The following is a 288358-nucleotide window of genomic DNA, read 5'->3' on the forward strand; positions in this document are numbered from 1 at the left end:
AAAGGGGGATGTAGTGATCTCTGAATGTGCACTTACATAAGGGGTTAGTGTAATCAGTAGCACCACATGATCACTAGAGGGCCAGAGGGGTATAAAAGAAACCACATTGGGTCTCTCTCTCGTTTGGGTGTACTGTGACCAGGGCAGTATCAGGTTAGTTCAGATGGTCAGTTAGGTTACGTATAGTTACCAGCTGGGGCTGGTTTAGCACACTGGGCTAAATCACTGGCTTTTAAAGCAGGCCAGCAGCATGGTTCAATTCCTGTACCAGCCTCCCCGAACAGGTGCCGGAATGTGGCGACTAGGGGCTTGTCACAGTAACTTCATTGAAGCCTACTTGTGACAGTAAGCGATTTTCATTTCAGTTACTGTAGTGAGATCTTGTTAACCTTATCACTAGTATCAATGTTAAAGTAAAAGAACTCGTGCAATTATTGTTATAGTTACTCAATAAACCCGTACCAGCCTCCCCAAACAGCCGCCAGAATGTGGTGACTAGGGGCTTTTCACAATAACTTCGCTTGGGTTGAGTAACACATTACATCCGTAGTATATCAAGATAAGGGCAGCACGGTAGCATGGTGGTTAGCATAAATGCTTCACAGCTCCAGGGTCCCAGGTTCGATTCCCGGCAGGGTCACTGCCTGTGCGGAGTCTGCACGTCCTCCCCGTGTGTGCGTGGGTTTCCTCCGGGTGCTCCGGTTTCCTCCCACAGTCCAAAGATGTGCGGGTTAGGTGGATTGGCCATGCTAAATTACCCGTAGTGTCCTTAAAAAGTAGGGTTAAAGGGGGGGGGGGTTGTTGGGTTACGGGTGGATAAGTGGGGTTGAGTAGGGTGATCATTGTTCGGCACAACATCGAGGGCCGAAGGGCCTGTTCTGTGCTGTACTGTTCTATGTTCTATATATAATACAGGAGCGTAATAAAAGAATCTGCCTTCCTGTTTTTGCTTCCAAAATGAATAACCTCACACGTATCAAATTGTACTGCATCTGCCATTGGTTTGCCCACTCGCCCAACCTGTCCAGCTCTTGCTGTAGGATCCCTGTATCCTTGTCACAATTCACCCTCCCCACCTAATTTGGTATGGTCTGCTGCGAAGGATTGGCAGGCTGGGGGTGGGGCTGGGATTGATTGGGGGGGAGTGGCTGGAAGTGATTGGCAGGCTGGGGGTGGGGCTGGGATTGATTGGGGGGGAGTGGCTGGAAGTGATTGGCAGGCTGGGGGTGGGACTGAGTGATTGAAAGGCCGGTTGCGGGGCTGGGAGTGATTGGCAGGTTGGGGGCGGGGCCAGGCTCACGTGCCGCTGACGTGGCGTTGAGGTAGATAATCCTCCTGTGTTTGGAGGCGCTCACGCGCGGCGCTGGCTGTTTGATTTCAAAACGCGTTGAGCGTCCGCGAGAGGCGGAAAGCGACGGAAAGCCGGCCGGTACACAGCGAGAGGAAGGAGAGATTCAGTGAAAGGATCCACAAGATCCCTCCACATACACCACACCAGAGAGATCTGCTGCCCTGATTGGTGAGCGCAGCCCGGCGGCACAGCCGGGGAGCACAGTGCAACCAGTTGGGATCTGGGGATCCCAGAGCTGGAACCTGGGGATCACCTTGCAACGAATTAATATCCTGGGGATCACATTACATCCACATGGGATCACGTTGCAACCAGTTGGGATCTATTGGGACCTAGGGATCACATTACAATGAGTTGCGATCTGGGGATCACATTGCAACAAGTTGGGATCTGGGGATCACATTGCAACAAGTTGGGATCTGGGGATCACATTGCAATGAGTTGGGATCTGGGGATTACATTGCAATAAGTTGGTGTCTATGGGGTTACTATACAATAAGTTGGGATCAGAGGGTCACATTGTAATGAGTTAAATTCGATGGATCACATTGCAGTGATGTATGATCTAGGGATCAATATGCAATGGGTTGGGACCCGGGAATCATGTTCCATTGAGTTAGGATGTGCAGGTTAAGTTGCAATGAGATTGGATCTCGTTGGGAGGGGATGGTCGGGTCTCTGCAGTCAGATGGGATCTGGGGGTCAAGATGCAGTGAGTTGTGATCTGTAGATCATCTGGGGGTTGTACGTTGGGTCAAAGAGGCCTTAGTGGTTTATATGGAAATTAATTGTTTATTCGTAAAACATAACTACATACAGAAAGGTTGTAGTCCTGAGTAGGTGTTTTTATTCACGCTGATTTCTACCAGACCCACCATCACACTCTTTCCACATGACCCTACATCATAATATGGGTGCTACTGTTTCCACTGTTGAACTTTAACCCTCACAGTCCTGAACACCCTATCACTACACCTCCCTCCAAAATGTGTCAATAATAATTGAAATGAAAATGAAATGAAAATCGCTTATTGTCACGAGTAGGCTTCAATGAAGTTACTGTGGAAAGCCCATAGTCGCCACATTCCGGCGCCTGTCCGGGGAGGCTGATACGGGAATCGAACCATGCTGCTGGCCTGCTTTAAAAGCCAGCGATTTAGCCCAGTGAGCTAAATCAGCCCCTGCTGATTACATGCTACTCCCCCCCCCCCCCCCCCCATCCCCATCCCCGCTACAGCTTTTAATGATTCTTCCAGATCTTGTTCTTTTCAAGTTTGGAGTAGTGGTGTCAACTGCTTTGGGTTGTCTTTGTTGCTCTGAAGTTGTCGCACTTGGTGTTTCAAATACTTGGGTTTCTACATGTGGTTCGCCGAAACACATGAACTGAAACAAGACTTCACCTGTTCCATTTGATTGTGCCTTCTGGAGTTTGCCTCAAGTAAGACCAACATTGATCTTTGTTCCCTCAGGACAATAAAGGCTTCTCTTTCAAGGCCCCTGATCCAAACCTTGTCACCTCTGCTTAGCCTGAGCCGGTTTCTAGTACAATTGCTCCTATTGGAAGTCAAACTTGTTGCTGCATTTATAACTGTTTTCAGTCTTGAAGCTCAAGCTAGCCCCTGACTGCCAACCCTGGATTCATTTCTTCTCAGCATGGGAAGTTGAGTGAAGCTTTCTGTCCCATCAGTGCCTCCAATGGAGCTAATCCACATTGTAATGGATGGATCTATATGTAAAAAGCATTGTTGGAAAGTTGTCATTTTTCTTTGATGGATTTTAATAGAGCAGACTACCATTTTTCCAACTCACTGCCAGACTGTGGATACCTTGGAACGGTAGCGAGGTGTTGAAATCCGTAATTCGTGGCAAAATGTGTGAAGTAGGTATTATGGGCTGTTTTCGAACACCACCTGGTTAGGGATGTTGTGGAATCAGGATGATTATTTTCAAGAACCTAATGACTAATTCTGATTGTTGTGTAAATGATTCACTTCAATCCGCTGAGAGTACTAATCCAAATTGAGGAAAAAGGACTTGCTGTTGTATATGAATAGTCCATTCCCAAAAATTCCCACGGTCTGGTAGGGAACTGTATGGGGTTAAGGAGCTCCCTCTGGTCTAGAATGTAAGCGCAAAGACTCGGCAGTTTAATTTCTGGCCACCTCGCTACAGACTAGGCTCGTGCTTGTGAAGCCTAAGTGGCCTTGGTGAATTCATTGTCGAATCACCGGTTGGAGGGAGACAGGAATGTCTAACCGCTCATCAGACACTAACAACGGATCATCAATAACAATGAAGTGCTTCTGTTAGAAATAAGTTTCCATAGCATTACTAAATGGATGCTGCAGTGACCAACCTCATCGACAATACTGTTGGATGAGGATTTATTCTTCATCTCACATCTGATCCAGGCATATCTGTTGAAGCCTTTTGTCATGAACTGGGAATATGACGTGAGGCCGTAAGCCAGATTGTCATCGTGTGACGCAAGATAACTGACTGTTGTCCTGGACAGTGAGTTTGCAGTTGTTTGATGCTTCCCCTGGACATGCCTGGGGAAATTGGGCAGCATAATCAAAGACTCCTCCCACCCGGCTTACTCACTCTTCCAACTTCTTCCATTGGGCAGGAGATACAGGAGACTGAGAACACGCACAAACTGACTCAAAAACAGCTTCTTCCCCGATGTTACCAGACTCCAAAATGACCCTCCTATAGACTGACCTCATTAACACTACACCCTGTATGCATCATCCATTGCCGGTGCTTATGTAGTTACATTGTAGACCTTGTGCTGCCCTATTATGTATTTTCTTTTATTCCCTTTTCTTCCCATGTACTTAATGATCTGTTGAGCTGCTCGCAGAAACATACTTTGCACTGTACCTCGGTACACATGGCAATAAACAAATCCAATCCAATCCACATGAAATGCAAGCGGATACTCAGAACTCTGGGGGGCACCCTAGTGAGATCCTTGTCATCCAGTCGTAGGACCAGTGGATTGTGATCTCTCTTGATGATCACTTTCAGCCCAACAATCTAGTCCGAGAACTTCTCACAGGCTCGCATTACTGCCATGGGCCCTTTTCCAGTAACTGCATATCACACCTCTGTGCCTGACTGACCCCGAGACATGTGGGATCTATCCAGCTGCAATGAGAGCGAACTGCCTGAGTACAAAAGGCAAAGTCACACGGGATCAGAGGTGAGGTGGTAAGATGGATACAGAACTGGCTCGGTCACAGAAGGCAAAGGGTAACAGTAGAAGGGTGTTTTTCTGAATGGAAGGTTATGAAGAAAAGAAAGACTAGTGGTCTTCACAGGGGTCTGTACGGGGGGCCTCTGTTGTTTGTAGTGGGTATAAATGATTTGGAGGAAAATGTAGCTGGCCTGATTAGTACGTTCGCGGATGACACCAAGGTTGGTGGACTGGCAGATAGTGTTGAGGATTGTCAGAGGATACAGCAGGACTTAGATAGGTTGGAGACTTGGGCAGAGAAATGGCATATGCAGATTAATCAAGACAAATGTGAGGTAATGCATTTTGGTAGGTCTATCATAGAGGGGGAATATACCGTAAATGGCAAAACTCTTAGTAATATAGAAAGTCAGAGAGATCTAGGCGTGCAGGTCCACAGATCTTTGAAGGTGGCAACACAAGTGGACAAGGTAGTCAAGAAAGCATACGGAATGCTTGCCTTCATTGGATGGGGCATCGATTATTAACAACCGGCAAGTCATGCTACAGTTGTATAGAACCTTGGTAAGGTCCCACTTGGAATATTGTGCACAATTCTGGTCGCCACACTACCAGAAGGATGTGGAGGCTTTGGAGTGGGTGCAGAGGAGGTTTATCAGGATGTTGCCTGGTCTGGGGTGTTAACTATGTGGAGTGGCTGAATATACTCAGACTGTTTTCATTAGAAAGACTTTAGGGGTCTGATCGAGGTCTACAAGATTATAAGGGACATGGATAGAGTGGATGGGCAGGCACTCTTTCCCAGGGTGGAGGGGTCAGTCACCAGGGGGCATAGAATCATCATAGAATTAACAGTGCAGAAGGAGGCTACTTGACCCATCAGGTGCACGGGCCCTTGGAAAGAGCACCCCACCCAAGTCCACGCCTCCACCCTATCCCAGTAACCTCACCTAATCTTTTTTGGATACTATGGGCAATTTAGCATGGCCAGTTCACCTAACCCGCACACCTTTGGACTGTGGGAGGAATCTGGAGCACCTGGAGGAAACCCATGCAGACATGGGGAGAACGTGTAGACTCTGCTCAGACAGTGACCCAAGCCGAGATTCAAACCTGGAGCTGTGGAGCAACTGTGCTAACCACTATGCTACCTTGCTGCCTACCTCTGCCTTGTTGTCTTGAGTGAGAGCAACACTCATTCGAATGGACCATTTGGCTTTGGAACTGGGACTATGTTGAACATCATTCTGTCGGCTGCGTGATTGAGGAGATGACCCAACATCTTATTCATGGGGCGGCAATGGCACAGTGGTATTGTCGCTTGACTAGTGATTAAGAGACCCAGGATAATGCTCTGGGGACCAGGGTTCGAATCTCACCACGGCAGATGGGAGAATTTAAATTCAATAAAACATCCGGAATTGAAAGTTTAATAGTGAATATGAAAGCACTATCGATTGTCTTAAAAACACATCTGATTCATTAATGTCCTTCAGGGAAGGAAATCTATTTAGGGGTGACTTTAATCAGGATATAGATTGATCAAATCAAATTAGTAACAATACTGTAGAGGGATTTTTGGAGCGTTCACAGAGTGGTTTTCTGAATCAATACGTTGAAGAACCAACGAGAGAAGAACAGGCCATCCTAGCCTGGGTACTGTGTAATGAGAAAGAAATAATTGGCAATCTAGTTGTGCGAGGCCCCTTGGGCAGAACGGCCATAATATGATGGAATTCTTCAACAAGATGGAGAGTGACGTAGTTGATTTGAGACTAGGGTCCTGAATCTTAAATAAAGGAAACTACGATAGTTTGAGGCGTGAGTTGGTTATGATGGATTGGGAAACGTGATGATGGTGGATAGACAATGGCAAACATTCAAAGAGCGCATGGGCAAACTGCAACAATGGTCCATTCCTGTGTGGCGCAAAAGTAAAAGGTTAGGCCAAAATGTGGACATACCAGAGACTACAAGGAAAATTAGAATTGAATTGAATTTGATTTATTGTCAGGTGTATTGAGGTACAGTGAAAAGTATTGTTCTGCGTACAGTCCAGACAGATCGTTCCATACATGAAAAACCATATGACATGCATAAATAGACAGTGTAAGTACATAGGCACAGGCATCGGGTGAGCATAAGGAGTGTAGTACTACTCAGTAGAGAAGATGTGTGGAGATCAGTTTAGTCCATAAGCTGGGCATTCAGGAGTCTGGTGACAGCGGGAAAGAATCTTGGTTAGTACGTGTTCTCAGAAGAAGTACGGCAGCATTAAGGGCAGCATGGTAGCATTGTGGATAGCGCAATTGCTTCACAGCTCCAGGGTCCCAGGTTCGATTCCGGCTTGGGTCACTGTCTGTGCGGAGTCTGCATATCCTCCCCGTGTGTGCGTGGGTTTCCTCCCACAGTCCAAAGATGTGCAGGTTAGGTGGATTGGCCATGATAAATTGCCCTGTGTGTCCAAAAATGCCCTTAGTGTTGGGTGGGGTTACTGGGTTATAGGGTGGAAGTGTTGACCTTGGGTAGGGTGCTCTTTCCAAGAGCTGGTGCAGACTCGATGGGCCGAATGGCCTCCTTCTGTACTGTAAATTCTATCTATGTAAGTTGGAAGAGTGAGTAAACCAGGTGGGAGGGGTCTTGAATTATGCTGCCCGCTTTCCCAACGCAGCGGGAGGTGTAGACAGAGTTAATGGTGGGTGACGTGTTTGCACTATGGACTGAACTGTGTTCATGACTCTGTAGCTTCTTACAGTCTTGGGCTGAGCTGTTGCCGTGCTAAGCTGTGATTTAGCCAGATAGGATGCTTTTTGTGGTGCATCTGTAAAAATTGGTAAGAATCAATGTGGACATGCCGAATTTCCTTAGGTTTCCTGAGGAATATAGGCGCAATTGTGCCTTCTTGGTCGTAGTTTTGATGTTGGTGATGTGCACACCCAGGAATTTAAAGCTGTCAACCGTATTTTTGTGTTGAGCCTTGGTAATTTACTGCAGTGTACACTCTGCTGCCACGATGCTCCAGTGATGGATGAAATGAATGTCTAAGGTGATGGTCCCGTACCAGCCTCCCCGGATAGGCGCCGGAATGTGGCGACTAGGGGCTTTTCACAGTAACTTCATTGAAGCCTACTCGTGACAATAAGCGATTTTCATTTCATTTCATTTCATGGACGGTGGGGGGGGGGGGGGGGGGGGGGGCAAACAAGCGGGGCTGCTTTTTCTGGATGGTGTTGAGCTTCTTGAGTGTTGTTGGAGCTGCACTCATCCAGGCAAGTGGAGAGTATTCCATTACACTCCTGACTTGTGCCGTGTAGATGGTGGACAGGCTTTGGAGAGTCAGGAGGTGAGTTAGTGCAGAATTCCCAGACTCTGCCGTGCTCTTCTAGCCACAGGACTATCTCTAGACCACTTCAGTTCTGGTAGCTGTTATAGTGTGAGTTTCAGCAATGGTAATGCCATTGAATGTCAAGGGGAGATTATTAGAATGTTCTCCATTGGATACATCATCTACACACATGGGGTCAGTTTCCTAGATGTACATAGATGATTTCCAGTTATGTCTCTCCACTACCTCCCAACCATTTCTGTGTCTGCTGTTATACTGTTTGTACAACCTCTAGGCTGGGATATACTATAGTTTTCTCCAGTGAACCGTTGGGAAGATCAAAGCATTTATCCTTCCTCTTATTATTGGCTGCTTCTCTTCCCCTGTCCAAGCCTAAAAAGAGACTGCGACCCTGGCATCCCCTGTACCATGGACTGACCCACTATCACATCTTCTCCAATATAAAGGCTGCTTATGTCTATACTATCACCTCCCAACACCCCTACCTCATTTCATTTGCTACCGAATTCCTCATTGGGCTTTCTGTAACTGCTAGATTTGGTCAATCCAGTGCTTTCCTAACATTCCCTGTAATAGTTAGCTCATCCAAACTTCTGTTGACACTATTTCCCATGCCAAATCCTGCTTATTCATTAGGCTATCCTCACATTGGTTTGCGACCCTTCACTGCCACAGAATAAAAAATCTCAAGATTGAGATTAAATCCCACCATGCATATCCATTTCCCTATCTGAGACCATCAGTGTTTACAGATATAAATGGTTCTCAGTACAGTGGTGTCCCAAATTAAAAATTTTCATTTTTGTGTTCATATTCCACCTATTCCCTCCCTTCTTTGTAATGTCTGTAACCTCCTCCTCCAATCCTAAAACATTCTTAGAATTTGGAGATTTAGAAGCACAGAAACATAGAAAAAATAGGAGCAGGAGGAGGCCATTCGGCCCTTCAAGCCTACTCCGCCATTCATTATGATCATGGCTGATCATCCAACTCAATACCCTAATCCCACTTTCCCCACATCCTTTGATCCTCTTCGTCCTAAGTGCTATATTGAACTGCTTCTTGAAGCCATACAATATTTTGGACTCAGCTCTTCCTGTGGTAACGAATTCCACAGGCTCACCACTTTCTGAGATCTCTCATCTCTGTCCTAAATCGGCTACCCTCAGACGTATCCTCAGACTGTGACCCCTGGTTCTGGACACACCCACCATCGGAAACATCCTTCCTGCAGCTACCCTGTCCAGTCCTGTTAGAATTTTACAGGTTTCTATGAGATCCCACCTCATTCTTCTGAACTCCAGCGAATACAAACCTAACCGATTCAATCTCTCCTCGTACGTCAGGAGTGTCTGCTGTTTTTTCCAATACAACTAATTCATGTTGCAGTTGTATAGAACCTCAGTTAAGCCACACTTGGAGTATAGTGTTCAATTCTGGCCGCCACACTACCAAAAGGATGTGGAGGCTTTAGAGAGGGTGCAGAAGAGATTTACCAGAATGTTGCCTGTTATGGAGGGCATTAGCAATGAGGAGAGGTTGAATAAACTTGGTTTGTTCTCACTGGGACAAAGGAGGTTGAGGAGCGACCTGATAGAGGTCTACAAAATTATGAGGGGCATAGACAGAGTGGATAGTAAGAGACTTTTTCCTAATGTAGGGGGCTCAGTTACTAGGGGGCATAGGTTTAAGATGCGAGGGGCAAGGTTTAGAGGAGATGTACGAGGCACGTTTTTTTACACAGAGGGTAGTGGGTGCCTGGAACTCGCTGCAGGAGGAGATGGTGGAAGCAGGGACGATAGTGATGTTTAAGAGGCATCTTGACAAATACAGGAATAGGATGGGAATAAGAATATAAGAACTAGGAGCAGGAGTAAGCCATCTGGCCCCCCGAGCCTGCTCCGCCATTCAATGAGATCATGGCTGATCTTTTGTGGACTCAGCTCCACTTTCCGGCCCGAACACCATAACCCGTTAATCCCTTTATTCTTCAAAAAACTATCTATCTTTATCTTAAAAACATTTAATGAAGGAGCCTCAACTGCTTCACTGGGCAGGGAATTCCATAGATTCACAACCCTTTTGGTGAAGAAGTTCCTCCTAAACTCAGTCCTAAATCTACTTCCCCTTATTTTGAGGCTATGCCCCCTAGTTCTGCTTTTACCCGCCAGTGGAAACAACCTGCCCGCATCTATCCTATATATTCCCTTCATAATTTTATATGTTTCTATAAGATCCCCCCCTCATCCTTCTAAATTCCAACGAGTACAGTCCCAGTCTACTCAATCTCTCCTCGTAATCCAACCCCTTCAGCTCTGGGATTAACCCAGTGAATCTCCTCTGCACACCCTCCAGTGCCAGTACGTCCTTTCTCAAGTAAGGAGACCAAAACTGAACACAATACTCCAGGCGTGGCCTCACTAACACCTTAAACAATTGCAGCATAACCTCCCTAGTCTTAAACTCCATCCCTCTAGCAATGAAGGATAAAATTCCATTTGCCTTCTTAATCACCAGTTGCACCTGTCAACCAACTTTTTGCGACACATGCACTAGCACACCCAGGTCTCTCTGCACAGCAGCATGTTTTAATATTTTATCATTTAAATAATAATCCCGTTTTCTGTTATTCCTATCAAAATGGATAACCTCACATTTGTCAACATTGTATTCCATAGAGGGTTACGGACCCCGGAAGTGTAGAAGATTTTAGTTTAGACGGGCAGCATGGTCAGCGCAGGTTTGGAGGGCCGAAGGGCCTGTTCCTGTGCTATACGTTTCTTTGTTCTTTGACCTCTCGAGCAGGAAAAACAATACAAAGGACAGAAAGCAAGTCCCAGAAGCTAAAGGATAGGAATTCCCAGAAATTAGGACGGTTCCAGGATGTTAACCGAACAAAGAGCAGCCATCTGGAAAAAGGATTCTGTTCAGGGAAAATGAGCAGAGATGGGTTCCCAATTAAAGATAAAGCGCTGACCTGAAGATGTCGGCTGGTGAGAAGACAGATATTGGTGGTGACCCTGAGGGTGGTGACTCCTTACTGCAGCCCATGAAGCAGTAGTGTCCTGTTGGTGTGGCTGGGTACCTGAGAGGTTGTGTGGAAGCTTGAATGCAAATGACGATCCAGGGCATAGGAATACTGACTGGAGAGGCTGAAATCCTGGAGGTGGATTCTTGGAGAAGGCATCCGAGAGGGCGCCTTGTGTGGGAGATGATTTCAAAGTGCGTTCTTCAAGTGTGGTGATGGAAACCCTTGAGTGAAAGTCAGACCAGTTGGCACACAGCGTGCCAAGCATTTGATGAGAAATTCACACAACTTGTTTTGGGTAGCATCTATTACCTGTTTCCAGAATGTGGGGTGTCTGACCAATTGGTTTGTTGGTTTACATGGATTAGGGTATAAAATAGATTTTGTAATCTTTACGATTCTGTATATATCTAAAGGTAAAGCTGGGGTGAAGGAGGAGTGTATTCTTATTAATCTTTGCTTGTTTAATAAACGTTTTATTCTTAAAAGTTCATCAACGTTCCTGTGACTCTGTTCGAAACCAAAAATAAAACTTAGGATTCAGGATGGAGCCTGGGATCTGACTGGTCCAGTGGGATCTTAACACTACATGTAGCCACTCCTTGAGATATTTGCATTTCATCAATTTTAACCTCTTGCACGGCAGTGTTTTATTGCAGCATTTGTGGAGAACGTACAACAGAATTCACTTCCATGTCAATCACCTGCTTGACCTCTTGTATTCGCAGCATTTTCTATTTTTATTCCCGATTTTTCACTGCTCCACCACTAGTGGCCCATGCCTTCAGCTGCTGGAACCCCCAAGGCTCTGGAATTTCCACCTCAACCTCTTCAGCTCTCTACCTCTATTTCTCCTCCCTTAAGATCCTGTTTAAAAATTAAAACCAAAAGAGAAAATGCTGGAAAATCTCAGCAGGTCTGGCAGCATCTGTAAGGAGAGCAAAAAGCTAATGTTTCGAGTCCAGATGACCCTTAGTCAAAGCCAAAAGGCATAGAAAGTGAGAGATATTTATACTGTAGGGTAAGGGAATGAAAGATGAGTCATAGGCACAGAAACCAAGGGAAAAGAGTGCTAATGGCAGTCTCCAGAGAGAATAAAAGGTGTGAAAGACTAAACAGCAGAGAAACTAAGATCAGAAGGTAAACTGTGACAGATGTAGATGTGGGGGGAGGGGGGACATATGTGGGAGAGAGGTAAAATGAGAATAAGGACGGGGAGGGGGAAGCAAAGGGGAGAAAAGGTAAAGAGAGGAGGGATAAAATAGGGAAAAAGAGTGGGGGGGGGGGGGGAATATACATCAAGAAAGACAAGAAAGAAATAAAATGTAAAAGACAGTTAAAATGAAATGGGATGAAAACAAAGGGGTCGAGATCGGGTCAAGCTAATCATCTGAAGTTGTTGAATTTGATGTTGAGACCTAAAGGCTGTAGCGAGCCTAACCACAGGATGAGGGGCGGGATTCTCCCCTACCCGGTGGGGTGGGGGGTCCCGGCACGAAGGAGTGGCGTGAACCACTCCGGCGTCGGGCCGCACCTTCAGGGGCTAGGCCCTCCCCGGAGTGGTTTGCACCACGCCAGCCAGTGGGGAAGGGGCTTGGCGCCACGCCAACCGGCGCCGAAGGGCCTCTGCCGGCCGGCGCGAGTTGATGCATGCACCGGAGTGCCAGTGTGTGCTGGCGTCATCCCGGCGCATGCGCAGGAGGGTTCGACTCCGCATCGGCCATGCGGAGGACCATAGCGGCAGATGTGGAGGTATAGAGTGCTCCCACGGCATAGGCCCACCCACGGATCGGTGGGCCGCAATCGCGGGCCAGGCCACTGTGGGGGCACCTCCCGGGGCCAGATCCCCCTGCGCCCCCCCGAGGACCCTGGAGGCCGCCCGCGCCGCCAGGTCCCGCCGGTAAGAACCTACTCTAATTTACGCCGGCGGGACTGGTAAAAAAATGGGCATCCACTTGGCCCATCGCGGGCCGGAGAATCGCGTGGGGCCGCTGTAGCGGCCACCGACCGGCACGGCGCAATTCCCACCGCCAGCAAATCTCCGGCGCCGGAGAATTCGATAGCCAGCGGGGACGGGATTCACGCCGCCCCCCGGCGATTCTCCGCCTCGGCAGGGGGGGTCAGAGAATCCCGCCCGAGATGTTGTTCCTCCAGTTTGCGGTGAGATTCACTGGAACATTGCAGCAGGCCAAGGATTGCATGTGCGCATGGGAGCAGGGTCTTGTGTTAAAGTGGGAAGCAACAGGAAGGTCAGGGTCCTGAATGCGCACAGACCGAAGGTGCGCTTCAAAGCGATTACCCAGTCTACGTTTGGTCTCTTCGATATAGAGGAGACCACATTGGGAGCAGCGAATGCAATAGTCCAAATTGAAAGGGATGCAATGAAACACTGCTTAACCTGGAATGAGTGTTTTGGGCCTGTTGCTGTTGCTTCCCATTTTAACACAAGTGTTTTGGGCCTGGGATGTTAAGCATGGAAGAGGTAATGGGGCAGGTTTTACACCTTCTGCGATTGCATGGGAAGGTGCCATGTGTGATGGGAGAGGTGGCATCATGCTGGAGTTGGCAAAAATGGCAGAGGAAATTACTTCTTTGACTGGGCAGCACGGTAGCACAAGTGGATAGCACTGTGGCTTCACAGCGCAAGGGTCCCAGGTTCGATTCCCCGCTGGGTCACTGTCTGTGCGGAGTGTACACGTTCTCCCCGTGTCTGCGTGGGTTTCCTCCGGGTGCTCCGGTTTCCTCCCACAGTCCAAAGATGTGCAGGTTAGGTGGATTGGCCATGATAAATTGCCCTTAGTGACCAAAAAGGTTAGGACGGGTTATTGGGTTACAGGGATAGGGTGGAAGTGAGGGTTTAAGTGGGTCGGTGTCGGTGCAGACCTGATGGGCCGAATGGCCTCCTTCTGCACTGTATATTCTATGACTCTGTCCTGACGTGACACGGAGTCAAATTTGTGAAGCCCTGTGAACTATTTTTGTGCAAACACGTAACATGCTTTTACATAGCATGTTGAAGATGCTATGTAAATGCAAGCTGTTGTTGACATTTAATGTTAGACCAGAACCTTTTGGCTGCATCCAAAGACAGCATTGTGACACAAATACAGGAAATGGGAGGACAATACTCATTCAGCACTAATTCAAAAACTCCAGCGTTTAAGGCATTTGCTGTTTTTATTGCTCATCAACACTTTGGAATGTGTAATTTGATTCCATCGTTGATAGGAAGGTTACAGAATTCAGTGAAAGCCAATAACAGCAACTTATATAGTGCTTATAACAAAGCAAAATGTCCCAAGGCATTCTACATGAGTATTATCAAATAAACCTTGATGCTGAGGTGATGGAAATATCAGGAAGGTGACCAAAATCCTGATCAAAGCGGATTTAAGGAGAATTACACGTGCAAAATTTTAAAATTGAGGTGCCTTTGCACTGGATATCAATGTAAGTCAGTGAGAAAAGGTAAACTGTACTTGGTGTAAGTTAAGATCTGGACAGCCAAGCTTTGGATAGAAACTTAGCAAATAGGAGCAGGAGGAGGCCCTTCGGCCCATTTGAGCCTGCTACGCATTCAATATGATCATGGCTGATCATCCAATACAGTAGCCTGTTCCCACTTTCCCCTCATATCCTTCGATCACCTTCGCACCAAGTGCTTTATTTAACTTCTTGAATGGTTTTGGCCTCTACTGCTTTCTGTGGTAGAGAATTCCACAGGTCCGTCACTCTCTGAGTGAAGAAATTTCTCCTTATCTCAGTCCTAAGTGGTTTACCCCATATCCTTCGACTGTGACATCTGGTTCTGGACTCTCCAAGGCAGTTTGAGAATTACCTCAAATATGCAGATACCCAGCAATGTGGAAAATTGCCCAGGTGTGACCTGCACACAAGAAACAGGACAAATCCAACCCAGCTAATTACTGCTCTATCAGTCTACTCTCCATCAGCAAAGTGATGGAAGAGATCATCAACAGTGCTATCAAGCGGCGCTTAGCAATAACCTGCTCACTGACGCTCAGTTTGGGTTCCACCAGGGTCACTCAGCTCCTGACCTCGTTACAGCTTTGGTACAAACATGAACAAAAGAGCCGAATTCTGGAGGTGAAGTGGGACCGACTGCCCTGGACATTAAGGAGTATTAGCAAAATTGGAGTCAATGGGAATCGGGGATAACTGGAGAGCATCCTATCCAGCTGCATCACAGCCTGGTATGGCAACTGCTCAGCTCAAGATTCGCAAGAAACTGCAGAGTGTGGTGAACTAGCCCCCCGCATCAGACAAGCTTGCCATCTTCCCATGGATTCTGTCTATACCTCCCACTGCCTCAGGAAGGTAGACAGCATTGTCAGAGACTCCTCACGCCCAGGCTTTGCCCTCTTCCAGACCCTTCCATCAGGCAGAAGATACAGAAGTCTGAAGACCCACACATCTAGACATAGGAACAGCTTCTTCCCCACAGCTACTAGACTCCTCAATGACTCTCCCTTGGACTGATCTGTTCCCTGTAGGAACACTGTTCACGTATGCTGCTCTTGTTTGGCACTTGTTCCACTATTTGTTGATGTACCATTTGTCAATGTACTCTGTTGAATATTATTTTGTCTACTATGTACGTACTGTGTACATTCCCTTGGCCGCAGAAAAATACTTTTCACTGTACTTCAGTACATGTGACAATGAATATCAGTCAATCAATCAACTCTCTGCTGGTTGGAGTCAGACTGGCACAAAGGAAAATGGCTGTGATGTTTGGAGGTCAATCATCTCAACTCCAGGACATCACAACAGAAATTCCTCAGGGTAGTGTCCTCGGACCAACCATCTGCAACTGTTTCATCAATAACCTTCCTTCTATCATAAGGTCATAAATGAGGATGTTCGGGGCAGCACGGTGGCACAGTGGGTTAGCCCTGCTGCCTCACGGCGCTGAGGTCCCAGGTTCGATCCCAGCTCTGGGTCACTGTCTGTGTGGAGTTTGTGCATTCTCCCCGTGTCTGCGTGGGTTTCGCCCCCACAACCCAAAGATGTGCAGGTTGGGTGAATTGGCCACGCTAAATTGCCCCTTAATTGGAAAAAAATTAATTGGGTACTCTAAATTTAAAAAAAATAAAATAAAATAAATGGGGATGTTTGTGGATGACTACACAATGTTCAGCACCATTTGTGACCCTGCAGATACTGAAGCAGTGTATGTTCAAATGCAGGCCCTGGACAATATCCAGGCTGATAGAACTTAGAACAGTACAGCACAGTACAGGCCCTTCGGCCCACGAAGTTGTGCCGACCATTTATCCGAATCCAAGATCAACCTAACCTACACCCCTTCAATTTACTGCTGTCAATGTGCCTGTCCAAGAGTCGCTTAAATGTCCCGAATGACTCTGACTCCACCACCTCTGCTGGCAGTGCATTCCACACACCCACCACTCTCTGTGTAAAGATATCTCCCCTATACCTTCCTCCAATCACCTTAAAATTATGTCTCATTGAGACAGCCAACTCTGCCCTGGGGAAAAGTCTCTGTCTATCCACTCTAGCCATCCACTCTATCCATGCCTCTCATCACCCTGTACACCTCTGACATGACACCTCCCTTCTTCGCTCCAGTGACAAGCCCTAGCGACAAAAGCCCTAACTCTTTGTTCTTCTTTGTTCTTGTTCTCCCTCAACCTTTCTTCAAAAGACATGTCCTCCCGTCCAGACAGCATCCTGGTAAATCTCGGCACCCTCTCCAAAGCATACACATCCTTCCTATAATGAGGGGCTGGTTTAGCACAGTGGGCTAAACAGCTGGCATGTAATACAGAACAAGACCAGCAGCTCGGGTCCCATACTGGTCTCCCCGAACAGGTGGTGGAATGTGGCAACTAGGGGCTTTTCACACTAACTTCATTGAAGCCTACTTGTGACAATAAGCGATTATTATTCTTATTATGAGGTGACCGGAACTGGACACAATGTTCCAAGTGTGGTCTAACCAGGCTTTTAGAAAGCTGAAGCAAAACCTCGCAGCTCTTAAACTCAATCCCCCGGTTAATTAAAGCCAACACACCATACGCCTTCTTAACCCGATCAACCTGAGTGGCAACTTTGAGGGATCTATGTACGTGGACCACAAGATCCCTGTCCGGGATTCACCAAAAACGCGGCTAAGTGTTGACGTCGGCGTAAAAACCGGGGTGTTTCTGCCAGCGTCAACGGGCCTCTTGGCCCAGCGATTCTATAGCATACAGGGGGCCAGCATGGCACCATAGTGCTCTGTGCTGCTCCAGCTGCCGTACGCACCCTGCACTGTCGCTGCACGTCCGCGCATGCATGCGCCGGCCGGCCGCGGGTTCACGCATGCGCGCGGCGGCCGCGAAACATGGTGGAGCAACACGCGGGCCGGCGTGAAAGAAGGTAGACTCCTCCAGATCGGTGGCCCCCGATCGCGGGCCTGGCTGTCGTGGAGGCCCCCCCCCCCCCCACCCGCATCAGGACGGCCACGGCAGCCGCGGCGCTCAGCTCCTGCCGGGTGAACCATACGTGAACTCATGCGGGAACTCGGCTGTTGACTGCGGAGAATCGCTGCAGGGGCCTCTTTCAACGGCCCCCGACTTGCCCTGTCGACCGCGCGCGTGACTGCCGGTCGCCGGATAATTGCATCCCGATGTTGGACCCAATCGCGGTTCTCAGGCCCCATTCTCCGCCCCCGCGCCGGTGCGGACGCTCGGAGAATCACTGCCCTTCTTCCTCCACAGGTCCAAGAATCCTGCCTTTAACCCTGGATTCAGAATTCAAATTCCACCTTCCAAAATAAATCACTTCACATTTATCGAGGTTGAACTCCATCTCCCACTTCTCAGCCAAGCTCTGCATCCTGTCAATGTCCTGTTGTAACATTCAACAGCCCTCAACACTATCAACAACTCCCCCAACCTTCGTATCATCGGCAAACTTACTAACCCACCCTTCCACTTCCTCATCCTAGTCATTCATAAAACTACAGAGCAGAGGTCCCAGAACAGATCCCACACCACTGGTCACCGACCTCCAGGCAGAATACTTTCCATCCACTACCACTCGCTGTCTTCTTTTGGCCAGCCAATTCTGTATCCAGACAGCCAATTTACCTGTATCCCATGTCCCCAACTTTCTGAATGAGTCTACCATGGGGAACCTTATCAAATGCCTTACTGAAATCCATATACACCACATCCACTGCGCGGGTAGGGGGCCATTGACAGAGACCCCCACCCCGAGATTCTCCAAGTGTAACTGGCCGAGTTACCAACGGCGTGGGTCTCTCATGGTCTCAACCTTCGGGAACTTGGCGTGGTGACTGGTGGTAACTCAGTCCGTGGCTGCACTGGTGGGGGGGGGGGGTGATCCTTTGGGGCGGCCGCCGTCGCCGTGCGCATGCGCGGACTCCCGACCGGAAGTGCAGGGCCCTGTATCCACAGGCAGAGATGCGGGAAGCATTCCGGAGCCCTGCTAGCCCTGCAAATTGGAGGATCGCTCTGGAGTGAAAGCGCCTGCGTTTTGATGCTGGCATGGGGACATAACCCCATTATTGGAGAATACCGCCCCCTATCTCTCAGAATCCTTTCTAGTATTTTTCACACCACAGACATAAGACTGACTGGTCTGTAATTCCCAGGGATTTCCCTATTCCCTTTCTTCAATATTAAGAAGGAGGATGTGCTGGAAATTTTGAAAAGCATCAGGATAGATAAGTCCACTAGGCCTGACGGGATATGCCCAAGGAGATTGCTGCGCCGTTGCCCTCACTCTGCACTGGAGTAGTGCCGGTTGATTGGAGGGAGGCGAATGTTGTTCCCCTGTTCAAGAAAGGGAATAGGGAAATCCCTGGGAATTACTGACCCATCAGTCATACGTGTGTTGTGAGCAAATTTAGAAAAACATAGTTTGATTAAAGATAGTCAGTATGGTTTTGTGAGGGGTAGGTCATGCCTCACAAGCCTCATTGAATTCTTTGAGGATGTGACGAGACACGTTGATGAAGGTCGGGCAGTGGATGTGGTGTATATGGATTTAAGTAAGGCATTTGATTAGGTTCCCCATGGTCGGCACATTCAGAAAGTTAGGGGGCATGGTATACAGGAAAATTTGGCTGTCTAGATACAGAATTGGCTGGCTGAAAGAAGATAGCGAGTGGTAGTGGATGGAAAGCATTCCGCCTGGAGGTCGGTGACCAGTGGTGTCCCGCAAGGATCTGTTCTGGGACCTCTGCCTTTTGTGGTTTTTATAAATGACTAAACAGGGGCTGTTTAGCACAGGGCTAAATCGCTGGCTTTGAAAGTAGACGAAGGCAGGCCAGCAGCACGGTTCAATTCCCGTACCAGCCTCCCCGAACAGGTGCCGGAATGTGGCGACTAGGGGCTTTTCACAGTAACTTCATTTGAAGCCTACTTGTGACAATAAGCGATTTTCATTTCATTTTCATGACTTCGATCAGGAAGTGGAAGGGTGGGTTAGTAAGTTTGCCGATGAGACAAAGGTTGGGGGAGTTGTAGATAGTGTTGAGGGTTGTTTCAGGTTATAACAGGACATTGACAGGATGCAGAGCTGGGCTGTGAAGTGGCAGATGGAGTTCAACCTTGATAAATGTGAAGTGATTAATTTTGGAAGATCGAATTTGAATGCTGAATACAGGGTTAAAGGCAGGATTCTTGGAAGTGTGGAGGGACAGAGGGATCTTGGGGTCCACATACATAGATCCCTCAAAGTTGCCACCCAGGTTGATAGGGTGTTAAGAAGGTGTATGGTGTGTTGGCCTTCATTAACAGGTGGATTGAGTTTAAGAGCCGCAAGGTTTTGCTGCAGCTTTATAAAACCTTAGTTAGACCACACTTGGAATATTGTGTCCAGTTCTGGTCGCCTCATTATAGGAAGGATGTGGATGTTTTGGAGAGGGTACAGAGATTTACCAGGCTACTGCCTGGACTGGAGGGCATGTCTTATGAGGAAAGATTGAGGGAGCTAGGGCTTTTCTCACTGGAGCAAAGAAGGCAGAAAGGTGACTCGATAGAGGTGTACAAGGTGATGAGAGGCTTGGATAGAGTGAATAGCCAGAGACTTTTCCCAAGGGTGGAAATGGCTGTCACAAAGTGATAGATTTAACCATTCGGTTTCAGCAGCACTTTGCGATTACTGGAATTCAGTAGAAATTTAAGTTAAAACTTCTCAGGTGCAAATAGGAATTGTTTTATTTGTCTTTTATTGATTACAATTTGAAAGTCATTTAAAAGGCAATTCATAGACAATTTGAAGCTTTCAGAGAATCACAGAAATTATTTTCTTGCTTAGGCAAACAGCTCGCAATATGAAATGAAAATGAAAATCGCTTATTGTCACGAGTAGGCTTCAATGAAGTTACTGTGAAAAGCTCCTAGTCGCCACATTCCGCGCCTGTCCGGGGAGGCTGGTACGGGAATAACTTTAAATAACTTTAAAAGTCAAAGTCTGAAAATGAAATATGAATACAGGGAGACAGTGAATAGTTCAGATCAAAGTATAGATGATTCATGAAAAAGAGAGAAAGAAAGAAATCCAGCTAATGATCCAGCCCAGCTCCAGCTTCAACTAAAAATGGCCAAACAAAACTTACAGCTATACTGTTTCATATCTGTCTAAAGCCATCTAATCACACCCCAATATAATCCTGATTGGTTTGGGTTGGACTCAAACACATCTGATTTGATGGCAAGCCGTCCATCTTTAATATGCAACATTAGTTCTAATTGTTTCGTATCTGCATACTTGTGTATGTTAAATAATGCGATATTGTGCCGTTATCAAGGCCAGTTTGAACTGGTGTTTTGCTGGCTTAGCTGTTATAACAATAGAGTCTTCATGTTACCTTGTCGTGCCATGCTGTTGCCATGGATTCAGCCCTGTCCTTGGGCACTGTCTTGAAAAATGTATTCATTAAATCAGTTCAAGTGTTTGTTTTAATCTAGTAAAGTGAATTAAGCTGTGTTATGCTGCTTTGTAAACAGTTATGTTTTGAGATGACCTGAGGCGATGACAGTGTTGAAATAAAATGGGTAAAACTGGGGCTTAATATTTATCCTAAATAACTATCCTCTACCTATTAGATGTATCAGGAAACCTCCACACGAGGGGACATAAGGTACAGGGGAGATGTCAGACATAGGTTCTTTGCACAGAAAGTGCTGGGTGTGTGGAATGCAATGCCAGCGGAGGTGGTAGAGTCATTAGGAGGGGTTATTATGTTACGGGAATAGGGTGGACGTGAGGGCTTAAGTGGGTCGGTGCAGACTCGATGGGTCGAATGGCCTCCTGCACTGTATGTTCTATAAAGATAAAAATATGGGCAGCACGGTAGCACAAGTGGATCGCACTGTGGCTTCACAGCGCCAGGGTCCCAGATTCGATTCGCCGCTGGGTCACTGTCTGTGCAGAGTTTGCACGTTCTCCCCGTGTCTGCTTGGGTTTCCTCCGGGTGCTCCGGTTTCCTCCCACAGTCCAAAGATGTGCAGCTTAGGTGGATTGGCCATGATAAATTGCCCTTAAGTGTCCAAAAAAGGTTAGGAGGGCTTATTGGGTTACGGGGCTAGGGTGGAAGTGAGGGCTTAAGTGGGTCAGTGCAGACTCGATGGGCCAAATGGCCTCCTTCTGCACTGTATGTTCTATTAGGGACATTTAAGCGACTCTTCGACAGGCACATGGACAGCAGTAAATTGAAGGGGTGTAGGTTAGGTTGATCTTAGATTAGGATAAACGGTTGGCACAACATGGTGGGCTGAAGGGCCTGTATTGCCCTGCCATCCTTTCCTCATGCTTCCTCTTAGCCTTCCTTATTCCAGCCTTAGCCTCTCTCCTACATTTGAGATACTCTTCCTGATTTCTATTGCTATTATAATTCCAACATGTCTCATAAATAATGTATTTGGATTTTCAAAAACACATTCAATAAGATGTTCCACAAGAGGTTATTATACAAAATTAGTATTCAGGAGATTTGGGTTAATATGAGGATTGGTTAATGGACAAAAAACATAGTGGAGGAACAAATGGGACATTTGGGCTGCACAGTAGCATACGTGGCTAGCACTGTGGCTTCACAATGCCAGGGTCCTAGGTTTAATTCCCCACTGGGTCACTGTCTGTGCGGAGTCTGCATGTTCTCCCCGTGTCTGCGTGGGTTTCCTCCCATAGTCCAAAGATGTGCAGGTTAGGTGGACTGGCCATGCTAATTTGCCTTTAGTGTCCAAAAAAGGTTAGATGGGGTTATTGGGTTATGGGGATAGGGTGGAAGTGAGGACTTAAGTGGGTTGGTGCAGACTTGATGGGCCAAATGGCCTCCTTCTGCACTGTATGTTCTATGTATGGGCAAACCAAGGGCAGATGCAGTATAATTTGGACAAGTGTGAGGTTATTCATTTGGAAGCCAAAACAGGAAGGCAGATTACTACCTGAATGATTGTAAATTGGGAGCGGGGATTGTGCAGCGGGACCTGGGTGTCCTTGTGCACCAGTCGCTGAAGGTAAGCATGCAGGTACAGCAGTCGGTAAAGAAGGCTAATGGTATGTTGGCCTTCATTGCGAGAGGTTTCAAGTATAGAAGCAGGGATGTGTTGCTGCAATTGTACAGGGCCTTGGTGAGGCCACACCTGGAGTATTGTGGGCAGTTTTGGTCTCCTTCTCTGAGGAAGGATGTTCTTGCTCTCGAGGGAGTGCAGTGAAAGTTTACCAGACTGATTCCAGGGATGGTGGGGCTGTCATATGAGGAGAGATTGACTAGGTTGGGATTGTTCTCGCTGGAGTTCAGAAGAATGAGGGGGGACCTCAGAGACTTATAAAATTCGAACAGGACTAGACAGGGTAGATGCAGGGAAGATGTTACCAATGATGGGTGTGTCCAGAATCAGGGGTCACAGTCTGAGGATTCAGGGTAAACCATTTCGGACAGAGATAAGAAGACACTTCTTCACACAATGAGTGGTGAGCCTGTGGAATTCATTACCACAGGAAGTAGTTGATGCTAAAACTTTGAATATATTCAAGAAGTGGCTGGATATAGCACTTGGGGAGAATGGGATGGGGAGAAAGCAGGATTAGGCTATTGAGTTGGATGATCAGCCATGGTCGTGATGAATGGCGGAGCAGGCTTGAAGGGCCAAAAGGCCTCTTCCTGCTCCTATCTTCTATGTATCTATTAATATGTATCTATTTTCAGCTTGGCAGGTTGTCACTAGTCAGGTACTACTTGTACCTCAGTAATTTGCCATTTATATTAACTGATGAGTGTAAATTTGTTTATGATACAAAGTTAGGCAGAAAAGTAACTGTGAGGAGGTCTCAGAGGGACAGCAGAGGGATTTAAACAATTTGCCTTAGTGGCCAAGGACATGGCATAATAAAATACAATATATCAATGTGTGAAATAATTCACTTTCGTAGAGGAGAGATTAAGTAGACTGGGCCTATGCTCCTTAGAATTTAGAATATGAGAGATGGGCTTGCTGCAACGTATAAAATTGCTACGTGACTTAACCAATAGATGCTGAGAAAATGTTTCCCCAGGTGAAGAATTAGAAAACATGGTAACAGTCTCAGATTAAGTGGATGATCATTTAAGACAGAGATGAAGAACAATTTTTTCACTAAATGTGTCGTGGATCTTTGCAATTCTCCACATCAGAGTGCTATGGATGCTCAGTCACTGAATACATTCATGACAGAGATTGTTAGAAACATACATAGAAAATAGAAGCAGAAGGCGACCATTCAGCCCTGAGCCTGCTCCACCATTCATTATGGTCATGGCTGATCATCAAGTTCAGGACCCTGATCCCGCCTTCTCCCCCCCCCCCCCCCCCCCCCCCCCTATATCCCTTGATCCCTTCAGCCCCAAGAACTATATTTAATTCCTTCTACAAATTACACAATCTTTTCACTTCAACTACTTTCTGTGATAGTGAATTCCACAAATTCACCACTCTCTGAGTGAAGAAATATCTCCTCACCTTAGTCCTAAAAGGTTTAAAAGCATGACCCCTAGTTCTGGACTCCCCGGGAACATTCTTTCTGAATCTACCCTGTCTAATTGTGTTAGAATTTTATAAGTTTCTATGAGATCCCCTCTCACTCTTCTAAACTCCAATGAATATAATCCTAATTGACAGTCCCACCATCCCAGGAATCAACCTGGTAAACTTTTGCTGCACTCCCTTCAGAGTAAGAACATCCTTCCTCAGATAAGGACACCAAAACTGCCCACAATACTATAGGCATGGCCTCACCAACACCCTATACAATTGCAGCAAAACATCCCTATTCCTATATTCAAATCCTCTCGCTGTGAAGGTCAACATACCATTTGCCTTCTTTACAGCCTACTGTACCTTTGTGCTTGATGCACGAGGGCATCAAGGTCTCGCTGAGAATCCACCTCTCAATTTACACCCATTCAAATAATAATCTCCCTTCCTATTTTTGCCACTGAAGAGGATAACCTCACATTTATCCACATTATCCTGCCTCTGCCATGCATGTGCCCACTCAGCCTGTCCAAATTCCGCTGAAGCATTTCTTCAACCTCCTCACAGCTCACCCTCCCACCCAACTTTGTATCATCTGCAAATTTGGAGATAATACATTTAGTTCCCTCGTCCAAAACATTAATATTTATATATAATGTGAACAGTTGGGGTCCTAGCACAAACCCATGTGGTACCATACTACTCACTGCCTGCTTTTCAGTGTGCTAAGTGAATAAATGAATGTATTGGATAGCATGGGAAACTACAGTTGAAGTGAAGCTGAAGTAAAAGGCCCCGCAAAGCTGCATACTTAGCCCCCTACTATACTCCCTATACACACACGACTGTGTGGCAAACTTTGGCTCCAACTCCATCTAGACATTTGCCGACGACACGACCGTAGTGGGTTGGATCTCGAGCAACAATGAGTCATAATACAGGAGGGAGATAGAGAACCAAGTGGAGTAATGTAAAGACAACAATCTATCCCTCAACATCAGCAAAACTAAAGAGCTGGTCATTGACTTCAGGAAGCAAAGTATCGTACGCACCCCTGTCTGCATCAATGAGGCCAAGGTGGAGATGGTTGACAGCTTCAAATTCCTAAAGGTGCCCATCACCAACAACCTGTCCTGGTCCACCCATGCTGATACTACGACCAAGAAAGCACAACAGCGCCTATACTTCCTCAGGAAACTAAGGAAATTCGGCATGTCAACATTGACTCTCACCAACTTTTACAAATGCACTATAGAAAGCATCCTATCTGGCTTCATCCAAGCCTGGTTTGGCAACTGCTCAGCCCAAGACTGTAAGAAACTACAGATAGTCGTGAACACAGCCCAGTCCATCACGCGAACATGCCCCCCCCCCCTCCCATTCATTGACTCTTTCTACACCTCCCGCTGCCTTGGAAAATTGGGCAGCATAATCAAAGATCCCTCCCACCCGGCTTATTCACTCCTCCGATATTCTAAGACATGTTGATATTAATAAAGAGGAGTGTTGGGCATCTGAAAAAGCATTAAAGTAGATAAGCTCCCAGGGCCTGATGGGATCTACCCCAAAATACTGTGGGACATGAGGAAGGAAATTGCTGGAGCCTTGACAGTAATCTTTCTATCCTCATTGGCTACAGGTGAAGTTGCAGAGGACTGGAAAGGAGCCAATGTTGTTCCATTGTTTAAGAAGGGCAGCAGGGAGAATCCAGGAAATTATAAACCAGTGAGCCTTACATCAGTGGTAGGGAAATTATTGGAAAAGATTCTTAGAGATAGGATTTACATACATTTGGAAACAAATGGCCTTATTAGTGATGCTCAGCATGGTTTTATGAAGGGGAGGTCGTGCGTCACTAATTTGATCAAGTTTTTGAAGAAGTGACAAAGATGATAGATGAGGGAAAGGCAGTAGCTGTTGTATACATGGACTTCAGTAAAGCCTTTGACAAGGTATCTCATGGTAGACTGGCACAAAAGGTGAAGTCACATGGGATCAGAGAAGAGCTGGCAAGTTGGATACAGAACTGGCACAGAAGACAGAGGGTAGCAGTAGAAGGGTGCTTTGTGAATGTAAAGCTGTGAATAGCAGAGTTCCGCAGGGATCAGTTCTGGGGCCTTTGTTGTTCGTGGTAAATATAAATGATTTAGAATAAAATGTAGCTGGTCTGATTAGTAAGTTTGCAGACGACACAAATATTGGTGGAGTTGCAGATAGTGAAGACGATTGTCAGAGGATACAGCAGGATATAAACCGGTTGGAGTCTTGGGCAGAGAAATGGCAGATGGAGTTTAATCTGGACAAGTGTGAGGTAATGCATTTGGGAAGGTCCAATGCATGTAGGGGTTACACAATAAATGGTAGAACTCTTGTGAGTACTGAAAGGCAGAGAGATCTGGGGGTGCATGTCCACTGATCACTAAGTGGCAATGCATGTGCATAAGGTTGTCAAGAAGTCATACGGCATGCTGGCCTTCATCGGTCGGGGCATTGAATATAAAAATTGGCACGTCATGTTGCTGCTGTACAGAACCTTAGTTAGGCCTCATTTGGAATACAGCATACACTTGTAGTCACCACACTACCAGAAGTATGTGGATGCTTTGGAGAGGGTACAGAAGCAATTTACTGGGATGTTTCCTGATATGGAGGGCATCAGCTATGAGGAGAGCTATGAGGAATTCAGGGTGAGGTAGCCAATAAGATACAAATTGGCTTGGCGACTGAAGCCAAAAGGTGGTTGTGGAGGGTTGTTTTTCAAACTGGAGGCCTGTGACCAATGGTGTGCCTCAGGGATTGGTGCTAGGTCCACTGTTATTTGTTATATTAATGATTTTGATGAGAATGTAGGAGGTATGGATAGTAAGTTTGCAGATGCCACCAAGATTGGTGGCATAGTGGATAGTGAAGAAGGTTAGATACAATTGCAACAGGATCTTGACCAATTGGGCCTGTGGGTTGATGAATGGCAGATGGAGTTTAATTTGGATAAATGTGAGGTGATGAATTTTGGTATATCAAATCAGGGCATGACCTACTCAGTTAATGGTAGGGAGTTGGGAGAGTTACAGAACAAAGAGATCTTGGGGTACAGGTTCATAGCTCCTTGAAGATGGAGTCACAGGTGGACGGGGTGGTGAAGAAGGCATTCAGCAGGCTGGGTTTTATTGGTCAGAATATTGAATACAGGAGTTGGGACGTCTTGTTGAAGTTGTACAAGACATTGGTAAGACCACACATGGAATACTGTGTTCAGTTATGGTAATCCTATTATAGGAAGGACATTGTTAATCTAGAAAGAGTGCAGAAGAGATTTTTGAGGATACTACCAGGACTTGATGGTCTGAGTTATAAGGAGAAGCCGGATAGGCTGGGGCTTTTCCCCCTGGAACGTAGAAGGCTTAGGGGGCAATCTTATAGAGGTCTATTAAATAATGAAGAGCATAGATAAGCTAGATAGTCAACATCTTTTCCCAAAGGTAGAGAAGTCTAGAACTAGAGGGTATAAGTTAAAGGTGAGAGGGGAGAGGTACAAAAGAGACCAGAGGGGACATTTTTTCAACAGAGGGTTGTGAGCATCTGGAACGAGCTGCCAGAGGCAGTGGTAGAGGTGGGTATTTTTCCTTCAAAAAACAGACAGTTACATGAGCAGGGTGGGTATAGAGGGATATGGGCCAAATACGGGCAAGTGGGACGAGCTTAGTGATAGAAACTGGGTGGCATGGACAGGCAGGGCTGAAGGGCCTGTTTCCTTTCTGTAAACATCTATGACTCTATAAAAGATTAGATAAACTCGGTCTGTTCTCACTGGAACGACAGAGGTTGAGAGGCAACCTGATAGAGGTCTACAAGATTATGAGCGACATGGACAGAGTGGATCATTAGATGCTCTTTCCTTGGGTAGGAGAGTCAAGTACATGGGGACATAGGTTTAAAGTGCGTGGGGAAAAGTTTAGAACAGATGTACAAGGCAAGTTTTTTTACACAGACTGTGGTAAATATATAGAACATGCTTCCTGGGGAGGTGGTGGGAGCAGGTACGATAGCGGCATTTAAGGGACATCTAGACAAATATATGAATGGGTGGGAATGGAAGGATACGGACTCTGTAAGTACAGACGGTTTTAGTTTAAGCAGGTACCATGGTCGGCGCAGGCTTGGAGGGCCGAAGGGCCTGTTCCTGTGCTGTATTGTTCTTTGTTCTTCCATTGGACAGGAGATACAAAAGTATGAGAACGCACACTAACAGATTCAAAACCAGCTGCTTCCCCACTGTTACCAGACTCCCAAATTACCCTCTTATGGATTGAATTGACCTCTTCACACATCTTCTCTACTGAGTAATACTACACTCTGTATGCTCACTCTTTGCCAGTGTCTATGTATTTAAATTGTGTATTTATATGCACTCACCACGGCCCCATGAATAAGATTAAATACATTAAGTACAACTGTTGCCCCCCCGGCGACTCAAAGCATCAGAATACTGTTCAGAGTTCACCTTGTACAGTCAAAAAAAGTACACGGCAAAGACAAACCCATGGACTCCTCCAAGGCTTAGTATGCGTTCTAACCCTGTTCAACTTCTACACAAATGATCTTCCAAAAACTACCTCCCTAAAATTCATATTTGTCGACAACATCTGCCCTCGACTTTGACATCTCGGACTGGACCCTAAAGGAGAATTTGTCAAAACATGAACAATACTGCAACACATGGTGACTCAAGCCAAACCCTGAAAAAACAGTATCCAGCTGATTCATCTTTACAGTGCAAAAGCCAATAAAGAGCTTAACATTCAAATGAATGGCTACAAGTTAAAACATTACCCAACTCCAACATGCCTTAGATAGGACATTGGCCTTCCGGGAACATCTAAAAACAACTACCCACGGTCAAGTCCAGAAACAACTTGATTGCCAAAGTAACCGGCTTGATGTGGGGTGCTGATACCACCACCCTCCGAACCTCAGCACTCACACTCTCATACTCCGTAGTAGAATACTGTGCCTCTGTTTGGTCAAGATCATCATACACACACATACACAGAGTTGACACCCAGCTGAAAGCTACCATGTGTATCATTACTGGGACACTATGTTCAACACCACTCCTTTGGCTTCCTGTCCTGGCAAACATCACTGATCCACATACCCACCAACTCTCAACAATTCACAAAATGTTAGAAAAAGTTCATGCTGATATATTCACCCAACGTACAACTCTTATCAAGAAAGCCAATCTGGAAAACCTTTCCTGCACAGGACTTCAACCCAAATTCCACCTGGACAAATGAATGTGAATTATTGGACATGACAAGCACCTGGTCTCAAACCCAACCCAACAGCCGCCTGGTTTCAACCTTCCAAGGAAAGAGAGATCCACTCTTCACAGGTTCAAGACCGGCCACACCCCATCCTTGGCCAACCTCCACAGATGGGACATAGTGCCAGCCCCTTATATGCCTGCGGGAGAGGGCAAACTATGCACCAAACCACAGAAGAATATCCAATCCCAGACTCAGCGGAGGCCTATCCACACTCAACACAGCAGAACTTGCGGAACAAACTGCCTGGCTGAGGGACTTTCTATTCAACAAATAAACACACACCAAATATTTCAGTATGAGATGCATAAAATGCTAAATCATTCCTATGTTAATATAACTGTCATCAACTTCAAATGGAAAAACAAAAGAAATATTTACGCTGACCTTAGTATACAATTTACACTGCTTATTAAAGGTAACATTAGCTACAACTAAACATATACACTCCTTTAATACACAGATATGTGGTTTAGCTCTTTTATTTATTTAATTTTAATAAATGCAATGTTCCCGATAACCTTTACTACTGCTGTTAAAAAACATTATTGTGAAGAAAACCTTACAGCTACCAATAAATTGTAAAAGTATTTTAAGGTAGATGAGAAATATAAATTAAATACTCACCAACCAATCGCTCCTCTCTTGGTCTCGCTCCATCCCGTGCCCTTGTATTTCCAGGTTCTGCTCTCAGTCGCACTCCTTCCCGATCCTACTTCCCAAGTCCGCGCTCTGTCTTACTCTTTCTCACGCCCTTTTATCTCACTGGCTCTGTTCTTGGTCTCGCTCTTTCTTGCACCCTTACACTTCCTGCCTCCTCTGATGGTCTCACTCTTTCTTTTATCCCCCAGGCTCTGCTCTTTTTCTCATGTTCTTTTATTTCCAAGGCTCTGCTCTCAGTCTTGCTCTTTCCTGCGCCTTTTTATTCTCCCTGCTCTGCTCACAGTCTCACAAACTCCGTTCTCATTCTCTCAACAAAATGTCTTGTGGGCCACAGCCAGAACCCCGATTGCCCACCACTGGTTTACAGCACAGAAGAAGGCCATTTGGCAGATTGTGAACATGTCAGCTCTGCAAAAGTAACTCATCTAGTTTTAATCCATTCCTTCTCCTTGTAACGCTGCAATCTTTTTCTCTTTTTACGGATTCGATCGAATCTACCTCCACCACCGTCTCTCGTGCAATGCATTCCATATGCTAATCATTGACTGCATAAAAGATTGTCCTCATGTCACTGTTGCTTCTTTTGACATGCACTTTAAATGGGTGTCCTCCGGTTCTGGATCTTTTTGCCAAGGCCAAATGGCCTACTCTCATCCTACCTAACATGCCAAAAATGTGAGAAATGATGTGTGAAAGACTACTGCCGTGATTTTCCCACTGCATAGCGCCCAGTACTGGAGCCAAAAATGGGTTTTGTGCTGGGCACCGCGCGCGATGCACCCAGTGTGATCTGGATCATGCCCTCACTGAGTGTGTCCAGATAAACATGTTTAAACGAGTCATTCGGCTCATTTAAATATACGCAGTCCATTTGAGGCCACAGCCTCTCGGCTCCCAGTATTCACCAGCCGCGCCGGCCAGGCCTCACACCTCAGTACTGATATAACGGAGACTAAACTTGATGGTCATGCTGGGGGGCTTGGAGGGCATTGGAGCCCCGAGTCGTCAAGGACAGGAGCCCTCGCAATCGGGCAGTGCCAACCTGGAACTGTGGTAGTGCCAACCTGACACCCCTGCAATGCCAGGTTGGTCCTGCCAGAGTGCTAGGACAGAGCCCAGGTACCAGCTTGGCGCTGCCAAGGAGAAGGGCCTAAGGGAGGCCATGCCCAAGAAAGGGGGCGATAAAAAAATGAAATTAAAATGAAATGAAAATCGCTTATTGTCACGAGTAGGCTTCAAATGAAGTTACTGTGAAAAGCCCCTAGTTGCCACATTCCGGCGCCTGTTCGGGGAGGCTGTTACGGGAATTGAACCGTCCTGCTGGCCTGCTTGGTCTGCTTTCAAAGCCAGCGAATTAGCCCTGTGCTAAACAGTCTCCAAAGGATGGGGGAGTGAAGAAGGGTGGTATGAACAGTAGTGGGGCGAAGGGGAGGAACTGAAAGGGGGAGGGCCTCAAAGATGGGGGGCCCTTAGAGACTCCATAGCAGCGTATGCTCACTTCGGAGCCTACAAGGATGGATGGGTGTGGGGCCGGATTATCCTCATGCCAGGTCTTTGTGATTTGGGCACCCTTTAAAAATGGGGCCCCGATCATTGAGGAAATGGTCTTACCAGCGACCTTAGTTCCCCACTGCAGAAAAAACTCCCCAAGCTACAAAAAAGTGACTAAGTGTGGGTGAATTGTGACCTGGATTGTGCCCAAACACCTGGCGGGAATCATCCCACTAAACCTGCCCAGAATGACAATTGGGGCTGGATTCTTCGGTGGCGCCTGCCGCAAGATCACCATGGACAGGACGCGGCCATTTGAAAGTCCATTGGCCTCGGGCGGGAATTTCTGGTCGCCGGGTGGGCGCAGCCGAAGATTCCCACCCTTAGTCATTTTTTGGTTGAATTGTGTTCTACGACAATAATCTGAAAAAAAGAATAAAACTATACTCAAAATTTTTCAGGGTTCTTGGAAGTGTGGAGCAAGGTGATATGATTCCTTCTGAAGAGGATTAAAAGGATTTTTTTTTCAGTTGACAGGTAATGTAAACCTCTACATCTGATTATACAGATGAATAACACTTAAATGTTCAGTTAGTACGAGACAATACTATATTAAAATAATAATAATAATCGCTTATTGTCACACGTCTGCTTCAATGAACTTACTGTGAAAAGCCCCTAGTCGCCACATTCTAGCACCTGTTCGGGGAGGCCGGTATGGGAATTGAACCTGCACTACTGGTCTTGTTCTGCATTACAAGCCAGCTGTTTAGCCCACTGTGATCTTTGTCCGAGATATAATTTCATAAATGTAAGAAAAGAAAATGAGTGACACTAAGTGGTTGGTGGCTGTAGTTTATCCCAACACTATTGGAGCAGCTTTCATTTAGATGCTTTCCGTTAACTATATAATTCTGCAGAATTATTAGATAATGATGGTGAAAAGTAGTAGAACTTTTATCCCAGTAATTTACATACTTTTACAAATACTGTCATTTAAATTCAAAATCCAGACACTGAGTGAAGACAATTCCCTAAGAAAGGATTTGTAAGATTTTTAGGGGTTGGTTTAGCTCACTGGGCTAAATAGCTGGCTTTTAAAGCAGACCAATGCAGGCCAGCAGCTCGGTTCAATTTCCGTACTAGCCTCCCCGAACAGGCGCCGGAATGTGGCAACTAGGGGCTTTTCACAGTAACTTCATTTGAAGCCTACTTGTGACAATAAAACAAAAGGTGAGTTGGGGTTAAGTAGGATGCTCTTTCTAAGAGCTGGTGTGGACTCTATGTGCTGAATGGCATATCCTTCTGCACTGCAAATTCTATGAAATATTGTTTTATGATGCTTAAAAAGCAACATTGTTCCTGCATATTTAGGAGCGTTTTCTTTTTGTATTCTGTTCACACTCCAGTTAGCCCTCTGGCTAAGTATTATATTAAACCCCTCTGGTTTTATTTCAGATTATTTAAAATTAAATGTTTCCTTTTCGGAGTACTTAGATGTAGGCTGACACATCAGTGCAGCAGTGAGGGAGTGTTATATTCACCTGAGGAAGGAGCAGTGCTCCGAAAGCTCGTGTTTGAAACAAACCTGTTGGACTTTAACCTGGTGTTGTAAGACTTCTTACTGGAGTGTTATATTGTCAGAGCTGCTGTCTTTTGGATGATATGTTAATTTGAGGGCCAGTCTGCTTGTTCAGGTAAGCACAAAATATCTCTTTCAAAAGCTGGAAGATCTCCTTGTGCCATTTGCTATTTGTTTAATTGATTGCTGTTTTTACCTTTTATTGTTGATTGCACTTCAAAGGTAATTAATTGACTGAAACACAGTCAAATGTCCCGAGGATGTAAGTTCTCTGCTCCAGTCCTTTCCGTCTTTTCTTTCATCCCCCTTTTACTCTTTTTTAGGACTGTTCTTGGTGAGTAGAAGACTGGGAGGAGATTTGATAAAGGTGTTCAAAATCATGAGGGGGCTGAACAGCGTAAACAGGGAGAAACTCTTCCCGTTTGTAAAAGAATGAGAGGTCACAGATTTAAAGTGATTTACAAAAGAAGCAAATGTGATGTGAGAAAAATCTTTTTCACATAGCAAGTGGTTGGGGTCTGGAATGCGCTGCCTGGAAGTGTGGTGGAGGCAAATTTGATGGAGGAATTCAAGAGGGCGTGGAAACAATGTGCAGGAGAATGGTGCTCAGTGACACGATGGGCCAAATGGTCTCCTGTGCTGTATCGATTCTCTTTCCCTGCTCTTTCGCATTCTCTTTTTTTCCTCCTCAATCTCCTCTTTCCTGTTTTACCCTGTCCTCTTCCTTCCTACCATCATTTATTTTGACCCTGCCCCAATCCACCTCTCCTGATTTGCCAAACATGATTTCCCTTTCATAAATCAGTGCGAATCTGTTTAATCGTTTGATGATTTTCCGAGTGCCCTGTTAATCTTGGCCCTAATAATAGATTCTAACATTTTGTCTATGACTGATGTTTGACTAGCTGGCGTATAGTTTCAGAAATATAAACAGAAAATTACTCTGCATCTTTGGAGAAGAACAGAGGGCGAGATTCTCCCAACGGGAGACTAAGTGCCGACGCCGGAGTGAAAACGGAGTGTTTCACTCTGGCGTCAGAGGCCACTCCTCGCCCCCTATTCTCCCACCCCGGGGGGTTAGGAGCGGCGCCGCGTCATTTACGCGCGCCGGGCCTTGGTGCCGCGTGAATTACGTGGCAATGACGTCACCCGCGCATGCGCAGGTTGGCCGGCGCCAACCCGCACATGCGCAGTTGCCATCCTTCCTGCGGCCGCCCCGCAAGAAATGGTGGAGTGATCTTGCGGGGCGACGGAGGAAAGGAGTGCGTCCTTCAGAGGCGCCGATCGGTGGGCACCAATCGCGGGCCAGACTCCTTTTGATCAGTGAAGCCGAAGGGCCCGTACTGCGCTGTAGTGTTCTATGTTCTATGTTCATCTTACTGTTATCTGCAAACTTGAACACATTGCCCTTGGTCCCCAACTCCAAATCATCTATGTAAATTGTGAACAATTGTGGGCCCAACACGGATCCCTGAGGGACACCACTAGCTACTGATTGCCAACCAGAGAAACACCCATTAATCCCCACTCTTTGCTTTCTATTAATTAACCAATCCTCTATCCATGCTACTACTTTACCCTTAATGCCATGCATCTTTGTCTTATGCAGCAACCTTTTGTGTGGCACCTTGTCAAAGTCTTTCTGGAAATCCAGATATACCACATCCATTGGCTCCCCGTTATCTACTGCACAGTATAAATTCTCACTCCACAGTATAAATATTTCCCACTTTCTCTGTTAGCTTTGACAAAGAGACATCGTACTCGAAACGTTAGCTCTTTTCTCTCCCTACAGATGCTGCCAGACCTGTTGAGATTTTCCACCATTTTCTCTTTCGTTTCAGATTCCAGCTTCCGCAGTAATTTGCTTTTATACAGTTTTTTTCAAATTTCTAGGGGTACACATCTCCAAAAATCTGTCCTGGTCCAGCCACGTCGACGCTACCACCAAGAAAGCACAACAGCGCCTATACGTCCTCAGGAAACTAAGGAAATTCGGCATGTCCACATTATCTCTTACCAGCTTTTACAGATGCACCATGAAAAGCATCCTATCTGGCCGCTTCACAGCCTGTAATGGCAACTGCTCGGCCCAAGACCGCGAGAAACTTCAGAGAGTCGTGAACACAGCCCAGTCCATCACACAAACCTGCCTCCCATCCATTGACTCCATCTACACCTCCCGCTGCCTGGGGAAAGCGGGCAGCATAATCAAAGACCCCTCCCACCCGGCTTACTCTCTCTTCCAACTTCTTCTATCGGGCAGGGTCTCATAGAATTTACAGAATGGAGGCCATTCGGCCCATCGAGTCTGCACCGGCTCTTTGAAAGAGCACCCTACCCAAGCTCATACCTCCACCCTATCCCCATAACCCAGTAACCCCACCTAACATTAAGGGTAATTTGGACCCTAAGGGCAATTTAGCATGGCCAATCCACCTAACTTGCACATCTTTGAAATATGGGAGGAAACCGGAGCACCCGGAGGAAACCCACGCACACACGGGGAGAATGTACAGACTCTACACAGACAGTGACCCAAGCTGGGATTCGAACCTGGGACCCTGGAGCTGTGAAGCATTTATGCTAACCACTGTTCACAAACAGACTCAAAAATCAAAAACAGCTTCGCCCCTGTTGTGTTCTGCTGCTTCGGATAACACAGGCTGCTACTTGATGTCTTGAGGTGTGGCAGCTTCAGCACCTCAGAATAGTTCGAAAAGTAATCGATGATTAAGATATAGTCGCGACTATTCACGTTGAATAGGTCAATGCCAACTTTGGACCAGGGAGAGGTCTGTAGGTCATGTGGTTGGAGCGTCTCCTTGCTCTGCGCTGGTTGGAACCTCTGACAGGTTTTGCAGTTCAGGACCATGTCTGTGATGCCCTGGTTGATGCCGAGCCAGTAGACAGCTTGCCAGGCCCTGCGTCTGCACTTTTCTACGTCCCTCATGAATCTTCCGCAGCATCATGCTCTGGAGACGTAGCGGGATGACTATCCTGTCCAGCTTGAGCAGAATGCTGTCGATCAGCATCAGTTCGTCCTTGATGTTGTAGAATTGAGGACATTGCCCTTTCTGCCAGCCTTTGCTGAGGTTGTGGATGACTCGCTGCAACAGGGGGTCTTTGGCCATCTCTTCTCGGATGAGAACGATCTTCTCATCTGTTGCCGGGAGAGTGCTTGCACACAGTTATACCTGCAATTCAATGTGCTGGATGATCTCCAGTGGTTCACAGCGTGAGGTGACGGAGCGGGACAATGCATCAGCAATGATGAGCTCCTTGCCAGGTGTGTACACCAAATTGAAATCATACCTCCGGAGTTCGAGCAGCATTCTGTGCAAACGAGGCGTCATGTCGTTCAGGTCCTTTTGGATGATATGGGCCAGAGGCCTGTGATCCATCTCAACAGTAAATGTTGGCAAGCCGTAGACATAATCATGAAATTTGAGGATGCTGGCGAGAAGACCTAAACGCTCCTTCTCAATCTGCGCATACCTGGTCTCAGTGGCTGTCATTGCCCATGATGCGTATGCTACTGGTACCCAGGATGACATGTTGTCTCTTCGAAGCAACACCACCCCAATGCCATCCTGACTCGCATCTGTGGATATTTTGGTCTGTCGGTCTGGGTCAAAGAATGCAAGGATGGGTGCAGTGGTGAGCTTGGCTTTCAGCACCAGCTAGTCTGTTCGGTGCTCCGCCTTCCACTCAAAGGCGGTTGATTTTTTTCACCAGGTTGCGTAGGGCCGTGGTGTTTGTTGCCAAATTCGGGATGAACTTGCCAAGGAAATTGACCATTCCCAGGAAGCACAGTACTGCCTTCTTGTCCTCTGGGACTTTCATTGCCTCGATGGCTTTAATTTTGTCTGTGTCCGGGCGCACACCGTGTTGCAAAATCTGATCGCCCAGGAACTTCAGCGTGGATGTCCCAAAACAACATTTGGGCCTGTTTAGCTTGAGTCCATGTTCATGTATGCGTTGGAATACTTTCTTGAGTCGCAACACATGTTCCTCTGGGGTTGTGGACCAGATTATGATATTGTCAACATAGACACAAACCCCTTCTATTCACTCCATCATCTGTTCCATGATGCGATGGAAATTCTCTGATGCCGAGACAATGCCAAATGGCATTCAGTTGTAGCAGAATCTGCCAAAAGGCATATTGAAGGTGCAGAGCCTTCTGCTGGATGGATGCGTCCAATTTTGTGAAGAGGCGCGCGTGTGCCATCTCACTCGTGATTTCTTCCCTCTTCGGGATGGGGTAATGTTCCCGCATTATGTTTTTGTTTAGATGCTTGGGGTCAATGCAGATGCGTAGATCCCCTGAAGGCTTCTTTACGCACACCATCGAGCTGACCCAGTCGGTTGGTTCAGTGACCTTGGAGATGATGCCTTTTTGTTGTAGACTCGTGAGCTCTGCCTTCAGGCGCTCTCTTAGTGGAGTAGGGACACGTCGTGGTACGTGGACCACTGGCTTGGCATCATGCCGCAGTAAAATCTTGTACTCGTACGGCAGCGTGCCCATCCCGCTAAATACATCTGGGTACTGGGTTAGGATGTCGTCGATGCTGGCTTGAAGATTTGAATGGGACGGCGTCTTGGTGTAGACCATTTGAATGAGGTTCAGTTGCTTGCAGGCATGCGCACCTAGCAGGGACGCCCTGTCTGGTTTAACAATCTCGAAGCGTAAGCTTGCCTGTGTAGGTCGGCTGGTCACCTGCAGATGACAGGACCCCAGTGCCTTGATTGTGTTTCCATTGTAGTCCAGGAGTTTGCAGACATCTGGAATGACTGTGGGGGGCTTCTTGATTCTCTTGAATCCACCTGAGAAATCAGGTTGGCGGAGGCACCTGTATCCAGTTTGACCTGGGTGGGGCAGTGGTTGACCTTCATCACTGCATGCCATTCATCCTCAGAATCCACGGCCAGGATTGGTTTGACTCACGATGTGTCCGGTGTGGCGTATTCGCACTTCGTAATCATGCCCACTCGGTAAGTGTTGTCCAGGTATTCATCATCTGGATCCATCGCACTGCCTGGATCAGAGTCATGCATTCAGTGCTGCACACTACTGATGCGCCGCTGTCGGAATTGGGAGCGCTGGCTCCTGACTGGTGGTGCAGATCTGCCTGGGCTGCATAGTGGTTTGGTTTCCCACAGTTTAAACAGTGTTTGCCGCTTACAGGGCAGTTTTTTAAAAAATGGGCGGTGCCGCAGTTCGCACACGCCATGACGTCGTCGTCATGACGCTCAGTGCCTCGTTGTGCATGCGCAGTGCGGTTCTCGGACATCTGCACCTGCGCAGTTTGGTTTTCGGCTGCTTCGTGTTCCCGATCGCATTGCGCATACATCAGGCCCCGGGAAGAGCGCACAAAATGGCCGCTTTCGTCAATGTGGAGGCGCTGCATCCAGGAGATGGCCTGAATACCCTCTACCTCATGAGAGGCTTGTTTTTCACTTTCTGCTGTTTTGTACTGTGAATAGCGATTTTTAGAGTGCTCATGCACAGTACACGTTTTAATCGTGACTGGCAGGGTCATGTGCTTGATTTTCAATAATTGCTCTCGCAGAGGATCAGCGTGGACTCCAAAAACGATTTGGTCTCTGATCATGGAGTCAGTGATATCACCGAAGTTGCAGGTTTGCAGTAGCAGTCTGAGGTTAGTTAGATAGGAGATGAAGAATTCATCTTTACCTTGCATATTCTGCTTGAAGATGTAGCGCTCGAAGATTTTGTTGCTGTCCACCTCGCAGTGGCTGTTGAATTTGTCCAGGATGGTTTGGTACTTCATTTTGTCCTGCCCTTCGGAAAAGTGAAAGGAGTTGAAGATCTCTATCGCATGGTCACCCGCAGTGGTGAGTAGAAGAGCTATTTTCCGAGCATTGGTCTTGCCATTGAGGTCGGATGCTTCCACGTATAGTTGAAATTTCTGCTTGAATGATCGCCAGTTGGCAATAAAATTGCTGATGGTCCTGAGCTGTTGAGGAGCCTGAATCTTGTCCATTGTGCCTATATTCAGTAACTGGTTGTCACGGATCTTGCCGAGTTGAACTAAATAGATTGAACAGTTACTCCTGGTATCATGTTGTGCTCTGCTGCTTCGGATAACACAGGCTGCTACTTGATGCAGTCTTAACTAAAGGATGCTCCAGACTCTGAAATTAGTTCAACGTGTTTATTGAACTATTAGCACAGTTCTCAAAGGAGTTCGACTCTCTGCTAATCTAACTGTAGTAACTCAGTCTAACTGTACCAGGTTGCTCTAAGCCAAGGGCTAGGGTATGATGCTGCTGATCAACCCTGTCTAACTCTCCAGATGTCTGTCTGTGGAAAGAGACAGGGTGTGAGTGCCTCATCCCTTTTATAGTGTTTATGTCATGCCCCCCCTGTGGTGATGCCACCTCTAAGTGTCCTGACTCTCCATTGGTTGTGTCCTATTCTGAGTGTTCATTGGTTGCATGTTTGCATATCATGACATTCCCCATTGTTACCAGACTCCTAAATGTCTCTTTTGTGGGCTGACCTGATTAACAATACACCCCTGTGTGCTTCAACCGATGCTGGTGTCTATGTATTTACATTGTGTACCCTGTGTTGCTCTATTATGTATTTTCTTTTATTTTATTTTCATGCACTTAATGATCTGTTGAGCTGCTTGCAGAAAAACGTTTCACGTGACAATAAACAAAATCCATCCAAATCCAAATTTCCTTTAACCACCACCCTCTCTGTGCTGCACAAACAATGCACTCTCAAATGTTTTTGGAATGTCTAGGCAATTTATTTAAGTGATTCTTTTATTTTTTTTGTGCAACCACAGATGCATGATAACCGAAAGGAGCTGACTTGGTCTCAGCATATGTGGGAGGTTTTGGATTGGGGCACATTCGCACTGCAGAGAGGGATTGTTTTCCACATTTACATCCTTTCAAAGTTGTAGTGCCCTGGTTTTGACACTATACTCCTGTGCAAACTAGTGCTTAATTTTTAAAAAAATTATAACTTCCTAAACTCTATAAAGCCCAGGAATCCCATATGCCATTTTACCACTTTCTTGAGCTGCCCTGACACCTACGATGTTCATATTTAGCCCCAGGTCTTTCTGTTCCTGCACTGCCTTTGGAATTGCAGTTTGGTTTATTTACCTCTCCTCGTTCTTCCTACTTGCATTTTTCAGCATTAAATTTTATCCCCCATATGTCTGATCTGTTTAGGTCTTTTTGAAATCTGCTATTATTTTTCTCACGGTTTACAATACTTCAGGCGTTGAGACATTTTCAGAATTTGAAATTGCATCCTGTACACCCAGGTCATAAGGAAAGATAAAGAAAACCATTGTCATAGCATGGACCCCTGGTGAACATCACTGCATACTCTCTCCAATCAACTGCCACTACTCTCTGTCTCCTGTCATTCAAACAACTTTGTATCCATGCTAACACTCTCCCTTTTATTCCACTCAGTCCCAAATGCTACCTCCACTGCCCCCGCACCTTCAAGGCCAACACCACCACTGGGTTCAAGGATTGCATTGCCGGCGAGAATGGCAGAGATGTTGTTAGCAATGTCCTTAAGCTTGCTCCCCTACAAGAAGCTGCCTCTGCTCCAAAAAAGCCCTCTTGATCAGCTGCGTCTTCCTCGCCCAAACAAACCCAGAGATCAACCGTTAACCTTTTTCAAGAACATCTTCAGGACAAAGATTGGGAGCTTCTGAAATACAATCAGGAATCAGCAGCACTGTAATCTTTACTGTCTGCACTCGTCCCGCCAGCGACAGCAGCAGCACATCCCACCTCCTGAAGTTCCCCTTCATCTGCTCCACCAGCCGAGTCAAATTCAACTTGTGCAGCTGCGCCCAACCACTCGTCGCCCGAATTCCCAGATATCTAAAACTCACCCCCACTACCTTAAACGGCAGCTCTCCTGCTCTCTGGTCTCAATCATGAACACCTCGCTCTTTCCCAATAGATCAGAAATGTATTACAAGAAGTCGTCAGCGTACAGAGTTGCCAAGTGAACTCTTATTGGTAGAGACATTGCCATGGGGAATGCAACAATTAAATGATGACTCCGAGTTAACAACCAAGCTTTCTTTAAATTCAAACAAGTACAGTTGGCTGATTAGTCAAGGCATTGCCCTTGGAAGTGAACCCGGTATTCTCCGGGACCTCTGTATTCTCCGCCTCCACTGGGGGCAATTCCCAATGGCGACGTTTAATTGTGCTTTTAAAAATCGAGAAACAGGCGTTGTGGCTGATGAGGGAGAGAGAGGAGGTAGAACTCGGAGAGGCTTGAACTTGGGCTGCTGGCCTGGACAGAGACTGGGGCTGTGTCCAGGCATGGAGACCACCGATGACGCCCAGGCGCTTCTGCTCTTCCACGGTGTGGGGCTGCAGGTCCGGCAGTCCCCCTCCAGTCTTTTCCTGCTCATGGCAGCCTTCTTCTTGGGGGGGGAGGGGGGGGGGGGGTGGTTGGGGAACAGAAAACAAACAGTGTTATACCCGGGGGATGGGTAGCTAGTAGTTTCAGTGGCCAAGGCACCCGGCCATGGTGGCCAATATGGGTACCTGTTATACAGGGTGGGGGATTCGGATGCCCTCCAGGTCATACAATCATAGAAATTATAGTGCAGAAGGAGGATATTCGGCCCATCAAGTCTGCACCGGCCCTTGGAAAGAGTGCTCCACTTAAGCCCACACCTCCACCCCCATAACCCAGTAACCCCACTTAACCTTTTTTGTTTGGACACGAAAGGCAATTTAGCGTGGCCAATCCACCTAACTTGCACATCTTTGAGCTGTTGAAGAAAACCGGAGCACCCGGAGGAAACCCACGCAGACACGGGGAGAACATGCAGATTCTGCACAGTCACCCAAGCCGGGAATCGATCCTGGGACTCTGGAGCTGTGAAGCAACAGTGGTAACCACTGTGCTACCGTGACGCCCTGTTGGTGGGGTTGGGCGGTAGGGTTACACGTGTGTGTGGGACGAGAGTTGGTGCCAGGGGCACAGTGCTGCCTACTCTCCCTGGCTGCCCTGAAGGGGTTGTGCAGTTTTTTCTGGCACTGCTGGCCAGGCCGGATGTTGTTGCTTGTGGTGCTTACAGTCTCTGCCTCCTGCACCCAGGCACAATGAATAGCGGTGGCTGGTGGCCCCCTTCCTGTGCCCGGGCTACAGCGTGGCCCGCCTATTCTCTATGGTGTCCAGTAGCATCTCAAGCTCGGCGTCCTTGAACCTCAGGTACACTCTTCTTGCTGTCCTCTTGTTGGTTAGGATGGTGCGTATCGGGAGCGAAGTGGGTATATGCGGCTGCAGCTTGTCAGCTTCATGAGTGTCAATCGCGAATCTGGCACCATTTCTCATTGGAATTGATTGTGTTCCACGTGGCACTGGTGCTAGCCCCTCAATGGGCGCTGAATCGGTCCAAGTGCGGCGCCAGTTTTGCTGTCGTAGAAGTTCGGGAATCCTGTCCCGGCGTCAACACTGTGGGCGAAATTCTCCCAAAACGGGAGAAATCGTCAAACTGCCGTAAAACCCGGGCGGGTTTTACGGCATCGCGCCCCTTCCCGACGAGGGACCGATTCTGGTCCCCCGTCGGGGCTAGCAGCCCGACGTCGGAGGCTCCGACAAGTCGGGCTTAACGAAAATCGTTAAGCCCACTTGTCGGACTTAGCGCCGGCTGACGCGTCATATGACGTCAGCCGCGCATGCGCAGGTGGGAAGACTCCACCCGCGCATGCGCGGGTGACGCATCGCGTTTTTGCGCGAAACCCGCGCATGCGCGGTCCGGGTTGCCCCTCAGCCGCCCCGCGTATTGATACTGCGGGGCGGCGGAAGGACAAATAGTGCGCGGGCATCGGGCCCGCTGCCCGCGATCGGTGGGCACCGATCGCGGGCCCATGGCACCCTTGGCACGGCCGTGGTACTGCCGTGCCAATCGGTGCCATGGTTATTTTTTTCCAGGTGGTCACGACGTTTTTACGAACGGCAGGACCAGGTGTGTTTGCCGTTCGTAAAAAGGTCGTAAAGGGCTGGGACTTCGGCCCTTCTAACAGCTGTGAATCGCTGCCGGCCGTAAAAAAAACGGCGGCAGCGATTCGTGTCGGGATTTCGGCGGGGGGGGGGGGGAGAATAGCGGGTGGGCGTCAAAAAAGTCGGGAAGGCCCTCCCGCTATTCTCCCACCCGTCGTGGGGGGGGGGAGAATTTCGCCCTTAGTCTCAGGAAAGGTGAATTCTGCCAAATGTATGCACATGTTCATTATGACTGCAAAGATGAAATGAAAATAAAATAACAAGTCAGTAGCCTTGCAGGACACAGCTCTTTAAGCAGCCATCCAAGTACTTTTTACGTGTTGTGAAAGTTTCTGGCAGCGCATTATTTTTCTTTCTTTCTCCCACAGGCAGTGGGTTCCAGGTCCCTACGACCCTCTGGGTGAAAGGTGTTACCTCATTACCCCTATAATCCTTCTATCAGGATGAGGGTTTGAGGGTTTCCGCAGCAAATGACCTGAAACAGTGATGTTAGTGATGATAGGATATGTAGTAGGAAGCTCTTCTCAAGGTCAAATTTGACACAAAGTTTATGAATAACCTGGCTCAGCCTCAGTTAGTTGTCAGGGAAAGGAAAGGAGCTGGTAGCTGGGAATGGAGTTTGTAGAAAGACCAAGTACAATGGCTTGGCCTTCTCATTATTTAATTAGGAAATTTCTTCTTCCAGTACTGAATATCGAACAAGCAGTCTGGTAACTTAGTAGGACGAGTGGTTGAGTTGTTTGAAGTGCTGGTGAAGTAGAGCTGGGTGTCAGCAGCATTCATGTAAAACCTGATATTGTGCTTTTGGGTGATGTGATTGAGGGGCATATGCAGATGAGAAATAGGCAGAAGCCAAAGATAGATCCTTGGGGAACATCCAAAGTAATGGTGTGAGAGCAGAAAGAGAATTGCTGCGGGGATTCCCTGGCTATTGATTGCTTTTGGTTTGGAAAAGGATTCCAGGCCAGGGTTTAGAGAACTCCAAAGTATATCATGGAGATCACCTGACCCACAACTTTTATTAGATTGTGGTATGGGGAGCACACGGCCCACTCCACAGGTGTGGTACAGCTGAAATGGAAAAGTATTTTTAAAAGCAAAACAATGTTTATTCTATGAACTCAGTTAACTTTTTAAAGACATACAGTGAACATCTTGGCAACCATCAATTCAAATACAACCCCCAAAGAATACAACAGTCTGGGTAATCCTTAATCTTTCCTTTTAACATCCATGAGACAAAAAACCCTTTTTAAAAGAAGTGCATCACATTTAAATTCTCTACTGAGAGCAGTTATCACTCTGAATTCACCAAATGATCTAGAGATAGTCTTTAGATTGCAGAGAGATCAAAATTACACCTTCTTTGGCTGGCTGTAGCTCCGACACTAAAACAAAACTAAAAAACACAGACACCCAAGCTTTTCCTCAAATTGAAACTAAAAAGCAGAGCCAGAGCTCAGCTCCACCCACACTCTGACATTACTGCAGCCACTTGAGCAGACAAACATTTCTCTAAATAACATTCCCGTGACACGTCCCCCAAGAAAAAAAAACCATCAACTTCAGGATGGTTTCATTTTTCACCTTTTCACTATCCTTTAAGAAATGCAGACAGTAAATATACTTTTTTGTTTCAAAAGGCAACACACACAAACAGGTGTAATAACATAGTCCATTTTTGTTCTTCCTCCAACTGGAAACCTTCTCAATTGACAGTCTCTTTGAACATGAAGGTCTTTGCACGATCCATCCATTTCCCTACGCCACGGCATTTCTCTTCAAAGTCAAATGCTTTAGTTCAATCTGATCACAGAGATCCTTGTAATTCTCCAACACAGGAGCATTGGTTATCACAGCTGTCAGACAGCCTGTTGAAACTCCGCTGTCCACTGAAATTTTCGACGTTTCTTCAGCAAGACCATCAGTGAAGCAACCATACTACTAAAATTTGGCACAAATTTCCGGTAGAATCCGCTCATGCCAAGAAATCGCATTATTTCCCTTTCTGTCGAGGGTATTGGGAAACTCCCCAATAACTTTTGGTTTCACATCCCTTGTGACCATTCGACCCTGGCTGATTGTACGACCAAAGAAAGTGACTTTGGCTTTTCCAAATTCACTTTTGGCTATGTTTATTACCAAACCCTCCTCCTGAAGTCGATTGAATAACTCCATTGGATGTTTTAAATCTTCTTTCCATGTCTGGCTGAAAACTACCAGATCGTCGATGTATACCACACAATTGGGTAATCCTGAAACAACTTTGTTAGTTAAACGTTGAAATGTGGCTGGGGCATTTTTCATGCCAAATTGCATAACTTTGAATTGGTATATACCATCTGGAGTCACAAAACCTGAGATCTCCTTTGTCCTTTCGGATAAAGATACCCGCCAGTAACCTTTAAGTAAATCCAGTTTGGAAATGAAAACTAATTGTCCCACCTTCTCAATGCAATCCTCCAAATGTGGAATAGGATAAGAGTCCGTTCTTGTAACTGCGTGAACCTTTCTATAGTCCACACACAACCGTTGGATACCGTCCGGTTTTGTTACCATCACTATGGGTGAGCTCCATTCTTCAATTATGCCATTTTTAAGCATACTCTCAATTTCTTTGTCAACCTGTGCCAATTTTAAAGGGTTAAGTCTATATGGATGTTGTTTAATTGGAACAGCATTTCCCTCATCTACATCATGTATAGCCATTTTAGTGCTTCCCAACTTATCTCCACAAACTTGCCCATGTGATATCAATAACTCTTTCAGGTGAGTCCGTTTTTCCTGTGGAAGGTAACTCAATAATTTATTCCAATTTTAAGAACATCCTCGTTTTCCAATTTAATTTGAGGCATGTCAAATTCACAGTCATCTGGATTTGGTTCGTCACTTTGAGTTGGAATCATTAAAACCGCCTCCTTTTGCTCTCCTTCCCTTTCAAAGTACCTTTTAAGCATATTCACATGACACACTCGGTGAGTTTTCCTTCTATCCGGCATTCGTACTACATAATTCAACTCACTTAATTTCCTTTCAATCTGATAAGGTCCACTAAACCTAGCTTTTAAAGGTTCACCTACAACTGGGAACAATACTAAAACTTTATCTCCACTGGCAAAACTACGAACTTTGGATTTTTTGTCCGCTGCCCATTTCATCACATGTTGTGCACCTTTTAAATGCTGTCTAGCCAATTCACCTGCTCTATTTAATCGTTGCCTAAAATTTGACACGTAATCCAAGAATGTAAATTCCGACTGCTCACTCACCAATTTTTCCTTAATCAATTTAAGTGGTCCTCTTACCTCATGACCAAAAATTAGTTCAAAAGGACTGAATTTGGTTGACTCAGTACGAATGGAATTCCTTTATCCCAATCCTCTGGATAATCTTGACAATAAGCCCTTAACATTGTCTTTAATGTCTGATGCCACCTTACTAACACTCCCTGCAATTCTGGATGGTATGCAGTTGATTTAAATTGTTTTATTCCTAAGCTATCCATAACTTCTTTGAATAACTTGGAGGTAAAATTTGACCCTTGATCCGATTGTATTTCTGTGAGTAGTCCATATCTAGTAAAGAATTTAAGTAACTCCTCCACAATCTTTTTAGCTGTAATAATGCGTACTGGAATGGCCTCTGGAAACCTAGTAGACATATCCTTTATAGTCAAAAGATGTTGATTCCCACTTTTCGTTGTAGGAAGAGGTCCTACGCAATCAATTAGGACCCTTGTAAAAAGTTCCTCAAATGCTGGAATGGGTATTAATGGTGCTGGTTTTATCACTGCTTGAGGTTTCCCTATCACTTGACGTGTGTGACATGATTGACAAAATGCAACTACATCTTTATGTAGTCCAGGCCAATAAAAATGTTTTTGAATTTTAGCTTGAGTTTTCCTAACTCCCAAATGATCTCCCACGGGTACCTCAAATGCTTCTCGGAACACCCCCTTCCTATACCCTACCGGCAATACCACTTGATGAACTTCTGCCCACTTTTCATCCGCCTGCACATGTAAAGGTCTCCATTTTCGCATCAAGACAGCACTTTTACAGTAATAACACTCCGGTACACACTCCGATTCCTCTTCCGTGTATGCTTTCTGATACATCCGGTTTATTTCTACATCTTTCTGTTGTAACTCCGCCAATTTTCCTGAACTAAAAATATTTGCCTCATCCTCTACCTGTTCTTTTCCAACCATCTGATCAAAAATCGTTTCTGATAATGGCACTTCACCTTTATCTTCACTGTCTGATTTCTCCTCTTGTCTTAACCTGTGACTTTGCTACCTTGTTACTACACAATCCGGAATAATCCCAGGATATTCGTCCTTCAACACTTCAGTTGTCTGATTTTCCACTGGCTTATCAACCACAGTAGGCATCACTCCCACCTGCGATCCAGCTAAGATAAACTGTATTCCTGGACAAAATAGTTTCTCTATGACTTCTACTACCACTTCATCACTCTTCATTGGACTTTCCAACTTTATCTTATACAATGGAACACTACTCTTCTCACCCTGAATTCCACATATTACCACCTTTTCTGGCAATATTCCTCCCAAACTACATAACTCTTCATTTCTTACCATCAAAGATTGACTAGCTCCCGTATCTCTTAAAATTGTGACTGCTTTACCTGATCCTCCTGATACATACGAGTAATCTACCCACACAAATAAATTCTTCAAACAGATCTGGCGCCTTCTTATCAATCACTTCTTGATCAGGCTGTACAATCTTTTTCACTTACTTCGCTTCACTTGGGCTTTCCTTTGCCTCTTTAACAAACCCCACTATCGTATCCTGTTTTACCATGTCAGCCTTCCCAGTGCTTTTCTTCAACCGCCAACACTGTGACTTTACATGGCCTAGTTTATTACAGTGAAAACATTAGAAACTTTTCATGTCTCTTCCACCCTCCTGGATTTCCTTTTTAATCTGAGGTACACTCTCCTTATTATCTCCCATCAGATCACCTTTACTTTTACCACTTGAGTATTTCTCATGTCCCCAGTTTCTATCCCTCGCAGGCTGAAACTGATGTTGTAAACCAAACAGTGATTCATGAACTAATTCATAATCATCTGCCATTTCTGCTGCTAATCTCGCAGTTTTAACCCTCTGCTCTTCCACATGAGTTCTCACTACATCAGGAATTGAATTTTTAAACTCCTCCAAAAGTATAATTTCTCTGAGAGCTTCATACGTTTGGTCTATTTTCAAAACCCTTAGCCACCTATGAAAATTACTCTGTTCGATCCTTGCAAACTCCATGCATGTTTGATCAGTTTCTTTCCTTAAATTTCTAAACCTTTGTCTGTAGGCTTCAGGCACTAGTTCATATGCACCTAAGATGGATTTTTTTCACCTCCTCATACGTCTCAGATACCTCCTCTGATAGTGATGCAAACACTTCACTAGCTCTACTGACCAACGTTGTTTGAATCAGTAATACCCACATCTCCTACGGCCATTTCATTTGTTTAGCTACCTTCTCAAATGAAATTTAAAAGGCTTCTACCTCCTTCTCATCGAGCCTTAGCAATGCGTGGACGTACTTAAAAAGATCCCCACCAAGCCCTCGACTGTGAAGCGCTTTTGCTTCATCCTCATCACTGTCCTCCAACTGTACGTTTTTCTTTCCATCCGCCAATCTTAACTGACTGTCCTGTTTCATGGCCATTTTCCGAAGTTCAAACTCTCTCTCTCTTTCCCTGTCCTCTCTCTTTCTTTCTTTTTCCTCTCTCTCTCTCTCTTTTTCCCTGATTGTATTTCCCTTTCTCTTTCTTTTTCTTCTGCTCGGGCCATTCTTTCTTTTCTCCTTTCTTCTCCATCCTTTTTTCTTCTTCTCTATCTCTTTCTCTCTCTTTTTCTTTTTCCCTGATCTGTATCTCCCTTTCTCTCTCTTTTTGTTCTGCCAGGGCCATTCTTTTCCTCTCATTTCGTATTCCAGCTGCTTTAATGCTTTTTCATGTTCAGGTTGCTTGGTTGCTTGGTTTGTAACTGAAATTTTGCCATTTCTAATGCGTCAGACTGTATCTCAGGCAAATTGAAATGCTCAGCTATCGCCGTTAGTGAGGAAGTGAACAAACGAACAAGGTGTACTTTAGGACCATGCGGATTGAGTGTTCAAGACAGGACAAAAGGATTCAGCCAAAAGCCTGTTTGAAACCATCGGGGGAAGGGGAGCTTTTGCCTCGTGGTAAGCATGGGGCAAAGGATGATGGGATTACAAAGGCAAAGCGACCAATTAAGATATAGAGCCAGGTCAGGAGGTGTATAGAATGACCAATGGGAAGCTTATATGTGAATCTTACTGTGATTTTTGAATATATCAGCTAAAGCTCTTTTGTATTCTGTCTCTTTGGTCCGGAGGGCTGCAGGAGACAGCATGTGGGTCCTGCAGCTCTATGGATTAATGCAGCCTTGCAAGTGAGTCGATTAAATGATATTATACCTGCAAATCCATCTCGATTTAATTGAATCTAGACTGACTGCGAATTAACCAGGAATTAACATTAGTACCTCATCATTTCTTACCTTGGCAAGTAATGTTAAATGCAATGTATTTGCCAAATCTAACAGTCTGTTTTTAGTCTCTGTCCGTAAGGCACTGCGTGTGACCATCTCCCCCCCCCCCAAAAAAAAAACCACACCTGAAAAGCTACCACAATTAAGCTCACTAAGCCAACCCAATAGATAGACTTTTATCCCGGATGAGCCCCCAATTTGTTATGGGCCAGGGTTTAGAGAACTCCAAAGTATATCATGGAGATCACCTGACCCACGAGTTTTACTAGATTGTGGTAGGGGAGCACACGGCCCACTCTGCAGGTGTGGTGCAGCAGAAATCTAAAAGTATTTTTTAAAGAAAAACAATGTTTAGTCTATGAACACAATTAACCTTTTTAAAACATATAGTGAACAGCTTAGCAATCGTCAATTCAAATACAACCCCAAAGAATACAACACTCTAAGTAATCCTTAAACTTCCCTTTTAACATCCATAAGACAAAAAAATCCTTTTAAAAGAAGGACATAAGGTTTAAATTCTCTGAGTGAAGTTACCACTCTAATAAATTCACCAGCAGGTACCCTGATCCATATCAAATATCAGGTTTCTAAAGAAGATGATGGGGTTACGTTCTGCTTTGTTCATTTAAAGTTGCTGGAGTTTTTTTTAGTCTCAATTCTAACTTTATTCTGAAATCTGTCATGTTTAATTCTCTTTATTGACCAGCATAATATTCTTTTAGAATCTTATCTATCCTGTTGCACCTCAGTTTCCTATGTATTTATGATCTTCAATGCGCTTTTTTTGTGTTGGGGAAGGGTTTTGCCTCTTGGTTTAAGCACGGTGAGGTTGATCTTTCAAAATATGATTATTTTCAGTGCATTGTATTTACTTTATTCTCTTTCTCTGATTCAGATATAGACAAAAGTTTCCAAGATGCCGTCACACGGTAAACTTGTGGTGCCTGACGGTTTGAAGTCTCTACTGGAGGCATTAGGCAGAGCTGTTGTGCAAGACCAGCCAGACAATATTCAGCAGTTTGCCTCATCATATTTCTCAGACTTGTTGCAATTTAGAGAAGGTTTGTGTTTTGCCTCATTTATATTTATGTGGAATAAATGTAAAGATTTCAGATATAATTAAATTTAATTTTTGCACGGGCAAATGTAATACAGGTCAGCTTTTTATTTTCCATCCGTTGTACAGGGAATCCCGCTCTTGATATATGTGACCTAGTGAAAATGTTCCACTTGAGCAGAGGTAAGAAAATCAAAGAATTTACTGAATAGGGAATATAATGCTTAGTTTTTTTAGTTGCATTGGTTAAGAGTGTGGTATGGTGTTGTTTTCCACTATTTAAACTGTAAGCAAGAGTCTTCTGGAAGATGGGTTTGCAGAATGCTTTGGGATAATTTGTTGTGGAACACGTGAGAGATGAAGAGATTTTAGATCTTGCACTGTACAATCAAGCAGATTTAATTAGTGATCTCATAGTAAAAGAATATCTGGGAAAAAGTGATCATAACACAATTGAATTTCATATTAAATTTGAAAATAACATTGCAGTCCCAAATAAAAAGCTGAACATTAAACTCAAGTACATAGGTTATTGTGGAGGCTCTGGTAAGGCTAAAGTTGATTGAAATGGTCAATAAAATGCTTCCATAATTAAAAAAACAAAACTTAACAAAGATCCATCAGTGGCTTACAGAGTAAACACTTCAGCTTAATGACCTTTCATCAGAACTGGTGAAAGGTCATTGAGCTGAAACTTTAACTGTGTGTGTCTCTGTCTCTCTCCTCATATTCTGCTTAACCTGCTAATATTTGCAGCTTTTTCTATTTTTATATTAGCAATGTATCTAATTTTGGCGATACAAAGTGGGTTGGGAATGTTGGGAATGTAAGCTGTGTGGAGGACACAAAGAGGCTGCAAAGAAGACAGGTTAAATGAGTGAGTAGCAGGGTGTCAGATGGAGTACAAAGAGGGGAAATGTGAGGTTATTAAATTTGGTAGTAAAAACAGCAGAGTTTTTAAAAAGGCATGAAATTTGAAAATGTTGATGTTCAAGAAGACTTAGAAGAGTTTTACAAGGAACACAGAAAGTTAGCATGCAGGCACAGCAAGCAACTGGGACTGCAAATGGCATATTTTGACCTTTATTGCAAAGGGGTTGGAATACAAGAATGAGGAAATCTGGCTGCAATTGTACAGATCTTTAGTTAGACTACATCTTGAATGCTGTGTGCAGTTTTGATCTCTGCATCTAAGGAAGGATAGTGAAAGTTAATTTGATTGGCTCCTGGGATGAGAAGATTACAGTCATAGTTACAGAGTTTTACAGAACATTAAGAGTCCCTTTGGGCCATTTTCCTTTGATGTGAGGTTGAGTAAATTTGGTACATATTCTCTGGAGTTTAGAAGAATGTGAGGTGATTTAATTGAAACATGCAAGATTTTGAAGTTAGATACTGATGTTTCCATCGGCTGGATAATTTAGAACATGGTGGTGTAGCCTCAGAGTAAGAGGTTGATTGTTATGGCTGAAATAAGGAGAAATTTCTTTGCTCAAAGGGATGTGAATGTTTGGAATTGTCTTCAATGATTGATATATTAAGAAATTACTGCACAAAAAATTCACTGACTTTCAAACCAGTGAGGCAGACATTTGACAGTAGGAAGAGGAGATGAGAAAGATGAGAGCAAGTTTGGAAATGGTTCCACTTTAGTTTGGATAGTGTAGCTGATAGCAAATAAATGATAACTACACGGTAAACCTTGTGAGGTCTAAAGGATCCTGTTTGGCATCTTATGATCCGTGTTTGGAAACTGCCTTCTTTCATTTCTTTTGGTTTCCAGATAAGGTCCTGAGGTGAAGTTAATAACGGGAGAATATATTTAAATCCTTGTTTTCCTCTTGTGTTCGTGCCGTTATGAACGCCGCCGCATTTCACGATGGCACAAAACGGGCACAGGGACGACTGATTCTGGCCCCCACAGCCTCCAGCCTCCCTTCCCGGCACCAAATGGGCGCCGCGCCAACCCGTGCATGCGCAGTTGGGCCGCGCAAACCTGCGCATGTGCGGGGGACTTCTTACGCGTGCCGGCCCTGACTCAACATAGCGTCGGTGTTCAGGGACCGGCTGCACAGTAACGTAGGTCCGGGGGTGGGGGGAGAGGCCGGCCCCATCAGAGCCCCCCTCCCCCGGGGACGGAACCCCCCTTTCCCCCACAGGCCGCCCCCCGATCCTTCACTCAGAGTTCCCGCCAGTAGCGACCAGGGGTGAATGGCGCCGGCGGGACTCTGTCGTATCCGCGCGGCCACTCGGCCCATCCGGGCCAGAGAATCGGCAGCCCCGCCGATTCCAGCGGCCCGCGGCCAGTGCCGGTCAAACACGCCGCCGCAAATGCCGCCGATTCCCCGCATCTTGGTGAATCGCACACCGGCGTCGGGCCGCGGTTTTCTCTGGTCCGGCGCGGGACTCGGAGAACCGCCCCCTTAAGTGTTTATTGGAATTTTAAATTTTTTTGCAAAACTATGCGTGAAGCAAAAAGATAGCAATAGGTGTCCGTGCGCAGCACAAAACAGTCATTACAAAGTTAGGAGCCATAAGATCGGGGAGCAAATGCCCAACCAGTGCCCTCCATGGATAAATGACCTGTTTGCACCTAAACAGGATACAAGCAACATGACCTGTCATACCCACAGTTACATGATAAAACGACAGAAGGAGAAAACACTATCCTGAGAACCCCAGTGCTAAAGGGGAATTGACTAACCTTACAGCGCAATTTAAACTCTTCTCCAGTTCCAGATTGGAACAGGCAGCCATGCTATATTCAAGATGGCAAAAAACAAGGATAAAGTCAGAGAGAGGCACAATCAAACCTACATTATCAGCCCAGGATCTCCCATAGAAGAAGTAAGAAGAGAGCAAGAACAAGGACTGGAGCTTCATAATCCCATCCCTCAGACCCAGATCCAACAACAAAACAGATATCGAACTACCAGCCACAGTCCCACCCTCAAAAGGGTAACAAGATACCATTGGGACAAGAACCAAAGGAATATAGTCTGGTCCCAATTGAAAAAAAACAAAAGGGGGTGTGGGGTGTGGAGAGACCCACTCACTGGGATGGGAGGGCTGTCAGAGTAGCCCCTAGACTGAGGAGCGGCTCTGTCCACCGGGAACTGCAGTAACCCCTCCCCCAAGACCTTCCAGAAAGAGCCAACATAAAACCATTTTTGTTTGTCCATGTCGCCGAGGCCCACCTTCTAACACCACTGCAACTAGCCCACAAGGGCACCAATGCTAAAATAAATAAAGTAAGAAGTCTTACAACACCAGGTTAAAGTCCAACAGGTTTGTTTCAAACACGAGCTTTCGGAGCACGGCTCCTTCTTCAGGTGAATGGGGTCCCCATTCACCTGAAGAAGGAGCCGTGCTCCGAAAGCTCGTGTTTGAAACAAACCTGTTGGACTTTAACCTGGTGTTGTAAGACTTCTTACTGTGCTCACCCCAGTCCAACGCCGGCATCTCCACATCATGGCTACCATTGACACCGCAAACTGCCGGCTCAAAGTGGAGAGGATCTCCAGGAAGATCGCGCATATAGACACTGACATTCAGTTTCTACAAAGATGCAAAAAAGCAGACCCATTCACCTGAAGAAGGAGCCGTGCTCCGAAAGCTCGTGTTTGAAACAAACCTGTTGGACTTTAACCTGGTGTTGTAAGACTTCTTACTGTGCTCACCCCAGTCCAACGCCGGCATCTCCACATCAAAATAAATAAAGGCAAGGTCCCTAATCCTCTCAACATCAGAAGAATGAAGCAGAAGAGGAAGAACTTTCAGAACTATCCTCTTGGATCTACAATATTACGACTAGATGAGAACCGGCCAACCAACTGCCACGTGGGCCCTATCCAACTCCCAAGAGGAATACTGGTCACTGCCTTTGAACCTACCCCAATTCCTCACCTCTCCAGCTATAGGCCACCCACATTGCACCTCCCCAACCCCACGGCACCCCCAAGGGAGGTGCGCCCCGCCCAAGGAGCAACAGGATACTGACCGTGTACCATGCCTGGCCAAGCAGCAAGAAAAAAAAGGAATGGGAGAACTGGCCCCAAGGACTACCATGACATCCTTATCCTCATACCCCTCCAAAGCTCAGCCAGTCCAATCTCGTACAAGACACAGCACCTAAAGAAACCCTCCTGACAGGGCCCACCTGACCAGATATACCGCCAGCCACCAAAAAAAAAGGATATTTAGACCGGCTTCACCCAGAAAAGCTCTGATAGTAAATAGAACAGTCAAAGAGTGAAACCTGCAGCAGTAGAAATGGCTGACTCCCCGCTAAAGGGGATTCCAACAAACCCCAGTCCTCAACAGAATGCACAGGTCCATTTGGGCCTGGAGGACAAAAAGACCCATCCAAAAAAAAATTTGGTCTGACTACTGGGGACCTTTCTCGAACATAGCGAGGCCAGAGCTAACCTCATCCACTCCCTAACCTCGCACTAACTCTACTCATCATCCCCCCACCAAAGGATATATTGGGATAAAGAAACTTTGCACAAATCCTGCAATCAATATGAAATGAAATGAAAATCGCTTATTGTCACGAGTAGGCTTCAAATGAAGTTACTGTGAAAAGCCCCTAGTCGCCACATTCCGGCGCCTGTTCGGGGAGGCTGTTACGGGAATCGAACCGTGCTGCTGGCTTGCCTTAGTCTGCTTTCAAAACCAGTGATTTAGCCCTGTGAGCTAAACAGCCCCTGCTGTTTATATTATGCAGCTGAACATAATATAAATCCCTATTAATTCAGAATACTTGAATATTTAATACCCTGTAGGCAGATAAAATGACAACATTAACAGACAACAACATGATTGCCAGGGAGTAAAGTCCAGGATAACAACTGAGGAGCGAGGTTGTCATCAGAATAAGACCACTCCACTGGTGCACGAAGAAAGCAGACAACTAGGATAAAGAAGGATCTGAAATGGTGAGCACACTTCAGGATCTTCCAAGGATTCCAATGATCAGAACATGAGCATCATTACTTCCAACACACTGACTATGGGCAGGGTGGCATTTATGGGCAGCACGGTGGCACAGTGGTTAGCACTGCTGCCTCACAGTGCCAGGCTTCCGGGTTCAAATCCAGCCTCGGGTCACTGTCTGTGTGGAGTTTTTTCCTTCTCCCCATGTCTGCATGGGTTTTCTCCGAGTGCTCTGGTTTCCTCCCATAGATCAAAGATGTGCAGGTCAAGTGGATTGGCCATGATAAATTGCCTGTTAGCATCCAAAAGGTTTGCTGGGGTTCCAGGGATAGGGTGGGGGCGTTCTTTCTAGATGGGGTGTTCTTTCCATGGGTCGTGCAGACTCAATGGGCCGAATGGCCTCCTGCTGTACTGTAGGGATTCTATGACTCGACTGAGCCCAGGCGATCAACAATCTAGGCTCCCGCAGGGAGGGGACAGTCCAGCCAGCTCAGGCAGCTCTAAATCCATTCGACCGACATCAGAACACACCACACAGAGCTAGAGGTTGGAGGCCAACCCAGCTCCAGGCCTCGGAGACAGGATTGAATGTGCTCCATCAAATTTGAGCTGCCCACTCTTCAGGTTGAGACTGGCGAAAAATGACATCCAATTCTCAAACTCGGCTGGGAACTTCCCCACCATCTCACCAGAGACATCCAGCTCAGCAGGGTTCCTCATTGGTTCCCCCCGTTCTCAACAGAATCTCTTGGATCGAACGACAGGCTATGCAACAGGAACTAAACCGTGCAGAGGCTGGCTTACACCAAAGAGTCTCCTCTCTGTCACAAGAACCTCCTCAAGCACCGCCATTGCCCCCACAAAGACTCCTTGCAAATCCTGCAATTGGGCTTTGATGTCCTTCACCGAGGAGCTAAGACATTCAGAGAGATTAACTTTATTGCTAGCAGCCATCACCCACCAGTGAACACCGTACTGTTAGTGAAGGAATTCTCTCAAAAGCAGCTGCACCACCAAAGACAGGCCCCACCCCAACTCGCTCCAGCCACCATGAAGCAGCGAAGATCTCACCTTGACTGAATAGTGCTGAAACATTGCTCAACAACTCTCGGTACATAGCATAAACTATGAAACTAAGAAAAGACACAAAAAGAGATGTGCACAAGGATAAAAGCAAAGATTTGAAAGATGAGCAGAGCCAGAACTCATGAAAATGCAATGCTCACATCACACAATCCCCCATAGTGATACTGTTTTTAAATTGCAGAACGGTATTAGCTATTCTGAATAGTGGATACTATTGGCTACTATTCAGTCCAGTTTTTCATTTTTCTTCCAGCCTACTGGCCGACACAACTTTACTGTGTTTTGGTCATCCAACTGTTGCTTGTTCTCTGACCTATTCCTGAGACCTACAACTGTTGCTCAGCGCACTGCTTTTGAATAGTATTACAAAGCTTTAATAGGAAAAAATGCCTCCCTATCCATTAAGGCTATGGGCGCGATTCTCCCAAAAAATGACTAAGCTGAATTCTTCCCTCCTGCCCACCACAAGATCGCCATGGGCGAGACGCAGATCTGATAAAGGTCCATTGACCTCGGGCCGAAATTTCCGGATGCCGGGTGGGCGCGGCCGGAGAATCCCGCCCTAAGTGTAACTTTGGGCAGGAAGTGGCAGGGTGGCACAATGGTTAGCACTGCTGCCTTACAGCACCAGGGACCCGAGTTCAATTCTGCCCTTGGGTGACTGTGTGGAGTTTGCACTTTCTGGCAGCACTGTGGTGCAGTGGGTTAGCACTGCGGCCTCACAGCGCCGAGGTCCCAGGTTCAATCCCAGCTCTGGCTCACTGTCCGTGTGGTGTTTGCACATTCTCCCCGTGTTTGCGTGGGTTTCGCCCCCACAACCCAAAAATGTGCAGGGTAGGTGGATTGGCCACGCTAAATTGCCCCTTAATTGGAATAAATTAATTGGATACTCTAAATTTATTGAAAAAAAGAGTTTGCACTTTCCGTGTCTGCGTGGGTTTCCTCCGGGTTTCCTCCCACAGTCCAGAGATAGAATTTTATCATAGAATTTTTTACAGTGCAGAAGAAGGCCATTCGGCCCATCGAGTCTGCACCAGCTCTTAGAAAGAGCACCCTACCCAAGGTCAACACCTCCACCCTATCCCTATCCCCATCCCCGTAACCCCACCCAACACTAAGGGCAATTTTGGACACTGAGGGCAATTTATCATGGCCAATCCGCCTAACCTGCACATCTTTGGACTGTGGGAGGAAACCGGAGCACCGGGAGGAAACCCACGCACACACGGGGAGGATGTGCAGACTCTGCACAGACAGTGGCCAAGCCGGGAATCGAAGCTGGGACCCTGGAGCTGTGAAGCGATTGTGCTGTCCACAATGCTACCGTGCTGGTTAGGTGGCTTGGCCATGCTAAATTTCACCCATTATCCAAAAAGATTAGGTGAGGTTACTGGGTTATGGCGATAGGGTGGAGGTGTGGGCTTAAGTAGGGTGCTCTTTCCAAGGGCCAGTGCAGACCCGATGGGCCGAATGGCCTCATTCTGTACTGTAAATTCTATGATTATATGCAATGATGTTTGATGAGCTTAGTTTGATATATAATAATGTACTCGATAGTTCTTGAAATACACTGGCCCAGAATTTTTCATCTTGTTGCACCTTTTTGAAAAAAAACCAAAAAAAACATTTGCATTCACCCCTGGTCTCTAGAATGAAACAAAATGAACTTAATGCATTCTATGCTCGGTTTGAGCAGGTAACCAACAAACCGCTGTTGAGTGCCCCAGCAGCCCATAATTCACCCATACCCACCATCACAGTTTCCGAAGTCAGATCGGCCTTCCTGAAAGTGAACCCACGGAAGGCGATGGGCCCGGATGGGATCCCTGGTCGTGCACTCAGAGCCTGCGCATACCAGCTGGCAGAGGTATTCACAGACATCTTTAACCTATCCCTACTCCACTCCGAGGTCCCCACCTGCTTCAAGAAGACCACCATCATACCGGTACCAAAGAAGAACCAGGCAACATGCCTCAATGATTACCGCCCGGTGGCCCTGAAGTCAGTTGTAATGAAGTGCTTCGAGAGGCTGATCATGAAGCGCATCACCTCCATACTCCCGGAACGCCTTGACCCACTTCAATTTGCATACCGTCGCAACCGGTCCACATCAGACGCCATTTCCCTGGCCCTACACTCATCCCTAGAGCATCTCGAAAACAAGGACTCCAACATCAGACTCCTATTTGTTGACTACAGCTCCGACTTCAACACCATAACCCCAGCCAAGCTCATATCAAAGCTCCAAAACCTAGGACTTGGCTCTCCACTCTGCAACTGGATCCTTGACTTTCTGACCAACAGACCACAGTCAGTAAGAATGAATACCAACACCTTCTCCACAATAGTCCTCCATACCCGTGCTCCGCAAGGCTGCGTACTTAGCCCCCTACTCTACTCCCTGTACACACACGACTGCGTGGCAAAACTTGGTTCCAACTCCATCTACAAGTTTGCTGACGATACAGTCATAGTGGGCCGGATCTCGAATAACAACGAGTCAGAATACAGGAGGGAGATAGAGAACCTAGTGAAGTGGTGTAACGACAACAATCTCTCCCTAAATGCCAGCAAAACTAAAGAGCTGGTCATCGACTTCAGGAAGCAAAGTACTGTACACACCCCTGTCAGCATCAACGGGGCCGAGGTGGAGATGGTTAGCAGTTTCAAATTCCTAGGGGTGCACATCACCAAAAATCTGTCCTGGTCCACTCACGTCGACGCTATCACCAAGAAAGCACAACAGCGCCTATACTTCCTCAGGAAACTAAGGAAATTCGGCATGTCCACATTAACCCTTACCAACTTTTACAGATGCACTATAGAAAGCATCCTATCGGGCTGCATCACAGCCTGGTATGGCAACTGCTCGGCCCAGGACCGCAAGGAACTTCAGAGAGTCGTGAATACCGGCCAGTCCATCACACGAACTTGCCTCCCATCCATGGACTCCATCTACACCTCCCGCTGCCGGGGGAAAGCCGGCAGCGTAATCAAGGATCCCTCCCACCCTGCTTACTCACTTTTCCAACTTCTTCCATCGGGCAGGAGATACAGAAGTCTGAGAACACGCACGAACAGACTCAAAAACAGCTTCTTCCCCACTGTCACCAGACTCCTAAATGACCCTCTTATTGACTGACCTCATTAACACTACACCCTGTATGCTTCAACCGATGCCAATGCTTATGTAGTTACATTGTATATCTTGTGTTGCCCTATTATGTATTCTCATGTATTTTCTTGAATTTTGTTTAATTCCCTTTTCTTCCCATGTACTGAATGATCTGTTGAGCTGCTTGCAGAAAAATACTTTTCACTGTACCTCGGTACACGTGACAATAAACAAATCCAATCCAACAAATCCAATCCAAATGAAGTTTCCTGCATTTAGCTCATTTGTATGTCTGTTGGTGCAAGCAGTCGCATAAAAGCAGCTGAACCAGCAGGAAATTTCAGTATAGCCTTTAAAATTCAGTCTTTAACTTCTGCAGTCAGATCATTGAGGTATGTGAAGGTAAGGCAATAACTCTGCTTGGCTTTTTCATTTCTGTCTCAAATTACTACACGACATGTCCTACTAATATCTTTGTTACACATAGGCAGAACTTATGGCATGGTATCAAGTACAGGTGTGAAACATGTACAGCTTTACTCCTTCAGATGTTTTGGGGAGAAATGAAGGCTGGACAACTAGAGCTCTCTGCACCATCAAATCACAAGGAATTAACACATGCGCATCTTAGAGGGAAGTGGCACTGGGCACTAAATGTCAACTTTCTCACTTCTAGGACTGCGGAGCACTGCGATAAGAAGTTTGACATCACCAGTAGTGCTTCAGAGAAGTATTATAAATCAAAATTCAACACCAAGCCACATAAGGCAATATTCAGGAAAATGGCCAAAACCTTGGTCAAAGAGATACATTTAATGGAGGAAAGAAGGAAAGACAGACGTTTACGGCAGGAATTTCATTCTTAAGGTCTGGGCAGCTGAAGGCACAGCCACCACTCATAAAACAATTAAAATCAACAATGATCAAGAAGCCAGAATTTGATTTGAGTGCAGAAATCTTGGAGGGTTTTGGGGTGAGAAGAGATTACGGGAATAGGGAAAGCAAGGCCATGGAGGGACTTGTAAACTCGGATGAGAATTTTAAAATAAAAACAAAGATGAGAATTATAAAATAAATGTGTTGCTTAACTGGAAACCAGTCGAGGTCAGGGAATACAGGTAAAGGAGGGCGTATGGGTCTTGGTGGAGTAAGGATTAGCAACAGGTTTTATGGCCTTGAATTTAGAGAGGATAGAATGTGGCAGGTCAGCCAAAAGTATATTGGAATAGTGAAGTCAAGAGTAACAAATGATGATGAACAAGGGGTTCAATAGCATGTGAACAGAGGCAGGGTGGAGTAGGTGATATTACTTGGTGATGGCACAAATATGTGATTAGAAGCTCACCACATGGTCATATGTGACACCAATATTGTGACCAGTTCAGTTCATCCCCATAAAGGTACCAAGAAGAGGGATGAACTCAGTGGCTAGGGAACAGCGTTTGTGAGGGAAACAGAAGGTAATTTGGCAAACCCAGTACATAATAGGACAATATTTCTGCTGATCCATTACTTAAATGTTGGACAAACAGTCTGATAATTTAACAACAGTGGAGAAGTTGAGTGAGGTGATGGTGAAATAGAGTGAGGTATCAGCACGTGTATGTGAAAACTGATATTGGTTATGGGTGATGACACCAAGGGGCAGCACATAGATGAGAAATATGACGAGGCCAAGGATAAATCATTGGATAACCAAAGGTAATGGTTGGAGCAGGAAGAGAAGCCATTTACGGGTCTCACCCCAACAACCCAAAGATGTGCAGGGAAGGTGGATTGGCCACACTAAATTGCCCCTTAATTGGATTTAAAAAAAAAGATATAACAATTCAGAACTGATGCCACAGAGGGCCGTAAAATTGTAAATGTGACACCCTTCTTCAGAAAAGGGTGGAAAGCGAAGTCCAGCAATTACCAGACAGTCAGTTTAACCTCAATGGTGGGAAATGTCTAGAAAAGATTATCTGGGGTGAAGTTAATAGTCACATGGACAAAAATGGTTTAATTAATGAAAGTCAGCATGGATTTCCTAAGGGAAAATTGTGTTTAACTAAGTTGCTGAAACTTTTTGAAGTAGTGTAGGAGGATTGATGAGGGCAATGATTTGATGTAGTTAATGTACATGGAATTTTGAAAGGCATTTTATACAATGCCACACAATGCCCATGAGCAAAGTTAATAAAATTGTGGAAATATGAAAATAAATTGGTTGAGTGACAGGAAACAGTGAGTAGTGGCTAATGGATGTTTTTCAAGCTGGAGGAAGATTTGTAATGGAGTTCCTCAGAAGTCGGTTTTGGGAGTCTTGTTTTTCCTGATGTATATCAATGATTTTGGCCTCGGTGTGTAGGGCATAATTTCAAAATTTGGATAGGGCACAAAACTTGGAAGCATTGAGAACTGTTAAGAGGATAATTAGAACTCCGGAAATACTGAAACAAATTGTTGGAATGGGTAAAAAGGTGGCAGATGAAATTCAATGCAAATAAATGTGAAGTGATTTATTTTGGTAGGAAGAAGATGTAAGGAAAATACGAAGGGTACAACTCTACAGGGGTTGGAGAAGCAGAGGGACCCAAGTGTATAGAAATATGCATGTCACTGAACATGGCAGGGCAGGTTGATAGCACACAGTATCCCAGGATTTATTAATAGGAACATTGAGTACAAGGTTATGTTGAACCTGTATAAGTCGCTATTTCCGCCTCAGCTGACGTATCACGTCCACTTCTGGGCACTGAGAAGGATGTGAAGGCATTGAAGAGAGTGCAGAAAAGATTCCTAAGCATGGTTCCCGGGTTGCAGAACTTCAGTTATGAAGACAGAATGGAGAACTTGGGTTCTTGGAGGAAAGAAGGCTGAGAGGAGAACTTATAAAGGTTTTCAAAATCATGAGGGGTCTGGACAGAGTAGATAGAAAGAAACTGTTCCCACTCATGAAAAGATTGAGAATGAGAGGGCACAGGTTTAAATGAATTGCCAAAAAGAAGAAAAAGTGATATGAGAAAAAACTTTCACACAGCAAGTGGTTACGGTCTGGAAAGAACTGCCTGAGAGCAAGGTGGAAGCAGGTTTCATTGAAGCATTCAAAATGGGAGAAGGCAGGAGAATGGCTTTAAATGAATTGCTCATCTGTTGAGCCAGTGCAGATGTGATGGGCCAAATGGCCTCCTCGGTGCCACAACAATTCATGATTCTATGAAATGCAATCCTATCCAATTCAACAAGCATGGAAGACACATTAAGAGGATGATGTTTTGGCCGACCATGTCAATGGCTGCAGATAGATCAAGAATTGCCAGCTGTTCTGCTATGGGAATCTGAGAGGTTAATTCTCCATCAACATCCTGCTTAATCTAACTTGTGGCTGTCTCCTTCCTTCACAGTAGAATGGCTTCTCTTATACCATTCTTGCTGATAATATCAGCTTCTCAGTAACTTTCTGATCTTTAATTTTTCCCTGGTTACAAAGACGGATACTCCGGAGACAGCACTGGAGAGTTTACAGCTGTTGCATAGTCTTTCAGACAAATGAGATAGCACCGTTGCAAATGACCAACCTCCCCCAGCAACATCACATTGAACAGTCAGTTTATCAGTTCCTTTGTTGAATCTATACTATTACCAAACTATGGTAATTACTCCAGACTTGTAGCCAACCTTAGTTTCTATAAAACTTATTGAAAAGCCTCAAATCCTCCACTCTCCTTACCTGCTTTGAGGACAAGTGGGCACACTCAGCTTTTGCTGTGTGAGATGTTGAGGTTGGTAGCTTCTAGACTGATCCCTGGTATTATTGTGATTATCAGTCATCCTTTCTCTGTCTCTGAAGTCTTAAGGTGGATGATATCCATTCTTCCCTTCCTGCAGTTCAACCAAAACAATGGGTGACAAGAAGCAGAAGATGAATGATGATGAAAACTAAGGAACCCAGGAGTCACAGCTGTGTGATTCTGCCATCCTTCAAGATAGCAACACATGTCAGACCTCCGTCCATACTTCTCGGGCACCTTGCGAGTAGGACAAGGCAGATGAGACTAGGGGCACTATTTAGAAATGCTGCCAACAATGGCTTTATGTCAGCAGCAAGCTGTCAATGGACAAGGGAAACCACAGTGATAAACCACATGAAATGAAATGAAAATCGCTTATTGTCACAAGTTGACTTCAAATGAAGTTACTATGAAAAGCCCCTAGTCGCCAGATTCCGGTGCCTGTTCGGGAAGGCTGTACAGGAATAGTTCTGTAGAGAAAAAGGAACTAACCACTTCACCTCGAGGAAGCACAAGAATAGATCCCCATAGGAAATTATCATTATTTCCTCCTGAGTGTACCTCAGATGAGAGGAGGGAGCAGAGTGGGTCTGAATATCTGCTAGAACTCTGACCTTCTTAGATACAGGCAAAAGCAAATGCAGGTATCCTGTAGGTAGAATCACATCTTTAATTTTTTTACTTCCTTCAGAACTCTTTAATAAAATTTGAGGATCAGTTAATTTCTACTTTTAATAGCTAAACCTGACAACAAGTGCTGTGGCTCATTACAACTGGTGCAATATGCCTCAACTGCAGTGGTGGGTTAAGTCCAGGAAACTCCATTCACAGCATCATTCTCAGGCAGGTGTATGTAAATAAAACCATTGACAGCTAATAGACTGTCACAGAATCACAAGCAAACTTGGGAGAAAGCCCATTAAAGGGGCTGGTTTAGCTCACTCAGCTAAATCGCTGGCTTTTAAAGCAGACCAAGGCAGGCCAGCAGCACGGTTCAATTCCCGTACCAGCCTCCCCGGACAGGCGCAGGAATGTGACGACTAGGGGCTTTTCACAGTAACTTCATTGAAGCCTACTCGGGACAATAAGCGATTTTCATTTCATTCATTTCATTTCATAAAGAATCCCCACAATCTTACTCGCTAATAAAATGTCTCCACTACTAAATACTGGAAACAGTGAGAAAAACCTCTTTACCTCAGGAATAATTAGGATGTGGAACTTGCAACTCATGAGGCAAATAGCACAGATCTATTTAAAGGGATACATGGGGGAGAAAGAAATAAAAGGAGGTTTTGACAGAGTGAGATCTAGGCTATGGGCCAAATGCTGGTAAATGAGATTGGTAGGTCAAACGTTTTTCATGTGTCGGTGGAAACTCGATGGGCTGAAGGGCTTCTTCTGCACTGTATTTTCCGTGATTCTGTGAGATGAAGTGTGGGTAGGAGACTGATGTGAAGCATAAACTCCAGCAAAGGCCAGCTAAATGTCGTGCTTTTGTGCTGTAAATTCTACATAATTCTTTGAAATTCATCTCACTCTGTTGTTTTATGTATTAAGTATAGTGGACTACTGAATAAAGGTATATTTATGCTTATGAAAATTATTAGCATTGGCTCTTTAGTTTACTCTAACTAAAAAATACTTTTACTTCTTTCTTCACAAATCATAATAGCTATAAATATTGATGGGAAGACACACCGAACAATCTCCGCTGATCGAAACATAAAATCATTATCTAAGGATTCTTCACTTATTAATCAGGAAGTTATGACTAAAATTTTTTGTGAGAAGACCCCTTCTGTTCATCATGAAGCCGTACCTTGTCCATCTGTGCATGATGTTGCACCCAATCCAGCTGAAACTATCCCTCGACAAGAAGCAGGATCTGGTCCATATGACAATTTCACTAGGGCACAATATGTTCCATATGAACCTATGATGAGGGCACCATATATTCGCCATGAAGCTGTACCACTTCCATATGAACCTTTGATTAGGGCTCCATATTATCAAGAAATAATCCCTGCTCCATATGACCCTTACATTAGGGCTCCGTACTATCATCAAGAAGCCATAACTGGTCCACTTGAGCCTGTGATTATGGCCCCTGCTATTCGTACAGATCCTATTCCATATGAAACACTGATTATGGCACAACCACTTCGTCAACCACCTATGCCTGCTACATATGATTACATGACTAAAAGTTCACCTGTTCGTCAAGAGGGTTTACGTACTGCATATGATGCAAGATCATCGCCTGGTCATCAAGGAAATGCACCTTCGAGCGATGCTAAGACTATGCATGTCTACGGCTCAACTGAACATTCTCCATGTGAAACTATGTCCTCACCTACACATACAGAACCAATACCTGCTAGTTATGGCAGTAAAAACTCAGAGATTTGTCAGGAACCTGTACGGATTATGTCCCCACCTGCTTCTCAAGAGCAGTATGAAAGGAGGTCTCCAACAGTTTACCAGCAAGCAATGGCACCTGCTCCTCAAGATACTTCTCAGTATGAAAGGAAGTCCCCGACTATTTACCAACAAGCAGGGGCACCTCAATATCAGTCCCCACCTATTTATTCACAGCCTGTACCATCTCCATTTGAGTCTAAGCCTCCATCTTTCTATCAGCAAGGGGCGCCTCCTCAATATGCAAATATGGCACCAGTTGCTTACCGACCCATATCACCTCAATACAGCTCTAGGTCCCCTCCTATCTATCAATTAGCTCCAGGTGAGACGTTAGTATGTACATCTGTTCCACAAGAGACTTTGGGGCCTCTAACACCTCCACCATTTGATGGTTTGAAGATTAATCCCTCTCTCCGTCAAGAAAAGGCTCCAAGTGTTGAGATCTTACCCGTTTGTCAACCCCATTCATGTGATCAATGTAAGAAGAAGTCATCTGAATCAGGTGATGATGGGTGTGGATGTGATCTGTGTAAGAAAAAGTCATCTGCATCAGGTGATGTGTGTGGAGAACATTCATGTGATCAGTGTAAGAAGAAGTCATCTACTTGTCAAATGTTACCATCTGCTCCAAATGGTGATGATGGGTGTGGATGTGATCAGTGTAAGAAAAAGTCATCTGCATCAAGTGATGATGGGTGTGGATGTGATCTGTGTAAGAAAAAGTCATCTGCATCAGGTGATGATGTATGTGGAGAACATTCATGTGATCTGTGTAAGAAGTCATCTGCATCAAGTGATGGTGGGTGTGGATGTGATCAGTGTAAGAAAAAGCCATCTGCATCAGGTGATGATGGGGAACATTCATGTGATCTGTGTAAGAAGTCATCTGCATCAGGTGATGATGGGTGTGGATGTGATCAGTGCAAGAAGAAGTCATCTGCCTCAAGTGATGATGTGTGTGGAGAACATTCATGTGATCTGTGTAAGAATTCATCTGCATCAGGTGATGATGGGTGTGGATGCGATCTGTGTAAGAAGTCATCTGCATCAGGTGATGATGGGTGTGGATGTGATCAGTGTAAGAAGAAGTCATCTGCCTCAAGTGATGATGTGGGTGGAGAACATTCATGTGATCTGTGTAAGAAGTCATCTACATCAAGTGATGGTGGGTGTGGATGCGATCAGTGTAAGAAGAAGTCATCTGCCTCAGATGATGATATTTGTGGAGAACATTCATGTGATCAGTGTAAGAAAAAGTCATCTGAATCAGGTGATGATGGTTGTGGATGTGATCAGTGTAAGAAGAAGTCATCTGCATCAAGTGATGATGGGTGTGGAGAACATTCATGTGATCTGTGTAAGAAGTCATCTGCATCAGGTGATGATGGGTGTGGATGTGATCAGTGTAAGAAGAAGTCATCTGCATCAGGTGATGATGGGGAACATTCATGTGATCAATGTAAAAAAAAGTCTTCTACTTGTCAAATGTTACCATCTGCTCCAAATGGTGATGGCTCAACAGGTGGTGAAGAACATTCATGTGATCAATGTAAGAAAAAGTCATCTACCTGTCAACTATTCTCATCAGATTCAAGTGGTGACCCCTCACCTGTTTGTGGGGAACATTCATGTGATCAATGTAAGAAGAAGTCATCAACCTGTCAATCTGCTTCAAGTGATAATCCTTCATCCGATTGTCAAGAAGACTCATGTAATAAATGCAAAAACAAGTCATCCACCTGCTTGGTGGTTTTTTCTGCTCCGAGTGGTAATCCCTCATCGGGTGGTCAAGAAGAATCATGTGGTGGATGTAAGAATAAGTCATCTACTTGTCAACAGTCTTCACCTTCGGAGAATGATGAACCCTCAACTGGTTGTCAAGTTCCTTCATGTGATCAATGTAGCAAGACACCGTCAACCTGTCAACAGTGTTCATCTGGTCCAAGTGGTGATCCCTCAGCTAGTTGTCAAGAACCTTCATGTGGTCAATGTAAGAAGAAGTCATCCACTTGTCAACAGTCTTCACCTTCACCGAACAGTGGTCCCTCACCTGGTTGTCAAAACCCTTCATGTGGTCAATGTAAGAATATATCTTCCACTTGTCAACAGTCTTCACCTTCACCGAGCAGTGCTCCCTCATCTGGTTGTCAAGACTCTTCATGTGGTCAATGTAAGAAGCCATCAACCTGTCAGCAGTCACCTGGTCAGAGTGGTGATCGCCCATCTGATTGTCAAGACCCTTCATGTGGTGCATGTAAGAAAGTGTCATCTGCTTGTCAAGATGAAGTATCTGCTCCAAGTAACTCTTCTAGTTGTCAAGCCCATTCATGTGATCAATGCAAGAAGGTTTCATCTACTCGTCAAGATACTTCATCTGCTTCAAGTAGCTCTAGTTGTCAAGCCCATTCATGTGATCAATGCAAGAAGGTTTCATCTACTCATCAAGATTATTCATCTGCTCTAAGCACCAATGCCTCGTCTACTTGTCAAGACCATGCATGTGATCAATGTAGAAAAGTGTCATCTGCTCAAGATACTTCGTCTGCTACAAGCACCAATGCCTCAGCTGGCTGTCAAGATCATGCATGTGATCAATGTAACAAGGTTTCATCTACTCATCAAGATAATTCGTCTTCTCTCAGTACCAATGCCTCATCAGGCTGTCAAGGCCATGCATGTGATGAATGTAAAAAGGTTTCATCTACTCATCAAGATAATTCGTCTTCTCTCAGTACCAACGCCTCTTCTGGCTGTCAAGACCATGCATGTGATGAATGTAAAAAGGTTTCATCTACTCGTCAAGAGTGTTCGACTGCTGTAAGTAGCAATGCCTCATCTGGCTGTCAAGACCATGCATGTGATGAATGTAAGCTTGTGTCATCTGCGCAACAAGATCATTCAACTGCTCCAAGTGCCTCATCTAGTTGTCAAGGAAATTCATGTGATCAGTGTAAGCAAATTTCATCTACTCAAAATTGTTCAACTGCTTCAAGTAGCAATGCCTCGTCTAGTTGTCAAGACCATGCGTGTGATCAGTGTAAGAAGGTATCATCTACTCAAGATAATTCGACTGCTCTAAGCAACACTGCCTCATCTGGTTGTGGAGACCATGCATGTGACCAATGCAAAAAAGTATCATCTACTCATCAAGATAATTCGACTGCTCCAAGTGGCACTACTTCATCGAGTTGTCAAGATCCTTCATGTGGTCAATGTAATGCAATATCATCAGCATCTGCTCAACCGTATTCCACTGCTCCAAGTGGCAAATCCTCATCTGGTTGCGAAGATCCTTCATGTGGTCAATGTAAGAAGACGTCATCTACTAAACAAGATAATTCGACTGCTCCAAGTGGCAAATCCTCATCTGGTTGCGAAGATCCTTCATGTGGTCAATGTAAGAAGACGTCATCTACTAAACAAGATAATTCGACTGCTCCAAGTGGCAAATCCTCATCTGGTTGCGAAGATCCTTCATGTAGTCAATGTAAGAAGACGTCATCTACTAAACAAGATAATGCGACTGCTCCAAGTGGCAAATCCTCATCTGGTTGCAAAGATAATTCAACTGCGCCAAGTGGCAAATCCTCATCTGGCTGCCAAGATCCTGCATGTGGTCAATGTAAGAAGACGTCATCCACTAAACAAGATAATTCAACTGCGCCAAGTGGCAAATCCTCATCTGGCTGCCAAGATCCTGCATGTGGTCAATGTAAGAAGACGTCATCTACAAAACAAGATAATTTGACTGTGCCAAGTGGCAAACCTTCATCAGGTTGTCAAGATCCTGCATGTGGTCAATGTAATGCTGCATCATCTATTAAACAGGATAAATCGACTGCTCCAAGTGCTAATGCTTCATTCAGTTGTCAAGATCCTTCGTGTGATCAATGTAAGAAGGCGCCAAGTACTTCAAAAAGCAAAGTCGCAGCTACTGGCCAAGAACATTCATGTGATCTATGTAAAAAGAACTCAGCTTATGAAGAATCAAATCCATGTGGGGTCTGTAGTGAGTGTTCACAGAAACCCTCTCGACCAGATGTAGCAAGTCCTCAAGATACACAGGATCCTACATTGCAATGTTTGTATAAGGCCCCATCATCTGCCTATGGTGCATCCACTGATCCTTCAACAACATTTAGTCCACAAAATAGTATGTGTAAAGCTGCACCCTATAATCAAGGAAGTCCTGGTGGTGGTGGTGGGGGTAAAAGTGACACATTACCCACCAATAAGCCCATTTTCATGCACCTTTCCACAAAATGTTGTATTGTGAACTATAGTGATTCATCAACCTGCCTTGAACCCATAACTGTGTACCACGAATCTACCATTCATCGAGTGACAGAAATTCACTTGAAGGATGAGCCTGAAGCATCTAAAGAAGATACTGGTGAATGCTCTGCTGAAGGTGCTGCATCCAAAGACAAAAAAGCTGATGCAGCCTCACCTGCTCCTCTCTCCGAAGAAGATACATCTTGTCAAAGCTCTACAGATTCTGTATGCGGTGGGGAAGGAGGGGATGCACAGGAAAAACCATCATCCACTTGTGAAGGAGATGCTGGTAAGGAAAATGCAAATTAGATGAAGAGTGAAAGATTTGGTAAGAAGTTTTGGACATGAGAATTGAGAATGAGGAAGAGAAATTTGGCCATTCATGTTCTGCCACAGACCATTAAAATATAACTCTGCTGTCCTGGAGTAACCAGGACATAGGAAGGTTGTGGGAGGGAGCAGGGTGTTAAAAAAGTGTAGAGGACTTATCCATCAATTTGTCCAATGAAAATTCCAAATTGCAGGTGGCAAGGGTACTCATAACTAAATTCCAGTCTGTGATTTAAAATTTATCCCGTTGATTTTGATGTTGGTACAACTCCTAACAATTTAACATGTTATACTTTTGTTGCAATTTTACAGTTTAACATTCGGAAAGATAACAAAAGCATTCTAAATATGTAGACCAGTCTCCAATTATGCCATTGGAGCCCACTACAAAGTTAACGCAGGATTGATTAAAGGCAGATGCGAGGACAGAGTTCTCATAAAATGGATCCAGGATCAGAAGAGTAGTTTTATAAAAATATTTTTCTAAATATTCCTGGTGGACCTTGAGTGCTCTCTAGCTTCAGAGAGAAATATTGGGCCTTCCCTATGATGTACCGTCAATTACCACGAGACGAGAATGGTGAAACAATCGAGGCTTTATTGTACAAGATGTTGTGCCTCCTGCAGCTGGAACCAGAATGGGAGCAGCGCAGAAGAGCACACACTTTTATACACCGCCTGCTGGGAGGAGCCAGCAGGCAGAGATTTACCGTAGTACCTGTAATACACGGGCCGTGCGGTAATACATGCAATATATCACTAGTGGTGTTTACCACATTCACCCCCTGTTTAAAAAAGAGTCCAGCGGGGGTGACGAAAAATTACAGATTAAGTCTGTTGGGGGCTTTGACCCTCCGCTGCAATCGCCTCAGTTCTGGTGGTGATGTGGGCGCCGTCGTGGTCACCTGCGACTCCGGGAGCGTGTTGTCCTCGTCTTCGTCACACCTGAGTGGATCCAGTGGGAGAACGGATCCTGCTGGGGTGGGGGCTGCGGTGACGTTTGCTGGAGGGAGGGTGCGTGTCGCAGGGGTAAATGAGGCAACCGGGGGGGGGAGCGGTGTCAGATCGGGGGTCGTGGGTGAGGACCCAGTGGGTGCCAGGTCCCAGAGGGAGACTGTGTCCTGGCGCACGTCGGTGTGTGCCACGTAGGCATACTGCGGGTTTGCATGGAGGAGGTGGACTTTCTCGACCAAGGGATCCGATTTATGGCTCCGCACATGCTTCCGGAGGAGGACGGGTTCAGGAACTGTCAGCCATGTTGGGAGCGAGACCCCGGAGGTGGACATCCTGGGGAAGGAAAAACACGCGTTCGTGAGGAGTCTTATTAGTGGCGGTGCAGAGGAGCGACCGGATGGTGTGGAGCGCGTCAGGGAGCTGCTGGTAGGCGGACTTCAAGTCAACTGTGGAGAAGACTCGATACTGCGCAATCTGATTGACCATGTCAGATATGCGTGGGAGGGGATACCGGTTGATGGTCTGGCTGTAGTCAATGGCCATCCTGTGCTTCTCCATAGTCTTCACTACCATTACTTGAGCTCTCCAGGGGCTGTTGCTGGCCTCAATGATCCCCTCCTGCAGAAGCCGTTGGACCTCCGACTTGATGAAGGTCCTGTCCTGGGAACTGTACTGTCTGCTCCTAGTGGCGATGGGTTTGCAGTCCGGTGAGGTTTGCAAACAGTGATAGTGGATCGACCTTAACGGTCGTGAGGCCGCAGACCGGGGGGGGGGGGGGGTCTGCCGAATTTCAAAGTAAGGCTTTGGAGATGGCACTGAAAATCAAGACCTAGTAACAGGGCATCGCAGAGAGGGGGTAGACATAGAGCCTGAAGTTGCTGAACTCTACGCCCTGAACAGTGAGAGTCACGTCACAGTACCCCCGGATTTCCACGGAATGAGATCCGGAGGCCAGGGAGATTTTATGGGTGACGGGGAGCACCGGGAGGAAGCAGCGCCTTACCGTAGCAGGGTGGATGAAACTTTCTGTGCTCCCGGAGTCAAAGAGGCAGGTTGTCTCGTGTCCATTGATCTTTACCATTGTCGTAGCGATCACGAGGTTGTGGGGCTGAGACTGTTTCAGTGATGGAGGCGAGCTGCGGAAGATGCTGAGAGGTCCCGGGCTGATCAGTGGTGGCGGAGGTCTCAGCGGGCAGCGAACGGCCCGACGAGCAGGGGTCCTGAGGCGCAGTCCAAGGTGGCGGCGCCTACCGGGCGCACATGGTGGGCGGCATCAAAGATGGCGGACCCCACGGACTACACGTGACTTGTGGTGGAGAAGACTACACGTGACTTGTGGTGGAGGCGCCCACGGGCCGCATGTAGCTTCTGGTGGAGAAGGTGGCGACGTGCCTGGATCACACATGGGGGGTGTAGCAATGCCGGGCCTGGAAACAGCGGCGACCGACCAGGCCTGGCAAATGGAAGCAAAGTGGCCCGTCTTCCCGCACCCGTTGCAGATCACACTGTGTGCCAGGCAGCGCTGCATGGTTTGTCTGCTCTGGCCACAAAAATAACACTTGGGGCCCCCCGGAGTTGGCTGGCTGCCGTGTGGCGCAGGCTTGTGGTGAGCTCGAGTCGGCAGCTGGTGGGGCCCACGATGCCCACGAGGGTGCCGCATGGTCGGGGGTGTAGGCCTCCAGATTACGGGAGGCCACTTGTGGTGAATTAGCAAGCTGCCTAGTCTGTGCAAGATCGAGCATACCCCGTTCCAATAGTTGCTGGCGAACGTACGTAGACTTCATGCCCGTGACATAAGCATCTCTGATTAATAGTTCAGTGTGTTGGACTGCCGAAACTGCCTGGCAGTCACAGTTCCTACCGAGAATCTGTAGGGCCCGCAAGAAATCATCCAGAGTCTCCCCCGGGAGTTGCCGTCTCATGGCCAGGAAGTGCCTGGCATACACTTGATTCACCGGCTTAACGTAATGTCCCTTTAGTAACGTCATCGCTTCGGAGTAGGTGGGCGCATCCCGGATGAGGGGAAAAATTTCAGGGCTTACCAGTGAGTAGAGGACTTGGAGCTTCTGTGGGTCCGAGAGTTCTTCAGTGGCTGCTCTGAGGTAGCCTTCGAAGCAAGCTAGCCAGTGGTCGAAGGTGGACGTGGTGTTGCCTGCGTAAGGGCTCAGCTGCAGGCGATCAGGCTTGATTAGGAAGTCCATCTTTTAAAACCTTGAGCAATAAATTGATATCCCGTCAATTACCACGAGACGAGAATGGTGAAACAATCGAGGCTTTATTGCACAAGATGTTGTGCCTGCTGCAGCTGGAACCAGAATGGGAGCAGCGCAGGAGAGCACACACTTTTATACACCGACTACAGGCAGGGATTTACTGTAGTACCTGTAATACACGGGCAGTGCCGTAATACATGCAATATATCACTAGTGGTTACCACACCCTCCTATGGACTTTCCACCTCTTCTGCAAGCATGATCTCTGTCAAACAACTCCCCACCCTCATAACGACAGTGCTGGAATCCATTCCCTCTTATCCCCAGCTGCACCACCAGCCATACGATTTTAATGGCCAGACAGCTGCTTCCTGCTGATCTTCAAGCTGCTGTGGTTGGGAAAATCAACTAGTGACATGCTATTGAAGTCCGGCTGTTGAAACGATCTGGCCTTGCGCCAGTTCTATTCGCAGATGGATTGAATGCTTGATAAACTAAAGGCACTATTCAGCGGCCTCATCTCACCCGCATTAGTATCGGGACGAGGCCATTGAAACTTGTGAGTAGCCTCTTGTGAGATTTGCGATGCTTGAAATGTCTCACAAGATTTAATGGAATCTTGCAAGACGTGGTGATCTGGATCTCATCCTCCCTGGGCATGATCCAGATCTGCTTATTTAAATATATGTTCGCCGGATTCTCCAGGTGCCTGGGATTCAACGGCCGCACCTGGGAGACCGTTTAGTACTGGTCCTCACAAATGTAGACTAACCACGGCATCTGGGGGTCCCCCAGATGGAGATCCCTGGGTGGTCGGGGACAGGGCAGGGTGGCACCCTGGCACCAGGTTGGCGCTGCCAGTGATCGGGCCCGGGAGGCCTCACCAAGGACGGTGGGGTGAGGGGGCCTCCCCAAGGCCGGTGGGGTGAGGGGGATCACAAACTGTGCAAGGGGGTGGGCAGCCTTTCAAAATGGCACCCTGATCTGCGAGGAGCCTTTCTTGCTCTTAAGTGCGGCCTCGGCAGAGAAAATCTCCCTGTGGCCCAAAACAAAAACGGCAAATGCCGTTGAATAGCACAATGTTTGTCGAATCTGCAGCCGCCAAGAAACACCCCACTAAATGCGCCCAAAGTCAAACACAGAAATTTTTTGGGTGAATCGCACCAAAGTCAATTTAGAGTTAGACATTGCAGTTCATCCAAACAAAATGTTATTCCTTTGTTCCAACTTTGGTATTTAATATAACGTTAGGAAAAATGGAAAAAGAATTGCAAAAGGATTGAATATGGGAAGATTAAAACATTTTTACTTGAAATAGGTAGGAGTGAACCTTTGAAATTACAGATAAAAGCAAATTACTGTGGATGCTGGAATCCGAGACAAAAAGAGGAAATGCTGGACAATCTCAGCAGGTCTGACAGCGTCTGTGGAGAGAGAAGCGGGGCTAACGTTTCAAGTCAGGATGACTCTTTGTCAAAGCTGGTGATGAGATTGTCCAGCATTTCCTGTTTTTACTTTGGAACTACAGATTCTATACATGCAAAAAATATAAATGTTTATTTTTGTAACATCACAGAACTGTAGCTGCAAATATACATGCAAAATTAGCAAGAAAGGGGAAGAAGAGGCTGCTTGCAGCAGGGTCTTGATATCAGACGGCCAATTGCAATATCTTCCACAAAAACAAAATGTACCCTTTATCAAGAATGTGGATTCTATTCTCATCTTGGAGCTGAAGTTCTACGCATGCTGAGGCTCTGCTGGATTAAGCTAATTATTTAAGCAATATGAGACAACCTTCTTGACAGGGCTTCATTGACAATTGGATTTAAGTTTGAAGTCATAAGCACATTGTTATGTACCCATGCCTTGGCTCACATGCTGCCGAAAACCTCATCCATGCCTTTGTTACTTCTAGATTTGACTATACGAAAGATATCGTAGGTAGGTAGGAAAAGGGGTGTGGATGTAATAAACAAGTTTAGGGAGTTAGGCTGGAAGTTAAAAGCCAGGTCAGACAGAGTTGTCATCTCTGGTTTGTTGCCGGTGCCACGTGATAGTGAGGCTAGGAACAGGGAGAGAGTGCAGTTGAACACGTGGCTGCAGGAATGGTGTAGGAGGGAGGGCTTCAGGTATTTGGATAATTGGAGCAAATTCTGGGGAAGGTGGACGAGCAGGACGGGTTGCATCTGAACCAGAGGGACACCAATATCCTGGGAGGGAGGTTTTCTAGTACTCTTCTGGAGGGTTTAAACTAATTTGGCAGGGGAATGGGAACCGGATTTGTATCCCAGCAACTAAGGTAGCTGATATTCAGGACGCCAAAGCATGTAGTGAAGCAGTGGGGAAGGTAACACCGACAAAGGAGAGTAATTGCAAGCACAGAGATGGGTTGAAGTGTGTATACTTCAATGCAAGAAGCATCAGGAATAAGGTGGGTGAACTTAAGACATGGATCGGTACTTGGGACTACGATGTGGTGGCCATCACGGAAACTTGGATAGAAGAGGGGCAGAAATGGTTGATGGAGGTCCCTGGTTATAGATGCTTCAATTAGATTAGGGAGGGTGGTAAAAGAGGTGGGGGGGTGGCATTGTTAATTAGAGATAGTATAACAGCTGCAGAAAGGCAGTTCGAGGAGGATCTGCCAGGTAGTATGGGTTGACGTCAGAAATAGGAAAGGAGCAGTCACCTTATTGGGAGTTTTCGTGTGTTGCGACGGTTACATGTTATGTTGAATTGTATGGGTTGGATTGTTGGGTTTGGTTTTTTATTCTCTGTGACTGGGTGGAAGGGGAGGAAAAGTCTTGGCAGGGGGAGCCACCCGCACTAGCTAGCTAAAGTCAGTCAGCTAGTGAACGGAGGTGAGAGGAGAGGAGGGCTACGGACGTTGGAGCCTGGATAGCAGGCGTCAATGGGCCTACGAGGCGAGCGAGAGGGGGGGAGGAAGGGTTGGATGCTGGGGGATGTTGTTTCTGGGGGAAAGGTAGGGGGGGTTTTCGGGAGGGGGGGAAGGGGTTCGATGTTAACAATGGACAGGGGCGGGTCAGGCTTATGGGGCAGGGCCCGGCGGTGTGTTGCTGGTGGATAAGAAAGGTGGGGGGGGGGGGTGAGAGACCCCCAGTAAGGATAGTTACGTGGAACGTGAGAGTGCTAGGAGGTCCGGTCAAGAGGTCAGGGGTGCTTGCGCATCTTAAAAGTCTGAAAGCCGATGTGGCAATGCTGCAGGAGACTCACTTGAGGGTGAAGGACCAGGTGAGACTTAAAAAGGATTGGGTTAGCCAAGTGTTTCACTCTGGATTTGATGGAAGGGCTCGAGGGGTAGCAGTGTTGGTCAGTGATGTACCATCGATTGTACGCGAGGCGAGTGATTTACCAAAGTCTGGCTTTAATTGACTAGAACACAGCTCTGCGATCGTCTACAATGGAAAGGGACGATCGTCAGGCGTCTGAGCATTTATACCTCGTTAATAGAGGCGTGGTGAACTCAGCCTCTCGGCCAATCGGTCGAGAGGCACATGACCGACCAGGGCCAATGGTAAGCCGACGTTCTGGCCCAATGGCAGACGAATATGCAGATCATATCACCACATTCACCCCTTACGGAGAAGGAAGGCGGGGGGGGGGACTGGTGATATGAGTAGCCGTCGGGAGAATAATTTTCTCTCCGTACCCTTATCGAATTTGGGGGCTTCCCACTGGCCCAGACATAACGATATTTACAAAAAGAAAGTCCATGGGGCTGTAGAACTCTGGAAGGATTCGATCAGTCTTTTGGTGGTCCTTGACGTCCTGGCCGAACGCCGCAGTGGAGGAGTTGTCGTCGGATCGGCTGATGGTCCTGCTGATGTCCTGGAGTCCGGGAGCGATAGACTTCGAGTAGTCTCCGTCACCTGAGCTGGCCGCGGAGACGCCATGGATGAGGGATGGGGAAGCTGAGTGGGGTGCTGGGGTGAAAAAGGGGAGGGGGGGTCTGTGGTGGGGGGGCCGCACGCCGGCGGGTGCCAGGTCCCTGAGGGAGACCGTGTCCTGCCGACCGTCGGGGTACTCCACATACGCGTACTGCGGGTTAGCGTGGAGTAGCTGGACATGCTCCACCAACGGATCGGACTTGTGCACCCGCACATGCTTCCGGAGCAAGATGGGCCCGGGGGTGACCAGCCACGTCAGGAGAGGGGATCCGGAGGACGACTTCCTGGGGAAAACAAGAAGACGCTCATGAGGGGTCTGATTAGTTGCAGTACAGAGGAGTGAGTGGATAGAGTGCAGGGCATCGGGGATCACCTCTTGCCATCGGGAAATAGGGAGATTTCTGGACCGGAGGGCCAGTAGTATGGTCTTCCAGATGGTACCATTCTCCCGCTCGACCTGTTCGTTACCCCGAGGGCTATAGCTGGTCGTCCTGCTAGAGGCGATGCCCCTGTCGAGCAGGAATTGACGCAGCTCGTCGCTCATAAATGAGGACCCCCGATCGCTGTGTATGTACGCGGGGTAGCTGAACAGTGAGAAGATGGAGAGTAGGGCCTTAATGACGGTCGATGTGGTCATGTCGGGACAGGGAATGGCGAAGGGGAAGCAGGAGTGTTCGTCGATAACCGCCAGGAAGTAAATGTTGCGGTTGTTAGAGGGAAGGGGCCCCTTGAAGTCAATGCTAAGACGTTCGAAGGGGCGGGATGCTTTGATCAGGTGTGCGCGCTCGGGGCGGTAGAAGTGCGGTTTGCACTCGGCGCAGATGTGGCAGTCACAGGTTACTGACCTGACTTCCTCGATGGAGTAGGGCAGGTTGCGGGCCTTAATGAAATGGTGTAGGCGGGTCACCCCTGGATGGCAGAGGTCTGCGTGGAGGGAGCGGAGGTGGTCTGTCTGCGCGCTGGCGCAGGTACCGCGGGACAGGGCATCAGGAGGCTCATTGAGCTTCCCAGGACGATACAAGATATCATAGTTGTACGTGGACAACTCGATCCGCCACCGTAAAATCTTGTCATTTTTGATCTTGCCCCTTTGTGCATTATCAAACATGAAGGCTACTGACCGTTGGTCTGTGAGGAGGGTAAACCTCCTGCCGGCCAAATAGTGCCTCCAATGTCGCATGGCTTCGACTATGGCCTGGGCTTCCTTTTCCACAGAGGGGTGGCGGAGTTCGGGAGCCTGGAGAGTTCTGGAGAAGAAGGCCACGGGTCAGCCCGCTTGGTTCAGGGTGGCCGCCAGAGCTACTTCTGATGCATCGCTCTTGACCTGGAAGGGGAGGGCCTCGTCGATGGCGCGCATCGTGGCCTTTGCGATGTCCGCTTTGATGCGGCTAAAGGCCTGGCAGGCCTCTGTCGACGGCGGGAAGGTCGTGGTTTGCATGAGGGGACGGGCCCTGTCAGCGTAATTGGGAACCCATTGGGCGTAGTATGCGAAGAACCCCAGGCAGCGTTTGAGGGATTTGGGGGTATTGGGGAGAGGGAGTTCCATCAGGGGGCGCATGTGTTCGGGGTCGGGGCCTATCACTCCGTTACGCACTACGTAGCCGAGGATGGCTAGGCGGTCGGTGCTAAACACGCATTTATCCTTATTGTACGTGAGGTTAAGGAGTTTTGCGGTTTGGAGGAATTTCTGGAGGTTGACGTCATGGTCCTGCTGGTCGTGGCCGCAGATGGTGACATTATCAAGATACGGGAAGGTAGCCTGTAATCCGTACTTGTCGACCATTCGGTCCATCTCCCGTTGGAAGACCGAGACCCCATTTGTGACACCAAACGGAACCCTAAGGAAGTGGTAGAGGCGCCCATCAGCCTCGAACGCGGTGTACAGTCGGTCACTCGCGCGGATGGGGAGCTGGTGGTAAGCGGACTTAAGGTCCACAGTGGAGAAGACCGTGTATGTCGCGATCTCGTTTACCATGGTAGAAATACGGGGGAGAGGATACGCGTCCAGTTGTGTAAACCGATTGATGGTTTGGCTATAATCGATGACCATCCGGTTTTTCTCCCCCGTCCGGACCACCAGCACTTGGGCTCGCCAGGGGCTGTTGCTGGCCTCGATGACCCCTTCCGTCAGCAACCTCTAGACCTCGGACCTGATGAAGGATCGGTCCTGGGCGCTGTACCGTCTGCTCCGTGTGGCGACGACCTTGCGTGGCAGACCTGGAAGTCGGTGGCCAGGAGGTCTGTTCCCCAAGATGGCAGCGCCCAGTATCCGCACGTGGGGTCGGGGCCCCAAGATGGCGACGCCCAGGACCCGCACGTGGGGTCGACAGCCCAAGATGGCGGCGCCCAGGAAGCCCTCGTGGCCGCTGGTGGCGGAGCTAGCGTTGCCGGCGCTGCGAGCTGATGAGGTGAGGCGCGCAGTTCGGCTCCAGGAGGTGAGTTAGGTGCATCAGCTGTGGGGATGCGCAGGCCAGCTCCAGGAGGTGAGTTAGGTGCATCAGCTGTGGGGACGCGCAGGCCGGCTCCAGGAGGTGAGTTAGATGCATCAGCTGCGGGAGGAGGTAAGACGCGCAGGCCGGGGGCGGGGGGAGCAGAGTCGCGCTGCGGGCAGGCAGGGACCGGGGGGCTCGGAGAGGCGAGCCGGTCGGGTGCCGGGGCCCGGGGGCGGGGGGGAGAAACGTGCGGGGCAGGCCGGCAGAGGCCTGGAGGGGCCGGGGAGGTGCGCTTGTCTGCCCGCGGGGCGCGAGTCGGGAGCGGCTGGGGCGGCCCTGGGGGAGAGAGAGAGGCACAAAGGCCGTTCACAGAGGCCTGGGGGCGGGGGGGAGAGTGCTGTGCAGCTTCCAGAAGTGCTGCAGCCAGCGTTTTGGCCTGGCAAACCGTGGAGTAGTGGCCCTTCTTCCCGCAGCTCTTACAGAGGGCGGAGCGGGCTGGGCAGCGCGAGCGAGGGTGTTTAGCGTACCCGCAAAAGTAGCAGCGGGGCCCCGCGGATTTATCGGGGCGCCCCGCGGCACAAGCCTGAGGGAGGCCGGGAGCGGCGGGTGGGAAGCGTGCCAGGAGGCGGCCTGGCCAGGGTCATAGGTGCGAGCGCTTAGATCTGCGACCTCCAGGGAGGCGGAGAGAGTCAGCGTCTCAGTTAAACTGAGTTCGTCTCTTTCCAGCATCCGCTGGCGGATCACGGGAGACAGCCACGTAAGCGTCTCTGATGAGTAGCTCCATGTGCTGTGTAGCACCGCTACACAGGCGCAACCTCTCCCCAGGGCATAGAGGGCCCGGGCGTATTGGTCTAGAGACTCACCTGGTGGCCAGGAGATGTCGAATACCCTGTTAACCGGTTTGATGAATTGTCCTTTTAGCTTTTGTATAGCGTCATCATAATCCGTTTCCTCTTTGAATATTGCGTAAGCGTCAATACCCACGCTGGAATGGAGGACGTGCAGCTTCTGTGCCCCGGTAGGGGGGGGGGGGGGGGGTGGTTGTAGATGCTAGGAACCCTTCGAGGCAAGTCAGCCAGAGTTGGAAAAGTTCTGCAGAGTTCGGAGTTTGCGGGCTGATGCGGAGGCATTCGGGCTTGATGCGGAACTCCATCTTCAAAGTCGTAGTCAATTAAATTGATGTACCATCGATTGTACGCGAGGCGAGTGATTTACCAAAGTCTGGCTTTAATTGACTAGAACACAGCTCTACGATCGTCTACAATGGAAAGGGACGATCGTCAGGCGTCTGAGCATTTATACCTCGTTAATAGAGGCGTGGTTAACTCAGCCTCTCGGCCAATCGGTCGAGAGGCACATGACCGACCAGGGCCAATGGTAGACGAGTATGCAGATCATATCACCACAGTCAGCAAAAGGGTACGTTTCCAGATGGAGAAGGTAGTGGCAGATCAGGGGGGTAGATATGTGATTGTGGCCGGGGCGCTGGACGGGTGATTAGTGACGCTGTTAAGTGTATACGGTCCCAACTGGGACGATGCGGGATTTGCGAGGAAGATGTTTGGAGCTATTCCTGGCTTGGCCACATACAAGCTGTTTGTAGGGGGGGGGGGACTGGAACCTGGTGCAGGAGCCAAGGTTGGACAGATCACGGCCGCGCTCGCTGGTCCCATCAGGGGGGGCAAAGGCGCTAGCTGGGCTAATGGTGGAAATGGGAGGGGTGGACCCTTGGAGGTACCTGCACCCAAGGGAACGGGAGTACTCGTTTTTCTCAGCAGTCCATAGGGTATACTCGCGGATTGACTTTTTTGTGGTGGGGAAGGCTTTGCTGGCTGGGGTTAAGGGGTCGGAATACTCGGCAATTGCTGTATCAGATCATGCTCCGCATTGGGTGGATATGGTGCTGGAGAAGGGGGTAGTGCAGAGGCCAGGGTGGAAACTGGATGTGGGGCTTTTGGGGCAAGTGTTCTGTGAGAAAATTGAAAAGGTAATTAAGGAATATGTAAGATTCAACTGTACGGGTGAGGTGTCAATGGCAGTCGTCTGGGAGGCTCTAAAGGCGGTAGTGAGGGGTGAGGTAATTTAGTTTAAGGCCAGGGTGGACAAAGAGGAGAGGTTGGAGCGGCAGAGGGTAATAGATGAGATGTTGGAGGCAGATAGGAGTTATGCGGAGGATGGGGACCCAGCGATTCTGGGAAAGAGGAAGGAACTACAGCAAGCTTCGACCGACTATCTACCAGGAAGGCGGTGGGCCAACTGAGGCGAGCGAGGGGTGCAGTTTATGAGCATGGAGACAAGGCGGAGCGTGTGTTAGCAGGTCAGGTCCGGAGGGAGGCAGCAGCAAGGGAAATTCCTCAGGTAAGGGATAGGGCCGGGAAGTTGGAGGTGGCTCCGGAGCTGATTAACAAGGTTTTTGAGGAATTCTACGAGAGGTTGTACAGGTCAGAGCCACCTGTACAGGTCGGAGACCGTGAGATGCAGGAGTTTCTAGATGGGTTGGAGTACCCGAGGCTAGGGGAGGGAGACAAGGCTACATTAGGAGGAGCAATACTGGAGCAGGAGATAAAAGACGCGATTGGGAGGATGCAGTCGGGGAAGATGGCAGGGCCGGATGGGTTTCTGGTGGAATATTATAAAAAATGTAAGGATAAGTTGGCACCCCTGATGGTAGGGATGTTTGAAGAGACGATAGGGAAGGGAGTGCTACCGCAAACCTTGGGGCAGGCATCGATTTCACTGTTGGTTAAAAAGGATAAGGATCCGACGGAGTGTGGGTCGTATAGGCCCATTTCACTTCTTAATGTAGACGCAAAGGTATTGGCAAAGGTACTGGCGGGTAGGCTGGAGGGGTGCCTCCCGAGGTGAGGATCAGACAGGGTTCGTGAAAGGGAGGCAGCTGTTTTTGAACATTAGGAGGGTCTTGAACGTCGTTATGGCACCGGCGGAAGGGAAGGAAACAGAGGTGGTGGTGGCACTGGACGCCGAGAAGGCGTTTGATCGGGTGGAATGGGGGTACCTGATGGCAGTGCTGGAACGGTTTGGGATTGGACCAAGATTTGTGAACTGGGTAAAGTTATATAAGGAGCCGAAGGCGAGTGTCCGCACGAACACTATCAGTTCGAGATACTTCTCTCTCCACCGTGGGACGAGGCAGGGATGTCCTATGTACCCCCCTGCTGTTTGCGCTTGCGATTGAGCCGTTGGCCATTGCGTTAAGAAGTTCGGGAGCATGGAAAGGAATAATGAGGGGGGGGATAGAGCATAGGGTGTCCTTGTATGCCGACGACTTGCTGCTGTATGTGTCGGAACCGAGTGCGTCGATAGGAGGAATATTGGAGTTGCTGCAGGTATTTGGGTCTTTCTCTGGGTACAAGCTGAACTTGGACAAGAGTGAGTATTTCGTGGTGTCTCAACCAGGGGTGGGGGCAGGGGTGGGGGGGCTGCCATTCCGGAGGGCAGGGACTCACTTTAGGTATTTGGGAGTGCAGGTTGCCCGGGAGTTGCAGATACAACATTTCTAGTTTGGTGGGGAGAGTGAAAGCTGACCTGGCGAGGTGGGATGGTCTCCCTCTGTCACTGGCGGGTCGGGTGCAGGCGGTTAAAATGAATGTGTTACCGCGATTTCTGTTTATTTTTCAATGCCTACCGATTTTCCTGCCAAAGGCTTTTTTCAGGGAGATTGAGGGAAGGATTACCTCGTTTATATGGGGAGGGAAGGTGGCCAGAGTGAGGAAGGTGCTCCTACAGAGAGGAAGGCAGGCAGGGGGTTTGGGTCTCCCGAACCTGATGTACTACTACTGGGCGGCGAATGTGGAGCTGGGTCAGAGGGGTTGATTCCCATTGGGTCAGAATGGAGGAAAGTTCGTGCAGGGGGTCGGGGCTGAAGGCACCAGCAACGGCCCCGCTCCCGATAGCTCCGGGGAAATACTCGGGGAGTCCGGTAGTAATAGCCTCATTGAAAATCTGGAGGCAGTTTCGCCAACACTTCAGGTTGGGGGCAGGGTCGAGGGAAATGCCGATCCGGGAGAACCACAGATTTGAGCCAGAGAGGTGGGACGGAAACTTTCGGGATTGGGAAGAGAAGGGGATGAAGACTTTAAAAGATTTGTTTCCTCGGGGTCGATTTGCAGGATTGAGGGAGCTGGAAGCAAAGTATGGGCTGGAACAGGGAGAAGTGTTTAGGTATTTGGAGGTTCGGGACTTTGCTAGGAAGGAGATACAGAGTGTCTGGGAGGAACCGGCCTCCACGTTGTTGGAGGAGGTGCTGGCGGCAAGTGGACTGGAGTAGGGGACAGTGTCAGCGGTATACGGAGCTATGTTGGAAAAGGATAAGGCACCACTGGAGGGGATCAAAGCGAAGTGGGAGGAAGAATTGGGAGAGGTTATAGAGGAGGGGGTCTGGTGTGAGGTGCTCCGGAGAGTGAATGCCTCCACCTCGTGTGCGAGGTTGGGGCTGATACAGCTGAAGGTGGTATACAGAGCACACCTCACAAGGGCGAGGATGAGCCGATTCTTTGAAGGGGTAGAAGATGTGTGTGAACGTTGCCGGGGGAGGGGGGGGGGGGGCGCAAATCATGTTCATATGTTTTGGTCCTGTCCAAAGCTTGGGGAGTACTGGAAGGAGGTGTTTAGGGTCATTTCCAAGGTGGTGCATGTGAAACTGGACCAGGGTCCCCGGGAGGCCATATTCGGGGTGTCGGAGGATCAGCCAGGGTTGGAAACTGGTGCGGAGGCAGATATCATAGCCTTCGCCTCATTGATCGCCCGAAGGCGGATCCTGCTGGGATGGAGAGCGGCCTCTCCACCCTGTGCCCTGATGTGGCGAGGGGACCTGTTGGAATACTTGACCCTTGAGAAGGTTAAGTTCGAACTGAGGAGAAGCTCGGAGGGGTTCTACAAGTCATGGGCACTATTTAGTATGCACTTTCAAGAATTGGGTAACATCGAATATTAGTGGGGGGGGGGGCTGTGTATGATGAAGATGGCTATGGGTATTCCCTGATTCCTTTTTTTTTCTTTGTAATTTGTTTATGTTAACATGCGGGCAGATGTCTGGGGCACGGTGGGAGGCTGGAACCGTTGTTACTGTTGTGGGGTTTGAGATATTTGTTGTTGGTTATTGATTGTTGTTGGGTGTCAGGAGAAAAATTGTGAAAAAGGAGGAGAATAAAAATATTTTTTTAAAAAGGAAGGAGGCCTAGGTAAGGCTGAGGAAACAAGGTTCAGACAGGGCGCTGGAGGGATACAAGATAGCCAGGAGGGAACTGAGGAAATGAATTAGGAGAGCTAAAAAAATCTCTGGTGGGTAGGATCAAGGAAAACCCCAAGGCCTTTTACACATATGTGAGAAATATGAGAATGACTAGAGCGAGGGTAGGTCCGATCAAGGACAGTAGCGGGAGATTGTGTATTGAGTCTGAAGAGATAGGAGAGGTCTTGAACGAGTACTTTTCTTCAGTATTTACAAATGAGAGAGGCCATATTGTTGGAGAGGACAGTGTGAAACAGACTGGTAAGCTCGAGGAGACACTTGTTAGGAAGGAAGATGTGTTGGGCATTTTGAAAAACTTGTGGATAGACAAGTCCCCCGGGCATGATGGGATATATTCAAGGATTCTATGGGAAGCAAGAGATGAAATTGCGGAGCCGTTGGCAATGATCTTTTCGTCCTCACTGTCAACAGGGGTGGTACCAGGGGATTGGAGAGTGGCGAATGTCGTGCCCCTGTTCAAAAAAGGGAATAGGGATAACCCTGGGAATTACAGGCCAGTTAGTCTTACTTCGGTGGTAGGCAAATTAATGGAAAGTGTAATGAACTCCAATTGGCTTTATTGGTTGGCCAATTGGAGTATGAGCTCCCTCAATGATAGCTCATTGAGGGGGCCCATATACTCACCTATGTAGGCTTTGTGAGCCAGTCTTAAGTTGACTGGACTGTTTGTAGCTGCTCCTGTAATATCGTTGTTGTAAATAAATATTGGTGTGGTGACGGAACTCCTGCCTCCCGTGGATTACTACAGTGGCGACGAGGTAAACTAAGAATTTTGCGGAGACCAGCTGCCGCACTCGGAGGGTAAGCCTTGCCATTTTAAAAATGCCGTTTTTTGGAAGGTTAGAGGCATTCGACCCTGCTATTGAGGACTGATCCCAGTATGTGGAGAGAATGTGTTACTTCTTCCGGGCAAATGATATACTGACGGACGAAAGGAGACGGCTTATCCTGCTGTCGGCGTGCGGACCCTCAGCTTTCGCCATTATACGTAGTCTGACTTATCCCGATGGGCCGGACACGAAAACGTTCCAAGAAGTAACGGAATTGGTGAAAGAGCACTACGACCCAAAACCACCCCTCATTTTGCATAGGTACAGATTGTACACAGTGAAGCGGGAAGACAGGGAGTCAGTCACAAATTTCTTGACCCGCCTGAGAAGGCTGGCGGAAAAATGTGAGTTTGGTCCGTCGCTAAATGAAATGCTTCGGGATCGGTTAGTGTGTGGTATAAACAACCTCAAAATACAGAAACGCCTGTTGGCGAAACGGAGCTAGACTGCAGGCAGGCGTTACAGCTCGCACTGTCCCTAGAAAAGGCAGCAAGTGGGGCGCAGGAACTACAGGGCACGCCAATGGAGGTAGATACCTGTGAGAGGGACTACCACAACGGGTCCTGCTACCAGGTAGCCGCCCTCAGGAAAAACCTGAGGAATAGAGGAAAAAAGGAAAACCCCAGAACTGCCTCCAAGTCTGCCAGGACTAACTGGAGACAGGGAAGTACCGGCTGAGGCTCCCCCAACAGAGAAGGACCGTTTCTGGCACCAGACAGAGTGGGGTAACAACGACAGAAACCCTAGAAGGAGGTGGCAAAAGAGGAATAGCAGGTGGGGATGCAGGGAAGTACACAACCTAGACGCCCCATCCTCCTCCGAAGGGGAACAATTATATAATATTGCAACGAAGAAAGCAGAACCCATTAGGATTACCCCTCGGGTGAACGGGCGGCCGACAATAATGGAAATAGACACGGGTGCGGCCGTATCAGTAATGGGAGTGGCAGCATTTAGAAAAATCAAATATGGACTCCAGCCACTAACCCTAACAAAAACATCGACAAAACTTAAAACCTACACGGGGGAACCCCTGGAAGTTCTAGGCACGACTCACGTAGCCGTGGAATATGAGAAACAATTGCTCAGATTACCGTTGACGATAGTAGAGGGCTCCGGACCGAGCTTCATTGGACGGAACTGGCTGAAAGACCTAAAATTAGATTGGATGAAAATTTTCCAGAGTGGAAGCGGGCAGTTCAGTGGGGTACTCCAAAAATGCCCGGAAGTCTTCCAGGAAGGTTTGGGGGAAATCATAGGCGCCAAAGCAACTTTGCACGTGGACTCAGAAGCCCTCCCGAAATTTTGTAAGGCCAGGCCGGTACCTTTTGCGTTAAGGAAGAAAGTAGATGACGAAATAGAAAGGTTACGGCGCGACGGCATTATCAAACCAGTACAGTTCTCGGAATGGGCAGCGCCGGTGGTACCAATTTTGAAGCCAGACGGCTCGATACGTCTCTGTGGAGATTTCAAACAGACAGTAAACAAATACGCACTGCTGGACAAATACCCAATCCTGAAAATAGACGACCTATATGCCAAATTGGCAGGTGGGCTTTTGTTCACGAAACTGGACATGAGCCACGCCTACCTGCAGTTAAAACTGGACAAGGGCTCCCAGAAGTTTGCTACGATCAACACCCTGAAGGGCCTTTTTCGTTACACTAGGCTACCTTTCGGAGTGTCATCAGCCTGCGCTATATTCCAGCGTACGATGGAAAATATTCTGCAGGGACTAGCGCAGGTGGAGATTTATTTGGACGATGTCTTAATCACGGGTAGGACAAACAGGGAACACTCAAGGAACCTGGAGGAAGTGCTCAGGCGTTTCGCAAAGGCAGGCGTACGGCTAAAAAGGGAAAAATGTGTTTTTCTGGCCCCACAAGTGACGTACCTGGGATATAAAGTAGATGAGTCAGGCTTACACCCATTAGAAGACAGAGTAAGGGCAATAAAAGAAGCCCCAGCTCCCACCATGGTCCAGGAGTTACGATCATTTCTAGGGTAGGTAACCTATTATGGAAAATTTATTGAAAATAGGGCATCCATCCTAGAACCCCTCCACAAGCTACTAAAAAAGGGGCAAGAATGGAAATGGTCCACCTGCCAAAACCGAGCATTTAGGGACATTAAGGAACAGCTGTCATCCGAAAATGTCCTAGAGCAATATGACCCAAGGAACAAGTTGGTGGTCACTTGTGATGCATCCCCCTACGGGGTAGGAGCCGTCTTAGCCCATAGAGGAAGGAATGGGAAAGAACGGCCAATAGCCTATGCTTCGAGGACCGTGGCGATGGCTGAAGGAAGTACGCCCAAATCGAGAAGGAAGGACTGGCGGGGATATTCGCAGTAAAAAAATTTCACCAGTATCTGTACAGGCGGAAATTCACCACAGTGACGGACCATAAGCCGTTATTAGGGTTATTAAAAGAAGACTAGTCAATACCCCCGATTACATCAGCTAGAATTCAATGCTGGGCGTTGCTACTGGCGGTGTATAGATACGTTCTGGAGAACAGACCGGGAACACGAGTAGCACATGCAGATGCTTTGAGCAGACTTCCCCTCCCGGACACTCCGCCGCAAATACCAAAAGTAGAGGAGACAGTAATGACTCTAAATTTTTTGGACACCCTACCAGTAGACGCACAACATATTCGGTTGTGGAGCAAAAAGACACAGTTTTAGCCAAGATGAAGCATTTACTGCTAACAGGGGAACTGGAAAGACCAGTGGAGCCCCAGATGCACCCATACTGGAGCAGAAGGGACCAAATAACCGTAGAAGACGGTATCCTATTATGGGCAGCCCGGATAATCGTCCCAGCTCAGGGCCGTCAGGCAATCTTAACCGAGTTACATCACGGACATCCAGGGGTGTCTAAAATGAAGATGCTAGCTCGAAGCTACGTTTGGTGGCCAGGTTTGGACACAGACATAGCAGCCTTGGTACGTCGGTGCCAGGAGTGCCAACAGGGGCAAAGAGTGCCACCAGCGGCGCCATTTCACCCGTGGGAATGACCAGGCAGACCGTGGACCCGCCTGCATATTGACCACGCACGCCCTTTCATGGGCTCAGTGTTTTTGGTGATAGTGGACGCCCACTCCAAATGGTTGGACGTCCACCGGGTAAACACGACAAGCACAGCATCGACAATTGAAAAGCTCAGGGCCTCGTTTGCAACACATGGACTTCCGGAGGTATTGGTGTCGGACAACGGAACGGCATTCACAAGTGGGGAATTTGGAAAATTCCTGAAGGAAAATGGAGTCCGTCACATCAAAACGGCCCCTTACCATCCAGCGACCAACGGCCTGGCAGAGAGAGCGGTCCAGACACTTAAAGCGGGACTCAAGAAGCAGCTGGCAGCGTCAATGGACACAAAGCTCTCCCGCTGGCTGTTTGATTACAGGACCACACTGCATTCCACAACGGGCATACCGCCAGCTGAACTCTTAATGGGAAGGCGGCTGCGAACGAGGCTGAGTCTCCTTTTCGCAAATTTAACGGGGAAAGTGGAGAAACACCAGGAGGCCCAACGTAGGGGGCATGATAATAGTCGGCAGCAGAGACATTTCCAGGTGGGGGCACCGGTTTAGGTCAAGAATTATGGGAATGGACCAATGTGGGTCAAAGGCACGGTAGAGTCCCAAACAGGGCCCATATCCTATGAGGTTTCAATAGGAGGTAAGGTGCTGAAGAAACACCTAGACCAAATAAGGGCAGCGGAACCACACCTGGAGGCAGCCGAAGCAGGACCGCCTCGAGCTGGGATAGCCCAGACGGAAAGGATACCCACACCCCAGCCCCGATCAATTTCTCCAGACCCCGTCATCCAGTCAGAGTCGGAGATGGACACGCTCGACGAGGCCGCCGCGACACCTCTCCCCAAGGAGGAGGAAGAACAACTTCCAAGGAGGTCGTCAAGGAAAAGACAAGCACCTATAAGGTACACCCTGCCCACTCCGGAGAACGACCCGCCGGACGACACTGAGGTGACAGACCCAGACATGAGGAGCAGGAAGAAGCTCAGAGGAATGCCAGCTGGCAGGAATTCGTCGGACCTTGGGGGGGAGGGGTGTAATGAACTCCAATTGGCTTTATTGGTTGGCCAATTGGAGTATGAGCTCCCTCAATGATAGCTCATTGAGGGGGCCCATATCATCACCTGTGTAGGCTTTGTGAGCCAGTCTTAAGTTGACTGGACTGCTAGCAGCACTGTTTGTAGCTGCTCCTGTAATATCGTTATTGTAAATAAATATTGGTGTGGTGACGGAACTCCTGCCTCCCGTGGATTACTACAGAAAGGGTACTGAGGGATAGGATCTTTGAGCATCTGGAAAGACACTGCTTCATTAGGGATAGTCAGCACAGATTTATGAGGGGTAGGTCTTGCCTTACAAGTCTTATTGAATTATTTGAGGAGGTGACCAAGCATGTGGATGAAGGTAAAGCAGTGGATGTAGTGTACATAGATTTTAGTAAGGCATTTGATAAGGTTCCCCATGGTAGGCTTATGCAGAAAGTAAGGAGGCATGGGATAGTGGGAAATATGGCCAGTTGGATAACAAACTGACTAACCAATAGAAGTCAGAGAATGGTGGAGATTGGCAAATATTCAGCCTGAAGCCCAGTTACCACTGGTGTACCACAGGGATCAGTTCTGGGTCCTCTGCTGTTTGTGATTTTCATAAATGACTTGGATGAGGGAGTTGAAGGGTGGGTCAGTAAATTTGCAGACGATACGAAGATTGGTGGAGTTGTGGATAGTGAGGAGGGCTGTTGTCGGCTTCATAGAGACATAGATAGGATGCAGAGCTGGGCTGAGAAGTGGCAGATAGAGTTTAACACTGAAAAGTGTGAGGTTGTCCATTTTGGAAGGACAAATCTGAATGCGGAATACAGGGTTAACAGTAGGGTTCTTGGCAACGTAGAGGAGCAGAGAGATCTTGGGGTCTATGTCCATAGATCTTTGAAAGTTGCCACTCAAGTGGATAGAGCTGTGAAGAAGGCCTATGGTGTGCTAGCGTTCATTAGCAGAGGGATTGAATTTAAGAGGTGATGATGCAGCTGTACAAAACCTTGGTACGGCCACATTTGGAGTACTGTGTGCAGTTCTGGTCGCCTCATTTTAGGAAGGATGTGGAAGCTTTGGAAAAGGTGCAAAGGAGATTTACCAGGATGTTGCCTGGAATGGAGAGTAGGTCTTACTAGGAAAGGTTGAGGGTGCTAGGCCTTTTCTCATTAGAACGGAGAAGGATGAGGGGCGACTTGATAGAGGTTTATAAGATGATCAGGGGAATAGATAGACAGTCAAAGACTTTTTCCCCGGGTGGAACAAACCATTACAAGGGGACATAAATTTAAAGTGACTGGTGAAAGATATGGGGGGATGTCAGAGGTAAGTTCTTTACCCAGAGAGTAGTGAGGGCATGGAATGCACTGCCTGTGGAAGTAGTTGAGTCGGAAACATTAGGGACCTTCAAGCGGCTATTGGATAGGTACATGGATTACGGTAGAATAATGGAGTGTAGATTAATTTGTTCTTAAGAGCAGCACGGTAGCATTGTGGATAGCACAATTGCTTCACAGTTCCAGGGTCCCAGGTTCGATTCCGGCTTGGGTCACTGTCTGTGCGGAGTCTGCACATCCTCCCCCTGTGTGCGTGGGTTTCCTCCGGGTGCTCCGGTTTCCTCCCACAGTCCAAAGATGTGCAGGTTAGGTGGATTGGCCATGATAAATTGCCCATCGTGTCCAAAATTACCTTTAGTGTTGGGTAGGGTTACTGGGTTATGGGGATAGGGTGGAGGTGTTGACCTTGGGTAGGGTGCCGGTGCAGACTCAATGGGCCGAGTGGCCTCCTTCTGCACTGTAAATTCTATGATAATCTATGATTAATCTAGGCAAAGGTTCGGCACAACATCGTGGGCCGAAGGGCCTGGTCTGTGCTGTATTTTTCTATGTTCTATATCCGGGCCAACCTCCCATCTTCCACCCTACATAGATTTGTTAATTTAAAATGCTACTGCCTGTTTCCTAACTGCCAGAAAGTTCCATTTACCTATCACTCTTGTGCTTGCTGACCTACTTTGCCTCTGCTCCGACAAATTCCTCTGCAAGTTCCTCCCTAGTGTTAGCCTTCCTTTTCTCGACCTCGTCCAACTCTAAATTCCTCCCAAGATCTCTACACATCAATTCTGATCTTGTGTATCAACAGTTTTCATTGCTCTACCAATGGCAAATTGGGCAGCACGATAGCCCAGTGGTTATCACAGTTGCTTCACAGCTCTAGAGTTCCAGGTTCGATTCCCGGCTTGGATCACTGTCTGTGCGGAGTCTGCATGTTCTCCCCATGTCCAGGTGCTCTGGTTTCCTCCCACAATGGGGAGAGGCAATTTGGTGCAATGCTGCCTAACCTGAAAGGAGTGTTTGGGTTTGGGCCTTGAATAGGGAAGAGATAAAAGGCCAGGTATTGCACCTTTTGCGATTGCAAGGGAAGGTGCGTGGGAAGGGGTCGGGGAGTTGGATATGATGGAGGAGTGGACCAGGATTTCAGAGAGAGAGAGGTCCCCGTGAATCGTGATAGCATTCTGCTGGGGTTAGTGGAAATGGGAGAGGATGATCCTTTGAATGTAGAGGATAGTGGGGTTAAAGTGAAGTCAGGGGGGACCCTATCATGGCCTGGAGGGAAGCGGAGGGGTGAGGGCAGAAGTGTGGGAAATGCGTCAAAGCCGGTTAAGTGCCTTGTCAATCACAGATGGGAGGAAACCTCAGTTAAGGAAAGAAAGCAGACATGTCAACTCCCAGCTTCCCATCCCTTTAAGCAGCATTTCACTTGCACTTCAATTTGGCAGCACAATGGAACAGTGGTTAGCACTGCTGCCTCACAGTGCCAGGGACCTTGGGCCACTGTTTCTGTGGAGTTTGCACTTTCTCCTCGTGTCTGTGTGGGTTTCCTCCGGGTGCTCCAGTTTGCTCCCAGTCAAGATGTGCAGGTTAGGTGGATTGGCCGTGCTAAATTGCCCCTTAGTGCCTAGGGATATCAAGGTTAGGTTATGGGGTTACGAGGATAGGGAGGAGTGCGCAAGGTTGGAGTGCTTCTTCAAAGGGTCGGTGCAGACACGATGGGCTGAATGGCCTCTTTCTACAATGTAGAGATTCTGTGGTTTATTGTATTCTCTATTCACAATGTGGTCTCTTCTAGATTAGGGAGACAAAAACCAGACTGGGTGACCACCTTCGCTCAGTTTGCAAGTAGGACCCCAACCTTCCTGTTGCGTGCCATTTTAACCCAGCACATTGCTTTCATGCCCACATCTCCGTCCTTGGCCTGCTGCAATGCTCCACTGAGGCCCGGCACAAGCTGGAGGAGCAGTATCTCACCTTCCATTTGCGCACATTGCTGCCCCAGGGTCTCAACATTGAGTTCCTTTAGATTGTGACCTTTTCCAAAATATTCCATACATCTATTGCCTTAATGCAAACCCGCACCCCTGCCATTGAAGGCCATTTGACTTTTGTATTTAAAGTTGCTTCATCTTGTTGCAATCTCTCACAGCTATACTTTAAAATCTAACACGTTCTCTTTTCAATTCTGACAAAGAGCCAAAAGGACTTGAAACATTAACTCCGTTTTCTCTCCTTAGATGCTGCCTGCCCTGCTGAGTTTTTCCAACATCCTCTTCTTGTTCCTTCCAAACTCTCCTCCTTTAAGATTCTCCTTCAAACCTACCTTTGACCATGTTCTTGACCCTAATGTCTCCTCAAGCAATTTGGTAACAAATTTTATTTAATAACATTCGTGCTGGTGAGTATAGGAATAGGACAGAGCAGTTGTGACTGAAGAGATGGTTCAGGAGGGAGGGTTTTAGCTTCCTGGAAAACTGGATCCACTTCTGGGGAAGTTGGGATCTGTACAAGTCGGATGGGCTGCAATGGAACATCCTTGCAGGGAGGTGTGTGCTAGTGTTTTTGGGGATGGGGGCGTTAAACTAATTTGGCAGAGGGATGGGTTACAGAGTGGAGATACAATATGAGGTAATGCACAGTGAAATATAGAAGAAAAATCAAATCAGTCTGAAAGGCAGAGCAAAGAGCCATGTTCCATCCAGCAACATGGGACGAGGCTGGATGGTATTTATTTTAGTGCAAGGAGCTGATGAACTGAGGCCGTTGATTAACACATGGAGTAGGTTATTATTGCTATCACAAAGGCATGGTTGAGGGGAGGGGGCAGGATTGGCAGCTCAATATTCCAGGGTATAGAATCTTCGGGGCTGGGGGAGTGGGGGGTCGTAAAACAAGAGGTAGTGTAGGAATATTGATCAAGGAGTCAATTACTGAGGTGAGGCGGGCTGATGTCTTAGCAGGCTCCTCAATTGAGGCCATATGGGTGCAACTTAAAAGGGGGCAATCATATTGCTGGGACTGTGTACTACAGGCCCCTAAACAGAGAGGGAAAAGAGCAGATGTGTAGACAAATCTCAGAGAAGTGTAAATATAGGAGGGAATTCAACTTCCCCAATATTAATTGGGTAATGAAGTGTGAAATGCTTAGAGAGGTCGGAACTCTTAAAATACATCCAAGAGAAGCTCCGGGGAAATACTCAGGCAGTCCGGTAATAATAGCTTCATTGAAAATCTGGAGGCAGTTTCGCCAACACTTCGGGTTGGGGGCAGGGTCAAGGGAAATGCCGATTCGGGAGAACCACAGATTTGAGCCAGGGAGGTGGGACAGAATCTTTCGGAAATGGGACGAGAAGGGGATTAAAACCCGAAAAGATTTGTTTCTTCGGTGTCGATTTGCAGGATTGAGGGAGCTGGAAGCGAAGTATGGGCTAGAGCAGGGAGAAGTGTTTAGATATATGCAGGTTCGAGATTTTGCCAGAAAGGAGATACAGAGCTTCCCGGAGGAACCGGCTTCCACGTTGCTGGCGGCAAGTGGACTGGAGAAGGGGGTAGTGTCAGCGGTATAGGGAGCTATTTTGGACGAGGATAAGGCATCACTGGAAGGGTTCAAAGCAAAGTGGGAGGAAGAGTTGGGAGAGGTTATAGAGGAGGGGGTCTGGTGTGAGGTGCTCCGGAGAGTAAATGCCTCCACCTCATGTGCGAGGTTGGGGCTGATACAGCTGAAGGTGGTGTACAGAGCGCACCTCACGAGGGCGAGGATGAGCCCATTCTTTGAAGGGGTAGATGATGTGTGTGAACATTGCAGGGGGGTGGGGGCGCACTAATCACGTTCATATGTTTTTGTCCTGTCCAAAGCTAGGAGAGTACTGGAAGGAGGTGTTTAGGGTCATTTCCAAGGTGGTGCGCGTGAAACTAGACCCGGGTCCCTGGGAGGCCATATTCGGGGTGTCGGACCAGCCAGGGTTGGAAACGGGTGCGGAGGCAGATATCATAGCTTTCGCCTTGTTGATTGCCCAGAGGGGGGTCCTGCTGGGATGGAGAGCGGCCTCTCCACCCTGTGCCCTGGCGTGGCGGGGGACCTGTTGGAATACTTGACCCTTGAGAAGGTTAAGTTCGAACTGAGGGGAAGTTCGGAGGGGTTCTACAAGTCATGAGCACTATTTATTATGTACTTTCAAGAACTGAATAGTATCGAACATTAGTTGGGGGGGGGGGGGTGGGTTGGGGGGAGGGGGGCTATGAATGTTAAAGATGGCAATGGGTAATCCCTGATTCCTTTTTTGTCATTTGTTCATGTTAACATGCGGGCTGATGTTTGGGGGTTGGTGGAAGGTTGGGATCGTTGTTATTGTTATGGGGTTTGTTATTTGTTGTTGATTATTGTTTGTTGTGGTGTAAATTCGGGAGAAAAATTGTGAAAAGGAGGAGAACAAAAAAAAATTTTTTTTTAAACATCCAAGAGACCTTTTTAAGCCTGAATTTAGAAAGTCGTACAAGAGAGGGGGCGGTATTTAACATAATTTAAGGGAAATAAACCAGGCAGGTGGTAGCGGGGAGTAATTCAGTATGGTCAGATGGTGACCATAAATGGGTACAGTTTAAGAAAGTTATGGGAAAGCACAAAGATGGGCCAGAAATAAGGGGCAAAATTCTCCGACCTCCCACCCCCGCCGTGGCCGGAATTCTCTGCCACCCGGAAATTGGCGGGGGCGGGAATCACGCCCCGCCGATTGGCGTGTCCCCCGCGGCAATACTCTGGCCTGCGATGGGCCGAAGTCCCGCCGCTGAGAGGCCAATCCCGCCGACGTCGTTTCAACCACCTCTGATGGCGGCGGGATGGGCGCCGCGAGCGGGACCCCGAGGTCCGGGGGGGGGGGGGGGGGCGCGGAGCGATCGGATAATAAGGGGTAATCAGGGAAAGAGTAGGCCTATTAGGAACCAATGCGGCAACCTTCGCGTGGTGCCAAAAGACATAGGTGAGGTATTAAATTAATATTTTTCATCTGTGTTCACTGTGCAGAAGGAAAATGAAGGTATAGAAAGCAGGGCAGGATGCTGTAATATAACTGAACAGATTATCAACGAAAGGGCTGTGTTAGTTGTTTTGACAGGTTTAAAAGTGGCTAAATCCTCAGGCCTTAATGAGATGAATCTTAGAGCGCTGTGTGAGGCAAAGGAGGAGACTTCAGTGGCTCTGATGCTAATTTTCAAATCCTCTCTGGCTGCAGGAGAGGTCTGGAGGACAGCTAGTGTGGTACTATTATTCAAGAAGGGAAATTAAGGAAAGAAAACAGGTAATTACAGGCCAGTGAGTCAGTGGTAAGGGAATTATAGGAACAAGTTCTGAGCGACAGAATTAAGCTCCACTTGGAGAGGCAAGGATTAATCAAGTATAGTCTGCATGGCTTTGTCAGGGGGCGTTTGTGTCTCACAAATTTGATTGAATTTTTTGAGGAGGTGACTAGATGTGTAGATGAGGGCAGTGTAGTTGATGTAATCTACACGGACAAGGTCCTACATAGGAGACGGATCAAGAAGGCGAGAGGCCATGGAATCCAGGGCAATTTGGCAGTGATGTACCACAGGGATCGGTGCTGAGTCTCTTGCTATTTGTAATATGCATGAATGATCTAGATGTGAATGTGGAGGATATGACCAGTAAGATTGCAGATGACACAAATAACGAGGAGGAAAGCCATAGATTACAGAATAATCTAGATAGGCTGATCAATGGGCAAAAGTGGCAAATGGAATTTAACCCAGAAAACTGTGTGGTGATTCATTTTGGGAGGATAAAAGGCAAGGGAATACACTCTGAACGGTAGGAAGTACAAAGGATCAGAGGGATCTTGGGATGCATGTCCAGATATCCCGCCAGGCAGCAGCACAGGTAGATAAGGTGGTTTAGAAGCCATATGGAATACTTGACTTTATTAGCCGAGGCAGGGGATATAAGTGTAGGAGGTTTGTTCTATGTTATGATGGACCTATAGCAAACATGCGTTTGGTCGCAGTTAGAGTACTGTGTGCAGTTCGGCTCCACACACTGTAGGAAAGATGTGATTGCATTCAAAAGGATACAGAGGAGATTCACCAGGATGTTGGCTGGGCTGGAACGTTTGAGCTATGAAGAGTGGCTGGTTAGTCTGCAATTACTTTCCTTAGAGCAGAGAATTATTATTATTAATGCTGAGGGGGCACCAGATCAAGGTGTACAAAATGTTGAGGGAAATAGGGTAGATAGGAAGAAACTTTACCCCTGAGTAGAGGGGTCAATAACCAGGGGGAATAGATTTAAGGTTAGGGGCAGGGGATGGAGAGGAAAACCTTTTTTAAACCAGAGGGCGGTGGGAATCCGGAGCGCTCTGCCTGAAAGGCTGGTGGAACGGGAACCCTGACAATATTTAAGAAGCATTTAGATGTGAATTTGAAATGCCCTAGCATACAGAGCTATGGACCATGTGCTGCAAAATGGGATTATTATAGATAGGTGCTTGATGGCCGGTGCAGACACGGTGGGCTGAAGGTCCTCTTTCTGTGCTGAAAACTCCATGGAAGCACCTTGAGTTTTTATTGCATTGTTAAAAAAAAATACATTGCAATGCTGAAGTTAAACTTGAACTGTACCTAACAGATGCTGCAAAACATCGAATATAATGAATGAGGGGCAGTGACTTAGAAGTGAACCACAGAACATAAAATTGACATTGCGGATAGAGGCCATTTGGCCCATCGACCCCTGGAAAGAGCACCCCACTTAAGCCCATACTTCCACCCGATCCCCTTAACCCAGTAACCCCTCCTAACCTTTTTTGGACACTAAGGGTAATTCGGCACGGCCAACCCACCTAACCTGCACATCTTTGGACTGGGAGGAAACCGGAGCACCCGGAGGAAACCCACGCAGACACAGGGAGAACGCGCAGACTCCACACAGGAATCAAACCTGGGAATCGAACCTGGGATCCTGGAGCTGTGAAACCACAGTGCTAACCACTATGCTATCGTGCACCCACCAGTGAAACCTGTGAGCTTAATATTTATAATCAGGAAAATACTTGAAGAATTCTCACTTCAAGAGCTCAAGATTATGGGGGTTAACATCACTGGACTAGTAATCCAGAGGCCCAGGCTAATGCCCTGGCGACACGGATTGAAATTGCACTATGGCAGCTGGTGGAATTTGAATTCCGTTAAGAATTCTGCCTTTGGCAACGTGTCTCTTCTTGTGCCGTATATCTTGAAACTGGATCCTCTGGTTAATAGCTTCCCTATTAGTGGAAAATGTTGTTTATCAAGACAAAGTTTCTTGGGCGAAATTCTCCGACCCCCACGACGGGTCGGAGAATAGCGGGAGGGCCTTCCCGACATTTTTCCTGCCCTCCCGCTATTCTCCCCCACCCCCCGCCCAACTCCCGACCCGAATCGCTGCCGCCGTTTTTTTACGGCCGGCAGCGATTCACAGCTGTTCGATGGGCCGAAGTCCCAGCCCTTTATGCCGTTTTTACGAACAGCAATCACACATGGTCTGGCCGTTCGTAAAAACGGCGTCACAAACTCGCTTTTCATAACCATGGCACCGATTGGCACGGCAGTACCACGGCCGTGCCAAGGGTGCCATGGGCCCGCGATCGGTGCCCACCGATCGCGGGCAGCGGGCCCGCTGCCCGCGCACTTTCTCCTTCCACCGCCCCGCAGTATCCATTCGCGGGGCGGCTGAGGGGCAATCCGGCCCGCGCATGCGCGGGTTTCGCGCAAATACGCGATGACGTCATCCGCGCATGCGCGGGTTGGAGTCTTCCAATCCGCGCATGCGCGGCTGACGTCATATGACGCGTCAGCCGGCGCTAACTCCGGCAAGCGGGCTTAACGATATTCGTTAAGCCCGTCATGCCGGAGCCTACAGCGTCGGGCTGCTAGCCCCGACCGGGGACCAGAATCGGTTCCCGGTCGGGAAGGGGTGCGCTGGCGTCAAACCCGCCCGGGTTTGACGCCAGCTTTACGATTTCTCCCGTTTTGGGAGAATCGCGCCCCTTATTTCTTATCTAAACCAGGGGCTGGTTTAGCACACTGGGAGTGGCTGGTTTAGCACATTGGGCTAAATCGCTGGCTTTTAAAGCAGACCAAGGCAGGCCAGCAGCACGGTTCAATTCCTGTACCAGCCTCCCCGAACAGGCGCCGAATGTGGCGACTAGGGGCTTTTCACAGTAACTTCATTGAATCCTACTCGTGACAATAAGCAATTTTCATTTCATTTCATTTTTCATTTCATTTATTCTATCAAAAATTGTAAGTTTGAACATCTCTGTTCAATCTCCAAGACTTTGGTAAGACCACACATGGAATATTGTATTCAGTTCTGGTCACCCTATTATAGGAAGGATATTGTTAAACTAGAAAGAGTGCAGAAGAGATTTACGAGGATGCTACCAGAACTTGATGGTGTGAGCTATAAGGAGAGACTGGATAGGCTGGGACTTTTTTCCCTGGAGCGTAGGAGGCTTAGGGGTGATCTTACCGAGTTCTATAAAATAATGAGGGGCATAGATAAGGTAGATAGTCAACATCTTTTCCCAAAGGTAGAGGAGTCTAGAACTAGAGGGCATTGGTTTAAGCTGAGAGGGGAGAGATACAAAAGAGACCAGAGGGGATATTTTTTCACACAGAGAGTGGTGAGCATCTGGAACGAGCTGCCAGAGGCAGTGGTAGAGACGGGTACAATTTTTTCCTTTAAAAAACAGTTAGAGAGTTACATGGGCAGGGTAGGTATAGAGGGATATGGGCCAAATGCGGGCAATTGGGACTAGCTTAGTGATAGAAACTGGGTGGCATGGACAAGCTGGATCGAAGGGCCTATTTCCATGCTGTAAACATCTATGACTCTATCCTTAGACCTGCTTCCATTAAGGAGAACAATCACATTTCTGTGGTCTCTCCATAAACCTGAAGTTGTTGATCTATTCCAGTCAATCTGCACTGCATCCTTGATATCTTTTTTAAAGTGTGGTGCCCAGAATTAGACTCAATACTCCATCTGTGACATAACCAGTGACTTATAAAGGTTTTCTTTTGTACTCTTATGCCTTTATTTACAAGGCCAAGGATTTTGTAGGCTTCAGCATGAACAGAAATCCCATGTCTTTGGAGAGTACTTGACTAGATTGTGGATAGGTTTTAATTAACTGCCTGCAGATTTCTGGTGGAAAGTAGTGTGGAAAAACAGATTCTCACTCGCAGCAGTTTGAGGCCATCACTGGTCCTTATTGACAAGCCATTGGCTGGCTGCCCAAACAGGTGGTGCCAGCATTTGTTGTTGATCTCTGATTACCCTTCAGAAGGTGCTGCTGAGCTGCCTAGTTGCAGTGCATGTGATGCAGGGACACCCACAGTGCTGTTCGGAAGGAAGTCCCAGGATTGTGAGCCCAGTGAGGGTGTGAACCAGATAACATCAGCTGCTGTGGGCTGGGAGCAGTGCGCGCACTGTTCACTGTCCGGCACAAATCCCATTTAGGGGCTCCCTGTAATTTTTCGGACATAGTGGAATTAAAAGGGCCTTAATTGGGGCAAGGCTGCTTGGCTTCCCCCCGAGGCATTGCCCAGCCTATTGTGAAGTTCACAGCTGGTGAGATCCTAGAAGAAATCCCGTCCATACAATTTCAAACTCGCCTGCCTCAAAACGCACCAGGTGGGGGAGTAAAAAGTCCAAGGTAGCTTCTGAATTAAATTTTAGAAATCCAAGTACACCACCATTTATCCACCTTGGACATTGCTTCGTCTAAAAACACTGCTAGATCAGATAAAATGATTTCCATTCCACAAGCTATGCTTGGTCTGTCTGATTAAACCGTGATTATCAAAGTATCGTGCTGTAACTTCCTTAATAATGGATTGTAACACTTTCCTTATAATAGATTGTGTATGGGATGAACGTTGATTCTCTTTTGGTCTTTTTGTTTTGTTTTATTTGGAATGTATGGGTGAAGTTTGGTTTTTATGTTGAAGGGGATTCACCTGAAGAAGGAGCCGTGCTCCGAAAGCTCGTGTTTGAAACAAACCTGTTGGACTTTAACCTGGTGTTGTAAGACTTCTTACTGTGCTCACCCCAGTCCAACGCCGGCATCTCCACATCATGGCTTATAATAGATGTTAGACCAATTTGCCTATTGCTTCCTCCTTTCTGCCTCCGTCCTTTCTTGAATAAAAAGCTACATTGGCTACATTCCAAGCTGCTGGAACCTTTCCAGAATCTGTGGAATTTTGGAAGTTATAACGCATGCATCTGCTATCTATGCCACCACTTTTAAGGCCCCTGGAAGCAAGCATCCAATCCTGGGAAATTGTCAACCTTTAGGTCGAATAGTTTGTCTCGCACTCATTCCCTGGTGATGGTGATTCTAGTAGGTTCATCCCTCCATATCATCTTTTGATTTTCAAGAACCTTTGGGGAGTTTTTCATCTACCTGAAGACAAACTCAAAATACCTGTTCAACTCCCCATAGTCACTCTCCAGAGGAAAACATGAACATTAGTTACTCATTTCCTGTTTAAATACTTGTAGAAACCTTTACTCAGTTTTTATATTACCAGCTAGCTTCTGTCATAATTGTCTTTCTGTCTCATTATTAGCTTGTTAGTCATTCTTTGCTGGTTCCTAAAATCTGTCCAATCCTTTGACATGCCGGATTTATTGTGTTTATTTCAATTGAATACATTAAACTTTCCTTCCGTTCTTTGAATCCCACGATGTGCAAAATCACAAATGGCAAACTTACGTGGGTGCAGAGTCGGCAGATGTCCGGTGCGCCTTTTCCATGGGAAAGGTGAGAGTTCAACGTTTAATTGAAGTTTTGTGGCCACGAACCGCGATTACACCGCATGGACTGCAGCGGTTTGGGACGGGAGCTCAGAACCATCTTCTCGAGGGCAGTTAGGGATGGACAATGAATGTTGGTCTAGACAGCGAAGTCCACATTAATTGAATAAGTAAAAAAGACTGTATCCATGCTGGTAGACGAATTCACGATAGAGGGGGTTGCGAACGACATGAGTTTACTGTACTACCCTTAACCTGTTTATTTAGCCACGGATGCTGCAGGCTTCTCAAACAACCTTTTCTTTCTCACTGACATAAATCTTTTCTGAGAATTATTAAATATCTGCCACTGCCACTCTAATGTGCTACCTTTTAAAAATAATATTTTTTTATTGTCCTCATTTTCCACATTTTCATTAAATGCACAACAAAAGATAACCAATGATACCAAATACAGTATCAATCCCCCAACCAGTATCCCCTTCAACATAAAAACCAAACTTCACCCATACATTCCAAATAAAACAAAACAAAAAGACCAAAAGAGAATCAACGTTCATCCCATACACAATAAACAATGTGCTCAACCCCCCCAATAGCCCCCCCTCCCCCCCTAATGTTCGATGCCATCCAATTCTTAAAAGTGCAAGATAAACAATGCCCATGAGTTGTAGAACCAGCTTCACAGAACCAGCTTCACAGCTCCAGGTCCCAGGTTTGATTCCCCGCTGGGTCACTGTCTGTGCGTTCTCCCTGTGTCTGCGTGGGTTTCCTCCGGGTGCTCTGGTTTCCTCCCACAGTTCAAAAGATGTGCAGGTTAGGTGGACTGGCCATGCTAAATTGCCCCTTAGTGTCCAAAAGGTTAGGTTGGGTTACTGCATTATGAGGATATAGTAGAGGCATGAGCTTAAGTAGGGTGCTCTTTCCAATAGCTGGTGCAGACATGATGGGCCGAATGGCCTCCTTCAGCACTCTAAAAAATTCTATGATTCACACCAGTCACCTCCAGGGCCAAATCCTCGAAGAAGATGAAGATTCACAAGTCCGGCGCCCCACCGCCAGTCCGGGCCCTCTCCTGCTGATTATGGGAGAGCTTTTCCTCAGGAGACATAAAGAGGGCATCATTAGCCAGACGCATGGATTACAGTGGTTGGAGACATGGTGTGAAGGGAATGTTGGGATGGAGGCAGGGTTGAAGGATTGGGGTGGAGTGAGGGTTGAAGGGGTGGGTGGAGGGAGGATTGAACGGGGAGGGGATGGAGGAGGATTGGGGTGGAGAGAGGGTTGAAGGGGTGGATGGCTGGTGTGCTGAAGGGGGAGGGCATGGAGGGAGGGTTGGGGGTCACATGGGGCTACTCCCTTTGGGGGTTGAAGGTCGTTGACCTTCTGCCATCACTAGAGACCAGTCCTCCTGGTCACTCTGCCCGAGCTGACTGCTGCTGCCACCTTGTCCCAGGCAGTGGATGCCTTGTGGTTCACCCTCCGGGATGCTCAGGGGAACAGGACACCCTCCTGGTCTCCACTGCGTCCAGGAGCCTCCCCAGGTCAGCATCCTCAAATCCTGGGGCTGGTCTCTTCGGCGCCATTGTTGCGAGCTGGCTGGGGTTGGCTGAGCAAGTGCAGCTTAAGTGCTACTCGACGTTGTTAGCAGGGGGCTGGCGAGTGAGGTCGCGGCGAATCAGCTGGTGAGCCTGCATTCGGGGTAGGAAGCCCGCGAGGCCTCGATTAGTGGGCCAATTAACATTGAATAGTGTTGCCGGCCTCGCTGGGCCGAGCGCCGGGAATCTCGCAACAATTCCCGCTCGCTAGCATACTTAAAAAATGTGCCAGAGAATCGCGGCCAGCGAAAAATGAAATTGTGAATTTATGCAAAAAGTGGTGAGAATATAAAGTATAAGGTGCAACACACGGATTGGTTGAAACAAAGCATCAATGGATTTAACGGGAGTCGACGTCAATATATGGGGAAAAAGGGAACTGAAGGTTATGCTGATAGATTTATATAAGGACAGGCAGGAGGAGGTTCAAGTGGAACATGAATACTGGCAAGGACAGGCAGGCCAAAAGACCTGTTTCTCTGCTGCAAATCCTATTTAATCCTATGCAATGCTGTTCCCCTCATTAATGTCCACATAGAACTTGTGTTACCTGAATGTTCTTGAGGAAAGGAAGTGATACCGGTGGGGCACATCTTTAGAAATCTGCTTCACTTACCGTCCTCCTCCCTTGCTTCTCGCATTTCTCCTCAATTCCATGGCAAACTGAAAGCAACCGTACTCCCAGCAGGTAGGCTGGTGGTGCTTTTTGGTTCAGGCTCCAAGTGTTTTCAGCCCCACAGTCAGTCAGAGGAAAGTTCAAATCTATACAGGCGGAATACAAAAAAAATATCTTTAATCAAACTTGCGTTCCTTGCTGTAGTGGTCATTGTTGAAATTTTCAGCAGTTGTCAGGCTCAATTCTGAGTGTATCAGTTGATCCTGATAACAGTTGTCTGTGTCCTTTACTCATTTGTGCAAATAGAGACAGTAACATGTTTGATAATCTACTTCATTTATTATTGCCACTAACCTTAATGCCCTAATCGATCAGAGAGATTTGCATTGGCCTCATATGTAAAACTTGCATGCATGGATATTATTGAGGCTAAGTTATGAAAATGTCTTTTGCAAGCCCAGTCTCAAATGTAGTTAAAAATCTTTTTCTGTTTCTAAGTAAAAACACGGCATTTCTTTAGTTTATTGCTCTTCTTGCTTGGATGCATTCCTGTCTAGTGTTTTATGACTATCCAGTTGCTTGAAGCGTATGCCAAATAGAGATGAGAGGCCTAGTTTTTATTGCTTCTTATCATTGCTTTTTCCTGATCTATAGTTTCTCTGTAAACCTTTGATGCTCTTTACTTTCTGTTTGAAAAGGCTTCCCATCCAAATTTTTTAACTCCACACCTAGTTTATTTATTGACATGAGTCTAACTTTAGAGTATCCTGATATTCATCCATGATAATATTTTCCAGTTGGGTGTATCTCTTCTCACCTAGTTAGACCATAAGACATAGGAGCAGAATTAGGCTACTCGGCCCTTCGAGTCTGCTCTTCCATTCAATCATGGCTGATATTTTTCTCATCCCCATTATCCCTGGTCCCTTTATTAATCAAGAACCTATCTATCTCTGTCTTAAACACATTAAGTGATTTGGTCTCTACAGCCTTCTGCGGCAAAGAGTTCCACAGATTCACGCCCGTCTGGCTGAAAAAATTCCTCCTCATCTCTGTTTTAAAGGATCGTCCCTTTAGTCTGAGATTGTGCCCTCTGGTTCTAGTTTTTCCGACCAGTGGAAACATCCTCTCCACGTCCACTCTATCGAGGCCTCGCAGTCCTAGCCAGAGAATTACCTCCAAGCCCATCATCTCTGCCGTCTCTAAGGAAGCCCCTTCACCCCTTTCATACTTCTCAACTCTATACTGTCCTTTGGTAATATGACTTGAACACAATGTCAGGTCCACATGTATGCAAATGACGCCCACCAAGTGTCGCTAAATTATCAGATTGCTTCTCTGACATCTAGTGCTGTATAAGCAGAGATTTTGCTAAGCTAAATATTGGGAACACTATTGTCTGTGGTCCCCAGCACAAACTCTATTCTCTCGCCATGGACTCCATCCACTTTCTCCATGGTATCTGGCTGAGGCTTATCCAGGACCATTAGCAACGCTGGTGTCATATTTGACACCCAGGAGAACTTCCAACTGCATATTTGCTGCCCTATCACTTAGACCACCTACTTCCAACTGACTCTATCCCTGCCTCAACTCATCAGTCATTGAAATTTTATTAAAGGGAGTGTAAAAATGTTAGTTCTTGAGGCTAAACAACTGGCTTTTTGAAACATGATTTAATCCAATTCTTTCTATATTATTCACTATTGCGTCCCTATTCGAATTAGTGTAAAACCATATTGATGTTCTTAGAAGTTGCACTTTACATTTCAGATTCCGAATTACCCCAAATGAAATGTTACATTAAAATTTCTGTGCATGTATAGAAGTTATTGTTGCATTCTATTCCACTCATTTTGTGGTCTTTGCTTGTAGGTATTCAGGAGCCTGAAAAGGCTGATGACAGCTGTAAAGACGAGGCCGCATCACCTCCCCCTGCAGATGATACTTGTCCTGCGGAAGATAGTTCTTCAAAACCAGCAGAACAGGAGAAGACAACAGAGACGGATGAAACTTGTCCTGCAGAAGAAAAAGAAAGCGCTTCAAAAACAGCGGAGGCTGACAAGAAGGCAACAGAGGAAGGCGAGTCTTGCCCTGTGGAAGGAGATTCTTCAAAAACAGATGAAGCTGCCAAAACAGATTCTGCAGAAGAGAAGAAGGAAGGGGAAGGAGAGTCTTGCCCTCGGGAAGAAGATTCTTCAAAAACAGAAGAGGCTGCAAAGACTGATACTGCAGAAGAGGAGAAACCAGCAGAGGCAGGTGCGTCTTGCCCCGTGGAACAAAGTGCGGCCGATGCAAAAGACGAGCAGTTACCAACCATTGTTGATAATGGCTTTAAAAGGGTAAATTGCAGAATTGATGCATTGGGAAGCAAGATGGATGGACTGATCGACAGCATTAAATCTCTTCAGGATTCTATGAGCAAGGAGCAAGTAGATGACGAAAAGCAACAAGGTGCAGAACGGCCAAAATCACAATCGCCACCAGCATCGCCAGAAGCTGCACCACGAACAGCAACACCAGAATCAAAACCACCAGGAGAAAAGACACCAGAAGCATCAACACCAGAATCAAAATCACCAGGAACAGCTTCACCAGAACCTTAGGCAGAAACAAAAGCAGAATAAATGATGGAACCAGGACAGCAGTGCAATACACCCTCTTCTAACCTCTGTGAAAAGACACTGTAAGGTTGCGTCTTCTTATGTAAAACACTCTAACAAAAAAGACTGAAGGCAATAATTACGTTAGTGACCCTGGTGTACTTTAAAAGAAACCATGTAAAAAAAAATCTGTGCAATAAAGATCTTATTGGCAGTTAATTCTGACTTCTGATTTGTGTTCATTAATCTATTTGGAAATGTCTCAATTATTGGTTCCAGGTAATTACAACAAAACACATTTAATCTCTTGAAAAGAATTGGAAATATTGATGTTTCTTCCTCTGCCTTGGTTAGTGGAAATTGTTTCATATTTTCTAGATCTAAGCCGCATGTAATCAGTATTTAAAGGGAAGCTAGACATACCTGAGGAAGAAAGAAGTAGAAACGTACATTGACAGGGTGAGATCATAGGATCATAAAAAATGGGAGCTGGAGTAAGCCAGCTCTTCAATTAAATGATGGTCGACCCGATATAAAAGAAAAATACTGTGGATTCTAGGGATGTGAAATAAAAATTAAAGTGCAGTAAAACTCAGCAGGTCTGTGTAGAAAGAGAGTTAATGTCTTGAGTTCAGCGTGATTCTTCTTCAGAACTGAAGGCTGTGGTCAGAACTCCACTTTCCTTTCTGTCCCCATTCCCGTGACTCTATTGTAGATCAAAAATCTGTTTGACTGAACCTTAAATATATTCAATGACCCAATTTAGACTAATGACCCTCTGAGAGAAGAAATTTCTACTAATCTATGTCTTAATTGAGGGCCCTTGGGCTGGATTCTCCGCTCCTGAGACTAGGGGCAGGATTCTCCGTTGATACTGTAATCGGCGAAGAATCCCTGTTTGCCCGCAAAACGGCATCAGCGAGGAGTACGCCGCACGCCGTTGGGACAGCCTCAGGATGTTAACTGAAGGCCCCCCCCCCAATGGGCTGAGTTTCCAACGGCGCAGGTCACATGTGCTCTCAGTTTTCCTGAACCCAGCGTGGCAGCTGCAGACTGTGGCCAGCGCCAACACTGTCGAGGGGAGCCATGCAGCTGGGCGAGGAGGCTTCGATGAGGGCTGGGGGCAGCTGAGGGGTGGCCCTGAGGTGTCTAGGGGGGTGCTATCTGGCAGGTCTGGCCTGCATGCGGCCAGCACCATGTTGTACAGCGTGACTGCTGCAGGTCGTCGCTGTGTGCATGCGCGGCCACGGACCTGGCAATTCTCCAGGCATTTATATTGGGAATGCCTTGCGTTTTACGTGGCGCGGCTGCTAGCCCCTCACCCGTCGGAGGATTGGTTCTGGGGCCTCACCGATTTTGTTATCGTAAATCCAGACACTTCCTCCGGACATAGCCTCAAAATCGGAGAATCCAGCCCTATGTATTGACGTAGCCGGATTTGTTTACTTTCATGACAGCAAACCTGGTGCCTATTCAGCGACTGTGGAGTGGCTAGCATTGGCACCACGTGGAACACAATCGATTCCAATGAAAACCGGTGCGGGATACACCGGGTCCATGATTGACACTCGGGAGGCTGACAAGCTGCAGCTGCACCTACACATTACACTCCCCAGACACACTCATCCCAGGCAACAAGGTGGCACTGGTTGCGCTGGAGCCCGCCCATCCCGCCGATGGGTCGGCTGGAGCCAGAGGGCACCTAGGGCAGTGCCCTGGGGGAGACACCAATACCTGTGGCCCTATGTTCACAGTGGGCTATCAGCACCATGCATGGCTGCCTGGCAGGCCACGGAAATGGTGCTCCGTGCCCACCACCCCGACCTCACAGCTCACCTCCGCCCATCTTCCCCGGCCCTGGCAGAAGCCCCCTTGGCCATCGGCACAACTGTCAGCAAACTCCAGCGACGTTGGACACTTTCCATATACCCCCTCTCACTCCCGTAGCAGCCACAACGCTGGTTTCGCGATTTTTAAAAGCACAAGTGAAACTCCGTTGGGAATTCGGTCCATTGAAGGTGGAGAATCGCGGAGACCCCAGAGAATAGCGAGTCAGGCCCGCTAATGGCCTACCTCTTTCCGCGCGGCCCGCTGTTCGGTTGCCGACCTGTTGCTCTGCGCCGTGTTCTGGAAAATACAGAATGTGTCGTTTGAAACATAGAAGTCTGCCAATATCTGGTCTGGGAGAGTGCAGGGAAAGATCCCACAAGAGGTTGGTGGCAGCTGAAAAGAGCAGAAACTGTGGCCAGCTCTTCTGTCAAAAATGCAGTCAATTTCAGTCTGTCAGAATTGTTATTACAACCAACAGGAGAAAAGGGGAGGAGAAATAAAAGAGAGAGAGAGAGAAACAGCAACAGGAGAGAAGGGGAGGAGAACTAAAAGAGAGAGAGAGAGAAACAGCAACAGGAGAGAAGGGGAGGAGAACTAAAAGAGAGAGAGAAACAGCAACAGGAGAGAAGGGGAGGAGAACTAAAAGAGAGAGAGAGAGAGAGTCTGAAGGTCCCTACAACAAACCAGCAGCATCCAGAATCACTAATCGTTTTTCCTTTCTGTAAAGAAAGTGTTTGCAACTTTTAAAAAAAAGTATAATAATAAAATAACTTAACCTGAAAAAGTGGTTATTAGCTTACTTCACTTCCTTAATAACGCAGGACCCAGGACATCGATGCTATTAAGGGGTAAGTAGGTAAAATTCTTCGGTGAAGGTATGGGTTATACCGGGGAATAACTTGGAAATATAGTTTGACCTGAATAGCACCCACCGAAGCCTGCATCGGAGTCAGGGAGCGAGAATCCCTGTCACCATTTGGAATATCGGCCCTTTTTGGTATAGAGGGAATTCTAAGACAGAGTGGTGAATTTACAAAAACATGGCGCCCAAGTGGGGCAGAAGCCCATAATTACGTCCAGCCTGTTTTTTTGCTTTCTCCATGGCATCCAGCGTGGAGGCCTAGAATATTAGACGTTTCTAGGTAAACAGAATGGGGGCTAGAGTAGGGGCTAGAATATTAGAAGTTTCTAGTTCCCAAGAAACGATTGGAATATTAGAAGTTTCTAACCGGCACAAAGTCTAGAATATTAGAAGTTTCTGGTCTATGTGTGAGTCAGACTTTACCTGCCGAGTTTAGTCTGGAAAGGATATTCTGTGGATCGAGGGGACTGAAACTCAGGTTGGGTGTGAATCAGCAGACTAGAAGATGCTGACCCTGAGTGAAAGTCTGCAAGACATCTTGGTGACAGCACTAAAAATCTTGTATCCATTACTGGTAAAAGGAGGCCAAAAAATAAATCATCCTTAGAGTAAGGCAGATTGTGTGGAAAATTTTCTGGAAAATGGGGACGCCTAGAATTCAGAGACCAATAACCAATCGACCCTTAACTAAAACAGGAAGATAGTGCCTTAGTCAGCCTTGGATAGGGCCCAGAAAGGGTACTTATCCTTAATTTCAGATTGCAACTGAAAGGGACAACCAGGAACAGAACTTGAATTCCGAAAAATGGCAATGAGAATAATCCTCTTGCTCTGAAACATGGTCAAGAGAGTTGAAACAATGAAACAAGAGTAGAAAAGCTTAACAGAGGCAAAAAAAACTCCTGCAGAAGTGAAACTTAACCGCATGGAGGGGTCTCAAAATTTTGTTAAGAATAACTAAAACCCTACAGAATAGAGGTCCAAGATCTCAGTGGATAAATGTGTATGTGTGTGTTTAATAAGGATTTGTGAAATCCTACAGAGTAGAGATCCAAGATCTGAGTGGATGAATGTGTGTGTGTATGTCTAATAAGGAATTGTGAATTTCCTTTAATGTTTGTATTTAAAAAAAAAGTTGTATTTTGTAAAGCCGATTTTCACATAAATTGGAAGTTATAAATAGCAGGTAGAAATGTGATCAGTATTATGGGATAGTGAATCGGTATGTTCAGAACTAAATTGGTCTCAGAATAAACAGATAAAGAGTTTGTGCGGGGCAGCAGGCAGCAGTCAGCTGCTTTGCAGACTTTGAAATTGCTGCGTTGAAATTGAAACTGCATGGCTCCGCAGGGTCCTAGTGCCTGGCGATCACACAAAGTCATCACACAAAGTCATATGCAGAAATAATGATGTTTAGAATGCTAAATACCTTGAAGAAGGAGCTTTAGAAAATAAAGATATTAAAACCAATTGATAATACAGAGGAAATTTGGGTGAAGCTACCCACTGAGACTGCAGGGAAAATAATCTGTGAAGCTGTCAAATGTAAAGACAAGATTGTTCAGATTCTGGGTACACATACAGTTGAATTAGAGAAGCATGGTATCTGGAGCAAAAGAAATGGTATCACAATTTCTCACTCAGGGGTGCAATGACAGAAGGAGGAGGCTTAACAGGCCTTAATTGTATGATGTACATCAATGATAAGGAAAATAAACCAGTTCAAAAAGAAATGGTGGCAAAAGAAATCCGGAAGTCCTGGAGAGGGCACTTCTGGGATAATCCAAATGAAAATAGAAAGTACAAATTAAAGAATAGGGCCCTCTCCACCCTTGATCTGTTCATTTGATTTTCAGATGGAAAAAATAAATAACGAACCAGTTCACAAGAAGGAAGAGAACTACACTCCAGAGAGGAATCTTTTAGACAGGATTGGGGGGGGGGGGGAACTAATGATACAATTGGCTACATATTTGAGGGAATTAAATGACAGAACCCGGAGGAAAACTTTACGGGTTAGAAACAAATCAAAATATCAAATTATAACTGGACAGTGAAACCTCCGGTCAGACATCTCTAACTGGACATTAGCTGATGGGTGATCTGCGGTCTCCATGGAGTATGTACTACGCGGTGGAATTATTAAGGGTCTCGGCAGATAGCAGCGACTGACGAGGAACCCCAATATGATAAATGACAATAGTTTAAGAATTTTTGTAGCTTGATACCACAGCGGGAAAATTGTTACCAATGCAGCAAAACAATATTGCATTGAAGAGCTGTAATCGTTATTAAAAAAAAAATTCATGTAAATTGATAGGGACTGTTATATATATGATAAGGGGGGTATGTGTGTCATTAAAGAACTTGATCCGCATTTCTAAACTGTGTGAATGTTTTAATAGAGGGGTAGTTTAGTGTGTTTTCTTGATTTAACTATATAGTACATTACAAATAATATTGATGTTGTTTATATGCCATATTTAGTATGTAATAATTATTGTTCCCAAAGCCAAGAAGGAATGTTTCGATATTGATATTAAATTTTGTTAACAGTTGAAAATATGTAAAGTTGTAACACACAGTCTATTTGTGTGGTTAGGTAATGAGTAATGTGTTAAGATAAGACTTAAAATTTTTACTATGTATTTAACAATAGGGAGAATTTGTTTGAAAAAGAGACGGTTCAATGTGGTTTTGCAAATGCTGTAATGGAAAATATACACTTTGTCAGAAAGATATTCTCTCATGTAAACCAGAGGTTGGCAGACTTACATTATTCACGACAATATTAGACATTAATGGGGAAGTTAGGAATACAAGCAGGATCAATTGAACATTTTAAATTAATAAAACAAGGGGATCAGTGGGTGGTACATGATATTATAATTACCCCATTCCAATCCGAAATGGAAAACAATTTGGACGATGGAAAAATGGGACACGTAACAGCCAGTGATGGACAAAAGGTCTTTTGGTTACTGATGAACTGAGTTGTGTGCTGGTTCTAAGGGACATGAGGAAGCTTCTACGGTGCTGCTATCCCAAGGAAGTAAAATGCTTTGGAGGTAGTGGAACACACGGAAAGCTATTGTGTTACCTTCCTGAGCGGCTATGGCTATGGTTCACGGTAATTGGACTGGAACAGAAAACAAGACTCTTATTGACACTGGTCTGTGATATGCATACAAATGACAAAGATCGGGGATGTATGTTAGTACAATTGGATGGGGGGGAAAATAAACCAAATTATAGTAATGTTTCAAATGTCAAGACGGGGTGTTCCGGAAAATACAGAATGTGTCGTTTGAAACATAGAAGTCTGCCAATATCTGGTCTGGGAGAGTGCAGGGAAAGATCCCACAAGAGGTTGGTGGCAGCTGAAAAGAGCAGAAACTGTGGCCAGCTCTTCTGTCAAAAATGCAGTCAATTTCAGTCTGTCAGAATTGTTATTACAACCAACAGGAGAGAAGGGGAGGAGAAATAAAAGAGAGAGAGAGAGAAATAGCAACAGGAGAGAAGGGGAGGAGAACTAAAAGAGAGAGAGAGAGAAACAGCAACAGGAGAGAAGGGGAGGAGAACATAGAACATAGAACAGTACAGCACAGAACAGGCCCTTCGGCCCTCGATGTTGTGCCGAGCAATGATCACCCCACTTAAACCCACATACCCCTAACCCAACAATCCCCCCATTAACCTTTACACTACGGGCAATTTAGCATGGCCAATCCACCTAACCCGCACATCTTTAGACTGTGGGAGGAAACCGGAGCACCCGGAGGAAACCCACGCACACACGGGGAGGACGTGCAGACTCCACACAGACAGTGACCCAGCCGCGAATCGAACCTGGGACCCTGGAGCTGTGAAGCATTGATGCTAACCACCATGCTACCGTGAGGCCCCGTGAGGAACTAAAAGAGAGAGAAACAGCAACAGGAGAGAAGGGGAGGAGAACTAAAAGAGAGAGAGAGAGAGAGAGTCTGAAGGTCCCTACAACAAACCAGCAGCATCCAGAATCACTAATCGTTTTTCCTTTCTGTAAAGAAAGTGTTTGCAACTTTAAAAAAAAAGTATAATAATAAAATAACTTAACCTGAAAAAGTGGTTATTAGCTTACTTCACTTCCTTAATAACGCAGGACCCAGGACATCGATGCTATTAAGGGGTAAGTAGGTAAAATTCTTCGGTGAAGGTATGGGTTATACCGGGGAATAACTTGGAAATATAGTTTGACCTGAATAGCACCCACCGAAGCCTGCATCGGAGTCAGGGAGTGAGAATCCCTGTCACCATTTGGAATATCGGCCCTTTTTAGTATAGGGGGAATTCTAAGACAGAGTGGTGAATTTACAAAAACAGCCGGCGCGGAGACGGCAACCACGCGCTGGCGCGGAGACGGCCGGCGCCCGCATGCGCAGACCTGCGCCGGCCGTGTAGGGCCGACTTTCGGCGGCGGAGCAGCGCACAGCACTCCGGCGCCATTCTAGCCCCCGAGGAACAGGAGAATTACTGGGCTTGGAGGCCTGTTTTTTCATCCAATTATAGATTCCCTGTTCCTTCTTCCAGATCATTAATGTATATCGTATAGCTGTGATCCCAACACTAATACTTGCGGAACGCTAGTCACCAGTTGTCATCCTGAAAAGGACTCCTTTATCCCCACTCTCTGTCTTCTGCCAGTCAGCGAATCCTCTATCCATGCCAATACCTTGCCTCTGACAAGCACGCCTTTCAGGACTTGTGGGAGGAAACCGGAGCACCCGGAAGAAAGCCAAGCAGACATGGGGAGATCGTGCAGACCCAAGCTGGGAATTGAACCCTGGTCCCTGGCGCTGAGAAGCAGGGGACGTTGGGATTTTCACATTAACTTCATTGTAGTGTTAATATAAGCCTAATAAAAAATATTATAACAGTGCTAACCACCGTGCCGCCCATATTGATTGATACCTCTCCCTCAATCCCCAGAGGTAAATATTAGTAGCCTGTATCATCTATAAGATGTATGCAGCAACTTACCAAATCTCTCAGTCATCTTCCAAACCTGTGACCTCTATTACCTGCAAGGATCAGGGCAGCAGTTGCATGGGAACACCACCACCACTAAATTCCCTCCAAGCCACTCACCATCCTGACTTGGAGCTATATCGGTCGTTCATTCACTGTCATGGGGCAAAATCCTGGAACTCCCTCCCCAATGACATTGTGTGTGTACCCACATCAGATGGACTGCAGCGGTGCAAGAAGGCAGCTCACCACCACCTTCTCAAGGGCAATTATGGATGGACGATAATCGCTGACCCCACACCATTGAAGTAGAAGGCTAAAACATGCTCAGTATTATGATTTGGGAGGGAGTGTCTGCGTTTTAAAATTTTTTAATTGATTTACGGTGGAACGGTGGCTAGCACTACTGCCTACAGCGCCAGGGACCCATATTCGATTCCAGCCTTGGGTGTCTAACTGTGAGGAGTTTGCACTTTCTCCCCGTGTCTGCATGGGTTTCCTCCGGATGCTCCAGTTTTCTCCCACAGTCCAAAGATGTGCAGGTAAGGTGGATCGGCCATGATAATGTTGCCCCCCCCCCCCCCCCCCCCCACCCCCGGGTGTCCAGGGATATGCAGGTTAGGTGGATTGACCATGATAACATTGTCCCGCAGACCAAGGATATGCGGGTTAGGTGGATCGGCCATGATAACGTTGCCCCTCAGTGTCCAGGGATGTGCGGGTTAGGTGGGGTTACGGGAGGTGAGGACCTGGGTAGGTTGCTGTATCAGTGGATTGGTGCTGATTCGGTGGGCCGAATAGCCTCCTGGGCTGCAGGGATTCTATACTACATTGGGTTCGGGTTACGGGAGGTGAGGACCTGGGTAGGTTGCTGTATCAGTGGATTAGTGCCGACTCGATGGGCCGAATAGCCCCCTTCTGGGCTGCAGGGATTCTATTCTGCATTGGGTTCGGGTTACGGGAGGTGAGAGGACCTGGGTAGGTTGCTGGATCAGTGGATTGGTGCTGATTCGATGGGCCGAATAGCCTCCTGGGCTGCAGGGATTCTATACTGCATTGGGTTAGGCTCACTGCTTGGACCAGGGTTGCCATGTGGTTGAAGAGGTTCAGCAAGTGGGGGGGGGAGACGGCCCAGCTGGGCACAGGTCACGTGGTCGCCCCGCCCCCTGCAGACGTCACAATGCCGGCGCGCGCCCCGGCCGTTACCATTCAACCGGCGCCGGCTGTGTGGCTGGCTGAGGTCCGCGAGCAGCTCTCTCCTCCCCACACCACTCCCAGCGTCCAGGCGCTTTAACGGTGAGCGCGATTCATGGTGGCAGCAGCAGCAGCTTGGCTGCTGATGTTATCACGGGAGTCTCTACCGAAGTGTCCCACCGTCCCGATGGTTCATACACGCTCGGAAAACCCGGGCAGAAACTGCGCGGGAAGTCACTGCCGGTGCCATCTTGGAACGTGCGCCCAGAGGCACGCGGCGCTGCTCACGTGCACAGTGCTGCCAATCAGACATCAGCTCCTCCCCTCACCGTCCAGCCCCGCCCCTCACCACACAGCCCCGCCCCTCACCACACAGCCCTGCCCCCACCACACAGCCCTGCCCCTCACCACGCAGCCCCGCCCCTCACCACACCCCCACATCCAGCTCCTCCCCTCATCACCCAGCCCCGCCCCTCACCACACCCCCACATCCAGCTCCTCCCCTCACCACCCAGCCCCGCCCCTCACCACACAGCCCTGCCCCCACCACACAGCCCCGCCCCTTACCACACAGCCCTGCCCCCACCACACAGCCCTGCCCCTTACCACACAGCCCCGCCCCTCACCACACAGCCCTGCCCCCACCACACAGCCCCGCCCCTTACCACACAGCCCTGCCCCCACCACACAGCTCTGCCCCTCACCACACAGCTCTGCCCCTTACCACACAGCCCCGCCCCTCACCACACAGCTCCGCCCCTCACCACACAGCCCCGCCCCTCACCACACAGCCCCGCCCCTCACCACACAGCTCCGCCTCTTACCACACTGCCCTGCCCCTTACCACACAGCCCAGCCCCCAACACCCAGCCCTGCCCCTCACCACCCAGCCCTGCCCCTCACCACCCAGCCCTGCCCCTCACCACACAGCTCCGCCCCTTACCACACAGCCCCGCCCCTCACCACACAGACCTGCCCCCACCACACAGCCCTGCCCCCACCACACAGCCCCGCCCCAACACACAGCCCCGCCCCCAACACACAGCCCCGCCCCCACCACCCATCTCCGCCACTCACCACACAGCCCTGCCCCCACCACACAGCCCTGCCCCTCACCACACAGCCCTGCCCCTCACCACACAGCCCCGCCCCTCACCACACAGCCCCGCCCCTCACCACACAGCCCCGCCCCCAACACAGCCCTGCCCCTCACCACACCCCCACATCCGGCTTCTCCCCCCACCACACAGCCCCGCCCCTCACCACACAGCCCCGTCCCTCACCACGCAGCCCCGCCCCTCACCACACCCCCACATCCAGCTCCTCCCCTCACCACCCAGCCCCGCCCCTCACCACACCCCCACATCCAGCTCCTCCCCTCACCACCCAGCCCCGCCCCTCACCACACAGCCCTGCCCCCACCACACAGCCCCGCCCCTTACCACACAGCCCTGCCCCTCACCACACAGCTCCGCCCCTTACCACACAGCCCCGCCCCTCACCACACAGCTCCGCCCCTCACCACACAGCCCCGCCCCTCACCACACAGCTCCGCCTCTTACCACACTGCCCTGCCCCTTACCACACAGCCCAGCCCCCAACACCCAGCCCTGCCCCTCACCACCCAGCCCTGCCCCTCACCACACAGCTCCGCCCCTTACCACACAGCCCCGCCCCTCACCACACAGCCCTGCCCCCACCACACAGCCCTGCCCCACCACACAGCCCCGCCCCCAACACACAGCCCCGCCCCCACCACCCATCTCCGCCACTCACCACACAGCCCTGCCCCCACCACACAGCCCTGCCCCTCACCACACAGCCCTGCCCCTCACCACACAGCCCCGCCCCTCACCACACAGCCCCGCCCCCAACACAGCCCTGCCCCTCACCACACCCCCCCATCCGGCTCCTCCCCCCACCACACAGCCCCGCCCCTCACCACACAGCCCCGTCCCTCACCACGCAGCCCCGCCCCTCACCACACCCCCACATCCGGCTCCTCCCCTCACCACACAGCCCCGCCCCTCACCACACAGCCCGTCCCTCACCACGCAGCCCCGCCCCTCACCACACCCCCACATCCGGCTCCTCCCCTCACCACACAGCCCCACCCCTTGCCACACAGCTCCGCCCCTCACCACACAGCTCCGCCCCTCACCATACAGCTCCGCCCCTCACCACACAGCTCTGCCCCTCACCACACAGCCCTGCCCCTCACCACACAGCTCTGCCCCTCACCACACAGCTCCACCCCTCACCACACAGCTGCGCCCCACCACACAGCTCCGCCCCACCACACAACCCCGCCCCCTCACCACCCAGCCCCGCCCCCTCACCACCCAGCCCTGCCCCTCATCTCCAGCCCGCATCCAGCCCCGCCCCTCAACCCCACCCAGCCCCATCCCTCACCCCCGCCAGCCCCATCTCTCGTCCCCAGCCTGCCCCCCTGAACCCAGCCCCGCCCCTCATCCCCACCCAGCTTCATTCCCACCCTTCCCCTCATCCCTAGCCCGCCTCCCCACATTAGCCCTGCCCCCCCACCCAGCCCCGCCACTTACACCCAGCCCCTTACCCTCACCCAGCCCCACCCTCACCACCCAACCCTGACCCCAGCTCAATCCCACCCTCCACCCATTTCCTCCCTCATCTCCACTCAGCCCTACCCCTGACACTACCCAGCCCTGCCCCTGACCCACACACATGCAGCAGGTTGCAGTAGGAACACCTGATATGGTCGGAGGGCAGGCCGACTCCAGGGACTAGCTGCCGCCTGGATAGGATTCAGGCTTCTGGAAAGGGCAGTCCCATCTATAGCGGGGATGCAGTCTCAAAGCCAGGGAGTCCATGAGTGGTTGAGGCGAGCATCCAGCGCCTGCAGGTGCAGTTGCATAAGTCGAACCGCCTGCACGAGCAGGAAGTGGTGCCGCCCATTGTGCCACCCAGACCAACACCGCATGGGTAGCGTCCACAGTGGAGGCATTGAGGGTGGCGGTTTTGGCTATGGATCAGCACGTCTAAGGCCTGAGGCATTTTAGAACATAGAACATAAAGTGCAGAAGGAGGCCATTCGGCCCATCGAGTCTGCACCGACCCACTTAAGCCCTCACTTCCACCCTATCCCAATAACCCCTCCGAACCATTTTTTGGTCACTAAGGGCAATTTATCATGGCCTATCCACCTAATCTGCACGTCTTTGGACTGTGGGAGGAAACCGGAGCACCCGGAGGAAACCCAGCGGGGAATCGAACCTGGGACCCTGGCGCTGTGAAGCCACAGTGCTATCCACTTGTGCAGGTGATGCCCGAGGCCCTGGACAGGGTTTCCCGCTGACAGGTAGCCATGTGCCAGGGCCACCTGGACATTGCAGCGGCGCTCCAGAACATTGCCAAGTCACAGCTGATCATGGCTGAGAACATCAGCAGCATTGCCCGGGGCACTGGCAAACATGGCAAAGACCCAGAGGGAGGTGGTGCAGTCACAGGCTGATGTGGGACAGACCCAGAATGTGGTGGCACAGTGGCAGTCCCACAGGAGGCGGTCCACACCCTGTGCTCCATGGCCGTGATTATCGACACCCTGGTCGGGCAGGCATGGGCCTCCAGGACTGGCAGCGCCAGGTGTCTGGAGAGCCTCAGGGGATGATCCGCTCACACACCCGTCCCACAGAGTAGCCCTGAGGGAGTAGGAGGTGATGGGGTCCGTGTCAATGACTCCCGCAGGGGACATGCAGAAACACCACAGAGCCTCGGACGCTCTTCTCTCCTGCATCCTGTTCCTGGCGCATCTGGTGGGTAGCGGGCAGAACAGGGCGGCACAACGACACCTGGGACACCGGAGTAGCAGCCAGGCCCACCTAGGCCTGGCCGCCCCAGAGGGCACCCGCCAATAGGGGCTGGTTTAGCTCACTGGGCTAAATCACTGGCATTTAAAGCAGGCCAGCAGCACGGTTCGATTCCCGTACCAGCCTCCCCGGACAGGCGCCGAAATATGGCGACTAGGGGCTTTTCACAGTAACTTCATTGAAGCCTACTCGTGACAATAAGCGATTTTCATTTCATTTCAAAGGGGACCCAGCTCACGGGGCGGGAATCACAGCAGGCAGCCTCCTGTCCAGATGTCCTGCCCTGGATCCAGCTAGCCATATCGTTCGGGCCCGTAAGGCCCAAAAGGTAGACACCAGTTAAGTTTTTTTTTTAAAATGTATTTATTCAGAGTTTTCAATAAGTTTACAAAACCCTCCAAAAAGGAAAATAATACAAAGAAAGAAGGGCAACATGCCAACAGAACAACTTAACCCTCTAAACAATAAACAGTTTAGCAAATTAACACCAAATTCAAAACAGGATAGAGCATGCGCCCCTTACAAAAAGGAAAATAAATCCCCCCCCCCCCCCCCCCCCCCCGGGTTGCTGCTGCTGTTTTCTTTTTAAATTAAGGTTTTGAAAATTTTTCCATATTACATAGTAATAATCTTAACGCAGCAACTTAGCGAACATTAACCTAGTACATAAGGAGAATATACATCAGCCATCCACTAGACGTTACGCCACGCGCCTCGATCCTCCCACCCCCTCCCATTGGGGCACTCACACCCCCCCCCACCCAATGGGTCGCTGCTGCTGCTGAAGTGTTAATTTTCCCCGCGAAGTCAGCGGACGGTATTGTGCCCCCGCTCAACAGCTCTGTATCCTTGGCAAAGTTATTTACACACATATGTAGGCATCCGTTCGTGGTTGTCCCTTGCTTCTCCCGGACGGATTTCGCTGACGTTGTCATCTCGTGCCGCACTTCCGCTTCTGCGGCTCTCCCGTCTTCCCCATTTTCTCTGTTCCTGTGGATGCCAAGTTTGTTAACGTTTCCCTGCCTCCCCCCTCCTCTTCCCTGGCTCTCCTCTATTGTTTCCTGTCTCTCTCCTCAGCCCCCCCCCCCCCCCCTCCCCGCTTCTGCCCTCCCCCGCCCGCCCCCCCCAGCCCTGTGGTTCGCTTTTCCTTCCTCTTAGATTTAGCTGTCCCTCCCTCCCACTCCTGGTCTATCTATCCCTCTCATGCTTTGGCTACTTTCCCGTTTCTTGGCTACCTGGCTGCTCTTCTGCTTGTTTGTTGGCCACGAACAGGTCCCGGAACAATTGGGTGAATGGCTCCCACTTTCTGTGGAAGCCGTCGTCTGACCCTCGGATGGCGAATTTGATTTTCTCCATTTGGAGAGATTCCGAGAGGTCGGACAGCCAGTCTTCAGCTTTGGGTGGTGCTGCTGACCGCCAGCCGAACAGGATTCTACGGCGGGCGATCAGGGAGGCAAAGGCCAGGGCGTCCGCCCTCCTCCCCAGGAATAGATCTGGCTGGTCTGAAACCCCGAAGACCGCCACTTTCGGGCATGGCTCCACCCTCACCCCCACCATTTTGGACATAGCCTCGAAGAAGGCTGTCCAGTACTCCACAAGTCTGGGGGAAGAACCTACTCATACGGGTTCTTGTTAAGTGGGCTCTATGTACCGCTTTTAGTTGCGTCAGGCTGAGCCTTGCGCACGTGGAGGTGGAGTTGACCCTATGCAGTGCTTCGCTCCAGAGTCCCCACCCTATCCCCAGGTCCTCCTCCCACTTCCTTCTTGTTGCATCCAGTACGGTGTCGGCCCCTTCTACCAGTCGGTCGTACATGTCGCTACAGTTTCCTTTGTCTAGTATGCTTGCGTCTAGTAACTCTTCCAGTCGTGTCTGTCGTGGTAGTTGTGGGTATGTCCTTGTCTCCTTTCGTAGGAAGTTTTTTAATTGCAGGTACCTTAGCTCGTTCCCCCTGGCTAGCTGGAATTTCTCTGTCAGTTCACCCAGTGTTGCGATCCTGCCGTCCGTGTATAGGTTCCTGACTGTCAGTGTCCCTCTGTCCTGTCCCCACCTTTTGAAGGTGGCGTCAGTCAGCGCTGGCATGAACCTATGGTTGTTGCAGATGCGAGCTTTACCTGACATTTTGGTCAGGCCAAATTGCTGCTGTAGTTGGTTCCAGGATTGGAGGGTGGCTATTACCACCGGGCTGCTGGAGTGTTGTTTGGGTGGGGATGGGGGTGCTACCATGGCTAGGGCCTGGAGTGAGGTCCCCCTGCAGGAGGTCTTCTCCGCGCGCACCCACTCGGCTTCTGGCTCTTTGATCCATCCCCTTACACGCTCAGCCGTCGCCGCCCAGTGGTAGAGTTGTAGGTTTGGGAGGGCAATCCCCCCCTGGATTTTGTTTTTTGCAAGACCTTCTTTGTGATCCTAGCACTCTGACACCAGTTAAGTTGGCAAAGGCGCAGGGCAGAGCATAGCGTTAGGGACTAAGTCACAAAGCTGTATATATTTGTTCAGGTCTGACCAACCATGTGCACATGTTCTGGTCGTGTCCTAAGCTCGTGAGATTCTGCGTCTCCTTTTGCACCATGTCGGTGATTCCTGCAAATTGAATTGGAGCCCTGACATTTGGGGTGTCAGACCTGTCGGAGCTGCAGACGGCAACGGGGGCCGATGTTCTGGCCTTCGCCGTGCTGATCGCTCGCAGGCTGGTTCTGTTGGAGTGGAGACCTGCTTTACCACCCACTGCTTCAGTATGGCTGGGGGATCTCACCAAGATTTTACATCTCAAGCACATTGTGAGGGGGGCTATTGAGCGGCTCTACAAAAGATGACAAATTAGTCACTGTCAGCCATTAGGGAGGGGGGAGGGTCTTTGGGGGTTGGGGAGGTGAGTGTATTGTTGCTTTTATTTGTTTTATTAAAATCACAGAATCCCTACATTGTAGGAGGAGGCCATTCGGGCCATCGAGTCGGCATCGAAAGACCACCCTACTTCGACCCAATCCCCCGCCCTATTCCTGCAACCCCACCCTAAGGGGCAATACGCATAACCTGCGCATCTTTGGACTGTGGGAGGAAACCGGAGCACCCGGAGGAAATCCACGCAGACACGGGGAGAATGTACAAACTCCACACAGTCACCCGAGGTCAGAATCGAACCTGGGTCCCTGGTGCTGTGAAGAGCACTGCTAACCATTGTGCCACCCAATGTTGAATAAAAATATATTTTTTAAAAAGATGGGCTCAGGGGGAATATAACACATGCAGTACAAACCGTGTAACACAGAGGGGAGTTCAGGCACTTGTGCATTGAGAGCTGGAAGTTGCGTATGTATATAAACCTGCAAACTATGAAAAGCAAAAGTTCTCCTTTGATCATGATTCCTACACTTAAGGAAGGAAATAGTTGTCCGAGAGGGGTGAGAGGAAAGATGAAATGGAATGTGTCTCTGCTTTCGGCCTATCTAGTCTATCGGCCACCAAATAGTAACGTTATGGTGGGGCAGGCAATAAACAAAGAAATAACTGATGCATGTAGAAATGGTACAGCAGTTATCATGGGGGATTTTAATCTACATGTCGATTGGTTTAACCAGGTAGGTCAAGGCAACCTTGAGGAGGAGTTTATAGAATGTTCTTTAGGGGGCAACAGAAAGCTACTAAAAAAGCTATAAAGAAGAGTAAGACAGAGTATGAGAGTAAACTTGCTCAGAATATAAAAACAGACAGTAAAAGTTTTTACAAATATATAAAACAAAAAAGAGTGGCTAAGGTAAATATTGGTCCTTTAGAGGATGAGAAGGGAGTTTTAATAATGGGAAATGAGGAAATGGCTGAGGAACTGAACAGGTTTTTTGGGTCGGTCTTCACAGTGGAAGACACAAATAACATGCCAGCGACTGATAGAAATGAGGCTATGACAGGTGAGGACCTTGAGAGGATTGTTATCACTAAGGAGGTAGTGATGGGCAAGCTAATGGGGCTAAAGGTAGACAAGTCTCCTGGCCCTGATGGAATGCATCCCAGAGTGCTAAAAGAGATGGCTATGGAAATTGCAGATGCACTAGTGATAATTTACCAAAATTCACTAGACTCTGGGGTGGTCCCGGTGGATTGGAAATGAGCAAACGTGACACCACTGTTTAAAAAAGGAGGTAGGCAGAAAGCAGGAAATTATAGGCCAGTGAGCTTAACTTTGGTAGTAGGGCAGATGCTGGAATCTATCATCAAGGAAGAAATAGCGAGGCATCTGGATAGAAATTGTCCCATTGGGCAGACGCAGCATGGGTTCATAAAGGGCAGGTCGTGCCTAACTAATTTAGTGGAATTTTTTGAGGACATTACCAGTGCAGTAGATAACGGGGAGCCAATGGATGTGGTATATCTGGATTTCCAGAAAGCCTTTGACAAGGTCCGCACAATAGGTTGCTGCATAAGATAAAGATGCATGGCATTAAGGGTAAAGTATTAGCATGGATAGAGGATTGGTTAATTAATAGAAAGCAAAGAGTGGGGATTAATGGGTGTTTCTCTGGTTGGCAATCAGTAGCTAGTGGTGTCCCTCAGGGATCCGTGTTGGGCCCACAATTGTTCACAATTTACATAGATGATTTGGAGTTGGGGACCAAGGGCAATGTGTCCAAGTTTGCAGATGACACTAAGATGAGTGGTAAAGTGAAAAGTACAGAGGATACTGGAAGTCTGCAGAGGGATTTGGATAGGTTAAGTGAATGGGCTAGGGTCTGGCAGATGGAATACAATGTTGACAAATGTGAGGTTATCCATTTTGGTAGGAATAACAGCAAACGGGATTATTATTTAAACGATAAAATATTAAAGCATGCCACTGTGCAGAGAGACTTGGGTGTGCTAGTGCATGAGTCACAGAAGGTTGGTTTACAGGTGCAACAGGTGATTAAGAAGGCAAATGGAATTTTGTCCTTCATTGCTAGAGGGATGGAGTTTAAGACTAGGGAGGTTATGTTGCAATTGTATAGGGTGTTAGTGAGGCCACACCTGGAGTATTGTGTTCAGTTTTGGTCTCCTTACTTGAGAAAGGACGTACTGGCACTGGAGGGTGTGCAGAGGAGATTCACTAGGTTAATCCCAGAGCTGGAGGGGTTGGATTATGAGGAGAGGTTGAGTAGACTGGGACTGTACTCGTTGGAATTTAGAAGGATGAGGGGGGATCTTATAGAAACATTTAAAATTATGAAGGGAATAGATAGGATAGATGCGGGCAGGTTGTTTCCACTGGTGGGTGAAAGCAGAACTAGGGGACATAGCCTCAAAATAAGGGGAAGTAGATTTAGGACTGAGTTTAGGAGGAACTTCTTCACCCAAAGGGTTGTGAATCTATGGAATTCCTTGCCCAGTGATGCAGTTGAGGCTCCTTCATTACATGTTTTTAAGGTAAAGATAGATAGTTTTTTGATGAATAAAGGGATTAAGGGTTATGGTGTTCGGGCCGGAAAGTGGAGCTGAGTCCACAAAAGATCAGCCATGATCTCATTGAATGGCGGAGCAGGCTCGAGGGGCCAGATGGCCTACTCCTGCTCCTAGTTCTTGTGTTCTTATGTTCTTTCTGAGGTTTAGAAGAATGAGAAGTGATCTCACTTAAATATCTTAATTCTTTCAGAATTTCTGGGTTTTAAAATCTTCAGTTCCTTACCAATACTATAATGTAAGCATCAACATAACACGGGGAGCAAAAGTTCAAGCATGAAGCATGAAATTCTGCGCAGTTAGGGATGGACTAAAATGCCTCCTTGTCAGTGCCTCGCAAATTCCAAGAGTTTTTTAAAATAGGTTTTGCCTATGGTATTTTGGAGGTGTTATTAGCAAAGCCTGTATGCAATGAAGGAGACGAATATGTGTCAAATTGTAACCAGCATAAGCTAATGGAAAATCTGAAGTTTTTGTTTTGAATGTACATTATTTGGGTTTTTTTTTTCTTCTTAATTCAGAAGTGTCGAAGCAACCCCAACAGTCCCCAAATGGCTTGCAGTAAATCTGTAGTTCCCTACGGCTTCAAGACGCTTGTCGAAACACTCGGCAAATCTATTCTGTTCGAACAACCTGCAGATATACACAAGTTCGCCTCGGTCTATTTCAAGGAATTACTGGAGTTTAGAGATGGTTGGTGTTCACTTTATCTCTGTGCAATACGATCGGTATTTCAAACTTTTTATCCAAATAATTAACTTTATAAATAATCAAAAAATATAAGCTGTAATATATTTCCTCTGTCATGCAGTTAACCCAACTCTTGATTTAAAAGAACTGGTGCGTTTATTCTATACAAATAAAGGTAAGAAAAATACATTTTGTCCTGTGAATATAATGGAAAAGAGTGAGGTTGTGCATTTTGAAGGGAGGAATGGAGGCATAGACTATTTTCTCAATGGGAAAATGCTTAGAAAATCAGAAGCGCAACGTGACTTAGGAGTCCTTGTTCAAGATTCTCTTCAGGTTAACATGCAGGTTCAGTCGGCAGTTAGGAAGGCACATGCAATGTTAACATTCATGTCGAGAGGGCGAGAATACAAGACCAGGGATGTACTTCTGAGGCCGTATAATGCTCTGGTCAGACCCCATTTGGAATATTGTGAACAGTTTTGGGCCCCATATCTAAGGAAAGATGTGCTGGGCTTCAAAAAGGTCTAGAGGAGGTTCACAAGAATGATCCCTGGAATGAGGAGCTTGCCGTACAAGGAACAGTTGAGGACTCTGGGTCTGTACTCGTTGGAGGTCAGAAGGGAGGATCTTATTGACATTTACAGGATACTGCGAGGCCTGGATAGAGTGGATGTGGAGAGGATGTTTCCACGTGCAGGAAAAAGTAGAACCAGAAGACACCGTCTCAGACTAAAGGGACGATCCTTCAGTAACTTCATTGAAGCCTACTTGTGACAATAAGCGATTATTATCATTATTATTATTTAAAACAGAGGCGAGGAGGAATTTCTTCAGCCAGAGGGTGGTGAATCTGTGGAATTCTTTGCCGCAGAAGGCCGTGGAGGCCAAATCACTGAGTGTCTTTAATGCAAAGATAGATAGGTTCTTGATCAACAAGGGGATCAGGGGTTATGGGGAGAAGGCAGGAGAATGGGGATGAGAAAAATGTCAGCCATGATTGAATGGCGGAGCAGATTCGATGGGCCGAGTTGCCTAATTCTGCTCCTGTGTCTTATGGCCTTATCTGTTTATAGATTAATATTTTCCAACTGCTTTTTTGAAAAACTGCACTTGTGATTTCACAAACTTGAGTGATGGGAACCCTGATTAGCTGCCATCTCCATACTGGAGTTTGCACATTCTACACATGTCTGCGTGGGTCCCACCCCCAAAACCCAAAGATGTGCAGGGTAGGTGATTGACCACGCTAATTTGCCCCTCAATTGTAAAAGAAAATCAAAAAAAAGGAAACTTGTCTCCAAATTGGCAAACTTGTTTAACAATGCCACAAGATTACCTGTGTGAGAAGAAAAGGTTCAGGGACGGTGCAGTGGTTAGCACTGGAATTGACCCAGGTTCAATTCCAGCCCCGGGTTACTGTGTGGAGTTTGCGTGGTGTCTGTGTGGGTTTCCTCCGGGTGCTCCGGTTTCCTCCCACAGTCCAAAGACGTGCAGGTGAGGTGGATTGGCCATGATAAATTGTCCAAATGGTTATGTGGGGTTACGGGGATAGGGTCGGGACAGGGGCCTAGGAATGGTAACCTTTCCAAGGGTCGGAGCAGACTCAATGGGCCGAATGGCCTCCTTCTGCACTGTAGAGATTCTATGCTGTTCAACTAGGAGCTTACATAGACCAGTGAGGGCAGGGGTGTTGGTGAACAGGATTTAGTGCGAGTAAAGATATGGCGGAATGTAACCTCGAGTTTATTGGGGAACAGAATGTGGAAAGCCAGTCAGGATTGTGCTGTGTAATATTGAGGTTACATCTGACACTTGAAGTTGCAAACAGTTTGGTTCAGCCTCAGTCAGGGAGATGAATGGAGTCAGGCACTAGATTGCAGAGTTTGCAGAGGGGACTGGGGACTGTAGCTTTGGTCTTCACAATGTTTATTTGGAGAAAGTTTCAGCCCTTTCAATATTGGATGTTGGACAAGCAGTATAGTACGTTAGAGCCATTTGAAACGTTGAGAGAGGTGCTTTTGAGGTAGAGCTCCAGGTATCGCCAGCATACATGTGAAAACTGGTGTTACTGAATAGTGATAGTAAAAAGGAAAAGATGACGAGACCTGATCTTCTGGTTAATCGTGTTGCAAGAGTGAATGCTGCTGATCCTGTTTCAAACTTACCTTTTTACACTGGAGCCTCATGACTTTCCAATCCTGGCTACAGCAATGAGCTGCTTAGCAGCAAGGAAGGCTTAGTGCTGAAGTAAAACAGTGAAGTCACACAATTTGTTTTGTCATGATCTGAAGACACACTCCCAATTGCATTGATTTGGAGAGTTTTTGAACGGACCTATCACGTGGCCTTTCCCTGCACCCCCAACACTGCAAACTTGCAGTCCCCAAATAATGCTCACCCACATCCCTCAACAATGGAATTTCCTTCCCCAAACTGTGACAGTGGTTATTCCAAGACCCCCTCGAAATGCTTTTCAGGACATCGCTGACTCCTTTTCAACATTGGCCAGACTAAGGAGCCAGGGATCCAAGAAGCGGCACGGTGGCACAGTGGTTAGCACAGTTGCTTCACAGCGCTAGGGTCCCAGGTTCGATTCCTGGCTTGGGTCACTGCCTGTGCGAAGGTATAACTCCAACCAGCGGAGAATTTTCTCTTTGAATCCCATCGATTGTAGCTTTACGAGGGCTCCTGCCGTATCATCTAGTTCCTGCCTCGTTAAATATGCATGCACATACCGAATTTTAGGCGGGCAGTTTGGATTTGCTCACCACATCACGACATTTAACGCTTTCTCACACTAGGTGCGATATTTAAACAGCACCCGCACATGTGTATCTGAATCTATGCAGTCCAGGACCATTAGACGATGCGGAGTTGGGCTCCATAGCCAAGAAGACAGCAGCTCCCAGGTTTACTGACCCCTCACTTGAGTGCCTGCTGGAGGCCTGCTGCAATATCCTCTACCACTGCTCTGGCTGCCAGAGTTCCAGCAACTTCCAGTTTAGGAGGTGGTGGCAGCAGTGTACAGCACTAATGCAATCCAGAAATGACTATCCGGTGCAAAAAGAGGAGGAATTATCCCATCCATCCCGCCAGGGTAAGTCAACCATCTCAACTCCACACTCACACAACCCATCACACATCCACAGGGATCTATCTCACTCATGGCCAACTCAATGGCTATCTCTGCACACACTCCTTTCAAGTGAGGCAGCGTTTCACTTGCACCTCATCCAATTTGGGTCATTATATTCGCTGCTCCCAGTGTGGTCTCCTCCACACTGGGGAGACTAAATGCAGACTTGGTGACCCCCTTTGCTGACCACCTTCACTCTGTCCGCAAGTATGGTGCCAATCTTCCTGGAACTTGCCATTTGTACTCAGCATTTTACTGTCTTGTCCACATGTCCATCCTTGCCCTGCTGCAATGCTCCAGTGATGCCCAACACAAACTGAAAGAACACCTTGGGGTGCACATCACTAAAAATCTGTCCTGGTCCACCCACGTCGACGCTACCACCAAGAAAGCACAACAGCGCCTATACTTCCTCAGGAAACTAAGGAAATTTGACGTGTCCACATTAACTCTTATCAACTTTTACAGAGGCACCATAGAAAGCATCCTATCACAGCCTGGTATGGCAACCACACTGGGAGCAGCGAATACAATGACCCAAATTGGAGGAGGTGCAAGTGAAGCGCTGGCTCAGGTGAAAGGAGTATATAGGCCCTTGGACAGTGAGGAGGGAGAAGGTAAAGGGATAGGTGTTGCACCTTCTGTGATTACATGGGAAGGTGTCATGAGAAAGGGATGAAGGGTTGCGGGCGATGGGAGGAGTGGACCATGTGTTATGGAGGGAGGGTCCTGCAGAATGCTGACTGGAGGATGGGGGAAGATGTATTTAATGGTGGCAGCACGTGGGAGTTGGCGGAAATGGAGGAGGATGAGTTTTTGAATGCAGGACTGCAAGAAACTTCAGAGAGTCGTAAACACCGCCCAGTCCATCACACGAACCTGCCTCCCATCCATTGACTCCATCTACACCTCCCGCTGCCTGGGGAAAGCAGGCAGCATAATCAAACACCCCTCCCACCCGGCTTACTCACTCTTCCAACTTCTTCCATCGGGCAGGAGGTACAGAAGTCTGAGAACACGCACGAACAAACTCAAAAACTGCTTCTTCCCCACTGTTACCAGACTCCTAAACGACCCTCTTATGGACTGATCCGATTAACACTACACCCCTGTATGCTTCATCCGATGCCGGTGTCTATGTATTTACACTGTGTACCTTGTGTTGCCCTATTATGTATTTTCTTTTTATTTTATTTTATTTTCATGTACTTAATGATCTGTTTGAGCTGCTCGCAGGAAAATACTTTTCTCTGTACCTTGGTACACGTGACAATAAACAAAACCCAATCCAATCCAACACCTCGTTTTCCGATTAGCCTTCTGGACTCAACTTCAGAGTAAAACAACTTCAGACTGTGAACTTTCCCCTCCATCTTGCCCCCCCTTTTAGTGTTTTAGTTTCCTTGGTTTGCCTCATTACAATCCAACCCTCCCCACAGGGCCATCTGCCACTTGTTCTTTAGTTTGCTCCCACTGAGCACTGGCCTTTGTTCTCCTATTAACACATTCTGCAATTTTACTTTCACGCTTCTATTAGCAATTCTTCAGTCCTCAATGCCACTATTAACACCCTCTTTGTCTTATGTCCATGGCATCTTTGTCAATCTCTGTTTAGCTCCGACCTATATCTGACCTTCTATTCTGCCCTCTCCAACTACATAATTCATCACATTTCTATCCTGTAGAAGAGTCATATGGACTCGAAGCGTTCTCTCTCCACAGATGCTGCCAGACCTGCTGAGTTTATCCAGAATTTCCTGGAATCAACATTTAAAGGTTTGTCACCATTTTCCTGTTTTACTCATCTCACAGACGTAAGTCACTCATGAAGTGAGTGCAGTCTGCTGTAGCTGGAAATAAATTAGGAACAAATGTATTGCCATCAGAAGTGCTACGGTCAGTGTGGCTACCTTTATGTGGGCTGGTTTAGCTCAGTGGGCGAGACAGCTGGTTTGTGATGCAGAACAAGTCCAGCAGCGTGGGTTCAATTCCTCACCTGAGGAAGGAGCAGTGCCCCGAAAGCTAGTGTTTGAAACAAACATGAATGAAATGAAAAATGAAAATCGCTTATTGTCACGAGTAGGCTTCAATGAAGTTACTGTGAAAAGCCCCTAGTCGCCACATTTCGGCGCCTGTCCGGGGAGGCTGGTACGGGAATCGAACCGTGCTGCTGGCCTGCCTTGGTCTGCTTTAAAAGCCAGCGATTTAGCTCAGTGAGCTAAACCATCCAAACATGTTGGATTTTAACCTGGTATTGTAAGACTTACTATTATTATATAAGAATAGACAGGAATTATTCCAAACCGTTACACTGAGAATGATGTTACAAATGGATTTTATGATTACCAATTACATGTGCAGGAACCACATAAATTCTATCATTAAGGCACAATTATATCTCCGTGTTCCCTAGGGAAGCATGATCTAATGTGCTGAATGCAGGAATTTCAGACATAGTGTATTCTATGTTTTTGGTGCAATATGTGTTTAAAGCCTGGGTTAGTGTGTGTATAGCTGCTGCGGTAGTGTTTTTAAAGAATCCTAGTTTGAATCAGGCTTTGTGGAGACAAAGGGTTCAATTACAGCATCGGGCATAATTCAGCGGCCTCGTCACGCCCGACTTAGGCCGGGATTCTCCCGCACTCGGCAGGATGGCCCAACTCCGGCGCCAAGAACGGCGCAAACCACTCCGACATCGGGCCAACCGGAACCTCAGGAAACCTCTGACCCGGAAGGGGCTAGCAGCGGCATGACGCCAATCGCGACGGCGTCACAGACACGCGCGCCGTCATTGATGCTGCCTGGCGTCGCAGCACAAAAGAAGCCACTGCCGGAGACGCGGCAAAATGGCCGCCCGCCGCGAAGCGCTGGGAGCGGGACACGAGGCGCTCTTGGACTCAGTGGAGCGGAGGAGGGAGGCGCTGTACCCCGGACAAGGCCGCAGGGTCACACCTAACCTCAGCCGGCGCCTGTGGAGGGAGGTGGCAGGTCACCAAGTGAGACCCCCCACTGCCTGCCCCCTTTCCCCCCCATCCCCCTTTCCCCCCATCCCCATTTGTGTGTCTAACCATGCATGCTGCATTGTGTATTGCAGGACCAAACGTCGACCCACCCGCCTCTGCCGCCTCCCTGGCACGCTCCTGCTCCAGTTCGAATAGGGCAACATGTAGAGCCACGGTACCACGATCCCCAGCAATACCGAACCACCGCATCCCCAGCACCCCCATCCCTGGCACCCCCATCCCCGGAACCCCCAACCCCGGCACTGCCGAACCACAGCACCCCCATCCCCAGCACCCCCATCCCTGTCACCCCCATCCCCCCGGAACTCCCAACCCCGGCACTGCCGAACCACAGCATTCCCCATCCCCGGCACCCCCCATCCCGGCACAGCCGAACTACAGCACCCCCCCCCACCCATCCCCGACACTTCCAACTCCGGCACCCCCATCTCCCCGGCACCCCCAAACCCCCCCACCCCGGCATTGAACCCGATCACCGGCATGCACCTTTGGCCCTGGGGTGCACCTTCTACCGGCACCCGTGACTCCTCTCCCCCAGCTACAGCCGTGCCATCTCCTCTCCGGCAGCCGCCCCACGCCGAACCCTACTTCCTCACTCGCCGGCATCAGCCAGCACGACTGGTTGATGCCGTTAAAAAGCATGTTTAATTTACGCCGGTGTGACCTGGGGTCACGTCAGCGGGACTTCGGCTCGTCCGTGGGCCAGATGTTTGGCGCAGCCCTGGGCCCATCGCGTCGCACTGATTCCCGCGATTCTGCGAGGCGTGCTGTGCAATTCCCGCCCCCTCCCCCCCGTGGATTCTCCGACCCGGCCTCTCAAGACTTAACAAAACCTCATGAGATGTTGAGATCCAGATCCTCCTGGGTCCTAACGGCTACGCCTGCAAGACCTCGCCAAGGCGCCGTTTAACACTGGTTTCCACAATAGTGGAGAAAGCGTGATAGCATCTGGTTCAAGGCGTTTGCCTAGGCCATGAAAGGCCCCGGTTGGTCGGGGACAGGGTAGGATGGCACCATGACCCTCCTTTGGCACCTTGGCACTGCCACCCAGGCACCATCTGTGCCACCTGTGCATGCCGGCAGACGGACAGCCAGGGTGGAGATGCCAGGTTGGCACTGCCAGGGATCAGGCCCACTAGGTGATAGAGGTGATGGGGGGGTGGGGTGGGGGGGTTGTGAGTGAGAGGGTGTTTCTGAGGGCCTCCCCGAGATTGTGGGGGGGGGGGGGGGGTGCTGTGGTGGATTAAAAAGGGAGGGGGGAGCGCGGGGACGACAATTGGGCCTTCCAAAATGGCGCCCAGATCTGCGAGCAGCCTTTCCTGCTGGGCTTGCCAACAGGAGATGACTCGAAGTGCAACCTTGGCGGAGAGAATCTCCCGAAGCCAAAATAAACAGCAAAGTGCCGTTGAATAGTGGGATCTTTCTCAGCGCTGCAGCCACCGAGAAAAACCCTGCTAAATACGCCCCAAACCGGACATCGATTTTTTTCCGGTTGAATCACGACCATCGGGTTCGGCTCAGGGAGGTGAGGTAATTAATGAGAGATGTCAGACCCTGAAGCAATCAGATGTTAAGATTTCAGTTTAGGTTTTAGATTGGGATGTGAACAGAAGGCAAGCAGCTGCTCTCAATACAGTTCAGTTAAAGATCTCCCTGTAGAAAAACTAGCAGCTTCTTTTCAGACAGTTCCAGTTGAAGATTTTACTGGGGAGAGACCAGAAGCATCTGTGAACATGATAGGGGCAATTTTAAAGGGTGGCAGTTGAAACAGTAAATTGAGACAGGTAGGAATCTGCAGCTGGTTCTTAGAATTGCAGAAGGAGGCCATTCGGCCCATCGAGTCTGCACCGACCCACTTAAGCCCTCACTTCCACCCAATCCCCGTAACCCAATAACCCCTCCTAACCTTGTTTTGGACACTAAGGGGCAATTTAGCACGGCCAATCCACCTAACCTGCACATCTTTGGACTGTGGGAGGAAACCGGAGCACCCGGAGGAAACCCACGCAGACACGGGGAGAACGTGCAGATTGTGCACAGTCATCCGATGCCAGAATTTAACCTGGGACCCTGGAGCTGTGAGGCAGCAGCGCTCACCACTATGCCACCGTGCCGCCCCGAGGGTATTGTTTTGTGAAAGTGTTTTATCGGAGACATCTCTTTACAGCAAATTTTTCTGAGTCTGCTAACTGTATTTAAAAGTGGATTGTGACCTGAAATGGGTGTTGTTTGAGTGGAATTAATAATAATAATCGCTTATTGTCACAAGTAGGCTTCAATGAAGTTACTGTGGAAAGCTCCTAGTCGCCACATTCTGGCGCCTGTTCGGGGAGGCCGGTACGGAATTGAACCCGCGCTGCTGGCCTTGTTCTGCATTACAAGCCAGCTGTTTAGCCCACTATGCTAAACCAGCCCCTGCTGGTATAAAGATAGCAGTTAAGGGTCATTGTGTCATTGTATTGAGAAGCATTGTTTAACTGGTAATTGAAAGTTATTTGTATTTATACAGTTAAAGTTATTAATACTGTATTAGTAATAAATTTGTTTTAATATACCATATCCCTATTTGTGCATGAAATCGCTTCTGGAGTGAAGTATCTTTTCCCCACAGTCTTACAAATTAAATAAAATATTGCTGTCTCTGTCCGGTATCCTAACAACTGTTGGGGTCTGGTCTGAGATCATAATACTAAAAATGTAAGCCATGCTCTCCTATGAAACTATACTGGAGTGCAAATCCTGCCAATTCTGAATCAAATTACTGCCTAAGTTATCATTGGAAGGTCAGCTGTTAGTGTCCAATGTTTATTTTCCAATTCTTAGTGTGTGCTTTAAATCACAACTTTTTTAAATGTTTTTACACACAGTGATAACTGCAGACACAGTGGAAAGAACCCAATCACTATCAGATTCAGAAGAAGCTGCACTTCAAATTGAAACTGTATCATCTAACATGCTTGCACCCATTGATCAAAAAGCTTATTCTCTTAATAATACCCCAATGGAAGATGTATCTGTTTTACACAAGGATTTAACTCCCAGTCTATTAATGACCAAAACAAATTCTGACAAATCCAATATAGTGTCTAAAAACATTTCTGAAATGGTAGAGGAGGAAGAACCTAGTTTTGTATACATTTACACAAATATATGTTCTGTCAACCAAGATGAATCGGGTTTTTCATATATTTATACAAATACGTCTTCAATCAACCAAGCTGATGAATCAGTTAGCATTGAGCATGAACTAACTCAGCACAAAGTCGAAACAGGACCAATAAAGCAAGCATTCCCTGCCACCTACAAGGATGTATCTGAACCAGAATTCAACTGCATTCCAGCTTTGACTCAAGTACAGAGATCCAAAGTTGACGATGGCACGGTTAGACAAGCAGCCGTCCACAAGACCCAACCAGCATCTCGTAAGTCAGAATCGGTTCTAGAGGCAAGCTCGGCTCATCGCACACTTTCAACAGGCACAGTGATGTACCAAAAAGGTGCCTCCGTGGCTCACAAAGCACTTCCTGTTCATGCTGAGCTATTTCCAACCCACACTAAGCCCATTTCAGCTCTGTGCTCCGAGGCGACTGTGCTGGATAATTACAGGCAACTTTTAATGGCTCTTGGGAGAGCTTCATATCCCGTGAGAGCCACTTCAGCTGACCAGGAACTCTGCCAGAAAGACTCACCCATGTACATGGTCGACATGACACCGGGTGACCATAAAAACCCTGAGAAATGTAATTCTGAACTCTTCCCAGTCCTCAAAAGAAGAAAAGCGAAGGAAACGCTGGAAAATTTTATGTACCCCAAAACAGCAGATGTGAACGAGAAAGATGGAAAGAAAATGGAAAACGAGAAAGAACTTGGTAAGATTTGACATTTGCTTGTATTAGCAAAGCTCTCTAATTATATTGGAATCCCTACATTGCAGGAGGAGGCCATCCGGCCCATCGAGTCATACTCGACCCATTGATCAGACTTCATTCCCGTTTTTACAAATTTTACAAATACTTTAAATGAAACAATGGAATTTAAAATCCAAAATATGCCTGAAAAGGCACCATTGCTGTCTAATTTAGAACTATAACTACAGCTGCTAAGATTCCAAACTAATTTGGCTTTCGATAGGATAAGTTTTATGTAACAATAAGCTTTATGTGACCACCGTTCATGGTTTCAATCTTCGAATAATGTGATGTGGAGATGCCAGTGTTGGACTGGGGTGGGCACAGTAAGAAGTCTTACAACACCAGGTTAAAGCCCAACAGGTTTGTTTCAAACACTAGCTTTTGGAGCACTGCTCCTTCCTCAGGTGAATGAAGAGGTGGGTTCCATAACCACCTATATAGACAAAGTCAAAGATGTAAGACGATACTTTGAATGTGCGTCTTTGCAGGTAATAAAGTATTTACAGGTCCAGGTGGTGCGACTGGAGAGAGGGATTATCACAGGTTAAAGAGGTGTGAATTGTCTTAAGCCAGGACAGTTGGTAGGATTGTGCATGTTCAGGCAGGGGGGGGGGGGGGGGGGGGGGGGGTGAAAGTAATGCAACATGAATCCAAGGTCTGTAATGCAACATGAATCCAAGGTCCAGGTTGAGGCTGTACACATGTGTGCGGAACTTGGCTATAAGTTTCTGCTCGGCGATTCTGCGTTGTCGCGCTTCCTGAAGGCCACCTTGGAGAACGCTTACCGGAAGATCAGAGGCTGAATGCCCTTGACTGCTGAAGTGTTCCCCGACTAGAAGGGAACATTCCTGCCTGGTGATTGTCGCGCGATGTCCATTCAATCGTTGTCGCAGCGTCTGCATGGTCTCGTCGATGTACCACGCTTCGGGACATCCTTTCCTGCAGCGTATGAGGTAGACAACGTTGGCCGAGTCGCACGAGTATGTACCGCGTACCTGGTGGGTGGTGCTCTCACGTGTAATGGTGGTGCCCATGTCGATGATCTGGCACGCCTTGCAGAGATTGCCATGGCAGGATTGTGTGGCTCCTTCAGGAGAACAGCGACCACGACAAAACACAACCCTGCCATGGCAACCCCTCTAAGACAAAGGTGTCTGTCTCTGCACCGCCCGGGGCATCGGTGGGCGGTCAGTGAGGTGCACAACAAGATGGCTGCCTTGCAGGCTGCAGCAATGACGGTCCTTGCCTGGGTGCCCCAGTCACATGGTGGGCCACCCAGACCCCTCGGCCCACCCCTATGGGCCTGGCAGAGCCCCCCCCCCTTCCATCCAGGCCAGCCAGCGCTAGGGCTAACAGCCCACGGTCATGCCTCCCAGTGTTCTACCTCCTCTCTCTCCCTCATCAGCCACAACACCCGATTCCCCATTTTTAAAACCACAAACGAAACCTGGCATTGTTAAACCAGTAGAGGCAGAGCATCACGGGGGCCCCCGGCGATTACCGGGTCAGGACGGTAATGATATGCCAACAGCGCTTACTGTACGTGCGGAGTGGAACGCTTGTCTAAGGGACCCCATATCCTTAGATACGGGGCCCAAAACTGCTCACAATACTCCAAATGGGGCTTGTCAGAGCCTAATACAGCCTCAGAAGTACATCCCTGGTCTTGTATTCCAGCCCTCTCGACATAAATGCTAACATTGCATTTGCCTTCTTAACTGCCGACAGAACCTGCACATTAACCTTAAGAGAATCGTGAACAAGACTCCCAAGTCCCTTTGTGCTTCTGCTTTCTGAAGCATTTCCCCATTTAGAAAATAGCCTATGCCTAAATTCCTCCTTCCAAGGTGCATAACCTCACACTTTTCCACATTGTATTTCATCTGCCACTTCATTGCCCACTCTCTTAGCTTGTCCCAGTCGTTCTGCAGCCCCCTTACTTCCTCAGTACTACCTGTCCCTCTACAGATCTTTGTATCATCTGCAAACTTAGCAACAGTGCCTTCAGTACCTTCTGCCAGATCATTAATGTATATTGTGAAAAGTTGTGGTCCCAGCACAGACCCCTGAGGCAGGCCACTAGTCACCGGCTGCCATCCTGAAAAAAACCCCCTTTTTCCCCCATTCTCTACCTTCTGCCAGTCAGCCAATCCTCTATCCATGCCAGGATCTTACCCTGAACACCATGGGCTCTTAACTTATTTAACAGTCTCCTATGCGGCACCTTGTCAAAGGCATTCTGGAAATCTAAATAAATCACGTCCACTATTTCTCCTTAGCACTTCAGCATTTATTTGTTTCTTTTTCACTCCAGCTGATCCATTTTTCCTCCAAACCCACCTTTCAAATCTATTCAGCAAGCCGGCCTCCTCTTTCTGTAAGATTCAAATCTCACATCCATACAAAACAACAGTTCAGATCAACCGCTTTACAAATCGATTAGTGATTTGTTTATTCAACTTTCCAGTTAGCATCTGTCTCTTCTGATTAAATGATATTTTCCCATTCCTTTTATTTTTGAAAATATTTTTATTCAGGTTTTTGATATTTTAACATTTTTAACACATAACGCAGCAATAAAAATACAACAACACCCCCCCCCCCCACCCCCCACCCCCCCCCCCCCCCCCACCCCTGTAACCTCAACCAAAAACCCCACTTTGCCCCCTTCCCTCCCCTTTAACTGTTGGCAGCACCCAGCTCCTTGAAATGTAGTACAAACAAACCCCATCTCTTGTGGAACCCCTCAATCGCACCGCTCAAAGCAAAGTTCACCTTTTCCAGATACAAAAGCTCCATTAGATCCCCCAGCCGCACCCAGCCACAGGGTGGGGAAGCTGACCTCCACCCTAACAGCACCCGCCTGTGAGCGATCAGCGAGACGAAGGCTAAAACATCTGACCCCCGCTCCCATCTGCAGCCCCAGCAAGTCCAACACCCTGAATGTGACTCCCAGTGTCAGGGTAAACTGCAACCTTACAGTGGGTTGAACAGCTGGCTTGTAATGCAGAACAAGGCCAGCAGCACGGGTTCAATTCCCATACCGGCCTCCCCGAACAGATGCCGGAATGTGGCAACTCTGGGCTTTTCACAGTAACTTCATTGAAGCCTACTTGTGACAATAAGCGATTATTATTATAATACTGTATGAGAAGAAAGTGCTGATTGGTTGGCAATTGACTCTGATTGCCATGGAGAATGCACCAGTTGATGATGACTGATAGTTAACTCGTAAGCACTGTTTGCAATTTAAACCAAGCAGTTTGACCCTTATTAGTCAAGACATTGCCCTAGGAATGAACCAGTGAATGGCTGTCACTTATTTTGTTTTGCTGAAATGGATGTAATGTGTCTACAGGTTCTTTCTGTCTGCAAAGAACTATGGGCCCTGTGTATTAATATATGTCGCTTCCAATACACACAACTGCACCACACTGCGAGCCCGACCTAGGGCGGCACGGTGGCACAGTGGTTAGTACTGCTGCCTCACAGCTCCAGGGACCCAGGTTCATTTCCAGTATCGGGTGACTGTGGCTTTTGTACATGCTCCCCTTGACTGCGTGGGTTTCCTCCGGGTGCTCTGGTTTCCTCCCACAGTCCAAGGATGTGCAGGATAGGTGGATTGGTCATGCTAAATTGCCAGTAGTGTCCAAAAGGTTGGGTGGGGTTACAGTGATAGGGGTGGGGGGTGGGGGCCCTTGGTAGGGTGCTCGTTCAGAGAGTCGGTGTAGACTTGATGGGCCAAATGGCCTTCTTCAGTGCAGGGATTCTATGATTGTATAACTGACAAGAGATCTCAAACGTTTGGGATGTTTGGTCACGACTGGGAGCTAAATATCCGAGGGTATCAAACTATTCGGAAGGACAGAGTGGATGGTAAGGGAGGTGGTGTTGCTCTGTTATTTAAGGATGACATCCGGGCAATAGTAAGGGATGACATCGGTGCTATGGAGGATAAGGTTGAATCCATTTGGGTGGAAATCAGGAATAGTAAGGCGAAAAAGTCACTGATAGGAGTAGTCTATCGGCCACCAAATAGTAACGAGATGGTGGGGCAGGCAATAAACAAAGAAATAACTGATGCATGTAGAAATGGTACAGCAGTTATCATGGGGGATTTTAATCTACATGTCGATTGGTTTAACCAGGTCGGTCAAGGCAACCGTGAGGAGGAGTTTATAGAATGTATCCGCGATAGTTTCCTAGAACAGTATGTAATGGAACCTACGAGGGAACAAGCGGTCCCTAGATCTTGTCCTGTGTAATGAGACAGGATTGATTCATGATCTCATAGTTAGGGATCCTCTCGGAAGGAGCGATCACAATATGGTGGAATTTAAAATACAGATGGAGGGTGAGAAAGTAAAATCAAATACTAGTGTTTTGTGTTTAAACAAAGGAGATTACAAGGGGATGAGAGAAGAACTAGCTAAGGTAGACTGGGAGCTAAGACTTTATGGTGGAACAGTTGAGGAACAGTGGAGAACCTTCCAAGCAATTTTTCACAGTGCTCAGCAAAGGTTTATACCAACAAAAAGGAAGGACGGAAGAAAGAGGGAAAATCGACCGTGGATATCTAAGGAAATAAGGGAGAGTATCAAATTGAAGGAAAAAGCATATAAAGTGGCAAAGATTGCTGGGAGATTAGAGGACTGGGAAATCTTTAGGGGGCAACAGAAAGCTACTAAAAAAGCTATAAAGAAGAGTAAGATAGAGTATGAGAGTAAACTTGCTCAGAATATAAAAACAGACAGTAAAAGTTTTTACAAATATATAAGACAAAAAAGAGTGGCTAAGGTAAATGTTGGTCCTTTAGAGGATGAGAAGGGAGTTTTAATAATGGGAAATGAGGAAATGGCTGAGGAACTGAACAGGTTTTTTGGGTCGGTCTTCACAGTGGAAGACACAAATAACATGCCAGCGACTGATAGAAATGAGGCTATGACAGGTGAGGACCTTGAGAGGATTGTTATCACTAAGGAGGGAGTGATGGGCAAGCTAATGGGGCTAAAGGTAGACAAGTCTCCTGGCCCTGATGGAATGCATCCCAGAGTGCTAAAAGAGATGGCTATGGAAATTGCAGATGCACTAGTGATAATTTACCGAAATTCACTAGACTCTGGGGTGGATTGGAAATGAGCAAACGTGACGCCACTGTTTAAAAAAGGAGGTAGGCAGAAAGCAGGAAATTATAGGCCAGTGAGCTTAACTTCGGTAATAGGGAAGATGCTGGAATCTATCATCAAGGAAGAAATTGCGAGGCATCTGGATAGAAATTGTCCCATTGGGCAGACGCAGCATGGGTTCGTAAAAGGCAGGTCATGCCTAACTAATTTAGTGGAATTTTTTGAGGACATTACCAGTGCAGTAGATAACGGGGAGCCGATGGATGTGGTATATCTGGATTTCCAGAAAGCCTTTGACAAGGTGCCACACAAAAGGTTGCTGCATAAGATAAAGATGCATGGCATTAAGGGTAAAGTAGTAGCATGGATAGAGGATTGGTTAATTAATAGAAAGCAAAGAGTTGGGATAAATGGGTGTTTCTCTGGTTGGCAATCAGTAGCTAGTGGTGTCCCTCAGGGATCCGTGTTGGGCCCACAATTGTTCACAATTTACATAGATGATTTGGAGTTGGGGACCAAGGGCAATGTGTCCAAGTTTGCAGATGACACTAAGATGAGTGGTAAAGCTAAAAGTGCAGAGGATACTGGAAGTCTGCAGAGGGATTTGGATAGGTTAAGTGAATGGGCTAGGGTCTGGCAGATGGAATACAATGTTGACAAATGTGAGGTTATCCATTTTGGTAGGAATAACAGCAAACGGGATTATTATTTAAACGATAAAATATTAAAGCATGCCGCTGTTCAGAGAGACTTGGGTGTGCTAGTGCATGAGTCACAGAAGGTTGGTTTACAAGTGCAACAGGTGATTAAGAAGGCAAATGGAATTTTGTCCTTCATTGCTAGAGGGATGGAGTTTAAGACTAGGGAGGTTATGTTGCAATTGTATAAGGTGTTAGTGCGGCCACACCTGGAGTATTGTGTTCAGTTTTGGTCTCCTTACTTGAGAAAGGACGTACTGGCTCTGGAGAGTGTGCAGAGGAGATTCACTAGGTTAATCCCAGAGCTGAAGGGGTTGGATTATGAGGAGAGGTTGAGTAGACTGGGACTGTACTCGTTGGAATTTAGAAGGATGAGGGGGGATCTTATAGAAACATTTAAAATTATGAAGGGAATAGATAGGATAGATGCGGGCAGGTTGTTTCCACTGGCGGGTGACAGCAGAACTAGGGGGCATAGCCTCAAAATAAGGGGAAGTAGATTTAGGACTGAGTTTAGGAGGAACTTCTTCACCCAAAGGATTGTGAATCTATGAAATTCCTTGCCCAGTGAAGCAGTTGAGGCTCCTTCATTACATGTTTTTAAGGTAAAGATAGATAGTTTTTTGTAGAATAAAGGGATTAAGGGTTATGGTGTTCGGGCCGGAAAGTGGAGCTGAGTCCACAAAAGATCAGCCATGATCTAATTGAATGGCGGAGCAGGCTCGAGGGGCCAGATGGCCTACTCCTGCTCCTAGTTCTTATGTTCTTATGTTTGAGCAACAGGTGAATCTCACTGTTTCATGCTGAACAATAATCAGACCATCAGAATAGACAGCAAGTTACTGAATTTGTTTATTATATTTGGTTGTTTTTCAAATACTTCATCATGAAAGGTTTATTAAAATGCTCTTTGGGTGCCACAGATTCAATAGTAACTTTCAAAAGGAAATTGGATAAATAAGAAGAATTATCTCAGAATTTGTGGAGAGTGCAGGTCGGGTGGATCTAATTGTACAATTCTCTCCAAAGGCATGATGGGCCAAATGGCCTCTTACTATGCTGGGCGACTTTAGGTACAGCTCCGAGTCATAACTATTTAGAATTTAATAATTTCTTTCACACAAAAAAAAACCAGTCCATATTTCCACTTGGGTAGGTCTACTTCAAGATGTGTCCTCCAATTGAAAAATGAAAGTCACTGGAGAAAGATACCCTGGTGAGATAACCTCTGGGACAGAGAAAGATGTTTTTGGGCATACTTTTACAGTCACCTCTTACCTCCCCTCCCCATCAAGACCACCACCCCCACCGGGCTTCCCCGCCCTCTCCAAATCTGCTCAACTCCCTTCACATCCCTTCACTATGCCTCAGCTCTCCTCACTACCCTGAGACCTCCACACTTACCTGGACCTGGTCGCTGGGATTTAGAATCTTGGGAGTGTTTGTAGTTGGGGTCCTGGCCACTGCTGCCACTGAGCCAATCAGATTGTCTGGCAGCTCTCTGAGGTGGGACTGGCCCCTCTGGCTCTCGGCCTGAATTTTACCAATGGCACGCGCCTGAAGTTGCTGTGGCCAGAGATGGATGTAAAACCCACTCCCGTTCCCCACTCTTCAGCTGAGTACACAATTCCCATTAGATGAGATGCAAAGGATCAATCAATGCCTTGAAAATGAGGGAGTACTGTGCTGCAGTGCTCAGGGAAACCTTCCAGGAAAGATGCAATCCTGAAAGGCAGAAAGACAGGCTTGCAACCCTGCCAAGATCCTAAGGAACCCTGAGACAACTCTGTACTGGCACAGCGATGAACCCACAGTGACAGAGAAAGTGCCGCTGCACGGGGGGTCTTTTCCCCCGCCCTGGGATGAGAAAATGTGAAAAACGCGTTTTCTGCCCACCCGTTTTGCCCACGCGGTGAGCGGAAAATCGGATGGTCAGTGTAAAATCGCTGCCCGTTGCCATGGTTGGCCTTAATTGGCCTTTTGGTTGTCGGAGGGCACACTTCTGACTCACGCAATGCCCTCTGACCTCCAAATTGGACCATGTTGGAAAGTACGCCTGAAGTTATTTGACACTATTTTAGGTTTGGTCGGGTCAAGCGCACACTCCATTCATGAACCTAAATTCTGGCCCTCGAGTTTCCCAGCTCAGCATTGGAAAATTCTGCACTTTGGAGCAATTGGTTAGCAGTAAAGCAACAACCTTTTGGGCAAATAAAAACAGCTAAGCTGTCTATGGTTACAGCAAGTTAATGCTCACAACCAAGGCAGGGTGACCCGGCCATTGGCCAGTGATATCTTCCTGTTGCATCGCTGTCAATGGGTTTCCCTCGGCGGCTAGGGAACCATGGTGGGGGTGGTACTGTCGTCGGGACAAGATGATTTTGTCAGCAGAAACAGCCGCAAAATCCCGTCCAACATTGTCTTGGTCTCACCCAAACCACTGAACCTGTGAAAACGTTTGTATTCATCAAAATACCATGGTTATTTTCCATTCATTAAATATAAAACTGGCCCTTCAATAATTACCAATCCATTTCACACTCTTTCTGATCTGCATTTCCCAATGTAGGGGATAATGAAGCTGGAAGTGAAACACGCGATACGGACTCAATATCATTTTCTTCCCAGAGTGAAAAAATACTCAGCCAACAGACTTCAGATTCAGAGAATGAGGGTTCGGCGCCAGTGACTTACCACAGCTACAACCATATTCCCAACTCACAGCTGGATTTACAGCTATTACACTCGGAAACCCAGCAGGAAGCACTCAACATCCTGACTGAAATCTTTCAGAAGGTATATATCCGGCTTGGTGAATTGGAGTTCCAAATGCAGGATCTGGTGAATCGATTTGAAAACCTGAGCTCTACGGTAAACGAGATACATTCTGCCATGAACATCAAATCGTCAGGTGACTCATTTTGTGCAGATACATTTGAACGGTATGAGAATTATTTTCGAAATTCATTATGAATCATACCTCCGCAATCATATTAGAGTAACGTTAATCTACTGACACATTGAAGATCAGGGCACAAAACTAAATTAAAATTCTCTGCAGAAAAATGGCTTTGTAATTGAATTCTTGATTGCACAATATGTTTATAAATGTTACATTCAGCAATACTTCATTGACTAAACAAAAGATCACAATACAGGAATTTGGGGAGGGTTTCAAATTAATTTAAGGGATGTGGGCATCGCTGGCTCGACCAATATTTATTGCCCATTTCTAATTGCCCTTGAAAAGGTGGAGGTGAGCTGCCTTGACCTGCTGCAGTGCCTGTGGCGTAGGTACATCCACTATGCTGTTAGGGAGGGAGTTCCAGGATTTTGACAGTGAAGGAACGGTAATATATTTCCAAGTCAGGATGGTAAGTGACTTGGGGGGGGGGGGGGGGGGGGGGGGGAGACCTCCAGGTGGTGAGGTTCCCTGCTATCTGCTGCTCTTGTCCTTCTAGATGGTAGAGGTCGTGGGTTTGGAAGGTGCTGTCTAAGGAATCTTGGTGAGTTCCTGCAGCACATCCTGTAGATTGCATACATTATGGACTTTTTGTCCTTGATGGTGGGAAACCTTTTGAGTGTTGTTGGAGCTGCACTCATCCAGGCACGTGGAGAGTATTCCATTTCACTCCTGACTTGTGCCTTGTGGATAACAAGCAAGGCTTTGGGGAGTCAGGAGGTGAGCTAGTCACTGCAGGATTCCTAGCCTTTGACCTGCTCTGGTAGCCACTGTATTAATGTGGCTAGTCCAGTTCTGTTTCTGGTCAATGGTAACCCCCAGGATGTTGATAGTGGGGGATTCTAGAACATAGAACACTACAGCGCAGTACGAGCCCTTCGGCCCTCGATGTTGCGCCGACCTGTGAAACCATCTGAAGCCTATCTGACCTACACTATTCCATTTTCATCCATATATCTATCCAGTGACCACTTAAATGCCCTTAAAGTTGGCGAGTCTACTACTGTTGCAGGCAGGGCGTTCCACACCCCTACTACTCTGGGGCAGCAGGGTAGCATGGTGGTTAGCATAAATGCTTCACAGCTCCAGGGTCCCAGGTTCGATTCCCGGCTGGGTCACTGTCTGTGTGGAGTCTGCACGTCCTCGCCCTGTGTGCGTGGGTTTCCTCCGGGTGCTCTGGTTTCCTCCCACAGTCCAAAGATGTGCGGGTTAGGTGGATTGGCCATGCTAAATTGCACGTAGTGTCCTAAAAAAAAGTAAGGTTAATTGGGGGGGGGGGTTGTTGGGTTACGGGTATAGGGTGGATACGTGGGTTTGAGTAGGGTGATCATGGCTCGGCACCACATTGAGGGCCGAAGGGCCTGTTCTGTGCTGTACTGTTCTATGTTCTATGTACTCTCTGAGTAAAGAAACTGCCTCTGATATCTGTCCTATATCTATCACCCCTCAATTTAAAGCTATGTCCCCTCGTGTTGGTCATCACCATCCGAGGAAAAAGACTCTCACTGTCCACCCTATCTAACCCTCTGACTATCTTATATGTCTCTATTAAGTCACCTCTCAGCCTTCTCCTCTCTAACGAAAACAACCTCAATTCCCTGAGCCTTTCCTCGTAAGACCTTCCCTCCATACCAGGCAACATCCTAGTAAATCTCCTCTGAACCCTTTCCAAAGCTTCCACATCCTTCCTATAATGTGGTGACCAGAACTGCACGCAGTACTCCAGGTGCGGCCGCACCAGAGTTATGTACAGCTGCAGCATGACCTTGTGGTTCCGAAACTCAATCCCCCTGCTGATAAAGGCTAGCACACCATATGCCTTCTTAACAGCCCTATTAACCTGGGTGGCAACTTTCAGGGATTTATGTGCCTGGATGCCGAGATCTCTCTGTTCATCTACACTACCAAGAATCTTGCCATTAGCCCAGTACTCTGCATTCCTGTTACTCCTTCCAAAGTGAACCACCTCACACTTTTCCGCATTAAACTCCATCTGCCACCTCTCAGCCCAGCTCTGCAGCTTATCTATGTCCCTCTGTATCCTATAACATCCTTCAGCACTATCCACAACTCCACCGACCTTCGTGTCATCTGCAAATTTACTAACCCATCCTTCTACACCCTCTTCCAGGTCATTTATAAAAATGACAAACAGCAGTGGCCCCAAAACAGATCCTTGCGGTACACCACTAGTAACTGAACTCCAGGATGAACATTTGCCATCAACCACCACCCTCTGTCTTCTTTCAGCTAGCCAATTACTGATCCAAACCGCTAAATCACCTTCAATCCCATACTTCCTTATTTTCTGCAATAGCCTACCGTGGGGAACCTTATCAAACGCCTTACTGAAATCCATATACACCACATCAACCGCTTTACCCTGATCCACCTGTTTGATCACCTTCTCAAAAAACTCAATAAGGTTTGTGAGGCATGACCTACCCTTCACAGAACCGTGTTGACTATCGCTAATCAACTTGTTCTTTTCAAGATGATTATAAACCCTATCTCTTATAACCTTTTCCAACATTTTACCAACAACCGAAGTAAGGCTCACAGGTCTATATTTACCAGGGTTGTCTCTACTCCCCTTCTTGAACAAGGGGACAACATTTGCTATCCTCCAGTCTTCCGGCACTATTCCTGTCGACAAAGACGACATAAAGATCAAGGACAAAGGCTCTGCAATCTCCTCCCTGGCTTCCCAGAGAATCCTAGGATAAATCCCATCTGGCCCAGGGGACTTATCTATTTTGACATTTTCCAAAATTGCTAACACCTCCTCCTTTTGAACCTCAATTCCATCTAGCCTGGTCGACTGAACCTGAGTGTTCTCCTCGACAACATTGTCTTTCTCCAGTGTATGATGTGGAGATGCCGGCGTTGGACTGGGGTGAGCACAGTAAGAAGTCTTACAACACCAGGTTAAAGTCCAACAGGTTTGTTTCAAACACGAGCTTTCGGAGCACGGCTCCTTCTTCAGGACCTGAAGAAGGAGCCGTGCTCCGAAAGCTAGTGTTTGAAACAAACCTGTTGGACTTTAACCTGGTGTTGTAAGACTTCTTACTTTCTCCAGTGTAAACACTGACGAAAAATATCCATTTAACGCTTCCCCTATCTCCTCTGATTCCACACACAACTTTCCACTACTATCCTTGATTGGCCCTAATCTTACTCTAGTCATTCTTTTGTTCCTGATATACCTATAGAAAGCCTTAGGGTTTTCCTTGATCCTATCCGCCAACGACTTTTCGTGTCCTCTCCTCGCTCTTCTTAACTCTCCCTTTAGGTCTTTCCTGGCTAACTTGTAACTCTCAAGTGCCCTAACTGAGCCTTCATGTCTCATCCTAACATAAGCCTTCTTCTTCCTCTTGACAAGTGCTTCAACTTCCTTAGTAAACCACGCTTCCCTTGCTCGACAACTTCCTCCCTGCCTGACAGGTACATACTTATCAAGGACACGCAGTAGCTGTTCCTTGAAAAAGCTCCACATTTCGATTGTACCCATCCCCTGCAGTTTCCTTCCCCATCCTATACATCCTAAATCTTGCCGAATAGCATCATAATTGCCTTTCCCCCAGTTATAATTCTTGCCTTGCGGTATATACCTATCCCTGCCCATTGCTAAAGTAAACATAACCGAGTTGTGATCACTATCACCAAAGTGCTCACCTACATCTAAATCTAACACCTGGCCGGGTTCATTACCCAGTACCAAATCCAATGTGGCCTCGCCCCTTGTTGGCCTGTCTACATACTGTGTCAGAAAACCCTCCTGCACACACTGCACAAAAACTGACCCATCTATAGTACTCGAACTATAGTATTTCCAGTCAATATTTGGAAAGTTAAAGTCCCCCATAACAACTACCCTGTTACTCTCGCTCCTGTCGAGAATCATCTTTGCAATCCTTTCCTCTACATCTCTGGAACTATTCGGAGGTCTATAGGCAACTCCCAACAGGGTGACCTCTCCTCTACTGTTCCTAACCTCGGCCCATACTACCTCAGTAGACGAGTCCTCAAGCGTCCTTTCTACCGCCGTAATACTTTCCTTGATTAACAATGCCACACCCCCCCCTCTTTTACCATCTTCTCTGTTCTTACAGAAACATCTAAATCCTGGAACCTGCAACAACCATTCCTGTCCCTGCTCTACCCATGTCTCTGAAATCGCCACAACATCGAGATCCCAGGTACTAACCCATGCTGCAAGCTCACCCACCTTATTCCGGATGCTCCTGGCGTTGAAGTAGACACACTTCAAACCTAGCGTCCTGCTTGCCGGTGCCCTCTTTCGAACTTTTAACCCTATCCCTGACCTCACTACTCTCAACATCCTGTACACTGGGACTACAATTTAGGTTCCCATCCCCCTGCTGAATTAGTTTAAACCCCCCCGAAGAGCACTAGCAAATCTCCCCCCCAGGATATTGGTACCCCTCTGGTTCAGGTGAAGATTCTGCGATGGTAACGCCATTGAATGCCATGGGCTATGGTTAGATCCTCTCTTCTTGGAGATGATATAATTGCCTGGCACATGTGTAGTGCGAATATTACCTTCCACTTGTCAACCCAAGCCTGGATGGGGAAATTCAACCCAGTGAAGGAGGTGCTGTGTTTCTAGTCTTTTAAACAACAAGGAGCAGTCTGAGAGAGGGAGTGAGAGATAGGGAAACCTGAGAACTGAGGTCTGGTGAGCAGGTAGGTGATTAGATAGTGAGTTTTACAGTTTTATTCTCTAAATTGAATCAGTCATATAACTAGAACCAGGCAGTAGAAGCACTGTATTGAATTTATAGCTTAACTTGTTAAACCGTTTAATGTAATTCCACGATAGTGCGCTGATATTTGAAAGCACAAAACCCTAATTAGTACAATACCTTTAGTAGAGCTGGTAGCGTGGTGTCTGGGAGCTGATGGCACAAGTGTGATCCACAGCAACTCCACCTGTACTAAGCATCTGCAGCTCGGGAAAGTTAGGTTCAGAGTTGACACAATGGAGTCCTCTCAGAAGCAGAGCTCCCAAAAACATGAACGTAAACTAGAAAGAATTAAAAAAACAGACAGTAAGAGCTTTTACATGTATATAAAAAGGAAGAGAGTAGCTAAAGAGATACCCCCACCCATTCTGCCGAACTACCTCCCCCCCCATCCAACCCTCACCGACCTGTTTGCTCGGGATCCAGCGTGATCCCAGGCCTCTCCAGCGCAGTGCGGTCAGCAGGCACTACACCTGCTTTGCTCTGCTAAGCAGTTCTGATTGGCCAACAACTCTCTTCTGTCCCGGGATCCAAGATAAAGGCCTGCCACTAGTTCAAATAGCTCTTAATTTAATGGACCTTCACTGAAAGATGCAATGTGGGCTCTTGAAAGTTTTCCAGCCAGCGAGTGAGTTCCCAGTTACCTCCATTAAATAATGCCGAGGGTCTTAAAAGATACAGCTGCAAAGATCGTGGATACATTGATTATAATCTTCCAAAATTCCTTTGATTCTGGAGAAGTTCCAGTGGATTGGAAAACTGCGAATGTAACTCCGCTATTCAAGAAAGGAGGGAGACAGAAAGAAGGAGGCTTTGCGCCTGTTAGACTTACATCAGTCATTGGTAATAGACTGAAAACCTTTGTTTTTTTTTTCTTTTTCTTTTTGTAAATAAATTTAGAGTACTCAATTTTTTCCAATTAAGGGGCAACTTAGCATGGACAATCCACCTACCCTGCAAATCTTTGGGTTGTGGGGGAGAGACCCATGCAGACACGGGGAGAATGTGCAAACTCCACACGGACAGTGTCCCGGGTCCCGAATCAAAACGGGTCCTCGGTGCCATGAGGCAGCAGTGCTAACTCCTGCACCACCGTGCCGCCCTTGGAAACCAATGTTCAGGATAAAGTAGGACTTTTTCAAAATCATACTGTCATCAGGCAGAGTCAAAGCATGTTTTTATGTGAAATAAATTTTTAACGAATTATTTAGGGTTTTTCAAGGATATAATGGGCAGGGTGGATAAAGGGGAACCAGTAGATGTAGTATATTTGGATTTTCAAAAAGACATTCTGTAAGAGCCACATAAAAAGCTACTGCAGAAGTTAAGAGCTCATAGTGCTGTAGGTAATACGTTAGCACGGAGAGAGGATTGAGTAACCAACAGGAATCAGTCATAAATGTATGAGTTGGTAAACTGTAACTAGTGAGGTGCCGCAGGGGTGACTGTGGCGACTTCACAGGGATCAGCACTACGACCTCAACTATTACCGATCTATATTAATGACGCGAATGAAGGGACAAAGTGTATTGTAGCCAATGTGTCAACTTCAAAGCAAGATTTGAGGTGGACATAATATATCTATATCCCTTTCCAGAATCTTAGTGAGTGGACAAGAAATTGGCAGATGGGGTATCACGTGGGAAACTGTCCATATTGGTAATAAGAATTGAAAAACAGCATAGTGTTGAAATGGAGTCTGCAGCATGATGTGGGCATACAGGGATATAGGTGTTCTTGGGAAGCATGGTAGTACACTGGTTAGCACTGTTGCTTCACAGAGCCAGGGACCTGGGTTCGATTCCCAGCTTGGGTGACTGTGCGGAGTTTGCACGTTCTCCCCGTGTCTGCGTGGGTTTCCTCCGGGTGCTCCGGTTTCCTCCCACAAGTCCCGAAAGACGTGCTGTTAGGTGAATTGGACATTCTGAATTCTCCGTCAGTGTACCCAAACAGGCGCCGGAGTGTGGCGACTAGGGGGTTTTCACAGTAACTTCATTGCAGTGTTAATGTAAGCCAACTTGTGACACTAATAAAGATTATATTATTGTACTTGAATCTCAAAACAACAGCATGCAAGCAGATCAAGGAATCAGGAAGGCTAATGGGATGTTAGCCTTTATTGCCAGAGTGATGGAATATAAATATAGCGAAGTCTTACTACAATTGTACAGAGCATGGTGAGATAACACCTAGAGAACTAAATAGTTTTGGTCTCGTATTTAAGGAGGGATATACTTACATTGGAGGCAGTTCAGAGAAGGTTCACATGCTGACTTGAAGGGTTCTCATATGAAGAAAGGTTGAGCCTATACTCACTGGTATTTAGAAGAATGAGAGCTGATCTTTGTGAACAGTATAAGATTCTAAAGAGGTTTGATTAGGTAGATGCTGAGAGGATATTTCCCCATGGAAGAAATCGAGATCGAGGGGGGCACAGTTTCAAATAATTAATATCTCATCTAAGAGAGAAAAGGAGGATTTCTTTCTCTCAGAGTGTCATCAGTGTGAAATGAAAATGGCTTAGTGTCACGAGTAGGCTTCAATGAAGTTACTGTGAAAAGCCCCTAGTCGCCAAATTCCGGCGCCTGTTCGGGGAAGCTGGAACGGGAATTGAACCGTGCTGCTGGCCTGCCTTGGTCTGCTTTCAAAGCCAGCAATTTAGCCCAGTGTGCTAAACCAGCCCCATAACAGTGTTTGAACTGCTCTATCTCAGATTCCACTGGAGGCTAGGTTATTGAAAATATTGAAGACTGAGAATAGACATCTTTTTCTCAACAAGGGAGTCAGGGATGTGTGGGGTTAGACGGATGGTGGAGTAGGGTCAAGGGGCCATATGGCATAGTGGCACGGTGGTTAGCACTGCTGTCTCATAGCGCCAAGGACCCGTGTTCAGTTCCAGCCTTGGGTTGACTGTGCGGAGTCTGCACATTCTCCCCACATTTGTGTGGGTTTCCTCCGGGTGCTCCGGTTTCCTCCCACAGTCCAAAGATATGCCGGTGAGGTGGGTTGGCCATGATCAATGCTAGCCTTGGTAGCGAGCTCTTTTGAAGGATCAGTGCAGACTTGATGGGAATGGACTCCTTCTGCACTGTAGGAATTCTATGTTCTTAACTATTTGCAATGAAAGCGATGTACTGGTTTTCTTAAAAAGAAACTCGTGTTTAATTGATTTTCACCGAAAATTGTCAACACCCTGAAGGACAGGCTGGGTTAAAATTACTGCCTTAATTTTAATAAAGGAGTTTCTTGGTGGTACAGAATTTTGATTATTGCTGAAAAGAGAGACAAGGGCGGGATTCTCAGGTCTCGTCCGTGGGCGAGACCCCTCACGAGCGAGAACGGAAAATATGGGGCAGGATAATCCCCGGGAGCGGTGTGAATCCCGCCTCGACACCACGGCTGGCATGGAGAAGAGAACCCTCCGCGCATGCGCCAAAATACGCCGGCTGGTCTGCGCATGTGCGAGATCACACCGGCCCTTCGCCGCATGCGCGAATGCGAGCCGTCCCTTCGGTGCCGGCTGGAGCGGCGCCAACCCCTCCGGCCCCCACCTAGCCCCCTAACGTGGTGAGAATTCTGCACGTTTGGGGGCTGTTGACCGGAGTGGTTGGCGCCGGTTCTCCCGTCGGCGTGGGGACTTAATGGGTAGGGAGTTGCTGTCCTCCCCCATTTCACTGTCTGTGCGGAGTCTGCATGTTCTCCCCGTGTGTGCGTGGGTTTCCTCCGGGTGCTCCGGTTTCTCCCGCAGTCCAACGACGTGCAGGTTAGGTGGATTGGCCATGATCAATTGCCCTTAGTGACCAAAAAGGTTAGGTGGGGTTGTGGGTTACAGGGATAGGGTGGAAATGAGGGCTTAAGTGGGTCGGTGCAGTCTCGATGGGCCGAATGGCCTCCTTCTGCACTGTATGTTCTATGTTCATACCCTGTGGTGCCAGGTGCGCCATGATTCTGCAGATATGTCACACTGTCCCTCTGTTCAGGCACAGTCTTTAACGACGTGCCCGGTCCGGCAGGTCCTCGAAGGACAGGTGCTGCAGGTACACATAAGGCCTGGTGCTGTGTCTCTTTCCCACCTCCTCCTCAGCCTGTTGGGTGGCCAGCTCCCCATCCTCACCGGCTAGCTCCTGTTCCTCTGGGGCAGGTTCGTCGCTGCAGCATCCTCCCCCCGGCAGCTCCAGCTTGTACAGCCTCAGTGCATCCCCCAGGGATGTGGTGGTCAGGATGAAGGCCACCATTCCTGGCTGGATTCCTATTGCCATTGCCTGCAGGGGGTCAAAGGCAGAATGTTAGCAGGGTGCACACGGGCTGGATGGTGGTCCTGCCCCCATGTGCCTTCTCCCTTCTCTATCCCCCCTCCTCCCCACCACCTGCTGTCCCTCTGGCACTCTGCCCTCTGCACCGCACCCCTGGCCATGTCTGTGCCAGGCACTGCATGGGCCTCTGGCCCCGCGCCCATCCCTGCTGATACCCATGCCTGCCGGCAGGATTACCGGTGGTTGGCCCTACCTATACCAGCAGTTCGTGCCGTGGCCTCCTGCAGGGGCTACTGTAGGGGCATTGCCCTTGGGGGGGCCATGTGATGCCCCGCTGGCAGATGGCACCCGGCTTGAGGTTGGGTGGGGTGAGGGGGTGGTGGGCTGCATGGTAGGGGGGGTGGAGTACTTGGGGGGTGGGGGCACCCATACGGTGGTATCACTCTGCACAACCACAGGCCACAATGGTTGGTTAGTGGGGCACACAGCAAGAAGACTGCCTTGCAGGCTGTGGCAATGGCAGTCAGTGCCTCGTCAGCCCAGCCTCATGGCCTATCCCCGGGTCACCCAGCATCCCCCATTGCTCGCCCCCGGCACCAAGACCCCCCCCCCCCCCCCCCCCCCCCAGCCCCCCCATTCCAGCGGCAGGTCCGGCAGCTCACGGTTACACCTCTGCATGTCCGACCTTCTCTCTCTCCCTCAGCAGCCACGGTGCCTGTATACCGATTTTTAAAATCACAAGTAAACCTCACCATCGGTGATTCCTAATGCAAGGGGCTGTAAGGGTTTGTAAGGGGCTGTTTAGCTCACTGGGCTAAATCGCTGGCTTTGAAAGCAGACCAAGGCAAGCCAGCAGCACGGTTCGATTCCCGTACCAGCCTCCCCGAACAGGCGCCGGAATGTGGTGACTAGGGGCTTTTCACAGTAACTTCATTTGAAGCCTACTCGTGACAATAAGCGATTTTCATTTCATTTCATCCTGGTGAAGGTGGAGCATCGCAGGAGACCCGGCGAATACCGAGTCAGGCTCGTTGATGATATGCCAACAGTATTTATTGTATGTGCGGAGTAGAATGCATTGACCCTGCTGTCAAGGCACCGGAGTATGGCATCCTGTCAGGTGCCCGGTGGTGTGTGTGTGTTTCTCCTGTTTCGCAATTCTGCCATCACTGGATGGAGAATCCCACCCAAGCTATCTCAAAAATTTGAGCATGGTATGTTAGGAAAACAAAGGTAGTTTTAAAGGATTTTTCTTTGTATTGGTAAACATTAGAAATAAGGTATAGGGTTAAATGGGTTTGATTCAATGTTTCTGTGCCTGGAAGGCTAAAACCTGTAGTTTAATTCATGCCAGACAAAGGTGTTTGTATGTGTGTAGCTTTGTTAAGTTCCAACTGTGTCCTTCTTAGAGAAGGCTATGACGTGAAAGATACATTAAAGGCATAAGCTTGTGGGTGTTCCTTAGCAACTGGGGCCTTGTGAGGTAGATAAGCTTCTAAGTTTTAGTGTAGCTAATTTGTGGGTAGTTGGATATAGATAGGGAGAGATAAGGCAGTTCACACAGCTCTGTAGAAGCAGTGGTTTAGAAGGCTAGATGAGAAACCTCTCAGCTTTGCTAGAAGAAAAGCCATACTATAGACTAATGTTTAAGAAAACAGATGGCGGAAACCTAAAGTCCATCAAGTTAAGGAAACTAGAGAAATTAATGGCTTGATTTAATGGCCTCATCACGCCTGACCTGGAGGCGCGACTAGGCTGATGAATCTCGCGAGATTCACGATGCTCGAGTTGCCTCGTGAGATTCTTCCAAACCTCTCGAGACTTCACTGCACTTCCTCCCTGTGTCTGCGTGGGTTTCTTCCGGGTGCTCCGGTTTCCTCCCACAGTCCAAAGATGTGCAGGTTAGGTGGATTGGCCATGATAAATTGCCCTTAGTGTCCAAAAAAAAAGGTTAGGAGAGATTATTGGGTTTCGGGGATAGGGTAGAAGTGAGGGCTTAAGTGGGTCGCTGCAGATTCGATGGGCCGAATGAGCTCCTTCTGCACTGTATGTTCTAAATTTTAATTCCCATATCCAGGAACCTGTGAAAGTATGAAGGGGTCACTCCAAGGGATTAACACTGGTTGGCACATCAGACCCCGGTAGCACAGTCGTTAGCATTGCTGCTTCACTGCGCCAGGGACCCGTTTCGATTCCCAACTTGGGTCACTATTTGTGCGGAGTCTGCACGTTCTCCCCGTGTCGGCGTTTGTTTCTTCCGGGTGCTCCGGTTTCCTCCCACATGTCCTGAAAGAAGTGTTTGTTCGGTGAATTGAGCATTCTGAATTCTCCCTCTGTGTCCCTGAACAGGTGCTGGAATGTGGCGACTCGGGGATTTTCACAGTAACTTCATTGCAGTGTTAATGTAAACCTACTTGTGACACTAATAAAGATTATGAAGCTTTTATTATCGAGTTGAGGTAATGTAATCAACTGACTGTGGAGATGGGACACTGTTGTTTCCTTTTTTTAAAAACATTTAATTAAGGCATTTATGGTTTTATAACAATAAAAGATACAAATACACAATGGAAACATAGTTCAGTGCGTAACTCGTCCCTCCCTCCCCTCCGTCCCCGACTAATCTCAACAAAATATTGCCTCACTCCCCCCTATCCCCCCCCCCCCCCCCCCCATTGAATTGAATCTCCTGACGGTTTAGTTTTCTCCGAAGAAGTCGATTAACGGCTGCCACATCAGAATGAACCCTAACATTATTCTCTCAGGGGGAACTTAATTTTCTCAAGTCTGAGAAACCCAGCCATGTTACTACCCCATACCCCTGATTTCGGGGGCTTTGAGTACCTCCACGCTAGCAATATCCGTTTCCGGGCTTCCAAGGAGGCAAAGGCCAAAATGTCAGCCTCTCTCGCCCCCTGGACTCACAGATCTTCCGACACTCCAAAAATCGCCACCTCTGGACTCGGCTCCACCCTCGCTTTTAATACTGTAACATGACATCCGCAAATCACTGCCAGTATCCCCTAAGCTTCGGGCGTGGCCCAAAACACCGTGGACATGGTTTGCAGGCCCACCTCACACACCTGTTCTCCACCTCAAAAAAAACCTGCTCCTCCGGGCCACCGTCATGTGTGCCCGGTGAACTACCTTGAATTGTATCAGGCTGAGCCTGGCACATGATGAGGACATGTTGACTCTGCTCAGCGCATCCTCCCACGGACCCGCCTCTACCTCCTTACCCAGCTCATCTTCCCATTTACATTTTATCTTGCGTACCTGGGTTTCCTCCCACTCCACAAGTTCTTTATAAATTTCCGATACCTTCCCCTCCCCCACGACACTGTGGTTTCATGACCATGCCTGGTGACAGACCCTGAGGTCAGTCAATTAATGACCAACATCAGGGGGACGTTCTCAGGTTCAGAGGCCTCCGTGAACCTCTCCTTGGAACCTAAAAGGGCTGACACATGATAAAGAGAGCAGCCTCCTGAACCTTCCATTCTCAGGTCTCTGCAGGAGATTGAAGAATGTTTCTGTACAATGTTGGAAGGTTGCGGATATCTCCAAAAAGAAAAAGAAAAATCAAGCATTGTATCAAATGTATGGAGCAGAGAGAAGACAGAGTTCGGGAAGAATATTTGGCTAGATCAGGGTTGGCTCGAAGCCCTGTCCACTTTCAAATCACCAGTTCCTATAATATCTTAGATTTGCAATGCTGGTGAGCCAGGCAGCTGATGATCAAGGGAGTTGTCCCAAAATATTTCACCCTCCCCTCCACACGGCACTTAGACATGAAACAAAGACAATCGTTTTATATCTACACATTTTGAAAAGCCTTTATTTAGCAGCAATATTACATTTTATTATTCTTTTATTAAATAACAAGCAGCAGTTAAAAATCTGACTTAGTGTTCTTCCATTACTTCCAAGATATGCACTATATACCTAGAAATACGTACTTTTTAAGTTCAGTCCAATACCCACACCATCGTTGCAAATTGGTAACAGCAGACATAAGAGATGCAGAGAAGGATCCCATGTCTGTGTTTGCATATTTTTCACTACTGAAGCTTTGGAGAACTGAGAATTGAAGACATTCTAACGGAAAATAGTAAAATATCAAATGTGCCGCCAATTACGGGTTTAACTGAATCCAACATTAGTTCAAACTGTAATGCATCACAATTTGTTAAATGTGATTTCAATGCATTTGAGATAGATTCATTTCAACATAATTCATTCATATTCTGTTACTTCACATTTGGAGCTCATGTCTTTGAACACATTGGATGGTGTACAACACAAAACTACTCCCACTGCCAGTACTAACTGCTAACGAGGTGAGGATTTTGTAATCTAATTCTACTAGGGCCAATGAATTGCAAACCTAAAGTGATTAGAATTCAGATCTACAATGGGAGAATATTTCCACATTTGATAAACCCTGTGAGTACAACTGATCACAATTTCAAACATTGCAGTTTTAATACATTCAACCTTAGGTTTTATTTTTAAACTTCAAGATTTCCTGAACTTAAGTTCTGATATACTGTACAAATAATTACAGAATTTTCTTTACACTTTTAGCTATACAGGTTTTCCAAATAAGGTTTGCAAAGCTTGCCAACGCTTTGAAACTCCCGAACGAAACACAATCCTCCAAGAAAAACCACTACATGACAAGTCAAATTCAACACAAACACACGTTAAATAGACCAAAAAGGAAACTGGAAATAGAATGTTAAGATTACCAATGACTCGGCAATAAGATGGAATGCGTTGTATAATAGGCAAAGCACTCCCTCCACGCACATTTCTGGAATGAGATATTGGAGCGATACATTGACATATTGAAACTGAACTATATTTTCAGGATACAAAGTCCACAAAACATATGTCAATTAATGGATGCCTTATGCAATTTCTATGTACCTAAATGGAACCAAAGACTGTTTATAAAACAGTTTAGATAGAGATTGTTATTTTATAGACACAATCCTTATCTAGCTCTACAACGGATCTAAACAAAACTTGCATATAGCTAAAATACTGTGACATTGTGATAAGTGATTAGCTTTTTCAGAAACAGACGATGTAAGGATAGCACGTTTGCATAGAAATAGCTTAACTTAGTGTCGTGCAATAAAGAGTTTGAAGAGACTCAACCGGCCAGTATCACTCCCACTTATTGCTCGAGTACAAATTGCTATAAACCGTCTTGAGGAACTTAACGGACAAACTTTACTCCCACTTATTGCCTTACAAGAAACCCGTCAGAGGTGGGTAAACAGCTTCACTCTTGGGCACTTCTAGAAAAGTTCTCAACAGTTGAAAAAGTGAAAGAACCGTTTATCGTAGAGGTGCTCTCATTAAGAGGCTTCTAACAGAAATTCTTGGCAGTACTTGCAAGAAAACTCTCAAAGAACATTCGTATTGGAAGGGACCAAAAATAAGTCAATTTACATTGGTTGAGGTTGTACTGTGTTTTTTTTGTTTAAAAGTCATGAAATAATATGTGCCCTGAAATTTGTTCGTAGCCGAGACGCCGGCTGACTTCATCTCCCATGTTGACTTAATAAATGTCATTGCAGTGGGAGTAATTCCGATCCCAGTAGCCTCCTGAGCACAGCCAGTCTGATGCACCAGTGTAAGGATTGGGACCTTGATGGAACCACCTATTTTAAAAAAAAAATCACATAAGATAATAAAACATGTCATCGCTAGATGCTGCATTGTCTGATGCTACTTGTGGAAGAGCAACTGCCGAGTGGGACTTGTACCATATATTTCATACTCCAAAACCATCCTGATCAATCAGATTCATTACGTAACACTAGGCACATGGTACAGACCTTTGTACATTTATATAAGAGCACAGTATTAATATTAGAAGGGTGCAGAATACACCAGGAAACAGGAGTGTCCAATGCGTGACCCACTGGCCCCTCTATCCGGCCTTAACAAGCTCCTGCCATCTTTGTGAGCTTGTGTGCAAAGCCATTTTACTGATACAGACCTAAAGGCTGCTGACTGATGGACTTATACCAAATAGGAAGCCACACATCGGGAATCAGTCCCATAGTCACAGGGCCAATGACGTTTAAGGGGATACAAGGTAGGCATGAGGTGTGTGGCTGTTGTGCGTGCAGCACACTCACCGTTCTGAGCACGTTTATCTTCCACTGACCTTGCCCTCCCACAGGCTGGACACCCCTGTCTCCTGTAAGCATGCACACGCGCACTTGAAATGTATTAGATGCTCACTATTCCAAAAAAAATGGTGCATTCTTCAAGCAAGTTGTCATTTATTGCTGCTGACAAAATGTTTGGCAAAACAAAATTCATTTCGCAGAATCATATCACAAAATCAAATAATTTTAATAAGTCCATTGCAATTTTGCCTTAAAGAATGCATCATGCCAGATATGGAGTCTGGGAATGCCGGTCAGAGACTTTCAGGAAAATGGGAACACAACATAAAATTGAGAGAGAATGCATCCAGTAAAGGCAAAAATCCCATCACCGTACAGTTGTTATGTGGCATGCTGAAATAAAGTCTCTACTTCAATAAAAGGCAGCTCGTATTCTGATCGTGTCAGCAGTGTCTTCTCCAACCTTTGGCCATTTGAACGTCAGGACTTTATTCTGCCCACGTCCAATTGCCGTGACCACTGCTTCTGAATGTAATGCTGGCTAAGTGCTTATTCTGTTAGCTTCACAATTTAATAAAAACATCCCGTCTCAGAAGTAGAACTGACTGGCACGGCTGTTACAGCTGGTGTTTGGTACCATATTTGGTACCTCCACCACTGGCAGAATGCGGCAGCAGTGTACACCAAATTGAAATGTGCTGCAGCAACTTCTCTGACAGCACCTTCCAAACCTGTGACCTCTGCCCCCTAGAAGGGCAAGGATAGCAGAAAGCACCACAGTCTGCAAGTTCCCCTCGCAGGCACACGCCATCCTGACTTGGAACGACCTTGTTGCTGGATCAAAATCCTGGGATTTCCTTCTTAACTGCACTATGGGTGTAAGCTATGCGTCAAGAGCAGCAGTGGTTCAATAAGGTTGTAGCCATGTGCCCCACGGCCAAACCGGAGGCACACTGAGAAAATGGACAACTCTGCAGTTGAGAAAATGGCTGAAAAGTTGCAGTTTCAGCTGTAAATGGCCCAACAGGCTAAGTTCTCAAAACATGATGGGAATATAAATAAACTCTGCAGATTTTGTGAGGAGAATTGTAAGCCAGTTTTCATAAACTGGCCGCCTGGACAGTGTCCTGTGTTAAAAGCCACTTCGCACATAACTGCAGTTGTAAAGGTGACAAAATGGCCCATCCACAGCAGTTGCTGAATAACAGGAAGCCCTCAGGGCAGGGCTGTGACCTGCTGGCCCACCATATTCCACGGAAAAGTCCAGTGCTAGGAGAAGAAATCGAATAAAAGCACAAAGACTCAGAACATCGAGCAGCAGGAACCCGGGAGTAACCGTTCAACAAGAAGATGCCGAACTGCAGTCAAAGAATCATCGCCTCGATGTGAGCTTGATCACCTCATCTGGTGCGGGTAATACCTCAGCCTTTTGCCTAGTCATTGATTAGTAGTTCAGTGTAGGTCAAACATGCTAAGATTTATTAATAATGTTCAGTTCTATGAAGCTCTTGTACTTGTGACTTTGTCCAATGTGGAAACTGCCCTGATATGATGTATATCAATAAAAGACCAAAGAAATCTAAGCCCGCTAAGTATTGCCCCATCAGTTCCTCTCAATAATTCATAAAATGGTAGAATGAATTATCAACGCTGCCATCAAGCAACATCATCTTGCCATATAACACGTTGATGAGTTTGGGTTCCACCTCAACCATTCAGCTCCAGACCTTGACCACAGTTTTGATCTAGTCATGGACACAAGAGCTGAACAAGCTTTTGAGTTTTGGACTGATTACAGCACCAAGGATCCCTCCAAACCTGAGGCCAGTACAGGTTAAGGGGAAAATACTCCAGTGGTGAGTTAGACGGACACCCAAGAAGTTCGGCTGTTCAGGAATTATCATCACATTAAACAAGGAAATAGATTTCTAGACTCTAAAGGTGCCGATGGTTATTGGGAGACGACGGGAGTATGGTGTTGCGATTGAGGATCAGCCATGATGATATTGAACGTGGCTCGAAGGGCCAAATGGCGTACCCCTACTCCTTTTTTGTATGTTTCTACATCCTCATGGTCACAGATTAACTGGGCAAACCATATCAACATGGAGTAGATAGGCGAATAGTTTAAGAAGAAGCCTGGATGAGTCCAGGAAGAAAGGAATAGAAGGTTAGGATGATGAATGAGATGAAGAAGAGTTTGCGTGGAGCATAAACACCAGCACTGACCATTTGGGCCGAGTAGCCCGTTTGTGTGCCATAAATAAACTGTGAACAAGGCAGGCACGTAAAGATGATCAAAGCATTCGAAATCCACCTCGCAGGCTGGAGGCTTTACATTTTCTAAGCCAAAAAAAAAAGCAGCTGAGGCCTCTGGGTCTGTACTCGGAGTTTAGAAGGATGAGGGGGGATCTTATTGAAAGTTACAGGATACTGCGAGGCCTGGACAGTGGAGGTGGAGAGGATGTTTCCACTGGTAGGAAAAACTAGAACCAGAGCGCACAGCCTCAGGCTGAAGGGACGATTGTTTAAAACAGGGATGAGGTGGAATTTCTTCAGTCACAAGGTGGTGAATCTGTGGAACTCTTTGCCGCAGAAGGCTGTGGAGGCCAAATCACTGAGTGTCTTTAAGACAGATAGACAGATTCCTGATTAATAAAGGGATCAGGGGTTATGGGGAGAAGGCTGGAGAAAGGTGGTGATGAAAAATGTATCAGCCATGACTGAATGGTGGAACAGACTCGATGGGCTGAGTGGCCTAATTCTGCTCCTATGTCTTATGATTTTATGGACTTATGGACAAACAGAAATATGATTAAGCTTCTTACCAAGAGACTGCCTTTAACTGTCACAATAATATTCCATGACAAATCAAGAATAGCTAAATCTGTGAATATTTGAAATGTAATAAATATGTTTATAGGTTACTTTAAGACATGACATTACTGCTTAATTGTGAATACTTCTGAGACGAGATACATAGAAGATAGGAGCAGGAGGAGGCCTTTTGGCCCTTCGAGCCTGCTCCGCCATTCATCACCATCATGGCTGACCATCCAACTCAGTAGCCTAATCCTGCTTTCTCCCCATAGCCTTTGATCCCATTCTCCCCAAGTGCTATTTCCATCCACCCCTTGAATATGTCGTCTTGAATATAAAGAGAGAATATCATCAGTGAACTTCTCTTAGCCTTGGACTCCATGGCCATAATTTGTTTTAAGTGTGGTCAACTGTACGCTGATTTTGTTTAATAATCAAGAATTAATTTCAAAGAAAAAGAATGTTATCCCAAGCAGTTCAACACAAAAAACCAGAAAACCAAAAATGAAGTACAAACAAGCCAAACCTGGGACCCTCTGCCAATTGGTTCCTTTGGGGAAAACAGTAGAGAGAAGCACAGGTTATTAGAAAATTCCTGATCAGTATTTAATTCTGCTAAACAAAAGGCAATCATTACAAGTGCAAACTTTCGAATCTAGGGCAGCGGAAAACTGTACATTCCAACACTAAACCGGTGTGTGAAAGTGGAGTCTTTGTGATTGTGTGCAGCTGAAAACATAGTGAAGCACTCCGATCTGAAGTATAGCGATGGAAGTCACTGCCCTGTAATGAGCTCCCTTTTCCCCTCGGGGTCAGTGCTGTCAACACATTAGGATCAGGGTACGCCACTCCAAACCGGCCCACCTACAAAACCAGGCCCCGCGAGCGATGTGTTAATAATCATTGGGAGTTTCCGTTAATTTGACTTATTCTAAACGAGGCTCCAAATATTAAGCTGGTCCTTTGATACTAATAATAATCTTTATTAGTGTGACAAGTAGGTTTACATTAACACTGCAATGAAGTTGCTGTGAAAAGCCCCTAGTTGCCACATTCTGGCACCTGTTCGGCTACACAGAGGGAGAATTCAGAATGTCAAATTCACCTAACAAGCACGTCTTTCGGGACTTTTGGACAGAAGGACAATAATCAGCATGTTTTAAAAGCTTTTAAACCTAATTGATTTGAAAATTTTCCCAAGAAACTGGCTACTTTCATTTATATGAGACTGGTTTAGCACACTGGGCTGAATAGCTGGCTTTTAAAGCAGACCAAGGCAGGCTAGCAGCACGGTTCAATTCCCGTACCAGTCCTCCCTGAACAGGCGCTGGAATGTGGTGACTAGGGGCTTTTCACAGTAACTTCATTTGAAGCCTACTTGTGACAATAGCGATTTTCATTTCATTACTGTACCTGAATATATGAATAGCAAATTGTTCTGTATATTTTTAAAATCATTTACAGTTATTTAAAATCAGGTTACTCACAGATGGGAAACCAGACGGATTAAAAATGCTTAATTTTTGTGGTACACTAATTTTCAGCTGTATTGTTAAAACTGGACCAGGTTACCACTCTTCGATATAAAAAAATGAAATATTAACCTTTATTACAAGTGGATACAAGTATAAAGGGTAAGTAGGTCTGGTTGGAATTATATAGAGCTTTGGCGACACCACATCTGTGTATAGATTCTGTCTCCATACCCAAGGATGGCTTTACTAGATGGGAAGTAACGTAGGTTCAGATTCCTCATGGGAGAGATTGAGTTGAATGGGTCTATATTCATAGAATCCCTACAGTGCAGAAGGAGGCCATTTGTTCCACTCAGTCCGCACCAGTACTTCTGAAAGAGCACCCTACCTAGGCCCACTCCCCCCACCCAATCCCCGTAACCCCACCTAACCTTTGGACACTAAGGTGCAATTTAGCATGGCCAACCTAGAATTTATTAGAATTTACAGTGCAGAAGGAGGCCATTCAGCCCATCGAGTCTGTAACGGCTCTTGGAAAGAGCACCCTACCCAAGTCCACACCTCCACCCTATCCCCATAACCCAGCAACCCCACCCAACACAAAGGGCAATTTTGGACAGTAAGAAGTCTTACAACGCCAGGTTAAAGTCCAACAGGTTTGTTTCAAACACCAGCTTTCGGAGCACTGCTCCTTCCTCAGGTGAATTTTGGGTAATAAGGGCAATTTAGCATGGCCAATCCACCTCACCTGCACATCTTTGGACTGTGGGAGGAAACCAAAGCACCCGGAGGAAACCCACACAGACACGGGGAGAAGGTACAAACTCCACACAGACAGTCACCCGAGGCCGGAATTGAACCCAGGTCCCTGGCGCTGTGAGGCAGCAGTGCTAACCATTGCCAATATTCCCTGATGTTTAAAAGAATAAAGGCAATCTAATTGAAATGTATAAAATTCTTTGAGTGCTTGACAGGGTAGATACTGTGAGAGGCCGTTTCCCCTGACTGGAGAGTCGAGAAGTAGGGTGGTTGGCCATTTAGAACTCAAACGAGGAGACAATTATTTACTCGGAGGGTTTGAATCTTTGGAATTCTTAGAACGTGTTAACACTCTCAATGCTCGGCTCACTCATTCAACACAGCCCTTGCAATGTGGTACACAGTGGGGTCTAAGTTCAAATCAAAGCCCCCAAAGGTACCAACCTAACCTCTTGTAATATTCATGACTTTAGGTCGGGTATTAATTTGAAAATTAAATATGCTAGCTGAAACTATTTTACAAACAACTTAACACCATTTTCTAAAGAACACAAACTGAATTCAGAAATGCTCTTTAGTTTTGAATAGCAGGGCATCAATATATAATTTTATTTCTTGTTTCCCAATTTCTAAATTTAAAGTAGGTATAACTGTACTTTAAGCTGCCTCTGCTAATGGGAATTTTACAAAAAGTGGCAGTCTGGTTAATTGTTCAATATCATTAACGCTAATGTGGAGTTCTTAGTGTTGCTAATTTTAGGATGGTTGGTGTAGTGTTCACAGAGACCACAATAGCTTTAAATTAAACAAAGCTATAAATTTATTAACACTACTTATTTGGATTCGACACTTACGTCTATATAATACACAGTTGATAATAACTATATAATCTACACCCATCTACTACTGATCTCTACACTATTACATTAACTATGATCTGCTCAGGGCAGCACGGTGGCACAGTGGTTAGCATTGTTGCCTGCGGCGCTGAGGACCCGGGTTCGAATCCCGGCCCTAGGTCACTGTCCGTGTGGAGTTTGCACATTCTCTCCTTTGGGTTTCGCCCCCACAACCCAAAAGATGTGCAGGATAGGTAGATTGGCCACCCTAAATTGCCCCTTAATTGGAAAAAATAATTGGGTACTCTAAATGTTTTTTTTTTAAACTATGATCTGCTCTCACTCACACTATATTTCCTTCAGTCTGTTCTCTAGGTTTCTCCTCAACCACTCACCCACAAGGCACCCTAGCTGTACATCTAGCTCCCTCTAGTGGTTGATTTAGACATTTCATTAACCCTTGGAGTTCTTTACATTTTATGATAATGTCACAGCTAATTTGAACAGACAAACAACATTTGAATTCGAACATATGAAAAAGTGACCTTCCCAAAGTTATCAATTTACTTCTATGTAACGGGTGGCAGACGGAAAGAACAGTTTAACGTGACTCTCCCTTAAATCTCCAAATGTACATCACTAAATAAACGAAACTGAGGAGAGCCAATACTAACTTGTTCTTCCAATCATTGTCAGTCTTGGTGCGTTGCTTGCGAGCAGCTCTTTGCTTTTCTTCCAACCTCTTCTTTTCTTCACTGGCTAAGTCTACAAAAAGTTTAAACAGGCCAGTTTGTTCACCTGTACTTTCACAGTAACTCAGAACAATTACATTTGTGTAACGGGCTTGGCAGTGTGACGCGTGTTCAGTTCTGAATGGCTTAATTTGCCAATAAAGACACTCACTTGCCATTAAAATAAAAATGTATTCATATTCCCGCTTCCCCTGAATAAGCATTACTTTGCAGGTTGAGAAGACGAGCAGATAATTACACTAACAAGGGGAGGCGGCGTAATGGTATGGTCACTGGACTAGTAAACCAGAGACCCAGAGTAACGCGGACCCAGGTTCAAATCCCGCCACTGCAGATGGTGAAATTTGAATTCAATAAAAATCTGGAATTAAAGTCTAACAGTGACCATGAACCCATTGTTGATTGTCGCAAAACCATCCTGACCTGGTCTGGCCCACATGTAACTCTGAAGTAACTCCAGATCCACAGCAATGTGGTTGACTCTTAACTGGGCAATTGGGGATGGGCAATAAATGCTGGCACAGCCTGCAACGCCCATGTCCCATGAACAAATTTAAGAAAACATACAAGCTATGGCAAATGGAATTGGGCAGGTCTTTCATGCATTAATGCAGACTCGATGGGCCTCTTCTGTGGTCAGAGGTAGAGCAGAGTAGCAGAGGTTTGGATAACCGCAAACTTATGAAGGGTAGAATGTGGGAGGCTAGCCAAGAGTGTGTTTGTGGTGAATGTAATACATATATATGATAATTCACACTGTCTTTGTAAGCGCAGTAGCGCTATCCTACCACTAGGGGGAGTAGCGCTGGGAGCACTCAGGAACTTGTACTGGGCTTCATCCTTGGCTCCACCCACGACTCCTCCCCCTAGTGCAGCTGTATAAATACCCTTGTCCAGAGTCAGCCTGAGTTCACTAAGAGTTCATCAACGGGTAACAGGCTGGCTCTGAAGTAAGTTGATTAAAGCCTAGATTCATATCGGAAACACGTGTCTGGTGAATTGATGGTTCCATCAGTGTTCAAATAGTCAAGTCTGGAGGTAACAAAGCAGAAGAGCCGAGCTGGATCTGGGACTGGCAATAAATATCATGGAGGTGGAAATGAGCGATCATGGTGATGGCATGGAGCTGTGTTTGAAAGCTCATCCTGAGGTCATACATGATGCGGAGGTTATGTTCAGTCTGGTTCAGTCTCACAACTGCCAGGGAGAGGGATAGAGAGGGTGGCTAGGGAGCAGCATTCATGGTGGGGGACCACAGCCAATCTTCCCATTATTTAATTGGAGGAAATGTCTGCTCCTCCAGTACTGGATGTTGGACAAGCAATACGACACTATAAATGAAATGAAAATCGCTTATTGTCACAAGTAGGCTTCAAATGAAGTTACTGTGAAAAGCCCTAGTCGCCACATTCCGGCGCCTGTTCGGGGAGGCTGGTACGGGAATTGAACCGTGCTGCTGGCCTGCCTTGGTCTGCTTTTAAAACCAGCGTGCGGTAGGGATGATGTATCTTTGCCACAGGTCTGGATAATGATGCTTCATCCTCGGTCACAAACATACCATTATTACTTCATCTTGCACTTCCCCTTACCCAAAGACGACCAGCATCATCTATGATATTCATTTTCCTTTTGCAACCCACAGCTTAATACAAGAACAACGCAATCATGGATTGTGTGATGACGAACCTCTGGTTCTGAAGGACAGGCAGATTTAGACCAGGCAATACTGAGGATACCATCCAGGGAGCAGTATTGAATCAAAGAACGATTTAACGCTCCATTTATCAGATGCAGAGGTTGGAATTCAATAGAGCCCGCTGGGGCAGGCACGATACTGGGGAAACCCGGAGAATTGGACGGACTCGGTACCCGCGTCCAATTCCCAACTTTGGGAAAACTCTCCCACCTTTAGTATTCCAGCATTACATTTTCTATTTTACATCTTCTTGACACATTCAAATTTCACCCTCATGGTACAAAGTGGACAATGAAGACTCCAAATACGACAAAGATTTTCTCAATTTTTCGCTTCAGAGTTATTTCTAACTATTAATGTTTGATCATACCTATATCACCATTTTCCATGGCTTTAATGTCAGGTCGAAATCGGCAATCAGTGGGCGCAATAACATTCTCCATTTCTTTATCCAGTTCATTCAGTGACATGGCAAAGTTGGTGAAATTGTACATCTGGAAAACATTCCAAAAATATTCGACAAAAATAATTTGGCCCACGTGCCCAATGCTGAAGAGATTAAACATTCCAATCATGGGTCCTTTGGGAAGACAGGCTTGCACTTCCACAGCGCCTTTCACAACCTCAGGACGGCCAAAGCATTTTATAGCCAAGGAGGCACGTTTGAAGTGTGGCCACTGTTGTACTGAAGGAAATGCTAATTTTGTACACAGCACAATCCCTCAAACAGCAATGTGATAATGACCAGATAGCCTGTTTTCTCTTAGTTATGTTGATTGAGGGTTAAATATACCCAGGGAGAACTCTTTGTTCTTTATTAAAATAGTGACTGGGATCCCCTATGTCCATCCCACCATACTGAAAGGTGACCCTCCAATGGTGCGACATTTGCTCAGTATGGCACTGGAGTATCAGTCTAGATTTTTGTGCTCAAGTCAAGGAGGAGAAGGCTATGGAGTGATCTCCAAGACATGGGTCCAGCAGGCTGAAGGCACATATGATATTACGTAGAATGTATGGGCGACACGGTAGCACAGTGGTTAGCATTGCTGCTTCACAGCGCCAGGGTCCCAGGTTCGATTCCCGGCTTGGGCCACCGTGTGCGGAGTCTGCACGCTTTCCCAGTGTCTGCGTGGGTTTCCTCCGGGTGCTCCGGTTTCCTCCCACAAGTCCTGAAAGATATGCTTGTTAGGTCATTTGGACATTACAAAATTTTCCCTCCATGTACCCGAACAGGCACCGGAATGTGGCGACTAGGGGCTTTTCGCAGTAACCTCATTGCAGTGTTAATGTAAGCTTACTTGTGACAATAATAAAGATTATTACTATAATTATTGTAGAATATAAAGGGTTAATGTGCTATCATAATTGACCACTAGATGGAGCTAGATGCAGGACTATATAAAGCACCAACTCTCAGGTTTCTGGGAGAGGGCTGGAAAGAGTGCAGAGGAGAGGTCTAGAGAGTGCAGAGTACAGTTATAGATAGAGTGTAGAGAGAGTAGTGTTAGTAGATTGTAGATTAATAGATTATTGCTTTCTATAGGAGTAGGTGGTCGAGCTTTAATAGGTAGTGTAATAAATGCTTTGTTATTGAATTTGTGGTCTTTGTAAACACTACGACATCTATCCTGATAATAAGAATCACAAAGTGAACTTCGGATCATTCGGGAGGCAGAGGGGGTCATAGATAGGAGCTTCAGGGAAGTAGTTACACCAAAGACTGGAGATAGATGGGTAACTGTAAGAGGGACTGGGAAGAAGCAGTCAGTGCAGGGACCCCCTGCGGTCGTTCCCCTGAGTAACAAGTATACCGTTTTGGATACTTGTGGGGGGGACGACTTACCAGGGGTAAGCCATGGGGTACGGGCCTCTGGCACGGAGTCTGTCCCTGTTGCTCAGAAGGGAAGGGGGGAAAGGAGTAGAACATTAGTAATTGGGGACTCAATAGTCAGGGGCACAGATAGGAGATTTTGTGGGAGCGAGAGAGACTCACGTTTGGTATGTTGCCTCCCAGGTGCAAGGGTACGTGATGTCTCGGATCGTGTTTTCCGGGTCCTTAAGGGGGAGGGGGAGCAGCCCCAAGTCGTAGTCCACATTGGCACTAACGACATAGGTAGGAAAGGGGACAAGGATGTCAGGCAGGCCTTTAGGGAGCTAGGATGGAAGCTCAGAGCGAGAACAAACAGAGTTGTTATCTCTGGGTTGTTGCCCGTGCCACGTGATAGTGAGATGAGGAATAGGGAGAGAGAGCAATTAAACACGTGGCTACAGGGATGGTGCAGGCGGGAGGGATTCAGATTTCTGGATAACTGGGGCTCTTTCTGGGGAAGGTGGGACCTCTATAGACAGGATGGTCTACATCTGAACCTGAGGGGCACCAATATCCTGGGGGGGAGATTTGTTAGTGCTCTTTGGGGGGGTTTAAACTAATTCAGCAGGGGCATGGGAACCTGGATTGTAGTTTTGGGGTACGGGAGATTGAGAGCATAGAGGTCAGGAGCACAGATTTGACTTCGCAGAAGGGTGCCAGTGTTCAGGTAGGTGGTTTGAAGTGTGTCTACTTCAATGCCAGGAGTATATGAAATAAGGTAGGGGAACTGGCAGCATGGGTTGGTACCTGGGACTTCGATGTTGTGGCCATTTCAGAGACATGGATAGAGCAGGGACAGGAATGGTTGTTGCAGGTTCCGGGGTTTAGGTGTTTTAGTAAGCTCAGAGAAGGGGGCAAAAGAGTCAAGGACAGTATTACGGTGGCGGAAAGGATGCTAGATGGGGACTCTTCTTCCGAGGTAGTATGGGCTGAGGTTAGAAACAGGAAAGGAGAGGTCACCCTGTTGGGAGTTTTCTATAGGCCACCTAATAGTTCTAGGGATGTAGAGGAAGGATGGCGAAGATGATTCTGGAAAAGAGCGAAAGTAACAGGGTAGTTGTTATGGGAGACTTAACTTTCCAAATATTGACTGGAAAAGATATAGTTCGAGTACATTAGATGGGTCATTCTTTGTACAATGTGTGCAGGAGGGTTTCCTGACACAATATGTTGACAGGCCAACAAGAGGCGAGGCCACATTGGATTTGGTTTTGGGTAATGAACCAGGCCAGGTGTTAGATCTGGAGGTAGGTGAGCACTTTGGAAACAGTGACCACAATTCGGTGACCTTTACGTTAGTGATGGAAAGGGATAAGTATACCCCGCAGGGCAAGAGTTATAGCTGGGGGAAGGGCAATTATGATGCCATTAGACATGACTTAGGATGTGTTGGTTGGAGAAGTAGGCTGCAAGGGTTGGGCACACTGATATGTGGAGCTTGTTCAAGGAACAGCTATTGCATGTTCTTGATAAGTACGTACCAGTCAGGCAGGGAGGAAGGGGTCGAGCGAGGGAACCGTGGTTTACCAAAGAAGTGGAATCTCTTGTTAAGAGGAAGAAGGAGGCCTATGTGAAGATGAGGCGTGAAGTTTCAGTTGGGGTGCTTGATAGTTACAAGGAAGCGAGGAAGGATCTAAAGAGAGAGCTGAGACGAGCAAGGAGGGGACATGAGAAGTCTTTGGCAGGTAGGATCAAGGAAAACCCAAAAGCTTTCTATAGGTATGTCAGGAATAAAAGAATGACTAGGGTAAGAGTAGGGCCAGTCAAGGACAGTGGTGGGAAGTTGTGTGTGGAGGCTGGGGAGATAAGCGAGACACTAAATGAATACTTTTCGTCAGTATTCACTCAAGAAAAAGATAATATTGTGGAGGAGAATGCTGAGACCCAGGCTATTAGAATAGATGGCATTGAGGTGCGTAGGGAAGAGTGTTGGCAATTCTGGACAAGGTGAAAATAGATAAGTCCCCGGGGCCGGATGGGATTTATCCTAGGATTCTCTGGGAAGCCAGGGAAGAGATTGCTGAGCCTTTGGCTTTGATTTTTAGGTCATCGTTGGCTACAGGAATAGTGCCAGAGGACTGGAGGATAGCAAATGTGGTCCCTTTGTTCAAGAAGGGGAAGTAGAGATAACCCCGGTAACTATAGGCCGGTGAGCCTAACGTCTGTGGTGGGTAAAATCTTGGAGAGGATTATAAAGATACGATTTATAATCACCTAGATAGGAATAATATGATTAGGGACAGTCAGCATGGTTTTGTGAAGGGTAGGTCATGCCTCACAAACCTTATCAAGTTCTTTGAGAAGGTGACTGAACAGGTTGACGAGGGTAGATGCAGTTGATGTGGTGTATATGGATTTCAGTAAAGCGTTTGATAAGGTTCCCCACGGTCGGCTATTGCAGAAAATACAGAGGCTGGGGATTGAGGGTGATTTAGAGATGTGGATCAGAAATTGGCTAGTTGAAAGAAGACAGAGAGTGGTAGTTGATGGGAAATGTTCAGAATGGAGTTCAGTTACGAGTGGCGTACCACAAGGATCTGTTCTGGGGCCGTTGCTGTTTGTCATTTTTATAAATGACCTAGAGGAGGGCGCGGAAGGATGGGTGAGTAAATTTGCTGATGACACTAAAGTCGGTGGAGTTGTAGACAGTGCGGAAGGATGTTGCAGGTTACAGAGGGACATAGATAAGCTGCAGAGCTGGGCTGAGAGGTGGCAAATGGAGTTTAATGTGGAGAAGTGTGAGGTGATTCACTTTGGAAAGAATAACAGAAATGAGGAATATTTGGCTAATGGTAAAATTCTTGGTAGTGTGGATGAGCAGAGGGATCTCGGTGTCCATGTACATAGATCCCTGAAAGTTGCCACCCAGGTTGATAGGGTTGTGAAGAAGGCCTATGGTGTGTTGGCCTTTATTGGTAGAGGGATTGAGTTCCGGAGCCATGAGGTCATGTTGCAGTTGTACAAAACTCTAGTACGGCCGCATTTGGAGTATTGCGTACAGTTCTGGTCGCCTCATTATAGGAAGGACGTGGAAGCTTTGGAACGGGTGCAGAGGAGATTTACCAGGATGTTGCCTGGTATGGAGGGAAAATCTTATGAGGAAAGGCTGATGGACTTGAGGTTGTTTTCGTTAGAGAGAAGAAGGTTAAGAGGTGACTTAATAGAGGCATACAAAATGATCAGAGGGTTAGATAGGGTGGACAGCGAGAGACTTCTCCCGCGGATGGAGGTGGCTAGCACAAGGGGACATAGCCTTAAATTGAGGGGTAATAGATATAGGACAGAGGTCAGAGGTGGGTTTTTTACGCAAGAGTGGTGAGGCCGTGGAATGCCCTCCTGCAACAGTAGTGAACTCGCCAACATTGGGGGCATTTAAAAGTTTATGGGTATAGCATATGGATCGGTTAAGGGCATAGTGTAGGTTAGGATGGCCTTTAGATTTTTCCATGTCGGTGGGCCACATCGAGGGCCGAAGGGCCTGTACTGCGCTGTCTGTTCATGTCTATGTTCTAAGAACACCACAGCACAGACCTTAATGTTGAATTAAAGGGGGGGGGGGGCAAGGGGTTAATGCATAAGAGGCATGGAGACTTTAAGAGGGGACACCTCAGTGAGAAGAAAGGGATTTCAATTGAAACTGCAGAACCAGTTGTGAGTATTTAATGTTTAGGATTCACTGACAAATCACTCCACTTTGAGGAATAACCAGTCATCTTAATCACACCCAAGTAACTTGGAGACTAACCTGTTGAGAGTTTGATGGTCTAGGCGCGATCTTCCACAACAGGCGACTCCCTGGTATAACCTGCACACTTTCGGAGTTATCTGGAAGTGGCATCTCATCCAGTTCCGATTTCTCTGAAGCTACTGACTAGGATAGCCGCAACATAAAAGATGTCCGTTATTATATAAATGAAACTTTCGCCAATTATAGACACAGCATTGTAAATTCTTCTCTGAAGTGCACCATTTCTAATAAACAGTTCCAGGTCATGTCGCAGGTAAAGGGGCTGGTTGGCTAAACAGCTGGCTTGTAATGCAAAATAATGCCAGCAGCACGGGTTCAATTCCCGTACCGGCCTCCCTGAACAGGCGGCGGAATGTGGCGACTAGGGGCTTTTCACAGTAACTTCATTGAAGCCTACTTAAGCGACAATAAGCGATTCTTCTTCTTATCATTATTATTAAAAGGAGGAAATGGAACGGCGGGATTGGACGAGAGCCGCCGGGCGGGCCGGCCAATGGTGGGGCGCCGCAGTGAAGATTGGCTGTTCGAGGAAAGGCGCGAGAGTGGCAGCGCGTTTAAAAAGCGGGAGGCGCGAGCGCGGCCCGTTAGCGCCTCACTGGCCAACGTGGTTCACACCAAAGCCGATGGCCCGTCCGCCTCCACCGGCTCCTATAGGAAGGTTGTGGTTGCTGGAGCACCGAGGAAGGCGCCTGGATTACAGGTACAGCCAACAACCCGCTAACATCACCTGGGAAAAAGGAAGGCAAGGATGCTGGCGGGGACCCAGTGTGTCCAAGACCTACCCCAAACTGGCAGAAAGGGAATTTTTTTGGTGGTCCTTCCAAGCAGCCCGAGAAGGAGAATACATTGTGGTTAGCACAAATGCTTCACTGCCAGGGTCCCAGGTTCGATTCCTGGCTGGGTCACTGTCTGTGCGGAGTCTGCACATCCTCCCCGTGTGTGCGTGGGTTTCTTCCGGGTGCTCCGGTTTCCTCCCACAGTCCAAAGATGTGCAGGTTAGGTGGATTGGCCACGCTAAATTGCCCTCAGTGTCCAAAATTGCCCTTAGGGTTGGGTGGGGTTACTGGGTTATGGGGATAGGGTGGAGGTGTTGACCTTGGGTAGGGTGCTCTTTCCAAGAGCCAGTGCAGACTCGATGGGCCGAATGGCCTCCTTCTGCGCTGTAAATTCTATGATGAAGCTAGTAGCAGCAAGGCTGGAACAAGCAAAGCTCCAAGAAGGGTGCGTGTTCTGCCTGAGGATTCTTCAGAAGAAGCTGCATCAGAGGAAGAGAACTGAACACCTCTTCAGTGAAGATGTCTGATACTTGGAACTGATCTTCCTCCATGTGTATTTGTACATATGTCTATTGCTATGTAGTATGGATTTTAGTCGTTTTGTACAGAAATTTAATAATACCAATTAAAAGCCATAATTATGGGACCCAATTCAAAACTTATTGGCTGAAATGTTTGGTCCAGGGCCAATGGTACCCCCGGCTAAATAAGAATTTAACATCTAGTTACTGCATTTTGGGTTTCATAAAATCTTTTTTGTCCTCACGGTTGGTGGGTGAGGTTGGACGGAAGAGATAACTGAATATTATCCACAACCAGGTGTATCTTTAGTTGCCTTATGTAGCTTTGCAATGTTGATCTAAATGTTTTATAATAAATTCTTAAACATGAAAAAAAAATTAAAAGGAGGAAATTGGGACTGGGAAGAGGAGATGGACGCCTGTCCCTTCAAGACATTATTGGCCAAACCTACTGTTTTTCTTACTGAAATGAAATGAAAAATGAAATGAAAATCGCCTATTGTCACGAGTAGGCTTCAATGAAGTTATTGTGAAAAGCCCCTAGTCGCCACTTCATTTCCAGCATCACTCTAACCTCAGTGGTTAACTTCAGGAAAGTGGTAAGAGGATCACAAGAGTGAGGCTTACTAAAATGTTTCAGTGCAATTTAAAAAAACAATTCTTTCATAGGTGCCGGCCACGCTGGCAAAACGAGCATTTGATGCCCTTCCCTAACTGTCCTCAAGGAGGTGGTGGTGAGCTGCCTTCAGTTCAGTTTCTGGGTAACGGTAACCCCCAGGATGTTGGTAGCAGGGGATTCAGTGATGGTAATGCCATTGAATGTCAATGGGCAATGGCTAGGTCCTCTCTTGTTGGAGATGGTCATTGCCTGCCACTTGAGTGGCATGAATGTAACTTGCCACTTGTCAGCCCAAGCCCAAATATTGTCCAGGTTTAGCTGCACATCGATACAGACCGCTTCACTATCTGAGGAGTCACGAATGGTGCTGAACATTGTGCAATCATCAGCGAACATGCCCACATCTGGCCCTTTTATGGATGGAAGTTCATTGATGAAAGAACAGAATGTGGTTGAGCCTAGGAATTCCTGCAGTGATGTCCAGGAGCTGAGATGATTGACCTTCAACAACCACCTTCCTTTGAGCTGGGTAAGACTCCAATCAGTGGAAAGCTGTCCCCCTAATTTTCCATTGACTTCTGTTTTGCTGAGCTTCCTTGATGCCCTCTCTTGATCAAATGCTGCTTTTATGTTAGGGTGGGAGTTCCAGGATTTTGATCCAGTGACAGTGAAGGAACGGTGATTTATTTCCAAGTCAGGATGGTGAGTGGTTTGAAGGAGAGGCTGCAGGCGATGGTGTTCCCAAGACATGACATCACAGCAAATATACTGGGTCAGGATTTTAACACAGGCTGCAGGTACCTGATCTCATAAACATGGGGGCCCTGAGCCCACACCTGCCCGCTGTGAAACAGGCTCAGAAATCTTCCCAGAGGCTCCTAATTGGTTGTTCCCAAGCTCACCTTCCTGAGTGGGGGTATAGGAGCTGCAAACCCACCTGAGGACTGACAGCTCTGGAAACTCAGAAGCCGACCAGGAGGGGCGGGCACTCTCGAGGTAGATCAGGAATCAAGAGGGTGTCTCAACATGGAGGCTGTCTTGGAGAGGTCACTAAAAAGCTAATATCAGAGGGGTCAAGCAGACAGATACCTTCAGTTGACCCAGTGGGGTCATTAATCTGCCATTCCTGTTCGTGGTTCTCTGCCTGGGTCATGGGCAGCGCGGTTCCACAGTGGTTAGCACTGCTGCCTCACAGCGCCAAGGACCCGGGTTCAATTCTAGCCTTGGGTGATCGTCTGTGTGGAGTTTGCACTTTCTCCCCGCGTCTGCGTGGGTTTCCTCCGGGTGCTCCGGCTTCCTCCCACAGTCCAAAGATGCGCAGGTTAGGTGGATTGGTCATGCTAAAATATTGCCCCTTAGTATCACAAAGATGCGCAGATTCGGGGAGGAGGTTAATAATAATCTTTATTAGTGTCACAAGTAGGCTTACATTTCGGCAGTGAAGTTACTGTGGAAATTTGGGATCGAGCAGGGAAGTAGGTCGAGGTAGAGTGCTCTTTCAGAGGGCTGGTGCAGACCCGATGGGCTGAATGGCCTCCTCCTGCACTGCAGAAATTCTGTGGCTGGCGACAGGGAGATCACCTCCATGAAGCCAGTGGCCAGGGGGCTGGTCTGCTGCAGGCTGAATGCCAGCAGCTCTGGAAAATCACCTTGAACAGGGCCTTTAATGATCTAAATAAGCTGTCCAGCCTATTACACCCTGTCCCGCTTTCCTGCCACTGGGAAATCTCGCTGGGGAGCTGTCCCGATGTAGCTGCATCTCATTTTCCTCATTTCCACTCTCATCTCCAACCAGGGCAAGAAAATCCTGTCCACTGATGGCACGGCAGAGGAGGAGAGATTAGGAAGGCTGACCAGTGGTTTGGTTGGGTGTATTTTAAAGGATGATCATGGAGAAGGAGAATCAGATGGGAGAGGTGGTGGTGGTTAGGGAGGAAATTCTACAACTTGGGAGGCTGAAGGCACAAACCCAACAATCATTGGAAGGGACAGGTGGGGACACACAAAAGGTGCAGAACCTTTGGTAGGGGAAAGGTTTGCACGGGCTGGAGGAGGTTAGAGTTAGTAACAAGGCTCTGGATGGAGATATAGACCCTTAAGAATGTTTAATTTGACTGCCTGTGCAGATGGCACCTGTAATGCTACGTATATTGACTGGGATGTAAAGAGTTAACAAGTTAATTATAATGCTTCTTGCCACTAGAGGGAACCACAGAACAGTCATATATATATATCATGTGACTTGGGGATTCAGGGAGAAGGTCGTGAGGCATGAGAGAGAGCAGTTGTGTACTTGAGAGTTCTCTTAGTTAGAGATAGCATAGTTTAACATAGAAACCTCCTACTTTAGGAATGTGAACGAATCTTAGTAGTGTAGATAAATCTGTAGTTTTATTTGTTAACAAAGCTTTGTGTTCTTCATTCAACACTACGCATCCGCGCCAACCAGGTAAAGCAAAATAGATACCACAACATGCTACCAGAAGTGGAGAACTTTAAATACAGAACACAACAGTACCTTACCAAGAAAGAACCCAAATCAATCCAGTTCCAGTTCCAAATCCCCACTGTGACTCCACAAGAGATAGGCAAAAGAATAACAGCAGCCAATCAACCAATTTTATTTATTTGACGCAGAATGATACCATACTTACCGATTTGCTCAGCTTCTTCTCCTCAGTATTTTTCTTGTCATTTTTTTTGTAGGCCTCGAATGTGCTGGGGTCGATTGCCCACAGACACTCTGTCCATTTTCCATACACTGCACACAGCTTCTTCTTACTGCCACAAACCACAGAGAGGTTTCAATGTAAATAATCAGGAATAGGTTATTAATAATCCACCAGTGCTGTACGATGTCTCAGCAAAGGGAGCAGCAAAAGGAGAGGAAAAAGACCAATCGGCCCATCATTCCTGTCCTGCCCCAGCATGTCACAACTTATGCCCCACCCACTGCCTTCGCACTCTACCCTGTTGCAATCTCATCCCATCCCATCCCACAGGCACCCCCTATCCCTGTATCACATCCCATCCTTACCACTCTCCCCCTACACCCTACATCATGGGTGAGGCAAAGAAAACATAAAAATCTTTCAGGATTAATATGGGGATCATGGGTTACGGGGAGAAGGCAGGAGAATGGGAATAAGAAATTAAGTGTCGGATAGTGTAGGCTTGCGAGGTGAACATATACCACCAACACTGAGGAAGGTTCAACTCTATTTTATTAACTAACTATTAACTAATCGACATACGAGAACTGCGGGTTTAAACGATGCTAGTTTAAACTAGAGACCGGTGCCTGTCCGAACCAGTTGATTCTCTCAGCACGTGGTGTGAGTCTGTGCTAGACTTGATGAGTTCTTGTTCTACTGAGAGGCAGCACCCAGAATGAGCGGGAACCGTGGTGCCCTCTGCCTTTATAGTGTGTGTATTCTAACTGGTGATTGGCTGCGGTGTTTGTGCATATTGATTGGTCCCAGTGTATGTCCATCAGTGTGTGTCTGCACCATGATATACTGGTGTATATTATGACAAGAAGCATATCAGCCATGATTGAATGGGTGAAGCAGACTCCATGGGCCGAATAGCCTAATTCTGCTTCTATGTCTTGTGGTCTTAAGGGGAAAATCCTGGTGGAATTCCTTTCCAACTCACATAAACAATCATTGCACTGCCAGCATATACTGGTGGATTATTGTATGCATATACTGAACTGATAATACAAGGGGACAAGCACAGGGAGACTGATCACACTCCCAAATACCTGTTCTCTTTATATTAAGCAGCAGTGAAACTACTTTACAGCCCTGAACGTTGCTTCGAGTAAGTCCACCTTCTAAAATCATTCAAGGGATCTTAATGTTGTTGGTAAAGCCACCATGGGAAGGCCTTCTTGAACCGCTGCAGTCCATATGATGTAGGTACACCCACTGTGCTGTTAGAGAGGGAGTTCCAGGACTTTACCCCAGCAACGGTGAAGGAACGGCCGATATATTTCCCAGTCAGGGTGGTGAGCGACTTGGAGGGCAACCTCCAGGTGGTAGGGTTTCCAGGTATGTGCTGCTCTTGTCCTTCTAGATGGTAGAGGTCATGGGTTTGGAAGGTGCTGCCTAAGGAGCCTTTGGTGAGTTACTGCAGTGCATCTTGTAGATGGTACACACGGCAGCCACTGTTTGTCGGTGGTGGAGGGTTTGAATGTTTGTGGATGGGATGCCAGTCAAGTGTGTGCAGGAGGGTTTTCTGACACAGTATGTAGACAGGCCAACAAGGGGCGATGCCACATTGGATTTGGTACTGGGTAATGAACCCGGCTAGGTGTTAGATTTAGATGTAGGTGAGCACTTTGGTGATAGTGATCACAATTCGGTTATGTTTACTTTAGCGATGGGCAGGGATAGGTATATACCACAAGGCAAGAATTATAGCTGGGGGAAAGGCAATTATGATGCTATTCGGCAAGATTTAGGATGTATAGGATGGGGAAGGAAACTGCAGGGGATGGGTACAATCGAAATGTGGAGCTTATTCAAGGAACAGCTACTGCGTGTCCTTGATAAGTATGTACCTGTCAGGCAGGGAGGAAGTGGTCAAGCGAGGGAACCGTGGTTTACTAAGGAAGTTGAAGCACTTGTCAAGAGGAAGAAGGCGGCTTATGTTAGGATGAGACACGAAGGCTCAGTTAGGGCACTTGAGAGTTACAAGTTAGCCAGGAAGGACCTAAAGGGAGAGTTAAGAAGAGCGAGGAGAGGACACAAAAAGTCGTTGGCGGATAGGATCAAGGAATGGAGGTGGAATCAGAGGAGATAGGGGCAGCGTTAAATGGATATTTTTCGTCAGTGTTTACACTGGAGAAAGACAATGTTGTCGAGGAGAATACTCAGGTACAGTCGCCCAGGCTAGATGGGATTGAGGTTCAGAAGGAGGAGGTGTTAGCAATTTTGGAAAGTGTAAAAATAGGTAAGTCCCCTGGGCCAGATGGGATTTATCCTAGGATTCTCTGGGAAGCCAGGGAGGAGATTGCAGAGCCTTTGTCCTTGATCTTTATGTCGTCTTTGTCGACAGGAATAGTGCCGGAAGACTGGAGGATAGCAAATGTTGTCCCCTTGTTCAAGAAGGGGATTAGAGACAACCCTGGTAATTATAGACCTGTGAGCCTTACTTCGGTTGTGGGTAAAATGTTGGAAAAGGTTATAAGAGATAGGGTGTATAATCATCTTGAAATGAACACGTTAATTAGCGATAGTCGACACGGTTTTGTGAAGGGTAGGTCATGCCTCACAAACCTTATTGAGTTTTTTGAGAAGGTGACCAAACAGGTGGATGAGAGTAAAGCGGTTGATGTGGTGAATATGGATTTCAGTAAAGCGTTTGATAAGGTTCCCCACGGCAGACTATTGCAGAAAATACGGAAGTATGGGATTGAAGGTGATTTAGCGGTTTGGATCAGTAATTGGCTAGCTGAAAGAAAACAGAGGGTGGTGGTTGATGACAAATGTTCATCCTGGAGTTCAGTTACTAGTGGTGTACCGCAAGGATCTGTTTTGGGGCCACTGCTGTTTGTCATTTTTATAAATGACCTGGAAGAGGGTGTAGAAGGATGGGTTAGAACATAGAACATAGAACAGTACAGCACAGAACAGGCCCTTCGGCCCTCAATGTTGTGCCGAGCCATGATCACCCTACTCAAACCCACATATCCACCCTATACCCTATACCCAACAACTCCCCCCCTTAACCTTACTATAGGACACTACGGGCAATTTAGCATGGCCAATCCACCTAACCCGCACATCTTTGGACTGTGGGAGGAAACCGGAGCACCCGGAGGAAACCCACGCACACAGGGGGAGGACGTGCAGACTCCACACAGACAGTGACCCAGCCGGGAATCGAACCTGGGACCCTGGAGCTGTGAAGCATTTATGCTAACCACCATGCTACCCTGCTGCCCCTTTTTTTTTTATTTTTTTTTTCCAATATGACAAGTTTATTTAAGCATTTTCCATTCTAAATGTGTGCAGACAAAACTTCAATAGATACATTGAACACCTAGTTTTTGTTTTAGCTGAGCTAAACTCATGACAAGTACTAGATGATTACCTCCATTTCGTTTCAGGTTTGACAAAGATGCAGTTTGTATATGGTTGACATGCTAACCAATGGTTATTTATCCTTCAAATCTCATACATTACTACACAATCAAATTTGAAGATCAGCTGATCTCATTTCAGTTACTTATGTAATATTTTAGTAATGCATAGCTGGTAGCCCTGAAATGTACTGGTGTAGCATACAGTACCTCAGTGATATGCCAATGTACTGGAATTTTAGTCGTTTAATTTCCTTTGGTTTGCCAGATGTACCAACAAATTTATTCAGCGTTTTTCAAATTAAAATTTTTGAAACAGTGACCAGCTAATGCTTCCTTTACATCAATTTTGCAAGTTCCACAGCTGGCTCAGAAACCTCCCCCTAAGATTACATGTACACTTGGCATTCCACAAAAGGCTCACATCAGACTGTTGGCTGCGAACAGTGGTTGGGCCATATAGACCGCAAGATTTCAGACCTGGTCCACTCAGCCAGGATAGCACTTTAAGCAATGGCATCAAGAACACAAATAATAGGACTACGACATACAGTCACTCAAGTGTGCTCTGTCATTCAGCAAGATTATGGTCTTCATCCGACTCCACTACTAGTCCCACATCCAGAAACCTTAATGTATATTCAGTGACCGAGCACCTAAAGCCCTCATGGCAGATAACAATATTTATTTCCAAAGCGACTGGGGGTGCTGAGAAACGAGAGAAAAAAAAGACATAACCCAGTAACAGCCCCCATCTTGTATGCACTCATGTAGACTTGGGCCTCAGCTGTAATGCCTGGTTTTTGGAATAACCACACTGAGGGGCTTATTTAATGGGATGGACACATGGGCAAACCTCAGGAAGGCACTCCCTTTTAGCCTAGTAGTCAATAGTGGCATTAGACAAAGGATAGAGCCAATATTGACATTAGACAAAGGGGCAAGGTGTGGAGAAAACAAGTTCCTGTATTTCCCCATGTCACAAAAATATTACTGGCCAACATACTGAATTCACAAGTCTAAATGCTTTCCTAACATTCCCATTAACGACGACGACATGAATTTTTATATACCCTGCACTTTCATGAATGCTTCACTACTTTTATCTACACAGTAGTGATGTTTTTATATCCAAGGCAGCAAATGGACAGTTGCACAAATAAAGTATTCAAAGTATGAATGTCCAGTGTGTGGGTTAGTAAATTTGCAGATGACACGAAGGTCGGTGGAGTTGTGGATAGTGCTGAAGGATGCTATAGGTTATAGAGGGACATAGATAAGCTGCAGAGCCGGGCTGAGAGGTGGCAGATGGAGTTTAATGCGGAAAAGTGTGAGGTGGTTCACTTTGGAAGGAGTAACAGGAATGCAGAGTACTGGGCTAATGGCAAGATTCTTGGTAGTGTAGATGAACAGAGGGATCTCGGCATCCAGGTACATAAATCCCTGAAAGTTGCCACCCAGGTTAATAGGGCTGTTAAGAAGGCTTATGGTGTGCTAGCCTTTATCAGTAGGGGGATTGAGTTTCGGAGCCACGAGGTCATGCTGCAGCTGTACATAACTCTGGTGCGGCCGCTCCTGGAGTACTGCGTGCAGTTCTGGTCACCACATTATAGGAAGGATGTGGATGCTTTGGAAAGGGTTCAGAGGAGATTTACTAGGATGTTGCCTGGTATGGAGGGAAGGTCTTACGAGAAAAGGCTCAGGGACTTGAAGTTGTTTTCATTAGAGAGAAGAAGGCTGAGAGGTGACTTAATAGAGACATATAAGATAGTCAGAGGGTTAGATAGGGTGGACAGTGAGAGTCCACCGGATGGGGGATGACAAACACGAGGGGACACAGCTTTAAATTGATTGGAGATAGATATAGGACAGATGTCAGAGGCAGTTTCTTTACTCAGAGAGTAGTAGGGGTGTGGAACGCCCTGCCTGCAACAGTAGTAGACTCGCCAACTTTAAGGGCATTTAAGTGGTCACTGGATAGACATATGGATGAAAATGGAATAGTGTAGGTCAGATAGGCTTCAGATAGTTTCACAGGTTGGCGCAACATCGAGGGCCTGTACTGCGCTGTAATGTTCTATGTTCTAAGTGGGCCGCTTTAGCCTGGGTGGTCTCGAGTGTTGTCGGAGTTACACTCATCCAGGCAACTGGAGAATACTCCATTACACTCCTGACTTGTGCCTCGTTATGGTGGACATGAATTTCATTTCATTTTATTTCATTTTGGGGGTCAGGAGGTGAGTTACTCGAGGCAGATTTTCAGTGTGATTAAGGTAATCAGACCTAATGGAGGATTGTTGTAGGATTATAGGAATTAGGAGGTGTAGGGCGAGGGAGATGATCTTGTACAAATACAAGCGGAAAAGCCTCAGCAACATATCGCTCTTCTCAACAATATTTAAGTTATTTAATACCAAATGACTGATTGTCTATATTGCTGTCCAATGCCAGCTCAAACACGACACTTTCAAAACCTTCAGCCATGCTATTTCTTCCCACCAGATTGGATTTCTCACACTCTCTTGTCTGACCTACCCAGCTCCATTATAAACCAACAGCAGTGGCTGTACCCTGTCCCAACTCTCTCCCCCTACCATTGCTGTGTTCGCCAACTTCCATTGGTGCCCCAAAACCCTCATTCTCACTTGCAAACCTCTCCGTGAACTTACATCAATCTCCTTCAGCCTAATCCCCTCCCCGATGAACTTAATGCATTCTATGCTCGGTTTGAGCAGATAACCAACAATCCGCTGTCGAGTGCCCCAGCAGCCCATAATTCACCCATACCCACCATCACAGTTTCCGAAGTCAGATCGGCCTTCCTGAAAGTGAACCCATGGAAGGCGATGGGCCTGGACGGGATCCCTGGTCGTGCACTCAGAGCCTGCGCATACCAGCTGGCAGAGGTATTCACAGACATCTTTAACCTATCCCTACTCCACTCCGAGGTCCCCACCTGCTTCAAGAAGACCACCATCATACCGGTACCAAAGAAGAACCAGGCAACATGCCTCAATGATTACCGCCCGGTGGCCCTGACGTCAGTTGTAATGAAGTGCTTCGAGAGGCTGATCATGAAGCGCATCACCTCCATACTCCCGGAACGCCTTGACCCACTTCAATTCGCATACCATCGCAACCGGTCCACATCAGACGCCATTTCCCTGGCCCTACACTCATCCCTAGAGCATCTCGAAAACAAGGACTCCAACAGCAGACTCCTATTTGTTGACTACAGCTCCGCCTTCAACACCATAATCCCAGCCAAGCTCATATCAAAGCTCCAAAACCTAGGACTTGGCTCTCCACTCTGCAACTGGATCCTTGACTTTCTGACCAACAGACCACAGTCAGTAAGAATGAACACCAACACCTTCTCCACAATAGTCCTCAATACCGGTGCCCCGCAAGACTGCGTACTTAGCCCCCTACTCTACTCCCTGTACACACACGACTGCGTGGCAAAACGTGGTTCCAACTCCATCTACAAGTTTGCTGACGATACGACCATAGTGGGCCGGATCTCGAATAACGATGAGTCCGAATACAGGAGGGAGATAGAGAACCTAGTGGAGTGGTGTAACGACAACAATATCTCCCTCAATGCCAGCAAAACTAAAGAGCTGGTCATCGACTTCAGGAAGCAAAGTACTGTACACACCTCTGTCAGCATCAACGGGGCCGAGGTGGAGATGGTTAGCAGTTTCAAATTCCTAGGGGTGTACATCACCAAAAATCTGTCCTGGTCCACTCACGTCGACGCTATCACCAAGAAAGCACAACAGCGCCTATACTTCCTCAGGAAACTAAGGAAATTCGGCATGTCCACATTAACCCTTACCAACTTTTACAGATGCACTATAGAAAGCATCCTATCGGGCTGCATCACAGCCTGGTATGGCAACTGCTCGGCCCAGGACCGCAAGGAACTTCAGAGAGTCGTGAATACCGCCCAGTCCATCACACGAACCTGCCTCCCATCCATGGACTCCATCTACACCTCCCGCTGCCGGGGGAAAGCAGGCAGCATAATCAAGGATCCCTCCCACCCGGCTTACTCACTTTTCCAACTTCTTCCACCAGGCAGGAGATACAGAAGTCTGAGAACACGCACGAACAGACTCAAAAACAGCTTCTTCCCCACTGTCACCAGACTCCTAAATTACCCTCTTATGGACTGACCTCATTAACACTACACCCTGTATGCTTCATCCGATGCCGGTGCTTATGTAGTTACATTGTATATCTTGTGTTGTCCTATTATGTATTTTCTTGAATTTTGTTTAATTCCCTTTTCTTCCATGTACTGAATGATCTGTTGAGCTGCTCGCATAAAAATACTTTTCACTGTACCTCGGTACACGTGACAATAAACAAATCCAATCCAATCCAACCAATACCAGCTCGGATGCTAATATTGGAATCCTGTTCCTTTTTAAAACAAATTTAGAGTATCCAATTCATTTTTTCCAATTAAGGGGCAATTTAGCGTGGCCAATCCACCTAGCCTGCACATCTTTGGGTTGTGGGGGCGAAACCCACGCAGACACGGGGAGAATGTGCAAACTCCACACGGACAGTGACCCAGAGTAGGGATCGAACCTGGGACCTCGGCGCCGTGAGGCAGCAGTGCTAACCCACCGTGCTGCCCTGGAATCCTGTTACGATGTTTGCTTTAGTTTCTAAGTGAATGCAGCTGTTACTAATTGAGGAAAGATTAGACATTTATTCTTAAGCATTGAAGAACCGTTGTACACCTAATTTCTCTCTATCTCCTCGACCAGTTCTCCTTTATATCTTGAAATCTTCAAGCAACTTATCCCTCAGCCTGCTAAATTCCAGGGAATTGAAAAGTTATATTTTATTTTATTTTCATATTTGTCCTTGGCATGTGGGAGTCACTGACTGGGCCAGCATTTGTTGCCCATCCCTAGTTCTCCTTGAAGTGAGTGGCTTGCTCGGCCATTTCAGTGGGGGTCAGTTAAGAGTCAACTGCATCGCTGTGTTGGCCTGGAGTCACGTGTAGGCCAGACCAGGTCAGGACGGCAGATTTCCTTCACTGAAGGACATTAGTGATCTGATCTCCCATTGGAAATTACTTCTTGTAACATAGGGACTGGATTCATCCGCCCCACCCACCGCAGGAACGCCACGGGCGAAACGCAGACGATGGAGAAGTCCATCGACCTTAGAATCATAGAATGTACAGTGCAGGAAGCCATTCGGCCCATCAAATCTGCACCAACCCTTACAAAGAGCACCCTATTCAAGCCCACGTATCTACCACATCCCCGTAACCCAGTAACCACCACTTAACACTTTTGGACACTAAGGGAAATTTAGCATGGCCAAGCCACCTAACCCGCACATCTTCGGACTGTGGGAGGAAACCGGAGCACCCGGAGGAAACCCACGCAGACACGGGAGAACGTGCAGACTCCGCACAGACAGTGACTCAGCGGGAATCGAACTGGGACCCTGAAGCTGTGAAGCAACCATGCTAACCACTATGCTACCGTGTCCACATTGTGTACTCAAATTCAACACTGTGAGAGCTGCTTAAAGCGGCTAATGTTTAACAAGTGTCACAGCAGCTGTATGTAGCATCTATGTTTGGCAGGATTCTCCGGTTGCCAGTGTGGACGTGGCCGGAGAATCCAGCTCCAGGTATTAGAACTAAGAACAAAGAACAATATAGCACAGGAACAGGCCCTTCGGCCCTCCAAGCCTGTACCGGTCATGAAACCACCCTTGGCCTAAACCCTCAGCACTTCCTTGTGCCGTATCCCTCTATACCCATCCTATCCATGTGTTTGTCAAGATGCCTCTTGAACGCCGATGTATCTGCTTCCACAACCTCCCCTGGCAGCATGCTCCAGGCACTCACCACCCTCTGCGAAAAAAACCTGCCTCGCACATCTTCTCTAAACTTTGCCCCATGGACCTTAAACCTATGCCCTCTAGTGACTGACCCCTCCACCCTGGGAAAGGTAAATCTACCTCCCACTCCCTCCAAAGACCAATATATCCCACCTCTGACCTCTGGTGTGGGACCATGAATTGCTCAGAGTAACTCCAGGTGTGGTCTTACCAGGTCTTTGTATAGCTGTAGCTATAAATCAGCTTTGACGTCAGTGCGATGTTTCAGATGACGTGATACCGACGTCCAGCAAAGCATTAATGACAAAGGATTATCTTTAAAGAACTGGCAGACGGATTAAGCTTACCTTTTGTCCTGAATGTAACCTTCAACTTTGTGCAATTCTTTACCAAAGAGGCCACAGGGCTTGAAGTTCAGAATACATTTCTCACCGGACCTGTGGACATATCACCTTCAGTTAGTACCTCTTCAAGTGTCCAAAACGAGGATAACTTTAACAAAGTCATTCAGCCCTTACTTGTGATTAGTTATTTCAACATTTCCATATTGCTCGATCCATAGCTGACCCACTATAATGTTGTGTACACAGCACGTGGGATTTGTCCAAGTGTATGCTTCATTGTCCCTGCAGGGGCAATAAAATATTCATTTAATTGGTGTAAACACGCAGCAAGTTCATCCGCAGCGGAGGAGGAGACAGGAGGTTGTGGGTAGATGTTAATATCTCCTTTTTGAATGATCTTTTATTTTTAAATATTCTGCCGTAGACCCGCAGAAAAGTTTCAGCACAGAAGGAGGCCATTTGGCCCATCTTGTCCATGCCAGCCCGATGACACCCAGGTGCCCTTTCTAATCCCACCTTCCTACACCCGGTCCTTAGCCCTGTAGCTTACAGCACTTAAGAAGCAGATCCAGGTACTTTTTAAAAGTGTTTAGGTTCTCAGCCCATAACACCAACTCGGGCAGCAAATTCCAGACCTCCACTACCCTCTGCGTAAAAAGGTTCTTCCCCATGTCCCCTCCACACCTTCTGCCTCTTATCTTGAATCTCTGTCCCCTGGTTCTAGTATTCTCCACCAAGGGAAAGAATTTTACCCTGTCCATTCTCTTCCCCTCAATTTTATACACCTCAATCAAGTCACCCCCTCAACCTTCTTTGTTCCAAGGAAAATAACCCCAACCCTTGTGGGCAGTACGGTAGCACAGTGGTCAGCACAGTTGCTTCACAGTTCCACGTTCGATTCCCAGCTTGGGTCACTCTCTGTGCGGACCGGTCTGCACGTTCTCCCCGTGTCTGCGTGGGTTTCCTCCGGGTGCTCCGGTTTCCTCCTACAGTCCAAAGACGTGCAGGTTAGGTGAATTGGCCATGATCAATTGCCCTTAGTGTCCAAAAAGTTTACGTGGGGTTACTGGGGTTGGATGGAGGAGTGGGCTTGATTAGGGTTCTCTTTCCAAGGGCCGGTGCAGACTCGATGGGCCGAATGGCCCCCTTCTGCCCTGTAAATTCTATGATTCTATCCAATCTTTCCTCGTAGCTACACTCTTCTATCCCTGGCAACATTCTTGCAAACCTCCTCTGCACTCAGAGCAATAACGTCCTTCCTGTAATGTGGTGACCAGAACTGCCCACAATACTCCAGTTGTGGCCTCACCAGTGTTTTGTTACCATTCCAACATTATATCCTTACTTTCGTGCCATGTGCCAATTTAGCGTCTTTCGTTTACAAAAACAAATATCGCCTGCACATTCGCTAACCCAGTGACCCAACCCAAGGAGGAGCATTTTGATAACCTGAATCGGCACCACAACGTTGTGCACACCGTAGCCATATGCAAAATGAGAAACCGACTCATTGCTCACTCTGCATTATCTGGATGGCACAGCTTAGCTCTCATCCAAACCCTATCACCTTGCCCTCGATTTTGGGCTTAATTCACTCCATCAAATTACCAGCCCTTTATTTTTTACCAGAATGGAAGTGGGTGCGAATTAGCCAGAATTTACTTCACTTTGAGCCTTTTCAGTCATCGGACAAACCCCCCTGCCAGTGTGGAGTAAACTCAAACTCGAGTCTCAGAGCCAAACGCATCCAGAGTGTGATTGACGTGCAATCTGACAACAGAAACTATTGTTATTCCATATTCTTGTTAAAACAATACTAATTAATCTTTCTGCTGACACAAGGAAGCAACTAATTAGTTCTCAAATGCAGATCATTGCTCTGGTCGAATAGCCATGATGTGGAGATGCCGGCGTTGGACTGGGGTGAGCACAGTAAGAAGTCTTACAACATGGTAGTATCTGGCATCTTTGAATTTGTCTATATAGATGTTTCTGGAACAGACCTCTTCATTCACCTGAGGAAGGAGCAGTGCTCCGAAAGCTAGTGTTTGAAACAAACCTGTTGGACTTTAACCTGGCGTTGTAAGACTTCTTACTGGTCGAATAGGTCATGAACCTGTGACTAAACCACGGGGAGCTCTACTACATATAGCTACTGTGTAAATGAAGTGTTCCTCTTGGGTTTCCTGATAACTGTGAGCTGGAAAGTGCAGATGTGTCTGCTGTGTGCGGAATAAGGACTGCCCAGATCCCCAAAATAAGCAGCCGTGAAGATCTGATTCCCAGAATTCTGCTCCGAGGTGAGTAAGTCTCCAAACGCTCCCATCCCTTTGGTTTCCCCACTCCCTGTTGTGCTTGTTGCAGGATTGACCAATGCTGTGACACACCCGCTTCGTCAGTAAGAGGGACACCGGAAGAACCATCAAACATCCTCCCCGTGACTGCGTGGGTTTCCTCCGGGTACTCCGGTTTCCTCCCACAGTCAAAAGATGTGCAGGTTGGGTGGATTGGCCATGAAAAATTGTCCAAAATCCTATGATTAACCTAGGACAAAAGTTCGGCGCAACATCGTGGGCCGAAGGGCCTGTTCTGTGCTGTATTTCTCTATGATTCTATGAAAGCTTTAACATAATTCCTCGGCTGGTGCAATTGCTCTGAATCCTTGTAGGAGATGGAGTCTTGTGTATTAGTTCTCGCTTTTACAACCTTTTAAGGGTGCAGATCAACATACAAACCAGCAGTAGGCCATTCGGCCCCTCGAGCCTGCTCCGGCATTTAATAAAGTCTGGCCAATTTGACAGTGGCCTTAAGTGCCCGTTCCCCCTACCCTGGTAACCTTTGACACCCTTGTTAGCCCAGATCTACCCACCTCTGCCTTTAAGATATTCAGTGACCCCCAACACCATCACTCTCTGGGGAAAAAAAAGAGTTCCCAAGACTGTCAACCCTCAGAGAAAACAATTCTCCTCACCTCAGTCTTAAATGGGAGGCCCCATATTTTTAAAATGCACCCTCAAGTTCGAGTCTCTCCCACAAGTGGAAACATGCCTTCAGCATCCATCCTGTCCAAGTTCCCTCAGGATCTTTCATGTCTCAATAAGATTACCTCTTCTAAACTCCACTGGCAACAGGCCCAGCCTTCCCAATCTCCCCTCAGTAGATAATCTCCCCCCCCCCACCCCCCAACCCAGGTATCAGTTGAGTGGACCTTTTCTGAACTGCTTCGAAAGCATTTCTACCCTTAGGTAAGGAGACACAAACTGACACAGTGCTCCAAATGTGGTATCACCAACACCTTGTACATCTGTTGCAAAATATCCGTACTTTTACATTCCAGTCCCCTTACAATAAAACAACATTCAATTTGCCTTCTTTTCACAGTAACTTCATTGAAGCCTACTTGTGACAAGAAGCGATTATTATTATTAATCACTTGCTGTATCCGCAGACTCACCTTTTTGTGTTTCACGTACCAAGATATCCAGATCCCTCTGCACCGCAAGAGTTCTCCCTCCATTTAGAGTACACTCCTTTAGAATCACAGAATAATATGGTGCGGAAGAGGTCCTTCAGCCCATCGAGTCTGTACTAACACGTGAAAAACACCTGAACTTTCTACCTAATCCCCTTTACCATCACTTGGCCCATAGTCTTAAATGTTATGACATGCCAAGTACTCATCTAGGTACTTTTTAAACAATATGAGGCTACCTGCCTCTCCCACCCTCCCAGGTAGTGCATTCCAGACTGTCACCACCCTCTGGGTAAAATGTTTTTCCTCAAACCCCCCCTAAACCTCTTGCCGCTTGCCTTGAACTTGTGTCCCCTCGTAACTGACCCTTCAACTATGGGTAACAGCTGCTCCCTATCCAACCTGTCTATCCCCCTCATAATCTTGTCAGAAGTCTTACAGCAGCAGGTTAAAGTCCAACAGGTTTGTTTCGAATCACTAGCTTTCAGAGCACTGCTCCTTCCGGAAGGAGCAAAGCTCATGATTCGAAACAAACCTGTTGGACTTTAACCTGGCGCTGTAAGACTTCTTACTGTGCTCACCCCAGTCCAATGCCGGCATCTCCACATCACAATATTGCACACCTCGATCAGGTCACCCCTCAGTCTTCTCTGCTCCAGCGAAAACAACCCAAGCCTATCAAACCTCTCTTCATAACTGAAATGTTCCATCCCAGACAACATCCTGGTGAATCTCCCTCCAGGACAATCGCATCCTTCCTATAATGCGGCGACCAGAATTGCACACAGTACTCCAGCTGTGGCCTCACCAAAGTTCTATATAACTCCAACATGACCTCCCTGCTTTTGTAATCTATGCCACGATTGATAAAAGCAAGTGTCCCATAGGCCTTTTTCGTCACCCTATTAACCTGCCCTTCTGCCTTCAGAGATCTATGAACAAGCACACCAAAGTCCCTTTGTTTTTTAGAACTTCCCAGTGTCAGGCCATTCATTGAATACGTCCTAGTCAAATTTCTCCTTCCAAAGTGTATCACCTCACACTTTTCAGGGTTAAATTCCATCTGCCACTTAACTGCCCAATCAACCATCCCGTCTATATATCTTCCTGTAACCCAAGACACTCAATTTCACTGTTAACCACCCGGCCAATCTTTGTGCCATCCGCAAACTTACTGATCCTATCCCCACATAGTCATCTATGTCATTTATATAAATGACAAACAATAGGGGACTCAGCACGGATCCCTGTGGTACCCCACTGGACACTGGCTTCCAGACACTAAAGTAGCCGTCTGTCATCACCCTCTGTCTCCTGCAGCTAAGCCAATTTTGAATCCACCTTTTCAAATCACCCTGTATCCCATGTGCTTTTGCCTTCTTAATAAGTCTCCCATGTGGGACCTCGTCAAAGGCTTTGCTGAAATCCATGTAAACTACATCAACTGCACTACCCTCATCTACACATTGGTCACATGCTCAAAAAATTCAATCAAATTTGTTAGCCAGGACCTCCCTCTGACAAATCCATGCTAACTACTCCTGTTCAAATCTTTCCTCTCTTTTCTAATAGTTTCCCTGCCACGACGTGTGACTCATTGGCCTGTAGTTCCCTGGCTTAGCTCTACATTTCTTAAACAGTGGGACCACATTAGCTGTTCTCTAATCCTCTGGCACCTCCCCTTAGGCCAGAGGGGAATTAAAAATTTGGGTCAGAGCCCCTGCAATCCCCTCCCTCACCACCCACAGCATCCTGGGACACAATTCATCTGGACCTGGATATTTGTCCACTTTTAAGCCTGCCAATACCTCCAATACCTTATCACTCCCTATGACAACTTGCTCAAGAACCTGACAGTCTCTCTCCCAGAGTTTCATATCTACCTCCTCGTTCTCTTCGATGAAGACAGATGTGAAGTATTCGCTCAACACCCTACCAATGTCCTCTGGCTCCACCCACAGATTTCCCTGTTGGTCCCTAATTGGCCCTACTCTTTCCCTGGTTATATTCTCTTCACATTGATATACTTCTCGACTATCTTTTCCCTACCGTTAGCAGCCAGAGTTCTCTCATATCCCCTCTTTGCTCTCCCAATTGCTTTCTTAAGCTCCATCCTGCACTTTCTGTTCTCCACTAATGCCTCCACTGATTGGCTCCCCTTGTACTTGTTAAAAGCCTCTCTTTTCCTCCTCTTTGTATCCGGAATGTCTCTGGCCATCCATGGTTCTCTGGGCTTGTTACTCCTTCCAGCACCCTTTCCTATCAAAATGAACAAGTTCACATTTCCCACATATATTCCATCTGCCAAATTTTTTGCCCAGCCACAAAAGTTATCCATATCCCTTTCCAGACTCCTCCAGCCCTCTTGAAGGAAAACTGCGATGTTACAAAATCACCACTGCTGAGAAACTGATTTACACCCGTGACCATTTTCTGGGAGTTTGATTTCAACATTCTCAACATCTCATCTTAAAACAGCTATTACATTTCCTTTGTCTGTGTTTACACATGATACAACCAACGTAGCATTTTTGGAGCCTCCACTGCAGCTAATGAAACTGCATATTTACTTTAGCAGCTTTAAAAAATATATTTTATGGGATTTCGGCATCGCCCGCTGGTCCAGGATTTATTGCCCATCCCTAATTGCCCCTCAGGGGGCAGTTAAGAGTCAACCACTTTGTTGTGGACCCAAAGTCACATGTAGGCCAGACCAGGTAAGGACATGAGTGAACCAGATGGGTTTTTACAACAATCGACAACAAATTCATTAAGACTTACAATTTTTTGATTTCAAATTTCATCATCTGACTTAGAACATAGAACATTACAGCGCAGTACAGGCCCTTCAGCCCTCGATGTTGCGCCGACCTGTGAAACCACTCTAAAGCCCATCTACACTATTCCCTTATTGTCCACATTTGTGGGATTCGAACTGAAAGTAGAGTTTGAAAAGGTGCTGGAAACCACCACCTGAAACAAATACTCTGTTTCCCTTTTATTATGATTTTTGTTTTACCCCTTTCTTCCCCTCTGTGTTTGTCTGTCTTGTGTGTGTATGTGGAGGAGGGGGCGTGAATATGGGGAATTAGGAATTAGATAATAGTTAACCTGTTGCCTTTGCTGCATATTTCATTACCGGTCTTGTAATTGATGAAAGGTAATTGCGTTTACATTTACAAACCTGGTGACTGTAATTATTGGGCAGCTAGGGACCAAAGACTTTGGGTGTTTTTATAAGAATTATTGGTTAATTCAATTGCGTTGTGACTCTGGGTCAAGTGGCGCTGGAATGTACCGCGCACTAGCCCAGGGTGTTGTAACAAGAGGAGGAGGCCATTCAGCCCCTCGAGCCTGTTCAACCAGTTAGATCATGGCTGATTTTTTTTCATTTCATTTGTATTTTGATGCCATCTGCACTGTTTTGGCTCCATAAACCTTAATACGCTTACCACACAAAACATTATCACTTACTTGAAAAGCTCCAGTGTCATAATTCCCTTCGGCTCTGCTTCCACACTCTTCCCCCAAAATTTGAGTTTGGGATATATGGATCCATGGAAAACAAAACTGTGTGTGAGTCCTTCAGCATGGAATGCACTGATTGGAGGATGGTGACTAACTTGCTCAGATATAAGCTTGAATCCTAAATCCTGCCTGTGAAAGAAAAAAACCACCTTCACCAGCTCATCAATGCAAGGTACAATCATAACTACCTCAGAATCTAACCGCAACTTTAATGCATTGGAATTTAGTGTCACGCGGACTAATTTTGTCTTATTATTTGCATCCGACGTGGACCTTGAGCAAAACACAGGGTTCAAGATACTATCCATAACTTGCACAGGATACACACCACGGACAAAGAACATTCAGGGCGACAGGTCTTTATCAGCGTCTGTGCTCCTGATGTACCATCAATTGAACGCGAGACGAGTTGCTGAACAAAAGTATGGCTTTAATATACTAGACGTTAAGCCCTGCGGTCAATTACAGTAGAAGGACGACCGCCGGGAGTACTGGGTATTTATACCCCGCCCTGGAGGCGGGGTTAACTCAGCCTCTCGACCAATCGGGGAGCCGTCACATGACTGGTCTCAACCAACCGGTCGAGAGGCACATGACCGACCAGGGCCAATGGTAAGCCGGTGTTCTGCACCAATGGCAGGCAGCTATGCTAATCATAACCACCACAGCTCCATTCGAGCCCCTCCCATCTTTCCTCATCGAAAATTGGCCCTCGTAGCCCTCTGTCCTCTTTCCCTCATGTGTTTATCCAGCTTCCCCTTAAATGTATCTATACTATTCACTTCCACCACAGAACAGACATTGAATGGCAGAGTGGGCTTGGACGACTGACCGGCCGACTCCTTTTCTTATTTCTTACGCTCTTTTGCAAAACTGGGACCCTGGAAAATAAAAATATCCCCAACTGAAAGAACAGGAGCCAACACAACTAATTAATCATTTGCATTCTTACACATAATCTACTGGACCAACACCGTCCATTCAACCCAAAGGATCCATGCTGGTTTCACACAAGCCACCGCCCGCCCTACTCCATCTTACCCTATCAGCATAAACCTTTACTTCTAAACCCCCCCGCCATATGTTTATCCAGCTTTTCCTCAAACGTTTCAATACTATTTGTGTCAAACGCTCCTTGTGGTCCTGGTTTTCACATTACCCCCTCTAAAAGCTAGTCTCGAGTGGATGAATTAACATCAAGCTCTGCTCCAGCTGAGGGGCTTCTCAATGCAGAGAGAGCACTTTGCAATTTTTACTTTAAAATTCCATTTTCTTCTTTGATATCCATCAGTAGCCCTCTTGATTTCTTGCAAAACAATTCAGAAGGAAGAAGTCGACATCTTTTGGGTTACCAACGAACAGACACTGAAGTAGACTAGCTTTATAAATGCTGTGGTCACAAGAGCAGGTCAGACGCCTGGAATCCTGCAGAGAGGAATTGACCTCCTGACTCCCTGTCCACCATCGACAAGGCACAAGTCGGGAGTGGGATGGAATACTCTCCACTTGCCTGGATGAGTGAAGCTCCAACAACACTCAAGAAGCTCAACACCATCCAGGACAAAGCAGCCCCGCTTGATTACTCTCCCCGTCCACAAACTTCAATCCCTCCAACACCTACACACGGTGGCAGCCGTGTGTACCATCTACAATATGCACTGCAGGAGCTCACCAAGGTTCCTTAGACAGCGCCTTCCAAACTCACACCTGCTACCATCTATTGAAGCACATACATGGGAACCCTACCACCTGGAGGTTCCCCTCCAAGTCACTCACGATCCTGACTTGGAAATCTATCGGCCGTTCCTTCAGGTCACTGCGTCAAAATCCTGGAATTCATCTCTAACAGCACTGTGGATGTACCTACACCATACGGACTGCAGCGGTTCAAGGCGGCAACTCACCACCACCTTCTCAAGGGCATCTAAGGATGGCAATAAATGTTGGCCTAGCCAGCGATGCCCACATCCCGTAAATGAATTTATAAAAGCAACCCGCATCATAAAACTCCTCCTTCATTTGTACTGCTTGAATCAAAACAAGTTAACCAGCAGATAAATTCGGACAAGTTTCTCACCTAACCATCTCGTATGTCTCTCCGAGGAGTGGGTTAAATGGTTTTCCTGTCCTTTCCCACTGAGAAGCAACAGCAGAAACTGCAAATGCTGCAACACACTGTGTCAGGAGTATTGAATACAAAAACTATTACTCTCAAATAAAAGGTAAAAATATCATTTATTCAATTTGCAGTCAACATTACAAAAACTCCAATATCTTAGTCATTAAACTGTCTAAATGAAACTAATGATCTATACACAACTTCACCAAATTATTGTTTCTTTTATAAAGTTGTATAAGGAAGTAGGCGAGAGGGCTAAGGGAGTGCCTCCATCAGCTGGAGCAGGAGCTTGGCAGGAATAGTCAAAAAAAAGCAAGTATCATGGAAACGAAGAGTCAGGACCGATTCGATGGGCCAAATGGCCTCCTTCTGCACTGTAGGGATTCTATGGATCTGTTGAGAGACTTGGAGGCAGCGAAGATTGGCGTGGAAAAGGGCAATAGGCACAATAACGTGCAATTACACAGCGCCTTTAATGCACTAAAGCAGCCTCGGGTGCCTTTCAGCGGCGCTGACACGCAGCCAGACAAGGGCTATTTTAGAAAGGGAGGAGGTAGGTGTCACGGGTGTGAATGGAGAGGTGGAGAGTCGGAGCGTTTCGGGAGAGAATCCCACCGTTTGGTAGCATCCTACATTTTACCCGGCGAAAGGTTTCTCCCTTATTAGTTAGTCTGAACAGGGCCACAACCTGGGTCCAGAATAGGCGGCAGCGAGAGTTGAGATGGCAATGTTTATACTATACCTGCATTCGCTCTAATGAATTATGGCAGACAATTGCTTCATGGATGAGGTATGTATGTTCCATGTATTCTGTAAGTCGCTGGAGAAAGCTAAGCGGCTCATTAAAAATAACAGGCATAGCAATCTTGGATAGCTCCTAGAATTAAAAAAAATTACACATGTCATCGCAGTTTGAATAAATAGCATATTTAGAGTAAGAGGATTATAAATAATGAATTCAAAAGCACCGTCAATTGGTCTATATGCAGTTCAGCTCCCTGCAATAGCACTGATAAGTAAGACACAAAGATTTTTGTGTTAAATCCTTTTGTGGGATGTTGGCATTGCTGGGCCAGCAATTACTGCCCATCCCTGATTGCCCTTGAACTGAGTGGCTTGCTGGGCCATCTCAGAGGTGTAGCTATGAGTCAACTACTTTACTGCGGCTCTGGATTCACACGTAGGTCAGACCAGGTAAGGACGGCAGATTTCCTTCCCTATAAGACATTACTGAAAGCAGATGGGTTTTTATGACAATCAATGATAGCTTCTTCATGCTCACCATCACTGAGCCTAGCTTTCAATTCCAGATTTTATTAATTAGGTCCAATCAATTCAATCAGTCAGATCAATGAGTTGAATTTCCTAAGGTGAGCATTTATTCAATCAGGGTGAGAATATAAAGCGAGCAGAGATAGATCACTGACATATCCACAATATTAAATGGTAATTTTAAAACCGAGAATTATCACTTGCAAGCAGAGAATCAACCTAACGGAAACAATAAGACCATAAGATATAGGAGCAGAATTAGGCCAATCGGCCTATCAAGTTTGCTTCGCTGTTCGATCGATGCGCTACCGCCATTCGATCATGGCTGTTACATGTTCCTCATCCCCGCTCTCCTGCCTTCCTATAACCCCGGATTCCCTTATTATTCAAGAAATCCGCTTATTAATCAAGAACGCCAGATTTGTGCTCAAGGTGCTGTTACTTATAGCGATATAGACCAAGAGCTGGAAAGTGGAATTAAACAGTATATTTCATTCTTAGAACACCATAGCATAAGAACTAGGAGCAGGAGTAGGCAATTTAGCTTCTCGAGTCTGATCCAGCAATACAATCATGGTGAAATGGACCTTTAACTAAAGCTGATATTGAGTCAGGAATCATTAGGTAAGGAATGGATTAAGTTGCATAAAGTTTATTTCCAAGATGATAATTATAGAAGCATTCTTGCACCTGTTCCCAAGATATATAAAATGGCACTGAACAAAACTTAAAAAGAACATTTTTTTTTTACAAGTGTGTTGGCAATTGCAAACAGGGAAACAAAATTAATTGGGGTTGTTCCTGAATGGAGCCTTGTTAAGATAATTCTACTACTAACCATATAACTGTAACCGTGAAAATAAAATTCTTAAAGTGTGAATGTTACGTGGTGATGATTATTCGCCCCCTCATTTCACACATCAAAAACCTAAACACACTTAGAGAGCCGACTTTACTCACCATTCCAATGCATTTACGGAGTATACTCCAGATACTAAAATCATTTCTGGAAAACATTGGAGCTGGCAGGCTTGTTCTAATGCAAAGAAATGGAAAGAAAACTCTTAGATTTTTGATCATTCTCAAATGTAAAAAATTAAAATCAGATATTCTGTTCTCAAGAACACGTCAAATCCTCCTGCTCAATTCATAGAATCCCTACAGTCCGGAAGGAGGTCTTTCGGCCCATCAAGTCTGCACCGACCCTCCAAAAGAGCACCATATCTAGAGCTACTTCCCCCACCCAATCGCCATAACCCCACCCAACCTGCATATCTTTGCAGGAAACCGGAGCACCCGGAGGAAACCCGCACAGACACGGGGAGAACGTGCAGACTCCACACGGGCAGTCACCTGAATTCAACCCGGGTCCCTGGAGCTGTGAGGCAGCAGTGCTAACCACTGTGCTGCCCCTGTTACATACCAATGAATTTATGTGTTGATCTGGGCCATTATTCAAAATTTATTTGTGTTAATCCCCTCCAAGTAAATGCTGCAACACTGCGCTGTAGTAAGCTATTAAGTTATTAGAATCCTGGCGAACTTAAAGAGGACGGAGCAGTGGCCACAAGAAGGGGAGGATGGGGGAATACCACAACCTTTATTCTGAATTGCGACAGGAAAATATCACAGAAAATATCTGGTTCACCTCCCATCATCCTGGCAGCCTCATGAGACTCAGAGGGTTAGACAGGACAAATGTTGGGAGGATGTTTCCACTCGTTGGAGAGTGTCGGACCAGAGAGCAGAATAAGGGGGTGCTCGTTTAAGACAGTTTTGAGGAAGATTTTATTCTCACAAAGAGTGGAGAATCTTTAGAATTATTTTCCCCAGGAAGCAGTGGAGGCCGGATCCTTGAATAGTTTCAAGGCTGAAATTGATAGGATTTTAATGAAGGAGGGGAATTAAAGGTTATGGAGAGAAGGTAGGAAAGTGGACTTGGTGATTGTTAAATCAATTTTTTAAAAAATTCATCCATGGGATGTGGACGTCGCAGCATTTATTGTCCACCCTAATTGCCCTTGAAGGGCAGTTAAGAGTCAACCACTTTGCTGTGGGTCTGGAGTCATATGTAGACCAGACCGGGTAAGGTCGGTAGATTTCCTTCCCTAAAGGACGTTAGTGAGTGAGCCAGATGGGGTTTTATGACAATAATTTCATGGTCATCTTTAGACTTTTAATTCCAGATTTTTAATGAATTCAAATGTCACCATCTGCAGTGACTACGGGCAATTTAGCATGGCCAATCCACCTAACCCGCACATCTTTGGACTGTGGGAGGAAACCGGAGCACCCGGAGGAAACCCACGCACACAGGGGGAGGACGTGCAGACTCCACACAGACAGTGACCCAGCCGGGAATCGAACCTGGGACCCTGGAGCTGTGAAGCATTTATGCTAACCACCATGCTACCCTGCTGCCCTGCTGTATTGCTGTGTGTGAGATCTTAACTGCTACATTTCACCAGAATGGTGATTTATTTCTTATAATCTTTATTGTCACAAGTAGGCTTACATTAATACTGCAATGAAGTTACTGTGAAAATCCCCTCGTCGCCACATTCCGGCGCCTGTTCGGGTACACAGTGGGAGAATTCAGAATGTCCAATTCACCTAACAAGCACGGCTTTTGGGACCTGTAGGAGGAAACCGGAGCACCCGGAGGAAACCCACGCAGACACGGGGAGAACGTGCAGACGCCGCACAGACAGTGACCCAAGCCGGGAATCGAACCTGGCATCTGTGAAGGCACTTCAGAAAGTATTTAATTGGCTGTGAAGCACTTTACAAAGTCCTGAGCTCAGGACGTAAAGCCTTTCTTTATATCATTTAAGCTACAACAGACCTAGAAAATACAACATTTTGAAAAAAAAAGGCCAAGAGAGCTTTAACACATCCGTTATCCATCTCCTCCCTGGTCTACAACACTTACATCATGATGGCTGGAATTCTCTGGCTGTTGGGATTCTCCGCTCCTGCCGGAAGTGCACCCCTGCCGACGAGTTTTCCCGCAGCATGGGGTGGCTTCAATGGGAAATTCTATCGGCGAGCGGTGTGAGTAGAGAATCCTGCCGCTAGCGAATGGCATACCATCGAGAAACATGCCGCTGGAATTCCGGAGAATCCTATCCCATGTCTCAAATTACTCAGAAAAGTGACAGCATCTCCAAATTGTATTTTCTGAAGGAAATCTAATTTGCATTTGAATTATTTGGCATGTGAAGTTCTGCTCTGCAAAGTATTTGTCCTGACAATCTGATACACGTGCATATTGTAACACTAAGAGTTAGGAAAAATGAATAAAGGCTTGCATTTGCATAGCACCTTTCACACCCACCTGGCCATCCCAAAGCGGCCGACAGCCAATTAAAAACTTTTGAAGTGTAGCCACTGTTGTAATGCAAGACGACAAATTTTGTTTTATACGCACGCAAATATGTCGAAAATTTTGATTTAGATTTTGCTTTTTAATGCAGGTGTGTTAACAAGTTTGCCCATGACACGTGAAGGGGTAGTGACCACAGCACAGTCCTCACAGAGGCAAAGACAGTCTTCAGACCAAGGGTACCTTCCATTGTGACGCACGACATTATCACCATGCTGAGGAAGATTGCTCAAGATAAGACCGAGCAGCTTGTAATTGGGGTCGCTGTGGACCATCAACAATGGTGGAGTTAACAATCTGTAACCAATTTACCACAAATTCAAATGACAAAGCCTGGTTTAAGTAGGACCATAACCTCAAAATTCATCATTCTTTCCCATCTTTATTGCCGAGTCCCTCCATGACCTCACTCTTCTCTATCACTGCAAACTCTTCCTACAAGTCGCCAAAATGACTGCGTTCCTCCAATTCCAGCCTCTCGAGAATCCCTGGTTTTAATCACTCCATCATGCCTCCAGCTGCCTTAGGCCAAGCTCAGAATTCCCTCCCCAAATCTCTGCACCTCTCTCTCTCTCCTCCTTCAAAAGGCTCCTTAATACCGACAAATTTGACCAATTTTCTGATCATCAGCCCTTATGTCTCCTCACATGTTGCTGGCTAGGCCAGCATTTATTGCCCATCATCCTAATTGCCCTTGCAGGTGGTGGTGAGCTGCCTTCTTGAACCGCTGCAGCCCATTAAGTGTAGGTACACCCACTGTGCTGTTAGGGAGGCAGTTCCGGGATTTTCACCCAGCGACAGTGAAGGAACGGCCAATATATTTCCAAGTCAGGGTGATGAGTGGCTTGGAGGGGAACCTCCAGGTGGTGAGGTTCCCAGGTATTTGCTTCCCTTGTCCTTCTAGATAGTAATGGTCGTAGGTTTGGAAGGTGAAGCATAAGGAGACTTGGTGAGTTCCTGCAGTGCATTTTGTAGATGGTATGCGCAGTCATCAGTGAATATCCCCACTTCTGACCTTATGACGGAAGGGAGGTTATTGACGAACCAGCTGAAGATGGTTGGGCCTACGACACTACCCTGAGGGCCTCCTGCAGTGATGTCCTGGAGCTGAGATGATTAACCTCCAGCCACCACATCCATCTTTCTTTGTGCCAAGTATGACTCCAACCAGCAGAGATTTTTCCCCGATTCCCATTGACTCCAGTTTAGCTAGGGCTCCCTGATGCCATACTCAGTCAAATGCTACCTTGATGTCAAGGACAATCAATCTCGCCTCACCCCTATAGCTTGTTTCGAATTTTTATTTGATAACACTCTGTGAAGAAAGAACCTTGGGACATTTTACTATGTTACAGTGTATAATAAATGAAGTAGCTTTGTTGTATAAAATATCATGCTCGGAGTAGCAAACATACCTGAAAATCAGGTGCTAGCTGGGTGAATCTACAACTCAGGATTACGTGGAGGTTTAGATTAGAATTAGATATAGCTCTTGGGGCGAAGGGGATCAAAGGGTATGGGGGAGAAGACGGGATCAGGCGATTGAACTTCATGATCAGCCATGATCATAATCATTGGTGGAGCAGGTTCGAAGGGCCAAATGGCCCCCTCCTGCTTCTATTTTCTATGTATGTTTGTGTAGACATAGAGTCAAAAAAATACACAAACTGGATTAAGCCAACTCTCCACAGTTATGGTCAATGAGCAACTATTGTTCGACCATAAGACATAGAAGCAGAATTAGGCCATTCGGCCCATCGAGTCTGCTCTGCCATTCAATCATGGCTGATATTTTTCTCATCCCCATTCTCCTGCCTTCTCCCCATAACCCCTGATTCCCTTATTAATCAAGAACTTATCTATCTCTGTCTTAAAGACACTCAGTGATTTGGCCTCCACAGCCTTCTGCGGCAAAGAGTTCCATAGATTCACCACCTTCTGGCTGGAGAAATTCCTCCACATCTCTGTTTTAAAGGATCGTCCCTTCAGTCTGAGATAGTGTCCTCTGGTTCTAGTTTTTCCTACAAGTGGAAACATCCTCTCCACGTCCACTCTATCCAGGCCTCGCAGTATCCTGTAAGTTTCCCCCCTCGTCCTTCTAAACCCCAACGAGTACAGACACACAGTCCTCAACCGTTCCTCATTGGATAAGTGTTTCATTCCAGGGATCATTTTTGTGAACCTCCTCTGGACCCTTTCCAAGGCCAGCACATCTTCCCTTAGATACGGGGCCCACAGAAGGATGGTTCCGCAAACATCTCCAATCCGGAATTGTATGATGCAAGTGTAAAATACAAGCAACGTGACGCCATCTTCCAGCTTAGGTGGATGAACAAATCATCCTCTCATCTTTTGAGTGACACAGCTGTTAAGTTGGCCGATTTGTAGGATAGGGTTTTCTGATTTGGAGGGGGGTCAGGGACAGGGGTGGAGGAGGGGGTGCTGATGGCAGATGAGGCGGGTAAAGAGACCCAGAGGGCGAGAGTGCAGGAGTGTCCAACAGCTGTGCGGCTCTTTCAGCTTGCTTGGGTGAGTGAACCAACTGACTGTGACACCGTGGTACTGGGTGAGGGAGCAGTGGGAGAGGTGGACAGAATAGTGAGAAGAACTGACACAATTCTCTGCAGCAAAGAGCGGGAGTCCAGACGGCGAGACGGTGCCAGGATTGCGGACATTTGCTCAGGACTGAAGGGGACCTTACAGTGCGAGGGAGAGGATGCTGTGATCGTGGTCCATTTGGTACCAACAACATAGGCATGGGATCTGCCTAGTCTGTGTGAGGCACCAAAATAAGCAGCTGAAACTCAAACAGGAAATAATTTCTGGATTATTACCTGAGCCATGTGCAAATTGGCACCGGGCAAATAAGATTAAAGAAATGAATGGGCGGCTCAATGACTGGTGGGGGCAAAGTGGGTTCTAGCCCATGGGGCACTGGCACCAGTGTTGGGGAATATTGGGGTAGTCTACACCTGAACTGCGCTGGGCTGGTGATCCAGCCAGCTGCGTAACTTGGGAGGGAGAGAAGGTTTTAAACCAAATAGTGGGGGCAACGGATCAAACTTGTGAATGTGGTAAACCAAAAAGAGTAAAGGCAAGGCAAGGAAGCAAGGTACCAATATGATAAACAGACCGTGACAGGAAGAGATGGAGAGTACAAATCTAACAATAAATCAATGGGCTGTAAATAGAGGGCAGAACGGTAGCACAGTGGTTAGCACAATTGCCTCACAGCTCCTTGGGTCCTATGTTCGATTCCGGCCTTGGGTCACTGTCTGTGCAGAGCCTGCACGTTCTCCCCGTGTCTGCATGGGTTTCCTCCGGGTGCTCCGGTTTCCTCCCACAGTACAAAGATGTGCAGGTTAGGTGGATTGGCCATGATAAATTGACCAGAGTGTCCAAAACTGCCCTAAGTATTGGGTGGGGTTACTGGGTTATGGGGATAGGGTGGAGATGTGGGCTTGGGTAGGGTGCTCTTTCCAAGAGCCGGTGCAGACTCGATGGGCCGAATGGCCTCCTTCTGCACTGTAAATTCTATGAAAAGATAAGGCTAGACACTACAAAATAATAAAAGGACAAAACTAAAGACTCTGTATCCATGTGGTTAGCATGTTGCCTCACAGCACCAGGGACAAGGGTTCAATTCCAGCCTCAGGTGAGGCTGTGTGGAGTTTGTACTTTCTCCCCATGTCTGGGTGGGTTTCCTCCGGATGTTCCGGTTTCCTACCACAGTCCAAAGATGTGCAGGTTAGGTGGATTGGCAGTGTTAAATTGCCCCGTAGTGTCCCAAGGTTAGGTGGGATTACTGGGTTATGGGGATAGAGTGGGGACTCTTTCAAGAGTGTCAGCGGTCAGCGCAGAGTCAATGGGCTGAATGACTTCCTTCTGCACTGCAGTGATTCCACGATAAACACACGCAGCATTTGAAACACCTCCTCCACAATAGTCCTCAATACCGTGGCCCCGCAAGGCTGCGTACTTAGCCCCCTACTCTACTCCCTGTACACACACGACTGCGTGGCACAATTTGGTTCCAACTCCATGTACAAGTTTGCTGATGATACGACCATAGTGGGCCGGATCTCGAATAACGACGAGTCAGAATATAGAAGGGAGATAGAGAACCTAGTGGAGTGGTGCAGCGACAACAATCTCTCCCTCAATGCCAGCAAAACTAAAGAGCTGGTCATTGACTTCAGGAAGCAAAGTACTGTACACACCCCTGTCAGCATCAATGGGGCCGAGGTGGAGATGGTTAGTAGCTTCAAATTCCTGGAGTACACATCTCCAAAAATCTGGCCTGGTCCACCCATGTCGACGCTACCACCAAGAAAGCACAACAGCGCCTATACTTCCTCAGGAAACTCAGGAGATTCAGCATGTCCACATTAACCCTTACCAACTTTTACAGATGCACCATAGAAAGCATCCTATTGGGCTGCATCACAGCCTGGTATGGCAACTGCTCGACCCAAGACCGCAAGAAACTTCAGAGAGTCGTGAACACAGCCCAGTCCATCACACGAACCTGCCTCCCATCCATTGACTCCAATCTACACCTCCTGCTTCCTGGGGAAAGCGGGCAGCATAATCAAAGATCCCTCCCACCCGGCTTATTTTCTCTCCAACCTCTCCAAGTGGGCAGGAGATGCAGAAGTCTGAGAATACTCACTAACAGATTCAAAAACAGCTTCTTCCCCGCTGTTACCAGACTCCTAAATGACCCTCTTATGGATTGACCTCATGAACACTGTCTGCTTCACCCGATGCCTGTGTTATGTAGTTACATTGTATACCTTGTGTTGCCCTATTATGTATTTTATTTTATTCTCTTTTCTTCCATGTACTTAATGATCTGTTGAGCTGCTCGCAGAAAAATACTTTCCACTGTACCTCGGTACACGTGACAATAAACAAAATCCAATCCAGATGAAGCAATACCGCAATCGGAAATAAATAAATATGATTGGAGACATGGCTACAGGATGGCAGAGATTTGGAGCTGAATATTGAAGATACGTGACATTTAGGAAGGACAGGAAGTTAGGAAAAGGTGGGCGGCTCTGCTGATTAATGATATCGGTATTCGCACATTCGAGAATGATGACACAAGTTCCTGAAGCGTCCTGGATAGACGCGAGGGATGATAAAGGAAAGTCAGTTGTTGGAGTGGTGTACAGGCCCCTAATTGTAACTGATAGGACAGAGTAAAGAGGAAGAGGAAGAGATAATGGGAGCCTGTCAGAAAGCTACGGTGATCGTCATGGGGGATTTAAACCTACACATAGATTGGAAAAAACAGATGGGCAAAGGTAACATACGTCAGGAGTTCACAGAATGATTTCAGATAGTTTATTTGAACAGCACATTCCAGAGGATGAGGGGGGGGGGGGATCTTATAGAAACATTAAAAATTATGAAGGGAATAGATAGGATAGATGCGGGCAGGTTGTTTCCATTGGCGGGTGAAAGCAGAACTAGGGGACATAGCCTCAAAATAAGGGGAAGTAGATTTAGGACTGAGTTTAGAAGGAACTTCTTCACCCAAAGGGTTGTGAATCTATGGAATTCCTTGCCCAGTGAAGCAGTTGAGGCTCCTTCATTAAATGTTTTTAAGGTAAAGACAGATAGTTTTTTGAAGAATAAAGGGATTAAGGGTTATGGTGTTCGGGCCGGAAAGTGGAGCTGAGCCCACAAAAGATCAGCCATGATCTCATTGAATGGCGGAGCAGGCTCGAGGGGCCAGATGGCCTACTCCTGCTCCTAGTTCTTATGTTCTTATTTAAGGGGATATTTCCGAATACACAGAATAGACACATTCCAATGAGAAATAAAAATTCCAAGGGGAGGGTCCACCATCCATGGTGAACTAAAAAAGTTAAAGGCATTAGCAAACTTAAAGAAAAAGCATATATTTCACATGGATGGGTGGCAAGTCAGCATGTAAAGAACAATAAAGATTGATAAGGAGGGAAAAACTAGAGCACAAGAAAAAGCTAGCTAGTAATATAAAGACGGACAGTAAGAGGGTCTATAGATTTTAAGAAAAGAGATATAATGATCCTATAGTCTGGGAAGTTGGCGAATTAATTGAATAGGTATTTTGCATTAGTCTTCACTGTAGAGGGTACACTTAATGCCCCCGACATGGCCAGAATTCAGGAAATGGAATGGCCGGAGGAACCTAGGAAAATTACAATCACCAGATCCCTGTGTCCGGATGGATATCATCCTGGATCCTGAAAGAAGTGACTCATGGGATAGTTGATGCTTTGATTTTAGTTTGCCAAAACTCCCTAGATACCGGGAAGATTCCATTAGATTGGAAACTAGTGAATGTAACGCCTTTATTCAAAGTTGTGGGTGGGGGAAGAGACAGAAAGCAGGAAACTACAGATCAGTTAACCCAATATCTGTCATTAGGAAAATGTTAGAAGCTATTATTAAATATGTTTTAGCAGGGAACTTGGATAAAGTCATGATAAACAAGCAGACTCAACATGGCACGGAAAATCATGTTTAACCAGTTTATTGGAGTTCTTTGAAGGAGTCACCTGTACTGTGGATAAAGGGGAACTGGTGGATGCACTGTACTTAGATTTTCAGAAGGCATTATTTGATAAGGTGCCACATCAAAGATTATTGCAGAAAATAAAAGCTGATGAAGGGGGTAACATATTGACATGGATTGAAGATTGGCTCGCTAACAGGTAACAGATTAGTTGGCATAAATGAATATTTTACTGGTTGGCAGGATGTGACGAGTGATGTGCCACAGGGTTCAGTGCTGGGGCCTCAACTTTTTATAATTTATATTACGATTTGGGTGAAGGGACTGAAGGTGCGGTTGCTAAATTTGCTGACGACACAAAGATGGGTAGGAAAGTAAATTGTGAAGAGGACGTAAGGAGGCTACAAAGGGATATAGATAGGCAATGTGAGTGGACAAATATCTGGCAAATGGAGAATAAGGTGGGCAAATGTGAAATGGTCAATTTTGGCAGCAAGAATCAAAAAGAAAATGACCTGAATAGTGAGAGATTGCAGAGCTCGGAGGTGCAGTGGGAACTGGGTGGCCTCGTGCATGAATCCTAACCAGCTTGTAGGCAGGCGCAGCAAGTAATTAGGAAAGCTAATAGAAATTGTTTATTGTGAGGGGAATTGATTCCAAAAAGTAGCGAGGTTATGCTTCAGTTGTCAGAATCTTTGAATATTTTAATGCCGAGCTCAATAATTAACAAGGGGGTGAAAGGTAATCGGGGGGGGTCGACAGGATTGTGGGGTTGAGGTTACAATCAGATCAGCCACAATCTTATTGGATGACAGAGCAGGCTCGAGGGGCTGAGTAGCCTCCTTCTGCTCCTAATTTGTATGTTTGTTTATATTCTGCCAATTTGATGCACTTAATTTAGAGCAAAGAATAGAGGACACAGCAAATGCTGCAAGCCACACTACCTCCTGTCTACATAACTGAAGGCCTATGCTCTGGAACCAGCTATATCCCTTGCTAAGCTGTTCCAGTGCAGTTACAACACTATGTTTCAGCAACGTGGTGGGACAAATGCCCATGTGTGCCCTGCCCACAAAAAGTAACCAAACATATCATAGAACATAGAACGATACAGCGCAGTACAGGCCCTTCGGCCCTCGATGTTGCACCGACATGGAAAAAAAAAACTAAAGGCCATCTAACCTACACTATGCCCTTATCATCCATATGCTTATCCAATAAACTTTTAAATGCCCTCAATGTTGGCGAGTTCACTACTGTTGCAGGTAGGGCATTCCACGGCCTCACCACTCTTTGCGTAAAAAACCCACCTCTGACCTCTGTCCTATATCTATTACCCCTCAATTTAAGGCTATGTCCCCTTGTGCTAGCCACCTCCATCCGCGGGAGAAGGCTCTCGCTGTCCACCCTATCTAACCCTCTGATCATTTTGTATGCCTCTATTAGGTCACCTCTTAACCTTCTTCTCTCTAACGAAAACAACCTCAAGTCCATCAGCCTTTCCTCATGAGATTTTCCCTCCATACCAGGCAACATCCTGGTAAATCTCCTCTGCACCCGTTCCAAAGCTTCCACGTCCTTCCTATAATGAGGCGACCAGAACTGTACGCAATACTCCAAATGCGGCCGTACTAGAGTTTTGTACAACTGCAACATGACCTCATGGCTCCGGAACTCAATCCCTCTACCAATAAAGGCCATCACACCATAGGCCTTCTTCACAACCCTATCAACCTGGGTGGCAACTTTCAGGGATCTATGTACATGGACACCGAGATCCCTCTGCTCATCCACACTACCAAGAATTTTACCATTAGCCAAATATTCCTCATTCCTGTTATTCTTTCCAAAGTGAATCACCTCACACTTCTCCACATTAAACTCCATTTGCCACCTCTCAGCCCAGCTCTGCAGCTTATCTATGTCCCTCTGTAACCTGCAACATCCTTCCGCATTGTCTACAACTCCACCGACTTTAGTGTCGTCTGCAAATTACTCACCCATCCTTCTGCGCCCTCCTCTAGGTCATTTATAAAAATGACAAACAGCAACGGCCCCAGAACAGATCCTTGTGGTACGCCACTCGTAACTGAACTCCGTTCTGAACATTTCCCATCAGCCAAGTGATGGAATGAGTCATCCACAGTGCTGGCAAGCAGCCCGTACTCACCAATAACCTGCCTATCAATGCTCAGTTTTGATTCCACCAGGACCACTCAACTCCAGAACCCATTGGAGCTTGATATATTGCACCCTGGATACAGAAGCAGGTCCTCATGACAAGGAGCCCAGGCCCAATAATCTTCTCTTAATTTAACGATGACTTTCCAGAAACAAAGATGCTCACCGACGATTCAACTGTGGTTCGTTCCATTTCCAGCTCAGGATACTGAAGTAATCCATTTCCATATGTAGCAAGATCTGGACAACATTCAGGCTTGGGCTGATCAGTGGTGAGTAACATTCACCCTACAGGCAATATCCATTTCCAACCAGATAGAATCCAACCATAAACGACTGACCGGAAAGCCAATTGGACCAGCCACTGTCAAGCTGTGGCCAGTAAAAGCTGGGTATTATGTGGAAACTCACCAAGGCTGCTTTCGACGGCACCTTCCAAACCCACAGCCACTATGATCTAGAAGATCATGGGGCAGCAGATATAAGGGAACACCACCAGCTGCAAGTTCCCCTCCAAGTCACTCGCCACCCTGAATTGGAAATATATCGGCCGGTCCTTCACTGTTGCTGGGCCCCAAGTCCTGGAATTCCCTCCCTAACAGCACTGTGGGAGTAAGGACTGCAGCGGTTCAAGAAGGCAGCTCACCCACCACCTTCAAGGGCAATTAGGGATGGGCAATAAATGCAGCCTAGCCAGTGTTGGCCACATCTTCAGGATGAAAATTGATATCTAAATAGACCCAATTACATTTTAAAGGAAGAAAGTTTAGAATGCAAGGCTACTAATCATTATCAGTACAATGAGACCTCCAACAGCAGGAATCCCACCTTCCCGTGCTTTGGAATTCAATGTGAGGCGACCTCTTCATTTACAATATTTTTCTAACACTGCAACCTGAGAGGTGTAGGGTTGGATTCTCCGATTTTCGGCTACGTCCTGACGCCGGCGTGGGAACGGTGACGTTTTACTGAAAAATCAGCGGCAAATGGCCACCGATCCTCTGTTTGGCTGGGAGTTAACAGGCGTAGAGCACCCGGCTCTAGATGCCGATACGGCCGGAGAATTGCCGGGTCCGTGCCGTGCAACATGGCACTGGCCATGCCCGGATTCGGCCTGCCAAATCGTGCCCCCCCTTTGGCCAGGCTTGTGATCACCGGACCACCCCCCAACAGTGCCCCATCCCCTGCCAAAGACCCCCCTGCCCGCGGATCGGCTCTCTCCCGACTGTGCCGGAGCTGGACTGAGTCCCCAGCCACCACGCCGAGTTCCCGAAAAAAAATAGCACACGCGACCAATGCCGTCGGGAACTCGGAGGGTCGGGGGTGGAGCATTGGGGGGGTGGGCCTCAGGTAACGTCCTGAGACTGTTGATACGGCGTGCAGCGCACTCCGAGGGTACGCCGCTTGGGAGGGGGGGGCGGAGCATTGCGAAAGCGGCGCCGCCTCTGATTTCATCGCAAACGGGGATTCTCTAGCCGATTGCGATTTCGGAGTCGGAGGCTGGAGAATTCCACCCCCTCTCTATGTTCAGATCCTACTCTATTTGGTTTTCAACTTGGTTTTTGGCTGGTCTCGCAGGATGATTCTATTGTAACAAATCGAAACAGAACAGGACAATCTGTTTACAAGACACAATTTTATTTGTACACACAAAATAGATTTCTAAGTTGCCGCTTCATGGAAGCTGTGAGAAGTAAAGATGCTAGTGTAACATCAGCCAAACAATCCTGCCTTAGCCAAACTGCTTCTTGTCAATGGAGAATTTCAGCTCAGCTACCAGCCTCGCCAGATTTCTCATCCTTTCAGCCACTCGCACTTCTTTTGAAAATGCCACCCGAGCAGTGTTTAATCTGACGGACAGGGGCTCCAACAATGCAGCGCTCCCTCAATACACCACTGGGGGAGCAGCAGCGCTCCCTCAATACACCACTGGGGGAGCAGCAGCGCTCCCTCAATACACCACTGGGGGAGCAGCAGCGCTCCCTCAATACACCACTGGGGGAGCAGCAGCGCTCCCTCAATACACCACTGGGGGAGCAGCAGCTCATCTTCCAATTCAACACTTTACAGCCCTCAGGATTCAACAGGAGGTTAACAACTCTGAACTGTGACCTTTCTCCCCCATCTTAAACCCCTTAAAAAAAAATATACTATACATCTATTACCTCAGTGCAAACTCCCCAGCCCTCCCACACCAGACCATCTGCCTCTTGTTTTTAAGCTTGCTACGTCTTGTTGCAATCTCTCCCGGCGACAGTTTAATATCTAACACATTCCCCCTCTGTTTAGGCCTGAGGAACTGCCTAATGGACTCGAAACATTCACGCTGTATTCTTTCCCTACAGATCCTGCCAGCCCGAGTTTTTCCGGCACCCTCTTCTAAGCCAAACTGTGATTTTAAAAAATATATAATTTACATTTGTATTTCCGTACCATATAGGCAGCTCTCACAAATAGAAATAAACGACTAAATTATTAAAAGTGATGCTGGTTAAAGTATAAATATCAACCAGGTGATCAGAACTTTCTCAATCTTCTTCTGATATAGACAGCAACAATCCAACACTCCTTTCGTACTGCACTGAATTCATTTCTCGTTCATGGGACGTGGGCGTCGCAGGCTGTGCCAGCATTTATTGCCCATCCCTACTTGCCCATGAGGGGGCAGTTAAGAATCAACCACGTTGCTGAGGGTCTGGAGTTACATGTGGGTCAGACCGGGTAAGGATGGCAGATTTCCTTCCCCTTCCATTTCCCAGATGGGTTTTTACGACAATCAACAATTGTTTCATGGGGCAGGATTCTCCGACCCCCTGCAGGGTCGGAGAATCGCCCGGGGCCGGCTTCAATCCCGCCCCGCCGTGTCCCGAATTCTCCGCCACCCGAGATTCGGCGGGGGCGGGAATCGCGCCGCGCCGGTCAGCGGGCCCCCCCCCCGCGGTGATTCTCCAGCCCGCGATGGGCCGAAGTCCCGCCGCTGACAAGCCTCTCCCGCCGGCGTGGATTAAACCACCTATCTTACCGGAGGGATTGGCGGCGCGAGCGGGCTCCGGGGTCCTGGGGGGGTGGCTTGGGGCGATCTGACCTCGGGGGTGCCCCCACGGTGGTCTGGCCCGCGATCGGGGCCCACCGATCGGCAGGCAGCCTATGCCGTGGGGGCACTCTTTTTCTTGCGCCTTCGCCATGATCTTCACCATGGCGGAGGCGGAAGAGACCCCCTCCCCTGCCCCGGGATGACATCAGCAGCCGCTGACGCTCCGGCGCATCCGCAGACTTACACCGGCCGGCGGAATCCTTTCGGCCCCGGCTGGCGTGGCGCCAAAGGCCGTTCACGCCAGCCGGCGGCGCGGGAACCACTCCGGCGCGGGCCTAGCCCCTCAATGTGAGGGCTTGGCCCCAAAAGGTGTGGAGACTTCCGCACCTTTGGGGCGGCCTGACGCCGAAGTGGTTCACGCCACTCCAACACGCCGGGACCCCCCGCCCCACCGGGTAAGGGAGAACCCCGGCCATGGTCATCATTAGATTTTTAATTCCAGATTTTTATCGAAATCAAATGTTGCCATCTGCAGTGGTGGGAATTGAACCTGGGTCCCCAGAGCAGTACTCTGGGTCTCTGGTTTACTAGTCCAGTGATAATGCCACTATGAAGCGCTCCCCATTATTGTCAAATGAGCACTTGAAATGCCAAATGCTGGAACATGGGATTAGATAGATAGGTGTTTCATGGCTAGCCCAGAGCTGAAGGGCCTCTTTTTATGCTGTAACACTCTATATGATCATATGCTCAAATTCAGGAGTGGGGCTTGTACCCACAACCAACTGACCCAGAGACAAGAGGGCTACAACTGAGCCAAGGCTGACATCCAGAGATGCCTCGAATCTGAAAGCCTCGGGATGGGCCGAGCGGCCGTTGTGAAAAACCCGAGGTCCTGGCGGCGCCGTCCACACCAGCTCTCAGCCGCGGGACCTCGGCGTGGAAGGGTTGGGGGCGGCCTGTGGGGGGGGTCCGACCCCAGGGGGGGGGTGGGGGGGGGGCTCCGATGTGGCTGGCCCGCGATCGTGGCCCACCAATCGGGCCAGCCTCTCCAGCTGGGCGCCTCCTTTCTTCCGCGCCGGCCCCTGTAGTCCTGCGCCATGTTGCGTCAGGGCCGGAGCGTTGAAGGGAGCCACTGTGCATGTGCGCGTGTTGGCGCCGGTGCCACTGCGCATGCATGGACCCCGCGGCGCCCAGTTGACGCCGGGATCAGCAGCTGGAGCGGCCTGAACCGTGCCAGAATCGAGATCCTGAGGCCGTGTTGACGTCTTTGAGAAACGCAACGACGTTTCCGACGGCGTCAACACTTAGCCCCAGGATCACAGAATCCCGCCACATACATTTAGAATAACGGAACACCCCCCCCAAAGTCTCACCGGACAGATTATCAAATAAAATGTGATACTGATTTCACATACAGGAGGTAAAAAAAGGTTTGGCGAAGGAGGCAGGTTTATAAACGCCTGTGAAGGAGGACAGGAGGGTAGACAGGAGGCGGGGTTTCGAGAGAGATATGCAGAGCTGCAGGCACAGATCTCAATGGAGACACTCAAGGGACCAGAATGGGAGGATGGCAGAGTTCTTGGAGGGCGACAGAGCTGGAGGATATGGCAGAAACAGGGAAGGGGAGAGGACACTGAGGAGTTTGAAAAGCAGATGTGAATTTAAAAATGGAGGCATTGCTTAACCAACAGCAAGCGTAGATCGGTGAGGACGACAAGGGTGGCACAGTGGTTAGCACTGCTGCCTCACAGTGCCAGGGACCCGGGTTCGATCCTGACCTTGGGTGACTGGCTGTGTAGAGTTTGCATGTTCTCCCAGTGTCTACGTGGGTTTCCTCCGGCCGTTCTGGTTTCCTCCCACAATCCAAAGGTTAGTGGATTGGACCGGCTAAATTGCCCAATGGTTAGGTGGGGGTGCAGAGATGGGACAAGGGAGTGGGACTAGGTAGGGTGCTCTTTCAGAGGGTCGGTGCAGACTCGATGGGCCGAATGGCCTCCTTCTGCACTGTAGGGATTCTATGATTCGATGGGCACAAATATCCTCAGGGGAGCAGATGAACACGATTTGTCATCACGTCACCTGTATTATTTATACAGTATTGACAATGCACCTGGGTGTCAAGTTCATTTTCAGATTGTTATTCAACATCAGTCAGATTCAAATTACAGATATACCAGGGAGATAGTATTTCTAGTCTTTCCTTGGCACCGTACCAACTTGTCTCAATATCTGCAGGTCCACAGAGCAAAGCCTGCAGAGCTCCCTTTCATTTGGATTAATTCATTTTGAGATAATTTCACTGACCTAAAAATATAAATGATCCTGAAGATGTCAAACCGCCCCTTTCCACTGTAACCACATACCAGCTTTGCAAAATGGTCTGTCGGAGACAGAACAGAATTCACTCAAAAATCACTCAAGGGACTGGTTTAGCACAGGGCTAAATCGCTGGCTTTTAAAGCAGACCAAGGCAGGCCAGCAGCACGGTTCAATTCCCATACCAGCCTCCCCAAACAGGCGCCGGAATGTGGCGACTAGGGGCTTTTCACAGTAACTTCTTTTGAAGCCTACTTGTGACACTAATCGATTTTCATTCATTTCATTTCATTTCATTTCAAAGATGGCCACCTTTTAAATAGCCCACTTTGGGGCTTGTTATGAAGCAAAAGCAGAGATTCTAAAATTTGCTAATTCTCTGTATTCAATTCGTAGAATCATAGAATCCCTACAGTGCAGAAGGAGGCCATTCGGCCCATAGACTCTGCACCAACCTTCTGAAACAGCACCCTACCTCGGCCCAACCCCCCCACCATAACCCCACCTAGGGTCAATTTAGCACAGCCAATCCACCTAACCTGCACATCTTTGGACTGTGGGAGGAAACTGGAGCACCCGGAGGAAACCCACGCACACACGAGGAGAATGTGCAAATTCGACACAGTCACCCCAAGGCTGGAATCGAACCTGGGTCTCTGGCGCTGTGAAGCAGCAGTGCTAACCACTGTGCCGCCCCAAAGGTAAAAGAACTATAGTCCCAGATGACCATAGGCTGCTTTCCCCTTTGAGGGGGGAGAGCTGACTGGTGATGGTTTAACCTGAGGGTCACCACACCTCAGGCGAGGGGCAAGGTTGAGAAGGAGGAGCCTTCATGAATAACCTCAGCCTGTGCGGGAATTGAATCTTCGCTGCAGGCCTCGCTCTGCATCACAAACCAGCCGTCTAGCCAAGTGTCTGGCCCCAGTTTATAAATATCCAATACTAATTGTTCCACCTTGTCCTCCAAATTTCCCTCATTAGATTCTGTCATGGTGGATTCAGTCAGACAGGGAGTTGCCAGTTCTTCTGGGCTTCAGCCAACCATCCAATCCTTCATAGGGGACGATTGGATGGTCAACCAGGTTCTATATCACAACCTGTGGTATTGTGCGAAGCAAATAATGGCATGATGGGGAAACTAGTCAAGTTTTCTTGGTACAATTAAATTTAAACTGACTTCGCATAACCTAAGGCACAAATACAAGCAGCTAAGGCCAACTTGACCCGAGAACTGGCTGACTCTAAACTCGGATAAGGTGCGTTCGTCATAAAACCAGAGCAGTCTAAATACATACGATAAGTTTAAAAACTTGTCTCTTTCCGTACTTAAAACAAATTTGCTCCATCTCTTAAACATGTACCAAAAGACAAGATAATGATATGAAACCCCGAGTCCTCTAAAGGTCTGCAAGGTGACGCCATTGTAATGATTATTACTTATGTTTTACTTTTGATCAAATTCCTGACCAAGCTGTATTCATGCTATCTTGATCCTATAATGTATAAAAATCGTCTTATACTTTTGTGATATTGCAGACTTGGAAGGGAACCAGCAGTTTGTAATTGACTGCCTTCCGACTTCAAGTCTCAGCCATACTGCTAGCAGTTGTAATTCGTAAATAAAGTTTAGTTTTGCTTACCGAACGAACGTTGTTTGAATCTTTCTATCACAGTCCAGAAGCGGGGAAAATATTGACTACGACAACCAGTCTCAGAGGGCCATGAGTCTTTGGAACTCTCTTCCTCAAAAGGCAATGGATGCAAAGTCTTTCAATAGATAAGATTCTTATGAAGCAAGGGTTTTTTTTGTTGGTTGTTGGGTGGGGGGGGGGGGGGGGGGGGGGGGTCCATGATCTTATTGAAGGGAGGAGCAGGCTTGGGCAGCAGAGTAAAAAAAAAATCACTGAATGTGGTCGCACTACTTGCCTTTGAACTGATCAGCTTGCTTCTCGGCCATTTCAGAGGACAACCACATTTCTTCTGAGGAGCCACGTAGGCCAGGCCAGGTTAAGGACAGCAGATTTCCAAAAGGACATTAGTGAACCAGATGGGCTTTTACGACAATCAACAATTGGTTTCATGGTCATCATTAGACTTTTAATTCCAGATTTTTATTGGATTCAAATTTCACCCTCTGCCCTGGTGGGATTCGAACCCGCGTCCCCAGAGCATTACCCTGGGTCTCTGGATCACTAGTCCAGTGACAATACCACTGTGCCACCACCTTACCAGTGGCCTACTCCTATTGCTAATTTGTATGTTCATAAGCATTTATTTATTCAGCATTTGCCTGGTTACAGAGCCATGCTCTGGCCGTGTCAGTGGCCAGGTGGATTTCTTTAAACCTGCCATTAATTTAAGTCAGCAGGGCTTAGCAGGGAAAGAGATGAGTGAAGGCATATTGCTGGTGGGTTGAAGTGGCACAGTGCCTCACAGCGCTAGGGTCCCAGCTTCGATTCCCGGCTTGGGTGACTGTCTGTCGGAGTCTGCACGTTCTCCCCGTGTCAAAAGTGGGTTTCCTCCGGGTGCTCCCGTTTCCTCCCACAGTCCAAAGATGTGCCGGTTAGGTGGATTGGCCACGCTAAACTGCCCTTAATGTCAAAAGATTAGGTGGGTTACAGGGATAGGGTGGGAGAGTAGGGCCAAGTGGGGTGCTCTTTTGGAGGGTCGGTGCAGACTCGATGGGCGGATTGGCCTCCTTCTGCACTGTAGGGATTCTATGGATGAATAAAGGCAGTCTTGGGCAGGAGCATACGGTTTCCTGTAGTTTGCCGATTGCAATTACTCTTTGCATGGTCTCCTTCTGCACCCTCCCTCGTTCTGGACTCTGCAGCCAGAGGGAAACAACCTCACAGCTTCCACCCTTCCAGGAATTTTACACGATTCATTGAGATCTTGTCTCATTCTTTTAAACTGCAGAGTACAGGCCCATACTACTCAATCCCTCCTCACAGGACAACCCCTCTTCCCAGCAACCATACTGCAGTGCACCCCCTTCATCCTTGCTTAGATACGGAGTCGGAAACTAAACGTTCAGGTGTGGTCGCGCCAAAGCCCCTGTTCCTAATCCCAGGAATCAATTTGGTCTTCGTTTGGCTCATTAGGGGCAGGTTTAGCATAGTGGGCTAAACAGCTAGCTTATAAAGCAGACCAAGGCAGGCCAGCAGCACGGTTCGATTCCCGTACCGGCCTCCCCGAACAGGCGCCAGAACGTGGGCTTTTCACGGTAACTTCATTTGAAGCCTACTTGTGACAATAAGCCATTTTCATTTTTTTTTATTCCTGCAAACTGGGTTCTGCTCTGCATTGGGCAGCAAAGATTAATTCCAAATAAAATGGAACAAAGCTTTCATTTTAATTAAAATGCTTTCGCCCACCTTCCTCATCATTTAAAGCAAGGTTTCTCTGGAACAATGCCAAGCAAGAGTGGGTTAGAAAGACCTGCAGGAGAATGGGAGGAAATGAGACCTCACCAGCACTTTTACCCCAGGGCAATAAATGCTGGCCTGGCCAGGAATGGCCACACTCCGGCAATGAATAAAAATAAAATCAACTTGAGAAGCATGAGAGCTTGAGAGACAGGGAATGCACCTGGAACAAAAGGGGTTGTGGCCAACAAGACCGAGGAAAACAGAAGTTCTTGGTTTGACCTCGGAGGCCATTTTTATTGCTCCCTCAGATTTCCCAGCGACCCCAACTCAAGACTTGCATGGTGGAGTCAGATTGCTGGATTACTAACTCCTATCTGAAGAAGCAATTTTTCAGGGGCGTCCGTGACGCAATTGTATTGTCACTGGACTAGTAATCCAGAGACCCAGGGTAATGCTTTGGGTTTGCAGGTTCGAATCCCGCCGCTGCAGATGGTGAAGTTTGAATTCAACAAAATATCTGGAGTTAAAAAGTCTAACGATGACCCTGAAACCATTGTCGAATGTCGTAAAAACCCATCTGGTTCACAAATGTCCTTTAGGGAAGGAAATGGTGACCATGAAACTAATATCCTTAGATAAGGAAATCTGCCACACCTAACCTGTCTGGCCTCGCCAGTGAAGCCCACGCCCTTCAAAGGAATTTTTGAAAAATTTCAATTGGAAAAGTTGTTTGGTCTGCAAATGACAATACTTGATATATTCATCAACATGGAAACATGCTAATTTATTCCTGAAATAATGTAATGTATTCCAGCTCCCAGTTGTTCCAATTGCAATTTCAGGAGAATTTGTATTTTGCCCATTGTGTGAATTTTAAATGTCACTTGTGGAGAAATGGGCCTGGCATTATGATTGTGACCATGTATAGCGCCAACATGCACTAAAAATGAAGTTGCCCTTGTCTAATGGAAGGATAATAATGACAATTACAGTTGGCAGCACTCTGAGTCACAAGATTCTAGGTTAAGAAGTCAGAGAGTGGTAGTGGATGGCAAATATTCAGCCTGGAGCCCAGTTACCAGTGGCGTACCGCAGAGATCAGTTCTGGGTCCTCTGCTGTTTGTGATTTTCATTAACGACTTGGATGAGGGTGTTGAAGGGTGGGTCAGTAAATTTGCAGACGATACGAAGATTGGTGGAGTTGTGGATAGTGAGGAGGGCTGTTGTCAGCTGCAAAGAGACATAGATAGGATGCAGAGCTGGGCTGAGAAGTGGCAGATGGAGTTTAACCCTGAAAAGCGCGAGGTTGTCCACTTTGGAAGGACAAATATGAATGCGGAATACAGGGTTAACGGTAGGGTTCTTGGCAATGTGGAGGAGCAGAGAGATCTTGGGGTCTATGTTCATAGATCTTTGAAGGTTGCCACTCAAGTGGATAGAGCTGTGAAGAAGGCCGATGGCGAGCTCACGTTCATTAGCAGAGGGATTGAATTTAAGAGCCGTGAGGTGATGATGCAGCTGTACAAAACCTTGGTAAGGCCACATTTGGAGTACTGTGTGCAATTCTAGTCGCCTCATTTTAGGAAGGATATGGAAGCTTTGGAAAAGGTGCAAAGGAGATTTACCAGGATGTTGCCTGGAATGGAGAGTAGGTCTTACGAGGAAAGGTTGAGGGTGCTAGGCATTTTCTCTTTAGAACGGAGAAGGATGAGGGGCGACTTGATAGAGGTTTATAAGGTGATCAGGGGAATGGAGTAGACAGTCAGAGACTTTTTCCCCGGGTGGAACAAACCATTACAAGGGGACATAAATTTAAGGTGAATGGTGGAAGGTATAGGGAGGATGTCAGAGGTAGGTTCTTTACCCAGAGAGGAGTGGAGGCATGGAATGCACCGCCTGTGGAAGTATTTGAGTCAGAAACATTAGGGATCATCAAGCGGCTATTGGATAGGTACATGGATTATGGTAGAATGATGGGGTGTAGATTAATTTGTTCTTAATCTAGGACAAAAGATCGGCACAACATCGTGGGCCGAAGGACCTGTTCTGTGCTGTATTTTTCTACGTTCTATGGTTCAAGTCTTACTTTAGGGTTTGAGCACGAGAAATATCAAGGCTGGCAGCACTGCGTCTCCCCAGCCAATATTCATCCCTCAATCAAAATTATAAAAACAGATGATCTGGTCATTGTCACACTGCTATTTGTGGAATCTTGCTGTGCACAAATCTGCTGGTGCATTTCCTAGATTGAGTGACTACACTTCAAAAATGCTTAATTGGGCGGCATGTGGCACAGTGGTTAGCACTGCTGCCTGCGTCACGGAGGACCCGGGTTCGAATCCCGGCCCTGGGTCACTGTCCGTGTGGAGTTTGCACATTCTCCCCGTGTCTGTGTGGGTTTCACCCCCACAACCCAAAGATGTGCAGGGTAGGTGGATTGGCCACGCTAAATTGCCCCTTAATTGGGAAAAAAAATTGGGTACTCTAAATATTATTTTTTAAATGCTTAATTGGCTGTAAAGCACTGTGAGGTATCCAGTGTCCGTGAAAGGCGCTGTACAAATGCAAGTCATTCTTTCTTCTTGAAGAATAAAATAACTTCTCCATACAACATTTCACACAGCAACATCGCACAAGCGGTAAATTGACACTTTATTTTAAAGCTGTGTTGAACACAGCTAAGTTTAGGAAAGTAGACTTGATTTCAGTAAATCAGCTGGGGAGGTCCACGTGACTGCACAAACAAAGCTGACAATGTTGCCACCTTAGAGCATCCCCCCCAAGCTTGGTTCATGAATCGGTGTCTAATCTCTGGGGCCCTTTCTGACTTCCTTCCCTCTCAGAAGGCTGGTACGTGCTAACTTCTCCAGCCCTCCATAGTACCGAGCCTTGCCTCAAAACCTTGGTGGGCAGGTCCATGCACTTTATTGTCCTTCGTAAACTTTGCTGTGGCTACACTCGCTTACACAAAATAAGAATGAGAGAAAGAATGACAGGATGACATAACAATGCCTGTTGCTGCCCTACAGCACCACCATCACAGCCACCGTGAGATAAAGATAGAAAAAAGCCCTTAATAACAAAACTATAACACTAGTTTAGAGACTGCTTTTAGATATTATGCCATGATCTCATTTTTGCCTCGATAAATACACAGAACTGACAGATTCTGTTTGAAGTTTTAGCTAGGTAACAAATTTAAAGTGCAAAGTAGGAGCAAGTGGGTAATCTTAGCGATAGTAGTCATATATTTACAGTAGAATGTTTTTCACTACTCCTGCCTTTATTATGACAGGGAAAGCCATATGATGTATGGGATGTCTAGCTTGGATATCCATTCAGTGACTTCCTGAGGTGCTATGTGGAGGATTGAGATGTCTCCTACTGCTGGTCTCAATGGGCAGCTTGATGTGAGGTGTTCTCATTCGCAGGAGGGTCAAGAACCAGGGGACAGAGGGGTCTGGAACTCACTGCGGAGGCAGAATCCCTCAACTCATTTAATAATAAATAATAATAATAATCGCTTATTGTCACAAGTAGGCTTCAATGAAGTTACTGTGAAAAGCCCCTAGTCGCCCGGCGCCTGTTCGGGCAGGCTGGTATGGGAATTGAACATGCGCTGCTGGCCTTGTTCTACATTACAAGCCAGCTGTTTAGTCCACTGTGCTAAACCAGCTAAAATGAGGCTGGATGTGTGCCTGAAGTCTTGTAACCCCAAGGGCAACGGACCAAGGGCTGGGAAGTAGGATTAGGCTGGGTGGCCGGTTTTCCAGCCGGTTGCAGACAAGATGGGCCGAGTGGCCTCCTTCTGGGCTGTCAACGTTTCTACATTTTCCGAATTTTCAAAATATCTGAAAGGGACGAACGTGCAGGGATGTGGGGAAGAGGCAGGGCAGTGAGTGGCAGGGCATGAATTGCTCCTTCGGACATCCAACACAGATTGGCCTTCTCTGCTGTAACGATTCTGTGATTCGAAAGCAGAAGAGTCGGCTGCAAATCAAGGAATCAATCTGGAAGAAGCTGGAAGAGAGGAATGGAAAACAGGCAAGCAATAGGGCTGGAAAAGTACCTATGTACTTGGTAGGCAATATGGGCCTACCAAGGTGTGGTGGTATGACAAGGAGGTTTACGGTACCTCAGAGTAGTGCTGCCATTGGTGCAGAGGACCCGCTGCCCATTGGCTCAGGCAGGTCATGTGTCTCTCTGCCAATTGGCTGAGGCTAGTCATGTGACTGCTCGCCGATTGGCCGGTAGCCCCTCCTACGAGGCGGGGTATAAGAACCTGTAGCAGCCGGCAGTCGGCCTTTCTCCGTCAGTCGACTGCCGGGCACACAACTAGTTCATTAAAGCCTGATATATGGAACTTCTTCACGACTCAAGTCCAATTGATGGTACACCACAAGGTGAATATGGGGCCCTGGTCCTGGGCAAGCTACTCAACCTCGAAGGGCACTGGGGCAAAGCATTTCAGTACCGATATCCAAATGAAAGGGAGACCATAAGACCATAAGACCATAAGACATAGGAGTGGAAGTAAGGCCATTCGGCCCATCGAGTCCACTCCGCCATTCAATCATGGCTGATGGGCATTTCAACTCCACCTCCCAGCATTCTCCCCATAGCCCTTAATTCCTCGCGACATCAAGAATTTATCTATCTCTGCCTTGAAGCCATTTAGCGTCCCGGCCTCCACTGCACTCTGCGGCAATGAATTCCACAGGCCCACCACTCTCTGGCTGAAGAAATGTCTCCGCATTTCTGTTTTGAATTTACCCCCTCTAATTCTAAGGCTGTGCCCACGGGTCCTCGACTCCTCGCCTAACGGAAACAGTTTCTTTGCGTCCATCCTTTCTAAGCCATGTATTATCTTGTAAGTTTCTATTAGATCTCCCCTTAACCTTCTGAACTCCAATGAATACAATCCCAGGAACGCCAGCCGTTCCTCATATGCTAGACCCGCCATTCCAGGGATCATCCGTGTGAATCTCCGCTGGACACGCTCCAGTGCCAGTATGTCCTTCCTGAGATGTGGGGCCCAAAACTGGACACAGTACTCCAAATGGGGCCTAACCAGAGCCTTATAAAGGCTCAGTAGCACATCGCTGCTTTTATATTCCAACCCTCTTGAGATAAATGACAACATAGCATTCGCTTTCTTAATCACGGATTCAACCTGCATGTTTACCTTTAGGGAATCCTCGACTAGCACTCCCAGATCCCTTTGTACTTTGGCATTATGAATTTTCTCACCGTTTAGAAAGTAGTCTATGCTTGGATTCTTTTTTCCAAAGTGCAAGACCTCACATTTTCTCACGTTGAAATGCATCAGCCATTTCCTGCACCACTCTCCCAAACTGTCTAGATCCTTCTGCAGCCTCCCCACTTCCTCAGCACTACCTGCCTGACCACCTAACTTCGTATCATCAGCAAACTTCGCTAGAATGCCCCCAGTCCCTTCATCCAGATCATTAATATATATGGTGAACAGCTGCGGCCCCAACACTGAACCCTGTGGGACACCGCTGGTCACCGGCTGCCATTCCGAAAAAGAACCTTTTATCCCAACTCTCTGCCTTCTGTCAGACAGCCAATCCTCAACCCATGCCAGTAGCTCACCTCGAACACCATGGGCCCTCACCTTACTCAGCAGCCTCCTGTGTGGCACCTTATCAAAGGCCTTTTGGAAATCCAGATAGACCACATCCACTGGGTTTCCCTGGTCTAACCTACTTGTCACCTCCTCAAAGAATTCTAACAGGTTCGTCAGGCACGACCTCCCCTTACTAAATCCATGTTGACTTGTTCTAATCCGACCCTGCTCTTCCAAGAAATTAGAAATCTCATCCTTAACGATCGATTCTAGAATTTTACCAACAATTTTACCAACATTCAAGATGGAAAAAACTACCCAGGAACTAATTTCCTACCACATACCCTCAAGATACAGGAGTCATGGAATCAAGGCTGAGAAAAGTCCGAGAAATTCACAAATCAGTTCAGACTTGAAGAGGCACCACTGAAGCCATTCTTGTTTTGACATAAGTGATGAACAAATATCGGGAAGGTCAATGCAACATGAAGATTGGAGAGCACAGTGGTAATGTCACTGGACAAGCAATCCAGAGGCCCAAGGCTAATATTCTGGTGACGCGTGTTCAAATCCCCCACGGAAAGTTGGTGAAATTTCGATTCAATTAATAAGTCAGGACTACAAAGCTGACCTCAGTACTGGCGACGATGAAACTGTCGCTGATTGTTGTAAAAACCCATCTGATTCACTAATGTCCTTGAGGGAAGGAAATCTGCCGTCCTTACCCGGTCTGGCCTACATGTGACTCCAGGCCCACAGCAACGTGGTTGACTCTGAACTATCAGTTCAAGGACGAATAGGGATGGGCAACAAATGCTGACTTTGCCGGTGTTGCCCGGATGAAAGGATTAAAAATACAAAAGGGCGGGTTTGGGGAGGGGCTGGAGTTCGGGGAATCCCTGATAGGTACATGCAACTATCACATGCTGTGTACAATGAGTGCAGTGCAGGGGAGAGGGAGAGTTTTAATGCCAAAGCTGTTTTATGATGTGGAGATGCTGGCGTTGGACTGGGGTGAGCACAGTAAGAAGTCTTACAACACCAGGTTAAAGTCCAACAGGTTTGTTTCAAACACTAGCTTTCGGAGCGCTGCTCCGAAAGCTAGTGTTTGAAACAAACCTGTTGGACTTTAACCTGGTGTTGTAAGACTTCTTACAAAGCTGTTTTACACCAAGGGTTGGCAGGGAGCCTCTTCCAGTACCTGATTTTATGAATGTTCCTGTTCAGCAAATGAAACAGGAAGTCAATGATGTTTGCAGATGACATTGAGCTATGTGGTGGGGATGATGAGAACATGATGGAGTATCTGGGGAAATGGAGGAAAGCTCTGGAAGACAAGGGCACGAAGACCAGAAGAACAAAGATCCAATTACCGGCCAGTTTGTACAGAGGGAGGAGGAGCCAAGAAGGTGTACTAATTCTGGGTGAAGTACCTGGGGGTCAGTGGTGGAGGAAGCTGGAAATATGGAAACGGAGATTAAGCAATGGACTAGCTCAGACTGTAGGAATCGGAAATGTGAAGCGGAGCTGAGACGATAGAAAAGTATTGGTGTAATTGAGGGGAAGAATCTACCAGAGTGTTGTAAGACCACCCTTTTTATATAAACCTGGGCAGCATCATGAAGAGAGGGACAACAACTGGATGGTAATGAGATATGGACACTGAGATGGATGTGTGGAGTGATGAGAAAGGGGAAAACCAGGAACTGGCACATCAGGGGACCAGTGAAGATTGTGGGAGCAAAGAAAGTAACTGACAAGAGACGGAAACGGTCTGGTCATTTTTGTAGAGCGAGTGAGAGGTGTCATGTGGTGAGGTGAATGATAGAGATTGGACTGACAGGAAGAATGCGAGGATGAAGGCGTAAGAGCAGATGGAAAGGCCCGATAGTGAGAGACTAAAATACGGCGGGATTGGAAGAGGAAGACGGGCAGGAGGAGATGGAGAAGGGTGGTCAATCAGCAGTGTGGTGACCCACAAGGGAACTGGGAGACGCTGTGTGGGTTGGTATGTGTGGGTTGGCGGAGGATTTTGGTCTTCCAAGGATTCAGGACAAGTCCCATGTTCTTGAATCGCAAAATGTGAGAATACAAGTACAGCAAGTAATTAGGAAAGCTAATAGAATGTTTTTGTTTATTGCGAGAGGAATTGCTTGTAAAGTGAAGAGGTTATGCTTCAGTTGTCCAGGGCATCGGTGAGACAATATCTGGAGTATTGTATGTTTTCTAAAAGAATTATAGCATATGGGACCATAAGACTTAGGAGCAGAAGTAGGCCACTCGGCCCATTGATTCTGCCCCACCATTCAATGAGATCGTGACTGATCGGATGTGATAATCTTCAACTCTACCTTCCCACCTTATCCCCATAACCCTCGATTCTCTTTCTGATTAAAAATCTGTCAATCTCGTCCTTGAACATACTTAACAACCCAGCCTCTACAGCTCTCTGCGGTAAAGCATTCCACAGATTCACTGCCCTCACAAAATAAATTCCTCCTCATCTCGGTCTTAAATGGGCAACACCTTACTTTGAGATGATGCCCTCTGGTCGTAGACTCTCCCACTATGGGAAACAACCTCTCAGCATCGACCCTGTCAATCCCCCTGAGAATCCGATACGTCTCAATAAGGTCACCTTTCATTCTTCTAAACCCCAATGGGCACAGGCCCAATCTACTCACCTCTCCTCATAAGAAAATCCCTCCAAACCTGGGATCAGCCGAGTGAACCTTCTCTGGACTGCCTCCAATGTCAGTATATCTTTCCTGAGATAAGAGGACTAACTGTTCACAGTATTCCAGATGTGGCCTAACTACTGCCTTCTATAGTTTTAGCAGGACTTCCCTCATTATGGACTGACCTCATTAACACTACACCCTGTCTGCTTCACCCGATGCCGGTGCTTATGTAGTTACATTGTATACCTTGTGTTGCCCTATTATGTATTTCCTTTTATTCCCTTTTCTTCTCATGTACTTAATGCTCTGTTGAGCTGCTCGCAGAAAAATACTTTTCACTGTACCTCGGTATATGTGACAATAAACAAATCCAACATCCTATTTTATCCTCTATTTCAAAGGCCAACATTCTATTCGCCTCCTCAATTACCTTGCATGATAGCTTTTTGTGTTTTATGCACCAGGGCTCCCCAAATTCCTCTTCACCGCAGTTTTCTGCCATCTTTCTCCATTTAAATAATATTCAGCTCCTTTATTCTTCCTACCAAAGTGCATAACTTATTTGGTAGCACAGGAACCCAGGTGGCATAAGCAGTTCCAGGGTACCGCTCTCCCCAGATTCCAACCACCTGGGGTCTGCGATGGTGCACCCACCCCCCCCCCCCCTTCCCCAAGTGCCGGTACGCCTGGTCCCCGTTTGCGGGCGGGGACCAGTACTAATCGGTGCCTAGCTGGGGTCTCCTCAGGAATGTCAGCAGGTCCCAGGAGCCAGTTCAATCTGGCCAAGGCAGAGTTAAGTTTTTAAAACTCACTTGACTCTGTGAGCCTGGGTCCCATCAAAAATGGCGCTCAGACCTCCCAACCAATCAGGGCAGCCGCTGAGAGAGAGAACGGTGAGATAGACGGAAAGATTCCATTACCATCTCTCCAGGACAACAGCCAATGTCCTCACTGTGGGAGAGTCAATCACAACCAACACTGAGATGTCACTTAAATCCAGCCATTCACAAGGAAGATTCATCCTCGACACGAGGAATTGCAAACAATGGTTTGAGAAATATGGGATGTGACTATTCGAAAGGAGAATTACGCCCCCTTCCCACTGGACAGGGATCGTGCCTGTGGTGACCACGTTCAGACTTCTCTATTGCAATGGGATTCCGGAGGATGTGCATCGGGAAAGGCTTCTGATGTTCACTGTGACGATATGTACACATGTAGATAACTAAACACTACCACTAGAGGGTGCCACTAGATCCCACTATAAGTATCACTCCCAGAGGATCTTGGTCACTTTCAAACCAGGAGTGACTAGACAGCAGTAGTGAATGAGAGATAGATCACAGCATAGTTAGCACGTGTAGTTTTGAATCAGTTAGCACATTATTACTTAATTCCTTGATTACTAGTGATAGTTCTGTAGCGTGTCAAACTCAATTATAATTAATCGATACTTAATAAATTAGTTTGCTTTAAGTTGAAGACTCGTGGTTTATTTAGGATCACACCATCAGACCTTCTGGATATACAGCAACTAGTAACGATACATATTACTGAACCCAGTAATAAAACATTCAAAGTTTTCAGCTGTGAGCTGAGCTGTGAAATGTTTACAGCACTTTCTATTTTCGAGACATAAACTTAGTTTGGATTTCTCTTCAAATATGCTCTTTGTGGGGGAACAGGTTTATGCCACTCTGTACTGTTACACAGGCACCTACCTACCTGTTCATAGATGTACAGGAGAGTGAGAATTTAAGATGAAAACACAGATCCTTGGGAAAATCAGAGTTCTGCAGATATTTGATCCAATGAATCAGATTATCTGTAAGAAGTCTTACAACACCAGGTTAAAGTCCAATAGGTTTGTTTCAAATCACTAGCTTTCGGAGCACTGCTCCTTCCTCAGGTGAATGAAAGCTAGTGATTTGAAACAAACCTGTTGGACTTTAACCTGGTGCTGTAAGACTTCTTACTGTGCTCACCCCAGTCCAATGCCGGCATCTCCACATCAGATTATCTGGTTAGTATTTTGCGTGACAAAGTCTTCCCATTCAATCTCTCTCTGTACTCTTCTGCTTTATGAAGAATTTGCAGAACAAGGGGTCACAGTCTGAGGATTCAGGGTAAACCATTTCGGACAGAAATAAGGAGACATTTCTTCACACAAAGAGTGGTGAGCCTGTGGAATTCATTACCACAGGAAGAAGTTGATGCTAAAACTTTGAATATATTCAAATGGAGGCTAGATATCGCACTTGGGGAGAATGGGATCAAAGGCTATGGGGAGAAAGCAGGATTAGGCTATTGAGTTGGATGATCAGCCATGATGGTGATGAATGGCGGAGCAGGCTTGAAGGGCCAAAAGGCCTCCTCCTGCTCCTAGCTTCTATGTATCTATGTATGTAAACAGGGACTGCTCAATCGCATCATTGTTCTGCAAGAGCATAAAGTTGGGTTTCCTCCACATTCACACAGCAGCCACAGATGTAAAATATTATTTTGCACAGGTGAAGGTTGTCCTCTCCTGAAGGCTTATTAGATTTCAGCATTTCCACAGAATCCCTGCAGTGCTGAAGGAGTCCATTCGGCCCATCGAGTCTGCACCGACCCTCCAAAAGAGCCTGGGCCTGTACCCCTGGAGCCCCAACTCTAACCGGAACATCTTGGACACTAAGGGCAATTTATCGTGGCCAATCCACCTAACCTGCATAAAAGCAAATTACTGCAGACGCTGGAATCTGAAACAAAGAGAAAATGCTGGAAAATCTCTGCAAGTCCGGCAGCATCCGTAGGGAGAGAAAAGAGCTAACGTTTTGAGTCCAATCACTCTTTGTCAAAGAAGCGCATCTTTGGACTGTGGGGAGAAACCGGAGCACCCGGAGGAAACCCACACAGACACAGGGAGAGCAAGCAAACTCCACACAGACAGTGACCCAAGGCCAGAATTGAACCCGGGTCCCTGGCGCTGTGAGACAGCAGTGTTAACCACTGTGCCACCGTGTCGCCCGTACACAACACTGCTTTAATCAAATTAATAAATTAATCTGGGCTAACATTTCAGGACAGGACAGGGTGGAGGATATAAAAGACTTACATTTATATAGCACCTGTCACAGCCTCAGGACACCTTGGAAGTGTTTTACACCCAGTGACTTTATTCCTTAATTGTAGCCACTGTTGTAATGCAGCAAACATGGCATCTAATTTTCACCTGACCTGTTCAGCCATGATTGAATGGCGGAGCAGACTCGATGGGCCGAGTGGCCTAATTCGTCTCCTATGTCTTATGTTGAATGAAAAGAAGGCTGGAGAGTGGAAACTGCTCTTTTTAAAGCGCGTGTTTCTCTTTTGAATAGAAGTCTCAAGTTAAATGAAACTCAATATCAAAGCATGAGTGCGCTTACATCCAGCAAAAGCACAACGTCCAAAATATTTTCCTGCAGGTTAAAATATAACATCGTAAGAGAAAATTGCTGGAACGATTGAAGCAAGATCTCAGAAAATCCATTTGGTGGCTACGCAATTATTAATTAGCATTTTAATCAAAATGGAGAAGTCCTGATCAAAAACATTCTGCCGATCCTTGGAGACTGGCCATTTCTCGTCCCCCATTTTAAGTCCGCACCGTAACTGCCTCCATTTTAAACAAGGTAACGAAGACATACGTGCTGTTATATCACAGCCCGGAGCACCTCCAAGGCAGTCATTTCACTCCGAGACTTCTGAGACACAACTATCGGACTGAGAAAATAAAAGGCTGAACTTTTTTCCCTCAAAAATATACTCTGTTGTTCTGAAACTGCCACAAGAAAGATTGTCCACGTACGCAAACAGTGCTTTGTTCATGGGGGAACCAAATGTGGTTTGTTTGTTTTCCTGTCAGTGTAAGACTGAATCAGAAAACAAATTAGGAACACAAGAAATATGAGTAGGCCACCCGGCCTGTTGGGCCTGCCCCACCAGTCTATAGGACCACGGCTGTTCCTGATTTTCATCTCCATCTTCCTGACCACCCCCCACATTCCTTAATTCCCGAGAGACCAAAGCACCGTCTAGTCCAGCCTTAAACATAAGCAACAATGGAAAATCCACTACCCTCTGAGGTACAGAATTCCAAAGATTCAGAACCCTTTGGGTGATATAATTTCTCCTCATCTCAGTCCTAAATAATCTTATCCTGAGACTGCACCCCTCCCCCAATGTTTTAGATTCCCTGACCACCGGAACAATCTCTCTGTGTCTACCCAGTACAGTAGCATAGCAGTTAGCACAGTTCCTTCACAGCTCCAGGGTCCCAGGTTCGATTCCCGCCTTGGGTCACTGTCTGTGCAGAGTCTGCACGTTCTCCCCGTGTCTGCGTGGGTTTCCTCCGGTTTCCTCCCACAGTCCAAAGATGTGCAGGTTAGGTGGATTAGGTGGTGCTAAATTGCCCTCAGTATCCAGGAAGGTTAGATGGGGTTACTGGGTTACGGGGATAGGGTGGAGGTGTGGGCTTAGATAGTGTGATCTTTCCATGGACCTGTGCAGATTCGATGGGCCAAATGGCCTCCTTCTGCACTGTAAATTCCAGGATCTACCCTATCCAGCCCTCTTCCTAATCATTCCTAAAATTCTAAACAGCCTCATCCTAAATCCTGAAATTCCTAAATATCTAGGGCCCCCATGCCATGCAAAATAGTCAAAATGGAGGACAGGTGGTTTGAGATGAGGATCTCTCCCAGCCAATTTTGTATTGAGGATGACTCAAAATCCATACATTTGTGGGGAACCTCCAGCCTGGAAGGCTAAAATATCAGGCTGGCTACGATTATCTCTCACCATGAAATGTTAGCTCAGCTGTTTCTCGCACTTTGCAGGAGACCCACGATTGTGGTTTCAAGCCAGATTTCCGACAAACTGAGGTTTGTACCCAGTGCTGCCTAACTGTCTGTGGTGGTATGATTTGCATAGCTGTCTGCCATTGGTGCAGAACACCGGCTTACCATTGGCCCTGGTCGGTCATGTGCCTCTCGACCGATTGGTTGAGACTAGTCATGTGACGGCTCTCCGATTGGTCGCGAGGCTGAGTTAACCATGCCTCCATACCGAGGTATAAATAGTCAGAACGCCCGGCGGTCGTCCATTTATTGTAGTCGACCGCAGGGCTAAGTTCTAGCTTATTAAAGCCTAACTATTGTACAGCAACTCGTCTCGCGTCCAATTGATGGCTCATCAATTTAATAAGCTAGATTTTTGAAGATGGAGTTCCGGATCAAGCCCGAATGCCTCCGCATCAGCCCGCAAACTCAGAACGCTGCAGAAATTTTTCAACATTGGCTGGCATGTCTCGAAGGATACCTGGAGTCTGCAACCAGCCCCCCCACAATCTATGCAGGACCAGTCACAATCTGCAACTATCAACACCAAAACTACCTTCTTTGGCTCCAATCATAAGCTTGCTGGCTGCATACCCAAGCTAAATGCGATGGGGCACAGTTCTGGTGCCGTGCGTGACATTGTGATGAGCACAACCAGTTACCTCGTTTGCTCACTGCCATTTCCTAATCTCAGCCCTGCCCAGCTTCAATCACTTCTTCCTCATGCCCAGTTTCAAACACTTGGAACATCTTCCTCAACTATGTCCCAGGTTCCAACCTGCACAAGCTCCAAATCTACCCTAATTCTGCCATCCCGTCCTATGCTAAACCCCCCCCCCCCCCCCCCCCCCCCCCCCACTGTCCTTGCTGACCAGTTTTCTGCCGCCTGGAGCAAACACATGACATAATCCTCATCTGTTTTTGCAAATCCCTCTGTGGCCTGACTCCACTTCATCACTGCAATCTCCGTCAGCCTCGTGACCCAGCTCACAGCTTCACTCTCCAAATCCTGACCCACCCTACATTTCTGCGCTCTCTCTCCATTCCCATCCTCACCATGTGACGCCGTCTCTAGCCAATCTGCCATCGTGCCCATTGAACACTCTCGGTATTAACTCTTGCACCCTGCGACATCTTTTCCCCAAACCTATATTTATAATGATATCTGTGGTTGCTTCATTCCTTCCCAATGACTAAGCTTCGGGGCATTTCAATGGTAAAACATTCACATTTAATTTTGCCTGCTCATCTGTAGCAATGAACTTTATTTATTTTTCTTGAAAACTACAATGCTACCTCATCAAATGTGCAAAATGGTTTTGCTGATATTTGCCATTATTCTATTGTAACAAATTGATTTTTAAAAAAAAGGCAATACCCCGTTGCTCCAACAACAACAACTTGCATTTCTATGGCACCTTGGTAGTAAATTGCCCAAAACACTTTGCAGGAGTATCATCAAGCAGAATTTGGCATCAAGAAACAGAGTGAGCAAACATCTGGCTAGAGACAAAGGCTTTCAGGAGGGTATGATGTGACTTCAGCAGTCAAGGGCATTCAGCCTCTGATCTCCGGGTAAGCGTTCTCCAAGGCGGCCTTCAGGACGCACGACAACGCAGAATCGCCGAGCAGAAACTTATAGCCAAGTTCCGCGCACATGAGTGCGGCCTCAACCGGGACCTGGGATTCATGTCGCATTACATTCACCCCCTACCATCTGGCCTGGGCTTGCAAAATCCTACCAACTGTCCTGGCTTGAGACAATTCACACCTCTTTAACCTGGGATTACCCCTATCTCTGGATCTGTAAAGATTTGATTACCCGCATTCCAAGCATTGTCTGGCATCCCTGACTTTGTCTATATAAATGTTTCTGGAACGTACCTCTCCGTTCACCTGAGGAAGGAGCAGTGCTCTGAAAGCTCGTGTTTGAAACAAACCTGTTGGACTTTAACCTGGTGTTGTCAGACTTCTTACTGTTCAGGAGGGTAGGTAGAGAAACTGAGAGGCTTGGGGAGAGAACTCCAGAGTTCAGGACTCAGGCACTGCCGCAGATATCTCAGAGGTTTGAAGGACTGGAGAAGGTGATGGGCAGAGTTAAGAACATGAAGGGAGGGCAGCACGGTGACATAGTGGTTAGCATTGCTGAGGACCTGGATTCGAATCCCGGCCCTGGGTCACTGTCCGTGTGGAGTTTGCACATTCTCCCCGTGTCTGCGTGGGCTTCACCGCCACAACCCAAAGATGTGCAGGATAGGTGGATTGGCCATGCTAAATTGCCCCTTAATTGGAAAAAATAATTGGGTACTCTAAATTTATCATTAAAAAAGAACATGGAGGGATTGGGAAGAAAAGAATGAGGATTTGAGATTAGGAGGCTGTGGAGTTAACCCACAATCCTTCTCCCTTTGCATCTGGTGTTAGGGTCTGCCCACCCAATTGGGTTGAAGACCTTTAGTTTCAGCTAAGCTCAGGGAATCTACTTGACATGAGTCACAAATGTGCTGCCACAATAGGAATTGCCCCATAATTTAACAGAAATTGACAAGTTTACTTAGCAGCCAGTGAAAGTGGTGGAGAAATTGACATCATGGCGCCCTTGTTCTTGGGGAGTACATTGGGGAAAGAACAAAGAGTTTAATTATGGATGCCTGCACAATAGCCGTAACCCATCAGCACTCAATGCTGAAATTAGGCATGAGAATTGGAAACATTCCATGTTCCATTCTAGTGGTGACAACCCACACATTGTTCGACATGCAAATTCATCAATAAATAAGCTGCCAATAGTCTAATCTCATTAACGTTATGTGTTTGTATTGCATATGAACCCTGCTTGAGACGGTATGCGATCAGAATACTTTCCAATCCATACCTCCAAATCAGAAATGGACTTGAATCAGTTAGACTGCCGTTTCGAAATCATTTTAATTTTTAAAACATTTTTTCCAATTAAGGGGCAATTTAGCATGGCCAATCCACCTTTCCTGCACATCTTGTGGGTTGTGGGGGTGAGACCCACACAGACATTGGGGAGAACGTGGAAACTCCACACGGACAGTGACCCGGGGCCGGGATCAAACCCGGGTCCTCAGCGCCGTGGGGCAGCAGTGCTAAGCACTGTGCTGTCTTGCAATCAAACCGTACAAATAATGCCACTTGTTCAAAATAATGTACAGCAAGACAGGAGTACCTTAGCTTAATAGTTTACTGTTTAGCATTTGCTACATACAGTCCAAATATTATAAATTCTAGTTCTCATAATTAAATACCTACACACTGTAATTAAAAATAACACAGTACCCTAGCAACTACGAGGTAATCAGATCACCAACAGAATGGAAACCATTGGTGACACCAGAGATCAAAGTATCTCTTACAGTTCATTAAAATTTAGGCCTTGCGATCAAATTAGTCATTCAAACGTGCAACAAGGTTAAAAAGGAAAATAAAAATAAAAACAAGATAAAAACATGTTCTGTACATTTCCACACCTGCAGTCCAAGGGGCTGGTTCAGCACAGTGGGCTAAACAGCTGGCTTGTAATGCAGAACAAGGCCAGCAGCGCGGGTTCAAGGGGATTTTCACAGTAACTTCATTGAAGCCTACTTGTGACAATAAGCGATTATTATTATTATTATTACTACTACTGCGATTAAACATTTTTTCTCCCCCCTTAGCAGTTTTGCCAAAATATTCTCAACTCAACCTGCCTTCTTGGCAACTATCAAATATCCCTATCATGAAGCAGATTAAATGATTCCAAATCGAGGGGCTGGTTTAGCTCACTGGGCTAAAGCGCTGGCTTTGAAAGCAGACCAAGGCAGGCCAGCAGCACGGTTCGATTCCCGTACCAGCCTCCCCGAACAGGCGCCGGAATGTGGTGACTAGGGGCTTTTCACATTTGACTTCATTTGAAGCCTACTTGTGACAATAAGCGATTTTAATTTCAAATTTAAATATATATAAAAAGGAGAAATTAAAACTGCATGTTCAGACTAAAATAAAGATCATTTTCCACCTCTGTAACCTTGATATCAAACATTTCACAAGTTTAATAACAATTCTAGACAGACTAAATTCTCTTCCTTGACAGCTCAGCAAAGGGCATTTTAATAATATGTTTTCCATGTCTTATAAAGGTTGCGCTGAGTACTTTTAAAAGCTGGAAATGTAACAGAGAAACCAACTCCTTTGCTTCCAACCTTCTCATCTTCCATGAAACAGAATATTAAGTCCAACTTTCGCACTTTTATTCAGATGATCTGCCCGGCCCCCACATGTTGTTTGATTAGGAGCCCGAGGTACAATGATGATAATATCTAACAGGCTGCGTTCCACAGTGTTTGGCTTACTGACTCACCTGTACTTTGTGATGCCATTGGCTTGTGACGGTCCGCCGCTGTGCTTTTGCTGCTCTGACATAGTTGATCTCTCGGTATTGCTACAGTTCAAAGGTTCGTCCTCGGTCGACTGGCTGGTGACAGTTTCAAACCCACTCAGAGAGTCCACAGAGTCAGAATCTGCATTCAGAAAAAAGCCACGTCAATGCAGTTGCACGATCTTGCTTTGAAAAGTCGCGTAACAGCTGATATCATTCACCCCCCCCCCGTACCGAGATCGGAAACCTGACCTTCCACAGTATTGCTTACATCTGGGGACGGTCCAGATACACAATGAACCTCATTTGCATACTGGCATTCTCAAAAACCAGTGCTGAAAATTCATTCAGATGCAGCTAAACCATAATGAACAAAATATTCCATTCTTCGCCTTCTCTTGACGTTGCGTGTAACACATATGTGGTTTTAAAACCTATTCGTCAATGTATTTTGGGGAAATAAAAGTCCATGTGATCAGCATAAAAAAGGACCCAATATTTGTCGAATACGTTTTAAGCTTAGAATCATAAAATTTACATAGAACCATAGAATTTACATAGAATTTACAGTGCAGAAGGCTCATCGAATCTGCACCGGCCCTTGGAAAGAACACCCTACTTAAGCCCACGCCTCCACCCTATCCCCATAACTGAACCTAACCTTCTGGACACTAAGGGGCAATTTAGCACGGCCAATCCACCCAACCTGCACATCTTTGGACTGTGGGAGGAAACCGGAGCACCCGGAGGAAACCCACGCCGACATGGGGAGACTTACAGTGCAAAAGGAGGCCATTCGGCCCATCAGGGCTGCACCAGCCCTTGGAAAGAGCACGCCACCCAATCCCACACCTCTGCCCCATACCCGCAACCCGGCAAACCCACCCAACCCCTTTGGACAGTAAGGGACAATTTAGCACGGCCAATCCACCTAACCTGCACATCTTTGGGCTGTGGGAGGAAACCGGAGCACCCGGAGGAAACCCACGCAGACACGGGGAGAACCTGGGACCCTGGAGCTGTGAGGCAGCAGTGCTAACCACTGTGCCAACGTGCCGGAAGAACACAGTCAGTTTTCAATCATGACTTTCATCACAGTACAAGGTCCTTAAAGTCAGACATTTACTGCAGAATATAAAACGCACTCTTCCTTGTGAATTTTAAGTGACGTGGTTGACATCAAAGGAATCTATTGCCAACCTGCTTCAGCTGTGCTGGCTTTGCAATGAAAGCCTCCAATGAGTTTATTCAACAGTAGGTCAAGGCAAGTGAGGCAATAAAGGCGGCATTTAATAAGCATTTTAATGGAAGCAAGAAAAATAATTAGGTACACATTAAAGAAACGACACTGCTTTCCGAAAAGGTTAAAATCCAAAGGTGACGTCGGGCAATAAAACCCTTTTTGTGTACCTCGCTGTTGCTGTTTAATTGGTAAATAGGTCAAGGGATATAAATTTATTTTAATCTTGTGATTGAAAACTAATCTGAGAAATAGATTCAAAGCAGCCTGTTAGAATAGCGGCCAGCAGTAAACGTGTATTCAACTGGGTCCCAGAGCCGCCTGGTTCATTAACACTGACCACAATGTCAGTGTTCACCAGCTTCACACCCCAAGTGGAACACCCCCCCAAAATAACACCGAAAAACCTGTCCAAACACAGGTTCAAACTGCACAAAAAGCTGAACGTGACAGCTAATCACTGCCGGTGCTGAAATCGAAAATAAATCCGAAAATGCTGGGAAAACTCTGGCAGCATCGGTGGAGATAGGAGAGAGAGTTAGTGTATCGAGCCCATAAGACTCTTCTTCAGGCGGGACGTTGGCAGAGTGGTCAGCACTGCTGCCTCACGGCGCCAGGGACCCGGGTTTGATTCCGACCTCGGGTGACTGTCTGTGTGGAGTTTGCACTTCCTCCCCTGGTCTGCGAGGGTTTCCTCATAGAATTTACAGTGCAGAAGGAGGCCATTCGGCCCATCGAGTCTGCACCAACCCTTGGACAGAGCACCCTACTTAAGCCCACGCCTCCACCCTACCCGTTAGCCCAGTAACCCCATCTAATCTTTGGGACACTAAGGGGCAATTTATCATGGCCAATCCACCTCACCTGCACATCTTTGGACTGTGGGAGGAAACCGGATGTGCAGATTAGGTGGGATTACCGGGGTTACAAGGATAGCATAGAACCCCTTTCAGAGGGTTGGTGGAGACATGAAGGGCCAAATGGCCTCCTGCTGCACAGTAGGGATTTCATGAAAGCTCAGAGTTATTCCAGCCTTTTTGGTATAATTTACGCTGAAAGTGATACTTGTTTTCTTTCCTGTCCGCAGCATCACCCTACCATGTTTACATCAATGCTACTGTGCAAATGTTCTGCTGGTTGCCCTGTGACATAGAATTTCTACAGTGCAGAAGGAGGCCATTCAGCCCATCGAGTCTGACTGACACTCCGAAAGAGCACCCTACCTAGGCCCACTCCTCACCCTATTCCTCTAACTAATTTGGGCACTGAGGGGCAATTTAGCATGGCCAATCCACCTAACCTGCACATCTTTGGACTGTGGGAGGAAACCAGAGCACCCGGAGGAAACCCACGCACACACGGGGAGAAGGTACAAACTCCACACAGACTGTCACCAGAGGTCAGAATCGGACCTGGGTCCCTGGTGCTGCTAACCGCTGCACCACCGTACCACGCGCTAAGGGACAACCCCTTAATGGGGTAATAAAGCTTTTCAGCTCACCCATGCCTGTCACAGAGCGATTTTATATTGAGATCTTCAGGGCCCAGTGGTTTACGAGTTTAGTGATCTATATCTCTGATGTACCGTCAATTACCACGAGACGAGAATGGTGAAACAATCGAGGCTTTATTGCACAAGATGTTGTGCCTGCTGCAGCTGGAACCAGAATGGGAGCAGCGCAGAAGAGCACACACTTTTATACACCGCCTGCTGGGAGGAGCCAGCAGGCAGAGATTTACCGTAGTACCTGTAATACACGGGTAGTGCCATAATACATACAATATATCACTTGTGGTGTTTACCACATTCACCCTCTGTTTAAAAAAAGAGTCCGGCAGGGGTGACAAAAACATTACAGATTAAGTCTGTCGGGGGCTTTGACCCTCCGCTGCAATCGCCTCAGTTCTGGTGGTGATGAGGGTGCCGTCGTGGTCACCTGCGACTCCGGGAGCGGGGGGAGGGAGGAGCGGTGTCAGGTCGGGGGTCGTGGGTGAGGACCCAGTGGGTGCCAGGTCCCAGAGGGAGACTGTGTCCTGGCGCACGTCGGTGTGTGCCATGTAGGCATACTGCAGGTTTGCATGGAGGAGGTGGACTTTCTCGACCAAGGGATCCGATTTATGGCTCCGCACATGCTTCCGGAGGAGGACGGGTTCAGGAACTGTCAGCCATGTTGGGAGCGAGACCCCAGAGGTGGACTTCCTAGGGAAGGCAGACACATGTTCATGAGGGGTCTCATTAGTAGTGATGCACAGGAGCGACCGGATGGAGTGGAGCGCGTCGGGGAGGACCTCCTGCCAGTGGGAGACCGGGAGATTTCTAGACCGAAGGGCCAGCAGGACGGCCTTCCAGACCGTCCTGTTCTCCCTCTCCACCTGCCCATTTCCCCAGGGGTTGTAGCTGGTCATCCTGCTCGAGGCGATGCCCTTGCTGAGTAGGAACTGATGCAGTGCATTACTCCTGAAAGGGGATCCCCGATCACTGTGGATGTAGGTGGGGAAACCGAACAGAGTGAAGATGCTGTGCAGGGCTTTAATGACTGTGGCAGTAGTCATGTCAGGGAATGGGATGGCGAAGGGGAACCGGGAGTACTCATCAATCACGTTGAGGAAGTACACATTGCGGTCGGTGGAGGGGAGGGGCCCTTTGAAGTCCATGCTGAGGGCTCAAAGGGGTGGGAGGCCTTCACCAGGTGTGCTCTATCTGGCCAGTAGAAGTGCGGCTTGCACTCTGCGCAGACTTGGCAGTCTCTGGTTACGGTCCTGACCTCCTCAGTGGAGTAGGGCAGGTTGCGGGCCTTGACAAAACGGAAGAACCGGGTGACCCCCGGGTGGCAGAGGTCATAGAGGAGAGCCCGGAGTCGGTCTACTTGTGCGCTGGCACATGTACCGCGGGATAGGGCATCGGGGGGCTCATTGAGCTTCCCGGGTCGATACAAGATCTTATAGTTATAGGTGGAGAGCTCGATCCTCCACCGCAAGATCTTGTCATTTTTGATCTTGCCCCGCTGCATATTGTTAAACATGAAGGCGACCGACCGTTGGTCAGTGAGGAGAGTGAATCTCCTGCAGGCCAGGTAATGCCTCCAATGCCGCACAGCTTCCACAATGGCTTGGGCCTCCTTTTCGACAGAGGAGTGCCGAATTTCGGAGGCATGGAGGGTGTGGGAAAAGAAAGCCACGGGCCTGCCCGCCTGGTTGAGGGTGGCGGCCAGAGCTACGTCTGATGCATCACTTTCCACCTGGAAGGGGAGGGTCTCGTCGACTGCGTGCATCGTGGCCTTGGCGATGTCGGCCTTGATGTGGTTGAAGGCCTGGCGGGCCTCAGCCTCCAGGGGGAAAACTGTGGACTTGATGAGTGGGCGGGGCCTTGTCTGCATAATTCGGGACCCACTGGGCGTAATATGAGAAAAACTCCAGGCATCGTTTCAGGGCCTTGGGGTAGTGGGGGAGAGGGAGTTCCAGGAGGGGGCGCATGCGGTCAGGGTCGGGCCCTCGGACTCCATTTTCCACTATGTGGCCTAGGATTGCTAAGCGGTTGGTGCGGAAAACGGATTTCTCCTTACTGTAAGTGAGGTTAAGGAGTTTGGCGGTATGGAGGAATTTTTGGAGGTTTGCGTCATGGTCCTGCTGATTGTGGCCGCAGATGGTGACGTTATTTAGGTACGGGAAGGCGGCCCGCAGCCCGTACTGGTCCATCTCTCGCTGGAAAACTGAGACCCCATTGGTGACACCGAAGGGAACTCTGAGGAAGTGATAGAGGTGGCCATCTGCTTCGGACGCAGTGTATTGGTTGTTCTCTGGGTGGATGGGGAGCTGGTGGTAAGCAGACTTCAAGTCAACTGTGGCGAAGACTCGAAACTGCGCAATCTGATTGACCATGTCAGATATGCATGGGAGGGGGTACGTGTCGAGCTGCGTGTACCGGTTGATGGTCTGGCTGTAGTCAATGACCATCCTGTGCTTCTCCCCAATCTTCACTACCGCTACTTGAGCTCTCCAGGGGCTGTTGCTGGCCTCAATGATCCCCTCCTGCAGAAGCCGTTGGACCTCCGACCTGATGAAGGTCCTGTCCTGGGCACTGTACCGTCTGCTCCTAGTGGCGACGGGTTTGCAGTCCGGGGTGAGGTTCGCAAACAGTGAAGATGGATCGACCTTAAGGGTCGTGAGGCCGCAGACGGTGAGGGGGGCAGGGGTCCGCCGAATTTCAAAGTAAGTCTTTGGAGATGGCATTGAAAATCCAAGCCTAGCAACAGGGCAGTGCAAAGGTGGGGGGAGGACATAGAGCCTGAAGTTGCTGAACTCTACGCCCTGAACAGTGAGAGTCACGACACAGTACCCCCGGATTTCCACGGAATGAGATCCGGAGGCCAGGGAGATTTTCTGGGTGACGGGGAGCACCGGGAGGAAGCAGCGCCTTACCGTAGCAGGGTGGATGAAACTCTCTGTGCTCCCGGAGTCAAAGAGGCAGGTTGTCTCATGCCCTTGATCTTCACCGTCGTCATAGCGGTCATGAGGTTGCGGGGCAGAGACTGATCCAGGGCGATGGAGGCGAGCTGCGGAAGATGGTGGGAGGTCGCGGGCTGATCAGCGATGGCGGAGGTATCAGTAGGTGATGAACGGCCAGACGAGCAGGGTTCCTGTAGCGCGGTCCAAAATGGCGGCGAAGATGGCGGCGCCCGCGGGGCGCACATGTTGGGTGGCAAAGATGGTGGCACCCACGGGCGCACGTGGCTTGCAGTAGAGAAGATGGCGGCGCCCCTGGATTACACATGGGGGGTGTAGCAATGCCGGGCCTGGAAACAGCGGCGACCGACCAGGCCTGGCAAATGGAAGCAAAGTGGCCCGTCTTCCCGCACCCGTTGCAGATCACACTGTGTGCCAGGCAGCGCTGCATGGTTTGTCTGCTCTGGCCACAAAAATAACACTTGGGGCCCCCCGGAGTTGGCTGGCTGCCGCGTGGCGCAGGCTTGTGGTGAGCTCGAGTCGGCAGCTGGTGGGGCCCACGATGCCCACGAGGGTGCCGCGTGGTCGGGGGTGTAGGCCTCCAGATTACGGGAGGCCACTTGTGGTGAATTAGCAAGCTGCCTAGTCTCTGCAAGATCGAGCATACCCCGTTCCAATAGTTGCTGGCGAACGTACGTAGACTTCATACCCGTGATGTAAGCATCTCTGATTAATAGTTCAGTACGTTGGACTGCCGAAACTGCCTGGCAGTCACAGTTCCTACCGAGAATCTGTAGGGCCCGCAAGAAATCATCCAGAGTCTCCCCCGGAGTTGCCGTCTCATGGCCAGGAAGTGCCTGGCATACACTTGATTCACCGGCTTAACGTAATGTCCCTTTAGTAGCGTCATCGCTTCGGAGTAGGTGGGCGCATCCCGGATGAGGGGAAAAATTTCAGGGCTTACCCACGAGTAGAGGACATGGAGCTTCTGTGGGTCCGAGAGTTCTTCAGAGGCTGCTCTGAGGTAGCCTTCGAAGCAAGCTAGCCAGTGGTCGAAGGTGGACGTGGTGTTGCCTGCGTAAGGGCTCAGCTGCAGGCGATCAGGCTTGATTAGGAAGTCCATCTTTTTAAATCTTGTGCAATAAATTGATGTCCCGTCAATTACCACGAGACGAGAATGGTGAAACAATCGAGGCTTTATTGCACAAGATGTTGTGCCTGCTGCAGCTGGAACCAGAATGGGAGCAGCGCAGAAGAGCACACACTTTTATACACCGACTACAGGCAGGGATTTACTGTAGTACCTGTAATACACGGGCAGTGCCGTAATACATGCAATATATCACTAGTGGTGTTTACCACAATCTCTCGGCTACTGGACCAACACGGGTTGTCAATGTGGCCACGACCTACCTCAAGGTACAGACTGAAAACTTCAACTGCGACCAATTTGAACAGGAAACATCAACAGGAGCCGGAATCCAGGCAACTTGAAGTTGTCATCATGCAATTCAGGTATTCAGGTATTGCAGTATACAGGAGCAGGATGCAACTCGCCCTCCTGCGCCTCCAGAATGTGCTGACAGGAGCTGGGAGAAAATAATCGGCAGAGCGAGCGAGATTGCGAGCAAGCAAGAGTGTGCGAGTGACTGAATGCACAAAAGCCAAGTGAGAGAAAATGAATGACAGATCGGCAGTGAAAGCTACTTGCAGTAATTTCTAACATTAAACGATTAAAGATGTCTTTGTGAATTTTTTAAGACTTTGTGTGTTGATTACATGAGAATTTAGCACTATTTTTTCAAGTTAGCAATAAAACAAATTGTCAGTTGAAAGAATACTTTTAGAGAATATTTCAATCCAGTTTGTTGGTTCTCCTACTTGTTCTGTTTTATCAGATGTACGGTTTTATGAATCGTGGTTTAGTAGTACAGAACTTGAGTATTATTGAAAAAAAGAGACATGCTATCAAAGCCATTTTGACTTGCTCTCAGGACAGCTGGAAAGAAATTAATAAACTGTAACCAGGGAACAACAATGAGAAGAGGGTGCTGATTGGTTGGCAAAGTGGACTCTAATTGGTGGAGGTGTTGCCATGGACAATACAGCGCGGAGCAGTTCGCTGCCCAGCTTTGTTTATATTCAAACTGGGCCGGTTGACTCGGATCGGTCAAGGCATTGCCCGAGGGAATGAATCAGAGAACAGCGGTCCCCCAAGTTTTGTCTAGTTGAGAAAGGTGCAATGTGTAAACATGCTCCATCTGTCTGCAAAGGATAAGGCCCTGTGTGTGTAAACATATGTGGCTTCTAGCGCGCACAGGTTCGAGCCTGACTGACAATCTTAAACTGGTTTTCAGCGTAATTCTTAGCACAATATTTTGAATGCAATCCACAGTAAGTTTTAAACATTAATTTTAACCTATCTCATGAGTCAGATATTTGGCAATTTGCAGGGATCAGTGCTGGGACCTTTGCTGTTCGTAGTATATATATATATAAATGATTTGGAGGAAAATGTAACTGGTCTGATTAGCAAGTTTGCGGACAACACAAAGGTTGGTGGAATTGCGGATAGCGATGAGGACTAAAAGAGAATAGTGACGTTTCAGGGGCATCTTGACAAATACATGAAGAGGATGGGAATAGAGGGATACGGACCCCGGAAGTGTAGAAGGTTTTAGGTTAGACGGACAGCATGGTTGGCGCAGGCTTGGAGGGCCGAAGGGCCTGTTCCTGTGCTGTACTTGTCTTTGTTGCGAGAAATTATATGGCCATAAAGTACAATGATGAGCAGGAACAACAAAGCTGAGATCTGGATCATACATCATCACGCCATGAGAAACGTTGTACATTGGGCAGATGCTGCAGCCACCAGCTCAAGGAGGAAATTCTACCAACAACAATTTCCAATCTACATTTCTCCTTTGACATAGTAAATTGTCCCAAAGTACTTTACATACGAGAATTATCCACCATAATCTGACATCAAGACTTTCAAAGAGATATTAGGACTGATGACCAAATGATAGGTCCCAGAGGCAGGTTTTAAGGAGCACCTTAAGGTGGTGTTAGGGGAAAATAGTGGGCTGGATTCTCCGGCCGCCAACGGTGAAATCGCATTCAGCGACCGGCTGGAGAATTCAAGTTTCCGATCAAATCGGGGGAGGGCGGCGCTGCTTTTGCGATGCTCCGCCCTTCCAAAGCGCCGTACTCTCTGAGTACACCGCGCGCCGTATCAACGGCCTCAGAACATTGTCTGAGGCCCACCGCCTGATGCCCCCCACCGACTGGCCAAGTTCCCGACGGCATGGGGCACGTGTGGTCTCATCTGTCGGGAACTTGGCGTGGAGGATGCAGACTCAGTCCAGTGGCAGCGCAGTGCCGATCCGTGGGCAAGGGTGGGACATTATTCGGGGTTTGGGGCGCTGTGGAGTGTTGGGGGGGGGGGGGGGGGCGAGCCGGCCGAAGGGGCCGGGTCCGTGAGCGGCCTCCGCCATGAGGCACGGCGCAGCCGCTTCAGGCTGCCACCATGCGCAAGCGCGGCCACAGACCCGGCAATTCTCCGGGACGTATCGGCAGCTAGCGCCAGGTGCTCTACACTGCCGTCGGCTAGCCCCCAGCAAAACAGAGAAATCAGTGGCCCTTTTGCAGCAGTTTCTCTGGCGTCGGCATGGAGACATAGCCCCAGAATCGGAAAATCCAGCCCAATATATTTAGCCAAAATCATCTCTGACTTAGAGTCGGAGCACAGTCTCGTCAAATGCAAACACAGCCAGTGAACTGTACACACACCGGGGGTGAACCTTACTTACCCCAAGGGTCTGAATGGGCACAACCCTCCAGCAAGGCCTTGATTGTTTACTGTTAGAAGGACAGAAATGGAGTCAGAGCAAATTAATTACAGCCCTTTGGGAGGATAGGAAAAGACAGATAGTCCCAAACTAGGGGAAGTGAACAAACCCTGCTCTGGGTGAAAGGTTTAATGTATTGAAACCTGTGTGTAGGGAAGATCGGAATTTAAACAATGTTCTGTGTATGTGACAAACGTGTATGAACGTAGAGGAAATCTGTGACTTGGTAGAGTGCTGTATTAGAGGGGAACGCTGTTTCAGGGGTCTCTCGGAGATAGTGCTCTCCCTGCATGCTTGAATCTGGAATAATCAATCTTGACCCGTACCCGAGTCTCCTGCGGTTAGTCTGTCGAAGTTCATCACAACAGAGGCAAAAACTTGTGTAAAGGCGGAGAGGTTTAACGAAAGACTTCCAGAGCTTAAGGCCCAGGAAACTGAAGGCACAGTGATTAAAATCAAGGCTGCACGAAAGGTGAGAATGGAAGAGCGCAGGTATCATGGAGGATTGTGGGGCTGGAGGAGATTACAGAGATAGGGAGGGGTGAGGCCATGGAAGGATTTGACAACAAGGATGAGAATTTTAAAACAGCAACATTGCCAGACTGAGAGCCAGCAAAGCCCAGGGCCGACACGTGATTTACTGCAAGACTTATTCAGGCAGGAGAGTTTTGGATAAGTTGAAAATGAAAAATGAAAATCGCTTATTGTCACAAGTCGGCTTCAATGAAGTTACTGTGAAAAGCCCGTAGTTGCCACATTCCACCGCCTGTTCAGGGAGGCTGGTACGGGAATTGAACCCGCGCTGCTGGCCTTGGTTTGCTTTACAAACCAGCTGTTTAGCCCATTCTGCTAAACCAGCCCCTCATTGATTAAGGTGGAGGATGGAAGATCGGCCAGAACACAACTGGAATAATTGCGCCTACAGTTAACAAAAACCTGGTCGAATGTTTCGGCAGCAGACTACAGCAAGCAGACTTGGGGATGTGGTTTACAGAGCACAGTGTGACAAATACAGCAGAGCTCCATTTGGCAAAGTCGGCACGAGAAGATTGGCCCATGAGGAGGCATTGAGTTGAATGTAGATTGGCTATAGATCTATATTGTGTGGGGCTCAGAAGAAAGAGGCATGATCATATTAAAACATTAAATTCTTTGAGGGCTTGACAGAGTAAATGCTGCTTTCCCTGGCTGCAGAGTCTAGACCGAAGGTTCACAGTCTTAAGTGTTGCACATTTAGGACCGAGGTGAAGAGAGATGTCTTCACTCAGACGTTTATGAATCGTTGTAACTCTCTACCCAAGGGATTGCTGGATACTCGGCCCATTCAATTGGCTCTCTAATCACAATGTTCAAAAAATGCTTTTGGCAATGCTACTTCCAATCTTACCAAATTGGCAGATGATGGCCAGAAGCTGTGTTCCAGTCCCACCCCAGGACTTGACGGCCAAGGAAAGTGTGTTCATAACCCGGCCAAATTGGTTGCGTGTCAACCCGTAAAATCCTTTCAAACACGCCAATGGCGGTAAGAGCGGGATAGACTCCGGGTCAACCATGTTTGATGTGGAGTGGCGCCCCTCCATCTATAAACTCCTGCCGACAGTCTATTGACCTGTTCCGTGAATTACTGGCTATGGAAACAGACAAAAGTCTATCTTAGAGCATCACGAGGTGCGGGAAGCGAATTGGAACTGCAATACGTGACATTTTCTGTGGAAAAACGTGTGAAAAGATCTGGATCAACTGAGCAAATGGGTTGTCATGTCAAATGGATTTCAACGTCGAACCCTAAGGGAACACCCATAGGAACCACTAAACCCAGGAGAGGGGGGTCGAGCATCTGCAAATAATCACTCTGGATTCGTTTATCCATTCTTAACCAATACAACAAATAAAGATCAAGGGCCTTTGATTCTCAAATTAAAAAGTGTTACTTGAATCTTGTCTAGTTTGCTGGTGCATTTGATTCGAGGCGGATATGATCCCGATCTTCGGACTGCTGGAGGTATGGCAAAGAGGCGATGGGGGTTAAACCCCAACATTCTGTCATTCCAAGTTCACCTTACAGTTCAGGAAAGTAATTGATTCTATATAATGGATGGTTGATGCGCTTCACCTGATCTGCTTCTTCATTCTCTACGCTGCTATTTTAGTTTAAGTGGTGATGCATTATTTAGCACAAATTCCACGTCAGGATAATGGCTCAGCGTGTATTACCTCTTGGAAATGTGTCATACTTACATTATAAAAGGTCACAGAGCAACCATTAAGGCTTGTGCAATGCAGAGGACCTTCCTTTAGGGGGAGGGAGGGGTCCAACTTTCCATTGATCACCTTTCCTCGCCATGGCTGAGACCGGTTTAAATCCAGTTTGTGAGCTTGCCTCCACTTCCAACACAGGCCGTCCATTTTCAATCGTCCACAGTAACTGTTCCATTCGTGCTCTCATTCCTTAATCCCTTCTAATCCCCACCACCCCCCAGAAAAACCTAGAAACAGGACTGGTGGGGCAAAGGGATGTTTGTTCACAGTGAGAATGGTGCCTGGTCTGTCTCAATGCTGCTTTGGCATCAACAGGCACACCATCTCCAATTTTACTTTAGTTGAGGGAGGATAATAGAGATTTTAGTCTGATGGGGAGAACGCAACTTGTACACCGCGAGTTAAGGAGGACAAGGGAGATACAGTAGGATCTCGAGGAGCGAGGGATCTCTGAATTCCATGTTTGTGGTGTGCTGAGGTGTGGCCCGGGGGGGGGGGGGGGGGGCGGCTGTACAGCACAAGGCAAATTAATCTACCATAGGGAGAAGAACGATGTTGCTGGTGGCTCTTGGCAGCTTACTCCAGTTCCCATTCTGAACATCTAGCAGATTTGTCTTGTGCTGCTGGTAGAACACTTCACCCTGTCTCACCATTTTAGTAAGAGTTTCTGAAGGTATTTAAAAAGGAAAAGGCCAGGACAGCACGGTGGCGCAGTGGTTAGCACTGCTGCCTCACGGCGCTGAGGACCCGGGTTCAACCCCGCCCCCCTGTCACTGTCCGTGTGGAGTTTGCACATTCTCCCCGTGTCTGCGTGGGTCTCACCCCCACAACCCAAAGTTGTGCAGGGTAAGTGGATTGGCCACAGTAAATTGCCCCTTAATTGGAAAAAAATAATTGGGTACTCTCAATTTATAAATAAAAAAGGAAAAGAGCAACTAGAGTGAGTGTTGGTCCTCTTCGAGAGCGGGAAAATTGGGAATTAATAATGAAAAGTTAGCAAATGGCAGATTCATTGAACAGATATTTTGCACCTGTCTTCACTCTATACCTCAGTGCACCTAATTGTTTAAACATTGCGTTCACTCACAGTTACTGGCCGGGATTCTCTGCTGGCGGGATTCTCCGTGTCGCCGGCGCTCGGGGTTTCCCGACGGCGTGGGGCTGCCCCACAATGGGAACCCCATTGACCGGCCGGCGTAACGGCGAATCCCGCCAGCCGGTCGGAGCAGAAATGTGGCATGGCGGGGCGGAGAAACCCGCCCACTGTCTCTGGCACTGAACTTTCATAACTTCAGATTTAATTAGCGTTAAGAGATTTGAAAGAATAAAAGTTAAATTGATTTACTTTTCAGTTTCTTATCTCAGGAAGGTCTTGTTGCAAAGTGGATGATGCCACTCTCTCCGAGTTGCAAATTCCAGGTTTGGATTCCACTTGATGACCAAGGAACGGGCGTCCATCATGCGGCCAAATAGTTTGAGGGTCAACCTGTCAATTGTTTCGGCACGTGCCAATGACAGGCGGTAAGAGTGGGAGAGAGCCCTGCTTGGCCATGGGATGGAAAGAATGTTGGAGCCTTGGCATCACTACCCACAGCTCCAAACTACAGCATGCACGGGAACATATATGTTACCACAGCAACCCAAACGCCCCGCTCAACTGTTAGACATCACCACATGATTTTACATTGAATTGAATATTCGGACACTTTGAATGAGGATTTAAAATAGATTGAGGAGATATTCTATTGCTTGTCCTGCGAACACAGGTCCCAGACCCAGTGCAGAGGGAGCCATGGGAAAATGGCTCGGTAGCACAGTGGTTAGCATTGTCGCTTCACAGTTCCAGGGTCTCAGGTTCGATTCCCGGCTTGGGTCACTGTCTGTGCGGAGTCTGCACTTTCTCCTCATGTTTGCGTGGATTTCCTCCGGGTGCTCCGGTTTCCTCCCGCAGTCCAACGATGTGCAGGTTAGGTGGATTGGACTTGCTAAATTGCCCTTAGTGTCCAAAGAGGTTGGATGGTGTTGCTGGGTTACGGGCATGGGGCTTGCGTGGGGTGCTCTTTCCCACGGCTGGTGCAGGATATAGAACATAGAACGTAACAGCACAGTACAGACCCTCGATGTTGCGCCGACCTGTGAAACCACTCTAAAGCCCATCTACACTATTCCCTTATCGTCCATATGTCTATCCAATGACCATTTAAATGCCCTTAATGTTGGTGAGTCCACTACTGTTGCAGGCAGGGCATTCCACGCCCTTACTACTCTCTGAGTAAAGAACCTACCTCTGACATCTGTCCTCTATCTATCTCCCCTCAATTTAAAGCTATGTCCCCTCGTGCTGGACATCACCATCCGAGGAAAAAGGCTCTCACTGTCCACCCTATCTAATCCTCTGATCATCTTGTATGCCTCAATTAAGTTACTTCTTAACCGTCTTCTCTCTAAGGAAAACAGCCTCAAGTCCCTCAGCCTTCCCTCATAAGATCTTCCGTCCATACCAGGCAACATCCTGGTAAATCTCCTCTGCACCCTTTCCAATGCTTCCACATCCTTCCTATAATGTGGCGACCAGAACTGCACACAATACTCTAAATGCGGCCGCACCAGAGTTTTGTACAGCTGCAACATGACCTCATGGCTCCGAAACTCAATCCCTCTACCAATAAAGGCCAACACACCATAGGCCTTCTTCACAACCCTATCAACCTGGGTGGCAACTTTCAAGGATCTATGTACATGGACACCGAGATCTCTCTGCTCATCCACACTACCAAGAATCTTACCATTAGCCCAGTACTCTGTCTTTCTGTTATTCTTCTCAAAATGAATCACCTCACACTTTTCTGCATTAAACTCCATTTGCCACCTGTCAGCCCAGCTCTGCAGCTTATCTATGTCCCTCTGTAACCTGCAACATTCTTCCACACTGTCCACAACACCACCGACTTTGTATTGTATGCTTCAATTAAGTTACTTCTTAACCGTCTTCTCTCTAAGGAAAACAGCCTTAAATCCTTAAGATGATTAGTGTCATCTTCAAATTTATTCACCCATCCTTCTACGCCCTCCTCCAGGTCATTTATAAAAATGACAAACAGCAGTGGCCCCAAAACAGATCCTTGTGGTACACCACTAGTAACTGAACTCCAGGCTGAACATTTCCCATCAACCACCACCCGCTGTCTTCTTACAGCGAGCCAATTTCTGATCCAAACTGCTAAATCACCCTCAATCCCATGCCTCCGTATTTTCTGCAATAGCCTACCATGGGGAACCTTATCAAACGGTTTACTGAAATCCATATACACCACATCAATTGCTTTACCCTCGTCCACCTGTTTGGTCACCTTCTCAAAGAACTCAATAAGGTTTGTGAGGCAGGACCTACCCTTCACAAAACCGTGTTGACTGTAATCAAATTATTCCTTTCCAGATTATTATAAATCCTATCTCTTACAGCTCTGGGATAATAGGAAGGGAAGAAATACGAGCTGGAGGAAGCCATTTGCCCCATGATATGTGGAGTGAGAGACATTTCCAGCTCTTCACCTTGACTCCTACTTGAAGCTGATGGGTTTGGAAGCTTTGGTGTTTTGTCAAAGGAAAGAAGAAATTGTGCGACAACCGTTCGATGATCCTATCTGAGGAAACAACAGGTTGGGGTTAATTTCGGCCAAATTGGTCTGCGTCAGCGTGATCTTCAAGATTGCAGAATGATCACAACCTTCAAGAAAGGCGACAAGTTGAACTGGAGCGACCGCAGGGGCACGACATTGCCGACTGCTGGCAAAATCCTAGCCAGGTAACTCAACATCCTGGGAGTCCTCAACATCGACTCTGGACCCCATGCAGTCTCATGGCTTCAGGTTAAATATGGGCAAGGAAACCTCCTGCTCATTACCACGTACCGGCCACCATCAGCTGATGAATCGGAACTCCTCCATGTTGAACAACACTTGGAGGAAGCACTGAGGGTGGCAAGGGTGCAGAATATACTCTGGGTGGGGATTTCAATGTCCATCACCCAGAGTGGCTGGGTAGTACCACCACAGACCGAGCTGGCCAGGTCCTAAAGGACAATAGCTGCTAGACTGGGACTGCAGCAGGTGGTGAGGGAACCAACAAGAGGGAAAAACATACTTGACCTTGTTCTCCAACCTGCCTGCTACAGGATTGGATTGGATTGGATTGGATTTGTTTATTGTCACGTGTACCGAGGTACAGTGAAAAGTATTTTTCTGCGAGCAGCTCAACAGATCATTAAGTACATGGAAAGAAAAGGGAATAAAACAACATACATAATAGGGCAACACAAGGTACACAATGTAGCTACATAGACACCGGCATCGGATGAAGCATAGAGGGGCGTAGTGTTAATGAGGTCAGTCCATAAGAGGGTCATTTAGGAGTCTGGTGACAGTGGGGAAGATGCTGTTTTTGAGTCTGTTCGTGCATGTTCTCAGACTTCTGTATCTCCTGCCCGATGGAAGAAGTTGGAAGAGTGAGTAAGCCGGGTGGGAGGGATCTTTGATTATGCTGCCCGCTTTCCCCCGGCAGCGGGAGGTGTAGATGGAATCAATGGATGGGAGGCAGGTTTGTGTGATGGACTGGGTGGTATTCACGACTCTCTGAAGTTCCTTGCGGTCCTGGGCCGAGCAGTTGCCATACCAGGCTGTGATGCAGCCCGATAGGATGCTTTCTATAGTGCATCTGTAAAAGTTGGTAAGGGTTAATGTGGACATGCCGAATTTCCTTAGTTTCCTGAGGAAGTATAGACGCTGTTGTGCTTTCTTGGTGGTAGTGTCGACGTGGGTGGACTAGGACAGATTTTTGGAGCTGTGCACACCTAGGAATTTGAAACTGCTAACCATCTCTACCTCGGCCCCGTTGATGCTGACAGGGGTGTGTACAGTACTTTGCTTCCTGAAGTCTATGACCAGCTCTTTAGTTTTGCTGGCATTGAGGGAGAGATTGTTGTCACTGCACCACTCCACTCGGTTCTCAATCTCCCTCCTGTATTCTGACTCGTCATTATTCGAGACCCACCATGGTCGTATCGTCAGCAAACTTGTAGATGGAGTTGGTACCAAATTTTGCCATGCGGTCGTGTGTGTACAGAGTAGGGGGCTAAGTACGCAGCCTTGCGGGGCACCGGTATTGAGGACTATTGTGGAGAAGGTGTTGTTGTTCATTCCTACTGACTGTGGTCTGTAGGTCAGAAAATCGAGGATCCAGTGGCAGAGTGGGGAGCCAAGTCCTAGGTTTTGGAGCTTTGATATGAGCTTGGCTGGGATTATGGTGTTGAAGGCGGAGCTGTAGTCAATAAATAGGAGTCTGATGTCAGAGTCCTTGTTTTCAAGATGCTCGAGGGATGAATGAAGGGCCAGGGAAATGGCGTCTGATGTGGACTGGTTGCAACGGTATGCGAATTGCAGTGGATCATGGCGTTCTGGGAGTATGGAGGTGATGCGCTGTATACAGATGTATCTGACCATGACAGTATCGGTAGGGGTGACCACCGCACAAGTCCTTGTGGAGACGATGTCCTGCCTTCACACTGAGGATACCCTCCATCGTGTTGTGTGGCACTACCACCGTGCTAAATGGGATAGACTTCAAACAGATCTAGCAACTCAGGACTGGGCATCCATGAGGTGCTGTGGGCCATCAGCAGCAGCAGAATTATATTCCACCACAATCTGTAACCTCATGGCCTGGCATCCCCCCCACTCTACCATTACCACCCAGCCAGGGGATCAACCCTAGTTCAATGAATTGTGCAGGAGAGCATGTCAGGAGCAACATCAGACATACATAGATATATAGATACATAGAAGATAGGAGCAGGAGGAGGCCTTTTGGCCCTTCAAGCCTGCTCCGCCATTTATCACGATCATGGCTGATCATCCAACTCAACAGCCGAATCCTGCTTTCTCCCAATAGTCTTTGATCCCATTCTCCCCAAGTGCTATATCCAGCCGCCTCTTGAATATATTCAATGTTTTAGCATCAACTACTTCCTGTGGTAATTAATTCCACAGGCTCACCACTCTTTGAGTGAAGAAATGTCTCCTTATCTCTACACAATGGTTTACCCTGAATCCTCAGACTGTGACCCCTGGTTCTGGACCCATCCACCATCGGGAACATCTTCCCTGCATCTACCCTGTCTAGTCCTGTTAGAATTTTATAAGTCTCTCTGAGATCCCCCCTCATTCTTCTGAACTCCAGCGAGAACAATCCCAACCTAGTCAATCTCTTCTCATATGACAGTCTTGCCATCCCTGGAATCAGTCTGGTAAACCTTCGCTGCACTCCCTCGAGAGCAAGAACATCCTTCCTCAGAGAAGGAGACCAAAACTGCACATAGTACTCTAGGTGTGGCCTCACCAAAGCCCTGTATAATTGCAGCAACACATCCCTACTTCTATACTCGAAACCTCTCGCAATGAAGGCCAACATACCATTAGCCTTCTTTACCGCCTGCTGCACCTGCATGCTTACCTTCAGCGAATGGTGCACAAGGACACCCAGGTCCCGCTGCACACTCCCCTCTCCCAATTTACAATCATTCAGGTAGTAATCTGCCTTCCTGTTTTTGCTTCCAAAGTGAATAACCTCACACTTATCCAAATTATACTGCATCTGCCATTGGTTTGCCCACTCGCCCAAGCCGTCCAGATCTTGCTGTAGGATCCCTGCATCCTCGTCACAATTCACCCTCCCACCCAATTTGGTATCATCTGCAAACTTTGATTTGTTATATTTTGTTCCCTCATCCAAATCATTAATATATATTGTGAATAGCTGGGGTCCCAGCACCGATCCCTGTGGTACCCCACTGGTTACTGCCTGCCAATTTGAAAAGGACCCATTAATCCCTAATCTTTGTTTCCTCTCTGCCAACCAGTTTTCTATCCACCTCAATACGTGTCCTCCAATCCCATGAGCTTTAACCTTACACAATAATCTCTTATGCGGGACTTTGCCAAACGCCTTCTGAAAGTCCAAATATACCACATTGACTGGCTCCCCCTTATGAAAGTACTAGTTCCATCTTCAAAGAATTCTAACAGATTTGTCAAGCATGATTTTCCCTTCATAAATCCATGCTGACTCTGACTGATCCTGCCACTGCTTTCTAAATGTTCTGCTATAAAGCCCTTGATAATGGATTCAAGAATTTTCCCCACTGCCGATGTTAGGCGTACTGGTCTATAATTCTCTCCCTCCCTTTTTGAATATTGGAGTGACGTGAGCTACTCTCCAATCTGCAGGGACAGTTCCAGAATCTATTGAATCCCGGAAGATGACCACCAATGCATCCACTATTTCCAGAGCCACCTCCTTAAACACTCTGGGATGCAGATTCTCAGGCCCTGGGGATTTATCCTCCTTCAATCCCATCAGTTTTCCCAGCACCATTTCTCTGCTAATGTTGATCTCCCTCAGTTCTTCCCTCTCACTAAACCTTTCATTCTCCAACATTTCTGGGATCTGATTTGTGTCCTCTTTTGTGAAGACAGAACCAAAGTATGTATTCAATTGCTCAGCCATTTTTTTTTGTCCGTTATTATGCATTCCCCTGTTTGTCGTATGAGGAACGGTTGAGGACTCTGGGTCTGTACTCGTAGGAGTTTAGAAGGATGAGGGGGGGGGGGGGGGGGAATCTTATTGAAATTTACAGGATACTGCGAGGCCTGGAGTGGAAGTCATAGAGTGGAAGTGGAGAGGATGTTTCCACTTGTCGGAAAAACTAGAACCAGAGGACACAATGTCAGACTAAAGGGACGATCCTTTAAAACAGAGATGAGGAGGAATTTCTTCAGCCAGAGGGTGGTGAATCTGTGAAACTCTTTGCTGCAGAAGGCTGTGGAGGCCAAATCACTGAGTGTCTTTAAGACAGAGATAGATAGGTTCTTGATCAATAAGGGGATCAGGGGTTACGGGGAGATGGCAGGAGAATGGGAATGAGCAAAATATCAGCCATGATTGAATGGCGGAGCAGACTCAATGGGCCTAATTCTGCTCCTATATCCTATGGTCAGTAGGGGGCCTACATTTGTCTTTACCAATCTCTTTCTCTTCACATATCTATAATATTAGCTTTTAGCTTTTTTAGTGTGTTAGCTTTTATTGGTAGAGGGACTGAGTTTCGGAGCCATGAGGTCATGTTGCAGTTGTACAAAACTCTGGTGCTGCTGCATTTTGAGTACTGCGTGCCGTTCTGGTCGCCGCATTATAGGAAGGATGTGTAAGCATTGGAAAGGGTACAGAGGAGATTTACCAGGATGTTGCCTGGTATGGAGGGAAGATCATATGAGGAAAGGCTGAGGGACCTAAGGCTGTTTTCGTTAGAGAGAAGAAGGTTAAGAGGTGACTTAATTGAGGCATAGAAGACGATCAGAGGATTAGATAGGGTGGACAGTGAGAGCCTTTTTCCTCAGATGGTGTTGTCCAGCACGAGGGGACATAGCTTTAAATTGAGGGGAGATAGATATAGGACAGATGTCAGAGGTAGGTTCTTTACTCAGAGAGCAGTAAGGGTGTGGAATGCCCTGCCTGCAGCAGTAGTGGACTCGCCAACATTAAGAGCATTTAAATGGTCATTGGATAAACATATGGATGATAAGGGAATAGTATTGATGGGCCTTAGAGTGGTTTCACAGGTCGGCGCAACATTGAGGGCCGAAGGGCCTGTACTGCACTGTAATGTTCTATGTTCTATGTAGTCGAGTCGGAAACTTTAGGTACCTTCAAGCGGCTATTGTATAGGTACATGGATTACGGTAGAACGATGGGGTGTAGATTAATTTATTCTTAATCTTGGACAAATGTTTGGCACAATATCGTGGGCCGAAGGGCCTGTTCTGTGCTGTATTTTTCTATGTTCTAACTGTGCTACTGGTTCAATAAGTCAGATTGAACTAACTTCAAGGTCTGGAGTATCTTTTGGTTAAAGCTACATCCAGTTGCAGTCCAGTTACCCCAGAGTACATAACACAACAGTGGCGAAGGAGAGATTGACAAAGGGGAGTGTTAATGGTGTCACTGAGAGATGAAGAGTGCCAAAAGGGTAGGTAACAGAATGTGTCAATGGGAGCAACACTGAACAATGTGGGATAGGTGGCCATGTGGGGGAGGGGGTGAGGTCATATTGGGGCAAGCCGAGATGACTGAAAAACAACAAACCACAAAAGGGGGAGACAGGATGGACGGGAAAGGTCACAGTCTGAAGTTATTGAACTCAAAGTTGAGTCCAGAAGATTGTAACGTGCAACAATGAGGTGTCGCTCCTCCAGTTTGCGTTGGGCATCACAGGAGCACTGCAATAGGCCGAGCATGGATATGTGGGCAGGAGAGCAAGATTCTTCATAACACTAGAGAGCAGAGTGCTGCTGCCAGAAATTCGACGTATCAACACTCATAACACGCCTCCCGTCCTCCAGGAGTGGTAAAGCATTCTCACCTGTCAGCGCTGTACACCTTTCCTTTCAATTTGACTTGTGCGTCATTTTTTTAACTGATGCTTGCTGAAAAAATTACTCAAAAATCACTTATGAGCTCAACCCCCGCTTTGGGTGATCTGTGACTCCCAAGCTTAAGCCAAAACGTACAGCTTGTAGAACTCTGAATCCAATTAGATTTCTGCCACAGCAAATCCATTCTTCACTGACCTGACAGAGCATCGTAGAATTCATCATCACTCAGTACACTGTGGGGTGGGGAGCCTTTGACTAAAGATTGTTCAAGTTCATGATGTTCACAGGCCAGAGTCTGCAGAGCTTCGGAAAGGATTTTGTTTTTCTCTTGTTCCTGCGCTAGTCGCAGATTATGCACCTGGGGAGGGAAGAGAGAAAGAAAATGAGAGTGATGGCGAGAGCACGGGAGGGGGGGGGGAAGAGGGCATGAAGGGGGGCAAATAGAGAGCCCGTGGAGTGGGAGGGGTGGAGAAAGAGAGAGCCCATGAAGGGGGAGGGGGAGATGAGAGCCCGCGGTGGTGGGGGGGGGGGGGGGGGGGATAGCAACAAAAATAAAATAAATCCGGGCCTAATCTTTAGGCTTTGTGGGATCTTGCCGTGTGCAAATTGGCCGTTGTGTTTCATACATAAAAGAGCAGTGACTTCAATTGTTGAATGTACATAATCGCGTCGCAGTCTTAACGCGTAAAGAGCAGAATCTCTTTCAACTTCACTGAACTCGTTAAAATCCCAATTTAAACACTAAGACTCAACTCCAGCACAAACACGAGTGTTTTTATTGCCCCCCCCCCCCCCCAAATCGAGCAGGAGGATGGCTAATGGCAAACACACAATGCACAAGACCGCAATTGTGCAACGCACCTCAGTTCACTTCAGTAACAAACGCAGCCAAGATTAAATAAAGAAAAGCAAAGAGGCACAAGCCTTGAAAGGAAAAATACTAATTTCCATTAGGTTTTGCAAAATATTGCCACACCAGGCATGTAAGAAGCATGTTATCTGCAAGACAGTGAAGTGTAAATACCAAAATGGAACTCATAATGTAGTCATAACATAAATGGAACGAACCTCGAATCACCTCCCCATGACATTCAATGACATTCCAATTGCTGAATCCCCCACAATCAACATCCTGGAGGTTACTGTTGACCAGAAGCTGAACTGGCTGGGCGAAGATCAGATCAGAGTCTGGGAACACTGCAACGAGTAACTCACCTCCTGACTCCAGCAACACTCAACAAGCACACCACCATCCAGGACAAAGCAGTCCGCTAGATTGCTCCCCCTTCAACAAACATTCAAACCCTCCAATACCGACGAAGAGTGGAAGCCATGAACACCATCTACAAGCTGCGCTGCAGTAACTCACCAAGTTAGACAGCAGCTTCCAACCCACAACCTCTATCGTCTAGAAGGACAAGGGCAGCAGATACTTGGGAACCCCACCACCTGGAGGTTGCCCTCCAAGTCACTCACTATCCCGAATTGGAAATATATCGGCCGCTCCTTCACTGTCACTGGGTCAAAATCCTGGAACTCCCTCCCTGACAGCACAGTGGGTGTATCAACACCACGTGCTGTGCAATGGTTCAAGAAGGCAGCTCACCACCAACTTCGCGAGGGCAATTGGGGATGGGCAATACATTCTGACCTCACCAGCAACGCTCACACTGCACGAATGAATTTTAAAAACCCAATTGTTTTCAGTGGATAGCAGCTGGTTGACGTTATGTAAATACACATTCTGCTACCCAATTATCCAGGCATGACTCACAAATCTAGAAAATGCTGGAAACACTCAGGGCAGCATCTGTGGTAAACAGAAAAATGAATAGCTGGGGCCTGCTGTACGTTGCTCTGTCCCTTCACATGGGCTTCTCCAGTAAGTTCTCAAAGGATTCAACAACAGATTACTGTGCAACTTGCTGAATGCTCCCAATGTTCTCTATTAGTTTGATTCCAGGTAACAACAGGATAATGCAGCACATTCTCCCTTTTTCAGAATGAATCACAAATGACCTCAAGTGAAGTTCAGGAGTGATCGGAGAACTGCACTATCTAAACTTTAATACAAGGTGGATCAGTCACAGAAGTTACAAGAGCAAACAGTGCAACAACATTTAAAGAAAACGACAAGGAGGGTAATTGAAACTTTGGTTTCAAAATGGACCGAACATTAGCATCTGTAAATCAAGATTCAATTTTGAGATAAGGTATTGGTTTAAATTTACCCAGGTTCCATTCAGGGGGTTAGATTCACAGATCTCCAAAGTAATACCTGACGAGGGACAGATGAGAGGTCACAAAGTAAAAAAGTAAATTCGCCGTAGTCCCAGATGACAATAGGCTGCTTTCCCCTCTTGAGGAATTCCGCATTCCCCATCTACCCCCGATAACCTTCGATTCCCTTGCCTTACAGGAATTAATCTACCTCCACCTTAAAAAATATTAAGCGACCCTCCCCATCCCCCGCCATCTGAGGCAGAGAGTGCATGCAGTATCCCAGAAACTGTATATACGCAGTATCCCAGAAACTGTATATACGCAGTATCCCAGAAGCTGTATATACGCAGTATCCCAGAAACTGTATATACGCAGTATCCCAGAAACTGTATATACGCAGTATCCCAGAAGCTGTATATACGCAGTATCCCAGAAACTGTACGTACGCAGTATCCCAGAAACTGTATATATGCAGTATTCCAGAAACTGTATATACGCGGTATCCCAGAGACTGTATATACACAGTATCCCAGAAGCTGTATATACGCAGTATCCCAGAAACTGTACGTACGCAGTATCCCAGAGACTGTATATACACAGTATTCCAGAAACGGTATATACGCGGTATTCCAGAAACGGTATATACGCAGTATCCCAGAAATAGTATATACGCAGTATCCCAGAAACTGTATATACGCAGTACCCCAGAAACGGTAGATAATCAGTATTCCAGAAACGGTAGATACGCAGTATTCCAGAGACTGTATATACGCAGTATTCCAGAGACTGTATATATGCAGTATTCCAGAAACTGTATATACGCGGTATCCCAGAGACTGCATATACGCAGTATTCCAGAAACGGTATATACACGCGGTATTCCAGAAACGGTATATATGCAGTATTCCAGAAACTGTATATACGCAGTATCCCAGAGACTGTATATACGCAATATCCTAGAAACAGTATATACGCAGTATTCCAGAAACTGCATGTAGTATCCCAGAAATTGTACGCAGTATCCCGGAAACTTTATATACGCAGTATCCCAGAAACTGTACGCAGTATCCCAGAAACTGTACGCAGTATTCCAATAAGTAAAATGTAGATAAATTAGTAGCCATAGAATGAAGCCTCTCCAACTTTGGAAAGTCTTGGTTTATATCAGGTGCGGAATATTAATCTTCAAAGAAAAATTGGGGTGTTGTGAAATCAAGTTTGATTAAGTAGAGTTTCCGCTGTCTAGAACGGTACCGAGTATTCAAGCTGTGATCTAACGTGTGACTGATACAGTTCCAGCTTCACATCCCAACTCTTCTATTCTGTGCCTCGGTCAACAACAGCAAAGTATCCCATATTCCTTCTCAACCAGCGTATCTATCTGTTCGGCCACCTTCACAGATCTGTGGTCATGCTCCTCAAGGTTCCCTCTGTTCCTCGACACTTTGTATCCAACGATTTATCGAGTATTATGATCGACATGAGATTGCGACTACCTCTCGGTGGAGTAGATACAGTTACAAGAAGCACTGCTATTGTACAGCAAATAAACTCCACCTGGTGTTTTGGAAGTGAGGATCTATTCAAACCCAAATAATAAGTACACCAAACTTTCAGTTGATCGTGCGTTGGGCCCAACTGCAAAAAGCATGGAGGCACAGGGGCAGAACGGGAAAACGAGAGAGTTCCGAGACTCCCTCACCTCACTTCCTCAGGTCAACAGATCATTTTGATGCAAAAATCAAATATTACAGATGCTGGAAATCTAAAATTAAAAAAGCCGAGGGCAGCACGGTGGCGCAGTGGGTTAGAACGGTTGCCTCACGGCGCCGAGGTCCCAGGTTCGATCCCGGCTCTGGGTCACTGTCCGTGTGGAGTTTGCACATTCTCCCCGTGTTTGCGTGGGTTTCGTCCCCACAACCCAAAAAAAGATGTGCAGGGTAGGTGGCTTGGCTACGCTAAATTGCCCCTTAATTGGAAAAAATGAATTGGATATTCTAAATTTATTTTAAAAAATTTTACAAAGCCACACTGGAAGTATTAAACAGGTCTGGCAGCATCTGTGGAGGGAGCAGAGAACATTCTAGAACAAATAAGTCCTGATGAAAGGTCATTGACCTGAAATGTTAGCTGTTTTTTTCTTCAAAGAAGCAGCCGTTTATTTATTTATTTGTTTATTCGTTCATGGGACGTGGGCGTCGCAGGCTGTGCCAGCATTTATTGCCCATCCCTAATTGCCCTTGAGGGGGCAGTTAAGCGTCAACCACATTGCTGAGGGTCTGGAGTCACCTGTGGGCCAGACCAGGTAAGGATCATTCTAAAGGACGTTAGAGAGCCATATTGTTTTTTACGACAATCATTAGACTTTTAATTCCAGATTTTTATTGAATTCAGATTTCACCATCTGAAGAGGCGGGATTTGAACCTGGGTCCCCAGAACAGAACTCTTCTAGTGATCTGTATATGCTGGTATACAAGAGGTGAACGTGTGTAATATAGTGCGAGACAACCACTAGATGGCAGCACCAGATCTATGTATATAAACTGGACTCAGAGGAGGTTCCCGCCTCTTCGTATCAGGAGTGACGAGTGAACAAAGTAAGAAGTCTTAGAACACCAGGTTATAGTCCAACAGGTTCACCTGAGGAAGGAGCAGCGCTCCGAAAGCTAGTGATTTGAAACAAACCTGTTGGACTTTAACCTGGTGTTGTAAGACTTCTTACTGTGCTCACCCCAGTACAACGCCGGCATCTCCACACCAGTGAACAGAGTGTTCGAGGTATAGCTTAGTTAGCAGGTGTAGTTAAACATTATATAAACTTATGCTTATTTATCTAATCTTCAGTTCTAGCTGGAGAGGAGTGAACAAGCTCAATAATCGTTACTCAATAAACAGTATTTGCATAATTTGAAGACTGATAGTTTTACTGAACATCAACTATCAGATCATTCAGGAAGCAAGCAAAAGAGTAATGAGATATTACTACAACTTAATATAACAGGGGCCAGTGATTTAGCACACTGGGCTAAATCACTGGCTTTTTAAGCAGACCAAGGCAGGCCAGCAGCACGGTTCAATTCCCGTACCAGCCTCCCCGAACAGGCGCCGGAATGTGGCGACTAGGGGCTTTTCACAGTAACTTCATTGAAGCCCACTCGTGACAATAAGCGATTTTCATTTCATTTCATTTCCTAACAGGTCTGTACTAATCCAGTGACAATACTACACTGCTGCCTCCCTGTTTTAAGAGTTGGGCTCAGGCAAACAGCAACATCGACCAGTTTGGCTGGACGTGCCTGTTTGGAAGGTGTGACCTTGTTCATCACAATGCAGGACCCCACAAACAAACAGCGAGGAGCAACCAGCCGGTCTAGCTTTGCTGGTGCTGATGGAGGGAGGAGTATTAGCCAGCACAATAGAGAAACTCGGAAAGAGAAACAGAAACTGCTGGATAAACGCAGCAGGTCCAGCAGCATCTGTGGAGAGAGAAGCAGAGCTAACATTTCACGCTCACTCGTAGGGAAGGGAATCCCGACAGGAATTCCAGCCAGACGTCTCTGGTTTTAAAACGACAGAATGGAATTGATCAGTTGGATGGAAAAAAAAAAGTAACATCCAACGAAAAGCTATTTGTGATTATGGAAAGTGGGACAGACACAGAAACGAGGAAGATTTCATCTGTACGTTGTCTTTAATGCCGAAACATCCCAAAGTGTTTCTTAGAAGAGTACCATAGAAATTTACCATAGCAATTGCAGTGCAGAAGGAGGCCATTTGGCCCATCGAGTCTGCACCGGCTCCTGGAAAGAGCACCCTACCCAAGGTCAACACCTCCACCCTATCCCCATAACCCAGTAACCCCACCCAACACTAAGGGAACTAATGGACACCAAGGGCAATTCATCATGGCCAATCCACCCAACCTGCCCATCTTTGGACTGTGGGAGGAAACTGGAGCACCCGGAGGAAACCCACGCACACACGGGGAGAACGTGCAGACTCCGCACAGGCAGTGGCTCAAGCCGGGAATCGAACCTGGGATCCTGGAGCTGTGAAGCAATTGTGCTAACCACTGTGCTACTGTGCTGCCCCGTTAGTAGTTAGACAAGAATTCACATTGAGCTAAAGGAGGTGACTGGATTATTACACTGGCCAGGGCCAGAACAACACATCAACCCCAACATGTTGGCAACAGGATGTCACATAAATTACCCAAAAAACATCAACTATTTGCATTAACATCAAGGTCAAAACTGTTGGTTTCCGAAGCTTCAAATGCTCAGCTTATTCTGGACTGTAACAGCTGTGCTTACTCACCTTTCTGCCTTGTTTAGGCGCACTATGCAAGAACAGGTAAATAGCGTTGCGCCCAGCTGCAGCAAAGCAGGCACAATCAGAAATAAATAATTTAAATAAAGCTCCTGTTGCTGCATTGCCAGCAGCATTATCTAGTTTCTTCAATAGCGATCTAGTGCACGTTAAACCGGTCGCAAGGACACGAGACGGCTTCTGCAGAAAGCGGCCTCGGTTGACAGGTTGATACGTGTACCTGTTCCCTCACCTGTGCATCACCTCAGAAACAGGGCAGGAGACGGTCAGGGTGACAGCCATTGCCATCAGTGACCTGGCTACGATCGAGGAAGGGTGGAATCCAGGACAGTCCTCTGGAGCTGGGACAGCGAAGGGAAGATGTTGCCGGGTAATGGGAGGTAACTGTGCTCACAGTCATAGAGGGTGTCATTTCAGACTTTGGTGCCCGGGGACATTTTAAAGCAGCTCACTGCACTCTGATGAACTGACGAGTCCTGGAGAAGTGCTCACGGGTGCTTGAAATAAAAAAAGGTATGGATTCAAAATGTTTACACAATGCATTCATTTTCCCTGGATGTTTCCCGGGTATCCTCGTGAGAAACACCTGAAGCACATTTCGCACAGCAACTTAGTACAGGCGCTCCAAAATCTCAGGGGGGGAGGGAGGCGTTTGATCTGAACGCAGAGTAACAAACCAGGCTGACTCGATTTGTTTTTCTGTACACCACAAAGCAAGCCATTCAGCCCAACAAGTCCATGCTGGAATTCCAAATGCTCCATATGAGCCTCCTTCATTGAACGCCACTGATATTTCCCAGGATTCCTTCCTCCCTCATGCACGCATATCTTTCCCTTAAATGCATCAATTAAGAACGATGCATTTGCACAGGTAAGTTGGACTGAGGCCGAGGAAGGACGTGAAGAATCGAAGGATTTTAAACATTTAAAAATATATATTTCTATTCAATGTTTTTCATCAAATATATAATTATACAAAATATCAAAAGAACAACTAAGTAGCCAAGAACACATCAACACAATAAACAACCCAACCCCCAGTACCCCTGACACCGGCTGCCAGCCACGTCCTACCTCCCCGTTATACCACCCTCCCTCACTGACTCCTCAATCCTTCTTGAACAATCAATGAATGGTTTCCACCTCCAGGCCCCCCCCCCCCCCCCCCCCCCCCCCCACCCAACCGCAGGAATTCTGCCAGGTCGCTCAGCCACACCCCTGCCTTGGGCGGCGCAAAGTTCCTCCAACGTACCAAAATCCGTCTCCGGCCTATCAGGGAGGCAAAGGCCAATACATCGGCCTCTCTTTCCCCTCCCCCCCCCCCCCCCCCCAACACTCGCGGATCTTCCGACACACCAAATATCGACATCTCCAGACATGGGGCCACTCTCACCCCCATAACCGCGCCACATTTCTGTTTCACCCCGCCGGCAGGATGATCCGTTACGCCGGCTGGTTAATAGGGTTTCCCATTGTGGGGCAGCCCCACGTCGTCGGGAATCCCCCGGGCTGCCGGCAAAACGGAGCATCCCCCCCCCAGCGGAGAATCCAGCCCAACATCCGTGAACCCCTGCCAGAACTCCCTCAATCTTGGGCACGCCCGAAAACACATGGACGTGATTGGCGGGCCCCCATCGCGCACCGCCCACATATACCCCCCGCCACCGTCATGTGGGCCCTCTGTACCTCTTTAAACTGGATGAGGTTTAACCACGCACACGGCGAGGACACATTCACCCTCCGCAAGGCCTCAGCCCATGTCCAGACCCCCACCCCTTCTCCCAACTCCCATTTGCGCTTAACATCCTCCACCAGGGCACCTTCCCACTCCACCAGTTCCTTATAAATATCCGCCACCCTCCCATCCCCTATTTCATCCTCCAACAGAAGCTGATCCTGCAGCACCAGAGGCGGAAGGCCGGGAAAGACTGCTCCTCTCTCCTCACAAAATCCCCAACCTGCAGGTACCAAAACCCATTCCCCTTGGCTAACTCAACCAATTCCTTCAACTCTTCCAGCCCCGTACATTTGTCCCTATAAACAAGTCCCTGAAGGGATTATTTTAAACTTAATGCACTGGGAAGAAGTTGACTATTGCTGAAAAGAGGGTCATTGTGTTGAAGCTTTTTGTCTTTTTTCATAGAACTTACAGTGCAGCAGGAGGCCATTCGGCCCATCGAGTCTGCACCAGCTCTTGAAAAGAGTACCCTACCCAAGGTCAACACCTCCCCCTATCCCAATAACCCAGTAACCCCACCTAACACTAAGGGCAATTTTGGACACTAATAGCAATTTATTATGGCCAATCCACCTAACCTGCACATCTTTGGACTGTGGGAGGAAACCGGAGCATCCGGAGGAAACCCACGCAGACACGGGGAGGATGTGCAGACTCCGCATAGACAGTGACCCAAGCCGGATTCGAACCTGGGACCCTGGAGCTGTGAAGCCATTGTGCTATCCACAATGCTACCGTGCTGCCCATTGCTATCTTGCACTCATCACAATGCAAGAATACCAAATTTTGAATTGTCACAACAATTTGGTACTCTTGTGTAGTCCTGATGAGTCCAAAGTCAAAAGCTTCAACAACATGTGCCTCTTTTCAGCATTATTCGGGTTCAATAATACCAAGTGACTGTTGTCACCGGACGGCACGGTAGTGCACAGGAAACATGGGAGCGCAGTGGTTAGCACTGTTGCTTCACAGTTCCAGGGTCCCAGGTTCGATTCCCGGCTTGGGTCACTGTCTGTGCGGAGTCTGCACATTCTCCCCGTGTCTGCGTGGGTTTCCTCCGGGTGCTCTGGTTTCCTCCCACAGTCCAAAGTTGTGCAGATTAGGTGGATTGGCCAGGCTAAATTGCCTTCAGTGTTCAAAAGGGTTTGGTGGGGTTACTGGTATAGGGTGGAGGTGCGGGCTTAGGTAGGGTGCTCTTTCCAAGGGCCGGTACATGCTCGATGGGCCGAAAGGCCTCCTTTGCACTGTAAATTCTATGATTCAATGTTGTGAAGCAGGTTGGTTTAAATCAGTAAAGGTAGACGTGATTGGTAAATCGGACTTTGGGTAGAATAGGGATTGGGCGATGAAGCAATGAACAAATCGGCGACTTTGGGCGGTGGAAAACGAAAACAGAGTTTTAAACAGTGAGAATGAAAGATCCGAATGGTGGAATGGTTGCAGTCAGGCAGGCTGGGGGCGGGGTGTTCTGGCACTTTCCGCTGGCGATATCGCCCAGTCCCCCTGAAGGTGATTCACTGCGGCGGGTTCCCCGGTGGCGAGTAACGCAAATTGCCACAGAGTTTAGCGGGACTGGAAGACACCATCGGCAGCCAATGAGGAGCCGTCTCCACTGCCAGAAACCCAACCCCCCCCCCCCCCCCCCCCCCCCCCCGTGGAGGAGGAGGAGGGGGCGATGTGGAAAATCCCAGCCAGTCTGTCTGTTTTAACAATAGGAGGTAAACGTGAGAAATTTTGGAAAGATTGTGTGGGATTAATGAAATATTTCACTCTAGGGAACTGCAGGCGGCCATTTAATCGCTTCGAGCCTGTTCCATCTCTATTCAGTGAGATAACGAACGCGATTTACCGGCTGCCAACCAGAACTGACGAGACGTCGCGATCTGGGTCCCAACCCAGTGTTTAGAAACCCACAATGACCGTGCCGACTCCGGATCGAGTGGCATCTACCCGCCTCGCGGAGGTGGCCCCGGCCGGGGCGCCCTTCAGCACTTGCGCCCACAATCGGAGGCCCCTGGGTGGCTGGTACCTGGGCCAGGTGGCAGCCTGGCACTGCTGGTACCACCCAGGGACCTCGGCAACGCCAACCTGGCACCCTGGCAGTGCCTCCTGGATGCCAGCCTGGCACTGCCAGGCTGCTCTGGTGACAATGCCAAGCTGCCATCCCCCGCTGAGGCCCAAAATAGCAAATAGGTACAAGCGCCGGGAATGACCCCCACTAATCCCGCCCAGAACAGACTCTGATTCCCTTTGGAAAGATCGCCCCTCATGGCTGTTATGTGATCTAACTCCACATACCCACCATTCGCCGTATTTCCCTTAATACCTTTTGATTCACAAAATCTTTATCGAATTCAGACTTAAACTAAACAATAGACCCTGCATCAATTGTCATTGGCTCTACTTGAACCTTGTGACATTCTCTAGATACCAGTACACGCAGCATCAGTTTTCGCTTACAATCTTTACCAGACTGAAGCTCTGGCCGAATTATTAAAATTTCATGCAGATTGTGCAACGTAACAGCACAGTTTTTGGTCTGGTTTGTCCTTTGAGCTGATGTAGAAGCAAGCTCATTTGTGGCGACCAATTTTGCTGAAGCGTTAATCACAAAAGTGACCACTTGCAGCCTGGTGTTCTGACACGAGGTTAACAATCTGAAGCATCAGGTCTGTTTTTGCTCTCCACAGGTGCTGCCTGACCGCTCAAATATTCCCAGCATATTCTCTTTATATTTCAGAAGTGAGTTTATTCAATCAAATACACAATTTATTGAGCATCTCATTGGCATTTCAAAACGATTCAAAAACACACACACATGCGCTAAAGACACCTGAAATTCCATTGGCAAAGTATCAAAATAGTTTTGGGAATAAGAATGGAAACTTACATCCATGACTGATGCGCGATCAATGAACACAGAAATGAAGGAGTAGTCCCAATCGAAGGCTTTAATCTACAAGAAGTGTGCCCAGCAGCTTGAGTACAGAAAGAACGATGGCTGCTGGGAAACACGGGTTCTTATACTCCGCCTCCATGGGCGGAGCTACCTTCATCTTGCCCAATGGGAAAGCAACACTTGAAATGAAATTAAATGAAAATCGCTTATTGTCACGAGTAGGCTTCAATAAAGTTACTGTGAAAAGCCCCTAGTCGCCACATTCCGGCGCCTGTTCGGGGAGGCTGTTACGGGAATCGAACCGTGCTACTGGCCTGCTTGGTCTGCTTTCAAAGCCAGCGATTTAGTCCTGTGCTAAACAGCTTGGGCCAATGGGCAGCAAGCCTTCTCCACCAATAGCAGCTCACACTCCCAGGTACCGTAGTACCTCAAGTCATACTACCACAATGACCAAAGGGCTGTTCAGAGTTATCTGTTTGATGTGACCATCAATTCACTCGGAGACTCGTGTCGAAGTAAACAGTGGTTTTAATCAACTTACAACTTTGCCTGCCTGCGACTGGTACAATACTGAAGGCGGTCCCGCAGGTCTGCTGCTCTTATACTTCCTATAAGGGGCGGAGCCATGGGCAGAGCCCGTACATGTTCCAACATGTCCCCCTGTGGGTGAAGCCACACAATGGCCCATAGATGGAGCGCACAGGGTTAATAACATAGTATAATGTAATACAGTATACTGGTGAATTAACAGTATTTATACATTCACCACACTATTGAAAGATCATCACCAAAGCTCTTTACAGACGAGACAAATATCTAAAGTTCAGCCGAATCAACCATTCCAAATAGAACAACTATTTCTGCTAATTTGTTCAGCGCACTACCAGTTTTAAGTGGTAACGAAACACTACACCGTTACACTGAGCGAATATTTACTGTCGCTGGATTATTGCTTTCAGACACCGTATAAATTGACGTCCGAACTTCTCTGGAAACAAATGTGGCGAGATCTTAAATTGACTGTTTTACAAACTTTCTGCTTCGCTGCCCGGCTTCCTTTTTAATTATTTTTTTTGGCAATATAATAAATCCATCCTCGATGCACTATTTGAAAAATTTTGAATACCACGAACATTAAGGATTACTGTTAATATGAGTTTAGCCCTCTTCCGTGAGCGACAAACTCACAACGGTCACATTTAAAATGAGAATAATTAGAAATGACACCTTTTAAACGGTGGAGGGCAGGGAAAATAAGGGTCAGAGGCCAAAGGTTACATTTTAAATATTCCCGTCGGATATGAAGAGGGTAAACCTATTTTGGGCACCACGCCCTGTGCCAATCCACCGGAGGCAACACAACCCCAAGGGCAGGGTTCCACCGGCAGCAGGGTTCCACCGGCAGCAGGGTTCCACCGGCAGCAGGGTTCCACCGGCAGCAGGGTTCCACCGGCAGCAGGGTTCCACCGGCAGCAGGGTTCCACCTGGGACCCTGGAGCTGTGAAGCAACTGTGCTAACCACAATGCTACCGTGCTGCCCACTGACAGCCCCCATGTCAGCGGTCTTGCACGTGGATTTGGAGCCCAGTCCCCTGGGAGCCACATTCAGGGTGTCGGACACGCTGGAGCTGCAGATGGGAGCGGGGGCAGATGTTTTAGCCTTCGCCTCGCTGATCGTTCACAGGCGGGTGCTGTTGGAGTGAGGATCAGCTTCCCCACCCTGTGGCTCGGTGCGGCTGGGGGATCTAATGGAGCTTTTGTATCTGGGAAAAGGTGAAATTTGCTTTGGGGGGGGGGGGGGGGGGGGGGGGGGGGGGGGGGAAGAGTGAGATTATATGGGGCCCTGGTAAGGCCACATCTGGAGCACAATGTACAGTTTCAGTTGATAAAAGCAAATTACTCGGATACTGGAATCTGAAACAACAACAGAAAATCCTGGACAATCTCAACTTCTGACTGTGCCCCCAAGTTTTAGTCGGTAACTTAAATAAAGGTTTGCCTTGAGGTAGGTTCTGCTGACAGTAGGGGTGTTTTAAAAATAATAGAATACAGATAAAATAACTTTGATTTTAAATCTTTAACTTGATTAAAATGGCTGATCAAATATTCCCATGTGCAGCATCTTCCTGCAGCCAGAGTAAATTAAACTGTAGGCTCCCTCTGACAAAGCGTGCATTAACGTTCCTAATTGCTCCTCTGTGCACACACACAGTTTCTCTTGCTGTTAATGTAACTCCCCCGATCCTAATGCTGCTGCTAAAGCAGATTGTAAATAATTCATCTGGGCATTGAAAATACTATTAAAGAAAGCCAGACTTGACTGAAGGCCCACCAGTGATATTACTCTTCAATCCAAGTGGCAGTGACAATAATAATAATAATAATAATAATAATAATAATAATAATAATAATAATAATCGCTCATTTGGCACGAGTAGGCTTCAATGAAGTTACTGTGAAACGCCCCTGGTCTCCACATTCCGGCGCCTGTCCGGGGAGGCCGGTGCGGGAATTGAACCCGCGCTGCTGGCATTGTTCTGCACTGCAAGCCAGCTGTTTAGCCCACTGTGCTAAACCAGCCCCGAAACTCAAAGTAATGTGAGAACTTTAGAATCTCGATGTTGCCAGAACAGGAGCCCGTGGAGTCAGCGAGCACGGGGGGGGGGGGGCAAACCGGCGGAGTATTGGAGCACGTTCCTGGCATGTCGAGAACCATGGCAGTGGCTCGAGCGTTCAGGAAATTCTGGCTCTTTGTTTTGTTTGGTTGAGCTCATTTGCAATCCACTTACAAATGCTTCCCACCCCCTTGTATCTGCAAAACTAAACACATTGCTAAACGTTCAGTGCAAGATATTCAAAAAACTCCCCCCCTTTGCCCCTCAGAGCAGGGCTGTTTCTTCAGCGTCGTCAGCCAGGCATGACTTTCCTGTTGTGAAGGCAAACTCGCTGCACATATTTTTCCCGGTGTTTTGACGATTTTCTCCTTCAGGGCGCTCCCTCTGAACATGTGCCCTCCCGAGGCTGGTGCTTTTCAATGGTTGTTGGTGTTACAGTTTCACTTCCCGGACATGCAAACTCCACTGTGCCACCTTGCCCAACAGCAGGGCTGTATAAATATTTGCCGTTGGGCAAGGTGGCACAGTGGTTAGCACTGCTGCCTCACAGCGCCAGGGAGCCGGGTTCGATTCTGGCCTTGTGTGACAGTCTGAATGGAGTTTGCATGTTCTCCCCGTGGTCTGCGAGGTTGGCAAGAGCAGTGCCAAGGTGCCAGGCTGGCATTTCCCCAGCGGCGGGGATCAGGCCCACGGTGCCTTGCGCGTGTGAGGTGGGATGCGGGAAGGCCAGAGGTCCCCGTGATTAGGAGAGTTGTGGCTTTTGGGGGGGGGGGGGGGAATTCAGGTGTCACATGGCTGATCACATCACAGGTGTCAGGGTTCAGAGGAGATTTACTAGGATGTTGCCTGGTATGGAGGGAAGGTCTTACGAGGAAAGGCTCAGGGAATTGAGGTTGTTTTCGTTAGAGAGGAGAAGGCTGAGAGGTGACTTAATAGAGACATATAAGATAGTCAGAGGGTTAGATAGGGTGGACAGTGAGAGTCTTTTTCCTCGGATGGTGATGACCAACACGAGGGGACATAGCTTTAAATTGAGGGGTGAGAGATATAGGACAGATGTCAGAGGCAGTTTCTTTACTCAGAGAGTAGTAGGGGTGTGGAACGCCCTGCCTGCAATAGTAGTAGACTCGCCAACTTTAAGGGTATTTAAGTGGTCACTGGATAGACATATGGATGAAAATGGAATAGTGTAGGTCAGATAGGCTTCAGATGGTTTCACAGGTCGGCGCAACATCGAGGGCCGAAGGGCCCGTACTGCGCTGTAGTGTTCTATGTTCTATGTTCTATGGCATGTCGAGAGATCGGGACACTGGCCAGTGGAGCTCCCGAGTGCAGTGTGGCCTTGTTCAGTTTCCCTGCTCGGTAGTGTGGTGTTTCTCGACACTGCGAGTGTCGGCTAAACCCGTTCGGCACGGGACTCTGTTCCAATTTAGATCACGCCGTTTGTTTTATAATGGTATGATTCCTGCTTTAAACAGAGTAAATTTACAATTCTCATGGATACATTGGACATCAAACTGTCTTGGTCTTGTGTGCATGTTGACATCCATATACAACAGATGTAGAACGTAACCAAATAAATCAAACCCTGAGGGACTGACACAGGGGAATTAATATTGTTTTTTTGATTTGTGAAATTCCCTTTGCTTGTGGTACACAAGATCATGAAGAAATATTAATGCTGCTTAATATTTCTGGTTTTGTTATCTGCTCTCAACAATTTTCCTTTCCGGTTGCTCCATCCTTTGGCGATCTCTCGCCAACGAGTTTGATTGTCCACCTGAGCAACCCCGTGTTACGGGTCACGGGTTCTGTGGGTCAATACGTGGCTGATGAGCCCGATCCTAGAGTCGCATCTTCGACTGCACACTCGGCAGGTGTATCCAGGAGGAGGGATCGCTCCTTGGATTGGAGATCCATGGTATTACTTTCTCAGGCTCCCTTTCCAGCCTCCCCTTGCCGTTGGGTGATCTCGAAGAACTATGTCCCTTCAATCAGGAGGTTCCTTTCAAGTAGGATTCTTCTGAGAAAGAGTCTCTTAGGGGTTGACGTCTCTGTTGCATTTCTTGAGGTAAACCTTCAAGGTGTCTTTGAAGCGCTTCCTTTGTCCTCCTCTTGTTCGGGAACCTTCCTTGAGCTGGGCGAAGAAGATTTGCTTTAATATCCTAAACACATGGCCGGCCCACTGGAGTTGGTTTCGGATGATCATGGCCTCGATGCTGGTGCTCTTGGCTCCTTCAAGGGCACTGATGTTAGTGCGCCTGTCCTCCAAGCTGATGGGGAGAATCTGTATCAGACAGCGTTGATGGTCTCTCTCCAGGGACTTGCGGTGGTGTCTGTACGTAGTCCAAGTTTCTGAGCCGTCAAGAAGAGTTGGGAGGACACGATGATTTTGGTGTCAACACGGATGTCGCGATCGTTGAGCCCTCTTGTCCTCGGACTCCGACGGCCAAGCTTTGAAGCTGTTTAATAGTAACTAATAGAATGTAATAAGAAGCTGGAATACTGAACAGATGCACAGTTATCTGTGGAGAGGGTAGCAGTATTAACGTTTTGTGTCGGTGACCCTGCATTGGACCTGTGAAATATGAGGTGTAGCAGTTTCTACGGGTCTTAGAATGGTTCTGATGAAAAGTATCTTTCCCTCCACTGAATGCAGCCTGACCTGCTGAATGTTTTCTGTTCACATTTTGGATTTACAGCACTCGCAGTAGTTTGCCTTCGCGTTGGCATAGGAGAGAAACATCTCTGACTGTACGTCATGTGATTTTGAATATTACAAGGGTGCAATATGACCAAATGACCACCCACAGTGTCACTATTTGTCTAGTTTCTATAAACTTGGTGCAGTTGGGTCATTTTTCTGCTGTTTAGTCTCTCTCAGAGCATTGGGTGTTACGGGGGCTGCATTTCTATTGTCTACCTCCCGTGTCTTGTCCCAGTGGGTGACGTTGATGGATGGGCCGGGGCAGTGAGGATTGTCAGGTTGTCTTCTATTGGAGGCTAGTTCAGAGCTCGTTTTGATCCTGCTCCCAAATGCAGCCACACCCCATTTCGTTCCTGTGGGAGTCGATGGGTAGCAGCAAACAGGAGCAATGAGCTTGATTTTTCAATCCCTCCTTGTTGATGCCCTTTGAGGTTTCAATTTGATCTTCCCCAGTGGCTCCTGAGAACTCCTGGGAATATAGGCCGAGTCTATTCAAGGGGCAAACCCCTCGTCGGCCCAGGAATCAGTCTAGCGAATCTTTGTTGGACTCCTGGGGTCAGTATATCCTTCACTGCGCAAGGACACTAGAACTGTACAAAAACAGAACATATTGGAAAATCTCAGCCGGTCTGACAGCGGGGAGAAAAGGGAGCTAACGTTTCAGGTCTGGATGACTCTTTGTCAAAGTTGAGATTGTCCAGGATTTTCTGTTGTTGTTTCAGATTCCAGTATCCGAGTAATTTGCTTTTATCAACTGAAACTGTACATTGTGCTCCAGATGTGGCCTTACCAGGGCTCCATATAATCTCACTCCCCCCCCCCCAAAGCAAATTTCACCTTTTCCAGATACAAAAGCTCCATTAGATCCCCCAGCCGCACCGAGCCACAGGGTGGGGAAGCTGACCCTCACTCCAACAGCATCCGCCTGTGAACGATCAGCGAGGCGAAGGCTAAAACATCTGACCTCCGCTTCTATCTGCAGCTCCAGCATGTCCGACACCCTGAATGTGGCTCCCAGGGGACTGGGCTCCAAATCCACGTGCAAGACCACTGACATGGTGCTGTCAGTGGGCAGCACGGTAGCATTGTGGTTAGCACAGTTGCTTCACAGCTCCAGGGTCCCAGGTTCAATTCCGGCCTGGGTCACTGTCTGTGCGGAGTCTGCACATCCTCCCCGTGTGTGCTTGGGTTTCCTCCGGGTGCTCCGGTTTCCTCCCACAGTCCAAAGATGTGCAGGTTAGGCGGATTGGCCATGATAAATTGCCCCTTCGTGTCCAAAATTGCCCTTAGTGTTTGTTGAGTGAGGTTGCTGGGTTATGGGGATACGGTGGTGTGGGCTTGGGTAGGGTGCTCTTGCCAAGAGCCGGTGCAGACTCGATGGGCCGAATGGCTTCCTTCTGTAAATTCTATGATTCTATCATATAGTTGCTAGACTGATTCAGTGGTAGGTGATAAGGAAACCAAGAGGGAACATTATACTTCACCTCACCCAAGCTGCCTATTGTACATGTACCTGTGCATGATAATTTCGGTAATAACAATATAATAATAATCATTTATTGTCACAAGTAGGCTTCAATCATGTTTCTGTGAAAAGCCCCTAGTCGCCACATTCTGGTGCCTGTTCGAGGAGGCCGGTATGGGAATTGAACCCACGCTGCTGCCTTATTCTGCATTACAAGCCAGCTGTTCAGCCCACTGTGCTAAACCAGCCACTGTGTGAGGTGAGAGTGACTGCCCTTGACATCAAGGCAGCATTTGACCGAGTATAGCAACAAGGAGCCCTGAGCCCTCGCTAAACTGAAGTCAATGGGAATCAGGGGGAAAACTCTCTGCTGGATGGAGTCATACCCGGCACAAAGGAAGATGGTTGTGGTGATTGGAGGTCAATCATCTCACATCCAGGACATCACTGCAGGAGTTCCTTAGGGTAGTGCCCGAGGCCCAACCATCTTCAGCTGCTTCATCAATGACTTCCCTTCCATCGTGAAGTCAGAATGTTCGCTGATGACTGTACAAAAATTCATAACACATCAGATAATGAAGCAGTCCCTGCCCATATGTAGCAAGCCTGGACTATACCCTGGCTTGAGCTGACAAGTCACATTTACACCACACCAGTGCCAGGAAATAACCATTTCCAACAAGAGAAAATCTAACCATCTCCCCTTGACATTCACCAAAAAGAGAAAATGCTGGAAAATCGCAGCCGGTCAGGCCATGAGGTTACAGATTGTGGTTGAATACAATTCTGCTGATGGCCCACAGCACCTCATGGCTGCCCAGTCTTGAGTTGCTAGATCTGTTTGAAGTCTATCCCATTTAGCACAGTGGTTGTGCCACACAACACGATGGAGGATATCCTCAATGTGAAGACGGGACTTTGTCTCCACAAGGACTGTGCGGTGGTCACTCCTACCGATACTGTCATGGACAGATACATCTGCAGCAGGCAGGTTGGTGAGGATGAGGTCAAGTATCTTTTTCCCTCTTGTTGGTTCCCTCCCCACCTGCTGCAGTCCCAGTCTAACAGCTATTGTCCTTTAGGACCTGGCCAGCTCGGTCTGTGGTGGCGTTACCGAGTCACTCTTGGTGATGGATATTGAAGTCCCCACCCAGAGTATATTCTGTGCCCTTGCCACCCTCAGTGCTTCCTCCAAGTGGTGTCCCACATGGAGGAGTACTGATTAAGTGCCAACTGTCGATCCTGGGCACAATAAAAGGAGCAACAAGCTTTGAAAATGAAAATCGCTTATTGTCACGAGTAGGCTTCAATGAAGTTACCGTGAAAAGCCCCTTTGTAATGTAACCGTGGAAATGTTTAAGAATGCTGGCATATGCACCTTGGCATGAGCAGGAGGAAGAGTCACTGGATTCAGCATTGCTGCTGGGAATTCAGATTGAGAATCTCAGAAGACCAGGGGAAATTATTATTTAACACACATTGGACGCAATGACTCGGTGAAAGAGGGAGAAGTGACCCTGTTGGAACTAGGAGTAACTCTGGGCTAGTTCCTGTAAAAATATTTCTGTGGAAAGTGCAGTGTAACCTATAAATGAGTCGTGGGATGCTTGGTTGTCTTAGCAAATGGGAGGGGGGGGGGGGTTTATGTTATTGGCATATGAGACGCCTAATACACACACACACACACACACACACACACACACACACACACACACGTGAATGTGTGTGTGGAGTTTGCACGTTCTCCCCGTGTCTGCGTGGGTTTCCCCCGGGCGCTCCGGTTTCCTCCCACAGTCCAACGATATGCGGGTTAGGTGATTGGCCAGGCTAAATTTCCCCTTAGCGTCAAAAGGGTTAGGTGGAGTTACTGGGTTATGGAGAGAGGGTGGAGGTGTGGGCTTGGGTAGGGTGCTCTTTCTAGGGGCCGGTGCAGACTTGATGGGCCAAATGGTCTCCTTCTACACTGTAAATTCTATGATTCTATAGAAATCGATGGCGATTTTCCAACTTTACAAGATTTTCCCACCGGTTGCAACCCAATTGTAATTGGATAGTCGATTCAGATTCTGTGTCCACTTTTGTGCTTCTAAAATATTTCAAGTATTCATAATATACGTCAACTGTGTTTGTAAAAAGACAAATGAAGGCCTTGACTATTCCCCACTTCATGGATATAAATCTGATTATAAAGAAAGTTTCAAAGCTTCATTTTAAAACCCTTTGATGTTAAATATAACAGAATAAATATCCCAATCAAACAGTCCATCCTTCATTTCTTTCAGGCTAAAGATCCGAGCCCCCATTTCACAGACACCTCAATACTCACTGTTAAGGTTTCATCCATAGATCCTCAATGCACAGGTTCTTCAATAAACCTTCGCACGATGTGTCCGACAAGTAAATCAATAAATTAAAACCCAAAGCTTACGTCAAAACATCAGCTGTAAGTGCAATCTCTCTGATAACAGCCCAACAGGTGTGTCAGCAGCACTCAGAACCTTACTGCAGTTTAATGGTTAAAAAGTGCCGACAAATTAACTGCATCTCATTTGGAATCACTAACAATCTGCCATCAAATTAATCCTTTGTTAGCATATTTCAAATGTCTCGGAGCCAACTTCCATCCTACCTCTCGCAGGCAAAGGCCAAACAACTAAGCCTCAGTTACTTTCCCGCATTGTGCTGTTTATCTCCACGTCGTGTTCGACACAATGCCAAAGGTCAGAGCTGGAAAATCCAAGCAGGTGCAATCAAGAACCGCCCACTTCAATTAGGTGAGGATGCTGCAGTGCCAAAATACAATCCAATTACTAACGAACCAACTTTATTTTAAAAAACAGTAGCCGCCAAACAGATATGTCACCATGCAAGGAATGGCTTTGCTTAAAAAAAAAATTACAAAGTCCTTTTCAAAAAGAAATTCTGGTAACAGTTTCCGTAGAACCACAGAATTCCTACGGGGCAGGAGGAGGCTATTCAGCCCATCGACTCTGCACCGAACGTCTGAAAGAGCCCCCTACCCAGGCCCATTCCCCCACCCTATCCCAGAACCCCACCTAACATGCACATCTTTGGACATTAAATTAAACGCAGCCAATCCACCTAATCGGCACATCTTTGGGCTGTGGGAGGAAACCGGAGCACCCGGAGGAAATCCACGCAGACACGGGGAGAACGTGCAGACTCCACACAGACAAGTCACCCGAGGCCAGAATCGAACCCGGATCCCTGGCGCTGTGAGGCAGCAGTGCTAACTACTATGCCACCGTGCCGCCACACATTTGACAACAAGGCTGTAAGTATTTACTCGTAATCCTTGCACACAAAACTAAACTAAGGTGAATTAATTTGCAATTTGTTTGGCAGCATAACAGCGCAAGGTTTCAAAAAGAAACCCACATTCAAAATTACAGGACAGGAATAAGACTTGACCAATTACCTTATTTCAGATCAAAATCCATAAGACGTAGGAGAAAAATCAGGCCACTCGACCCATCGAGTCTGCAAGTCCATGCATTGTTTCAAAAAAAGCAAGTATTTCCGTGACAGTTTAAGGGGAGAATTCATTCGCTTTTATTGATAGGGGCACCTTAACAAAACCCAAGATTCATTCTAGTTTGAGAATCTTGCACATGAACTTTTTCTTCAATAAAGGTGCTTTTTTCAAAATGTTTTGCACTCTGACCGTACTTTGTCTGCTCCTCTGCTTGGAAGTTAAACTTTGAACTATGTTCTATTCGGCTCTCCTGTCAACCGTTTGCCACTTGTCTGCCTTTTAAAACAAAAATTATTTTCAATCAGCATAACCCCTCAAGTAACAATGGGCACGATTCTCCCAGTCCCACGGCGGGCCGGAGAATCGCCGCAACTGCGCCACGCCGCCCCGAGATTCTCCGAGGTGCGGAGAATCGGCGTCATTTGCGCTGGCGCATTTGGCGCGGCGCCGGTCGCTGTACGCGGTGGGGCCGCCGATTGCCCAGCCCGGATGGGCCGAGTGGCCGCGCGGGTATAGCAGAGTCCCGCTGGGGCCGTCCACACCCGCTCGCAGCCGGCGGGAACTCTGCGCAAAGGGTCGGGGGGTGGCCTGTGGGTGGGTGGGGGGGGGGGGCTACGATAGGGTCTGGCACGCGATCGGGGTCCACCGATCGGCGGGCCGGCCTTTCCCCTCCCGGGCCTACTTTGTTGCGTGTCCGGCCCCAGAACCCCCGCGCCATGTTGCGTCGGGGCTGGAGCGTTCAGTAACCGCGCATGCACGGGTTGGCGTCGCCCCCAGTGCGCGCGAGGAAGTAAGGCTGGAGTGGCGTGAACCGCTCCAGCACCGTGCTGGCACCCTGTGGGGGACAGAATCGCCACGGTGAGGACACTCTATCCCACGATCGGGGAATCACGCCCAATGTTTCTGTACACGTCACACCATCTCTAGAAATCCGATTATACTCCGACTGGATGATTGAGGAGAAAAGCGGACTCTGCTTCTGCAGCATTTCCCAGCAGCCGAAATCTCAGCAATCACATGGCCCGGTTTACCCAGTTTCCCTGTTCTTCTTCAAATGTCAACTAATTCTCCGCTACTATTTCTGTACCAGTTATGGCGAAACATCACATTTATTCCGATGTTCTTTCGCATTAAACAGTGTCTCCTAACTTCCCCTTCAGACATCCAGCACTAATTTTCCCTCCCTCGTTACTAATTTACTCGTTCACTGCTGAATGCTTCAATTATACCTTCCTTCCAATCGTAAACAGAGGCATTGCTTGGCAAGTTTCTCCTGATTACAGTACCGAAACAGTCATAAAACCCGTCTCATTCACTAATGTCCTTTAGGGAAGGAAATCTGCCGTCCTTACCCGGTCTGGCCTACATGTGACTCCAGACCCACAGTCATGTGTCTGACCTATAACTGCCCTCTGAAATGGCCGAGCAAACCATTCAGTTAAAGGGCAATTAGGGATGATTAATTAAAGGACAGGCGAGCCGGACAGCTAGCACGTGAATCAGATTAGTACCAGCAGCACAGGGTTCAATTCCTGTTCCAGCTAAGGTAGATTCGAGGCCTGCCTCCTGTAGTAAACATTAGGGTATTTTGCTGCTGTTTCGCAAATAATTGGGTGGCACAGTGGCTAGCACTGCAGTTTCACAGCTCCAGGGTCCCAGGTTCGATTCCCCGCTTGGGTCACTGTCTGTGCGGAGTCTGCACGTTCTCCCCGTGTCTGGTGGGTTTCCTCCGGGTGCTCCGGTTTCCTCCCACAAGTCCCGAAAGACGTGCTGTTAGGTGAATTGGACATTCTGAATTCTCCCTCTGTGTACCCGAACAGGAGTCGGAATGTGGCGACTAGGGGCTTTTCACAGTAACTTCATTGCAGTGTTAATGTAAGCTTACTTGTGACACTAATAAAGATTATTATTAATTACCGAGGACTCGCCTCCAGTTCAGAGAAGCAGGGATAAGTCTGAAGAGAGTTTTCCAGGACACTGGCTGTTGGCTAAGGAGGTAGACAAAAGTAATGTTTTATTCTGTAAATAAATCCTTCAACACCGTCATTCCTACGAAATTCATCTCAAAACTCCGTGGCCTTGGCCTCGGCTCCTCCCTCTGCGACTGGATCCTGAACTTTCTAACCCACAGGCCACAATCAGTAAGGATAGGCAACAACACCTCCTCCACGATCATCCTCAACACCGATGCCCCACAAGGCTGTATCCTCAGCCCCCTACTATACTCCTTATACACCTATGACTGTGGCCAAATTCCCCTCCAACTCGATTTTCAAATTTGCTGATGACACCACCGTAGTGGGTGGGATTTCAACAATGACGAGACAGAGTACAGGAATGAGATAGAGAATCTGGTGAATTGGTGCGAAGACAATAATCTCTCCCTCAATGTCAACAAAACGAAGGAGATTGTCATCAACTTCAGGAAGAGTAGTGAAGAACATGCCCCTGTCCAATTCAATGGGAACGAAGTAGAAAGGATCGAGAGCTTCAAGTTTTTAGGCGTCTGTCGTGTTAAGCACACTGAGATAACACGGGCTGCAACCAGATGCAGCTTTAACTGAAAGATACTCCAGACCTTGAAGTTATATAAATTTGATTTATTCAACCTGTCACACAGTTAGCACAGTTCTCTGTGAGTTCGACTCTCTGCTAACCTAAGTGTGATTACTCTGTCTGACTGAACCAGACTAGCCCTTAGCCACGTGTTGGAGGTGTTATGTGATATATACATCCTGACTCACTCTGTAGATGTCTCCAGTGGAAAGAGGCGGAGTGTGAGTGCCTCGTGCCTTTTATAGTGGGAAACCACCCCCAAGTGTTCTGCCTGCTGATTGGTTATGTCCTGTTCTCTGTGTTCATTAGCTGCCTGTCTGTCTCATTATGTGCATGTCTGCATATCATGACATCTCCCCTTTTGAAATGTTTTTCTGCAGCATATGTGAAAGTATTTACATGTGTAGGCCGAAAAACTAACTATTTACATACTATGGCAGATGGGAACATATGTACACGTGAAAACAGGTGTCTAATGTGTGAAAACAGAACATAGCAAACAAAACAAATGTGCATAAGTCCAGTCTCTGGGGCTTGCGCCTGATCCTGGTCGATCGCCAGAGAGGTGGTGGTGGGGATGACGGCACCTTGGTAGGCGGGACTGACGCCTGACTGGTGGCCTCATGGGTCGAGGCATCAGGAGGTGGCACAATAACACAAAGAATGTGGTTGCGGGCAGGCAACTGTGCGCAGTGCCCGTCTGTTTCGCCGCACAACAGAACCATCAGCCAGACGCACAACATACGATCGAGGAGCAGCCTGTTGAACAGCAACAGCTGGAGCTGACCAGCCTCCATCAGGTAGCTTGATCCGAACAGCATCCGCCGGGGATAGCACAGGCAAATCGGTGGCATGAGCATCATAGCCCTGCTTTTGCTGGTTCCTGAATTTCTGCACCTTCTGCAGCCACGGGAGGCGATCCAGGTCAGGCAAGTGTATGGCTGGAAGAGTCGTCCGCAGGTCCCTGTTCATCAGGTGTTGAGTTGGTGACATGCCGGTAGACAGAGGGGTTGCCCTGTACGCAAGCAGCACAAGGCTGACGTCAGAAGCAGAATCCGCGGCCTTGCAGGTGAGCTGCTTCACTGTGTGCACCCCTTTCTCACCCTTCCCGTTGGACTGCAGGTAATGTGGGCTGGAAGTAACGTGGTTAAACTGATAATGACTGGGCTAAACTTGACCACTCTTGGCTGCTGCAGCAAGGACCGTTGTCACTCAGTGGAATACCATGCCTGGAGAACGTCTCCTTACAGGCCTTGATGACTGTCTTGGATGTGAGGTCCGAGAGCTTCATGACTTCTGGGTAGTTGGAAAGATAATCGATGTTTAGCACATAATCACGACCATTGGCGTGAAAGAGGTCGATGCCCACCTTGGACCACAGGCAGGTCACGATTTTGTGCTGCTGAAGCGTCTCCTTGCTCTGTGCTGGCTGGAAGTGTTGACAGGCTGGAGAGTTGAGGACCATATCTGAGATGTCCTGACTAATCCCAGGCCAGTAGACAGCTTGCTTAGCTCTGCGCCTGCACTTCTCGACTCCCAGATGTCCCTCATGGATTTGCCGGAGCACCAAGCTCTGGTGACTGAGTGGAATGACAATGCGGTCCAGCTTGAGGAGGATACCACCAATCACCGTCAGGCCGTCTTTCACATTGAAGAATTGAGGGCACTGCCCTTTATGCCAGCCACTGGCGAGGTGGCGCATGACACACTGCAGAAGAGGGTCTTTGGCTGTCTCGTCGTGAATACGAATCACCTTTTCATCCGACGCCGGGAGGTTGCTGGCCCACAGCTGCACCTGTGTTTCAATCTGTTGGATGAATGCCGGCGGTTCACTGGGCAAGGTTATGGAGCGGGACAAGGCATCGGCAATAATGAGCTCCCTGCCAGGCGTGTACACTAGTTCAAAGTCATACCTTCTGAGTCTGAGAAGGATGCACTGCAGCCGGGGCGCCATGTCGTTCAGGTCCTTGTGGATATTGTGGACCAGAGGCCTGTGGTCCGTCTCGACGGTGAATGTTGGCAGGCCGCAGACATAATCGTGGAACTTGGTAATTCCAGTGAGAAGGCCCAGGCATTCCTTTTCAATTTGGGCGTACCGTTGCTCGGTGGGTGTCATCGCCCGTGATGCGTAGGCAACCGGTGCCCAGGATAAGGTGCCATCGCGCTGGAGCAACACCGCACCAATGCCGCCCTGGCTCGCATCTGTTGAGATTTTCGTTTCCTTGTCAGGGTCACAAAATGCCAATACAGGTGCAGTGGTGAGCTTGGCTTTCAGCTCCAACCACTCTGCCTGATGAGCTGCCTGCCACTCAAAGGCAGTGGACGTTTTCACCAGGTGTCTGAGGGCCGTGGTGTGTGAGACCAGGTTTGGGATGAACCTGCCCAAAAAGTTTACCATGCCTGGGAAGCGCAGCACCGCCTTCTTGTCTTCAGGGATCTTCATGGCTTCAATGGCCTTGACCTTGTCTGTGTCCGGGCGCACACCCTGCTGAGATATCTGGTCACCTAAGAACTTAAGTGTCGACATGCCAAAGCAACTCTTGGCCCTGTTCAGCTTGAGGCCATTGGCATGGACACGGCAGAATACCTGCTGGAGATGAGAGATGAGCTCTTCGGGCGTCGTGGACCAAATGATAACATCGTCCACATACACACGAACCCCTTCAATGCCCTCCATCATCTGCCCCATGATTCTATGGAAGATCTCCGAGGCCGAGACAATGCCAAATGGCATACGGTTATAGCAGTACCTGCCAAACGGTGTGTTGAAGGTGCAGAGCCTCCTGCTGGACTCATTCAGCTGGATTTGCCAGAATCCATGCGATGCATCTAACTTTGTGAAAAACTGGGCGTGTCCATCTCAGTTGTTAGTTCCTCCCGCTTCGGGATGGGGTAGTGTTCCCGCATTGTATTCTGGTTGAGATCCTTGGGATCAATGCAGATGCGCAGCTCACCCGAAGGCTTTTTTACACAGACCATCGAGCTGACCCAGTCAGTCGGTTCTGTAACTTCAGAGATGATGGCCTGGTCCTGAAGATCCTTGAGCTGTGCCTTCAGGCGCTCCCTCAGTGGAGCTGGGACCCGGCGGGGTGCGTGGACCACAGGCGTGGCATCAGGCCGTAGCAGGATCTTGTACCGATATAGCAGAGTGCCCATCCCGTCAAACACATCCGGACACTGAGCGAGGATGTCATCAATGCCGGCTTTAAGATCCACGTTGGGGGAGGTCATTGTGTAGGCCTGCTGCATAAGGTTTAGCTGCTCGCAGGCCTGCGCACACACGGTTTAGCTGCTCGCAGGCCTGCGCGCACACGGTTTAGCTGCTCGCAGGCCTGCGTGCACACGGTTTAGCTGCTCGCAGGCCTGCGTGCACACGGTTTAGCTGCTCGCAGGCCTGCGTGCACACGGTTTAGCTGCTCGCAGGCCTGCGTGCACACGGTTTAGCTGCTCGCAGGCCTGCGTGCACACGGTTTAGCTGCTCGCAGGCCTGCGTGCACACGGTTTAGCTGCTCGCAGGCCTGCGCGCACACGGTTTAGCTGCTCGCAGGCCTGCGCGCACACGGTTTAGCTGCTCGCAGGCCTGCGCGCACACGGTTTAGCTGCTCGCAGGCCTGTGCGCACCGAGCAGGGAGGCCCTGTCTGGCTTGGCTATTTCAAACCTTAGCCTTGCGTGAATGCTCCTGTTGGAGACGAGCAGATGGCAGGATCCCAGTGCTGTGATGGCATTGCCGTTATAGTCCAGGAGCTAGCAGGTTGCTGGAAGGAGCTGGCAGGCTGCTGGAAGGCTGCTGGAAGGAGCTGGGGTGGCTGCTTGATGCGGATGCAATCTGCCTGTGAAAGGAGATTGGCAGAAGCACCTGTGTCCAGCTTGAACTAGATGGAGCATTGACTTACTTGCAGCACCGCACGCCATTCGTCCGGAGAATCCACAGTGAGGACGGACAGGCTTCGTGATGATGTCGGTGAGGCATGTTCACGTGTGGTAATAATGCCCACACGGTAGGGGGACTCCAGGCAATCGTCCTCTGGATCTGCTGTCCTGCCAGCATCAGAATCCTGTGAACCTTGTTCTACACTCCGAATTCCCACTGCCTCAGAAAGGCAGCCAGCATAATTAAGGACCCTACGCACCCCGGACATACTCTCTTCCACCTCCTTCCGTCAGGAAAAAGATACCAAAGTTTGAGGTCACGTACCAACCGACTCAAGAACAGCTTCTTCCCTACTGCCATCAGACTTTTGAATGGACCTACCTCGTATTAAGTTGATCCTTTCTCTACACCCTTGCTATAACTGTAACATTATATTCTGCAGTCTCTCCTTCCTTCCCTATGTACGGTATGCATTGTCTGTACAGCATGCAAGAAACAATACTTTTCACTGTATACTAATACATGTGACAATAATAAATCAAATCAAAAAATCTCACTTCCCTAATCCTCAGTTAAATTGTCCCAACCAGTGTGGTGACGGAGGGTACGACGGAGCCCTCCCTGCCGACCGGAATATCAGGATCCCACCCCAGATTCCGAAGTTGGAACCTCATTAATTATGCGCAGGCGGCTTCCCCTCCGACTCTCCGGACTGGCGGGAAGCTGGCGGGGTCGAAGGTCCCGGTGATGTGTCGCAACACCAGTCCAGCACACTCGTATCACTCTCTCCAGCCCGCCAGTCCTCACCAGCTCGTGCTGGATGTCAGCAACTCGGTGGAAGTAGGCTAGAAGTTTCAAGAGGAAATCTGTTCCTCGATTCAACCCCCCCCCCCCCCCCCCCCCCCCACCCCGAGACCATAACCTGCGAGGTGGCCATGTCACACTTCAACCTCCACCAACCCCATGTGGAATCTTCATCCAACCCCTTCCAGTAAACAATGTGGTATCCCTTTGATCCCCTTGTTTATGAGCTTTTTGTACAGTCTTATAGAGGCTGCACGGTGGTACGCACTGTTGCCTCACAGCTATAGTACCCCGGGTTCAATCTTGTGTGGTGTTTGTACGTTCTCCTTGTGTACGTGCGGGTTTCCTCCGGGTGCTCTGGTTTCCTCCTGCAGGTTAGGCGGATTGGACACGCTGAATTGCCCCTTAGTGCAGTTACGTACGATTACAGGTCTGGGTGGGGGGGGGAGTCGGTCTAGGTAGGAGGCTCTTTCAGAGGATCGGTAGACTTGAGGGGCCGAATGGCCTCTGTCTGCACTGTAGGAATTCTATGGTCCAGCTTCCCTCCCCTCAGTCTTTGCTCTGTCTTCCATAGGTCATCTTCCTCATCCACCCCCTTGCCCCCCAGCCTGCTATCATGATCCATCATCCTCTCCCCCGCCTTCCACATTGTTCCCCTGGCCTTCGTTAGAAGTCAAGAAAGAAATATGGAATTAAAAGTCTAATGATGACCATGAAACCATTGTCGATTGAGGTAAAAACCCATCTGGTTCACTAATGTTCTTCAGGGAAGGAGATCTGCTGTCCTTACCCATCTGGCCTACATGGTTGACTCTCAACTGCCCTCTGAAATGGCCGAGCAATTTTAATATTCCCTTTTCGAAATCAATCTTAATTTTGCTTTCAATGAGAAAGACAAGCTGTTTCATCATTCCTGAGAAAAAGCCTTTGACATGGCAACTGTGGAGCCGGCGAATTGTAGCAGGACCTCAGTCCCCTAATGGTCTAACTCTCAAGGCACACTCAAAGCCAAAGCTTTAATGAGGTCTGCAGTATCGCAATTAAAAAGAGACATTTGATTGGAGACATATTAATATCAAATACCTTTGACAACTGCGGGGGTGCAGCATGTTAGCACATTGGCTAGCACAGTTGCTTCACAGCTCCAGGGTCCCAGGTTCGATTCCCGGCTTGGGTCACTGTCTGTGCGGAGTCTGCACGTTCTCCCCGTGCCTGCGTGGGTTTCCTCCGGGTGCTCCGGTTTCCTCCCACAGTCCAAAGACGTGCTGGTTAGGTGGATTGGCCATGATAAATTGCTCCTCCTTAGGGGGCTGGTTTAGCACACCGGGCTAAATAGCTGGCTTTGAAAGCAGAC

The 288358-nt window shown here is 47.4% G+C and overlaps 3 protein-coding genes across 11 annotated transcripts in view; 2 read left to right on the forward strand and 1 right to left on the reverse strand.

Moving 5' to 3' along the window:
* The first annotated feature begins 1343 nt into the window (after positions 1-1343).
* On the forward strand, positions 1344-107461 carry LOC119972206 (uncharacterized protein YMR317W-like). Of its 5 annotated transcripts, none has more exons than XM_038808554.1 (7): positions 1344-1519; positions 31886-31961; positions 50489-50654; positions 50780-50833; positions 65238-69266; positions 69357-70550; positions 106515-107461. In XM_038808554.1, the coding sequence occupies exons 3-7, from the start codon at positions 50510-50512 to the stop codon at positions 107243-107245; spliced, it is 6153 nt and encodes a 2050-aa protein (XP_038664482.1). In that variant the 5' UTR covers positions 1344-1519; positions 31886-31961; positions 50489-50509; the 3' UTR covers positions 107246-107461. The 5 variants fall into 5 exon arrangements, with proteins under 5 accessions (XP_038664482.1, XP_038664481.1, XP_038664484.1 ...); XM_038808553.1 differs by having other exon boundaries at positions 1345-1519; positions 65238-69602; positions 69693-70550; XM_038808556.1 differs by having other exon boundaries at positions 1345-1519; positions 65238-66620; positions 67365-70550.
* Positions 107462-116154: 8693 nt separating this feature from the next.
* LOC119972899 lies at positions 116155-144965 on the forward strand. Its single transcript, XM_038810444.1, has 6 exons — positions 116155-116237; positions 120205-120308; positions 125927-126098; positions 126217-126270; positions 135125-136126; positions 144562-144965. The coding sequence occupies exons 3-6, from the start codon at positions 125957-125959 to the stop codon at positions 144963-144965; spliced, it is 1602 nt and encodes a 533-aa protein (XP_038666372.1). The 5' UTR covers positions 116155-116237; positions 120205-120308; positions 125927-125956.
* Positions 144966-157782: 12817 nt separating this feature from the next.
* The window catches only part of osbpl1a (oxysterol binding protein-like 1A), a 242783-nt gene continuing 112207 nt past the window's right edge, over positions 157783-288358 (reverse strand). For 4 of the 5 annotated variants that reach the window (XM_038808561.1, XM_038808559.1, XM_038808562.1 and 1 more), the window contains 14 exons: positions 258495-258657; positions 237004-237163; positions 199670-199745; positions 198180-198314; positions 197396-197493; positions 195265-195447; positions 188493-188600; positions 188322-188411; positions 178658-178784; positions 174085-174210; positions 168837-168960; positions 166693-166783; positions 163472-163495; positions 157783-159648 (listed from right to left, as the gene is read on the reverse strand). In XM_038808561.1, coding sequence (XP_038664489.1) covers positions 159546-159648; positions 163472-163495; positions 166693-166783; positions 168837-168960; positions 174085-174210; positions 178658-178784; positions 188322-188411; positions 188493-188600; positions 195265-195447; positions 197396-197493; positions 198180-198314; positions 199670-199745; positions 237004-237163; positions 258495-258657 — 1608 coding nt within the window. In that variant the 3' untranslated portion in view covers positions 157783-159545. The remainder of the gene's footprint in view (positions 159649-163471; positions 163496-166692; positions 166784-168836; positions 168961-174084; positions 174211-178657; positions 178785-188321; positions 188412-188492; positions 188601-195264; positions 195448-197395; positions 197494-198179; positions 198315-199669; positions 199746-237003; positions 237164-258494; positions 258658-288358) is intronic. The other variant, XM_038808558.1, reaches the window with a different exon arrangement.

The sequence above is a fragment of the Scyliorhinus canicula genome, chromosome 10, assembly GCF_902713615.1.
Source record: "Scyliorhinus canicula chromosome 10, sScyCan1.1, whole genome shotgun sequence".
Classification (NCBI taxonomy): domain Eukaryota; kingdom Metazoa; phylum Chordata; class Chondrichthyes; order Carcharhiniformes; family Scyliorhinidae; genus Scyliorhinus; species Scyliorhinus canicula.

Bases quoted from the DNA above. Each gene is read 5' to 3' on its own strand.
- LOC119972899 (XM_038810444.1), top strand. From the start codon at position 125,957: ATGGCTTGCAGTAAATCTGTAGTTCCCTACGGCTTCAAGACGCTTGTC. The intron at 126,099-126,216 runs GTTGGTGTTCAC...TCTGTCATGCAG, and splicing joins ATTACTGGAGTTTAGAGATG to TTAACCCAACTCTTGATTTA. The intron at 126,271-135,124 runs GTAAGAAAAATA...TTTTACACACAG, and splicing joins TTTATTCTATACAAATAAAG to TGATAACTGCAGACACAGTG.
- LOC119972206 (XM_038808552.1), top strand. From the start codon at position 50,510: ATGCCGTCACACGGTAAACTTGTGGTGCCTGACGGTTTGAAGTCTCTA. The intron at 50,834-65,237 runs GTAAGAAAATCA...AAATCATAATAG, and splicing joins AATGTTCCACTTGAGCAGAG to CTATAAATATTGATGGGAAG. The intron at 70,551-106,514 runs GTAAGGAAAATG...CTTTGCTTGTAG, and splicing joins CACTTGTGAAGGAGATGCTG to GTATTCAGGAGCCTGAAAAG.